This window comes from Ptychodera flava, chromosome 8 (assembly GCF_041260155.1).
Source record: "Ptychodera flava strain L36383 chromosome 8, AS_Pfla_20210202, whole genome shotgun sequence".
NCBI lineage: Eukaryota > Metazoa > Hemichordata > Enteropneusta > Ptychoderidae > Ptychodera > Ptychodera flava.
The window spans coordinates 33,212,893-33,447,177 of record NC_091935.1 but is presented as its reverse complement, the minus strand read 5'-3'; the positions used below and the strand labels follow the sequence as shown (position 1 = coordinate 33,447,177).

The 234,285-nt window shown below is 37.3% G+C and overlaps 7 protein-coding genes across 10 annotated transcripts; 1 reads left to right on the top strand and 6 right to left on the bottom strand.

Annotated features, from left to right (window-relative positions):
• Window positions 1–1,991: 1,991 nt before the first annotated feature.
• LOC139139131 (protein sidekick-1-like) lies at window positions 1,992–43,269 on the bottom strand. 2 transcript variants are annotated; one of them, XM_070707929.1, is made up of 19 exons: window positions 43,030–43,269; window positions 38,985–39,185; window positions 37,982–38,242; window positions 27,814–27,931; window positions 26,226–26,386; window positions 25,647–25,804; window positions 25,144–25,297; window positions 23,794–23,873; window positions 22,308–22,437; window positions 21,070–21,168; window positions 19,684–19,825; window positions 14,096–14,244; window positions 13,757–13,918; window positions 13,111–13,299; window positions 11,661–11,972; window positions 7,432–7,513; window positions 6,084–6,325; window positions 5,669–5,805; window positions 1,992–4,823 (listed from the first exon to the last, which is right to left on the bottom strand). In XM_070707929.1, exons 2-19 carry the CDS (start codon window positions 39,067–39,069, stop codon window positions 3,105–3,107), a joined length of 4,380 nt encoding a protein of 1,459 aa, XP_070564030.1. In that variant the 5' UTR covers window positions 39,070–39,185; window positions 43,030–43,269; the 3' UTR covers window positions 1,992–3,104. The 2 variants fall into 2 exon arrangements, with proteins under 2 accessions (XP_070564030.1, XP_070564031.1); XM_070707930.1 differs by having other exon boundaries at window positions 38,985–39,087; window positions 43,030–43,166.
• An 11,574-nt stretch (window positions 43,270–54,843) lies between these two features.
• Window positions 54,844–79,150, bottom strand: LOC139139116 (neogenin-like). The gene is made up of 11 exons (XM_070707900.1): window positions 78,998–79,150; window positions 77,749–77,827; window positions 76,644–76,773; window positions 74,876–74,974; window positions 64,397–64,538; window positions 63,477–63,625; window positions 63,166–63,327; window positions 62,495–62,683; window positions 61,383–61,689; window positions 59,334–59,415; window positions 54,844–58,237 (listed from the first exon to the last, which is right to left on the bottom strand). Exons 1-9 carry the CDS (start codon window positions 79,012–79,014, stop codon window positions 61,481–61,483), a joined length of 1,176 nt encoding a protein of 391 aa, XP_070564001.1. The 5' UTR covers window positions 79,015–79,150; the 3' UTR covers window positions 54,844–58,237; window positions 59,334–59,415; window positions 61,383–61,480.
• A 2,374-nt stretch (window positions 79,151–81,524) lies between these two features.
• LOC139139115 (cytokine receptor-like factor 1) lies at window positions 81,525–109,272 on the bottom strand. Its single transcript, XM_070707899.1, has 17 exons — window positions 109,159–109,272; window positions 99,922–100,122; window positions 98,917–99,177; window positions 94,208–94,325; window positions 93,636–93,796; window positions 93,071–93,228; window positions 92,560–92,713; window positions 91,309–91,388; window positions 90,207–90,336; window positions 88,441–88,539; window positions 87,334–87,451; window positions 86,763–86,922; window positions 86,173–86,330; window positions 85,660–85,813; window positions 84,411–84,490; window positions 83,307–83,436; window positions 81,525–81,623 (listed from the first exon to the last, which is right to left on the bottom strand). The coding sequence occupies exons 2-12, from the start codon at window positions 100,004–100,006 to the stop codon at window positions 86,886–86,888; spliced, it is 1,401 nt and encodes a 466-aa protein (XP_070564000.1). The 5' UTR covers window positions 100,007–100,122; window positions 109,159–109,272; the 3' UTR covers window positions 81,525–81,623; window positions 83,307–83,436; window positions 84,411–84,490; window positions 85,660–85,813; window positions 86,173–86,330; window positions 86,763–86,885.
• Window positions 109,273–110,112: 840 nt separating this feature from the next.
• On the top strand, window positions 110,113–114,689 carry LOC139139111 (uncharacterized). The gene is made up of 2 exons (XM_070707892.1): window positions 110,113–111,015; window positions 113,105–114,689. The coding sequence occupies exon 1, from the start codon at window positions 110,245–110,247 to the stop codon at window positions 111,004–111,006; it is 762 nt and encodes a 253-aa protein (XP_070563993.1). The 5' UTR covers window positions 110,113–110,244; the 3' UTR covers window positions 111,007–111,015; window positions 113,105–114,689.
• A 21,061-nt stretch (window positions 114,690–135,750) lies between these two features.
• LOC139139114 (uncharacterized) lies at window positions 135,751–223,428 on the bottom strand. 3 transcript variants are annotated; one of them, XM_070707895.1, is made up of 19 exons: window positions 223,343–223,428; window positions 211,340–211,540; window positions 210,302–210,562; window positions 207,725–207,842; window positions 207,138–207,298; window positions 206,558–206,715; window positions 206,109–206,262; window positions 203,398–203,477; window positions 202,297–202,426; window positions 197,823–197,921; window positions 148,581–148,722; window positions 147,672–147,820; window positions 147,360–147,521; window positions 146,689–146,877; window positions 145,733–146,044; window positions 143,674–143,755; window positions 142,329–142,573; window positions 141,910–142,046; window positions 135,751–141,052 (listed from the first exon to the last, which is right to left on the bottom strand). In XM_070707895.1, exons 2-19 carry the CDS (start codon window positions 211,422–211,424, stop codon window positions 139,388–139,390), a joined length of 4,329 nt encoding a protein of 1,442 aa, XP_070563996.1. In that variant the 5' UTR covers window positions 211,425–211,540; window positions 223,343–223,428; the 3' UTR covers window positions 135,751–139,387. The 3 variants fall into 3 exon arrangements, with proteins under 3 accessions (XP_070563996.1, XP_070563997.1, XP_070563998.1); XM_070707896.1 differs by lacking the exons at window positions 206,109–206,262; window positions 206,558–206,715; window positions 207,138–207,298; ... (2 more) ...; window positions 211,340–211,540; window positions 223,343–223,428 and adding an exon at window positions 205,003–205,132; XM_070707897.1 differs by lacking the exons at window positions 197,823–197,921; window positions 202,297–202,426; window positions 203,398–203,477; ... (5 more) ...; window positions 211,340–211,540; window positions 223,343–223,428 and adding exons at window positions 151,690–151,788; window positions 153,462–153,590; window positions 154,572–154,651; window positions 161,255–161,410.
• LOC139139442 (cytokine receptor-like factor 1) lies at window positions 161,372–171,673 on the bottom strand. Its single transcript, XM_070708357.1, has 7 exons — window positions 171,498–171,673; window positions 166,216–166,403; window positions 165,142–165,402; window positions 162,929–163,046; window positions 162,340–162,500; window positions 161,762–161,918; window positions 161,372–161,408 (listed from the first exon to the last, which is right to left on the bottom strand). Exons 2-7 carry the CDS (start codon window positions 166,298–166,300, stop codon window positions 161,372–161,374), a joined length of 819 nt encoding a protein of 272 aa, XP_070564458.1. The 5' UTR covers window positions 166,301–166,403; window positions 171,498–171,673.
• Window positions 184,199–194,816, bottom strand: LOC139139441 (cell adhesion molecule DSCAML1-like). The gene is made up of 7 exons (XM_070708356.1): window positions 194,594–194,816; window positions 194,257–194,418; window positions 193,587–193,775; window positions 192,617–192,928; window positions 191,081–191,162; window positions 189,306–189,550; window positions 184,199–189,022 (listed from the first exon to the last, which is right to left on the bottom strand). The coding sequence occupies exons 1-7, from the start codon at window positions 194,814–194,816 to the stop codon at window positions 188,865–188,867; spliced, it is 1,371 nt and encodes a 456-aa protein (XP_070564457.1). The 3' UTR covers window positions 184,199–188,864.
• Window positions 223,429–234,285: the final 10,857 nt, after the last annotated feature.

The following is a 234,285-nucleotide window of genomic DNA, read 5'->3' as shown; positions in this document are numbered from 1 at the left end:
TATCGAACAAGTCTACGGCTTGAGATTGATTTTGATTGTTAAATTTTAGTCTGGTGCAGCTCGATGAGACACAAATGAAGAATTTCTGTAAGCAGCGACGGCTATGTGACAACAACATAATTTTTTAAAGTTTTTTGAGCGTTTTTTTTCAAGTAAATTTCTTCAAATTCGTTGTCACAATATCGATGCGTTACTTTACCGTATTTTATTGAATCAACTGTGCACGCGCGCGTTCTGAAACGTTCTTTTCAGAGTTTGTGTGAGGCTGGGCGCTCGTTAACTCTCGTTCCAACTTCGGCCTAAAAGAACGACAATTGTCCACTTGTTTTTTAACTTTAGCATTTTATAATGAGGTTATAAACGGTCCGCTCGGGTATTTGGTAGCGGATATAAGACCTCTGGGCTAAAAATTAGCATATTTGGGTGAAATAATATTTCACCCAAATATTGCCCTGTATTGCCCTGTATAGAATTGGGAAAATTCGTTCCTTGATTGATGTTCCAACCGCTGAGAAGCTAGTACATGCGTTTGTTACATCACGACTAGATTATTGTAATAGTCTTTTATATGGAATCAGTAACTACCAGCTTCAAAAATTACAATCCATACAGAATGCTGCAGCACGGCTCATTACTGGTACAAGAAAGTTTGAACACATTACACCCGTTTTGTTTAAACTCCACTGGTTGCCCGTTGAGCAGAGAATAAAATTCAAGATCATTCTCATTACATTTAAAATCATTTCCGGCAGTTGTCCAGAATACCTCCGTTCATTGATTGACATCCACATTCCTCGTCGCACCCTTCGTTCGTCAGGCAAATTATTGTTACAGAGGCGCGACACTAATACAACAACTAAAAGCTATGGATTCCGCGCCTTTTCTATTGCGGCGCCGATTCTATGGAATGATCTTCCTTTTAATAATCAGATTGACTGCTCAATTGATTCATTTAAACGTTATTTGAAAACATATCTTTTTAAAGATTATTATAGTGTTTAATTCAATTTTGCTAATTTTATCTGTCTGTTTTTACTTTTTATTCATTCAGTTTTCTTTTTAATTGTGTACATTTTAAGTCTTGTAAAGAGCACTGAGACGTAGTGGAGTGCGCTTTTTAAGAAATAAATAATAATAATAATAATAATAATAATAATAATAATCACCTCGCTTCGCTCGGTGATTATTTCCCGCCAAATATGCTAATTTTCAGCCCAGAGGTCTTATATCCGCAACCAAATACCCTCGCTTGCCGTTTATAACCTCTAAGTGATGAATGTCACTTGCAAGCAGGTGCATATGTTCTATTTTTGTCCTGCATTGAACCACGTTCAGGCAATGTTGTGCGGGTCAAGTACGTCGTGTCATTGGGCGGCATTTCTCAATGCGTATTTGTTTACGCAGTCATGATTTTTTTTGCGTATTTCCGAACAATTTTGCGTAAAATATGCAGGATTTTGCGTTAACGGAAACACTGTATGCATACCACGCCAGGCAAATTTTAATCAGGTTTTGCTATTTGGTATCTCAAAGTATGTACAAAATTTGGTTGAAATCTGTCGAGCGGTTCTTGAGATATTGTTTATACAGACACAGACACACACAGAGAGACAGGCATCACTAAACCATAAGCCCACGAATTGTTAAAAAGGATTGATTTTTGTGCTTGCCGAGAGTTTACACGTGTGCCAACTGTGGTATATCGCCAACATACCACAGTTCCTTTCAAGTTTCGACCAATCAATATTTGCACTATCAATATACTACTTTGATATAATTGTGGATATCACACCCTGTAAATATGGTATATATCTTATTGTTCTTACCTCAAATTCATCATTTGCAAAAAAAAATTATAGTCTGACATCATCATATTATCATTTTGTCAAAGTAAACAAGTTTTCTAGTCAAATACGAAGTTGGTAGATATTAATTTCAAGTAGCAATACTTCTATAAGTACAATGGAAATATTCTTTTGAGTATGTGAGCATATATTATAAAAACATTTAATAAATTGTCTGTTAAATGTAGAAATGACTTTCATAGTTACAACACTTGACACATCTTCTGAAGAACATCGTACATGTATGCACATAGATGCACTTTCACATGTGAGCTACATGTAGAACAAATTACAAACATATATTAGACATGCATCATAGAGTATACATCGGAAACAAGTGGATAAAAATTTCTCAACCCCAAGCATAGGTTTGATAGATGCTCTCTACCTTTACAAGTGTTGTATGAAATTGTCTTCATTCAGCATGTAGCAAAGTTGGTGCACCTATTCTTAACATAAAGTGTATGGTGCATGCATTTCTAAATGAAAAAGATTATTGCAATTATTGCTAATGGTACTAAAGTGTATGAAAACGGCTTTTGAGGAATATAAGGACAACTTGCGTACAGAACGTCCCCTGTATGGACATAAGTCTCCAGCCAGGCTAAATAACTTCTAAGTCATCCATCACATGGCAGGTTGAGTCTGTATACTAAGTCTGAATTGGACAGCCTACAAGCAACCATAATCTTGCAGTTAAAGTTAATGGTCAGTTTGTAGCGGAACTAGTGTGGGCTGATTATCCTTGCAGTAAATATGGATATAGCAATTAACCAATGTACCAGTACACTGACTGGTAACTGTATACTTAAAAAGGTATTGTAAGTTAGAGGCTTGTATTGGCCAGAACATGCTTTGTCTTTTCAGACAAATAAATAGTCAGAGAATTATCTGATCATTTGATCACGTATGCTAGCTCTCTTGCACAATTCATTCAAAAGTTCCTGGTCAGTTTGTCTGCAATGGAAAATTTATAACGTTTGGACATTTTTAAAGAAAGTGGTGTGGTGCGTTTTCCAGTGCTCCATAGAGAGATAAAAGCGTGATTCCTCTTAATGAAAGAGCTCGCACAATGTCTTCCTAATATCTTGAAGTCAAAATGTATCTGTTGATTCACTGATTTCACCAGCTTCTTCATTTATGTTACTTGTTGACTTGCAACTGTGCCATCTAGTTTGGTATCTTCTGCTGTTACATGTATGTCTACATTCAGGATCTACCGTACGTTCTATCAATATCTCATAATATTTATTAATGACATTACATATAACCATCCATCTCTGTCGTCGTCACAAGACGATCGGATTCATCAGATTCAATTTCCTCTTCATCTGAGTCTATCTCCTGGTCACTGACTTGGTTAAAACACACAACATCACTGAGACTGGAAGGCTGAAAGCTAACGTTCACTTCTACATGATCAGATTCTCCTGATTCTGAACTTTTGTTCGCATTTGGTGCTAGTGGGACATTTTTGTCGTCTGATGGGCTGAACTTCTGCAGAGACTGCAATGTGTCCTGTCTTTTTACAGCATTATTGGGCATCTCCACAGATGCGAAGTCGGTGACATAAGGCGGAGAGGAATCTGCGTCTAATTTTGGCAGCTTCCAGATCTCACCATGTACATCTTGACCAACATATTCCTGTGAATGGGCACTACTGCTTTCACCGGCAGTAACACCTTGACTGCTGGAATTCTGCTCAACGGCTCCTTTCGGTAATGTTTCTAGCAGTAGATACTCATTTGATTGGAAGACATTTGCGCTGTCCTGCATTGTTGTGGCGGCTGTAGGTTCAGCAGCACTTCTGTTGGACAGCTTGGAGTTGTCTGGACCAAGCTCACTGACTCTGCCAGAATTTAGTTTCTCTTCAGGACACAGCTCCACTTGAACATAGTCACTATTGACAGGGCCAATGACAGGGCCCCGTAGATTTCCTTCTTGCGTTGCTGTTGGCAGTACACTTGCTGGAGGTGTTGGTGGACTGATGTATCCATCGGTTGGTCTAACACTATCTTGAGTAAGACGACTGGCTGAACTGGCAGAATTGTCAATTTGTCTATCTTCAGATGTCATGGTGCCTGGCAAATCCACTCTGCTAGCAGCTGCCTGGTTTTCAGGTCTCTCGTTGTTCCTTGTTGTCTGTGAACTGTGTTGAAATTCTGCAAGTGTTGTGTATTCACTTAATGATGAGCTGGGATTGTTGACCATGCCACTGTCAGGACCATTTTGGTTGATCAGAACGGAATTGTTGCCACGACCTGCTTCACTCTCTGTCACCTTGCAGTTACTGTTCAGTGGACTTTCATTATCCAACTCTGCCTGCCTCGCTTGGGACGAATTCAGTGGCATCATCTCAGTATTTTCGTGTGCTTCCTGCCCTGGGATCTGGAACCCAACACTCAGAAAGTCCTCATTGGAAAGGGACAAAAACATGATGCTTGAATCACTTGTGTCTTCATGGACGACTGGCACTGTCTCAGGGATTTCTTCATCGATGGTTGCTTTGGGATGTGAGGATATAGGAAGGCGGATGCCCCCACTGTCGTTCAACATGCTATAATCTCCAACTTCTCCTATGGCTTTATCTGAAGGAGGTGTCAGCATTTTCAAAGGGAGTGGCAACAGTGACTTTCCGTTGACCTCTGACATTTCAGAGAAGTCTACTGGATCCTCTTTCACAGCTGATGGGTTTGTAAGCTCTTGCTTGTCGTTATGATCATCTCTTTCAGAGTTCTGATCAGAATCAATATTCTGAGCAGCATCACTTTCTTTTCTGTTACTTCCATTTTTCTCTGAAACATTGACACTATCAGGCAGTCTTTTCAGGCCCATTCCTTTATCAGAGTTACAGCTGATCTTGTCAATTTCTCCCTTCCTATCAGTTTCTTTTCTGGGAGGCTCGGATTTTAAGACATCATATGACTCGCGCTCCTCTGGAAAATTAACCAACATATCTCCAGACTCAACAGATTCATCCTGAAGAGCAAAAGAAGCGCAAAATATTACAAATTAATTGACTAAGAAAGAATAAAGGTTCTGTTTATCTGTGAAGTCTTTGCAATTGAACAGTTTCAGTTACACTACGTGTTTACATTACAGCAACCTGTAAAATAGTTCACGTCTGAGAACATTTCCTGAAAGAAGCCATTTCAGGCCGGGGGTATTTTTTCCTACCTATGGCTAATTTTATTTGACCTCACTGATATAGTGTCTGCGAAGCGTAAAACTTCATTTTGCATCTCAGGTGTACCAGCTACTGGCCAGATTACTTTGTTGTGATAGCATCTGTTTTATGAGACTTCCTGTTGTTTGTGTCAGATGTATATATCTTGATTTCCTTGGTGTACGCAATGTTTGTAAACCAGACATGAGGTCAAGTGAAATTGCCTCAACAGAACATGGTTTCACAATAAAGCATATGCATTTACTCCTATAAACTGAAGGACATTGACCTTACAGTGTGTGGTAATACAACTTGATTGATTGGATTGTGAAATCAAACAAAGCACTGGGTTGGGCAGTGTTCAATGTCATGACAGATGTATGCAAAGCCTTAAGGGATTTGGTCAAATAACATGAACATGGAACATCAGTCACGGGTGAGATGATGTGGAACAATTCCTTGTAAAAATCATCAACTCAAAGAGTATTGACATTGGTATTGCATATGACATGTTATTTACTCTGCATGATTTCAGTTCCAACAATGTATCAGATATATGAAATTTCAGACTATGTAAACTTGCTGACCAAATCATAGTTTTTTGATTGCATTTTTTCACTTAAATGGGGGGGGGGGGTTATTTCTTAAATTTACTTACCATCCAGGCTTTGTAGGGCAATGCAACTTTACTCCACGCTCCATGTTTCTCCGTGAACTTGTACGCTTTACGCAAACACAGCACCAGTACGAGGAAAATTATGATTGTGGCAATTGTTGCAATGATTGGTATCCACACTGTAAAACAAAACCAAATTTTCTGTGAAAAACAAATACAGTCAGAACAATCAGAAAAATCAACAAAACTGTTTGATCTAGAAATCGTAACTCTACTTTCCATAAAGGAACAAATCTCTCATAAGGTGCCCGTCATACTTATGAATCCAGTTATTTGCAGGGCTCAACTACACTGTACAACAAACTTGCTACTTCAAGACTTCATAAAAACAACTCTCGATAATCCGAGACTACTCATTCATATATTCAATATCATTGTCTTTTTATGGGGACATTACCTTTTGCATGATAACACACCAGCTGTTCCCTGTCAGCAATCCCATATTGACTTCTGTCTCTCACGTTCTTGTTGAATGCTGTCACTTGACACTTGGCTGCCACATCTTCCCTGTGAGATGAGCCACAATCAATATCGACCTCCGCGCTCAGCTTGTCATGAACTATCATCATCTCTGTCATATTTTGATCTCCCACAGAGCAAAATATTGCATACTGGAGACTTTCAACTGGTCCGTTTGGTCTAAAAAATACGAACACCACCATAGGAGTTCAAATTTGAGTTTTTCGAAAGTTCTTTTTGAAATCGGTAGCAATAAACGACAAAGTCTCTCGTGTTAAATATAAACGAGAATTTACTTTAAGTCTGAAATCAACTCATAATATGAAGTAACAACACAATTCTCAAGGTTGTACAGAAATATTGTTCATATCATTGACAGACGATTCTTTTTTACTTCAAAAGTAAAGGAAGTTTTCATATATCCATGCTGAACATTTACAAATACAACCAATTCATGTAATACGCATCAACTGTACAACATAAAGAGTATACCAACAAGAAACTCTAATTTTTACAATTCATTTCTGATCTACCACTTGTGGAGGCTCATTTTAAAGCTGTCACAGTTTTTCACAAATCAAATTGTTATTTTTGCCCATGGACTTAACACAGGGATAGCAGCCACTTTGAAATTCAAATAGTACACATATCGGTAAATGTTACAGGGTAATTTGCTTCTCTAGTCCCGAACTTTGCATGATGACCCCTGATTTTTATTCTTCAGTTTAAAAGGAATGGTTGAAAGTTTCCTGGGGAAAGTTTGGGCAAAAGTTTAAGTCTTTCACTTTCCAAGTGCGTACTACCTTAAACAAAAGTGACGATGCCATACAAATGGCACAATCACTTATCATAGGTGGCAATGTGGGAAAATACTAGAGGTGACACTGTGCTCCTAAAATTGATAACACTTTATATTTGTAATGCACTACCGGTAGTATAACATTCTGGAAACCTTTGGTCCTCAACGATCCAATTTTAAAACGAAAGAAAACCTGGCCTTAAATAGACTTTTCATGTTCCATATTTATGAACAACATCAACTGTTACATAGTTTGCCAATCTCACGGCATCTGTAAGGGTAATATCGGGGCAAATTACAAAGGCAGAGTTGGACATTTTTTCAAATAAAAAGAAGAGGTTCTTAGAAATACAATGACAGAGACGATATCAAAGATACCTGAAAGAGAGAGAGGGAGAGTAAGCCTGTCAATCAAATGTCAAAATAATTATGAAAACAGGATGCTGCAATACTTGAAGTTCTTGAACATGCACAAGGAGACACAAACCTGTCTGGCAGCTTCCATTCCAACTTCAACATGGATGCACTGTCACTTTCTACCAATGTCACATACACTGGTTTGCTTGGTGCTGAAGGAGGGGAAGAAAAAGAAATAGAAAATGATGATGTAAAATGGTCAAAATATGAAAAATAAAATGTACTCACATTATATAAATGTGTCCATTTGATCATATTTAAATTTCATAAAGTACATCTCTATGTTATTTGTCATCACAACGTTTTTGCCATTTTCCCACATACTCTTTGAATTCTACCAATCACAACAATAGGCAAGAAAGAAAATGACAGGTTATCATTTCATTTTAAATATCCTGCTTTGGTCAAAAACTGGTCATATTACAGAAAGAACATACAATACAACGTAAGAGATGGAAGATTTTTCAGTGCTATGTGCTCAAATTGATGATGTCATGTTGTTTTTTGAGCTTCTATGAAACTGCTACAGTGACAATATCCAGCATATTTTGCATATTCACTATGAAGTTGCCATGTCTCAGTGGGGCACTGGACATTATTAATTTTAAAGTTGCTCATGCAGTTCAAGTCTGTGGTGGAAACACTTCTTAGCACATATCAATAGAGCCATTTCCATGAAGTTAAATGTGAAAGTAAAATTGTGAAAATACTGCAAAAGAGGGGCATTAAATACACATATGAGTTACGTAAAAGTTGTATAAGTAATCTGTCTCATATCGCTAACCTTCCAATTGATAGCAAAGCCTTGTCAGCGTAGCTTTTCTGTATATGTGTGAACATGACTATAATGATTCATAGTTCACTGTCATTGGTTTTGCCACTAATAAAGGTAGTACATGCCATGTGGACAGCATTGTTTTGACTCTCAAATTTTCCTAAATTCTTTTGTGATCTACCGCATGTGGGGCTCATTTTAAAGCTCTCGGATTAAAAACATCTTGTCTTTTGAAAACAGAAAATTTTATATTTCCTAAGGGAGTCAACACAGGGAAGGGTGCCATTTTAAATTTAAAAGATCGGTAAAGTTTAATAGGTAATTTGTTTCTTTACTTCCAAAGTTTGCATGGAGACCCCTAATTTTGTTCTTGATTTGGTAAGAGAATACTTAAAAGTTTCATACTACAAAGTCTTTCATTTTCGAGGCATATATACATTAAATGAAAAATGCAAACCATTTTCAGGATTACTTCAAATCAACTTGAATGGAACTCAGACAAATGGTCCTACATAAAAGTTTTTACTGACAATGTTCAATGTCCTAACACAATATAACTAATTTCACTGGCATTATAACATGATTTCAAATTTCTGCATATCATTAAAACAGACCTACATAACAAATGGTGTATATACCGTATTTATGTAATGTGAACAACTGTGTGAGAATGCCTCGATTACGTGGTTATACATTATACGACCTAAACGTGAAGTCCAAACTCTAAACTCTTTGCTTCATTCGTGACTAAAACTGTAAATGCATAATTGCATCCCTTCACAAGAAACAATTAGGATTCCAAGCTGTTGGTTGTATATTTGTAACGTACGTCACATAAAGTTATTTGCAAATGCAAAGTGCAAAGGTCATGGTTTTACATGTTCAAGTACAGGCACAGCAATCGTTCAGTGGTCTGCCTTGACACATTGGCATTACGCGAACTAGACAAATATTGTCTAAATTGAGGTGTTGCGAACACTGTCAGGTGTAATTATCAGCTGAGCAGTAATTCCCGTCGATCACAGAAAAATCAATTCTGACAAAGCTGAAACATTGTCTTCCAGGAGGTCAGATGTAGTCAAAACAAGTCATCGTTGATGACACAGTCCCCACTTGGTGTACTTTAATTACAATTTTAAGTCCTCAGAGAGGATAGAGTCCTCTACATTAATTAGGTCTGTGATACGGGGCTTAATGGCTGAGAATGCGTTCCACGGTAGTGAAAGCATAAAACCAAGTAAATTAATAATTAATCGACAGGATGCTGCCAAACATTTTTTGCATCCTATCCTGACACTGACATATTATCACCGGTACCATATTTCATAAAATTTGATGCAGTGCTTCTGAACATTTACCCTAAAACAAAAAATCATTATGTAAGTGTAAACAAGCAATTAATTGAAATGATAACACTAAGTGTCATTGTATTGTATTTACAACACTATGAGATCAACATCTGTACCAAGTTTCATTCAATTTGACGCAGTATTTGTGGATATATCACTCTAATTAGGAAGTTCATTACTTATGCAATTACAAATTAATTAACATGACACTGATAAATGTCTTTCAACTGTTAAAACAATGTGAGCTTAACATTTGTACAAAGTTTCATGACATTTGATGCAGTATTTCTTGACATATCAGCCTAATTACGAAAATTCAATAATTGACATGATACTGCTACATGCCGTTAAAGAAATTGATGTGCATATGTATGACATAGGTCAATGTCCTTGTACCAGCTTTGATAAAAATTGGTGGAAATGTGTCTGAGTTATGGCTCTGTTCATGAAACAATCGTAACAAAATAGCCGCAACGCAGCCGTAATTGATCTTACCATCTAAAAATCAACATGCATATGTATGACATAAGTCAATGTCCACGTACCAACTTTGAATAAAATCTGTTGAGACTAGCCAGAGTTATGGCTTTCGACATGAAAAAAAACATGGCCACTATGTGGCTATATTGGATCATATCGTGAAAAAAATCGACATACATATGTATAACATAAGTCAATGTCCTAATACCAATTTGAAAAAACTGTTGATACAAGTCTAAGCTATGGTTCCGTACATGAAAAAAATCGTAACAACATGGTCGCCATGCAGCCATGTTCTATCTTATCGTAAACCAATTAATGTGCATATGCCTGACATAGGTAATGTCCTTGTACCAACTTTGAATAAAATCGGTTGAGCTGTGCCTGAGTTATGGCTAAGGACATGAAAAAATCATAACACAATAGCAGACATGCAGCCATATTGGATCGTATCACAAAACAAATTGATGTTGATATGTATGACATAGGTCAATGTCCTTGTACCAACTTTGAATAAACTTGGTTGAGATGTGCCTGAGTTATGGCTCCGTACATGAAAAAAATCGTAACAAAATGGCCGCACGGCGGCCATATTCAATTGTACCACAAAACAAATTAATGTGCATATGTATGACATAGGTCAATGTCCTTGTACCAACTTTGAATAATATCGGTTGATACGTGCCTGAGTTATGGCTAAGGACATGAAAAAATTGTGACAAAATGGCTGCCCTGCGGCCATATTTGATCGTATCGCGGAACAAATTGACGTGCATATGTATGACATAGGTCAATGTCCTTGTACCAACTTTGAATAAAATTGGTAGAGATGTGTCTGAGTTAAGGCTCCGTACATGAAAAAATCGTAACAAAATGGCCGCATATGGCGATATAGGATCGTATCTTGAAACAAATTGACATGTATATGTATGAAATTGGTCAATGTCCTTGTACCAACTTTGAATAAAATTGGTTAAGATGTGCCTGAGTTATAGCTCCGTACATGAAAAAATCATAACAAAATAGCTGCACGGCGGCCATATTGGATCGTATCACAAAACAAAGCAACGTGCATATGTATGACATAGGAAGTAATCCTTGTACCAAGTTTGAATGAAATCACTCCAGGCATCTCTGAGATATCTGCGTGAACCACAGGCGCTCCTTAGCTGGGTCGTCTGCTAAGTAGATCGATTTTCGGCTCGATTTATCGATCCCGTAGTTGATATGCCTGCCACTGTAACCCAAATTAGGTTGCAGTGGCGGGCATATCGACTACGGGATCAATAAATCGAGCCGAAAATCGATCTCCGTAGCAGACTACCCAGCTAAAGAGCGCCTATGTCGTGAACGGCCTGACGGCCGCACGGACGGACGGACATGACCAAACCTATAAGTGCCCCGGACGGTGTCTGTGGAGACTCACAAAACTATACCTGAAAGCAAGTGATATGACTTGGACAGCGTGTGGACATTTGTGGTGGTGTTGTCTTGACTACGTCTGACCTCCTACCAGACAAGCGTTTCAACTTTTGCTTTGCAGGATTCCTTTATGATCGACTCATATTACCGCTTAGCTGATAATTACACCTGGAAGTTTTGGCAACACCTTGATTTAGACAATATGTCTAGTTCATCTAATGCCAATGAGTCAACACAATCCACTGTAATTCCATGGACAGTAGATTGACTTACATCCAATATCAGTTCTGCCATACACTGGTTCTGATTTATCACCACATGGATCGGCAATGAGTGCATCGCTACACGCTCTGACGACAACCTTATAGGTTTCATAACCACAGAGGTCTTTAATCGTGATTGTTGAGTCGGCAGTGTGATTTGTCCAAGACCTGCAATGCAGAGAGTTGTTCTGTGGAACAGCTATCACTTCATACCCAGTTGATGTGACATTGTAACTTGGCACATGTGTCCAGGTGATGGTCATTTCAGTGTCTGTTATCGAAGATGATACAAGTTTCACATCATCTGGAACATCTCTTGGAGCTAAAATGAAAAAATACGACATTTTCTCTCTTAAAAACTGTTAGCATCTTTGAAAACGACTGGAGGAATACAAGAGATTGGTGTCACAAAGGTAATACTGTTTCCATATATGGTTTGAAGTAACACCCTATCAAATCCAGTGTCCAGAAAACATTTGGTAGAGTTCTCTTGGTTGTTATTTTGCCGGGGGACCACACATATTTCTCGAAGAAGGTTGACTTTTATTTAGGTTTTGTGTGGAATATTTGTTAGCGTTGTGATGTTTTGTAGTTGTCAATATGTAAATTTGATTTTGACCCATGTAATTTGATTTTCACCATATAATTTGATTTTGAACCATAGAATTTAGGTGTGGAACATAACTAATTTTCCTTAAAAGCAAATGAGCTGTAACTTTTGGCATTCTTTTCATGATTTTATATTTAGATTAAAATAAGTTCACAAAAATGTTCTTACTCAGAGATGTTTACTCAACTATAATTATCCACTGAGTGGGATTGCATGGGGAGGTTTCAGTAAGGCAAATAATAACAGGGTGCCGCACCCAAATATTGCAGCCTCCATACAACTACATGATAAACAGCGTAAATGGTGCATGTACACATTTTAATATTCACAAATACAACATGGTCCAACCCGATGAAATAACGGGAAAGCGATTCACTCCACTTTGACAAAATTCTCTGTTTTTCACATAACATGGCAAGATTTTGAAAATTGTTGAAAATTTAAAGTGAATAAAAATATGTTCAAATTCCTTGCCTATTCTGCCATACGCAAACATTGTAGAGGCACACTTAATGTCTGTATCGTTCAATTTGCAGATTGCAATGAATATCTGAGGAAATTGGAGGTATCTTAAGGTTGGACTAATTCGCAGAGTTGCAGATCAACAGGAAAGATTCAGTAAATGACAGTGACAAAAAAGACATACCTGGCAGCAAACTTTCATCACTGAGTATTTTTGGAACTGTAAACCTTTCTGATGAAGCAAACTACTATTTTTACTATTTAGTCAAAATTTGTTCTAACGGACTTATGATCACAAAAGACTGTAAGTACTTTAGAGAGTCGAAACCACATCTGGCCTTTAAGGTGCATATAAGCATCCATGATTACTGAAGCTCATTTAACTGACCTCCAATGCTTGTTCTCTGTGAAACATAACCAGTGGCCGGTCCCTCTCCAGCAGCAGTCAGTGCTGATGCAGAGACAGCGTATTCTGAGTTTGGTTGCAGGCCGCTGATTTCAAAAGACAACCATTCTCTACTGGACTTTAAAGACTGGGGATCGCTGACCTTGTATGTTACCGTGGTGATGGCTTGACCTGTTCAAATTTTTAAAGGTGAATGAGAATTGTTACAGTCCAAAGTTCCTGTAGATGACATCTTGTTTTACCGTTTTTAATCTCTGCTAACGTCGTGTTTTCTCTGCAAAATTCAGAATGCTACCTTCCCTTTCTTGTGTCCTTTTATGTAAAACCAGTGGTCAGCAGTGATGCGAGTTGAATTATCCTGCACTACGCTAGATGCCAGTTATGGCTTTATGCTTTTGTCTCCAAAGTCTACTATTATTCACTGGGCAAAATGATAAAATGGCAACTTGACCTGTCTAGCAAAAGAAATGTCTAATCCAAGACTTCGGAACAAAGTGATTTTCACTTTCCTAGTGTTATATGAGATATAATTGTAATTGGGTATTAGAAAAAGGTGCAAGTTTGTATTAAAAAACATTATTTACTGTAAAAATAAACAATGCGCCCGAATGTAAAGTTTATGACTCACCCGAACATGTACGATTTGACAAACTGGGACAGACTGTCAGTTTGTACTTGAGAATTATACCATTCCTATCTTCGACGCAGGGAGCTTTCCATATTGCTTGAAGACTCATTGGGTTACTTGGAATAGACTGTAAAGTCAGATTCCTTGGAGCAGCAGATGGAGCTATTGGGGTGAAAATAAAAACAAAACAAATATATATATTCACAATGTGATTGGAATTACATTACCAAGAAACTGAGCTTTTAATACAAGACTAAGTGTATAATACCAATTGAAAAATAACTTTTGAAAGTTTCTTGAACTTCGACAAACCACTAACTTCAAAGAAAAATTCCTTACCTCCTTCTTTGGTGTACAGGCGAACAGCCTCAGAAATTTCACTATAACCAAGCTCATTCTTAGCTTGAATTTTAAACTCATACTGCACATACGCCAGGAGATCTCCGACCGTATAGTTGTGGACACTACCATCTATAGTGATTGTTTTCCTACAATGAACAATAGCACTTCCTGTAGTATAATTTCTTTTGAAGTTCCTTTTGGAAGAAATGGCTAAACATGTTGTTTTTTTTATCTTTTATTTAAAATTGTCAGGAAGTTTCACATCGGTCATGTTATACAAAAACTCCTATACTTGCAAGAAATACAAATAAATTAAATAAAATCTATTATTTTTTCAAAAGCTTCTACGAATTCATCTCTTCGTGAAACTTTCTCCACTTTACATCTCATAACACACTCGTGTCGGAACAGTACATTTAAGGGTACACTCTTGTCACGGAGCCAAAATTTATGAATTGACCATTTTCCAAGCAAAATCAACACTTTGATGACTTCGCCATCAAACTTTTTGCCAACAAATATTTTTGTGTTACAATTAAAAATAATGTCAGTATTGGAAAAAGTTAAATTTCTATTCAAATAATTACAAATAGTCCCTGTAATTCTCCTCCAGAGATTTTTAGCAATCTGACAATCCAGGTATTTGTGTTCTAAAGATTCTGGTACCTGACAAAGGTGACAGTTCATGGAATCAATTTTCTTCCAATAAAACAAATATTTATTACATGGTAATAACCGTGCAGCAATTTCCACTGAAATTCTCTCAATTTTGTTTCTTTTGTGCACGAGTAAATATTTTCCCAGATTGCCTGATTGTAGACTTTGGTTTTTAAATGGTTTGCACCAAGTGAAGTATACCATTTATCAAGCTTATTAGCGTTATCAGCTTCTAAACGTTGATTTTGTAAGAGGGTACAGTAAATGATCTTACAAGTAAGTTTTTCCAGTGGAATAAATTGCCCTTCTGTCCAAAGCCCGTATTGTGAATTATCGCCAATCGGCGACTTGTAAAAAATGTGATATTTCTTACACCATTTTTGTGTTACATGTCTGTTTAAATTAGTGTTGTCGCTTGCTGTGTACCAAGCATTCAAAATATTGACGTAAAAAACAGGAAGTAATGATACAACTTGTTTTGGCAATGAATTCCAACACAGATTTTGTTGAAGTAGATCACATGACTCATCGATTTTGAAGTAATGCCATGGTATGGCAGCCCAAGTGCTGTCTTTACCCGAAACTAGCCTTTTCACCCAAATTGCATTGATGGCACGAATCTGTTTGTCGATGTTAAGACACTTAACACCGCCCTTGTAATAATCTCTTTCAAGCACTGCCTGCTTAATTGGGCGTTTTTTTCTTGACAAATCATCGACAAGTTTTTCAACTACAGACTTTATATCATTGGGTATCCCGATTACAGAAGCTAAAAACATGATCTGTGAGATGCCAAAGACTTTTACAATAACTGTTCTCCCATAGAATGTTAAATTTCTTCTTCTCCAAACATTTAAAATATTTTCCAACTTATCAATCTTATTGGCCCAATTCAATTCTTTGCATTTATCAACATCATCCCCAAAATAGACACCAAGAGTTTTCACTGGCTCATTTGTCCACACAATGCCGTCAACTTTATCAGTACGGTTTCTGCTTTTCCCCACCCACATTGCTTTTGACTTCTTACAACTCATTTTAATCCACTACACTTATAAAAGCTATCCATAATCTGTAGAACAGTTTTAACAGAATTCTTATCTTTAACAAAGACAGTAGTATCATCAGCAAGTAATGAAATTTTCGCAGAGTTATTATTCGTAACAGAAATGCCAGAAATATGTTTGTGTTGTCTCACCTTACATGCAAGAATTTCAATGACAAGTAGAAATAATAGAGCTGACAGGGAACATCCCTGTCGAACTCCCCTCTGAAGTGAAAAATAATCAGAACACCATCCCTTATAACTAATGCAGCTCGAAATATTGTTATACAATACTTTAACCCACTGAAGAAAATTAGCACCAAAATTAAAGCGCTTCAGAACATCGAACATAAAATTCCAATTCACACTATCGAAGGCTTTTTCATAATCAATGAACAAAATAGCACCGTCTGTATTTTTCTTTTTCGTAAATTGTAAGACATCGGAGATAAGACGAATATTTTCGCCAATGAAACGACCTTTCATGTAACCCGTTTGGTCTCGACCAATAAGAAAGGGTAAAACCCGTTTCAGCCTATTTGACAATACTTTCGTGGCAATCTTATAATCATGATTCAACAAAGACACAGGCCTCCAATTATTTAAATCACTTTCGTCACGTTTTTTAAACAAAAGTGATATCATACCACGCTTTTGTAGGGTTGAAAGCTCCCCAATAGTAAAGGCTTCATTCAATGACGAAATAACAAAAGATTTTATGTCTTTCCAAAAGAAACGATAAAATTCGACTGTAAGTCCATCGCAACCTGGAGACTTGTTCCCTGGCATACTTTTTAGGGCATTGAAACATTCATGTTCCGTAAGAAGTCCCTCGCACAGTTCTTGTTGTGAATCTGATAGTTGTGATATTATCGTGTCCGCCAGAAACGTATCTAGTGTCAGTTCATTTTGCTTTTGTTGGTAGAGTTCCCTGTAAAAGTCCCGTTGTTCACGAAGAATTCCTTCTGTATCTGACACTCTTTTTCCCTCTCTTTTTACCAATTCTCTGATTTCTTTCTTCGCGGCATTGCGTTTCTCCAAGCTTAAAAAGTATTTCGTACTTCTTTCTCCCTTTTCTATCCACGCTGCTCGTGATCTTATTTGTGCGCCTTCCGATAGTAGTGTATATAATTTCTCCAGCCGTTGCTTTGTTTCACTGTATCTCTGTATGTTTTCATCCGATGGGTTGTTTATCATTAATTTTTCATATTCTTCTAGCTGCTTTTCAAGGTTTGGTACTTCTTTGTTGCATCTTTTTGTCGCGTTCTTTGTAAATTCAACAGCTTATTCTTTCACCTCACCCTTTAAATAGTCCCACTTTATTTGGTTGCTGCTAAAGTTCTTACCCCTGCAGTTCTGTATGATTTCTCTTACATTTGCCACGAATTCATCATTTTCTAACAGTTTATTGTTGAATTTCCACGTTCCGGGCCCCCGCTTATCAGTACTTGACCGAATTTTCATGAACACAGCCATATGGTCTGTCTGGACGGCAGGTCTGATGTCAGTCTTTATGACTTGATGGATAAGGTGTTTTGAAAGGAAAACGTAGTCCAGGCGGCTGTGAACTGGCGATGGTGCGAGTCTGCGCCACGTGAATTGGCGTTTTGCCGGGTGTGATTTTCTCCAAACGTCGCACATTTGAAATCGTTGAATAAATTTCCGTAGAATAACTGTAGAGCTGTCATTTGATTGGCGTGTCATTGATTCTCTATCCATGGATTTGTCCAACGCACAGTTGAAATCACCTGCCAAAATTATATTCTCATGCAAACAGTTATCGTTGACGTAATCATTGAGTTTGACAAAGAATTCTCTTCTTTGTTTCATGTCATTAGGGGCATAAATACCACAGATTGACATTTTGAAACCGTTGCGATTGCCGTTTATTATGATAATGCGGCCACTGCTGTCATTCCACACGGTGTCAATGTCTAAGTGTAAATTACGATGGATCAATATTGCTGTGCCTCTGCTGTAATTGTCCCCTTCAGAAAAGAAGATTTTATCGCCCCATTCTTTTTCCCACTTTTCAGTGTCTTTTTTCAATCCGTGAACTTCTTGCAGAACCACAATATCTGCCTTCTGGAATTTCAGCCAACGAATAATATGCTGTCGCTTACTTTTTTCGTTGAAACCCCTGACGTTCAGGGTAATAAAGTTTAAACAGTTATTCATTAGTATCGTAACTTTCGTCGTCTTTTCCGTTTCTTCTTCTTGTCTGTTGTCTTCACCGCTGTTGATGTGATTAACCGCGGCGATTCTGCCGATAATTCTGAGACTTCTTCTCTTGACGTGTTGTATCGCTCATCTTCCCCGCTGACGTCTGTTGCGTCTCCGTCATCGATATCTGTCTCGCCTTGATCGTTTTGTTGATTTTCCAGTGATGTAGCTATTTCCGACTGATTTTCTTTGCTTTCCCGTAGAAAAGCAAGTATGGAACTTTGTGCCTTTCCATCGGATGATTTCTGAGTTACAGTTTTTGTAGTTTTCTCTTTCTCTGCCTCTGCCGGCCCGTCATCTACCTGTTTTTGAGGTTGCCTGGTCAAAAGATCATCGGCTGCGACTTTCCTGTTCGCTTGGCAGTCTCTTGCAAGGCACCATCTCGCGAACATTTTCTGCACTTCACTGGTTTTGTGCAAGTAGAGCTGGTATGTCCTTCACAAAGACATTTACCACAGCGTTGTTGATAGCTCGCCGTGGGTTGTCTACATACAATCTTAGCCGAGAAAGTTCCGATTTGGACGAAAGTTGATTATGGTGATTTCGGCTTCTCAACAAAAACAGAGCGATCTCCATTCAAGATGTTAGTCAGTTTGCCACCGAACCTCCACTTCAGACGAGTAATGTATGTTTTTAACTTGAGACCCATGTTGGTAAGAGTGGCAGTGATCGCGCTATCATCAAGCGATAAAGGCAAATCTTTGATGGTCAATCTTAACCAGTCTTCATGCAATTCCTTACGAAATGGGTTTCTTCCCATAGCGTAACAGACTTACCCGAAGTGCTAGCCCGTGTTGAAGCAATATTGTTCTATCGGCTTCGTCATTCAGATATATCCGCCATAGGCCCCGTATACGTTGCAAACCTCCAAGGCTGTCAATCGTGACAACTTCGGCGATGGCTGCTAGGACCTCTTCCCCTTGTAGCCAGTGATCACTTTCTCTTGGTAACGTCTGATTGTTTGAGAAAGATCGGCAGGACTTGGCATTTGTCTTCTTTGCCTTTGGTATTCTGTGTATTGGCAACCACCTGTGCGTACAAGGCTTTGTCTCGACTCTCCATGGCCATGTTGAGTTGACTGGTACAAAAATAACGATTTCTGCTTCCAATATGATCAAAACGATCTCTGTGTTACCAAAAGGTTGCTCTTGGAGCGTTATAGTAACGGATGAATAAAGATTTGGCGCAAACTCACCCTGGTTGGGTAGGAAAAAAACGATAATTCGGAGCGTTACGAAAATCTGCTTCCGTAGATTGCAGAACACAGCGCCCTCCTGGCTAAACATGTTACCAGAGACAAAAATCAACTGCAACACGTTCAACTACAATACACGCTGCTGATATGCTGCAAACTTAAAATGCAACACTTCGTAGAAATTTTTCCTAAATTCAAAATTTCTGTTGAAAGGTAAATTGGCAAAATATATGTGCTGTATGTACTATTATACTATAGCTTTGTCAATACAAGTGAATTTTGATAGAATCAACAGATTTGACCTCCCTGGTTGATAAGGTATGAAATCAACAAATCACATGCATTCCTCCAGTCTATGGATCTACTCACAATACACTCTTTTAAGAGTATACGACAACATACTGGGCATACAAAGGCACCACATTTTTTTTATGCCACCAAGTGAAGATTATAAATTGATCTTACCATTGAGGGTTTCCTGAATTTCCGATGTATGACAGCATATAATTTGATATGATGTCGTTAGGGTCACTCGGGGCTGTCCATGCTATGTAGATGCTGCTCTCAGTCAAGTTTTTGGCTTCTGTGATACTTGGTGGTCCAGGTGCTGTCAAGAAGGGATATTCAATGATATCTGTATCTCTATATGGTCTAACAGAAACAGACACTGATGCACTGCTCCTAAAAAAATTTGCATCAAATTCTACTTTTTATTGAAGATTCACTGACATGTTGTTAAAATGATTTGATTTGTTTATTGAGTTGTAAGGGTTGAAATTACGCCTCAGGGACAAATATTTGGGCTCCAAAAATTTTACAATATTATTCTGGCCTACCACTTGTGGGGGCTCATTTTGAAGCTTGGAGTTGTGCGCGTCCTCCACTGGAAGCAGATCTAGAATACTAGTTTAAATTGACCACTTTTACATTTACATAGGTTAATGACCACTTCATGGTAAAATTCTTCAGGCAAAAATCTTATGATTCTGACAGTTTGATTCCATTCATGCAGAAGCATTTTTCAGTTTGAAGATTACAGAAGTGGACTACAGGGGGTGCTAGTCGACATTCTGTTACTACTGAAACTTACACTGCCTTTGCATCTGTCTTTTGAAATTAAAATTCAGGCTTCTGAAACTCACAGCTGAAGACAGATTGCAAGGCATACAGTCAAATGGTTGGATTTATTCAAGTATGCAGTACAAGTATTTACATATCGATTACAAGGTGATATGCAAACATATATTAAAATCGTTATACATCCTTAGTCTGGGGATAAATGCCCTTGCAAAAATTAGTAGTTCCATCTCAGAATTTTGCAAATGGGCAGGACTAACACTGGTATCATTTACTATACTTTTGTGTCTTTTCCTGTGTATCATGTCAAATTATAGGTAATCTGCCAAAAGTGAAGTGAAAGATAATTTATAAACTTTCAAGGCATCCATTTGTCTTCCTGATATATTATTTGGCTGTACAACGTAAACACATACAGTGAAGCAATTATCATGTTACGAAAAAAGGGTCAAATGCAATGCAGAACAGTTTGATCTGCAGAGAGTCAGGTCCGCATGTAACTTGATCTATACGTACAGGTACTAACTTCACTGGGATTAACACACAGACAATTAGTGCAAGTGAATATTAAAAGTTTATCTTTTAGTGTGGGTTTGTCAGAAAAATGACATGGTTAAATGTCCAAAAACATTCATAAATTGGGGTATGGGATATCTTAACAATGATTTTAATTCCAGAGTTTAACTCATATATTGAACCAGTTTCTATAAGAGTTGTAAATGCACACAAACCTGCCAGCCGGAAGTGAGACTAAAGTCATTCTGTGAAACTTACCCTGGGTTTTGTCAACAATTTTGATGAATGATTGCGGAGATGGTCCGGCTGTATTCAGAGCTATTACTGAGACGATATAGGATTTATGCACTTCAAGACCTATAATGCACGGTGATAAATATTACAACTGTATGTCACAATTGTGTCTTCATGATAACTAACAAGTAAATAATGCGGTTTTGAGTTCTTTTCAACAGCAGTCAAAATTACACTGTACAATATTGTAGCTTAGCCCTAATGTGAGGAATAAAACAGGCTTGCAGCTGATTTGCACAAATGCATAAGCGCACTGCAGGCGGTAGGACTTACAAGTGCTGTCAAGGAAAGCTGCACAGGGGAGTTAGGCTTTGCAGGACAATGCAGCTAACTTGGCATGTTCTTCAAAATGTGTGTATTAAAAGATAGGGAAGCAGTAGAAAGAACTTTACAAAATCTACAGGAATATAGCAAACTTCAAAGATACTGTGCAGGTCATGCGTAGTACAAATACTGTACTCTATCAGCGAAGACAATGGGCAGCAAACAATCAGTGAACAACTTGCTGGCAGAATGCGTTCAGAGGCTTAAACTGTTATTTCTATGCAGCAAATAAAACTTAATGTGCCACTGGAAGGTGTGGGCACAGATTTTGACTTCAGGGTCACTGCACTACCTAATTGAAAAACCTAAAACATTAAAGCACTGCAGGTCAAATTCTGTTATATTTGTCCTTATGCATTTTTCAAACCGAATTCTTCACCTTTAAATGTTCTGATATTCATCAGTGTTAAAATGTTTAATTTGTTACATATTGATCTCTTATATTCTTAAATAAAGAACAAAAATAATCTACACTATTATTTGGCATCAGTAATATGCACATGAGAAAAAATAAGCCTGGCATTTAGTAATGGAAACGATATTGAATGTTTGACCTGGGATTTTTTAAATCTCAATTATTTTGATCATCGACGTTGCTAAAACAGGATCAAGCCATTCAACGACACATTCGACTTCTGTCAATGCGAGGGAAAGTGTTTCATTAGTAATTTTTTGTAAAGATCTTCAGTGAAAGAACTATTATACAAGGCCAAATGGGAGATTGGAGGCTACGTTTGAAATCCATCTCAACCTGCTCCTGGTTTGTTGAAAATCCTCTTGCCGTGAATTACTAGTAACTTGTCGTCCAAAATTTCTGACAAATTATCATGTTTTCAAAATCTAATTAGTTAACAAGTGGTTGAAATACGAGTACTGACCTTGTAGAGTATACTCAGTAGCATTGCCATCAAGGATGTCAATGTTATCAGCTTTACTAGGGTCATCTTCATCTTTCACTGTCATCCTGTACTGTGTAATTTCTCCTCTTGCTTGTCTCTTTGTGAGTCGCTGTATAATGAGATGTAATAAGTTTCCCTCATTAAGGTAGAATGCAACTTGGTGGGACATACTTGGACTAGTAAACTTTAACAATGTTCTTTTGGCCTACTACTGGTTTGGGCTCATTTTAAAGCTTATGGAGTAAATAAGGTTTAGTTTAGTTTGCTTAGTTTTGTGAAAAAAATCAGGAATAATTCTACATTCCCCAAGAGAGAGATTGCGGCCATTTTGCATTTTAAATACTGGTAAATATTGGATAATTTGTTTCTCAGTACCAAAGTTTGCACTGTGAACCCGTGATTTTTACTATTGATTTTGAAAAAGAATCATTGAAAGTTTGTTTGAGGAAAGTTTGAGCAAACGTTTAAGCATTACATTTGCGATATGCGAACTACTTTAATTTGCTTCCACTTTCTAAATACACCATGAACATTAATTTGAACAGGTTCAACATGGACAACTTTTCAACTGTTAACAATTCTGATTTTCCAAACATAAAAGTGACCTACTTGATAAAAATATAACTTTATTATGCATATTAACATGGTTTACTTGCCACAGTTTGCATAGCATTTAACCTGTTCACCCTCACTTCCCTGTAAACAAGTCCAAGATCACCACTGATAACAATTGGTTTGGGTAAAGCCATGGTCATGAAAGGGTTTTAAGGTCTACTGGGGTATGTATCTCTCATAGCTGTCTGACTTTTCTTTTGTCTCATTTTTAAGGGGGAAAATTTATATCACCTTTTCCCCTGAACAAATCACAAGAACCCATCTTTCAAAAGTGAACAGCAGATTAAAAGTACAAAAACAGTCCACTTCAACTGACACTAATGCATTAAAGGATTGAGGTTTGCCATGGAATGCGCCTAAGGGACAGATTTCAGGCTCAAATTTTTATATTTCTATGCTGATCGACCACTTGTTGGGGCTCATTTTAAAGCTCTTACAGTATGAATAATTTTTCATCACCTCGGTTGATTTTCAAAAATGGCAGAGTTTAATTTTGCCCATAGAGTTATCATTTGAATGGCAGCCATTTTGAATTTAAATTATCAGTCAATGCCAGGTAATTTGTTTCCCAAGTGAGAAACTTTGACAATAACCACCGATTTATATTCATGACGCAGGTAAGTAAAATTTTACACACGTGACCAATCTTGTATCCTTTCACGTGACAGGGTCCTAGAACAATGTCTTGTCCAGCTGTATTTTCTCACAGGGATTGATCCAAATTGATTTTTTAGTCGTGAAACAAGAAACAAGAAAATAACACAAGCTGAGACCTGATGACCTTTGACCCTTCATTTATAATAGGACTAGTACCTACACAGCTCACAAGAGGTCTGAGTAGTTAACCAACCTGCCATCGAATAGTGACATTTCTCAGCCCGCCTTTTAGAGTCTGCCCAGGAATGTTTACTTCCAGGGCCTTTTCCGGTACTTGGAATGAAAGAAAGAGATGTGAGATGCTAATTAGATATTTGTCATCCATAATCTTGGGGTGACACATGAGTTAATCGTCTCGGTTACAGTGAAGTGCAAAGCATGCCTGCACTGTGCAAAGCTATCTCCTACAGTATCTCCATATTTTAAACCTTTGAGCGCCAAAGTTAATTTTTGTCACCTTTATAAAATATACTACAGTCAACTTTTTCTGATTTTTGTCAAAATTTTGATAGGAACTGTAGCCGATGAAATGTGATATCCATTTGGTCCAAAATTATGAAAAAAATTGCCGAAAAGTTCACAAATTGGTAAAATATTGCAGTAAAATTTTGGTGGGGAAAATTACAGCCGTCACAGGATTAAAATTACTCTAATGACTTGATGGCCAAATGGTTTCATTTAATATTTTACGGTATGTTTTGATTCGAAACGCAGGTCTGTTAGCCTTTTACTTGAAGTAAAAGTGGGTGGTGTACATGTAATGGCTATAGAATTAACAAATGTTTTCATGCTCACTAAAGTTTATAAATTTGTCTTTCATACACACCAAGTCTTTGTAAAACTTTACAAAGCCTTGTAAATCTTTGGCTTTCGAGGCAAATAAGATAATTTATTGGAGTTGGACGTGCACCAGTCTGATGCGAAATTATACTTAGCAGTAATAACAGCAGAGCTGTAACAGCACAGTTGTCAGACAAAAGAAAATAATGACTATTACATGTAACCAGTAATTATTCTCTCATGTGTGTAGTAATTCACCGAACGCAGTGAAAGTTAGATATTTGAAACAGAATAATTTGAAGCAATATGACTTGGGGAAAGTGCATCAGAGCATATACCACCTGATAAACATTGAAAGTTAGATATTTGAAACAGAATAATTTGAAGCAATATGACTTGGGGAAAGTGCATCAGAGCATATACCACCTGATAAACATTGAAGGTAAGTGTCAGTCCATTAATAATGAGTAAATTTAGTCCAAAAAGCGGCACGCACAGAAAAAAATAATCATTCATGGAATGCTGCTGTATGAGATCATATGTGGAAATTAACACGTATATCAACGCTTAAAGCAATGTGGCAACTGATAGAAGGAAAAGGGTATTTGGACCAAAAACTGGCCCTAAATATGTACATATATACGACCGCATACTGTTTTGTTCATTCATAAGGGAATTTTAGCCTCGAGTAATTTATAAGAATGCAGCTTTCTACATACTTGGTAAAATGTTATCGTATTGTTTCAAAGAATAGTTCTTTTACCTGCTTCCTTTGTGCATCCAATACTGGGAGTCGACCAATCACTCCAATATTCATCACTGCTGAACAGTGATTTTGTAGCGACATGAATGGTGTAACATGTGTATGCATCCAATGACGTTAGCGTATAAGAAAGCTGAGTATCTGCATCAAGTTCCTGCGGGACAAGAAAATTTTTAAAGACTGTGATCATGCTCTGGCATTCCAAATGATTTTTTCCTCCAGAAAAAGTACCTTGTTCAAATGTACTTTACGATACACTCTCTTTATCTATATACTTACACTGCTCAAACTCCAGCTACTTTAACAGACTGGAAGCAAACTGATTAATCAGATAAAAGTAATAACATTGTTATTACATATTGTGATATAGTTTGGCTTGAACCAAATGTAGGCTAAACTGCACAGGCAGAAGGAGCTGTATGTTTTTCATTCAGCAAGACTATTTTGTAAGGGGACGGGTAAATGGCATATTACTAGCACCTCAAAGGATGTTGCTGCCTTACCTCTGACCAAATGTAGGGTTCCCATTCGCTGTAATACTGCAACTTGTAAAGAAGAGTAAAATGGGGAGAATACCATTCAGATGGTATTTTCCAGCTCACTGCGGCTATGTTGCTTTTTTCTGCTATCACCTTCACGTCTTCAGGGGGATCAGGTTTGGCTACCATGGTGATAAAAATATTACGGTTCAATCGAATCATGTTGCAAGCACAAGCTACCTGGCCTGATCTTCAGAGTTCAATCCTTCTACCAAAAATTCCATTGTATAGAGATCTTACTTTGCAACAGGTCTTAAAGGGTTGTCCAAAACCATGACCAGGAATGGCCTATACCCTACCTTATAACGTTTGTATGATATTATTCCATCCTGTCAACACGCAGATGATGAAAGAGCACTGGCATAAACAAAGTAGTGTAATAAAGAATGAACGAAAACAATCAAATATGATATAACTGCCTTGATGCTATTACTTCCTGCAGTCAGTGTGTTTATACATACACTTATTGGTTTAAAACTACGAAATCATTACGAAAGATAATGAAAACCATGCAAGATAGATACTGTTGTATTGTGAACTTACACTGAGTGTCTGAATCAATGTTGAATAGCCAAACTTTACTGCCAAGATCATTTGTAGCAACTACTCTCAAGTCATGAGGTGTACCATCAGACTGCTCGATGTAACATGAGTTTGGTCCTTTACTTACTGAGTCTGGGCAGTCTTTCCATTTCATTTCATGACTGTAAGTGACAAAGATTAACAAGAATCAGGAGTAAGTGCTAATGTGTATAACCTTTACTTCTACACATTGCTCGATGGCTGGTACCAGGCTAAACACTCAGATAATTTTTTTAGCTTTGTGTACATGTCAGGTTTTCCTGGCATCACCTTTTCTTTGGATGTAAGATACAGAAAATTTACTCTATCCATGAACCAATTGTGTCCATAAAAATGGTGCACTCCTCTTGTACTAAGGTAGAATGTGCCTAGGAGACAAATATTCGGACACTCAATTTTTTTTCAATGCTCTTCTGATCTATCACTTGTTTGGGTTCATTTTAAAGCGTCTTAATTTTTCGAAAGTCGACAATTTTACGTTTTGTGCATAGACTTACCACAGGGATGGCGGCCATTTTGAATTTCAAATATCAGTAAATCTTGGATGATTTGTTTCTCTAGTACCAAAATTTGCACGGTGACCCCTAATTTTTATTCTTGATTTTGAAAGAGATTAGTCGAAATATTCCTTTAGGAAAGTTTGAGCAAAAGTTTGAGTCTTTCACTTTCGAGGCACATACTACCTTAAGTAAATCAAGTATATTTAATATTACACTATCCTGCTACAAATTAAGGTAGAACGTGCCTCAGGGACAGGTGTTGGGCTGTCAATATTTTCAACACAGAATGGAGGCCATTTTGAATTTTATATATTGGTAAATATAGGATATTAATTTGTTTCTTGCATCATGACCGCAGATTTTTATTCTTTATTTGGTGTGCGCATGGTTGAAAGTTTTATTAAGAAAAATTTGAGCAAAAGTTTAGGTATATAAGGATCATACCATTTGCTGTACCACTTGATGCATCTACATGTAAATGACAAAAACATTGTAAAAAACACAATGTTCCGGATTTCATCATAATTTCTACCAATCTATATCGAAAGATCCAAAGAAACTTGCGAACCAAAGTTAAAGGCGAGCTGATGAGCACAAAGTGTAATGTGTAGCAATTATAAGCTTGATTGTATAACCCATGAAAATTGATGGGATTAACCATCGACGACATCCTAAATTGGGAAGAGCAAGTAAATACAGTTTGTAGTAGGGATGCCTTAAAATTGCTGCAACTTAAAAGTATACATTCTCCTTTAATTCAGAGAGCCAAGATGACTTTTAACAGTTGTTTTACATTACTAAATTTTGACTACTGTTCTAACATATGGGGTCATTGTTCCCACAAACGTTTACTCCACACTGAAAGGCTACAGAAAGCTGTAGCCAGAGTACTTTTAGACTCTGATTTTAACACTCCTAGTCCTAATTTATTCAAAATTGGTTACCATTTAGAGAAAGGATCTTTTTAATGAATCAGTCTTAATGTACAAAGTCCAACACAATTTAGCTATGAAGAGATACAGAACAAGCATATGAAGAAATACACCAACCTGGGTTTATAAGTGAAAACATATGTCGTTGGTAGGTTGCTGGGCACTGGATCCCATGTGCACCAGACTTCCTTCATGTTGTGGGCCTGACAGCTAAAATTTGCTATACTGGGTAGAGCTGTAAATGAGAGCAAAGAAGACTTTATTCCTGTATACAAACTGAAACACAAGCACATATATGTTGGCGACTTTTATCGTGACATACACACAGGTTCACAGGTATACTGAAACATGCATGCACAGATAAATATACAGGATGATGAAAAGTATGGTTTTGAAGTTGTTGCGGAAATGTAATCTTCCAAAAGGTTACGTACTTTTGAAATTGACATTAGTCTTGACATATTTTTCAGAGTGATACCTCAACGAATTTAAATGCGCACTTGAAGTCAAGAGCATACTTTCCAGCAACAATTGACCCCTTTCATGAGTAAATACCAATATTAACCCCTTTCTTGCCATACTGTATCACTTCCCCATATGCCAAGTTTGTAAAAGGTGGTAATGAACCAAAACCACACGTATGTATTTTCACCCACTTACATGTAGCTTGGTCTGTTATAGCAGCAGCTTGGTCCCTAAAAATAATGTTTATAATATGCGTTTTCATTTGGCTTTTAAATGTTCAATATAATTTTGTTACAATGCTCCATATGGGACGCATTGTGCTTCATTGGTTCTAATCAACTTGACCTGATGAATTTGAACTTGGCAGGACAAGAAATAAGGAAACCTTGCTATCACATTTGAAACGTACTGTAAAGGAAAGTAAGTAAATGCCTATAAAACTACATAGTTTAAAATTTGCCAAAATTTTCCTTCAAAGAAACTGTAAACCATCTTCTTTCGAAATCATGAATAAAAGAAAGCCTGGGACCATCTGGAAAATTCTTTAAAAAGGAAACAAATTAATTAAATATTAAATCTAAATTTTAATCTACAAAAATCTAAAACAGGCTGATATTTTTAATAACAAATGGCTGAAAAGTCCGTGTAAACTGTTTGAGGGAAAACAACATTCAGTTCATGAGGGGAATCTTAATATCTTATAAAAAACTTTAAAAATTGCTTTTTGGTTCATGCAAAAAAGAGATTTGTATTAATACTTCAAACTATCATTTCAAACGATGTCCGCTGAAACATTATTCGACCACAAACTGAGCTGTTACTTGAGACCCATTTTGACTATGCATTGTGTTCAACTTATGGAATGGTCTACAGAAAATATTGTTAAAAAGCTATTCTGAACATCATTCTGACAAGTTAATGCCTGGCATACATGAGAATGTTACAAACTTACAAGCAGAATCTATGTCCTGCATCAATCTCATACTGTTGGTCTGTCTCTTTTTCTAGCATTTTCTACTATTAGCTGTGTTATTGTTGCTGAGCTTCTGAACTTCTCAAAATAATGATTTTTAATATACTGCTATACACCTGCTTCTGAAACTTATGGAGTTTCATCACACAGCAAATTACAGTCCAATAACAGTAATGCTCAGTACTGTGACTAAGATCTGTCGATCGAGGGTGCTCTCTACACCCCCCTCTTACTTTGGGTGATGTTCAGTTCAAATTGACCTGACCGCATTTTATATCACACACTAAAGAATACCTTATATGGTAAGATTCTTTTTTAAATATATCAAATAAACTAATAAACTAACAAAATATCATGTGTAGATCATGCACAGGACTGTTGCCTCGTTAGGATGTTTAGAAAGTTGAGTACATTTTGAAAAACTGTATTTTTGACTTTGTTTGCAAAACGTGACTACAAAAGGTGTACAATAGTAAAGTTTTTCATAAAATACCCAGATTGTATCATTTTATATATACTATACCATTAAGGTATATAATTGTACTAAACATTGCCCGTCTCAGACAGCACTGTTCAATGTACTCAGATATGACAACATCCGGTATTTTTTGAACATAACCATATATCATTATAATTCAAGTCTGCAAATATATCTGAGAATCTCATGCGAACCTGTCTGAGAACGCTGAAATGATGATAGGGACTGTTAGTTGACTTTAACTTTCAGGGTGGTAATAAACTAATGACTGTCCACCCACATGTATTTTATTAACTTCCTACATTCTGGAAATTGTGTTTTATGATGCATCAATAAAACTGTATGGCTTTTACAATCTTTGTGTTGAAGGCAAACTCTACATATACAAGTAACTCAAAGAACTCTATTTTTGTCATTTCTCCCTCTTTCTGACTTTATGTGGCTGTACAGTTGAAGGCTGTCTATCCAAGCTCACCATTAGCACCAAGACATCCAAATATTGGTGTTCCCTATCCATGTGACCCGTATTGTATACATATACATTTACACTTTTTTACAGTTTTACTTGCAGTCATTAAACTTGTAGAATCTGGGTGAAAAGAGGAACAAAACGTTATGTTTGGTAACCCGCACTTCCCTTCATAGAAACTGCCATAAATGCTTGTTTAAAACATGCAGATAGGAATAAATAATTATTTTGCTATGCATATCACTTTTCACTACCTCTCAAAAGAAACCAGCAGTCTGTTGAGTGTTACTTCCTTTTTGCATGTAAATAAAGAAATTATATATAGGCACCCGGATGAACAATAGCTTCTCTAAAAACCTTGAAAAATTGTCATCGACAATGACATAGTCGCCCTTGTAATTTGGACTTTGTAACTGTAAGTGATAAATATTGAAGTCGATATGATGCGCAATGAATGCGCAGGGCCTGAAAATTTCCCCTTTTTTCCACTGGTCCCAGGACCAGTAACCTGGGTTTTTTTCACTGGTCCCCAGGTAAAAGCCACTGGTCCACAAAAAATTGCATAACAATACACGAATGATTCGTTTCTCTTACTTGTGTTATATTTGCATTTTTTCTATCAGATTTGCTTGGGATGCACCTACGGCAAAGACTTTGTCAATCTCTGTAATACATACACATTGCATATACATTTACTCAGTAGATTTCTTAGGTTCTTGTTAAGTAGTTTCATCTGTCTTATGAGCACCTGAGAGTTTACATTCATTGAAAATTTGATGTCACGAATTCATTCATTTTATAATTAAGATTGCAGAACCTCTCCAGAATGGTTGTTCACAAATAAGTGTTATTTGCAGTTTTTACCTTTGAAGCTATTATCCACAAAGTTGCTGATTGTTCTTTGAAAACATTTACTCCAAGACCTAGTTCCAAAAAATCGAAATCAAAAGCAAAGAAAAGAAACCTTGGTTTGATAATTCTTGTTATGCAGTACGCACAGAGTTAAATGAGGCTCGTAAACTTTTAAGTCGTTTCCCTTGTGATCCTTTCATTAGAGGTAGATGCTTTACTTTAAAAAAGCATTATAAAAAGCTTATCAAGCAAAAGAAGTATATTTACAAAAAGAACTTGCTTGAACAGTTAGAGAATTCTCATTCTGAAAGTACGCAGAATCATTGGAAGTTATGGAAAGAAATCATTGGCGATAGTGTTACTGACAGAAGTGACGCTTCAATTTCTCAAGGGGAATGGTTTAATCATTTTAGAAATTCAGCTGATGGTGGTCATGATGTTTCTGATAACTTTTCTGTACAAGTACTTTCTGATCTGCATTGCATGGTAAAGAGTAATTATGATAATGAGTGTCCTATTCTCAATTGTCCTTTTTCTGAAGCAGAATTACTTAAAGCCCTCTGTAAGTTGAATAAAAAAAGTCCCCAGGTGCAGATGGTATCTTGAATGAAATGTTGAAGTTTGGTGGACAAAGTTTGCGTACTCCAATTTGCTCTTTATTTAACACCATTCTTAGATCCGGTAAGTTTCCCAGTTCTTGGAAATCAGCTTTTTTAGTTCCTGTTTACAAGTCAGGTGACAGAAGTGATCCATCCAATTATCGAGGAATTTCAATTAATAGCTGTCTGGTAAAATTGTTCACTTCCGTTCTCAATTGTCGGCTTGTTAAGTACTTGAATGATAAGGGAATTCACACTCCATTTCAGTCTGGTTTCAGAGTCATGAGATCTACTTCTGATAATATTTTTGTTTTGAGATCTGCTGTTGATAAGTATATTTATTCTTCGTATATGAACAAAGCTGATTGCAACTTAAGAAATAAGTATCTTTTTTGTTGTTTTATTGATCTTCATAAAGCATTTGATAAAGTTTGGAGACCAGGTTTGCTTTGGAAACTTAGGAATTATGGTATCAATGGTAATTTCTTTTCTGTGATTAAGTCTATGTATTAAAATGTTAACTATTGTGTTAAATCTAACAATATCCTCACTGACATGTTTGAATCTAAAGTAGGAGTTAAACAGGGGTGTAATCTGAGCCCTACGTTATTTAACATTTACATAAATGACCTTCCAGGTACTTTTGGCTCCAGTGAGGACAGCCCCATTACATTAGATTCATTGCGCATCAACTGTCTTTCATATGCTGATGATCTGCTGTTGATTTCAGAAACTCAAGTAGGTTTGCAAAGTTGTCTTGATAAATTACACTCTTATTGTTTGAAGTGGAAGCTTTCTATTAGTACAAAGAAGTCAAAAGTCATGGTGTTTAACAAAAGTAATCACTTACTGAAAGGTACATTACTTACCTATAATGGACTTGCCCTTGATGTTGTGAAAGAGTATTGTTATCTCGGTTTTGTTATAACTCCCAATGGCAAATTTAAAGCAAATTTTCACAATCTTAAGATGAAAGCTACTAAAGCTGTTTTTAGTCTTCGTAAAGGTATTTCTTATAATGGGAATTTTTCTGTGAAAGTTGCTTTAGATCTTTTTGATCATTTGATTGTTCCCATTCTTACCTATGGTTGTGAAATTTGGGGGAATGAAATTAATGATGAGTAATTTCTTAAATGATGTTAGCTTTTCTTTCTACAGATATTTACTGGGAGTTCAAAACATGCTCCCCAGGCAGGTATTATAGGTGAACTTGGTAGATATCCTATCAAAATTGCCATAGTCAAACGCATGTTAAAATATTGGCACAAGTTAGTTTTCAGTGATGACATTCTGTTACGTTCAGCGTATCTTTCTGCAAGATATCATTCAAAGTGGTTTGAGTTCATTCAAAACATACTAGATACTTATAGCGAGGGTAATATTTGGTCAGCTGTTTGTAACATTAATGCCACTATTAAAATTGTACAGAATAACTTACGCAAGCATTATCAAGTTTCTTGGTACAGTGATTTACACAATGATAATAAGTCTCTTGGGAAGGGAAATAATAAGCTCAGAACGTACAGAGAATTTAAAACTAAGTTTGGTTTAAAGAATTACTTACTGGATATTAAGAACTTACGCTGTAGAAAATTGGTCACAAAACTTCGTATTTCTGATCACTGTTTACAAATCGAGTTGGGCAGAAGGTCAAAACCAAGAATTCCGCCCGAATCCAGATTTTGTAAGTTTTGTAAGTCTTCTGTCGAGGATGAATTTCATTATTTAATGAAGTGTCAAAAATATAATAGTGATAGAGAAGTTCTCTTTTCTGCAATGAAGTTGTATTATCCTATATTTGATAGTTTAAATGAAAGAGATAAGTTTTTGTACATTTTAACTTCAGATGATACGCTGTCTCTCATGAAATATATTACAAACACTATGTTTCCCCCAGCAGCTGTAGGTAAAGACATAGACAACAATGTTTTATGCAATGTTTAGTTTTGTTCTTGCTATACTGCACTTTCCGAAGTGTGTTGTTATGCAATAAAGTGATTATTATTATTATGTAGAAAACGTACATTATCATAAGGAAATAAATTTCATATGTTTTTGTCTTTTATGGGGATTCTTACTAGTTAAATGTGTTTAACAGAAATGAATAAGATGTTTCACGACACTGGTGAATTCTACAAGTGACCTAAGACAAGAACATGGTTTTTTTTCACTACTGCTATAAAGTTCACTTCATTTATAATTGCTCCAATGGTAGATACTTTTCCATTAAAATTGCAAACAATAGCTTGAAAACACAGAATATTTGAAAGAGACCCCTTTATCCTCATGATAGCAATAGCAAATTGCCATAATGCTGTTTTGACAAGCTAGGTGGTTCTTGTTAAGGTGAGTTACAATCTAACTAGGGGGTCTTGACTATATAAGGAATTCAGCATGGTGACCTTCAACATTCTTAAGATTGCTTTGCTACTGACAATCGGAAAGTTATAAAAGACTCCTCAAGACGAAAATTACGGAAAAATACTACTTTGAAAGACAGAGATATAGTGCTTGCATAAAATTTTGAGCTTCCAGCACACCACAAACATGTCCGGTCAAGTCCGTCTGATGCTCACGTTTCATTTCCAAGTTGGTGCTCAACTAAGTTTGCTTTGAGTTTTTTATCATCGAGGCTTCTGCTTCAAACATCATTGTTCTGGATATTGTCTCGTTACATTTTACATGTAAAATGAGTTGAGAAGTACGTGGCTCTAGGGCTCTAGCGTAGACGCACATTGACTTGCTCATATCATGAATAGCACATTGTAACAGAGTAACTGATGTTCCTTTAGTGCTTACATTGGACAATTTAAATGTTTGATTGACTCAAAAAGAAGCAATAACCTGTATGTGTTACCCGGTTGTGTGTAATTTTTTAGCTAGAAGACGTATGCACTGTATCTGTGGACGCTGGAGGGATACACTGGATACACTCATTATTCCCTTCTGAAATAAATTGGCTCTCATTTGTACTGGTCCGCGGACTTTTGAGGGGTAATTTTACACTGGTCCTCGTTAAAAAATCACTGGTCTGGGATCTAGGACAAGCTTATTTTTTAGGCCCTGATGCGGGTACCAAAGCCCTGTCTGTGACTGCATAATGCCCATATTTGATTGGATTTTAAACAAGTAGACATCAGTAATAGTGGATGTGGCATGAGGTTTTGTCCTTTTACCAAGTTGGAGAGAATTAGGTATGTCATGCCCTAGCTTTTTAAATGTCAAAATTCAATTTAACTAATATGGAAGAAACCAGTCCAGGCATGTCTGAGTAATGGCTCTTGACATAAAAGAGTCAGAACGCCAGATGTGAACAAAAATGTCCTCATGTTCAGTACAGAAGAGACTTTCTTAAATTAGCTATTGATACTGCTAAAATGAAAACGCCATTCTTCACTGGTAAATCTTTGTATGATCAACATCTGCAGCAAGTGTTATCAAAGATTTAGTGCAGTCATTCAGAATATTGATCTTTCATTACAAACATTGTTTCCCTGTTCAGCCAATCTGCGCTGCCACCCTAATCACAAAAGGTCATTAAATAAGTCAATAAATAATTTATCAACAGGATGTCACTATTCACTTTTACACCAATGGAAGATCAACATCTGTACAATGGTTTATAAAATATGATGCAGGATTTCTGGATGTATCACATTATTTAGGAAAAATCATTAACTATGCAAATTAGAAATTAATTAACATGATACTGATAAGTGTCCTAATACACATTTAAAGCAACATGAGCTCAGCATCTATAACAAGTTTCAAAAAATCTGATGAAGTACTTCTTGAAGTACCAGCCTAATTATGAAATTTTTTTATAATATGCAAATACGCAATTAATTGACATGATATGATAATGTCTTTGCATGCTACTACAACACTTTGAGATTAAGGTAAATGGCGACGAATTCGGACGCGCACACGCTTTAGAACGTTTCTGCGCAGATTTAACTCCAGCCTGCCGCAAATGGGTTATTTTGTAGCGCATTTATTTAACGTCACCTGTCATTGTTGAAATTGCGCTTTTACCTAATTTTTTGACCCAGTGTCTTAGAAATACATGTGACCTATAACCTTGTCATATTTTGACCCCCTAGGAAGCTGGTTTTTATTCAATATGAGCGAAAAATTAACATTTCTCTCCCATTTATATGGCGCAAATTACCCATTCACCTGGAGATATTGTAAAAAGTAGCATGGTGACACCCTTTTATTAAAAGTGTAAACTAAATGGTATTATGTCAGGAGTTTATCCGCCAAGTTTGGTCAAAATGACACCATTCAAAGCGACACGAAAAAAGTTCGAAAATTATGTAGTGATATAATTTCGATATCGTCATTTTGTAATCGATACTTATGTTAAAATTTCTTCACAAACATCATGAAAACTATATATTCGATAGATATGAATCTTAAGTCTTGGTATTTATTAAAATTAACTAATTTGCTAAGCGTTTTATAATTGCTTTCTTTAGTTTAAGTGAATTATAGCATATTTATTTATTTCTAACGACGCCATTTTAACGTCCGTTTCCATGGAAACGAGCGTTGTGACCCCCATTTTTTATTTCATTTTTGCACTTGCAAAACTTCCAAGAATATTTGTGTAAAGTTTCAAAAAAATGACACCACAACTTAATTTTGACGTAATTCGTAGTACTTCACCTTAACATCTGTACCGAGTTTCACCAAATTTGATGCAATATTTCTGGCACAGCACATTAATTAGGAAAGTTCATTAAATATGCAAATTGGCAATTACTTCAAGAGATACTGCAGAATGCCTTTGTTCGCAATTACAACACTTTGAGATCAAAATCTCTACAAAGTCTCATGAAATTTGCTGCGGTATTTCGACACATATTTCCTTGATTACAGAAATTCATAAAATATGCAAATTAGCAATTTAATGACATGAACCTTCAAAATGATTGCACACAGTTACAACTTTGGTATATAATACGGCTAGTTTTCAATCGGATTCGAACCCACAACATACGGCATCAGTCGCCTAGCTGAGAGGCCACAGAGAGAATCGCTCGGCTAAATCTCCACTCCCAAAAAAGTGTGGTTCAATAGCCGGCTAAGTTGTTACATTTTTCTGACTGAGACCGCTCAACACGTTGTAGAGTTCGTGAAGCACTCACGCACGCATGCTCACTATCATACATCGCACATACACACTTTATCGAAGCGAAGAAACGAATTTCATCGCATTAACTGGGCGAACGATAACCTCGGGGACAATTCTGTCCACCAGCAGAGTTACCAACCCAAATATCTGTACTAAGTTTCACGAAATTTGAATCCATATTTCTTGACATATAATCAGAATTATAAAAATTCATTAAATATGCAAATTAGCATTTAAATGACATGATCCTGCTAAATGTCTTTGCATACTGTTAAAGCTCTGGTATATCAACATCTGTACCATGTTTCATCAAATTTGAGTAGGTATATTTTGATATGGCACCCTAATTACAAAAATCGTCAAATATGCAAATTAGCTATTAATTGACATGATCCTGCTAAATGCCTTTCCACAAATCTACTCTGGTATCTTTACATCTATAAGAAGTTTCATCAAATTTGAGTCAGTATTTAGTGAAATATTGTGGGAATTGTGAAAATTCATAAAATATGCAAATAATCATTTTATCGACACAATACTGACAAATGTCTTCATGTGCTATTAGAGGTAAGTGTGACCAACATGTGTACAAAGTTTCATCGAACTTGGTGCAGTCTCCTAAGAAACAGAGCTCGTTTTAAAAAAATCACTAGTTATTCAAATTAACGCTAGTTATGCGTGTTCACACCCAAAACAATGGACGTGCATATGAATGTCATAATGTCCTATCCTCTTACCAAGTTTGAAAGGAATTTGACGGACAGACACACGGACGGATGGACGGACGGACGGACAGACGGAACCCGAACCATGTCCTCCTTGACTTCATCCGGGGGACTAAAAAAAGATATTTAACCAAACATGGACGAAAACTTTGAATTTTAAGTAAAGACGTTTTGCCAAGTTGAGCTACCATCTCTTCTGAAAATCCTGCTTGACCATAAAAGACAGAGCGTGTGCTATGGCCATGATGTGACTTTGCTCCTTGCATTGAGGTCTTCATAGGAACATTATGTCACATACACACCTACATGTAGTCGTATACACAAAGACTGTGGTGGAAGGACCACACCTATACATACCATCTCCTTTATCAGGCTAGTTTTGGGTCTAACCAAGAAGATGTGTAATCATCAGATATCGTTTTTCCCACCTCCCACATCCACACGTACATTCATATACACACAGCAGCATGATCAATACACATCAAATTTCCAGGTAACTGAAAGTGGGTACGGGTACGCAGTAGCAGGTCAAAATACATGTTGGTATCTAGGTTGGGGTAAAACTAATTCTCTGAGTAACTTACTTCCAACTCGAATTTCAGTGGTCGATACCGCTCCGTTATCAAGCCTACATGAATAGTTTCCAGCATCAGCAAACTGCACAAATGGAAGCACAAGTACTGATGTTGTATTTGACATGGTAGAGTACATTTCCCCTGGTATAGCTTGGTTTAGATTGTACCATGTTATGTCTTCAGCAGTGTACATTGCCCTGTCATCATTTTGCTGAATTTCACAATCAATTTCAGCCGTATCATTAACTTCCACTGTAAGAGATGTCGATGCTGAAAAAATATTATACCAGGTGTGAATACCTTTCATAGTACATACATGTAACTTATAAGTAGGTCTATGACCAGGATTTTCTTTAAATGTGGAAAGGAAGATTTCAGGAAAAAGTGAAAAAAGTGTTTGTTTTCATTTAGCATCCGCTAACATGACATCCGCAGAATGTAAATTATCTACTATTATCTAGTATTGTTGTCTAATATGTTAATCAGTATGAACAGGAGGAGGATATACGCGTTCCAATAACATGGTAATCACAGTGATGAACAAGTCAACAACAAAATGTTTACTTTCTTACAATCATCAGCTTTTTTGTTAAGACCAGTACCCCAGTAAATATTGCCAGGGTTCCCCAGCCATTTTATCAGGTTCTCCTTGGTATATCAACGCAATCAGATTACGGGACAATAGAAATGTTACCACAGTTCCCACATCATTTACCAACGTTCCCCAACCTTAGCAAAAACACTGATCGTAATCAATCATAGAGATCTTAACACACTTATTAAAACTCAGAAGACCGTCATTATAGTGTTGTATTTTAAACTAATTGATAAAGAGTATTTTGAATATTTTGAGGGTCATTGAGTGTGTTGCCTTTACTGTTCAGGAAAAAATGTACTGGATTAGGATAATATCTTATGTCCTTGCTAACAAAACTTCTAGGAATAGTTATTATATAATACAGCTCCTAAGAATTATACATACTTCCTTGAGGCATATTTATAATGTACTTACCATTCAGTGTTTGAGAGTAGGTCAGTGATAGTCCACCCACTATTGTCATCTGAAAGACTTGCATGACAAATTGACCGTACTTCATTGTATCAGGAAGTTACCACTGTTCACCACAAAATTGAAGATAAAATTAGTTCGGTATTAAATTCTTGCTTGAATGCCTGCCAAATATGAACCGGTCACTGAAGCTCAATCAGATAACTATTGGAGAGAAAAATATTCAGTTTAGTTCTGTCTAAAATATACAAGTTATATTTACATGAAGAAATAATAATACAGCTAATAGCAATGCTTTATGTTATGATGCAACTGCACTGATGGTTTGGCAGTTTGTTTTCAAAAATATTTCAAACAGACAGCAGATACATATTCTAATTGAGAACTTACAGAAGCATGACTGTCGGTTCATTGGTTGAGCAAAACACTTTCTCCCCGACAAAAACATTTTATTCTTCAGCAGAATCAAATTTCATGCCAAATCAAGAAGTGAAACGTCGATTAATGTTAGCCTTTATGATGGCACTTTAATAATTTCACTGCAACTCCGTTGTCACAGACAGGATCAGATACCTACATGTAGCACCCTGGTTTGGTCTAAACCTGTTGTTAACAAAGGTTAGAGTGGACCTGTTCAAAGGGAAATGAATTTGTGCTTTTTCAGAAGACCGCTATCACAAGTTTTACAGTTGTTTTGGTGTACCCAAATTCCATAGCTGATCAAATGAACATGGTTGTTCGTTTGTGTGTTTGTTTGGCAAAGTTTTATGCAATACTGAATTACTAAAAAAACTGATTTTGCACCAAAACCAATATAGGCATGGGACTGTGTGCATCTTTTTGATATAGATTAAGCTCAGCTCAGCTCAGCTCATAATCAAAGTATCCTAGCTGCCTTCAGAAATGGAAACACAGTGCAACCAAGCGCCATGCACTTGCAAAGGAAGCTATATTATTTATTGCTCTGGGAGTGTCACTGGAACAAATTACAAAGCCACAAAGGCCATCACCCACAATTCTCAGAATAGGAGGTAGGCTACTCAAATGTAATATTTTGTGTCGCGCAAAACTTTGGTGAATTCGAACCTCTGTTTCACTTAATCCACAACACATGTTATTTGTTTTTAGGAATTTGCTATAGAAGTTTACACCAAACTGGTTGTTCATCATGTGTGGGGTCTAGCAGTATATAACCAGAGTCCTGGAGGGGACCTAGCAAGTTGTCACATCTGTTTCTAGTTCACCTTGGAGTGCACAGATCAGGTCTGCATCACAATGTAAAATGTCATGTTTCGGCATGCATATTCTACTGTAACAGTGTATGTATCTGCATGCGAGGCCAAGTCAAAGCGATAAACGTTGTTGTAATGGGGTGTAAAGTAAAAAAAAGAGTCAAGAAGCTAGGTTAGGTAATATAATCATTTATTTTATTTACTCCGATCAGTCAGAGCATGAAGAATAGGAGAGAAACTGCATAGAGAAAACAGCGAGAAAACCTAGTTATAAGAATATTGGTGCTGCCTGCGGTAGATCCTCGCGGCCCGGGCGGTACTATATATTAATGCCTTGATAATGGGTTTATGTGCCCGAGAGCAGGTGTATGATGGCCTGGAGTTGTCATCAATAAAATACGTCTAAATTATTAGTGTATTCTGTTTTATGTAAAATATTATTCTGAAAGTTGATTTTTTAACAAAAGAATTCGCGCTAAGTAAAGTAATATCGAAACAAAAAGCGAACAACTATTGCAATTAAGATAAAATAAATTTGAAAAAATAAGTTTTTTTGTTTCTTGAAAAGGAAAAAATCAAACTTTAGCGATTGGAAGCAAAAATCGTTTGTTTTATGATTTGACTTTGATCAAAAAAGCAGGAACATTTCATTTGAAACATTTTGTTAAAGAAACAAACAAAAAAATAAAATCATAATTGAAATAAAAAAATACAATAAAGTAAAATTAAAATGAAAAACATTTCAAGTGAAAAAAACTAAAAATTGAATGAAAAAACTCAAAGAAAAATTGAAAATAAAAATCTAAAGTAAAATGAAAGTAAAAGTAAATTCAAATTATAATGAAAATTCAAGTAAATTCTAAGTACAATGAAAACGAAATGAAATGTATTTCAACTATAGTTCCCATTGAGTAACATGCAGTCTAATGATAATCCTCGGCCGTCGTGTCACAAGCAAAAATTCTCAAAAAGAACCAGAATATGGACTGAAAATGCTCACGTGTTTCATTATATATTGCAGTTATGTGTGACTTTAAACCTTTGCCACATGTTTGCAACTTCATTGAAAGTATCATGATCAACATAATGAACAATATTCACCATATAAAGGCCATGAAGTATACAAATATGTAATTAGCTGAAATAAAAATATCAAATTTCTTTGACTGCTGTCATCGTATTAACACTTTATATAGCAAGTGTAATTACCTTTGGCCAAGTCATTCAATCCATATATACCAAACTGTGAAAGCTCATTATATGCAAATTATAAATTAGCTTATATGAAAATGTGCAATGACTTTCAATATTGTTTTAACATGGTATAATTATCCATGTACATAGCATGTTTTGCCAACTTTGATCAAGTAAATTCCAGTATATTTACGTAATTAGAAAAGATCATTGAAAACGCAAATTAGGAATTGCCTGAAGAAAAAAATGCTTAATGACTTTCAATAATGTTGTATCATAGTATCTTCAATATATGTAACAAGTTTCATCAACTTTGGTCAAGTTAATTCAGGTATACATTACTAATTATGAAAGTTCATTAAATATGAATTTGCTGAAGAGAAAATGCTAAATAGCTTTTAATAATATTGTATTACAGTGTCTTAGATGTACACAGCAAGTTTCATCAATATTGATCGAGTCAATTCAGATATATATCCCTAATTAGGAAAATTCATTTAATATGCAAATTAGGAATTGGCTGAAGTAAAAATGTCTTTTGACTTTCAATAATGTTATATCATAGTATCTTTGATGTACATAGCAAGTTTCAACAACTGCAATCAAGTTAATTCAGATATATGCCCCTTATAGGAAAGTTGATTAAACATGCAAATTAGGAATTGACTGAAGTAAAAATGCTTCCAATAATATTGTATCATAGTAGCTTCAATATATGAAGCAAGTTTCATCGACTTTGGTCCAGTCGATTCAGATATATATCCCTAATTAGCAAAGTTCATTATATATGCAAATTAGGAATTGGCTGAAGTTAAAATGCTTAATGACTGTCAATAATGTTTAATCATAGTATCCTCAATATACATACCAAGTTTGGTCAAGTTTGATAAAGTGAAATCAGGTATATATCCCAAATTTAGGAATGTTCATCAAATATGCAAATCAGCAACTATCTTTCATGTCACTCCCTAATGGTTCCCACAGCTAATATATCTTGATGTGATCATCATTTGTAGTAAGTCTCATCAAATTGTGTGCAGTCGTTGTCAATGTATAGCCGTTTTTTCTAAAATCATTAATTATGCAAATGAGCAAAAAGTAAGCAAGCCACACCCACCAAACACTAATCAGTTCTTGCCATTTGCAAACTGAATCTATATACCGAATTTGATTTTGATCTGATAGGCCGTTTTTGAGATATCGAGCGCACAGACAGACAGACAGACAGACAGACATACAGACAGACATCGCTGCGAAATATGCTCACGTGTGTGAATACGTTAGCAAAAAATCACAATTTGGCGATGGCCGAGGATTGTCATAGTATACCAGCATGCTTTTCGGGGAAGAGGATTCACTATGGCGGCGGGATAGCCGTTGTGATAAGGCTCAGCCTTCGGCCTAACCTAGTCCAGTGGTAGGTTTTTGCCCTCGACTGTTGAAAGCGTCCGTACCTACGCTTGTATACCAGTATGTACACAAGTCTTATGCCATGGTTAGTCTTGTACCTAACCATAAGCGACAGTGTGATGACAGACCAATAGACAATTAGGTGAAAGTTAAATTATCTTGATCAACTAGAGCCATTAGCTCCATGCTGGCGCCTAATACCGATTACTTACCTCTCAGTTGTTGTTACAGAGTTCAACACATTGCACGAAGTTGTGACGCATGTATCCGCGTCGCGACCAACTTTCAATGACACCAAGGTCACATAGACGTATACAAATAGCTATTCTCACGCAGAAGTAACAGAGTCATACGACGTACATTCGTAAATTAATGGCACTTGTCGTTCCGTTCCATGCACGATCGATCTGTAGCATGAGGCTTGTTCCGTTTCCTGATCCTGTACTGTAGTTTGGACGTTCGTGTAACTGTGCTGTGACGTGCTCAAGTTTCCAGGAATTGGTGAATAGCATGTTAATAATGCAATACATGTTGATGATTATTACAGTGTAATAAAGGGAAAGTGGCTTCACACATCAGCCATCTCGTCTTGTATGTGCTTTGGTGTGTTTAGTGTCTGAGTTGTGTTTTGGCTGTTAGTATGGAAATTAACAAGCGAGTCGGTAATTTTCAAATAAGCAATGGCGAGACGTGGGCGTAGACAGATGTGTCCTTGACAGCGGTGACTCTTTTTTTATCCCCACGTTTCGAAACCAGAGCGGTCTCTTCCTCAGTCGCCTAAGATATGTGCATATCTTTTTTATTTTATGTCATGTCTATATAATTGTTGATCTCCTGTGCTTCTAGCAGTGAAGCCAGAATGCTTATGTTTGGATCGTAATGTGTTTGTTCGTTCATTGACTTGTTTCTAATGCAATGGGCTTTAGCCTTAATCAATGTGTCGCTGATGTTTGTATTTCTTTTGTAAGCGATGATCGGTTGTTTAGGAAATACATTCCTTAATGTTTCGTCCTTTTCTATGTGATCCCATGCAGTTTTCACACAGAGCTAGTTTGATAGCTTGTGTCTTTATGTATGGGCTATATCTTGTTGTGAACACAAGTGTGTTTTCCGTTCTGTTTTTTGTTCGCTGGTGTTGTAATTGCGTAATTCTGGTGGCGAACTTTGTTTGTGATGTAATTCTAGAGATTTCATCCTCTTTGTAGCCACGTTCAACTAATCTTGCATTGAATGACTTGACTTTAGCACTAAAATCATTCTCATTGTTGCAAGTTCTGATGTACCTTAGTGTTTCGCCTTTGATCAGGCCTTAAAAGGTAGATTTTGGATGGCATGATGTTCTATGTCGGAACTGAAACGTATCTGTGGTTTTCGTGTGCGTTCTTATGTCCAGTATTTTCTCACTGTTATGTCGTTGACCTTTGTATACCACAAGATCGAGGTAACAGGGTATCCGTGGGCAGCGTTTTTATGGTCTGCAAACGCGCACTGTCTCTACATGTAGCATGTAGTGCTAGAGTTACCTCTCCATGGCAAGGCTGTGTATTTAATCTCGCTACGCCTTTCACTTTGCCGGAGTAAGCCTGAGTGGACGACTGGGAACTCAGTCTCCGATTTTTTCTTGTTGTTCTTTTGTTTGTTTGTTTGTTGACTAATAGGGCCGACGGCTATACATACAAAGAGTTAAAGCCCCAACAATAGCTGCGAGTGTGTACTAAACTCATGTCAAAATATCCTCAGTTTTCCAAGAGTTTTCATTGAATAAGACCCATTAAAGACTGCAAAAAAGTAGTTAACACTGTTATAAATTTTGAAAGTGGCATGTAAATTCAAACGTTTTAACATCATTTGAGATCCCCCGCCATTTTCAAAAACTAATCATCTGACAAAGAAAATAAAGACCACAACAACACAAAATGTTGACCATCGTGTGTTATGCAATCAAGTAAATGGCATCACGCTTTTGTTACTTTTCCGTGGGGGCGTCATTTTTACCTCACGTGTTCACACACGTGAGCTTATGTCACAGCGGTGTCTGTCTGTCTGTCTGTCTGTCTGATATCTCAAAAACGGCTAATCAGATCAGAATTCAATCTGGTATATAGATTCAATTAGCAAATGGCAAGAACTGATTAGTTTTTGGTGGGTGAGGCTTGCATACTTTTTACTCATTTGCATAATTAATGATTGTAGTAAAAACAGATGTATATTTAGAACGACTGCACAAAATTTGATGAGTTTGCTGCAAATGTTGATCACATCAAGCTATACCAGGTGTGAAAGGTATAAAGGGTTGACATTAAAGACTTAACCAAAGTTGACGAAACTTGCTATGTACATTGAAGGTACAATGATATAATATTATTGAGAGTTATTAAGTATTTTTACTTAGGCAAAACTATTTTGCATATTTAATGAACTTTCCTAATTACGGTTTTATATCTTGATTGCCTTAACCAAACTAGACGAAACTTGCTATGTAGATTAAAGTTACTATGATATAACATTACTGAAAGGAACTAAGCATTTTCACTTCAGCAATCCCTAATATGCATATTTAATGAACTTATTCTAATTAGGGATATATTTCTGAATTTACTTGACCAAAGATGACGAAACTTGCTTTGTATATTGAAGATACCATGAGATAATTTTATTGAAATTTATTAAGCATTTTCATTTCAGGCAATTCCTAATTTGCATATTTAATGAACTTTTCTAATTAGGGATAAATAGCTTGATTGACTCGACTAAAGTTGACGAAATTTGCTATATACATTGAAGATACATTTAAGCCAATTTACAATTTGCATATTTAATGAACTTTCCTATTTAGGGATATATAGCGGAATTTATTGGACCAAAGTTGGCAAAGCATGTATGTACATTGATGATACCGGGTTAAAACAACATTAAAGTCATTTAGCATCTAATGTCAGCTAATTTATAATTTGCATATCTAATGAGCTTTCACAGTTTGGCATATATAGCTTGATGAACTTGACCAAAAGCAATTACACTTGCTTTATAAAGTTGTGATACAAGGAGGGCAGTCAAAGAAATTGAGTATTTTATTTCAGCTAATTACATATTTGTATTCTTGATGACCTTTATAATTAATTTATAGTTAATATTGTTCACTTTCAATGAAGTTGCAAACAAGTGGCAAAAGTTTAACTTTACTCACAACTGCAAAATATATTGAAACACGTGAGCATTTTCAGTTCATATCTGTTTTTGAGAGCGACTCCCGTATATTATTTAGGGAGCTGTCATTATTTACTGCCTGGGAGTCTGAGGAATGTGAAGGGGTCACTCAAAAAATTGAAAGCTACAAAGGGGGTGTTGCTCAAAATGTGGAGAGAAAGAAGGGGGTACTCAATTTTTGGTGCAAAATGAATTGAAATACCTCTCAGATTGTACCATTTCACCACGGTTACTCTACCCCACCGTGATTTCACACAACATTTTCTCAAAATTTTCGATGCGAGAGGGGGAACACCCCTCTCTCGCACTCTCCCCTTTGGGTGTTCTAACAGTTTTACTTTAAAGCCCCCACTCAATTATCAGATTTATCTAATATCAATATTATGTATTTGATAAAATATTCGATGGAAAACAAAAGAATGACAAACTGTTAATGAGGTATTGACACATTTGCTGATGCGAGAACCTGGGATTGAGAAGGGCGCATTTAAAGACACAACCAACACCTCTCATATTGCACCAGACTGCACCATTGCACACATCAATTTCTTATTTTTTTCATCGAGTAAGGGTACAACCTCCTCTGACTCTTCCCCCCTCAGTACTTTCGAATTCTGCCCAGTCTTATATCCTAGTGAAAAACCAGTCATGATACCCATACAAAGTAAACAATACTTTATGGTTGGATACTGGTTATAGCGTGAGCTTTTACATCTACATTTTGTTGTGACTTTGAATTTCATTTCACCTTTTCAAACGTCATGAGATAACCTATGATAATCTAGCAGGTTACACCAGGATATGAAAGGTCTTTACCATCGCTGTATTTTTGTAAATGTCACAATTATATATCTTGATATTTAACTTTTCTTAATGGGGTAGGTCAGTCAAAATTTATGTTTTAGAGAGGGGGATTACTCTAATTCATCAGGGTCGGCGGAGGGGGGGGGGTTACTCGAAATTTCAGAGTTTCCGATGGAATTCCTCCGACCCCCAGGCCGTAAATAATGACGGCTTCCTTAGCCTGTTAAAAAGTGTATTCGTGGGCCAAATCAGCGAGCAGTCATACTTCTGTACGTGTCCTTCAGTTAGCACATTGACACAAACCAACTTTGGTTATCAAATAAAACCATGATAATAATGCATAAAATTCGTAGCTGTGTAATAAACTGATCTCAAAATACCTGATTTTTCCAAGAGTTTGCTTTGAATAAGACCCGTTAAAGACAGGAAAAGTGTATAACACTGTCATAAGTGTCGAAAGAGGCATGTAATTTTTTTATTAACGACAACATCACCGAAACATGAAGATGTTCGTTTTTTTCAAATATCAAATGAATAAGTAAAGCGTATAGGCACATTCAGCTAGAACTAAAACTGCTCCAGGACAATGTTTGAATGTACTTTTGTCCTGTCAGAGTGTATGCGCTCTCCTGGCTTTTGTTTTACTGGTTGCTGCATCATTTCAAACAAACAATCATTTTTATATTTCAGCCATGCTGTTTATTATTATTCCATCTAATCTAAAAGACCTGTTTCATAGTACAAAACTGGACATGGAAATGAGCCTACAGATGATTCTACCCATGATTTTGTATCATTGTAAATGAATAAATGACGTGCTTGTGCTATTTGTACACACAGACGCTCGTTAGCCGGGTTAGTCTGCCAAACCGATCGATTTTCAACTCAATCTTGATATGCCCGCTAGGTTGCAGTGGCGGGCATATTGACTACGGGATAGATAGATCGAGCAGAAAATCGATCAATTTAACAGACTACCTAGCCCTGCGTACAGGTCTGTGTGTTCCTGGCGTTATACGGCCTCCACCACAGGCCGTATAATGCCGGGAACACACAGACCTTGTACGCAGGGCTAGCAGACTACCCAGCTAACGATCGAGCGCCTTTGTTTGTACATTGCTTGGCATATGGCCTATCCACAGGCCAAATGAACTTGTAACCTATTAATTGGTACTCCGCCAACTCAGACCCAATCCATTTTCATTTGCGTGTAGGCTATCGTTCCTTTTGTAGACCGCGGGCAATAAATGTCACATAACGATCTCCTTGAATTTTATTCATGTGATTCTTTCTTTTCAATGTACACTGAAAAAAAAACGTTGTTAAAAATTCTTGAAATAGGCTGTTTGACTGCTCTTGACCGGCGGCCGGTGTCGCTTGCGCGGATGTACTTTTGTGCGTCTCGCTCCAGGGTTAATATAGTGCGATTATTGTCTTTCTGTGTTAGGCTAGCTTGTTTCCGAAATATGTTGACATATGCTTTTGTGTTCGTCATGCGATTTCAGACATTTTTTGTCACAAAATTGCTGAAAAAATTATGAAATATCAGGCCGTCTATAAGTCAGTGTTTGTTAACACTGAAATAGGTAAGAGGTTCAAAGACACACACTGAGAATTATACACAATCAAGTTATACGTTTGTTTGAAGTGATATCGTACCTTTTTTAAGAATCAAAGCAAAAACCATTTTCTCACCTCCATAATTCACACTAATATCTAACAATCTGCAAGCGTGCATGCTGCAAGTACATTTTTTGAAATTTGTTATCCAAGATTTTCAAAGCCTGCAGAAAAGCTAAGCGGCAAAATCCTATACAAATACACTTTTTCTATGACCCCTTCGTCTATGACCCCCTCCCCATAACAACCTACGCGCGCTGGGACGCACGAATAATCGTAGGCGAAAGAAAATTTTGGGGGGGAAGATAAGCTATTTAAGACTGCTCTTCCATCAAGATTTGAAAAGTTTTCCTTCCCTCACAACTCCCAGTTTCCCTCTTCCTCCTCAAGAGCTCCAAGGTGCTGTCAGAGTCTTCCCCGTGACAAGAGTTCCCAACTGCATGTCATCAACACATGTGTTTGTACATCCTGCAAAGTGTACTGTCTTTTAGATTCGTCACGAATTGTGTGAAAATCAAACAAATTTTCAACCAACGTAAGAGAAACGCCCTCCTTCCGGCCCACTGCGAGAATAAAATACATGCCTTCAAAACGAGAATACCTTTTCACTCGAACAGCTTCGTTGGCTGCTATGCCCCTGCACCGGTCCATGTGTGTTTCCTTAGGCTTGTTTAGTAACAGTCTCTCCTACCACGTCTTTGCTATTTCCTGTTTGTTTGTACTCTCGGCCTTGTAAGTTGCTCACTAAATGTTGTGACCTTCTGTGTAAAGCCACTTTCATTGTGTACATGTTCGAAGATATTGCAATGTTTCAGCCTATAGTGACGCCCTTTAACTGCTTTTATGCAGCTATAGTGTGGAATAAGTTTCAGTGTAAGAATTGTAATGTATCTGTTTGATTTTGTGTTTCTTTGCATGTGTTTTGGAATAGACCAATAATTGAATGACATAACCTGTATGTCAAAATACTGAACTCTGTCTAAAAGGTGACAAGCAAATTGTACAATTTAATATCATTCTAATTTGATAAATGATTTGAAAAATGGTCACGTTTTACAATAGATAATTTTGGAGGTCGGATTTTTGGGAAAAAATCAAATGAAGAGTCGTGATTATTTTTTGCATGTGATGTTGACTCACAGAGGTGTAAAGAAAGAAAACGAAATAAATTCCAAGCCGGACACCGCCGGCTACAGAAAGAAAGCAACCATGAAAACGCATTGTTTGGTTTATTTGAGCAACACATTTATCTTTAGGTTTGGGCCATTCATGAAAAGGATATGGGACACCTAAATTATACATGCAGACTGAAAACACTTTCTGTTTGACTGACCTTCATTTCCACTCCAAGAACATGCGCATAAGGAGGATAGTGGTTTACTACATTGCAGCGTGCGCTGTGTCATAGTATGTCATGGTTTTTGTGTCTTTGCTAAAACAGCAATTGAAAGTGATCAGAAATTAACTTCTCTAACAAAACAAAGGAGATCTAACTTACTTTTTCACGATAACCAATCGAAATCAGTCCTAAAAGAATACCTTCCTCAACATGGTGCAATTTGCATATGAATCATTAATTAAGGTGCATTGAAAAATGTCTTTGTTTGCCGTTCCGAATTTTCCTGAAACCTATCGGGTAAAAATGAGCACAGAAATACAAAATACCGTAAATACATATATTCCATACATAGTTTCCAACATATTTCTTGAGCGGGGCAAGGAAAATAACTATTTTAATATTTAATACTTGAACCACTATGTTTGTTATTCATAAGTTTGGGCGAAAACATTTTATTGAAGGCGCCAAAGATTAAATCCCTGCTTTACTGGACTATGTGTACATTAAATGCATGTACTCAGAATATGTAAGTAGTATGCATTACTCTCTTTACACACGTATCAAAAGAATTGCGATATTCAGTTGATATTGGGATCAAACTGTTTTGCTGCTAACTTTTATTCAGCGTTTTTTTTGTTATTTATTTTCACACAAAATTTAAAGTTTTCCGTTTCTCTTTAAATTCCCGGAGTTTATGATAATGAACAACACATTGTCACGTACTGAACAATGTATGCCTGACAGACAGTTGTTAGTTGTAGACTGCAAGTCCGCTCTGCACCTACGCGGCCAATAGACGTGTGTAGATACACAGTCGTGTTGGTTTGACGTGAATCTACAGACGTCTATGGGCCGCGTATACTAGTGGGCGCACGGCGGACTTCCAGGCAACAAGTATATCTATGGCCTGCATGATCCTAACGAGTGCACCATATTCCCTAAAGCTCTTTCAGTTCCATTTGCTTTATGTGTCATTCTTTTGAGTTTTCAATGGCATACTGATTCTGGGTTCAACCACAGACAAACATAGACAGACTCGTAACGGGTATTGTTTAAGGCGTGAAGCAGTTACGTAACCCATCCATGTTCGCCTCGCCTCAGGTTGCTCTCGCCTCTCTTTTCCGAAGAGTGCCGACCATGCATCCTTCGGTAATTTTCGGATTTTCGCCAATTGTTAAGCGAAAGTATGTTCGGCAAAGTTTGTGTTGTTGTTGTTGTGTGGTGCTGAGCGCAATTAACGTGCTGGCGAAAATGGGAGTGTTTTGAACTTCAGGAAAGTGAGTTTTACCGTTTTAAAAATTCCTCTCATATTTTTTTGAATATATAATAAGTGTGTTTGAATCAAATTTGAAAGTCTTTTATCGATATTGTCTGGTTTTACTCAATGGTTTACGGTCAGTCATACTGTGACTCCAAATCAACATAATAAACACATATGTGTAACTTAGACAATTGTGAGCTTAGATATCCAAAATTTGACTCAAGAAGATGTCTCCTGCATAGCATAAAAGTTTGTTCCAGAACTTGATAAAATATATTATTATTTTGTAAGTACAAGTTAACTTCATTTGAACAAATCTCACCGAATCTACCACAAGCTTCAGGAATATATGGTTATAGGAATGTGGTCAGAATTATCACTCCACTCCAATGTTAAACGGCTTGTGGTAAATTCGGTGTTAGTAGTAAACAGCAACACAACATCTGAGAGTGGACAGTTTATTATAAGTGATTCATCGTTTATGCAAGGATACTCAGTATAACTTATAGTTATGTAAATACGCACAACCTGGTTTGACGATACACTCTTCCATTGAACTACAGTGGCAACCACCGAAACGGTAAACATAACACAGAAATGCCCTTCACTCATACATTTCTATCAGTTCTTGATATCTCATTAGAAACCATATAGTGCAAGTTGATTTATTCTTCTTTACAGTGAGTTGTGTAGAACCGTTAGCAGTACGGAAACAAGACCTACTGTCTAGATTTAGTAGTTGACAGTACTGTCAGATGTGATTATCATATCGGCAGTAATATCAGTCAATAACAAGGAAATCAACTCATGCGAAAGCTGAAACACCGTCTGGAAGGAGGTCATGAGTAGTCAAAACAAGACAAGACATCCGCACTCATCCTGCTCGGAATGCATCATTGGCAAAAGTTCTTTGTTTATATCTGGTGGCGTTGTTTACCGCTAAACGACAGAGAACGATTTGTGACTTTTGTTCGAAATTGTCTATGAATCTGTAACTCTATGAATGCAACAGGGAAAATCGGGTGATTATTTTTTATTGCTTTGACTCATTACAGTATATAAGCCCGTACTGCAGTTCAGTCACCCACAACTTTCCTCTACATGATTTTGTGTGATGTGGAAAAGGAGGCCTTTGCCCACCACACATATTATCATTGGAGAAAGGTATGGGCAATTGAACTACAGCAGTATTAGCTCCCAGCATGTAGGACACTCACTAATCAATCAAGTTCATCCATTAAACCTGACATAGCACTTCACATACAGAGGAAGGAATTCTTGCCAACTATGGTTTTCCACATGATTATTTAACTACCATCAATTGTATGGCAAAAGTGATCAATATGGTACTTGTCCACCATCATCCAATGGTTTAAAGATTTCAGCTCTATTGAAAATGATTAAGAGAATAACATTTACCATTTGAAAACAGTTCAATTCTCACTGTGAAAAAGTCTTCTATCGCTCTCCAGCCAGCCAGCCATCAAACTCCTTTTCAACCTCTTGTTGACAACCAGTTGCCCCATTGTCTTGATACTTTTGTGGCGAATCGTCGATACAAAGTCTCTTTCATATGCTTTCAAATTATGATGAAATGAGACATTACCTGGTTTGTGAGACATATTTCAACCAGATATGAACTGAACATGCTTACGTGTGTAGTAGTGAGTCAGGGCCGTCATTCAGTTCAACTAGTCTTTATCATGGTGTGAAATGTGACATAAGCGTAAGTAGCAAGTTTCATTAATTTTTGTGATTAATTACAGGATATGGTAATTAGTGGCTGATGAGTTTCATTCTTAAATGTCGTTGCATAGTGCAGAAAATGTATGTAAGATAAATATGCATCCTTAGCTCGGTTATTGAACCAATCCTTTTGAGATTGGGGATTTAGTCGAGCGGTTTGTCTGTTGTCCTCTGCGCTAGGTGATTGGGTGCCGTGCGTTGTGGGTCCGAGTCCCGGTTGATACCATCGTATGCTAATATGTTTTTTAGAATAAAAATAGTGTGATCTGAAAAACACATCATTGATGATAAAAGATGATTACAGAATGTTTGGAGAAATTACTCCTTTGGTTTGATACAGTGTAGATGTTATTAGGTTTGGGAGTGTTGCCCTACTATTCATTATATAAATTTTCCCGGAAACATTTTTGCAGAAGAGGGGTACAGTATGGATTTGTTTGTATAAGAGCGATACCTTAACGTGGTAGTGGAGTAGAAAGTACTCCCTCATGTGTGCAGTTGCAGAAGTTATGGTCAGTTTCTGTCAATCTTCGGCTGAATCAGATATGTATTGATTGTAACTTTTATCTTATCAAAAACCACAGAGTTTCGTATATTCCAGATAGAAGTAATACAATGTATTATTTCTGAGATTAAATCATTCATGTCTGCTCCAGTTATTGCAAGTTTTTCAAGCCAGTGTCTTCATGTAGTTCATGCATTTTTGTTAAGAACAATTTGCATTTATCCCATAGTTCGCTTGCATATCTGCAATCAAAAATTGCATGGTCTCTTTGTCACCACAGATGTGACACCCATCACTAGCTTTGAAAATTTTTGCCAAACTGTCTGTGACTAAACCTCTATGATATATCTTCCAGTTTAATAGGTCATTTACCACATTGCTGATAATTTTGTCTGAATTTAAAAGCTGGAACAAGGGCTTTTTATAGTTATCCCATTTAATATGAAAGTCTCTGTCCAATCACACTCCATACATATACATGGTACTTAGAGCGCCCTTGAACGGCCAATATGGACAAACTGTCGTTTAAAAATGTTCACACTCCACCAGCGGTGGTGCTATCACTAGCATCTTTCACCACAGGACTAAGGTGACAAAGGCATGGAAAATCCAGCATTCAGTACTCAGCAGTCCTTTCCTTAAGTGGTTCAGACTAAACCAACAAACACTGCGAGCTGTTAATTAACATGGCTCTGCTGAATGTTTCACAGCACTGTCAAATGTCTGTCACTTCAATACCTGCACGTTTTATCAAAATTGGTGAACCAACTTCAGAATTTATCACTAATTACAATTTCCAAATTAGCATTTAATTGGCATGATGCTCCAAATATTATTATTTCTTGCATATTACGATTTATATGGCAAGTTTCATCATATTTAGTGCAGTAAATTTTAGTATATAACACTATGGTCATCATGCGTCCCATAGACAAACGTGTAGCAGAAAAATTATAACTCTGATAACTTCAGTAATATGCATACCCACGCCCACCATAATCTAGTCAGTTCTTGGCATTTGATATCTGAAGCAATGTACAAAATTTAGTTGAAATCTGTCCAGTTGTTCTTGAGAGATCATGTATACAGACACGCAGACAGACATGTCACATACAAACAGACATCACTAAACAATAAGCCCACGTGTGTGACACACGTGAGCTAATAATTTTGATCAAGTCCTCTGAACTGATTAATTTGTCAGTGAATAAATATTTGGGTTGCGTATGCAAGTCCCTTGTAATGACCTAATTGATATTTGTTGTATTTATAGTGAATTATTGGCAAATCTATCATGATACATGTTCTCAAGTGTGGAATGGGACTCACTCAAGAAAGGACAATATGAACTCTGAGGTATTTGATTCGGTTTGGAAGCTGAGTTATCTATGGATAGGAATTGATGTGTACATCTACTCCAAACAGAAATGCCCTGGCAAGCAAGTTGTGCCTGTCATACAATGAAAAAGCGTAATTATGCACATCTTTCACCTATATACCCATACAAGACACACACAGAACACACTCTACAATGTGGACACAAATACTTAAAACATGCATTCTTTATTTATATGTCTATTGATTATATTGTTAAATTGACACAAAAAGTACATTGGATTAATCAGTTATAAAATACAAATTCATGCGGCAGTTTGATTCATCTCTTTAATATACTCATCCAGACTGATTTGGGGATATAACTACTTTGAAATAAAATATTCTCTTGAACACAAAACTTTAGACTTGGTGGCTTCTGAGTTGTATACTTTGATGGATGAATACACTGTTATTGGACAAAGCTCATAAATTTTCAGCCAAGTCTGTAAGCTTAGTCTTTCAGCTTAGCAAACACAGCTGATCTGAAATTCATCTTGGATAATTTCCTTTTCTCGGTACATTGTCCTTTAAAAAAATCTTTTGAAGAAAAGTGCCATTTAATTCAACAACCTTTGCTGTTAGTATAAAAAATGAATATTTTTTATATAAATTGATATTTTACCTTCTGACTGAAACAATTGACATGGACATTTTACAAAACATACAAACAAAAGAACTTGCACATATTTGTGTACATTATCTTTCCTCATACACACGATAAGAACAAGGCTTACATGACAATTACATGCAAAGCAAACATAATTAGCAAATCTGGATTCTGACCACCCTTCCAGATCTAATGGTTTGTGCCTTACAGAGACAGTATATTGGTAGGCAACTGTCTTTACCAATGACCTGGCGTGCACGTCATCTGTACTTTCATTACAAATAAAAACATAAAAACAGCCATGATAAACCAATGAATTGTATGCCATGTGTCTAGAATGATCAGTATCCCGATCTTTAATAGCATTGACTGCAATTCACCCCAAATAATTTTAGAGGATCAAAAACCACCTGAGTGATTTTTTGTTAAACACGGCACACCCTTCCAGCACGTGCCTGTACCGAACAAACACAACACTATCACAGAAAGACAAATATAGATGTACACCTCTGCTAATACCATCAGTCAGTGCCTTTACAAGATTGCTAAAATGCCTAGCTATGTACTGAGGTTTGAACAGCTTAGATTTAGTATTCTCTTAATAAATAGACTGTAAATTAGAACAGGAAACATATTCCTTAGAAATATTTTGACTGATAACTGTGGTACAAACTACATCGTTACTTTTGGCAGGTATATTTAATAACAGGAATATGTATCTTACTGTCACACAGTAGAAATATACACATAGAAAATTTAAAAATGCCACCATTGACATTTCTTGGAAATATTCACTCAGAAAGATGACACAGTCCCTGCTTGTCAGTACCTCAACAAGCTAGAAAAATGTACAGGGCCAGGTCATGATGAGATTTAATCTTGAATCTCGCTTTGCAAAACTAGAATTTCACCATATGAAAATTCCATTGTATTGTTTTATATATAAATGTACACATGCATATAGAGAATTTCAAGTAGAAAGAATTTGAAATTGCAGCTACACTGTCAAGCAATGTGCACTATGCATGGAAATAAATTGAAGGCCAGGCAAGAACTTTTTTCTCATGGGTTTGGTCTTTTGGCTATACAAAAAGATGTAAATCCATTGTGTTTATATTTTGAAAAGAAAATGTTCTGGGCAAATAATGCCGTGGACATGTATTATTTCATGGCTTCACTACCAGAAATGTCGGTAAAATTTAGTTTCTTTTCAGCTGATTAACATTAACATCATTCAATACTGATGTTTGACAACATCATAAAATTAGTTTATGTCTGCTATATTCAAGAAGTGTTGATATTTCAAATGTCAGAGTTCAGCATTTTGAGTCAAAAAAGGTGATTAAAAGTTACCATCGTATACAAGAAACTGTGAGAGCAATTTTATATTATGTAAAAGATTTCATAATGCTGAAATAATCACATTGTCGAGAAGGATCTGTGCAACTTCATTTGTTATTATGTTACTTGAAATCTGAATAGAATTACATGTTTGTGAAATACTTTATGCAATTTACCAACAGACGGTATACCATGCAACGTAAGATTTTGACCAGTTCATGACATATATGCATGAGCGAATGCTAGTGCATACATAAAGTGGACTGGTCAAAATTGAGTGGTACACCATCACTAGGTGTACTTTATTACTATTATATCCTGACAGAATATTAAAATTCTGGGATGAATTGTTAAAAAGGATTTTTGCGCTTGCCGAGAGTTCACACGCGTGCCAACTGTGGTACATCGCGAATATACAACAGTTCTTTTCACATTTTGACCAATCAATATTTGCACCATCAATATACCGATATGACATAATTGTGGATATCGCACCCTGTAAATACGGTATATATCTGATTTTTCTTACCTCAAATTCATCATTTGCAAAACAAATTTTATAGTCTAACATCATCATATGTTATCATTTTGTCAAAGTAAACAAATTTTCTAGTCAAATACGAAGTTGGTAGATATTAATTTCAAGTAGCAATACTTCTATAAGTACAATGGAAATATTCTTTTGAGTATGTTAGCATATATTATAAAATACATTAATAAATTGTCTGTTAAATGTAGAAATGACTTTCAAAGTTACAACATTTAACATGTCTTCTGAATTACATTGTACATGTACATGTATGCACATAGATGCACTTTCACATGTGAGTTACATGTAGAATCAATTATAGACATGTATCAGACATGCATCATAGAGTATACATCGGAAACAAGTGGATAAGAATTTCTCAACCCCAAGCATAGGTTTGATAGATGCTCTTGACCTTTACAAGTGTTGTATGAAATTGTCTTCATTCAGTATGCGGCAAAGTTGGTGCACCTATTCTTAACATAAAGCGTATGGTGCATGCATTTCTAAACGAAAAAGATTATTGCAGTAATTGTTGCAACGACATATATCCACACTGTAAAACAAAACCAAATGTTCCGTGAAAAACGAGTACAGTCAGAAAAGTCATCACAATTTTCTTATAACTGTTTGATCTAGAAATTGTATAAACTCTACTTTCCATAGAGAAACAAGTCTGTCCTTAGGTGCCCATCATACTTGTGAATCCAGTTATTTGCAGGGCACAACTAAACTGTACAACAAACTTGCTACTTCAAGACTTCATAAAAACAACTCTTGATTATCCAAGCCTGCTCATTCTGATATTCAAAATCATTGTCTTTTTATGGGGAAGTTACCTTGTGCATGATAGCACACCAGCTGCTCCCTGTCAGCAATCCCATATTGACTTCTGTCTCTCACGTTCTTGTTGAATGCTGCCACCTGACACTTGGCTGCCACATTATCTTCTGTGAGAGATGAGCCACAATCAATATCGACCTCTGCTTCCAGCTTGTCACGAACTATCATCATCTCTGTCATATTTTGATCTCCCACAGAGCAAAATATTGCATACTGGAGACTTTCAACTGGTCCATTTGGTCTAGAAATATAAATACCAGCATAAGAGTTCAAAATTAATCTTTCTAAAGTTCTTTTTGAAATCTGTAGCAATACAAGACGAAGTCTCTCCTGTCAAAAATAAAGAAGAATTTACTTAAAGTCGGAAATCAACTCATAATACAAAGTAAAAACACAGTTCTCAGGGTAGTACAGAAATATTGTTCATATCAATGACAGATGATTATTTTTTACTTAAAGAGTAAAGGAAGTTTTCATATATCCATGCTGAACATTTACAGATACATGTACAACCAATTCATGTGATACGCATCAACTGTACAACATAAAAAGTATAGCAACAAGAAACTCTGTGGTTTGAGGTAGTATGCACCTTGGGGACAGATATTCTGACTTTCTAATTTTTACAATAATTTCTGATCTACTACTTGTAGGGGCTCATTTTAAAAGGTGTCTCAGTTTTTCACAAATCAAATTGTTACTTTTGCCCATAGACGTAACACAGGGATAGCAGTCATTTTGAATTTCAAATATCCGAAAATGTTACTAGGTAATTTGCTTTCTCTAGTACCTTTGCATGGTGACCTATGATTTTTATTCATAGTTTTTAAAAAGAATGGTTGAAAGTTTCCTGGGGAAAGTTTGGGCAAAAGTTTAAGATTTTCATTTTCTTGGTGCGTACTACCTTAAACACAAGTGACAATACCATACATATGGCGCAATCACATATTGCAGGTGGCAATGTGGCAAAATACAAGTGGTGACACTGTGCTCTTAATTGGTAAAACTTTATATTTGTAATGCACTAGCTATCAGTCTGGAAACCTTTGGTCCTCAAATAGACTTTTCAGGCTTCATGTTACGAATAACATCAACTGTTACATAGTTTTCCATTCCAAAGGAATATGTAAACGTAATATCGTAGCACTTTACAGAGGCAGAGTTGGAAGAGATTTTTTTTCACATAAAAAGATGAGGTTCTTAGAAATACAATGACTAAGACGATACCAAAGATACCTGACAGAGAGAGAAACCCTGTCAATCAAATTTCAAAATAATTATGAAAACAGGATGCTGCAATACTTGAAGTTCTTGAACATGCATAATAAGACACAAACCTATCTGGCAGCTTCCATTCCAGCTTCAACATGGATGCACTGTCACTTTCTTTCATTCTCACATTTACTGGTTTGCTTGGTACTGAAGGAGGGGAAGAGAAAGAAACAAAATGATGATGTAAAATGGTCAAAAGATGAAAAATAAATTATACTCATATTATATGTGTCCATTTGATCATATTTAAAGTTCATAAAGTGCATCTCTTTGTTATATTTTGTCATTACAGCCTCTTGCCATTTTCTCACATACTCTTTGAATTCTACCGATCACAACAATAGGCAACCATTTGAGACAGAAAGAAAATGACAAGTTATCATTCATTTTAAATATTCTGCTTTGGTCAAAAACTGGCCACATTACAGAAAGAACATAGAATACAACATCTGAGATGCAACATTTTTCAGTGCCATGTGCTCAAATTGATGTCATCATGTTGTTTTTTGAGCTTCTATGAAGCTACTACAGTGACAATATCCAGCATATTTTACATATTCACTGTGATGTTGACATGTCTCAGAGGGGTACTGGATACTAATCTTATCAAAACTTGCACATGCAGTTCAAGTCTGTGGTTGAAAACACTTCTTAGCACATCCTTCAATAGATCTATTTTAATGAATTTAGTGTGAAAGTAAAATGATGAAAATACTGCAAAAAGGGCCTTAAATGCACATAGAGTTGCGTAAAAGTTGTATAGGTAATCTGTCCTATATCGCCAACCTTCCAATTCATAGCAAAGCTTTGTCAGGGCATCTTTTCTGTATATGTGTGAACATGAGTATAATGTTTCATGGTTCACTGTCATTGATTTTGCCACTATTAGGTAGTATATGCCATGTGGACAGATGTTTCGGCTCTCAAATGTTCCTAAATTCTTTTGTGATCTACCACATGGGGGCTCATTTTAAAGCTCTCGGATTAAAAACATCACGTCTTTGTCTTTTGAAAACAGAAAATTTTATTTTTCCCAAGGGATGGGGCCAATTTGAATTTCAAATAATCGGTAAATTTTAACAGCTAATTTGTTTCTCTAGTACCAAACTTTGCATGGAGACCCCTAATTTTGTTCTTGATTTGGTAAGAGAATGGTTTAAAGTTTCATTTTACAGTCTTTCATTTTTGAGGCGCATATACCCCAAATGAAAACTACTGAACCATTTTCAGGATTCACTTCAAATCAACTTACATGGAAATCAGGCAAATGGTCCTACATAAAAGTTTTTACTGACAATGTTCAATGTCCTAACACAATATAACTAATTTCACTGGCATTGGATCATGGTTTCACATCTCTGCGTAAAACAGACCTACATCTACATAACAAATGGTGTACATATTCATGTAATGTGAACAACAGAGTGAAAATGTTTAGATTACGTGGTCATACGCCTAATCATGAAGTCCACACTCTGAACTCTTGCTTCATTGGTGACTAAAACTGTAAATGCATAATGGCATCTGTTCACAAGCAACAATTAGGATTCCAAGCTTTTGGTTGTGTACTTTTAACGTACTATGTCCCATACAGTTGTTTGAAAATGCAAAGTGCAAAAGTCATGGTTTCACATGTACAAGTACAGGCACAACAATCATACAGTTGTCTGCCTAGATGCATTGGCATTACTGTATGCGAACTAGATATATTGTCTAAATTGAGGTATTGCCAACACTGTCAGGTGTAATTACATGTATCAGCTGAGCAGTAATTCCAGTCGATCACAGAGAAATCAATTCTGCCAAAGTTGAAACATTGTCTTGCTGGAGGTCAAATGTAGTCAAAACAACTACACCTGAAAGCAAGTGATATGACTTGGACAGCGTGTGGACATTTGTGGTGGTGTTGTCTTGACTACGTCTGACCTCGTACTAGACATACAAGTGTTTCAAATTTTGCAGGCTTCCTTTATGAGCAACTCATATTACCTCTTAGCTGATAATTGCACCTGGCAGTGTTGGCAACACCTCAATTTAGACAATATGTCTAGTTCATCTAATGCCAATGTGTCAATGCAAACCACTGTAATTCCAATGACAGTAGATGGACTTACATCCAATATCAGTTCTGCCATACACTGGTTCTGATTTATCACCACATGGATCGGCAATGAGAGCATCACTACACGCTCTGACGACAACCTTATAGGTTTCATAACCAGAGGTTTTTAATCGTGATTGTTGAGTCGGTAGTGTGAGTTTTCCAAGGCCTGCAATGCAGAGTGTTGTTCTGTGGAACAGCTATCACTTCATACCCAGTTGATGTGACATTGTAACTTGGCACATGTGTCCTGATGGTCATTTCAGTGTCTGTTATCGATGATGGTACAAGTTTCACATCATCTGGAACGTCTCTTGGAGCTAAAATGAAAAAAATACGACATTTTCTCCCTTAAAACTGTTAACATCTTTGAAAGCGTCAGGAAGAACACAAGAGATTGATCTCAGAAAGGTAATACTGTTTCCATGTATGATTTGAAGTCACACCCTGTAAATCTAGTGTTAAGAAGACATTTGGTATAGTTCTCCTGGTTGTTATTTTGTCAAGGGCAAGGCACTACACATCTTTCTTCAAGAAGGCTGACTTTGTTATTCAGGTTTTGTGTGAAATATTTGTTACTCTTGTGTGTTTTGTAGTTCTATGTAAATTTGATTTGACCCATGGAATTTGATTTTGACCTATGGAATTTTGGTGTGGAACATGACTATTTTTCTTGAGTGCAACCAGAAAGATTCACTAAATGACAATGACTAAAGTAGAGACACATACCTGGCAATAAACTTTTATCACAGAATATTTTTTGAACTTTAAACCTTTTTGCTAATAAAGCAAATTACTATTTTTACTATCTAGTTAAAATTTGATCTCATTGTACTTATGATCACAAGACTGTAGGTACTTTAGAGAGTCAAAATCAGATCTGACCTTTAAGATGCATAGAATCCATGAAAATTTGTTGATGACAGAAGGGAATATAACTTCAGGGATAGAAATACTTTTTTATTTCTTGTGGCAAAAGTTTGCCACCGGATATAAAGTCAGGTGGCAATTATGAAAAATCTGGTGGCAGTTTAACACATCATGTGATCGGTATAATACAACATTTTGTCATTGCCACATATTCATTCTAATTTATAAATTCTTGAAAACATTGTGAGTACTTACCTCCAATACTTGTTCTCTGTGAAACATAACCAGTGGCCGGTCCCTCTCCAGCAGCAGTCAGTGCCGATGCAGAGACAGCGTACTCTGAGTTTGGTTGCAGGCCACTGATTTCAAAGGACAACCATTCTCTACTGGACTTTAAAGACTGGGGATCGCTGACCTTGTATGTTACCGTGGTGATGTCTTGACCTGTTCAAATTTTTAAAGGTAGAAATGTTTGACGACGAATGAGGATTGTTAAAGTTCGAAGCTTCTGTACATCACATCTTGTTTTATCATTTTTAATCTTTGCTACAGTAATGTTTTCTCTGCAAAATTCTGAACGCTAACTTTCCTTTTTTATGTCATTTTATGTTAAATCAACGGTCAGCAGTGATGCGAGTTGAATAATCCTGGTCTATGCTAGATGCCAGGTATAGCTTTATATGCTTTTGTCTCAAAGGTCTACAATTATCCACCAGGCTACATGATAAAATGGCGACTTTACCTGTCTAGCAAAAGAAATTTCTAATCCAAAACTTCAGAATAAACTGATTTTCATTTCCCTAGTGCTATATGAAACATAATCTGAATTGGATATTAGAAGAAAGGTGCAAGTTTTGTATCAAAATCATTATTTACTGTAAAAATAAACAATGGCTCTGAATGTAAAGTAAAGATTTATGACTCACCTGAACATGTACCATTTGACAAACTGGGGCAGACTGACAGTTTGTACTTGAGAATTATACCATTCCTATCTTCAACACAGGGAGCTTTCCATATTGCTTGAAGACTCGTAGGGTTACTTGGAATGGATTGTAAAGTCAGATTCCTTGGTGCGGCAGATGGAACTGTTGGGTGAAAAACAATGGGATTAGAATTACATTACCAAGAAAATGAGGTTTTAATACAAGACTAAGTTTAAAATAGCTATTAAAAAATAACTTTTGAAAGTTCTTGAACTTGGACAAACCACTAACTTTAAAGAAAAATTCCTCACCTCCTTCTTTTGTGTACAGGCGAACAGCCTTAGAATTGTCACTATAGCCAAGCTCATTCTTAGCTTGAATTTTAAACTCATACTGCACATACGCCAGGAGATCTCCGACCGTATAGTTGTGGACACTGCCCTCTATGGTGATTGTTTTCCTAGAATGAACAACAGCACTTCCTGTAAAGTAATTTGTTTTGATGTTCCTTCTGGAAGGAATGGCAAAGCACATTACTATAGGTAAAAAGTCAACTGCTACACGTTCAACTACAGTACACGCTGCTGATATGTTGCAAACTTAAAATGCAACACTTCCTAGAAATTTCTCCTAAATTCAAAATTTCTGTTGAAAGGTAAAATTGGCAAAATATAGGTGCTGTATCTACAACCGTAATATTTTTCTTGAAGATATAGAGAAATATGGCAATAACCCATGCATTTAGATTTTCATTCATATAAAAATGCAGTTCCGTTTTGTGACTGTCCACAAAGAATATCGCTGTGATTCAAAAAACCTCTCTTTCTACATCATGATTGAGTTTCAACTATCTTTAGGGACACTCTTTTGATGTCAAGCCCTAGCCCTGCCTTTGCAGATATATGATATTCTATTCAATCGAAATGTTATACAGTTATAAAGGGGCACAAAAACAGAATGCCTGAAATTTCATTGCTAACTCCTTACTTGCTGAAAGTTCAATTTAAAATTTTATTAAATATAAACCAGTATCTCGGAGAATGGCCTGATGGAATCAACAGATTTGACGTCCCTGGTTGATAAGGTATGAAGTCAACAAATCACATGCATTCCTGTCGTCTATGAATGTACTCGCAATTCACTTCTTTTAAGAGCATACAACCACATACTGAGCATGTGAAGGCACTACATTTTTTTTTACCATCAATTGAAAATTATAAATTGATCTTACCATTGAGGGTTTCCTGAATTTCCGATGTAAGACAGCACATAATTTGATATGATGCCGTTGGGATCACTGGGGGCTGTCCATGCTATGTAGATGCTGCTCTCAGTCAAGTTTTTAGCTTCTGTGATACTTGGTGGTCCAGGTGCTGTCGAGAGGGGATATTCAATGATATCTGTATCTCTATATGGTCTCACAGAAACAGACACTACTGATGCACTGCTCCTAAAACATATCACGTAAATTTCTATGTTTTATTAACTTTTAACAGCAGTGAAGATTCACTGACATATTCTTAAAATGATTTGATTTGTTTATTGAGTTGTTTGGGTAGAAATTACACCACAGGGACAGATATTCGGGCACTAAAAGTTTTATAATATTATTCTGGCCTGCCACTTGTGGGGGCTCATTTTGAAGCTTGGAGTTGTGCGCATCCTCCACTGGGAGAAGATCATCTAGAAATTCTGGTTTATATTGACCGTTGGTACACAGCTGGATTGTAAATGACTGCTTCAATGTAAAATTCTTCAGCCCAAAATATCATGATTCTGACAGTTTGATTCCATTCATGCAGAAGCATGTTTCCAGTTTGATGATTACAGGTGTGGACTATAGAGGGCGCTAGTCAATATGCCGTTCCCACTTAAGGTATAGACACACGTTAGAGGATACTTATTTTAAACTCACTTTTTCTCAATAAATTTCACTTTTGGACCCCACACATTATATATTTTCTGTTAGCCCTATATATCAACATTATGAAAAATATGTATATTTTCCGAAATCTCTGTGTCTGTGTCCATTTCTCTCAAAAATATGCGTTTTTGAGTTTTTTTACCAAAAAAATTAGGTCGGCAAGGACTATGCCGACTTGAGATCTTTGAACAGAAATCAGCAATTGAGTACTCTGGGGAAAAAACAGTGTCCCAGATTTTTTCTATTCCCTTTAGTTTCAGCACAATAAGGTGTGAAAGTAACAACTCTGGGTTTTTGAATAAATTACCGGGTTTCGTTCACTTCAGCAAGAGTTTCTCTTGTTCCAAAAATTTTACCGAAAATCTGAGACACAGTTTTACAGATATGTATTGCTTCTGTGACCTGGTAAAAAATCAGACCGATCTGTGCACCCTACTCCGACCTAATTTCTTTTGAAGTTACACTTGTCAGGCCAAAATCTGAAGAGAGATAATCAAAGATTTGTGTAAACACCCCTATACGTACAAAGATCAATCGTTGATATGACTTTCCGGGCGATTTATATTCATGTTCACGAACTTGCATCAAGCAGGAGACTAGATGTTTTGTATTTTACATCAAATACCCTTCCGACGATCATAAATAGCGAGAAAATCGGGAAAAACCCACACAAACTGTTGAGATGTACGAGTAATGAGGGCGGTTTATTTACATAACAAACACTGCTACGGCTAATCTGTTTTTTTCTCAAATTAGAGTCTAAGCTTGTTACCGTAACTGTAAACGGTGTTCAAGCTCTATCAATCCGTTTCTCTTGGTTTAGAAGTATATTTTACGCCCGTCGGAGGCGAATTGCGATATTTTGCGTTTGCGAGAGTCTCAGTGCACACACTGATTTCGACATCGCGGCGTCACGGAATGCAGTGACTGTTCAAGTTCGTCATTCGGCCCGTGCGCCTGTTCAGTTTCCGGGCCCTGGAAGATGAAAATTTATGCATACGCATCGCTTGACACGTCCACCAGTTTCATTCACAAATTTGTTCACTTATCGCCGACCTTCGCATCGGAATGAGCGTTCTGTGGTAGACAGACTCTGTCGCTGACTTTCACGCTTGAGAACTCACTTCAGTGGAGAGAATCTGATAATCAACCAGCCCGGGGGGTAACTCCATGGCTAATAGTACGGGGGGGCTCCGCACGAACATGGAAACCCAAACAGTTGTGATACCAGTTTTGAGCAAAAAAACCTACCCTTTCTGATACCTAGTTATGGAAACTTGGCGGGGTAGCGTGAGTTGCTATGTGAGTGGCGGGGTTGACCTTTGACCCGCATAGCAACTCACGCTACCCCGCCAACAGATAGCTGCGTTTCCACAGCTATCTGATACTAGGGATTTTAGGTCACATGACATTCGTGTTGAACGTACGCGTTCGATGCAGGTCTAGTCCGAACTTTCGTGTTAATTCTTAAATAGACCAAATAATCAGAGAAAATGAAACTGTAGTGTTGAAGATTATTATTTTAACTTCATTTTGGGAAATTTTCACTTTTGTACTACGATAAATGGCAAAGCAGCACAACTACAAACTCACGCGTACCGGCGATTTTGGCGTCCATTATGAGCGCGCGTTGAAAGAGATCGAACATATACCTCTTTGATAGGTTCTCCGCATGACTTATTCTGATCGCATCACTATTTTTAGGGGTGGTACGAAAGACGAGATCATGGGCTTCATTTTGAGGGGGCGAACGTTAAAATCGGCCGAGAAAAACTCAATCAATGATCAAACTTTGTGTTTTGTTTGTGTTTTTTGAAAGAAAATCTTGATTTCCTTAAACGTTCGGCCCAAAAATTAATTAATTGTCATTCTGCAATAATTACAAGTCTGACGATGGGAAAAATGATGCGTAAGGCCCTTTTTAGCGAGTATGGTTTCACCCAAACTTTACATCCGGGCACTCCCAGGAATCACATATAAGTAATCAGCGCTTCGCCGCATGTTCCGTGTTAGGACGTCTAAGCTGAGTTCCGACGTTCACGATTTTGCAGCTAGATTTGTCTGATTTTTTATTAAACGCAAGGATCTAGAGATATATTTATATACTTTACCCTTTCAAACGTTATCTTGTTCGAAGTAGTTTGATTTCCGGGTGATATTTTTCGATAGACACTGAGAAATTGTCAAGCCAGCACTGCAGTGTCGGTGTAGGCATACGCACGTGCACCGCACTTTGCCGACACCATACTGAACTGCTCACGTGCACCGCACTTTGCCGATACTATACTGAAATTTTAGTTTCGATCTTTAGTTCCCGAGAAGGGGACTATTTTGGTTCTCTCAGAAGAAAAAGGCCGTAGATTATTAATTTGTTCTTTCCTCATTGATGGTGTTCCGGACTTTGGAAAAGTTTGTTTTTATACTGGTTTGTATTTCGGACCGCTGACTTCCAGGGTCTATTTTAATTCCGGGGCAGCGTAATTTTGCATCCAGTTTAATGCAGTTGTTCATTCTATAAATGCGTGTTGCTGTTTTACGGCATAGAAAAAGGGTTGAGAACGAAGTTTTTTTGACTTTTTGGAAAAGTTCTCTGTAATTGTTAAACTTAAAATCTACATTAATCAGACATATTTCATAATCATTTAATAAAAGTTGTAATCACACAAAAAAATTTAAAAAAAATTCCGAAGTTCAAATTAAAAAAAAATATAAAAAAATATTTTGTTAAATTTAAATCAAGTTCTAAAATGTCACAGGTATCATTTGATTGTTTACAGGCATTGTTTATTTGTTTACCTTGTAAACAGCATTCTAAATAATATTTTTCATTTATAAAAATTAAAAACCATTGAACATTTCATCAGCAATATCCACTAAAAATTTCATCAATTTTCGATAAGAAATGCTTGAGTTATTGCAAAAAGCACTAGACATTGCAATTCTAGTTTCCTCAAACAATGTTTAATATGGGGTCACCTGGTTGTAATGAAAACTACAGGTGTCTACCATGGCATAATTTCTAAATAGGAAGCTGATTTTTTCAAATTCAACAGGACATATCTCTGCACGTACTGAACCAATTTTCTTTAAACAAGATTCAATCAATTGGTCTTGAAGAGAACTTTCTTTTGATATATAATTTATCATCATTGTAGCTAGCTATCTATCAATTTCATGTAAAATCCCTACTGATACCATACAATACCATACGTATACAGATACGACTCACTCGCCTTGCGTACCAGGGGTACCAACAGTCAAACCGACAGATCGGAAATATTGATGGTAGATCTAGGATGTAGATACATGGGTTTCCAGTGTTGACAGCATGATTTTTTAACAAATGTCAGTTTGTGTTTAAAACCGGACCCTTTCTGATACCAACACCTCGTGAAAAGTATACCCTTTCTGATACCAAACAGTGCAAAAAAAACGACCCCTTTCGCGCGGACCCTCCCCGTATAGCCATCTATGGGAGTTACCCCCCCGGGTCAACCAGCTTCCTCGTCGGAAGAAAGACTCGTGTCCGATATCTCATCTTCTGCCACGTTGCTATAGTACGACCCTAAGTCAGACAATCTGAGTTTTGTTCTGGTAGCCTGGTCCATGATCTTACTTACTCTCTTCTTTCGACCACGCTTACGTTTTACGCGTCTCTGCCTTCCGCTTGTCACTAGTACGGCAGCCATTGTTATTGAACGTCATGCACACAGGACAGTGGAAAGTGTGCGCATGCGCGCCGGACAAGATCAGAAAAATTAACATAATCTGTTGACCCTGCGTCGCTATCCTAATAGGCGAGCGGCAGGCTCACCTATTTTTCACACTTAATGTACCCACCTTACATACAGCCACATCATACATCATTTGAAAGCTTATTATCTCTACTTCAAGAAAATTGACGATGTGGAGCTGCCAAGTAGGGCCATAACCCCCTAATTTGCATAATTCACATGGGTACCCAATTTGCATAAATGTGATATAAAATTAGGGAATTCATTGTTAACTACTCTAAACATACTTTTAAACTATCGAGTGATATATCAAATGAAAGGTATTTGCATGTAGAATACAAAATTGATATCCAAAAAGATATTTAAAATGGTTTTACTGAAATATTTTCATATTAATACTGAAAAATTTTTTTTACCTTTTTGAATAATAATATTTCAAATATTTGAACACATACAGCCACATTATACAGCCACATTATACATCATTTGAAAGCCTACTGTCTCAACTTGAAGAAAATAGACAACATTTAGCTGTCAAGTAGCTCCTAATTTGCATAAGTCCCACGGTACCCAATTTGCATAAATGCGATTAATATTAGATAATTATTATTCACTACTCGAAACATACTTTTAAACTATCGAATGATATATCAAATGAAAGGTATTTGCATGTAGAATACTGAAAAGATATACCAAAAGATATTTAAATTCATTTTACCGAAATATTGTCATATTTATATTGAAAAAATATTTTCCTCTTTTCAATAACAATATTTTAAAAAAATTAATACAAATAGCCAAAGCGTACAGCATCATCATACGTTATTTGAAAGCTTACTATCTCTACTTCAAGAAAATTGACAATGTGGAGCTGTCAAGTACGGACGTGGCCCTTAATTTGCATAATTTACATGGGTACCCTATTTGCATAAATGCGATATAAAATTAGAAATTTATTAACTACTATAAACATACTTTAAACTATCGACTGATATATCAAATGAAAGGTATTTGCATGGAGAATACAAAATGGATATCCAAAGAGATATTAAAATGATTTTACTAAAATTTTTTCGTACTAATGTAGAACAATATACTTTCCCCTTTCGAGTAACGATATTTTAATAATTTTAACACATAGAACCGCATCACACAACCACATCAAACGTTATTTGAAAGCCTATTATCTCTGCCTCATGAAAAATGACGATATGCAGCTGACAAATAGGGCTGTAATGATTAAATTTGCATAATGCACACGGGTACCTAATTTGCGTGAATACAATATAGAATTACAAAAATCCATTGTTAAGTACTCTAAACTTACTTTTCAACTATCAAGTGATATATCAAATGATAGATATTTGCATGTAGAATAGAATCATGAACTCCAAACGTGTATTCAAAATATTCTTATTGAATATTTTCAATTAAATCGTAAACATCTTGACTAGTTTTTAATATTCAAAATATTATGTACTTAATACGAATAATGCTAACGTTATGGGGATAAATATCTGAATTTGTTTTGCAATTGATTTTTTGTTTATTAAGGATACGCAAACTGGAACCTTTTCCTGTCTAATTCCCATATAGCTGAACAACAAGAATACATAAAACCAATTGGAACTAATTCGGGATAATTGGGTCTTCATATTTTGCAAATTTTCTAAAACGTGTTTTGTGCTCTATAGTTGAGTGTTGAAATATAATAAGTTACTCTTAAATACAAGTAAAAATAAAAGCAGATGAGCTTAAATTTGCAAATTAAACCGACATTACTTCACCGTCCGATTATCCCAAATTAGTTCCAATCTTGTTATAAATAGCTGTGTGTTGAATGGCCCTTTTGTATTATTGATGTCATTTTTGTTTCAATTTCTCTAGAAATCTTGTTTTGATGGAGACATCATTGGTTACTACATCTGTGTTACATCTGTATTTTCAGTTCAGTTATGTGGAATATGTAGACGGAAGGCACCATATTTCATTTATCGTATTTATTGTTATATAATGAAGGAAAAGCAACTCAACACACCGTTCATATCTTATATTGTGTATATTGTCAGTGTATATTATGTTTGACTGTTTTATATAAAGTGTTAATTAGCCATGGAGATTATTCCAGTTAACAGTAAAATACTAGCACCACTTACAAGTTGGTACCTCTTGCTAAAAATACAAGTGAACAAAATGACGCCCACGAGGAAAGTTCGTGGGCCGTCCAATTATAAGTGGATGATGCAGTCCAACCTTGCACAGACCAAAATTCATTGACTATTTTCTCAAATAAATCGTGAAGAAATAAACAATATACATCAAAGATACGACAGATTTTACACGGGAAATTCAGACAAGAAAATGTTTCGGCCAATGCGACATTGGTAACACTAGACATTGTTTCAATGTACACTTATACACAGCACAATGAAGCAATGGAATCAGTCGACAGAGCATTAAATCAGGAAAGATCATAAAATGATTGCATAATCAAACAACCAACAACAAAATACATGATAGCTATGCTGAAAATGATCTTGAAAAACAACACATTCAAGTCAACAGTGAATTTTACCGTCATGTACTTGGGTGCGGTACGAGATCTCCAGTTTTACCTGAAATTCCCGACATTACATTTCACAAGACGAAATGAGAATAATTCAGCAACACACTGAACAAATATCGCTCTGACTGAGATTCAGAAACGATGTATGATTCTCATTGGAACTCAACACGAGCTTAATGAATTCATATCAAACATGAACAAATGCATCATACTTTCAAATTTTCGAAAGCTCTTCTCAAGAAATCATATCGTTAGACATCATTATCTATAAAGGTCATCGGTGGAACAAAGAGAACATTCTCGACTGCAAAACACACAAAACCAACAGATACATTGCGGTTCATGAAACCAAACGGCAACATTCAAGGGCCTTGTTAAACGCGAAACATTACGATACATTAGAACAATCATGCAACAACAAGGCAATAGAGACCAAACGATTCTAAATCTTGTTTAATTATTACTAACTTTGGACAATCGGATGACATTTAAATGTTATTAAATTTTCATTAAATTAATTTCAAAACCTTGGAATCGTAAAAAGTAAAAGGGAACCAAAACATTTTCAGGTTCCCTATATGCAGATCAAAATCTCCAAATACCCCTCTACAATCTCCCAAAATTTTCGAATCCAGCCCGAATTCCTCTGCCTCTCACCGTTATTTATGATCGTAGCCTAATCACATACATAAGAAACGGAAATATAAGCGTTACGATGATCTCCGATTCAAATGAGCGTACACAAATACAGCCTGAACGAACAGTAGACATTCTAGCTTCCTTACTTGAACAAACTAAACTTCAGTGGAACAACTCGATTGGTAACACCTAAAATCATTCAATCAGTGGACATGTTTCACAAACAAAAAATGAAGGACCAATGAAGACAACTCTATTCTCGAAAGGTAGCATCAAAGGATCGCAGTGTCACATTAGTCTTGCTACCCCATAGGGCAGGACACGTGGATTAGGGTTACGTCTCGCCATGGCAAATCAACACTATACATAAAACGGCCAAACATAATATAATATACACTTACAATATACACAATATCATACACAAAATTCAAACAACTAAGATATGAACGATTTGCGGAGCTGCTTTCTCTTATTATATGTCACCAATTGTGTCTGCTGTCGAATTAATCTTCCCTGCACAGACCTTTGTTCCTGCAAAGGCAGCGATAACTGTGGCAACCCTCTTACTCATGACAATGCTGGTGAAGAATGGGATGATGAATTCCTACAATTACTAGATTTACTGGAAATGACATGAATGATTTGGATCATGAATCATGCCATTACTTTGACTGCAGCTTACTCTAGATCTGACACATTGTTTCAGCTACAGAGCTACATTTCAACAACTACAATAGTGTCGTTCGTGTGGATCTTTTTGTTGCATTGACACTTTTTAGTTACTTTTTTTAAATTCCATTATTCAAAAGACGAAATATTTATTTCAACAGAAAGATGAAAATATTTCCTTAAATTAATTTAATTATCACTTTTGATATCAATTTTGTGTTTTACATGCAAATAACATTATCACAGACCATATATCACTCGATAGTGTAAAAGTGTGTTTAGAATAGTTAACAATGAATTTTCTAATTTCATATCTCATTTCTGCAAATTGCTTACCAGTGTAATTTATGGATATAAAGGGGTACGGCCTTCCTTGATAGCAACACATGGTCAATTTTCTTCAAGTAGATATAATAAGCTTTCAAATGACGTATGATGTGGCTGTATGATAGGACTGTACGTGTTAAAAATTTAAAATATTGTTATTCTAAAGGGGAAAATATTTTTTCCATATAAATATGAAAATATTTCAGTGAAATCAATTTCAATATCTCTTTGAATATTCATTTTGTATTCTACATGCAACTACCTTTCATTTGATATATCACTCGATAGTTTAAACGTATGTTTAGAAAAGTTAACTATAAATTTATAATACTATATCGCATTTAAACAAATTGGGTATGCGTGTTTATTATGCAAATTGGAGGGTTATGGCCCGATTTGGTTGCTCCAAATTGTCAATTTTTTTGAAGTACAGATAATAAGCTTTCAAATGATGTATGATGTGGCTGTGTGTTGTGGCTGAATGTGTTAAAATTTTTAAAATATTGTTATTCAAAAGGGGAAAATATTGTTTTCCATATAAACATGAAAATATTTCAGTATGATCAATTTCAATATCTCTTTGAATATCCATTTTGTATTCTGCATGGAAAGACCTTTTATTTGATATATCACTCGATAGTTTAAACGTATCGTTAGAGAAGTTAACGATAAATTTCAAATATTATATCGCATTTATGCAAATTGGGTACCCTTGTTAATTATGCACATTAGGAGGTTATGGCCCTACTTGGCAGCTCCACATCGTCAATTTTCTTAAAGTAGAGATGATAAGCTTTCAAATGACATATGATGTGGCCGTATGTAAGGTGGGTACATTAAACTCCTAAAATAAGGCCCCTTTTGTGAATTCGCCGCTCGCCTATAACTAATCCGTACACAGTTAAGACAACCGAATATAACAGTACGCGTAGTTTGCAAAAAAATATATTTTTCTTAGTATTTTAAGCATTTCTTAATACAATATTGTCTCGACATTTTTCAACATGTAAAGATCATATGGTACGGACTCCAATTTTGAAATAAAACCAAAATCTCTGTAAAAATGAATTAAACGTGTGTCTATACCTTTAGCTTACAATTGCCTTTCTGATTTCTTTAGAAATTAAAATTCAGGCTTCTGAAACTCACAGCTGAAGACAGATTGCAAGGCATACAATCAACTGGTTGGATTTATTCAAGTATGCAGTACAAGTATTTACATATCGATTACAAGGTGATATGCAAACATACATTAAAAACGTTTCATCCCTAGTCAGGGGATAAATCCGTTGCAAAGCTTAGTAGTTCCATTTGAGAATTTTGCAAATGGGCAGGGTTAACACTGGTACAATTTACTATACTTTTGTCTCCTTTCCTGTTTATGATATCAAATTTTAGGTCATCCGCCAAAAGTGAAGTGAAAGATGATTTATAAACTTTACAGGGCATCCATCTGACTTCCTGATATATTATTTCGCTGTACAACACATACAATGAAGCATATCATGTTACGAAAAAAAGGGTTCAATACAATGCAGCACAGTTTGATCTGCAGATAGTCAGGTCCGCATATAACTTGATTTATACGTACATATACTACTTCACTGGGATTAACACACAGACAATGGTTGGAAGTAAATATTATCAGTTCATCTTGTAGTATGGGCTTGTAAGAATAATGACATGGTTAAATATCAAAAAACATTCATAAATTGGGGCACCGGATATCTTAACAAAGATTTTAATTTCAGAGTTAATTAACTCATATATTGAACCAGTTTCCATAAGAGTTGTAAATGCACACAAACCTGCAAGCAGGAAGTGAGACTAAATTCATTTTGTGAAACTTACCCTGGGTTTTGTCAACAATTCTGATGAATGATGGTGGAGATGGTCCGGCTGTATTCAGAGCTATTACTGACACGATATAGGATTTATGCACTTCAAGACCTGTAATGCACGGTGATAAATATTACAACTGGATGTCACAATTGTGTCTTCATGATAACTGACAAGTATATAATGTGGTTTTGAGTTCTTTTCAACAGCAGTCAAAATTACACTGTACAATATTGTAGCTAACCCTTATGAGAAATCAATCAGGCTTGCAGCTGATATGTACACATGCATAAGCGCACTGCAGGCGGTAGGAATGGCACTGTCTGTAGGAAAGTTGCACAGGGGAGCTACGCTCTGCTGGACAATGCAGCTAACTTGGCCGGTTCTGCAAAATGTGTGCATTAAAAGAAAGGGCAGCAGTAGAAAGAACTTTACAAAATCTACCGGAATGTTAGCAAACTTCAAAGACACTGTGCAGGTCAGGCGTTGTATATACCGTATTATATTACCATGCTCTGCCCGCGGCACTTTGGTTGGTGGAGCTGAACCACGTGACTGACCACAAATACACAGTAATGGTTTGTTTACATGCCCGTGAATATGAATAATAATATTATCAACTCAAAGTATCATAACCTTACAGCTCAAACATAAATCTAATCAAACACAAAATAAAATGTAGCACTTGTAGGTCAAGTTGAGATACTTTTTCTGAAAACATCTCCGGATTTGCCAATTTTGTACAGCGTGCGTGACAGTGCTCGCGTATTGCTCAGTTTCTGGGGCCCAGTTGTCGTTCGCTCCTGAAATTTTCGGAAATTTTGACGGTTTTCTTGGGTTCGCTGATAATATAATAGAAATAACAGACTCCGCTCTGACCATTAACGTTTATTTATGGGCGCGGGCTCGAGGAAAGCCAAATTAACGGGCTCGGCAAGCCTCGCCCGTTAATTTTTGGCTTTCCTCTCGCCCTTGCCCACAAATAAACGTTAATGGTCAGCGCGTCGCCCGTTATTTCTATACTCTACATGTATCTGCATAGGCAATGGGCAGCAAACAACAAGTGAACAACTTGCTAGCACAATGCTCTCAGAGGCATACACTGTTATTTCTATGCAGCAAATAAAAATTAATGTACAACTGCAAGGTGTGGGCAGAGGTTTAGACTTCACGCTCACTGCACTACCTAATTGAAAAACCAAAAAATCTGAGCACTGCAGGTCAAATTCTGTTCTATTTGTCCTCATGCATTTTTCAACCGAATTCTTCACCTTTATATGTTCTGATATTCATCAGTGTTAAATGTTTAATTTATTACATATTGATCTCTTATATTCTTGAATAAAGAACAAAAATAAAATACACTGTACACAGCAAAATGATTTGGTGTTAACTAATTTGCACATAAGAATAATGGAAAAATAAGCCTGTCATTTAGTAATGGAAAGGATATTGAATGTTTGACTAAGATTTTTTAAATCTCAATCATTTTGATCGATGTTGCTAAAACAGGATCAAGCCATTCAATGACACATTTGACATCTGTCATGCAAGGGAAAGTGTTTCATCGGTAATTTTTTGTAAAGATCTTCAGTGAAAGAACTATACATTGCCAAATGGGAGATTGGAGGTTACGTTTGAAATCCATCCCAACCTGCTCCTGGTTTGTCGAAATCCTCTTGCCGCGAATTACTAGTACCTTGTTGTCCAAAATTTCTGACAAATTATCGTGTTTTTAAAATCTAATTACTTAACAAGCGGATGATATGCGAGTACTGACCTTGTAGAGTATACTCAGTAGCATTGCCATCAAGGATGTCAATGATATCAGCTTTACTAGGGTCATCTTCATCTTTCACTGTCATCCTGTACTGTGTGATTTCGCCTCTTGCTTGTCTCTTTGTGAGTCGCTGAATAATGAGATGTAAGTTTCCCTCATTAGGGTAGAATGCACCTTGGTGGGACATACTTGGACTGGCAAACTTTTACAATTTTCTTTTGGCCTAGTACTTCTGGTTTGGGCTCATTTTGAAGCTTACAGAGTAAATAGTTTTCACTGGCTATGTTTTGTGAAAAATCGGGAATTCTATTTTCACCAGTGGAGACAACACACAGGGATGGCAGCCATTTCGCATTTCAAATATTGGTAAATATTGGATAATTTGTTTCTTTCGTACCAGAGTTTGCAAAGTGACCCCTGATTTTTATCCTTGATTTTTTGAAAGAGAATGATTGAAAGTTTGCTTGAAGAAAGTTTGAGCAATTTTCACTGCCTTACATTTTCGTAAATCGCATGTTACATTTTGACAATAGACTGACTTATCACAGGGATGGTAGCCATTTTTAATTTCAAATATCGGTAAATGTTAAGTAATCTGTTTCTCTAATAACAATCCTTTGCACGGTGACCCCTCATCTTTATTCTTGATTTGGTAAGAGGATGGTTGAAAGTTTCATTGAAAGTTTGAGCAAAAGTTGAAATATTTCACTTTCAAGGCACATAATACCTTCAGGGGACACCGTTGGCAGCTGGTGTAATTTGTGGGAAGCATGCAAAAACTACACGTTATTCACAATAAGTTTCAAAAGAAAGGAAGCGCAGCCATCAGAGAGCTCAGTATACGGAAAACAGGACACAGGTAAAAAAGATTTTAAACACATGACCAATCTTGTATCCTTTCGCATCACAGGGTCCTAGAACTAGAACAATGTCTTGACGAGCTGTATTTTCTAACAGGGATTGATCCAAAATGACTTTTGGACATAAACAGCTTCTTCTTGTAAACAAGAAGATCACACAAGCTGAGACCTGATGACGTTGGACCCTTCATTTATAATAGGACTAGTACCTACACAGCTCACAAGAAGTATGAGTAGTTAACCACCTGCCATCGAATAGTGACATTTCTCAGCCCGCCTTTTAGAGTCTGCCCAGAATGTTTACTTCCAGGCCTTTTTCCGGTGCTTGGATTGAAAGAAAGAGATGTGGGATACTGTTAGATATTTCACATCCATAATCTTGGGGTGACACATGAATTAATCTGCTCGGTTACAGTGAAATACAAAGCATGCATGCACTATGCAACGCTAACTCCTACAGTATCTCCATATTTTCAAATTACCTTAATGGCTTGATGGTCAAGTGTTTCATTTATGTTATGATTAGAAACACAGGAGTTTAACCCTTTGAGTGCTGAATTTTTTCCCACCAAAATTTTAGTGCAACATTTGACCAATTTTTATGAACTTTTCTGTAATTTTTCTGATAATTTTGGACCAAATGAATACAATGTTTTATTGGCCACAGTTTTTTTTTCAAAATTTTGGCAAAAACCTGACAAAAGTTTACCAACGGATATTTTATAAGGGCGACAAAAATTGACTTTGGCGCTCAACGGGTTAAGCCTTTTACTTGAAGTAAAAGTGGGTAGTGTACATGGCTATAGAGTTAACAAATGCTTTCATGCTGACTGACGTTTATAATTTGTCTTTCATACACACCAAGTCTTTGTAAAACTTTGCAAAGCCTTGCAAATCTTTGGCTTTTGAGGCAAATGAGTGAATTAATCGAAGTTAGGTGTGCACCAGTCTGATGTGAAATTATGCTAAGCAGTAATAACAGCAGAGCTGTAACAGCACAGTTGTCAGACAAAAGAAAATAATGACTATTACATGTACCCAGTAATTATTCTCTAATGTGTGTAGTAATTCAAAGAACACAGTAAAAGTTGGATATTTGAAACAGAATAATATTGGAAGCAATATGTCTTGGGGAAAGTGAATCAGAGCATATACCACCTGATAAAAATTGGAAGTAAGTGACTATCCATTAATAATGAGTAAATTTACTCCAAAAAGTGGCATTCACAGAAAATATCATCATCATCTATGGAATGCTGCTGTACGAGATCATATGTAGAAACACGTATATCAACGTTTAAAGCAATGTGGCAACTGTTACAAGGAAAAGACATTTGGGAAAAAATATGGAAACTGTCCCTGAATATATATGAGTGACTGTCTCCTTTTTTGTCATTCGTAAGGAAATTCTACCCTTGACTAATTTATAAGAATGCAGCTTTTTACATAATTGGTAAAATGTTATCGTATTGTTTCAAAGAATAGTTCTTTTACCTGCTTCCTTTGTGCATCCAATACTGGGCGTTGACCAATCACTCCAATATTTTCACTGCTGGACTGTGATTTTGTAGCGACATGAATGGTGTAACATGTGTATGCGTCCAATGACGTTAGCGTATAAGAAAGCTGAGTATCTGCATCAAGTTCCTGCGGGACAAGAAAATTGTTAAAGACTGTGATCACGCTCTGGCATTCCAAATGATTTTTTTCCTCCAGAAAAATTACCTTGTACAAATGTACTTTACGATACACAGTCTTTATCTATATATTTACACTGATCAAACTCCAGCTATTTTGACAGACTGGCAGCAAACTTATCAATCAGTTACAAGTAATAACATTTTTATTACATATTGTGATATAGTTTGGCTTGAACCAAATCTAGGCTTGCATGAACAAACTGCATAGAAAGAAGGAGCTGTGTGTTTTTCATTCAGCAGGACTATTTTTTAAGGGGACCGGTAAATGGCATATTGCTAGCACATCAAAGGATGTTGCTGCCTTACCTCTGACCAAATGTTGGGTTCCCATTCGCTGTAATACTGCAACTTGTAAAGAAGAGTAAAATGGGAAGAATACCATTCAGATGGTATTTTCCAGCTCACTGCGGCTATGTTGCTTGTTTCTGCTATCACCTTCACATCTTCAGGGGGATCAGGTTTGGCTACCATGGTGATAAAAATATTACAGTTCAATCAAGTCATGTTGCAAGCACAGGATCCCTGGCCTGATCTTCTGAGTTCAATCTTTCTACCAAAAAATTTCATTGGAAAGATCCAACTTTGTCACAGCAGGTCTTACAGGGTTGTCCAAAACCATGACAAGGAATGGGCTATACCCCACCTTATAACATCATTGTATGTTATTATTCCATCCTATCAACACGCAAATGACTAAAGAGCACTGGCATAAACAAAGTAGTGTAATAAAGAATGAAAGAAAACAATCAAATATGATATAACTGCCTTGATGCCATTACTTCCTATATACACTTTATACTGGTTTATAACTGCCAAATCATTACAAATGATGAATATAATGCAAGATAGATACTGTTGTCTTGTAAACTTACACTGAGTGTTTGGATCAATGTTGAATTGCCAAACTTTACTGTCAAGATCATTTGTAGCAACTACTCTCATGTTATGAAGTGTACCAAGAGACTGCTCGATGTAACATGAGTTTGGTCCTTTAGTTACTGAGTCTGGGCAATCTTTCCATTTCTTTCTATGACTGCAAGTGACAAGGATTAACAAGGATCTGGAGTAAGTGTTAAATATGTATAACCTTTAATTCTACACATCGCTTGATGGCTGGTACCAGGTTAAACACTCAAAGGAAATTTTTTTAGCTTTAAGTACATCTCAGGATCTTCTGGAATCCAATCTACCACCCTTGTCATATCAAAGACTGAGATAATTATGCATGCAGATTATGAAGCAATTTGTGAGTTTTTGAAATGGACAGGCAGACTTACAGACATGCGGACAAAAATGCACATGCATTACCATACAATGAGGGTATGATTTACTCTACATAAAAGATATTAATTCATAATCCCATCAGTATACAATACATAGAGCACCATATATTTTAACTTTGGTAGTTTGCCATATGAAGTGGTACAGAACAAGTAAACACAAACCTGAGTTTATAAGTAAAAACATATGTTGTTGGTAAGTTGCTGGGCAATGGATCCCATGTGCACCAGACTTCCTTCATGTTGCGGGCCTGACAGCTAAAATTTGCTATCCTGGGTACAGCTGTAAATGTGAGAAAAGAAAATTGAATTTGTTAAAATGCACCATATGGGATATATTGTGCTTCATGGGTTCGAATCAACTTGACCTGATGAATTTGAACTTGGCAGGACAAGGAATAAGGAAACCTAGCTATCACATTTGAAACTGTGTAAAAAAAGTAAGTAAATGCCTATAAAACTACATAGTTTAAACTTTGCCAAAATTTTCCTTTAAGGAAACTGAAAACCATCTTCTTTCGAAATCATTCAAAAAGTCTGTGACCGCCTGGCAAATTTATATACAAAGGAAACAAATTAATTAAAATTTGAATCTAAATTTACATTAAAATCTACTGATATTTTTCATAAAAAATGGCTGAAAACTCTGTGTAAACTCTTTGAGGGAAAACAACATTCTGTTCATGAGGGGAATCTTAATATCTTATTAAAAACTTTAAAAATTGCATTTTGGGTTCATGCAAAAAGAGATTTGTATTGAGGACTTCAAATTATCATTTCAAATGATGTCCTTACTTTGGGTGATGTTCAGACAATGGTTGGAAGTAAATATTATCAGTTCATCTTGTAGTATGGGCTTGTAAGAATAATGACATGGTTAAATATCAAAAAACATTCATAAATTGGGGCACCGGATATCTTAACAAAGATTTTAATTTCAGAGTTAATTAACTCATATATTGAACCAGTTTCCATAAGAGTTGTAAATGCACACAAACCTGCAAGCAGGAAGTGAGACTAAATTCATTTTGTGAAACTTACCCTGGGTTTTGTCAACAATTCTGATGAATGATGGTGGAGATGGTCCGGCTGTATTCAGAGCTATTACTGACACGATATAGGATTTATGCACTTCAAGACCTGTAATGCACGGTGATAAATATTACAACTGGAGTCACAATTGTGTCTTCATGATAACTGACAAGTATATAATGTGGTTTTGAGTTCTTTTCAACAGCAGTCAAAATTACACTGTACAATATTGTAGCTAACCCTTATGAGAAATCAATCAGGCTTGCAGCTGATATGTACACATGCATAAGCGCACTGCAGGCGGTAGGAATGGCACTGTCTGTAGGAAAGTTGCACAGGGGAGCTACGCTCTGCTGGACAATGCAGCTAACTTGGCCGGTTCTGCAAAATGTGTGCATTAAAAGAAAGGGCAGCAGTAGAAAGAACTTTACAAAATCTACCGGAATGTAGCAAACTTCAAAGACACTGTGCAGGTCAGGCGTTGTATATACCGTATTATATTACCATGCTCTGCCCGCGGCACTTTGGTTGGTGGAGCTGAACCACGTGACTGACCACAAATACACAGTAATGGTTTGTTTACATGCCCGTGAATATGATAATAATATTATCAACTCAAAGTATCATAACCTTACAGCTCAAACATAAATCATAATCAAACACAAAATAAAATGTAGCACTTGTAGGTCAAGTTGAGATACTTTTTTCTGAAAACATCTCCGGATTTGCCAATTTTGTACAGCGTGCGTGACAGTGCTCGCGTATTGCTCAGTTTCTGGGGCCCAGTTGTCGTTCGCTCCTGAAATTTTCGGAAATTTTGACGGTTTTCTTGGGTTCGCTGATAATATAATAGAAATAACAGACTCCGCTCTGACCATTAACGTTTATTTATGGGCGCGGGCTCGAGGAAAGCCAAATTAACGGGCTCGGCAAGCCTCGCCCGTTAATTTTGGCTTTCCTCTCGCCCTTGCCCACAAATAAACGTTAATGGTCAGCGCGTCGCCCGTTATTTCTATACTCTACATGTATCTGCATAGGCAATGGGCAGCAAACAACAAGTGAACAACTTGCTAGCACAATGCTCTCAGAGGCATACACTGTTATTTCTATGCAGCAAATAAAAATTAATGTACAACTGCAAGGTGTGGGCAGAGGTTTAGACTTCACGCTCACTGCACTACCTAATTGAAAAACCAAAAAATCTGAGCACTGCAGGTCAAATTCTGTTCTATTTGTCCTCATGCATTTTTCAAACCGAATTCTTCACCTTTATATGTTCTGATATTCATCAGTGTTAAAATGTTTAATTTATTACATATTGATCTCTTATATTCTTGAATAAAGAACAAAAATAAAATACACTGTACACAGCAAAATGATTTGGTGTTAACTAATTTGCACATAAGAATAGTGGAAAAATAAGCCTGTCATTTAGTAATGGAAAGGATATTGAATGTTTGACTAAGATTTTTTAAATCTCAATCATTTTGATCGATGTTGCTAAAACAGGATCAAGCCATTCAATGACACATTTGACATCTGTCATGCAAGGGAAAGTGTTTTCATCGGTAATTTTTTGTAAAGATCTTCAGTGAAAGAACTATACATTGCCAAATGGGAGATTGGAGGTTACGTTTGAAATCCATCCCAACCTGCTCCTGGTTTGTCGAAATCCTCTTGCCGCGAATTACTAGTACCTTGTTGTCCTACCTTGTTGTCCAAAATTTCTGACAAATTATCGTGTTTTTAAAATCTAATTACTTAACAAGCGGATGATATGCGAGTACTGACCTTGTAGAGTATACTCAGTAGCATTGCCATCAAGGATGTCAATGATATCAGCTTTACTAGGGTCATCTTCATCTTTCACTGTCATCCTGTACTGTGTGATTTCGCCTCTTGCTTGTCTCTTTGTGAGTCGCTGAATAATGAGATGTAAGTTTCCCTCATTAGGGTAGAATGCACCTTGGTGGGACATACTTGGACTGGCAAACTTTTACAATTTTCTTTTGGCCTAGTACTTCTGGTTTGGGCTCATTTTGAAGCTTACAGAGTAAATAGTTTTCACTGGCTATGTTTTGTGAAAAATCGGGAATTCTATTTTCACCAGTGGAGACAACACACAGGGATGGCAGCCATTTCGCATTTCAAATATTGGTAAATATTGGATAATTTGTTTCTTCGTACCAGAGTTTGCAAAGTGACCCCTGATTTTATCCTTGATTTTTTGAAAGAGAATGATTGAAAGTTTGCTTGAAGAAAGTTTGAGCAATTTTCACTGCCTTACATTTTCGTAAATCGCATATTACATTTTGAAAATAGACTGACTTATCACAGGGATGGTAGCCATTTTTAATTTCAAATATCGGTAAATGTTAAGTAATCTGTTTCTCTAATAACAATCCTTTGCACGGTGACCCCTCATCTTTATTCTTGATTTGGTAAGAGGATGGTTGAAAGTTTCATTGAAAGTTTGAGCAAAAGTTGAAATATTTCACTTTCAAGGCACATAATACCTTCAGGGGACACCGTTGGCAGCTGGTGTAATTTGTGGGAAGCATGCAAAAACTACACGTTATTCACAATAAGTTTCAAAAGAAAGGAAGCGCAGCCATCAGAGAGCTCAGTATACGGAAAACAGGACACAGGTAAAAAAGATTTTAAACACATGACCAATCTTGTATCCTTTCGCATCACAGGGTCCTAGAACTAGAACAATGTCTTGACGAGCTGTATTTTCTAACAGGGATTGATCCAAAATGACTTTTGGACATAAACAGCTTCTTCTTGTAAACAAGAAGATCACACAAGCTGAGACCTGATGACGTTGGACCCTTCATTTATAATAGGACTAGTACCTACACAGCTCACAAGAAGTATGAGTAGTTAACCAACCTGCCATCGAATAGTGACATTTCTCAGCCCGCCTTTTAGAGTCTGCCCAGGAATGTTTACTTCCAGGCCTTTTTCCGGTGCTTGGATTGAAAGAAAGAGATGTGGGATACTGTTAGATATTTCACATCCATAATCTTGGGTGACACATGAATTAATCTGCTCGGTTACAGTGAAATACAAAGCATGCATGCACTATGCACGCTAACTCCTACAGTATCTCCATATTTTCAAATTACCTTAATGGCTTGATGGTCAAGTGGTTTCATTTATGTTATGATTAGAAACACAGGAGTTTAACCCTTTGAGTGCTGAATTTTTTCCCACCAAAATTTTAGTGCAACATTTGACCAATTTTTATGAACTTTTCTGTAATTTTTCTGATAATTTTGGACCAAATGAATACAATGTTTTATTGGCCACAGTTTTTTTTTGCAAAATTTTGGCAAAAACCTGACAAAAGTTTACCAACGGATATTTTATAAGGGCGACAAAAATTGACTTTGGCGCTCAACGGGTTAAGCCTTTTACTTGAAGTAAAAGTGGGTAGTGTACATGGCTATAGAGTTAACAAATGCTTTCATGCTGACTGACGTTTATATTTGTCTTTCATACACACCAAGTCTTTGTAAAACTTTGCAAAGCCTTGCAAATCTTTGGCTTTTGAGGCAAATGAGTGAATTAATCGAAGTTAGGTGTGCACCAGTCTGATGTGAAATTATGCTAAGCAGTAATAACAGCAGAGCTGTAACAGCACAGTTGTCAGACAAAAGAAAATAATGACTATTACATGTACCCAGTAATTATTCTCTAATGTGTGTAGTAATTCAAAGAACACAGTAAAAGTTGGATATTTGAAACAGAATAATATTGGAAGTAATATGTCTTGGGGAAAGTGAATCAGAGCATATACCACCTGATAAAAATTGGAAGTAAGTGACTATCCATTAATAATGAGTAAATTTACTCCAAAAAGTGGCATTCACAGAAAATATCATCATCATCTATGGAATGCTGCTGTACGAGATCATATGTAGAAACACGTATATCAACGTTTAAAGCAATGTGGCAACTGTTACAAGGAAAAAGACATTTGGGAAAAATATGGAAACTGTCCCTGAATATATATGAGTGACTGTCTCCTTTTTTGTCATTCGTAAGGAAATTCTACCCTTGACTAATTTATAAGAATGCAGCTTTTTACATAATTGGTAAAATGTTATCGTATTGTTTCAAAGAATAGTTCTTTTACCTGCTTCCTTTGTGCATCCAATACTGGGCGTTGACCAATCACTCCAATATTTTTCACTGCTGGACTGTGATTTTGTAGCGACATGAATGGTGTAACATGTGTATGCGTCCAATGACGTTAGCGTATAAGAAAGCTGAGTATCTGCATCAAGTTCCTGCGGGACAAGAAAATTGTTAAAGACTGTGATCACGCTCTGGCATTCCAAATGATTTTTTTCCTCCAGAAAAATTACCTTGTACAAATGTACTTTACGATACACAGTCTTTATCTATATATTTACACTGATCAAACTCCAGCTATTTTGACAGACTGGCAGCAAACTTATCAATCAGTTACAAGTAATAACATTTTTATTACATATTGTGATATAGTTTGGCTTGAACCAAATCTAGGCTTGCATGAACAAACTGCATAGAAAGAAGGAGCTGTGTGTTTTTCATTCAGCAGGACTATTTTTTAAGGGGACCGGTAAATGGCATATTGCTAGCACATCAAAGGATGTTGCTGCCTTACCTCTGACCAAATGTTGGGTTCCCATTCGCTGTAATACTGCAACTTGTAAAGAAGAGTAAAATGGGGAGAATACCATTCAGATGGTATTTTCCAGCTCACTGCGGCTATGTTGCTTGTTTCTGCTATCACCTTCACATCTTCAGGGGGATCAGGTTTGGCTACCATGGTGATAAAAATATTACAGTTCAATCAAGTCATGTTGCAAGCACAGGATCCCTGGCCTGATCTTCTGAGTTCAATCTTTCTACCAAAAATTTCATTGGAAAGATCCAACTTTGTCACAGCAGGTCTTACAGGGTTGTCCAAAACCATGACAAGGAATGGGCTATACCACCATGACAAGGAATGGGCTATACCCCACCTTATAACATCATTGTATGTTATTATTCCATCCTATCAACACGCAAATGACTAAAGAGCACTGGCATAAACAAAGTAGTGTAATAAAGAATGAAAGAAAACAATCAAATATGATATAACTGCCTTGATGCCATTACTTCCTATATACACTTTATACTGGTTTATAACTGCCAAATCATTACAAATGATGAATATAATGCAAGATAGATACTGTTGTCTTGTAAACTTACACTGAGTGTTTGGATCAATGTTGAATTGCCAAACTTTACTGTCAAGATCATTTGTAGCAACTACTCTCATGTTATGAAGTGTACCAAGAGACTGCTCGATGTAACATGAGTTTGGTCCTTTAGTTACTGAGTCTGGGCAATCTTCCATTTCTTTCTATGACTGCAAGTGACAAGGATTAACAAGGATCTGGAGTAAGTGTTAAATATGTATAACCTTTAATTCTACACATCGCTTGATGGCTGGTACCAGGTTAAACACTCAAAGGAAATTTTTTTAGCTTTAAGTACATCTCAGGATCTTCTGGAATCCAATCTACCACCCTTGTCATATCAAAGACTGAGATAATTATGCATGCAGATTATGAAGCAATTTGTGAGTTTTTGAAATGGACAGGCAGACTTACAGACATGCGGACAAAAATGCACATGCATTACCATACAATGAGGGTATGATTACTCTACATAAAAGATATTAATTCATAATCCCATCAGTATACAATACATAGAGCACCATATATTTTAACTTTGGTAGTTTGCCATATGAAGTGGTACAGAACAAGTAAACACAAACCTGAGTTTATAAGTAAAAACATATGTTGTTGGTAAGTTGCTGGGCAATGGATCCCATGTGCACCAGACTTCCTTCATGTTGCGGGCCTGACAGCTAAAATTTGCTATCCTGGGTACAGCTGTAAATGTGAGAAAAGAAAATTGAATTTGTTAAAATGCACCATATGGGATATTGTGCTTCATGGGTCGAATCAACTTGACCTGATGAATTTGAACTTGGCAGGACAAGGAATAAGGAAACCTAGCTATCACATTTGAAACTGTGTAAAAAAAGTAAGTAAATGCCTATAAAACTACATAGTTTAAACATTGCCAAAATTTTCCTTTAAGGAAACTGAAAACCATCTTCTTTCGAAATCATTCAAAAAGTCTGTGACCGCCTGGCAAATTTATATACAAAGGAAACAAATTAATTAAAATTTGAATCTAAATTTACATTAAAATCTACTGATATTTTTCATAAAAAATGGCTGAAAACTCTGTGTAAACTCTTTGAGGGAAAACAACATTCTGTTCATGAGGGGAATCTTAATATCTTATTAAAAACTTTAAAAATTGCATTTGGGTTCATGCAAAAAGAGATTTGTATTGAGGGTTAACACTGGTACAATTTACTATACTTTTGTCTCCTTTCCTGTTTATGATATCAAATTTTAGGTCATCCGCCAAAAGTGAAGTGAAAGATGATTTATAAACTTTACAGGGCATCCATCTGACTTCCTGATATATTATTTCGCTGTACAACACATACAATGAAGCATATCATGTTACGAAAAAAAGGGTTCAATACAATGCAGCACAGTTTGATCTGCAGATAGTCAGGTCCGCATATAACTTGATTTATACGTACATATACTACTTCACTGGGATTAACACACAGACAATGGTTGGAAGTAAATATTATCAGTTCATCTTGTAGTATGGGCTTGTAAGAATAATGACATGGTTAAATATCAAAAAACATTCATAAATTGGGGCACCGGATATCTTAACAAAGATATTAATTCAGAGTTAATTAACTCATATATTGAACCAGTTTCATAAGAGTTGTAAATGCACACAAACCTGCAAGCAGGAAGTGAGACTAAATTCATTTTGTGAAACTTACCCTGGGTTTTGTCAACAATTCTGATGAATGATGGTGGAGATGGTCCGGCTGTATTCAGAGCTATTACTGACACGATATAGGATTTATGCACTTCAAGACCTGTAATGCACGGTGATAAATATTACAACTGGATGTCACAATTGTGTCTTCATGATAACTGACAAGTATATAATGTGGTTTTGAGTTCTTTTCAACAGCAGTCAAATTACACTGTACAATATTGTAGCTAACCCTTATGAGAAATCAATCAGGCTTGCAGCTGATATGTACACATGCATAAGCGCACTGCAGGCGGTAGGAATGGCACTGTCTGTAGGAAAGTTGCACAGGGGAGCTACGCTCTGCTGGACAATGCAGCTAACTTGGCCGGTTCTGCAAAATGTGTGCATTAAAAGAAAGGGCAGCAGTAGAAAGAACTTTACAAAATCTACCGGAATGTAGCAAACTTCAAAGACACTGTGCAGGTCAGGCGTTGTATATACCGTATTATATTACCATGCTCTGCCCGCGGCACTTTGGTTGGTGGAGCTGAACCACGTGACTGACCACAAATACACAGTAATGGTTTGTTTACATGCCCGTGAATATGAATAATAATATTATCAACTCAAAGTATCATAACCTTACAGCTCAAACATAAATCATAATCAAACACAAAATAAAATGTAGCACTTGTAGGTCAAGTTGAGATACTTTTTTCTGAAAACATCTCCGGATTTGCCAATTTTGTACAGCGTGCGTGACAGTGCTCGCGTATTGCTCAGTTTCTGGGGCCCAGTTGTCGTTCGCTCCTGAAATTTTCGGAAATTTTGACGGTTTTCTTGGGTTCGCTGATAATATAATAGAAATAACAGACTCCGCTCTGACCATTAACGTTTATTTATGGGCGCGGGCTCGAGGAAAGCCAAATTAACGGGCTCGGCAAGCCTCGCCCGTTAATTTTTGCTTTCCTCTCGCCCTTTCCCACAAAAAAACGTTAATGGTCAGCGCGTCGCCCGTTATTTCTATACTCTACATGTATCTGCATAGGCAATGGCAGCAAACAACAAGTGAACAACTTGCTAGCACAATGCTCTCAGAGCATACACTGTTATTTCTATGCAGCAAATAAAAATTAATGTACAACTGCAAGGTGTGGCAGAGGTTTAGACTTCACGCTCACTGCACTACCTAATTGAAAAACCAAAAAATCTGAGCACTGCAGGTCAAATTCTGTTCTATTTGTCCTCATGCATTTTTCAAACCGAATTCTTCACCTTTATATGTTCTGATATTCATCAGTGTTAAAATGTTTAATTTATTACATATTGATCTCTTATATTCTTGAATAAAGAACAAAAATAAAATACACTGTACACAGCAAAATGATTTGGTGTTAACTAATTTGCACATAAGAATAGTGGAAAAATAAGCCTGTCATTTAGTAATGGAAAGGATATTGAATGTTTGACTAAGATTTTTTAAATCTCAATCATTTTGATCGATGTTGCTAAAACAGGATCAAGCCATTCAATGACACATTTGACATCTGTCATGCAAGGGAAAGTGTTTCATCGGTAATTTTTTGTAAAGATCTTCAGTGAAAGAACTATACATTGCCAAATGGGAGATTGGAGGTTACGTTTGAAATCCATCCCAACCTGCTCCTGGTTTGTCGAAATCCTCTTGCCGCGAATTACTAGTACCTTGTTGTCCAAAATTTCTGACAAATTATCGTGTTTTTAAAATCTAATTACTTAACAAGCGGATGATATGCGAGTACTGACCTTGTAGAGTATACTCAGTAGCATTGCCATCAAGGATGTCAATGATATCAGCTTTACTAGGGTCATCTTCATCTTTCACTGTCATCCTGTACTGTGTGATTTCGCCTCTTGCTTGTCTCTTTGTGAGTCGCTGAATAATGAGATGTAAGTTTCCCTCATTAGGGTAGAATGCACCTTGGTGGGACATACTTGGACTGGCAAACTTTTACAATTTTCTTTTGGCCTAGTACTTCTGGTTTGGGCTCATTTTGAAGCTTACAGAGTAAATAGTTTTCACTGGCTATGTTTTGTGAAAATCGGGAATTCTATTTTCACCAGTGGAGACAACACACAGGGATGGCAGCCATTTCGCATTTCAAATATTGGTAAATATTGGATAATTTGTTTCTTTCGTACCAGAGTTTGCAAAGTGACCCTGATTTTTATCCTTGATTTTTTGAAAGAGAATGATTGAAAGTTTGCTTGAAGAAAGTTTGAGCAATTTTCACTGCCTTACATTTTCGTAAATCGCATATTACATTTGAAAATAGACTGACTTATCACAGGGATGGTAGCCATTTTTAATTTCAAATATCGGTAAATGTTAAGTAATCTGTTTCCCTTATAACAATCCTTTGCACGGTGACCCCTCATCTTTATTCTTGATTTGGTAAGAGGATGGTTGAAAGTTTCATTGAAAGTTTGAGCAAAAGTTGAAATATTCACTTTCAAGGCACATAATACCTTCAGGGGACACCGTTGGCAGCTGGTGTAATTTGTGGGAAGCATGCAAAAACTACACGTTATTCACAATAAGTTTCAAAAGAAAGGAAGCGCAGCCATCAGAGAGCTCAGTATATGGAAAACAGGACACAGGTAAAAAAGATTTTAAACACATGACCAATCTTGTATCCTTTCGCATCACAGGGTCCTAGAACTAGAACAATGTCTTGACGAGCTGTATTTTCTAACAGGGATTGATCCAAAATGACTTTTGGACATAAACAGCTTCTTCTTGTAAACAAGAAGATCACACAAGCTGAGACCTGATGACGTTGGACCCTTCATTTATAATAGGACTAGTACCTACACAGCTCACAAGAAGTATGAGTAGTTAACCAACCTGCCATCGAATAGTGACATTTCTCAGCCCGCCTTTTAGAGTCTGCCCAGGAATGTTTACTTCCAGGCCTTTTTCCGGTGCTTGGATTGAAAGAAAGAGATGTGGGATACTGTTAGATATTTCACATCCATAATCTTGGGGTGACACATGAATTAATCTGCTCGGTTACAGTGAAATACAAAGCATGCATGCACTATGCAACGCTAACTCCTACAGTATCTCCATATTTTCAAATTACCTTAATGGCTTGATGGTCAAGTGGTTTCATTTATGTTATGATTAGAAACACAGGAGTTTAACCCTTTGAGTGCTGAATTTTTTCCCACCAAAATTTTAGTGCAACATTTGACCAATTTTTATGAACTTTTCTGTAATTTTTCTGATAATTTTGGACCAAATGAATACAATGTTTTATTGGCCACAGTTTTTTTTTCAAAATTTTGGCAAAAACCTGACAAAAGTTTACCAACGGATATTTTATAAGGGCGACAAAATTGACTTTGGCGCTCAACGGGTTAAGCCTTTTACTTGAAGTAAAAGTGGGTAGTGTACATGGCTATAGAGTTAACAAATGCTTTCATGCTGACTGACGTTTATAATTTGTCTTTCATACACACCAAGTCTTTGTAAAACTTTGCAAAGCCTTGCTAATCTTTGGCTTTTGAGGCAAATGAGTGAATTAATCGAAGTTAGGTGTGCACCAGTCTGATGTGAAATTATGCTAAGCAGTAATAACAGCAGAGCTGTAACAGCACAGTTGTCAGACAAAAGAAAATAATGACTATTACATGTACCCAGTAATTATTCTCTAATGTGTGTAGTAATTCAAAGAACACAGTAAAAGTTGGATATTTGAAACAGAATAATATTGGAAGCAATATGTCTTGGGGAAAGTGAATCAGAGCATATACCACCTGATAAAAATTGGAAGTAAGTGACTATCCATTAATAATGAGTAAATTTACTCCAAAAAGTGGCATTCACAGAAAATATCATCATCATCTATGGAATGCTGCTGTACGAGATCATATGTAGAAACACGTATATCAACGTTTAAAGCAATGTGGCAACTGTTACAAGGAAAAAGACATTTGGGAAAAAATATGGAAACTGTCCCTGAATATATATGAGTGACTGTCTCCTTTTTTGTCATTCGTAAGGAAATTCTACCCTTGACTAATTTATAAGAATGCAGCTTTTTACATAATTGGTAAAATGTTATCGTATTGTTTCAAAGAATAGTTCTTTTACCTGCTTCCTTTGTGCATCCAATACTGGGCGTTGACCAATCACTCCAATATTTTTCACTGCTGGACTGTGATTTTGTAGCGACATGAATGGTGTAACATGTGTATGCGTCCAATGACGTTAGCGTATAAGAAAGCTGAGTATCTGCATCAAGTTCCTGCGGGACAAGAAAATTGTTAAAGACTGTGATCACGCTCTGGCATTCCAATGATTTTTTTCCTCCAGAAAAATTACCTTGTACAAATGTACTTTACGATACACAGTCTTTATCTATATATTTACACTGATCAAACTCCAGCTATTTTGACAGACTGGCAGCAAACTTATCAATCAGTTACAAGTAATAACATTTTTATTACATATTGTGATATAGTTTGGCTTGAACCAAATCTAGGCTTGCATGAACAAACTGCATAGAAAGAAGGAGCTGTGTGTTTTTCATTCAGCAGGACTATTTTTTAAGGGACCGGTAAATGGCATATTGCTAGCACATCAAAGGATGTTGCTGCCTTACCTCTGACCAAATGTTGGGTTCCCATTCGCTGTAATACTGCAACTTGTAAAGAAGACTAAAATGGGAAGAATACCATTCAGATGGTATTTTCCAGCTCACTGCGGCTATGTTGCTTGTTTCTGCTATCACCTTCACATCTTCAGGGGGATCAGGTTTGGCTACCATGGTGATAAAAATATTACAGTTCAATCAAGTCATGTTGCAAGCACAGGATCCCTGGCCTGATCTTCTGAGTTCAATCTTTCTACCAAAAATTTCATTGGAAAGATCCAACTTTGTCACAGCAGGTCTTACAGGGTTGTCCAAAACCATGACAAGGAATGGGCTATACCCCACCTTATAACATCATTGTATGTTATTATTCCATCCTATCAACACGCAAATGACTAAAGAGCACTGGCATAAACAAAGTAGTGTAATAAAGAATGAAAGAAAACAATCAAATATGATATAACTGCCTTGATGCCATTACTTCCTATATACACTTTATACTGGTTTATAACTGCCAAATCATTACAAATGATGAATATAATGCAAGATAGATACTGTTGTCTTGTAAACTTACACTGAGTGTTTGGATCAATGTTGAATTGCCAAACTTTACTGTCAAGATCATTTGTAGCAACTACTCTCATGTTATGAAGTGTACCAAGAGACTGCTCGATGTAACATGAGTTTGGTCCTTTAGTTACTGAGTCTGGGCAATCTTTCCATTTCTTTCTATGACTGCAAGTGACAAGGATTAACAAGGATCTGGAGTAAGTGTTAAATATGTATAACCTTTAATTCTACACATCGCTTGATGGCTGGTACCAGGTTAAACACTCAAAGGAAATTTTTTTAGCTTTAAGTACATCTCAGGATCTTCTGGAATCCAATCTACCACCCTTGTCATATCAAAGACTGAGATAATTATGCATGCAGATTATGAAGCAATTTGTGAGTTTTTGAAATGGACAGGCAGACTTACAGACATGCGGACAAAAATGCACATGCATTACCATACAATGAGGGTATGATTTACTCTACATAAAAGATATTAATTCATAATCCCATCAGTATACAATACATAGAGCACCATATATTTTAACTTTGGTAGTTTGCCATATGAAGTGGTACAGAACAAGTAACACAAACCTGAGTTTATAAGTAAAAACATATGTTGTTGGTAAGTTGCTGGGCAATGGATCCCATGTGCACCAGACTTCCTTCATGTTGCGGGCCTGACAGCTAAAATTTGCTATCCTGGGTACAGCTGTAAATGTGAGAAAAGAAAATTGAATTTGTTAAAATGCACCATATGGGATATATTGTGCTTCATGGGTTCGAATCAACTTGACCTGATGAATTTGAACTTGGCAGGACAAGGAATAAGGAACCTAGCTATCACATTTGAAACTGTGTAAAAAAAGTAAGTAAATGCCTATAAAACTACATAGTTTAAACTTTGCCAAAATTTTCCTTTAAGGAAACTGAAAACCATCTTCTTTCGAAATCATTCAAAAAGTCTGTGACCGCCTGGCAAATTTATATACAAAGGAAACAAATTAATTAAAATTTGAATCTAAATTTACATTAAAATCTACTGATATTTTTCATAAAAAATGGCTGAAAACTCTGTGTAAACTCTTTGAGGGAAAACAACATTCTGTTCATGAGGGGAATCTTAATATCTTATTAAAAACTTTAAAAATTGCATTTTGGGTTCATGCAAAAAGAGATTTGTATTGAGGACTTCAAATTATCATTTCAAATGATGTCCTTACTTTGGGTGATGTTCAGTTCGAATTGACCTGACCGCATTTTATATCACACACTGAAGAATACCTGATATGTTAAGATTCTTTTTTAAATATATCAAACAATAATAAACTAACAAAATATCATGTCTAGATCATGCACAGGACTTTTGCCTCATTAGGATGTTTAGAAAGTTCAGTACATTCTGAAAAACTGTATTTTTGACTTTGTTTGCAAAATGTGACAACAAAAAGCGTACCATAGTAAAGCTGTTCAGAAAATACCCAGATTGTATCGTTCTATATATATTATACCATTAAGGTATGTAATTGTACTAAACACTGGCCTTCTCAGACAACACTGTTCAAAATACTCAGATATGACAAGATCCGGTATTTTTTGAATATAACCATACATCAAATCAAGTCTGCAAATATATCTGAGAATCTCAGCTGAACCTGTCTGAGAGTGCTGAAATAATGATGGGGGTCTGTAAGTCGATTTTCACTTTCAGAGTGGTAATAAACTAGTGACTATCCTATACATGTATTGCTTTATCAACTTCCTACATTCTGGAAATTGTGTTTTATTATGCATTAATAAAACTTTGATTTGACCCATTGTTTCTAATCGTTATGGTTTTTACAATCTTTGTGTTGAAGGCAAAATAAGTAAGTCAAAGCACTCTTTTTTTGTCATTTCTCCCTCTTTCTGACTCTATGTGGCTGTCCAGTTGAAGGCAGTCTATCCAAGCTCACTATTAGCACCAAGACATCCAAATATTGGTGTTCACTGTCCATGTGACCCCTATTGCGGCTTGGCATACACACATTTACACATATATACATTTGTGGTTTCATTTGCAGTCATTAAACTTGTGGGAACTGGATGAAAAGACTAACAAAAGATTATTTTGGTAACCCATACATCCCTTCAAGGAAACTGCCATAAATGCTTGTTTATAACATGCAGAGAGGCAAAAATCATTATTTTCCTATGCATATCACTTTTCATTGCCGCTAAAGAGGAACAAGCAGTCTGTTGAGTGTTATATCCTTTTTCCATGTAAACAAAGAAATTTCAACTATATCTAGGCACCCAGACTTACAATAACTTCCCTACAAACATGGAAAAAAGATACTTAACCAAACATGGACAAAAACTTTGAAAAGTAAGGAAATTTTGCAAAGTTGAGCTGCCTTCTCTTGTGAAAATTTTCCTTGACCATGACTAGACAGGATATGTGCTTGGCCATGATGTCACTTTGCTTCTTGCATTCAGGTCTTTATGGGAACATTATGTCATATATACGGTACACATAGTCGTGTACACAAAGACTATGGTGGAAGGACCGCACCCACACTTGCCAGCTTCTTTACCAGGCTAGTTTTGGGTCCAACCAAGAAGATGTGTAATCATCAGACATCGTTTTTCCCACCTTCCACATGCACGTGACATACATTCATATTCACACAGCATCATGATTAATACACATCAATGCCCATATTTGATTGGATTTTAAACAAGTAGACATCAGTAATAGTGGATGTGGCATGAGGTTTTGTCCTTTTACCAAGTTGGAGAGAATTAGGTATGTCATGCCCTAGTTTTTTAAATGTCAAAATTCAACTAATATGGAAGAAATCAGTCCAGGCATGTCTGAGTAATGGCTCTTGACATAAAAAAGTCAGAACGCCAGATGTGAACAAAAAATGTCCTCATGTTCAGTACAGAAGAGACTTTCTTAAATTAGCTATTGATACTGCTAAAATGAAAATGCCTTTCTTCACTGGTAAATCTTTGTATGATCAACATCTGCAGCAAGTGTTATCACAGAATTAGTGCAGTCATTCAGAAGATTGATCTTTCATTACAAACATTGTTTCCCTGTTCAGTCAATCTGCGCTGCCACCCTAATCACAAAAGGTCATTAAATAAGTCAATAAATAATTTACCAACAGGATGTTACTATTCACTTTTACACCAATTGAAGATCAACATCTGTACCATGTTTTATAAAATTTGATGCAGGATTTCTGGACGTATCACATTAATTAGGAAAAATCATTAAATATGCAACTTAGAAATTAATTACAATGATACTGATAAGTATCCTTATACATAGTTAAAGCAACGTGAGCTCAGCAACTGTACCAAGTTTCAAAAAATCTGATGAAGTACTTCTTAAAGTACCAGCCTAATTATGAAATTTTTTATAATATGCAAATATGCAATTAATTGACATGATATGATAATGTCTTTGCATGCTACTACAACACTTTGAGATTAACATCTGTACCGAGTTTCACCAAATTTGATGCAATATTTCTGGACACAGCACATTAATTAGGAAAGTTCATTAAATATGCAAATTGGCAATAACTTCACGAGATACTGCAGAATGCCTTTGTTTGCAATTACAACACTTTGAGATCAAAATCTCTACAAAGTCTTATGAAATTTGCTGCGGTATTTCGAGACATATTTCCTTGATTACAGAAATTCATAAAATATGCAAATTAGCAATTTAATGACATGAACCTGCTAAATGTATTTGCATACTGTTAAAGCTGGGGTCAAAATGATTGCACACAGTTACACCTTTGGTATATAATACGGCTAATTTTCAATCGGATTCGAACCCACAACATACGGCATCAGTCGCCTAGCTGAGAGGCCACAGAGAGAATCGCTCGGCTAAATCTCCACTCCCAAAGAAGAGTGGTTCAATAGCCGGCTAAGTTGTTACATTTTTCTGACTGAGACTGCTCAACACGTTGTAGAGTTCGTGAAGCACTCACGCACGCATGCTCACTATCATACATCGCACATACACACTTTATCGAAGCGAAGAAACGAATTTCATCGCTTTAACTGGGCGAACGATAACCTCGGGGACAATTCGATTCTGTCCACCAGCAGAGTTACCAACCCAAATATTTGTACTAAGTTTCATGAAATTTGAATCCGTATTTCTTGACATATAATCAGCATTAAAAAATTCATTAAATATGCAAATTAGCATTTAAATGACATGATCCTGCTAAATGTATTTGCATACTGTTAAAGCTCTGGTATATCAACATCTGTACAATGTTTCATCAAATTTGAGTAGGTATATTTTGATATGGCACCCTAATTACAAAAATCGTCAAATATGCAAATTAGCTATTAATTGACATGATCCTGCTAAATGCCTTTCCACAAATCTACTCTGGTATCTTTACATCTGTAAGAAGTTTCATCAAATTTGAGTCAGTATTTAGTGAAATATTATGGGAATTGTGAAAATTCATAAAATATGCAAATATTCATTTTATCGACACAATACTGACAAATGTCTTCATGTGCTATTAGAGGTAAGTGTGACCAACATGTGTACAAAGTTTCATCGAACTTGGTGCAGTCTCCTAAGAAACAGAGCTCGTTTTAAAAAAATCACTAGTTATTCAAATTAACGCTAATTATGCGTGTTCACACCCAAAACAATGGACGTGCAAATGTATGTCATAGTGTCCTATCCTCTTACCAAGTTTGAAAGGAATTTGACGGACAGACACACGGACGGATGGACGGACGGACGGACAGACGGAACCCGAACCATGTCCTCCTTGACTTCATCTGGGGGACTAAAAAAAGATATTTAACCAAACATGGACGAAAACTTTGAATTTTAAGTAATGACGTTTTGCAAAGTTGAGCTACCATCTCTTCTGAAAATCCTGCTTGACCATAAAAGACAGAGCGTGTGCTATGGCCATGATGTCACTTTGCTCTTTGCATTGAGGTCTTAATAGGAACATTATGTCACATACACACCTACATGTAGTCGTATACACAAAAACTGTGGTGGAAGGACCACACCCATACATACCCTCTCCTTTATCAGGCTAGTTTTGGGTCTAACCAAGAAGATGTGTAATCATCAGACATCGTTTTTCCCACCTCCCACATGCACATGACATACATTCATATTCACACAGCAGCATGATCAATACACATCAAACTTCCAGGTAACTGAAAGTGGGTACGGGTACGCAGTGGTAGGTCAAAATACATGTTGGTATCTAGGTTGTGGTAAAACTGTAATTCTCTGAGTAACTTACTTCCAACTCGAATTTGAGTGGTCGATACCGCTCCGTTATCAAGCCTACATGAATAGTTTCCAGCATCAGCAAACTGTACAAATGGAAGCACAAGTACTGATGTTGTATTTGACATGGTAGAGTACATTTCCCCTGGTATAGCTTGGTTTTGATTGTACCATGTTATGTCTTCGGCAGTGTACATTGCCCTGTCATCATTTTGCTGGATTTCACAATCAATTTCAGCCGTATCATTAACTTCCACTGTAAGAGATGTCGATGCTAAAAAAAATATTATACCAGGTGTGAATACCTTTCATAGTACATACATGTAACTTATAAGTAGGTCTATGATCAGGATTTTCTTTAAATGTGGAAAGGAAGATTTCAGGAAAAAGTGAAAAAAGTGTTTGTTTTCATTTAGCATCCGCTAACATGACATCCGCAGAATGTAAATTATCTGCTGTTATCTACGTATTGTTGTCTAATATGTTAATCAGTATGAACAAGAGGAGGATATACGCGTTCCAATAACATGGCAATCACAGTGATGAACAAGTCAACAACAAAATGTTTACTTTCTTACAATCATCAGCTTTTTTGTTAAGACCAGTACCCCAGTAAATATTGCCAGGGTTCCCCAGCCATTTTACCGGGTTCTTCTTGGTATATCAACGCAATCAGATTACGGGACAGTAGAAATGTTACCACAGTTCCCACATCATTTACCAACGTTCCCCAACCTTAGCAAAAACACTGATCATAATCAATCATAGAGATCTTAACACACTTATTAAAACTCAGAAGACCGTCATTATAGTGTTGTATTTTAAACTAATTGATAAAGAGTATTTTGAATATTTTGAGGGTCATTGAGTGTGTTGCCTTTACTGTTCAGGAAAAAATGTACTGGATTAGGATAATATCTTATGTCCTTGCTAACAAAACTTCTAGGAATAGTTATTATATAATACAGCTCCCAAGAATTATACATACTTCCTTGAGGCATATTTATAATGTACTTACCATTCAGTGTTTGAGAGTAGGTCAGTGATAGTCCACCCACTATTGTCATCTGAAAGACTTGCATGACAAATTGACCGTACTTCATTGTATCAGGAAGTTACCACTGTTCACCACAAAATTGAAGATAAAATTAGTTCGGTATTAAATTCTTGCTTGAATGCCTGCCAAATATGAACCGGTCACTGAAGCTCAATCAGATAACTATTGGAGAGAAAAAATATTCAGTTTAGTTCTTGTCTAAAATATACAAGTTATATTTACATGAAGAAATAATAATACAGCTAATAGCAATGCTTTATGTTATGATGCAACTGCACTGATGGTTTGGCAGTTTGTTTTCAAAAATATTTCAAACAGACAGCAGATACATATTCTAATTGAGAACTTACAGAAGCATTACTGTCGGTTCATTGGTTGAGCAAAACACTTTCTCCCCGACAAAAACATTTTATTCTTCAGCAGAATCAAATTTCATGCCAAATCAAGAAGTGAAACGTCGATTAATGTTAGCCTTTATGATGGCACTTTAATAATTTCACTGCAACTCCGTTGTCACAGACTGGATCAGATACCTACATGTAGCACCCTGGTTTGGTCTAAACCTGTTGTTAACAAAGGTGAGAGGGGACCTGTTCAAAGGGAAATGAATTTGTGCTTTTTCAGAAGACCGCTATCGCAAGTTTTACCGTTGTTTTTGTGTTCCTACATTCCATAACTGATCAAATGAATATGGTAATTTCTTTGTGTGTTTGTTTGGCAAAGTTTTATGCAATACTGAATTACTAAAAAAATGGTTTTGCACTGACACGATATAGGCATGGGACTATGTGCATCTTTTTTATATGGGCTTAGCTCAGCTCAGCTCATAATCAAACTGTCCTGCCTTCAGAAATGGAAACACAGCGCAACCAAGCGACATGCACTTGCAAAGGAAGCTATCATTATTTATTGCCCTGGGAGTGTCACTGGAACAAATTACAAAGCTTTAAACAGGACATCATCCACAATTCTCAGAATTGAAGGTAGGCAACTCAAATGTAATATTCTTAACTTTGGTTAATTCGAACCTCTGCTTCACTTAATCCACAACACATGTTATTTCTTTTTAGGAATTTGCTATAGACGTTTACACCAAACTGGTTGTTCATCATGTGTGGGGTCTAGCAGTATATAACCAGAGTCCTGGAGGGACATAGCAAGCTGTCATATATGTTTCTAGTTCACCTCGGAGTGCACAGATCAGGTCTGCATCACAATTTAAAATGCCATGTTTCGGCATGCATGTACTACAGTGTATGTATCTGCATCTGAGGCCAAGTCAAAGAAATAAACGTCCTTGTAATGGGGTGTAAACAAAAAAAATAAAGAGTCAAGAGGCTAGGTTAGGTAATATAATCATTATTTTATTTACTCCGATCAGTCAGAGCATGAAAAATAGGAGAGGAGCTGCATAGAGAAAACAGCGAGAAAAACTTCGTGATAAGAATATTGCTGCTGCCTGCGGTAGATCCCCGCGCCCGGGCAGTACTATATATTAATGCCTTGATAATGGGCTTATGTGCCCGAGAGCAGGTGTATGGTGGCCTGGAGTTGTCACCAATAAAATGCGTCTAAATTATTAGTTTATTCTGTCTTGTGTAACATATTATTTTAAAAGTGATTTTTTAACAAAAGAATTCGTGCTAAATAAAGTAATATCGATACAAAAAAGAAATGCTATAGCAAATAAGACAAAAACAATTGAAAAAAAATAATTTTCTTGTTTCTTGAAAAGGAAAAAAAATCAAACTTAAGAGATTGGAAACAGAAATCGTTTGTTTTATGATTTTACTTTGATCAAAAACGCAGGAACATTTCATTTATGATTTTTGTTTAAGAAACAAATAAAAAATAAAATCATAATTGAAATAAAAATATACTAAAGTAAAATTAAAATGTAAACATTTCAAGTAAAAAAAATAAAAAAAATTCCTTAAAAAAAAGATTTGCATATTTCATCACAATTTGAACAAATCTAAGTTGGGTTATCCCTAGGGACCTGTATACCAAATAACAAAGCAATCTGACAAGCGGTTATGAATAAGAAGATTTTTTACCAAAAACTCCTTTTTGGCACTAATTTGCATATTTTCAACAATGTCAAAAAATTAAAAAAAAACAGTTTCTCATAATCATATTTTTCATCTCCACAACAAATATCAAAGCAGTAAGTACTGCGGTTCTCAAGTATTTGAGTGGATGGACGCCTCACAAACGGACATGCATACATGTACATACATACATACAGACTGATGAAAGACGCCGGACTGACACCCATCCCAATAGCCTTTATAGACTATAGTCTATAGTAGCTAAAAATTGAAAATAAAAATTCAAAGTAAAATGAAAGTAAAAGTAAATTCATAGTAAAATGAAAATTAAAGAAAATTCAAAGTAACATGAAAAGGAAATGAAATGTATTTCAACTATGGCCGACAGTTGTCATAGTAGACCAGCATCCTTTTCGGTTCCCATAGAGTAACATGCAGTCTAATGATAATCCTCGGCCGTCGTGTCATAAGCAAAAACTCTCAAAAAGAAAAATCAAAATTTGGCGATGGCCGAGGATTGTCATAGTATACCAGCATGCTTTTCCGGGAAGGAGATTCACAATGGCGGCGGATACCGTTAACCGTTGAGATAAGACTCGGCTCTCGGCCTAAGCGGAGAACCATTTGATTTCGGGGGGGGGGGGATATGGAGGATTTTGAGAAAAAAAAATTGTCACCAGGTGAGATAGAAGAAAAAAAATTGTCATAACAGACAGAAGAGAAAAAAATTGTCACAATGCACCAGAAATTAGCAAAATTTGGAAACCTTGTTCTCAGGCGGCGCAAATGTTTTTACCACAAGCAATTCTTATGTTTTTTTCCTAGCACTAATGATATAAGCTTGCACTACATAGGTCTACTCTACACCTCAGTACACTCAATGTTTTCCTTCCCTTTTCCGACCACAGAAATCATATTTCAGGATTTCTGTTGCAATATCTCAATGGCATAGGCACTATCTAAAGGGGACTATTTGACTTCTGTAGATTGTGACAATTAAAAGACAAGACAGGCGTCAATAAACTAGTGTTAAAACCAATAAATTATTTTGTCAGTATAAATATGTTAGAAAGATGTACCTTGACAATGAAAAATTGAGGAACGACAAATATAATGAAATACAATGTGTGAGCCTTGTTTCTCTGACCACAAAAGATAACATCTTCCCTGAGAACTTACATCGATGCCTTAATTATAATATGACAACACACACCGGATCTCTCACTATAGAGTCCGTCAATAGTGGCAAACTCTCTCAATAACTAATCTGGCTTCTCCTCTTTGAGGACGAAGATGAATCAATAATCACACAACCAAGCGGAGGGGATACAAAACAACAGAGCGACTTATGAAGGAACCCCATTTTTGATTCTTAAACACCGTTAAGACGAATCATCAATCAACAAACCGGTTTACCGGGGACTGAGATCACATGACCAGGGTAAAAGCACTATCGATTCACCGGTGTCTCGCCATGTATTCGGAGGTATATGAGGGGAAAGGGGTCACTAAAAAAAAATGAAAACTTCAGGGGGCATTACTCAAAATGTGGAGAGGAAGAAGGGGGGACGGGGTTACTCAATTTTCTTGTGCGAAATAAATTGAAACATCTCAGATTGCACCATTGCACACATCCATTTCTCAACATTTTCAATGCGAGAGGGGGCACCCCCTCTCGGGCTCTCCCCCTTTTGTCTTCTAACAGTTTTACTGGTAAAAGACAAATTGAAAATACCTCTTGGATTGCACTACACTGCATCGTGGCGCTCATCAATTTATAAAAATGTTCACAGTATCAAGGACAAAACTGAACTGTTGTGAATTCATCCTTTATTATCACAGAAACATGTTTTAATTTACCTCCGTTCAATGACCATTTTGACAGTTAAACATATCATATCAGGCTTTTCATTAGAAGCTGGCAGCTGGAGAAATGACACAAGAAGGTCACAGATTTTCCGTTCCTTCATATTCATTTGTCTTCAGTGTCTGGCAAACAGAACTGTTTTTCACAAATTGTATTGTCATTGATTGGTTGTTGAATATTGTGACTCAAACACTGATCGTGAAAAAAAATGTAAAAAATATCAGTGTTCAATGTCGACGTCATTTTCAAACAGTTTTACCGATTTCAAAATAAACTGAAACTCCTCTCAGATTGCAGCATTAAACATATCAATGTCTCAAAATTTCCAGTACGAGAGGGAAACCCCCCTCTCGTGCTCTCCCCCTTGGGGTATTCTAACAGTTTCACTTAGTAAAAACATTAAAAAACACCTCTCAGATTGCACCAGACTGCACTATAGCACACATCAGTATCTAAAAAAATTCCATGAAAGATAGGGGAAAGCCCCTGTGACACTTTCCCGCTAAGCCTCTCGCGTGTTCTCCCCCTGTACTTTTAATACCCATCCAAATTAAACAATATACTATATGGTTAGATACTGCATGATCTTTTATATCTTTATTTTATTGTGACTTTGAATTTCATTTTGATTTGTTCACCTGTTTTGACCGTCATGAGCTAACTGATGATAGTCTAGCAGGGCACATCAGGATTTGAAAGGTCTTTACTGTTGCTGTATTTTGTAAATTCTACAATTACATGTATTGGTATTTAACTTTTCTAAGTGGGGGGATCAGTCAAAATTTCAGAGTTACAGAAGGAGGTTACTCAAATTCATCATGGTTGGCAAGGGGGGCGGTCACTCGAAATTTCGGAGTTTCAGGCCGTAAATAATGACGACTTCCTTGTATACAACGCATTATAAAACTTGATGACCAATAAAAAAAAATTTGCACTGCTACTCCATTTGAAAAAAAAATTGATGCAGGTCTGACAGCAGAAAAAAATTGCTCCAATACTCACTTCCTCCATACCCCTCCCCCCGAAATCAAATGGTTCTCCCTTAACCTAGTACAGTAATAGGTTTTGACCTCGACTGTTGAAAGCGTCCGTACCTACGCATGTATACCAGTATTAGTCTGGTGGCTTAACAAAAATATCGTTACACGGATGACAAAAGTGACAAATTTGCTACAGATATTCGCATATATGTGTAAATCAAAATTAGCTATTGCTCCAAAAATTTGGGCCACCGGAAAGGCTTGATGACGTCATAATTCAAAATGGCCGCCATCATATTGCTTAAAAATGTTAACATGCGGCTAATTCAGGCAGTTTTCAATATATATTTTTTAAATAAACCGACACAAACATCCCAAATTACAAATACAACATAAAATTAACGCAAATCAATTATTATGATGACGTCACAAATCCAAAATGGCCGACCAAATTCAAAATGTCACCCATAATATCGTCTGATAATGTGCAAATACTGTTAATTAAGCTTGTTTCCAGCATTTCAGTGCCTGAACTGAAATTAACACCCCAAATTATAGATAATTTATGCAAATTGATTATTGTGATGACATCATAAAACCAAAATGGCAACCGAAAATAACAAAATGTCCTATTTGAAGTTCACTGTGCTTAGTACAATAGCCCATTTACGTGACAAAATGACAGTTTAAAGGTAATGTACAATTTGTCTTGATGATCCATAAACTCAAAATGAATGATTAATGTACCAAAACTTAGCCAATAAGCTAAACACAAGTGACAAACTATTATGAAATTATTGAATATTTAACAATGGCCTCTGTCTGAAAAACTGAATCGATATAAAGGAAATTAAGACAACTTTACGCATCCGGGTTCTACCTTTGAAAGTGTTACGATATAGTGAGTAGATCAAAAGTAGTGTGATTTCAGGATAACGAAAAACATGGCGAGAAAATGGTGAATATATCATGCCTTGACCCTGGTCATGTGACCTTGGCCCCCGAAAAAAGGCTTAATGTTTGTGATTTTTGTCTTTTGCTTCCCTTGTTTGAGAAGCCTTTTTCGTTTGTTGAATTTTCTGGTATTTTTATGTATCGATGTGTGGTGACAGACACATAGTTTTGTGCTACAGTAGTTCTCTTTTTGGAGGATGTGCTGGCCTAAAAAAAGCCGTTTGGTCAGAGTTTTATGAACAAGGAGAAGACTTTTTTTGCCTCTTGAAGCTAGATTACCTAGCTTATTTGTAGCTTTCGTGAATTTTATGAAAAGCCTCTTTTCTTTTCGTTTTTGGTCTCGTTTTGCTGTTTTGAAACCAAAAACATAAAAAACGCCAGGAAGAACGCAAGCAGAAATGGAAGGTTAAACAAAAATAAGAACTCAGAAAGATTCTCAGATTCATCAAAAATCTTGCAAATCAAACCTTACCAAATGTTGAAATCAAAGCATTAAGCAAAGGCTTGACATTTATTCCAACTCAGAAGTGCCTATCCAGAAAAAATGTCGTATGAGATATCAACAAATTTATTCGCATCATAAGATTGTGCAGTATCGTGAGAAAGAAACAATAAATCATCAGCCATCTGTTCTAAGATAAGTCCATGCTCGACACTACTAACAGTGGAAAACCCAAAATTGTAAAACTGTCTCGAAGCAACTTAGATCGATAGAATAAATTCCATTCGCAACCAAAATCAGAAAGAACATAACTCAAGCAGAAAAGACTGCTCTGAACAATCTGTCTAAAAACAAACAAACACAATAAAACTCATCAATAAAGAAAAAAAGGCATAGCAATTGTGAAATACGACAAATGACATTAAAGAAAGTTATAGACAGCTGCGAAATGTACACTATTACTGTACATTAAGGCAACACTTGGCGACATTAACTATACGGTGGAAATTGTATATGAAATCATTTATCTGCGACAAGAAGATCATTGACGAGGTGATTTACAGTTTCCCCATTCCCATACGTAGAATAATTTGTACACCACGATGGTATCTCCTGCCAAAATACACAAAACCCAAGGGGAAGGAACAATCATCATCCAACGTCTCAATAGAAATGGCTACTCGAGCCCAATAAACCAAATCTCGGAATTTCTAGACTTTGTCGTAGGCCCAATCGTACAAAGACGACTTACATATGACAGGGACAAAAACTTCATTAACTACATAGAATCAATAAAAATACAAGCAAACTCTATTCTGGTAACATTACAAATGGTATAAATGTAGAAAAAACATGCCAAAAATGAAGCCATAAATGCAGCGATTGTAGTGTTGGACTCTGAAACAGTACTAGCCAACTGATACGATACAAAAACTCACCGACAACGTACATGACAGTTACTGTCGATTATTCTGAAAAGGCAACATATTTTAATTCAACTTAGAAAAATACAAACAAATATATGGATATATGGAGAAAGTTGTATTAAATCAGGTCAAAGATTCGTATGGAAATTTAAAAGGTGGAATTTTCATGATTTACACAGACACCTAACATCAACTTCTAACATTCAGAACATTTGTCGAGGATGCAACACCCTGTACCCTACGTTCAACTTGGGAATTCATATTTGATCATTCTATCGACAAAATGTCATACCTTCACCTTGTGGTCTTCAAATGCCAGAGATGCAAGAGAGATGGCTCGACTGTAAAACCCACACAAAACCATGTGACGATATTTATCTGCCACAAACCTTCAAATGCTTCATTGAAGGTGAATTACTCAGATATGTTCGCACATGCAACAACAATATGGACTTAATAAAAAAGGTCAATTTCTCGACGCAAAAACTTCAACAAAGTGATTACAAAAGAAAGACATACCCTGTATCAAAAAGAAGTTAATATAACAAAACGTCAGCCAACAAAAATAAGACTAATGATGAAACAAAAAACTTGTCAGCACAACCTCATCAAAACTAGCCTAATCAAATAATATGATAAGACACTGGAAAATAATGAAGGGCGATTAAACGCTGGCTATGGTTTTCCAGAAAACCTATAATAAAGTATAAAAGGAAGAATAACATAAAATATGTCCTCCTTCGAACAAAATTCAAACACAAGGGTGGTACAAATGGACGGTCTGAGCAACAACTCACGCAACAATCAGACCACAACATAATGATCTTAGCATCTCTCTTTGATAAACAATTGCTACCATCAAACTAAGCATGTTGGAATACAATACCATTCAAGTGACTGAAGATGAGACCTCACTTTGGCCCAAAACGCCGCTAGGAGGAATCACCAACATAAAACCTTTTTTCTGGGACCAAGGTCACATTACCAGGGTCAAAGCACTATCGATTCACTGGTTTCTCACCATGTTTCCCTTATCACGAAACTGCATTGATCTACTCACTGTACCGTATCACAAACAAAGGTAGAACCAGTGTGTGAAGTTGCCTTCATTTCCTTTTAAATCGATTCGATTTTTTCAAACTCAGACCACAATCTCATAAGAGTTTGTTACTTGTGTAGAACGTATTGGCTAAGTTTGGTACATTTCTTTTATTTTGACTTTATGGAATATTAATACAATTTGTACATTACTTTCAAACTATCATTTTGTCACGTAAATGGGTATTGTACTCATGAGCAGAGTGAACTTCATAATCGGCCATTTTGTAACTTTTGGTTGTTATTTTAGTTTTATGACGTCATCTCAATAATTAATTTGCATCAATTATATGTTTTGTCTGTAATTCGGGGTGTTAATTTCAGTTCAGGCGATAAAATGCTGAAAACAGGCTTAATTAACAGTGTTTTAATATTTTAGACAATATTACGGCAGACATATTGAATTTGGTCGGCCATTTTGGCTTTATGACGTCACCATAATAATTGATTTGCGTCCCTTTAATGTTTTATTTATAATTGAGGATTTTTGTGTCAGTTTATTCAAAAGAATATCGAAAAATGGCTGAATAAACCGTATTTTACCATTTTTAAACAATATAATGGCGGCCTTTATAAATTATGACGTCATCGAGCCTTTACGGTGGCCCAAATTTTTGGAGCAATAGTCAATTTTGATCTACACATATATGTGAACCTCTGTAGCAAATTTGGCACTTTTGTTATCCGTGTAACGATCTTGCTGTTTTTTGTTGCTAAGCCACCTGACTATATGTATAAAAGTCTTATGCCATGGTTAGTCTTGTACCTAACCATAAGCGACAGTTTGATCACAGACCAATAGACAATTAGGTGAAAGTTAAATTATCTTGATTAACTAGAGCCATGCGCTCCATGCTGGCGCCTAATACCGATTACTTACCTCTCAGCTGTTGTTACAGAATTCAACACACTGCACGAAGTTGTGACGCATGTATCCGCGTCGCGACCAACTTTCAATCACATCAAGGTCACATCGACGAATACAAATGCCTATTCTCACGGAGAAGTAAACAGAGTCATGCGACATACACTCGTTAATTAATGGCACGTGTCGTTCAGCAGAGTTCTGTTCCATGCACGATCTATTTGTAGCATGAGACTTGTTCCGTTTCCTTATCCTGTAGTCCTGTAGTTCGGACGTTCATGTAACTGTGCTGTGACGTGCTCAATTGCAAGTTTCCGGGAATTGGTAAATACAACATGTTGATAATTATTAACAGAGCATCCGTGGACAGCGTTTTTATGGTCTGCAAACATGTCTATATGTAGCATGTCCAGTGCCAGAGTTACCTCTGCATGGCAAGGCTGTGTATTTAATTCTCGTCGCTACGCCTTTCACTTTGCTTGAATAAACCTGAGTGGACGACTGGGAACTCAGTCTCCGATATTTTCTTGTTGTTCGTTTGTTGGTTTGTTGACGAATAGGGCCTAGGCCTACATACAAAGAGTTAAAGCCCCAACAATAGCTGCGAGTATGTACTAAACCGATCTCAAAATATCCTGTTTTCCAAGTTTCCTGTTTTCCTGTTTTCTTTGAATAAGACGCATTGAAGACTGGAAAATGTATATCACTGTTATAAGTGTCGAAAGTGGCATGTAAATTCAAACATTTTTAACATCATTTTAGATTCCCCGCCATTATCAAAAACTAATCATCTGGCAATCAAAATATAGATTACAACAACACAAATGTTGACCATCGTGTGTTATGCGATCACGTGAATGGCATCATGCTTGTTTGTGATCACGATGTGTATATGCAGGATTTTAAATTTCTGTTCGTTTGAGCGTAGCGAATTAGAACAGAAATGTTTTCTTATCGTTGACATGCAGTAGATTTTTCGTTCACACCTGTGATGCCTTGTATGCTAATGAGAGTATATAAAAGAGAGTGGATAGAAGATTGTCACATTCTCTCGGGCGTCTACACCGTACCTAGCTTGCTTCCCCTCAATTTTGTTCAGCCATGCAAAGTAGCTACGATAGTCATCTTCCTGGCATTTCACCAAATGGGGCGACTTCGCAGTACTCCCAGGATGAAGCCAGACCCCGCTCTCAGCCAGCGCAGCAGTCGCAATCTCTGGCAGACCTTCAAAACTCCTTGGCGCAGATAGTAAAGCAAAACTGTGAGCAACTTCGACTCCAAGTCCAACAAGACCTGAGTTCTTTCAAAGATGAAATGAGTGAGCAGCAAGATGAAACACAGGACCGAATGGTCAAACGCATCAAGGCCGCAGATGAAAACTCGTTCAAGAAGAAGGGCAATGCTGAACAAGCCAAGTTCAACTCCAAATTGGCAGCCACGCTCGACAAGGCCAACACCAACCTTCAAAAGAACAAATTTCAACAGGTGGCCGCAGATCTTAAAGAAGGTATGGAAATGCTTGAACATCGCCAGAAACTCATAAAAATGGCTGACCGTTCAGAATTTGGTTGGGCGGTGGTACAAGAGTACGAGGCGGACGAGCTAGCTTCTGATAGTGGTGACGAAAGAAAAATCCGGAGAGCTGAATACCACGCTTTAAGGAGACGAATAAACTACCGGCGTGTTCGGCGTAACAAAAACTTTGGTCAAAGCCCAGACGACGGCAGGCAAGGAGACTCCAAAGGCGAAAAAACTAGCAGTTTTGTGTCTGGACGTCGCACACCAGGCCCCAATGACGTTTGTTTCTCATGTGGAAAACAAGGCCACTGGAGGCAGCAATGCAAACAACTCAACAGTAAATAATAAAGATAAGTATGTCGATATTTATAAGTCATTTGACGTAAATTTATCAGATTTGTCAACGCAACATAGTGGACGAGACAGTTTTTCAATTGAAGGCAATAAGACTGTAGTATCGAATAGAGCATTTGCTAGTCAAAGCACTGGTATTCCCGATAGTTTTATTTCGGTCAGAGGCAGGCTTGCTAAAAATTTACATTTTGGCAGTCTATAGGTGCGCCACAAGATGTTCTTGATGTTATAACTGAAGGGTATAAAATTCCATTTGTCACCACGCCGTCTGCGAAGTCGTTCAGAATAACCGTTCAGCCCGCATTAAAGCAGGTTTCGTAGAAAGCGAAATTTTGTCATTGCTAAGTAAAGGTTGCATTTCTCGGACTACTTGTCCTCTAGTTGTCAGTCCTTTGTCAGTAGCGACACAGAAGTCTGGGAAAATGCGTCTTATCCTAGATTTGAGATATGTGAACATGCATGTTTGGAAAGAATCTTTCAAAATGGAGGATTTGCGTACTGCCTTGTTATTCTTACAGAAAGATTCGTACATGTTTTCTTTTGACCTTAAATCTGGCTACCATCACATTGATATTTTCCCGGAACATAGAAAGTTTTTGTGTTTTGCTTGGCCGTTCGAAGGAGTGTTGCATTATTTTTGTTTCAATGTGCTGCCATTTGGCTTAACGTCTGCTCCACGTATCTTTACTAAAGTAGTAAGACCTCTGGTAAAAAAGTGGAGGGCAGAGGGCATTCCCATTGTTGTTTATTTGGACGATGGTTTAGGCAGTGAAGTTTCTCGGGAAAGTTGTCTGTATGCCAGTGGTTCAGTGAAAAGTGATATACTCGCGGCAGGTTTTGTGCCAAACGAAGAAAAATCAGTTTGGTCACCATGTCAACATCTTACTTGGCTTGGCATGGATTTAGATTTAATTAAAGGCATAATTTCAGCGCCGTCTTCTAAATTACATGGTATTCAGTCAGGAATTTCAGCTCTTCTTAACGCACGGACTGTTACAGCTATATAGGCAATTATTGGTAGAAATAGGGAAAATCATTGCCATTTCTCCAGCTTTTGGTTCTGTGACTCGGTTAAGGACTAGATTGTCATATGATTTCATTGCAAAGAAGTCTGGCTGGGACGTTCAAATGTCTTTTCCGACTGAAGTAGTAAAAGAATTGAGATTTTGGCTTCAAGATTTGTCAACGTTGAATGGCATGCCAATTAAACAAAATTTCGTTTTTAGCGAAATAGTTTACACGGATGCCAGTCACAAAGCAGCAGGCGGTTATATTGCGTCAATTGACGGTCAGATTTCTCACGTAATGTGGTCGCAGGAGGAAGCGGAGAAAAGTTCCACTTGGCGGGAACTAGCAGCATTTCTATACACATTACGCTCCTTTGTTGGCCATTTGGGTCACGGACAACCAAGCCTGCTGTTCTATTGTCAAGGCTGGGAGTTCTCGTTTGCATTTGCATGACCTGGCTCTAAGTATTGATGACATTTGTCGACAACATAATATTTGCATTTTTCCACAGTGGGTTCCTAGAAGCAAAAACGAAAAGGCAGATGCAATAAGCAGAATTGTAGACTTGGATGATTGGTCTATCGCATCTGAAGTTTTTCATCTACTAGAGAATAGATGGGGACCTCATTCAATTGACCGTTTTGCCTCGTATTATAATGCTAAACTGCCAAGATTTAATTCACGTTACTGGAACCCAGGCTCAGAAAACATTGACGCTTTTTCGGTCTCATGGGCGCAGGAAAATAATTGGCTTGTACCGCCCATCAGCTTGGTCGCACGTACTATTTTGCATTTGCGGGATAGTAGAGGCTTTGGCACCCTCATAGCACCATATTGGAAATCAGCCCCGTTTTGGCCATTGGTTAACAACGTCAACCGTAACTTCATTGACGCTGTCAAAGACTTCATAATTTTTTGCAGGGATATAACTATTGCAGGCAGAGGAGGCCCTGCTCCTTTGACGGGTCACACTTTTACACGCTTTATAGCATTAAGATTGGATTTCATAGAATTTTACGCCAATTGGCAGTGAGTGTCTAGAGCATGTATTTGAATGCAATGCAATTTTCTTTTTCGTTAGATATATACAAAGTTGGCGTCTGGAGAGAACTTGGTAATGTCAAAGACGAATCCCTTCAAAGACAAAGTGCCAAACTACAGACATTTATCATGGCTTCCAGGCAACCATCCACAGTTACGAAGTACAAGCAGTCATTCACGCACTGGAAACAATGGGCTTCCTTGAAATCTGAAGTCGACATCCTCCCTGCCGAACCTTTGTATGTGGCACTCTACCTACAACACTTGTGCGAAGAGTATGGTTCTATTCATAAAGTTACCGGTGCTTTTTATGCTATCCAATGGGCACACAATATGGCTGGAATACCCTCTCCGACAGAACATATAACCGTGAAACTAACATTTGAAGCTGCTAAGCGCAAGTTGTCTAAACCGTCGACAAAAAAGGAACCGTTCACACCGGACCTCCTATCTTTGCTTGTTTCAAAATATGGAAGCAAGGAGGCAGACTTGTCTGATATCCGTTTTTTGACGATGTGTTTGCTGTCATTTGCAGGTTTCTTTAGATATGACGAGTTATGTAACATTTTAAGGTCAGATATTATTTTCTATGAACGTTACATTTCAGTTTTCGTTAGGCAGTCTAAAACTGACGTATATAGGGATGGTAAATCTGTAGTAATTGCAAAATCTGATAATCCAACATGTCCAGTGGCGATGTTGGTACGTTACCTTGCATTTGCAAACATTCCAACCAACAGCCAGGATTTCATTTTCAGACCCCTTTGCAGGACTAGCAAAGGATTAAAGTTGCGTTCGGGAAAACTCTCGTACACGAGAGCAAGGGAAATACTTATAGAAAAGCTCAAACCTGTAGTACCAAACCCAGAGTCGTTTTCTTTACATAGCTTAAGATCAGGGGGTGCTTCTACTGCAGCACAAATGGGGGTAGAGGATAGAATGTTCAAACGGCACGGACGATGGCGCAGCGAAAAAGCTAAAGATGGCTATGTCCAAGACAGTCTTGATGCACGCTTAAACGTGTCTCGTACATTAGGTCTATAAAATTCTTCTTACATTAGTATATCTTGTTTTCATTTACCAAATTACGCCCGTTCTTTGTTCATCTCGGGGGCTGTCGGGTAGACGCGCCACCCCAAGTGTAAAAAGGTGTTTTTTGTGTTTTCTTGGTCTTAGACCAGAATTTAATTTCTGTTCGTTTGAGCGTAGCGAATTAGAACAGAAATGTTTTCTTATCGTTGACATGCAGTAGATTTTTCGTTCACACCTGTGATGCCTTGTATGCTAATGAGAGTATATAAAAGAGAGTGGATAGAAGATTGTCACATTCTCTCGGGCGTCTACACCGTACCTAGCTTGCTTCCCCTCAATTTTTTCCGAACTAGTGATACATATATGTTGTATTTTGTTCATTCACGAGAAGTGTCATCAGAAAAGTAGATATTGAATCAAAGACTTGTCCAGGTACAACAGATTTATATCAAGATAAAAGTACATATTAGATATCATTCAACTCCTAATGAATTTTGATTATATTATAACATGTACGTTATGGTTCTGTAAAATTTTTCTTTATAAAGTCCATTAAATCGGGGGCTGTCGGGTAGACGCGCCACCCCAAGTGTAAAAAGGTGTTTTTTGTGTTTTCTTGGTCTTAGACCAGAAATACTGCATTTTTTGTACTTTTCCGTGGGGCGTCATTTTTACCTCACGTGCTCACACACGTGAGCTTATGTCACAGCGATGTCTGTCTGTCTCTCGGTCCGATATCTCAAAAACGGCTTAGAGATCAGAATTAAATGCGGTATATAGATTCAATTAGCAAATGGCAAGAACTGATTAGTTTTTGGTGGGTGTGGCTTGCATACTTTTTACTCTTTGCATAATTAATGATTTTAGTAAAAACTGATATACATTGAGAACGACTGCACACAATTTGATGAGATTTGCTACAAATGTTGATCACATCAAGCTATATCAGGTGTGAAAGGTATTAAGGGTTCTCAAGTAAGTTAATGCATGGGTGTTTGTACCCATCAAGCCCAAAAGTAAGAAAATGATCAGTTATCTTTAAAAACCACGCGATTTGATTGATATTTGGCCTAATTATTGGAATTATTAAATTATTTAAAATTAATGTCTGCCTAAATCTTGACGAGTTGAGTCACGTGACCAAATCTGATATTTTCCCGCCAAAATGTATGTCTTTATTAATTTTAATATTCCAACCGTAACCCGTTAAATTTTCTTGATTTTCTCTGCACTTTTGGAAACAACATCTATTATATTCTTTCAAAAATACATGGCACTCATGAAACTCTATCTATACTTCTTTCTGATATTCAAAATATTCATGTAAACGTCAAAATATTGTATTTGTTGTTTTTTGTGAAGAAATGTTATTCAAAATTCAATAATTTTGCATCTGCCACTAGTTCTTACACAAATTCCTATCCCATTTTACATTAAATGGTCATAATATTTTAAATATTTTGATGTTTAACGGTTGGAATATTCAGTTATTTGCAATATACAATTTTGGCGGGAAATAATAGATAATGGTCACGTGATATGACTTAGGTAATATATTATGATAAATTTCAACTTAATCAAATGCAAAACATATTTTTGGCAATTTTCACAATTTTCTGACCAGGTCTGATCAAGAAGTATGTTCAAACTGATTTTACATGTATGTAAGCCTATGCCCATGCATTAACATACCTGAGTTGACATTAAAGATAATTCCTAATTGAACTTTCCTAATTATATATATATATCTGAATTTACTTGACCAAAGATGACGAAACTTGCTTTGTATATTGAAGATACCATTAGATAATTTTATTGAAAGTCATTAAGCATTTTCATTTCAGGCAATTCCTAATTTGCATATTTAATGAACTTTTCTAATAAGGGATATATTGCTCGATTGACTCGACCAAAAATGACGAAATTTGCTATATACATTGAAGATACTTTGATAAAACATCCCAAGTCCTTAATCATTTCATTTTAGCCAATTTATAATTTGCATATCTAATGAGCTTTCACAGTTTGGTATATATAGCTTGATGAACTTGGCCAAAGGCAATTGCACTTGCTCTATTACGTTGTGATACAATGAGAGCAGTCAAAGAAATTAAGTATTTATTTCAGCTAATTACATTTTGTATTCTTGATGACCTTTATGATTAATCTATGGTTAATATTGTTCACTTTCAATGAAGCATTTTCAGTTCATATCTGGTTTTTTGAGTGCGACACCCGTTTATTATTTAGGGAGCTGTCATTATTTACTGCCTGGGGGTCTGAGGAATGTGAGGGGGTCAATCAAAAAATTGAAAGCTACAAAGGGGGTGTTGCTCAAAATGTGGAGAGAAAGAAGGGGAGTTACTCAAATTTTGGACACCCCCCTCTCGCACGCTCCTCCTTGGGGTGTTCTAACAGTTTTGCTTTAAAGACATAAAATTGAAAAACACCTCTCATATTGCACCAGACTGCACCATTTCACACATCAATTTCTTATTTTTTCATGCAAGAAAGGGTATAACCTCCTCTGACTCTTTCCCCTTCAGTACTTTCAAATTCTGCCCAGTCTTATATCTTGGTGAAAATCCTGTCATGATACCCATACAAAGTAAACAATACTTTATGGTTGGATACTGGTTATAGCGTGAGCTTTTACATCTACATTTTTTGTGACTTTGAATTTCATTTCACCAGTTCAACCGTCATGAGATAACCGATGATAATCTAGCAGGTTACACCAGGATATGAAAGGTCTTTACTATCGCTGTATTTTTGTAAATTTCGCAATTATATATCTTGATATTTAACTTTTCTAAATGGGGGGAGGTAAGTCAAAATTTCTGTGTTAGAGAGGGAATTACTCTAATTCATCATGGTCGGCGGGGGGGGGGGGTACTCGAAATTTCAGAATTTCCGATGGAATTCCTCCTACCCCCAGGCCGTAAAAAATGACGGCTTCCTTAGCCTGTTAAAAAAGTGTATTCGTAGGCCAAATCAGCGAGCAGTGATATTTCTATACGTGTCCTTCAGTTAGCACATTGACACGAACCAACTTTACTTTTCAAATAAAACCATGAAAATAATGCATAAAATTTGTAGCTGTGTAATAAACCGATCTCAAAATATCCTGATTTTTCCAAGAGTTTGCTTTGAATAAGACCCGTTAAAGACAGGAAAAGTGTATAACACTGTCATAAGTGTCGAAAGTGGCATGTAATTTTTTTTATTAACGACAACATCGCCGAAACATGAAGATGTTCGTTTGTTTCAAATATCAACTCAATAAGTAAAGCGTATAGGCACACTCAGCTAGAACTAAAACTGCTCCAGGACAATATTTGAATGTACTTTTGTCCTGTCAGAGTGTGTGTGCTCTCCTGGCTTTCGTTTTACCGGTTGCTGCTTCATTTCAAACAAACAATCATTTTTATATTTCAGCCATGTTGTTTATTATTATTCCATCTAGTCTAAAAGACCTGTTTCATAGTACAAAACTGGACATGGAAATGGGCCTACAGGTGATTCTACCCATGATTTTGTATCATTGTAAATGACTACACATTAATGATTAAATGACGTGCTTGTGCTATTTGTACACACAGACGCTCGTTAGCCGGGGTAGTCTTCTAACTCGATCGATTTTCTGCTCGATCTATCGATCCCGTAGTCGATATGCCCGTTATAGGTTGCAGTGGTGGGCTTATCGTCTACGGGATAGATAGATCAAGCAGAAAATCGATCGATTTAGCAGTCTACCCAGCTAACGAGCTCCTGTGTTTGTACATTGCCTGGGATATAGCATATCCACAGGCCAAATGAACTTGTAACCTATTCATTGGTACTCCGCCACCATAGACCCAACCCATTTTTATTTGCGTTTAGGCTATCGTTCTAAAAATTGAAAATAAAAATTCAAAGTAAAATGAAAGTAAAAGTAAATTCATAGTAAAATGAAAATTAAAGAAAATTCAAAGTAACATGAAAAGGAAATGAAATGTATTTCAACTATGGCCGACAGTTGTCATAGTAGACCAGCATCCTTTTCGGTTCCCATAGAGTAACATGCAGTCTAATGATAATCCTCGGCCGTCGTGTCATAAGCAAAAACTCTCAAAAAGAAAAATCAAAATTTGGCGATGGCCGAGGATTGTCATAGTATACCAGCATGCTTTTCCGGGAAGGAGATTCACAATGGCGGCGGATACCGTTAACCGTTGAGATAAGACTCGGCTCTCGGCCTAAGCGGAGAACCATTTGATTTCGGTGGGGGGGGGGGATATGGAGGATTTTGAGAAAAAAAATTGTCACCAGGTGAGATAGAAGAAAAAAAATTGTCATAACAGACAGAAGAGAAAAAATTGTCACAATGCACCAGAAATTAGCAAAATTTGGAAACCTTGTTCTCAGGCGGCGCAAATGTTTTTACCACAAGCAATTCTTATGTTTTTTTCCTAGCACTAATGATATAAGCTTGCACTACATAGGTCTACTCTACACCTCAGTACACTCAATGTTTTCCTTCCCTTTTCCGACCACAGAAATCATATTTCAGGATTTCTGTTGCAATATCTCAATGGCATAGGCACTATCTAAAGGGGACTATTTGACTTCTGTAGATTGTGACAATTAAAAGACAAGACAGGCGTCAATAAACTAGTGTTAAAACCAATAAATTATTTTGTCAGTATAAATATGTTAGAAAGATGTACCTTGACAATGAAAAATTGAGGAACGACAAATATAATGAAATACAATGTGTGAGCCTTGTTTCTCTGACCACAAAAGATAACATCTTCCCTGAGAACTTACATCGATGCCTTAATTATAATATGACAACACACACCGGATCTCTCACTATAGAGTCCGTCAATAGTGGCAAACTCTCTCAATAACTAATCTGGCTTCTCCTCTTTGAGGACGAAGATGAATCAATAATCACACAACCAAGCGGAGGGGATACAAAACAACAGAGCGACTTATGAAGGAACCCCATTTTTGATTCTTAAACACCGTTAAGACGAATCATCAATCAACAAACCGGTTTACCGGGGACTGAGATCACATGACCAGGGTAAAAGCACTATCGATTCACCGGTGTCTCGCCATGTATTCGGAGGAATATGAGGGGAAGGGGGTCACTAAAAAAATGAAAACTTCAGGGGGCATTACTCAAAATGTGGAGAGGAAGAAGGGGGGGCCGGGTTACTCAATTTTTTGTGCGAAATAAATTGAAACATCTCAGATTGCACCATTGCACACATCCATTTCTCAACATTTTCAATGCGAGAGGGGGCACCCCCTCTCGGGCTCTCCCCCTTTTGTCTTCTAACAGTTTTACTGGTAAAAGACAAATGAAAATACCTCTTGGATTGCACTTCACTGCATCGTGGCGCTCATCAATTTATAAAAATGTTCACAGTATCAAGGGCAAAACTGAACTGTTGTGAATTCATCCTTTATTATCACAGAAACATGTTTTAATTTACCTCCGTTCAATGACCATTTTGACAGTTAAACATATCATATTCAGGCTTTTCATTAGAAGCTGGCAGCTGGAGAAATGACACAAGAAGGTCACAGATTTTCCGTTCCTTCATATTCATTTGTCTTCAGTGTCTGGCAAACAGAACTGTTTTTCACAAATTGTATTGTCATTGATTGGTTGTTGAATATTGTGACTCAAACACTGATCGTGAAAAAAAATGTAAAAAATATCAGTGTTCAATGTCGACGTCATTTTCAAACAGTTTTACCGATTTCAAAATAAACTGAAACTCCTCTCAGATTGCACCATTAAACATATCAATGTCTCAAAATTTCCAGTACGAGAGGGGAAACCCCCCTCTCGTGCTCTCCCCCTTGGGGTATTCTAACAGTTTCACTTAGTAAAAACATTAAAAAACACCTCTCAGATTGCACCAGACTGCACTATAGCACACATCAGTATCTAAAAAAAATTCCATGAAAGATAGGGGAAAGCCCCTGTGACACTTTCCCGCTAAGCCTCTCGCGTGTTCTCCCCCTGTACTTTTAATACCCATCCAAATTAAACAATATACTATATGGTTAGATACTGCGTGATCTTTTATATCTTTATTTTATTGTGACTTTGAATTTCATTTTGATTTGTTCACCTGTTTTGACCGTCATGAGCTAACTGATGATAGTCTAGCAGGGCACATCAGGATTTGAAAGGTCTTTACTGTTGCTGTATTTTGTAAATTCTACAATTACATGTATTGGTATTTAACTTTTCTAAGTGGGGGGATCAGTCAAAATTTCAGAGTTACAGAAGGAGGTTACTCAAATTCATCATGGTTGGCAAGGGGGGCGGTCACTCGAAATTTCGGAGTTTCAGGCCGTAAATAATGACGACTTCCTTGTATACAACGCATTATAAAACTTGATGACCAATAAAAAAAAAATTTGCACTGCTACTCCATTTGAAAAAAAATTGATGCAGGTCTGACAGCAAAAAAAATTGCTCCAATACTCACTTCCTCCATACCCCTCCCCCCCGAAATCAAATGGTTCTCCCTTAACCTAGTACAGTAATAGGTTTTGACCTCGACTGTTGAAAGCGTCCGTACCTACGCATGTATACCAGTATTAGTCTGGTGGCTTAACAAAAATATCGTTACACGGATGACAAAAGTGACAAATTTGCTACAGATATTCGCATATATGTGTAAATCAAAATTAGCTATTGCTCCAAAAATTTGGGCCACCGGAAAGGCTTGATGACGTCATAATTCAAAATGGCCGCCATCATATTGCTTAAAAATGTTAACATGCGGCTAATTCAGGCAGTTTTCAATATATATTTTTTAAATAAACCGACACAAACATCCAAATTACAAATACACATAAAATTAACGCAAATCAATTATTATGATGACGTCACAAATCCAAAATGGCCGACCAAATTCAAAATGTCACCCATAATATCGTCTGATAATGTGCAAATACTGTTAATTAAGCTTGTTTCCAGCATTTCAGTGCCTGAACTGAAATTAACACCCCAAATTATAGATAATTTATGCAAATTGATTATTGTGATGACATCATAAAACCAAAATGGCAACCGAAAATAACAAAATGTCCTATTTGAAGTTCACTGTGCTTAGTACAATAGCCCATTTACGTGACAAAATGACAGTTTAAAGGTAATGTACAATTTGTCTTGATGATCCATAAACTCAAAATGAATGATTAATGTACCAAAACTTAGCCAATAAGCTAAACACAAGTGACAAACTATTATGAAATTATTGAATATTTAACAATGGCCTCTGTCTGAAAAACTGAATCGATATAAAGCAAATTAAGACAACTTTACGCATCCGGGTTCTACCTTTGAAAGTGTTACGATATAGTGAGTAGATCAAAAGTAGTGTGATTTCAGGATAACGAAAAACATGGCGAGAAAATGGTGAATATATCATGCCTTGACCCTGGTCATGTGACCTTGGCCCCCGAAAAAAGGCTTAATGTTTGTGATTTTTGTCTTTTGCTTCCCTTGTTTGAGAAGCCTTTTTCGTTTGTTGAATTTTCTGGTATTTTTATGTATCGATGTGTGGTGACAGACACATAGTTTTGTGCTACAGTAGTTCTCTTTTTGGAGGATGTGCTGGCCTAAAAAAGCCGTTTGGTCAGAGTTTTATGAACAAGGAGAAGACTTTTTTTGCCTCTTGAAGCTAGATTACCTAGCTTATTTGTAGCTTTCGTGAATTTTATGAAAAGCCTCTTTTCTTTTCGTTTTTGGTCTCGTTTTGCTGTTTTGAAACCAAAAACAAAAAACGCCAGGAAGAACGCAAGCAGAAATGGAAGGTTAAACAAAAATAAGAACTCAGAAAGATTCTCAGATTCATCAAAAATCTTGCAAATCAAACCTTACCAAATGTTGAAATCAAAGCATTAAGCAAAGGCTTGACATTTATTCCAACTCAGAAGTGCCTATCCAGAAAAAATGTCGCGTGAGATATCAACAAATTTATTCGCATCATAAGATTGTGCAGTATCGTGAGAAAGAAACAATAAATCATCAGCCATCTGTTCTAAGATAAGTCCATGCTCGACACTACTAACAGTGGAAAACCCAAAATTGTAAAACTGTCTCGAAGCAACTTAGATCGATAGAATAAATTCCATTCGCAACCAAAATCAGAAAGAACATAACTCAAGCAGAAAAGACTGCTCTGAACAATCTGTCTAAAAACAAACAAACACAATAAAACTCATCAATAAAGAAAAAAAGGCATAGCAATTGTGAAATACGACAAATGACATTAAAGAAAGTTATAGACAGCTGCGAAATGTACACTATTACTGTACATTAAGGCAACACTTGGCGACATTAACTATACGGTGGAAATTGTATATGAAATCATTTATCTGCGACAAGAAGATCATTGACGAGGTGATTTACAGTTTCCCCATTCCCATACGTAGAATAATTTGTTCACCACGATGGTATCTCCTGCCAAAATACACAAAACCCAAGGGGAAGGAACAATCATCATCCAACGTCTCAATAGAAATGGCTACTCGAGCCCAATAAACCAAATCTCGGAATTTCTAGACTTTGTCGTAGGCCCAATCGTACAAAGACGACTTACATATGACAGGGACAAAAACTTCATTAACTACATAGAATCAATAAAAATACAAGCAAACTCTATTCTGGTAACATTACAAGTGGTATCAATGTAGAAAAAACATGCCAAAAATGAAGCCATAAATGCAGCGATTGTAGTGTTGGACTCTGAAACAGTACTAGCCAACTGATACGATACAAAAACTCACCGACAACGTACATGACAGTTACTGTCGATTATTCTGAAAAGACAACATATTTTAATTCAACTTAGAAAAATACAAACAAATATATGGATATATGGAGAAAGTTGTATTAAATCAGGTCAAAGATTCGTATGGAAATTTAAAAGGTGGAATTTTCATGATTTACACAGACACCTAACATCAACTTCTAACATTCAGAACATTTGTCGAGGATGCAACACCCTGTACCCTACGTTAGGGAATTCATATTTGATCATTCTATCGACAAAATGTCATACCTTCACCTTGTGGTCTTCAAATGCCAGAGATGCAAGAGAGATGGCTCGACTGTAAAACCCACACAAAACCATGTGACGATATTTATCTGCCACAAACCTTCAAATGCTTCATTGAAGGTGAATTACTCAGATATGTTCGCACATGCAACAACAATATGGACTTAATAAAAAAGGTCAATTTCTCGACGCAAAAACTTCAACAAAGTGATTACAAAAAGAAAGACATACCCTGTATCAAAAAGAAGTTAATATAACAAAACGTCAGCCAACAAAAATAAGACTAATGATGAAACAAAAAACTTGTCAGCACAACCTCATCAAAACTAGCCTAATCAAATAATATGATAAGATACTGGAAAATAATGAAGGGCGATTAAACGCTGGCTATGGTTTTCCAGAAAACCTATAATAAAGTATAAAAGGAAGAATAACATAAAATATGTCCTCCTTCGAACAAAATTCAAACACAAGGGTGGTACAAATGGACGGTCTGAGCAACAACTCACGCAACAATCAGACCACAACATAATGATCTTAGCATCTCTCTTTGATAAACAATTGCTACCATCAAACTAAGCATGTTGGAATACAATACCATTCAAGTGACTGAAGATGGGACCTTACTTTGGCCCAAAACGCCGCTAGGAGGAATCACCAACATGAAACTTTTTTTCTGGGACCAAGGTCACATTACCAGGGTCAAAGCACTATCGATTCACTGGTTTCTCACCATGCTTCCCTTATCACGAAACCACATTGATCTACTCACTGTACCGTATCACAAACAAAGGTAGAACCAGTGTGTGAAGTTGCCTTCATTTCCTTTTAAATCGATTCGATTTTTTCAAACTCAGACCACAATCTCATAAGAGTTTGTTACTTGTGTAGAACGTATTGGCTAAGTTTTGGTACATTTCTTTTATTTTGACTTTATGGAATATTAATACAATTTGTACATTACTTTCAAACTATCATTTTGTCACGTAAATGGGTATTGTACTCATGAGCAGAGTGAACTTCATAATCGGCCATTTTGTAACTTTTGGTTGTTATTTTAGTTTTATGACGTCATCTCAATAATTAATTTGCATCAATTATATGTTTTGTCTGTAATTCGGGGTGTTAATTTCAGTTCAGGCGATAAAATGCTGAAAACAGGCTTAATTAACAGTGTTTTAATATTTTAGACAATATTACGGCAGACATATTGAATTTGGTCGGCCATTTTGGCTTTATGACGTCACCATAATAATTGATTTGCGTCCCTTTAATGTTTTATTTATAATTGAGGATTTTTGTGTCAGTTTATTCAAAAGAATATCGAAAAATGGCTGATGAATAAACCGTATTTTACCATTTTTAAACAATATAATGGCGGCCTTTATAAATTATGACGTCATCGAGCCTTTACGGTGGCCCAAATTTTGGAGCAATAGTCAATTTTGATCTACACATATATGTGAACCTCTGTAGCAAATTTGGCACTTTTGTTATCCGTGTAACGATCTTGCTGTTTTTTGTTGCTAAGCCACCTGACTATATGTATAAAAGTCTTATGCCATGGTTAGTCTTGTACCTAACCATAAGCGACAGTTTGATCACAGACCAATAGACAATTAGGTGAAAGTTAAATTATCTTGATTAACTAGAGCCATGCGCTCCATGCTGGCGCCTAATACCGATTACTTACCTCTCAGCTGTTGTTACAGAATTCAACACACTGCACGAAGTTGTGACGCATGTATCCGCGTCGCGACCAACTTTCAATCACATCAAGGTCACATCGACGAATACAAATGCCTATTCTCACGGAGAAGTAAACAGAGTCATGTGACATACACTCGTTAATTAATGGCACGTGTCGTTCTGCAGAGTTCTGTTCCATGCACGATCTATTTGTAGCATGAGACTTGTTCCGTTTCCTTATCCTGTAGTCCTGTAGTTCGGACGTTCATGTAACTGTGCTGTGACGTGCTCAATTGCAAGTTTCCGGGAATTGGTAAATACAACATGTTGATAATTATTAACAGAGCATCCGTGGACAGCGTTTTTATGGTCTGCAAACATGTCTATATGTAGCATGTCCAGTGCCAGAGTTACCTCTGCATGGCAAGGCTGTGTATTTAATTCTCGCTACGCCTTTCACTTTGCTTGAATAAACCTGAGTGGACGACTGGGAACTCAGTCTCCGATATTTTCTTGTTGTTCGTTTGTTGGTTTGTTGACGAATAGGGCCTAGGCCTACATACAAAGAGTTAAAGCCCCAACAATAGCTGCGAGTATGTACTAAACCGATCTCAAAATATCCTGTTTTCCAAGTTTCCTGTTTTCCTGTTTTCTTTGAATAAGACGCATTGAAGACTGGAAAATGTATATCACTGTTATAAGTGTCGAAAGTGGCATGTAAATTCAAACATTTTTAACATCATTTTAGATTCCCCGCCATTATAAAAAACTAATCATCTGGCAATCAAAATATAGATTACAACAACACAAAATGTTGACCATCGTGTGTTATGCGATCACGTGAATGGCATCATGCTTGTTTGTGATCACGATGTGTATATGCAGGATATACTGCATTTTTTGTACTTTTCCGTGGGGGCGTCATTTTTACCTCACGTGCTCACACACGTGAGCTTATGTCGCAGCGATGTCTGTCTGTCTCTCGGTCCGGTATCTCAAAAACGGCTTAGAGATCAGAATTAAATGCGGTATATAGATTCAATTAGCAAATGGCAAGAACTGATTAGTTTTTGGTGGGTGTGGCTTGCATACTTTTTACTCTTTGCATAATTAATGATTTTAGTAAAAACTGATATAGATTGAGAACGACTGCACACAATTTGATGAGATTTGCTACAAATGTTGATCACATCAAGCTATATCAGGCGTGAAAGGTATTAAGGGTTGACATTAAAGATAATTCCTAATTGAACTTTCCTAATTATATATATATATATCTGAATTTACTTGACCAAAGATGACGAAACTTGCTTTGTATATTGAAGATACCATGAGATAATTTTATTGAAAGTCATTAAGCATTTTCATTTCAGGCAATTCCTAATTTGCATATTTAATGAACTTTTCTAATAAGGGATACATTGCTCGATTGACTCGACCAAAAATGACGAAATTTGCTATATACATTGAAGATACTTTGATAAAACATCCCAAGTCCTTAATCATTTCATTTTAGCCAATTTATAATTTGCATATCTAATGAGCTTTCACAGTTTGGTATATATAGCTTGATGAACTTGGCCAAAGGCAATTGCACTTGCTCTATTACGTTGTGTTACAATGAGAGCAGTCAAAGAAATAAGTATTTATTTCAGCTAATTACATTTTGTATTCTTGATGACCTTTATGATTAATCTATGGTTAATATTGTTCACTTTCAATGAAGCATTTTCAGTTCATATCTGGTTTTTTGAGTGCGACACCCGTTTATTATTTAGGGAGCTGTCATTATTTACTGCCTGGGGGTCTGAGGAATGTGAGGGGGTCAATCAAAAAATTGAAAGCTACAAAGGGGGTGTTGCTCAAAATGTGGAGAGAAAGAAGGGAGTTACTCAAATTTTGGACACCCCCCTCTCGCACGCTCCTCCTTGGGGTGTTCTAACAGTTTTGCTTTAAAGACATAAATTGAAAAACACCTCTCATATTGCACCAGACTGCACCATTTCACACATCAATTTCTTAATTTTTTCATGCAAGAAAGGGTATAACCTCCTCTGACTCTTTCCCCTTCAGTACTTTCAAATTCTGCCCAGTCTTATATCTTGGTGAAAATCCTGTCATGATACCCATACAAAGTAAACAATACTTTATGGTTGGATACTGGTTATAGCGTGAGCTTTTACATCTACATTTTTTGTGACTTTGAATTTCATTTCACCAGTTCAACCGTCATGAGATAACCGATGATAATCTAGCAGGTTACACCAGGATATGAAAGGTCTTTACTATTGCTGTATTTTGTAAATTTCGCAATTATATATCTTGATATTAACTTTTCTAAATGGGGGGAGGTAAGTCAAAATTTCTGTGTTAGAGAGGGGAATTACTCTAATTCATCATGGTTGGCGGGGGGGGGGGGTACTCGAAATTTCAGAGTTTCCGATGGAATTCCTCCTACCCCCAGGCCGTAAAAATGACGGCTTCCTTAGCCTGTTAAAAAAGTGTATTCGTAGGCCAAATCAGCGAGCAGTGATATTTCTATACGTGTCCTTCAGTTAGCACATTGACACGAACCAACTTTACTTTTCAAATAAAACCATGCAAATAATGCATAAAATTTGTAGCTGTGTAATAAACCGATCTCAAAATATCCTGATTTTTCCAAGAGTTTGCTTTGAATAAGACCCGTTAAAGACAGGAAAAGTGTATAACACTGTCATAAGTGTCGAAAGTGGCATGTAATTTTTTTATTAACGACAACATCGCCGAAACATGAAGATGTTCGTTTGTTTCAAATATCAACTCAATAAGTAAAGCGTATAGGTACACTCAGCTAGAAGTAAAACTGCTCCAGGACAATATTTGAATGTACTTTTGTCCTGTCAGAGTGTGTGTGCTCTCCTGGCTTTCGTTTTACCGGTTGCTGCTTCATTTCAAACAAACAATCATTTTTATATTTTAGCCATGTTGTTTATTATTATTCCATCTAGTCTAAAAGACCTGTTTCATAGTACAAAACTGGACATGGAAATGGGCCTACAGGTGATTCTACCCATGATTTTGTATCATTGTAAATGACTACACATTAATGATTAAATGACGTGCTTGTGCTATTTGTACACACAGACGCTCGTTAGCCGGGGTAGTCTTCTAACTCGATCGATTTTCTGCTCGATCTATCGATCCCGTAGTCGATATGCCCGTTATAGGTTGCAGTGGTGGGCTTATCGTCTAAGGGATAGATAGATCAAGCAGAAAATCGATCGATTTAGCAGTCTACCCAGCTAACGAGCTCCTGTGTTTGTACATTGCCTGGGATATAGCATATCCACAGGCCAAATGAACTTGTAACCTATTCATTGGTACTCCACCACCTCAGACCCAACCCATTTTTATTTGCATGTAGGCTATCGTTCCTTATGTAGACCGCAGGCAATAAATGTCACATAACGATCTCCTTGAATTTTATTCTTTCTTTTCAGTGTATACTGAAAAAAACATTGTTACAAATTCTTGAAATAGGCTGATTGACTGCTCTTGACGACTGGTGTCGCTTGTACTTCTGTGCGTCTCGCTCCAGGGTTAATATAGTGCGATTATATGTCTTTCTGTGTTAGGCCAGCTTGTTTCGGAAATATGTTGACATAGGCTTTTGTGTTCGTCATGCGATTTCAGACATTTTTTGTCACAAACTTGCTGAAAAAATTATGGAATGGCAGGCAGTCTCTAACACGGAGAATTATACACAATCAAGTTATGCGTTTGTTTCAAGTGATATCGTACCGATTCAAGAATCAAAGCAAAAACCTCTTTTTCACCTCCATAATTTACACTAATATCTAACAATCTGCAAGCGTGCATGCTTCAAGTACATTTTTCAAAATTTGTAATCAAAGATTTTCAAAGCCTGCATAAAAGCTAAGCGGTAAAATCCTATTTCAAATACATTTGCCTATGACCCCCTCCCCATAACAACCTACGCGCGCGGGGACGTAAAACCGAGTTTAATTTACTTCTGCCTAATAGCATGCACGAATAATCGTAGGCGAAAGAAAATTTTGGAGGGGAAAATAAGCTGTTTGAGACTGCCCCCCATCAAGATTTGAAAAGTTTTCCCTCCCACTCACAACTTTACCCTCCTCACATTACAAAAACTCCCCAGTTTCCCTCCCCCCCAAGAGCTCAAAGGTGCTGTCAGAGTCTTCCCGCGACAAGAGTTCCCAACTGCATGTCATCAACACATGTGTTTGTACATCCTGCAAAGTGTACTGTCTTTCAGATTCGTCACGACTTGTGTCACGGTGAAAATCAAAGAAATTTTCAACCAACGTACGAGAAACGCCCTCCTTCCGGCGGACTGCGAGAATAAAATAAATGCCTTAAAAACGAAAATACCTTTTTACTCGAACAGCTTCGTTGGCTGCTATGCCCCTGCACCGGTCCACGTGTGTTTCTTTAGGCTTGTTTAGTAACAGTCTCTCCTACCACGTCTTTGCTATTTCCTGTTTGTTTGCGGTACTCTCGGCCTTGTAAGTTGCTCACTAAATGTGACCTTCTGTGTGAAGCCACTTTCATTGTGTACATGTTCGAAGATATTGCAATGTTTCAGCCTATAGTGACGCCTTTAACTGCTTTAAGGCAGCTATAGTGTGGAATAAGTTTCAGTGTAAGAATTGTAATATGTCTGTTTGATTTTGGGTTTCTTTGCATGTGTTTTGGAATAGGCCAATAATTGACTGACATAACCTGTATGTCAAAATACTGAACTCTGTCTAAAAGGTGACAAGCAAATTGTACAATTTAATATCGTTCTAATTTGATAAATGATTTGAAAAATGGTCACGTTTTACAATAGATAAACTTGGAGGTCTGGTTTTAGGGAAGAAAGCAATTGAAGAGTCGTGATCATTTCTTGCATGTGATGTTGACTCACAGAGGTGTAACGAAAGAAAACGAAATAATTCCAAGCCGGACACCGCCGGCTACAGAAAGAAAGCAACCATGAAAACGCATTGTTTGGTTTATTTGAGCAACACATTTATCTTTAGGTTTGGGCCATTCATGAAAAAGATATGGGACACCTAAATTATACGTACAGACTGAAAACACTTTCTGTTTGACTGACCTTCATTTCCGCTCCAAGAACATGCGCATAAGAAGGATAGTGGTTTACTACAATGCAGCGTGCGCTGTGTCATAGTATGTCATGGTTTTTGTGTCTTTGCTAAAACAGCAATTGAAAGTGATCAGATATTAACTTCTCTAACAAAACAAAGGAGATCTAACTTACTTCTCCACGATAACCAATCGAAATCAGTCCTAAAAGAATACCTTCCTCAACATGGTGCAATTTGCATATGAATCATTAACTAAGGTGCATTGAAAAATGTCTTTGTTTGCCGTTCCGAATTTTCCTGAAACCTATCAGGTAAGAAATACAAAATACCGTAAATACGTATATTCCATACATAGTTTCCAACATATTTCTTGGGCGGGGCAAGGAAAATAACTATTTTAATATTTAATACCTGAACCACTATGTTTGTTATTCATAAGTTTGGGCGAAAACATATCCTAAATGGGGCATTATTGAAGGCGCTAAAGCTTAAATCCCTGCTTTAATGGACTATGTGTACATTAAATGCCTGTGCTCAGAATGTGTAAGTAGTATGCATTACTCTCTTTACACACTTATCAAAAGCATTGCGATATTCAGTTGATATTGGGATCAAACTGCTTTGCTGCTAACTTTTATTCAGCGTTTTTTGTTATTTTCACACAAAATTTAAAGTTTTCCATTTCTCTTTAAATTCCCCGAGTTTATGATAATGAAAAACACATCGTCACGTACTGAACAATGTATGCCAGACAGACAGTTGTTAGTTGTAGACTGCAAGTCCGCTCTGCACCTACGCGGCCAATAGACGTGTGTAGAGACACAGTTGTGTTGGTTTGACGTGTATCTACGCACGTCTATAGGCAGCGAAAAGGCGCACTGCGGACTTGCAGCCAACAAGTATCTATGGCCTGCATGATCCTAACGAGTGCACCATATTCCCTAAAGCTCTTTCAGTTCTATTTGCTTTATGTGTGATTCTTTTGAGTTTCAATGGCATACTGATTCTGGGTTCAACCACAGACAAACATAGACAGACTCGTAAAAGGTATTGTTTAAGGCGTGAAGCGGTTACGTATACCATCCAGGTTCGCCTCGCCTCAGGTTGCTCTCGCCTCTCTTTTCCGAAGAGTGCCGACCATGCATCCTTCGGTTATTTTCGGATTTTCGCCAATTGTTAAGCGAAAGTATGTTCGGCAAAGTTTGTGTTGTTGTTGTCGTGTTGTGCTGAGCGGAATTAACGTGGTGTGTTTTGAGCTCCTTGAAAGTGAGTTTTACCGTTTTAAAAATTCCTCTCATATTTTTATGAATATATAATGAGTGTGTTTGAATCAAATTTGAAAGTCTTTTATCGATACTGTCTGGTTTTACTGAATGGTTTACGGTCAGTCATACCGTCTTTTACACGTGCGTCAAGGAAGAACATGTTTATGAAACTGCTGGCGTGTTATGTTTTGATTGGCGTAAAGCAGTGTTTCTGGCCTGAGAGCTCACAAAGTAACTATGGTTGCTACGCGACTGGCAGTACGATGCCATCTCGTCGTATTTTTCGCATAATCTCGTGCAATTATCAACCACAAACAAAGCCTCCAAAAGTTTAACACCTTTGAAGCTCATTTTAACATGAAAAGCCAATAGTCTACCGAGACGACCATGGAACAAAAGGCATGCCGCGTTTCCAGTGTGTCTATATTTGTCTGTAGTTCAACAGTCAGAGAAAGCATTAGAATGACTTGCCCGTTGACTCCAAATCAACATAATAAACACATATGTGTAACTTATACATTTGTAAGCTTAGATATCCAAACTTTGACTCAAGAAGATGCCTCCTGCATAGCATGAAACTTTGTTCCAGAACTTGATAAAAGATATTATTATTTTGTACGTACAAGTTAACTTCATTTGATCAAATCTCACCGAATCTACCTCAAGCTTCAGGAATATGGTTATAGGAATGTAGTCAGAATTATCACTCCACTCCATTGTTAAACGGCTTATGGTAAATTCGGTGTTAGTAGTAAACAGCAACACAACATCTGACAGTGGACGGTTTATTATAAGTGATTCATCGTTTATGCAAGGATACTCAGTATAACTTATAGTTATGTAAATACGCACAGCCTGGTTTGACGATACACTTTTCCATTGAACTACAGTGGCAACCACTGAAACGGTAAACATAACGCAGAAATGATTTGCCCTACACTCATACATTCCTATCAGTTCTTGATATCTCATTAGAAACCATATAGTGCAAGTTGATTTATTCTTCTTTACAGTGAGTTGTGTAGAACTGTTAGCAGTACGGAAACAAGATCTACTGTCTAGATTTAGTAGTTGACAGTACTGTCAGATGTGATTATCATATCGGCAGTAATATCAGTCAATAACAAAGAAATCAACTCATGCGAAAGTTGAAACACCGTCTGGAAGGAGGTCATGAGTAGTCAAAACAAGACAAGACATCCGCACTCATCCTGCTCGGAATGCATCATTGGCAAAAGTTCTTTGTTTATATCTGGTGGCGTTGTTTACCGCTAAACGACAGAGAACGATTTGTGACTTTTGTTCGAAATTGTCTATGAATCTGTAACTCTATGAATGCAACAGGGAAAATCGGGTGATTATTTTTTTATTGCTTTGACTCATTACAGTATATCAGCCCGTACTGCAGTTCAGTAGCCCACAACTTTCCTCTACATGATTTTGTGTGTTGTGGAAAAGGAGGCCTTTGCCCACCGCACAAATTATCATTGGAGAAAGGTATGGGCAATTGAACTACAGCAGTATTAGCTTCAGCATGTAGGACACTCACTAATCAATCAAGTTCATCCATTCAACCTAATATAGCACTTCACATACAGAGGAAGGAATTCTTGCCAACTATGGTTTTCCACACGATTATTTAACTACCATCAATTGTATGGCAAAAGTGATCAATATGGTACTTGTCAACCATCACTATAGGGAAAAAGTGCGTGACTAGAGCGAGAAACTGACGCTTTCTCGCAATCGGTGAGAATCTGTTCTTATTCTCACCGCTGTCGGTGAGAAAATTTTAATCTCCACTGGAGATTGGTGAGAAATGCACTCCTTGGCGAGAATCAAGTGTTAGAACAAATTCTCACTGGTGAGAATGGAAATTCTCACTAAGTACAGCGAGAATGGAAATCACTGGCGAGAAGACTCGCCGTTCATTGGCGAGAATCATAAAGACTCCGAACGGCTAGTCTTGATGATTCTCGCCAGTGAATTTCCATTCTCGCTGTACTTAGTGAGAATTTCCATTCTCACCGTGAGAATTTGTTCTAACACTTGATTCTCGCCAAGGAGTGCATTTCTCACCAATCTCCAGTGGAGATTAAAATTTTCTCACCGACAGCGGTGAGAATAAGAACAGATTCTCACCGATTGCGAGAAAGCGTCAGTTTCTCGCTCTAGTCACGCACTTTTTCCCTATAGTGCATCATCCAATGGTTTAAAGATTTCAGCTCCATTGAAAGTGATTAAGAGAATAACATTTACCATTTGAAAACAGTTCAATTCTCACTGTGAAAAAGTCATCTATCGCCCTCCAGCAGCCAGCCATCAAACTTATTTTCAACCTCTTGTTGACAACCAGTTGCCCCATTGTCTTGATATTTTTGTGGCGAAACGTCGATACAAAGTCTTTTTCAGATGCTTTCAAATTATGATGAAATGAGACATTACCTGGTTTGTGAGACATCTTTCAACCAGATATGAACTGAACATGCTTACGTGTGTAGTAGTGAGTCAGGGCCGTCATTCAGTTCAACTAGTCTTTATCATACTGTGAAATGTGACATAAGCATAAGTAGCAAGTTTCATTAATTTTGGTGATTAATTACGGGATATGGTAATTAGTGGCTGATGAGTTTCATTCTTAAATGTCGTTGCATAGTGCAGAACAATGTATGTAAGATTAATATGCTAATATGTTTTTAGAATAAAAATAGTGTGATCTGAAAAACACATCATTGATGATAAGAGATGATTACAGAATGTTTGGAGAAATTGCTCCTTTGGTTTGAGACAGTGTAGATGTTATTAGGTTTGGGAGTGTTGCCATACTATTCATTATATAAATTTTCCCGGAAATATTTTTGCAGAAGAGGGGTACAGTATGGATTTGTTTGCATAAGACGGATACCTAAACGTGGTAGTGGAGTAGAAAGTACTCCCTCATGTGTGCAGTTGCAGAAGTTATGGTCAGTTTCTCTAAATCTTCGACTGAATCGGATATGTATTGATTGTAACTTTTATCTTATCAAAAATCACAGAGTTTCGTATATTCCAGATAGAAGTAATACAATGTATTATTTCTGAGATTAAATCATTAATGTCTTCTCCAGTTATTGCAATTTTATCAAGTCAGTGTCTTCATGTAGTTCATGCTCTTTTGTTAAGAACAATTTGCATTTATCCCATAGTTCACTTGCATATCTGCAATCAAAAATTGCATGGTGTCTTTGTCACCACAGATGTGACATTTCCCATCACTAGCTTTGAAAATTTTTGCAAAACTTTCTGTGACTAAACCTCTATGATATTTCTTCCAGTTTAATAGGTCATTTACCACATTGCTGATAATTTTGTCTGAATTTAAAAGCTGGAACAGGGGCTTTTTATAGTTATCCCAGTTAATATGAAAGTCTCTGTCCAATCACACTCCATACATATACATGGTACTTACAGCGCCCTCGAACGGCCAATATGGACAAACGGTCGTTTAAAAATGTTCACACTCCACAAGCAGTGGCGCTATCACTAGCATCTTTCACCGCAGGACTAAGGTGACAAAGGCATGGAAAATCCAGCATTCAGTACTCAGCAGTCCTTTCCTTAAATGGTTCAGACTAAACCAACAACACTGCGAGCTGTTAATTAACATGGCTCTGCTGAATGTTTCACAGCACTGTCAAATGTCTGTCACTTCAATATCTGCCCGTTTTATCAAAATTGGTGAACCAACTTCAGAATTTATCACTAATTACAATTTCCAAATTAGCATTTAATTGGCATGATGCTCCAAATATTATCATTTTTCGCATATTACGATTTATATGGCAAGTTTCATCATATTTAGAGCAGTAAATTTTAGTACATAACACTATGGTCATCATGCGTCCCATAGACAAACTTGTAGCAGAAAAATTATAACTCTGATAACTTCAGTAATATGCATACCATGCCCACCAAAATCTAGTCAGTTCTTGGCATTTGATATCTAAAGCAATGTACAAAATTTAGTTGAAATCTGTCCAGTTGTTCTTGAGATATCATGTATAAAGACACGCAGACAGACATGTCACACACAAACAGACATCACTAAACCATAAGCCCACGTGTGTGACAATGAGCTAATAATTTTGATCAAGTCCTCTGAACTGATTAATTTGTCAGTGAATAAATATTTGGGTTGCGTATGCAAGTCCCTTGTAATGACCTAATTGATATTTGTTGTATTTATTGTGAATTATTGGCAAAGCTATCATGATACATGTTCTCAAGTGTAGAATGGGACTCACCCAAGAAAGGATAATATGAACTCTGAGGTATTTGATTCGGTTTGGAAGCTGAGTTAACTATGGATAGGAATTGATGTGTAGATCTACTCCAAACAGTAATGCCCTAGCAAGCAAGTTGTGCCTGTCATACAATGAAAAAGCGTAATTCTTCAGATATGCACATCTCTCACCTATATACCCATACAAGACAAACACAGAACACACTCTACAATGTGGACACAAATACTTAAAACATGCATTCTTTATTTATATGTCTATTGATTATATTGTTAAATTGACACAAAAAGTACATTGGATTAATCAGTTATAAAATACAAATTCATGCGGCAGTTTGATTTATCTCATTAATATACTCACCCAAACTGATTTGGGGATATAACTACTTTGAAATAAAATATTCTCTTGAACACAAAACTTTAGACTTGATGGCTTCTGAGTTGCATACTTTGGTGGATGAATACACTGTTATTGGACAAAGCTCATGAATTTTTAGCCAAGTCTGTAAACTTAGTCTTTCAGCTTAGCAAACACAGCTGATCTGAAATTCATCTTGGATAATCTCCTTTTCTCGGTACATTGTCCTTTAAAAAAATTTTTTTGAAGAAAAGTGCCATTTAATTCAACAACCTTTGCTGTTAGTATAAAAAATGAATATCTTTTATATAAATTGATATTTTACCTTCTGACTGAAACAATTGACATTGACATTTTACAAAACATACAAACAAAAGAACTTGCAAATATTTGTGTACATTATCTTTCTTCATACACACGATAAGAACAAGGCTTACATGACAATTACATGCAAAGCAAACATAATTAGAAAATCTGCATTCTGACCACCCTTCCAGTTCTAATGGTTTGTGCCTTACAAAGACAGTATATTGATAGGCAACTGTCTTTACCAATGACCTGGCGTGCAAGTCATCTGTACTTTCATTACAAATAAAAACATAAAAACAGCCATGATAAACCAATGAATTGTATGCCATGTGTCTAGAATGATCAGTATCCCGATCTTTAATAGCATTGACTGCAATTCACCCCAAATAATTTTAGAGGATCAAAAACCACCTGAGTGATTTTTTGTTAAACACGGAACACCCTTCCAGCACGTGCATGTACCGAACAAACACAACACTATCACAGAAAGACAAATATAGATGTACACCTCTGCTAATACCATCAGTCAGTGCCTTTACAAGATTGCTAAAATGCCTAGCTATGTACTGAGGTTTGAACAGCTTAGATTTAGTATTCTCTTAATAAATAGACTGTAAATTAGAACAGGAAACATATTCCTTAGAAATATTTTGACTGATAACTGTGGTACAAACTACATTGTTACTTTTGGCAGGTATATTTAATAACAGGAATATGTATCTTACTGTCACACAGTAGAAATATACACATAGAAAATTTAAAAATGCCACCATTGACATTTCTTGGAAATATTCACTCAGAAAGATGACACAGTCCCTGCTTGTCAGTACCTCAACAAGCTAGAAAAATGTACAGGGCCAGGTCATGATGAGATTTAATCTTGAATCTCGCTTTGCAAAACTAGAAATTGCACCATATGAAAATTCCATTGTATTGTTTTATATATAAATGTACACATGCATATTGAGAATTTCAAGTAGAAAGAATTTGAAATTGCAGCTACACTGTAAAGCAATGTGCACTATGCATGGAAATAAATTGAAGGCCAGGCAAGAACTTTTTTCTCATGGGTTTGGTCTTTTGGCTATACAAAAAGATGTAAATCCATTGTGTTATATTTTGAAAAAGAAAATGTTCTGGGCAAATAATGCCGTGGACATGTATTATTTCATGGCTTCACTACCAGAAATGTCGGTAAAATTTAGTTTCTTTTCAGCTGATTAACATTAACATCATTCAATACTGATGTTTGACAACATCATAAAATTAGTTTATGTCTGCTATATTCAAGAAGTGTTGATATTTCAAATGTCAGAGTTCAGCATTTTGAGTCAAAAAAGGTGATTAAAAGTTACCATCGTATACAAGAAACTGTGAGAGCAATTTTATATTATGTAAAAGATTTCATAATGCTGAAATAATCAAATTGTCCAGAAGGATCTGTGCAACTTCATTTGTTATTATGTTACTTGAAATCTGAATAGAATTACATGTTTGTGAAATACTTTATGCAATTTACCAACAGACGGTATACCATGCAACGTAAGATTTTGACCAGTTCATGACATATATGTATGAGCGAATGCTAGTGCATACATAAAGTGGACTGGTCAAAATTGAGTGGTACACCATCACTAGGTGTACTTTATTACTATTATATCCTGACAGAATATTAAAATTCTGGGATGAATTGTTAAAAAGGATTTTTGCGCTTGCCGAGAGTTCACACGCGTGCCAACTGTGGTACATCGCGAATATACAACAGTTCTTTTCACATTTTGACCAATCAATATTTGCACCATCAATATACCGATATGACATAATTGTGGATATCGCACCCTGTAAATACGGTATATATCTGATTTTTCTTACCTCAAATTCATCATTTGCAAAACAAATTTTATAGTCTAACATCATCATATGTTATCATTTGTCAAGTAAACAAATTTTCTAGTCAAATACGAAGTTGGTAGATATTAATTTCAAGTAGCAATACTTCTATAAGTACAATGGAAATATTCTTTGAGTATGTTAGCATATATTATAAAATACATTAATAAATTGTCTGTTAAATGTAGAAATGACTTTCAAAGTTACAACATTTAACATGTCTTCTGAATTACATTGTACATGTACATGTATGCACATAGATGCACTTTCACATGTGAGTTACATGTAGAATCAATTATAGACATGTATCAGACATGCATCATAGAGTATACATCGGAAACAAGTGGATAAGAATTTCTCAACCCCAAGCATAGGTTTGATAGATGCTCTTGACCTTTACAAGTGTTGTATGAAATTGTCTTCATTCAGTATGCGGCAAAGTTGGTGCACCTATTCTTAACATAAAGCGTATGGTGCATGCATTTCTAAACGAAAAAGATTATTGCAATTATTGCTAATGGTACTAAAGTGTATGTACACGGCTTTTGAGGAATTAAAGGACAACTTGCGTACAGAACGTCCCCTGTATGGACACAAGTCTCCAACCAGGCTAAATAACTTCTAAGTTCTTCATCACGTGGCAGGTTGAGTCTGTATACTAAGTGTGAATTGGACAGCCCACAAGCAACCATAATCTTGCAAATAAAGTTAATGGTCAGTTTGTGGCAGTAACTACCGGTAGAGTGGGCTGATTATCCTTGCAGTAAATATGGGAATAGAAATTACCCAATATACTGGTACACCGTCAGGTAGCTGTATTCCTAGAAAGGTATCGTCAGTTATAGGCTAATCATTGTCCAGTAAGTGCATGAATGTCATGGTATCTTGGCCAGAACACACTTTGTCTTTTCAGACAGATAAATAGTCAGAGAGTTATCTGATCATTTGATCACGTATGCTAGCTCTCTTGCACAATTGATTCAAAAGTTCCTGGTCAGTTTGTCTGCAATGGCAAGTTTATAACTTTTGAACACTTTTTAAAGAAAGTGGTACGGTGCGTTTTCCAGTGCTCCATAGTGAGATAAAAGCGTGATTCCTCTTAATGAAAGACCTAGCACAACGTCTTCCTAATATCTTGAAGCCAACATGTATCTGTTGATTCACTGATTTCACCAGCTTCTTCATTTAGGTTACTTGTTGACTTGCAACTGTGCCATCTAGTTTGGTATCTTCGGCTGTTACATGTATGTCTACATTCAGGATCTACCATACGTTCTATAAACATCTCTTAATATCTATGATTGACATCATACATAACCATCCATCTCTGTTGTCGTGACAAGACGATCGGATTCATCAGATTCAATTTCCTCTTCATCTGAGGCTATCTCCTGGTCACTGACTGGGTCAAAACACACAACGTCACTGAGACTGGAAGGCTGAAGGCCACCGTTCACTTCTACATGATCAGATTCTTCTGATTCTAAACTTTTGTTCGCATTTGGTGCTGGTGGGACACTTTTGTCATCTGATGGGCTGAACTTCTGCAGGGACTGCAATGTGTCCTCTCTTTTTACAGCATTATTGGGCATCGCCACTGATGCAAAGTCAGTGACATAAGGAAGAGAGGAATCTGCCTCTAAATTTGGCAGCCCCCGAATTTCACCAACTGCATCTTGACCAACATATTCCTGTGAATGGGCACTACCGCTTTCACTGGCAGTAACACCTTGACTGCTTGAATTCTGCTCAACGGCTCCTTTTGGTAATGTTTCTAGCGGTAGATAATCATTTGATTGGAAGACATTTGCGCTGTCCTGCATTCTTGCGGCGGCTGTAGGTTCAGCGGCACTTCTGTTGGACAGCTTCTCTCCAGGACACAGCTCCACTTGAACATAGTCACTGTTGACAGGGCCAATGACAGGGCCCCGTGCATTTCCTTCTTGTGTTGCTGTTGGCAGTACACTTGCTGGAGGTGTTGGTGGACTGATGTAGCCATCGGTTGGTCTAACACTATCTTGAGTAAGACAACTGGCTGAACCGACAGAATTGTCATTTTGTCTATCTTCAGATGTCATGGTGCCTGGCAAATCCACTCTGCTAGCAGCTGCCTGGTTTTCAGGTCTCTCGTTGTTCCTTGTTGGCTGTGAACTGTGTTGAAATTCTCCAAGTGTTGTGTATTCATTTATTGATGAGCTGGAATTGTTGATCCTGCCACTGTCGGGACCATTTTGGTTGATCAGAACGGAATTGTTGCCACGACCTGCTTCACTCTGTGTCACCTTGCAGTAACTGTTCAGTGGACTTTCGTTATCCAACTCTGCCTGCCTCGCTTGGGACGAATTCTGTGGAATCCTCTCAATATTTCCGTGTGCTTGCTGCCCTGGGATCTGGAACCCAACACTCGGAAAGTCCTCATTGGGAAGGGACAACAACATGATGCTGGAATCACTTGTGTCTTCATGGACGACTGGCACTGTCTCAGGGATTTCTTCATCAATGGTTGCTTTGGGATGTGAGGATATGGGAAGGCGGATGCCCCCACTGTTGGTCAACATGCTGTAATCTCCAACTTCTCCTATGGCTTTATCTGACCGAGGTGTCGGAATTTTCAATGGGAGTGGCAACACCGACTTTCTGTTGACCTCTGACATTTGAGAGTAGTCTTCTGGATCCTCTTTCACAGCTGATGGGTTTGTAAGCACTTGCTTGTCATTGTGATCATGTCTTTCTGAGTTCTGATCAGAATCAATATTCTTACCATCAGTCCCGTTTCTGTTACTTTCATTTTTCTTTGAAACATTGACGCCATCAGGCAATCTTTCCAGATCCACTCCTTTATCAGAGTTACAGCTGATCTTGTCAATTTCTCCCTTCTCATCAGTTTCTTTTCCGGGAGACTGTAAGATATCATATGACTCGCGTTCCTCAGGAAAATTAACCAACACATCTCCAGACCCCCCAGACTCATCCTGAAGAGCAAAAAAGTGCAAAATATCACAAATTAATTGACTCAAAGGAGCTGAAAAGGATCTGAACTAAGAAAGAATAAAGGTTCTATTTATCTGTGAAGGCTTTGCAATTGCACAGTTTCAGTCACAATACGTGTTTACATTACATTAGGTTAAATAGTTCATGTCTGGGAACATTTTTTGAAAGAGGCCACTTCAGGCCAGGGGTATTTTTTCCTAGCCATGGCTTATTTTATTTGACCTCACTGATATAGTGTCTGCGAAGCTAAAACTTCACTTTGAATCTCAGGTGTATCAGCTGTTGGCCAGATTACTTGGTTGTGACAGCATCTGTTTTATGAGGCTTCCTGTTGTTTGTGTCAATATATATATCATGGGTTCCTCGCTGTGTGCAATGTTTGTAAATCAGACATGAGGTCGAGTGAAATCGCCTCAACAGAACATGGTTTCACAATAACGCATATGCATTTACTCCTATAAACTGAAGGACATTGACCTTACAGTGTATGGTAATACAACTTGATTGCTTGGATTGTGAAATCAAACAACTCACTGGGTTGTGCAGTGTTCACTGTCATGACAGGTGTATGCAAAGAGATTCTGTCAAATAACACATACATGGGACAAGAGTCACGGTGAGAAAATGTGGAATAATTCCTTGTAATAAATCATCAACTCAAAAAGTATTGACATTGGTATTGCATATAACATACGGTATTATTACATGATTTCAGTTCCAACAACGTGTCAGCATTATGGAATATCAGAATATGATAACTTGCTGACCAAATCATAGTTTTTGATTGCATTTTTTCACTTAAATGGGGGGTTGGGGGTTATTTCTTAAATTTACTCACCATCCAGGCTTTGTAGGGTAATGCAACTTTACTCCACGCTCCATGTTTCTTGGTGAACTTGTATGCTTTACGCAAACACAGCACCAACACGAGGGAAATGATGATTGCAGTAATTGTTGCAACGACATATATCCACACTGTAAAACAAAACCAAATGTTCCGAGAAAAACGAATACAGTCAGAAAAGTCATCACAATTTTCTTATAACTGTTTGATCTAGAAATTGTATAAACTCTACTTTCCATAGAGAAACAAGTCTGTCCTTAGGTGCCCTTCATACTTGTGAATCCAGTTATTTGCAGGGCACAACTAAACTGTACAACAAACTTGCTACTGCAAGACTTCATAAAAACAACTCTTGATTATCCAAGCCTGCTCATTCTGATATTCAAAATCATTGTCTTTTTATGGGAAGTTACCTTGTGCATGATAGCACACCAGCTGCTCCCTGTCAGCAATCCCATATTGACTTCTGTCTCTCACGTTCTTGTTGAATGCTGCCACCTGACACTTGGCTGCCACATTATCTTCTGTGAGAGATGAGCCACAATCAATATCGACCTCTGCTTCCAGCTTGTCACGAACTATCATCATCTCTGTCATATTTTGATCTCCCACAGAGCAAAATATTGCATACTGGAGACTTTCAACTGGTCCATTTGGTCTAGAAATATAAATACCAGCATAAGAGTTCAAAATTGATCTTTCTAAAGTTCTTTTTGAAATCTGTAGCAATACAAGACGAAGTCTCTCCTGTCAAAAATAAAGAAGAATTTACTTAAGTCGGAAATCAACTCATAATACAAAGTAACAACACAGTTCTCAGGGTAGTACAGAAATATTGTTCATATCAATGACAGATGATTATTTTTTACTTAAAGAGTAAAGGAAGTTTTCATATATCCATGCTGAACATTTACAGATACATGTACAACCAATTCATGTGATACGCATCAACTGTACAACATAAAAAGTATAGCAACAAGAAACTCTAGTGGTTTGAGGTAGTATGCACCTTGGGGACAGATATTCTGACTTTCTAATTTTTACAATAATTTCTGATCTACTACTTGTAGGGGCTCATTTTAAAAGGTGTCTCAGTTTTTCACAAATCAAATTGTTACTTTTGCCCATAGACGTAACACAGGGATAGCAGTCACTTTGAATTTCAAACATCCGAAAATGTTACTAGGTAATTTGCTTTCTCTAGTACCAAACTTTGCATGGTGACCTATTATTTATTTTCTTAGTTTTTAAAAAGAATGGTTGAAAGTTTCCTGGGGAAAGTTTTGGCAAAAGTTTAAGATTTTCATTTTCTTGGTGCGTACTACCTTAAACACAAGTGACAATACCATACATATGGCGCAATCACATATTGCAGGTGGCAATGTGGCAAAATGCAAGTGGTGACACTGTGCTCTTAATTGGTAAAACTTTATATTTGTAATGCACTAGCTATCAGTCTGGAAACCTTTGGTCCTCAAATAGACTTTTCAGGCTTCATGTTACGAATAACATCAACTGTTACATAGTTTTCCATTCCAAAGGAATATGTAAACGTAATATCGTAGCACTTTACAGAGGCAGAGTTTGAAGAGATTTTTTTTCACATAAAAAGATGAGGTTCTTAGAAATACAATGACTAAGACGATACCAAAGATACCTGACAGAGAGAGAAACCCTGTCAATCAAATTTCAAAATAATTATGAAAACAGGATGCTGCAATACTTGAAGTTCTTGAACATGCATAATAAGACACAAACCTATCTGGCAGCTTCCATTCCAGCTTCAACATGGATGCACTGTCACTTTCTTTCATTCTCACATTTACTGGTTTGCTTGGTACTGAAGGAGGGGAAGAGAAAGAAACAAACTGATGATGTAAAATGGTCAAAAGATGAAAAATAAATTATACTCATATTATATGTGTCCATTTGATCATATTTTAAAGTTCATAAAGTGCATCTCTTTGTTATATTTTGTCATTACAGCCTCTTGCCATTTTCTCACATACTCTTTGAATTCTACCGATCACAACAATAGGCAACCATTTGAGACAGAAAGAAAATGACAAGTTATCATTTCATTTTAAATATCCTGCTTTGGTCAAAAGCTGGCCACATTACAGAAAGAACATAGAATACAACATCTGAGATGCAACATTTTTCAGTGCCATGTGCTCAAATTGATGTCGTCATGTTGTTTTTTGAGCTTCTATGAAGCTACTACAGTGACAATATCCAGCATATTTTACATATTCACTGTGATGTTGACATGTCTCAGAGGGGTACTGGATACTAATCTTATCAAAACTTGCACATGCAGTTCAAGTCTGTGGTTGAAAACACTTCTTAGCACATCCTTTAATAGATCTATTTTAATGAATTTTAGTGTGAAAGTAAAATGATGAAAATACTGCAAAAAGGGTCTTAAATGCACATATGAGTTGCGTAAAAGTTGTATAGGTAATCTGTCCTATATCGCCAACCTTCCAATTCATAGCAAAGCTTTGTCAGGGCATCTTTTCTGTATATGTGTGAACATGAGTATAATGTTTCATGGTTCACTGTCATTGATTTTGCCACTATTAGGTAGTATATGCCATGTGGACAGATGTTTCGGCTCTCAAATGTTCCTAAATTCTTTTGTGATCTACCACATGGGGGCTCATTTTAAAGCTCTCGGATTAAAAACATCACGTCTATGTCTTTTGAAAACAGAAAATTTTATTTTTCCCCAGGGATGGGGCCAATTTGAATTTCAAATAATCGGTAAATTTTAACAGCTAATTTGTTTCTCTAGTACCAAACTTTGCATGGAGACCCCTAATTTTGTTCTTGATTTGGTAAGAGAATGGTTTAAAGTTTCATTTTACAGTCTTTCATTTTTGAGGCGCATATACCTCAAATGAAAACTACTGAACCATTTTCAGGATTCACTTCAAATCAACTTACATGGAAATCAGGCAAATGGTCCTACATAAAAGTTTTTTCTGACAATGTTCAATGTCCTAACACAATATAACTACATGTAATTTCACTGGCATTGGATCATGGTTTCACATCTCTGCGTAAAACAGACCTACATCTACATAACAAATGGTGTACATATTCATGTAATGTGAACAACAGAGTGAAAATGTTTAGATTACGTGGTCATATGCCTAATCATGAAGTCCACACTCTGAACTCTTGCTTCATTGGTGACTAAAACTGTAAATGCATAATGGCATCTGTTCACAAGCAACAATTAGGATTCCAAGCTTTTGGTTGTGTACTTTTAACGTACTATGTCCCATACAGTTGTTTGAAAATGCAAAGTGCAAAAGTCATGGTTTCACATGTACAAGTACAGGCACAACAATCATACAGTTGTCTGCCTAGATGCATTGGCATTACTGTATGCGAACTAGATTTATTGTCTAAATTGAGGTGTTGCCAACACTGTCAGGTGTAATTACATGTATCAGCTGAGCAGTAATTCCAGTCGATCACAGAGAAATCAATTCTGCCAAAGTTGAAACATTGTCTTGCTGGAGGTCAAATGTAGTCAAAACAACTACACCTGAAAGCAAGTGATATGACTTGGACAGCGTGTGGACATATGTGGTGGAGTTGTCTTGACTACGTCTGACCTCCTACTAGACATACAAGTGTTTCAAACTTTGCAGGCTTCCTTTATGATCAACTCATATTACCTCTTAGCTGATAATTGCACCTGGCAGTGTTGGCAACACCTCAATTTAGACAATATGTCTAGTTCATCTAATGCCAATGTGTCAATGCAAACCACTGTAGTTCCAATGACAGTAGATGGACTTACATCCAATATCAGTTCTGCCATACACTGGTTCTGATTTATCACCACATGGATCCGCAATGAGAGCATCACTACACGCTCTGACGACAACCTTATAGGTTTCATAACCACAGAGGTTTTTAATCGTGATTGTTGAGTCGGTAGTGTGAGTTTTCCAAGGCCTGCAATGCAGAGTGTTGTTCTGTGGAACAGCTATCACTTCATACCCAGTTGATGTGACATTGTAACTTGGCACATGTGTCCAGGTGATGGTCATTTCAGTGTCTGTTATCGAAGATGATACAAGTTTCACATCATCTGGAACGTCTCTTGGAGCTAAAATGAAAAAAATACGACATTTTCTCCCTTAAAACTGTTAACACCTTTGAAAGCGACTGGAAGAACACAAGAGATTGCTGTCAGAAAGGTAATACTGTTTCCATGTATGATTTGAAGTCACACCCTGTTAAATCTAGTGTTAAGAAGACATTTGGTATAGTTCTCTTGGTTGTTATTTTGTCAAGGGCAAGGCACTACACATCTTTCTTCAAGAAGGCTGACTTTGTTATTCAGGTTTTGTGTGAAATATTTGTTACTCTTGTGTGTTTTGTAGTTCTATGTAAATTTGATTTGACCCATGGAATTTGATTTTGACCCATGGAATTTGGTTTTGACCCATGGACTTTGATTTTGACCTATGGAATTTTGGTGTGGAACATGACTATTTTTCTTAAGAGCAACCATAAAGATTCACTAAATGACAATGACTAAAGTAGAGACACGTACCTGGCAACAAACTTTTATCACAGAGTATTTTTGAAACTTTAAACCTTTTTGCTAATAAAGCTAAACTTTGTTCTCATTGTACTTATGATCACAATACTGTAGGTACTTTAGAGAGTCCAAATCACATCTGACCTTTAAGATGCATAGAATCCCTGAAAATTTGTTGATGACAGAAGGGAATACAACTAACTTACCTCCAATACTTGTTCTCTGTGAAACATAACCAGTGGCCGGTCCCTCTCCAGCAGCAGTCAGTGCCGATGCAGAGACAGCGTACTCTGAGTTTGGTTGCAGGCCACTGATTTCAAAGGACAACCATTCTCTACTGGACTTTAAAGACTGGGGATCGCTGACCTTGTATGTTACCGTGGTGATGTCTTGACCTGTTCAAATTTTTAAAGGTAGAAATGTTTGACGACGAATGAGGATTGTTAAAGTTCGAAGCTCCTGTACATCACATCTTGTTTTATCATTTTTAATCTTTGCTACAGTAATGTTTTCTCTGCAAAATTCTGAACGCTAACTTTCCTTTTTTATGTCCTTTTATGTTAAATCAACGGTCAGCAGTGATGCGAGTTGAATGATCCTGGTCTATGCTAGATGCCAGGTATAGCTTTATATGCTTTTGTCTCAAAGGTCTACAATTATCCACCAGGCTACATGATAAAATGGCGACTTTACCTGTCTAGCAAAAGAAATTTCTAATCCAAAACTTCAGAACAAACTGATTTTCATTTCCCTAGTGCTATATGAAACATAATCTGAATTGGATATTAGAAGAAAGGTGCAAGTTTTGTATCAAAATCATTATTTACTGTAAAAATAAACAATGGCTCTGAATGTAAAGTAAACATTTATGACTCACCTGAACATGTACCATTTGACAAACTGGGGCAGACTGACAGTTTGTACTTGAGAATTATACCATTCCTATCTTCAACACAGGGAGCTTTCCATATTGCTTGAAGACTCGTAGGGTTACTTGGAATGGATTGTAAAGTCAGATTCCTTGGTGCGGCAGATGGAACTGTTGGGTGAAAAACAATGGGATTAGAATTACATTACCAAGAAAATAAGGTTTTAATACAAGACTAAGTTTAAAATAGCTATTAAAAGATAACTTTTGAAAGTTTCTTGAACTTGGACAAACCACTTACTTTAAAGAAAAATTCCTTACCTCCTTCTTTGGTGTACAGGCGAACAGCCTTAGAATTGTCACTATAGCCAAGCTCATTCTTAGCTTGAATTTTAAACTCATACTGCACATACGCAAGGAGATCTCCGACCGTATAGTTGTGGACACTGTCCTCTATGGTGATTGTTTTCCTACAATGAACAACGAGACTTCCTGTAAAATAATTTGTTTTGACTTTCCTTCTGGAAGGAATGGCAAAGCACATAACTATAGGCGAAAAATCAACTGCAACACGTTCAACTACAATACATGCTGCTGATATGTTGCAAAGTTTTAAAATGCAACACTTCATAGAAATTTCTCCTAAATTCAAAATTTCTGTTGAAAGGTACAATTGGCAAAACATAGGGGCTGTATCTATTAATATTTTTTTTGAAGAAATAGAGAAAAATGGCAATCATCCATGCCTTTAGATTTTCATTCAGATAAAAATGGTGTTGCGTTTTGTGTTTGTGTACAAAGAATATTGCCGTGATTCAAAAAAACATCTCTTTCTACTCACAGTCAACTATCTTTAGGGAAACTCTTTTGATATCAAGCCCTAGCCCTGCCTTTGCAGATATATGATATTCTATTCAATCGAAATGTTATCAGTTATAAAGGGGCAAAAAACAGAATGCCTGAAATTTCATTGCTAATTCCTTACTTGCTGAAAATTCAATTTAAAATTTTATTAAATATAAACCAGTATCTCGGAGAATGGCCTGATGGAATCAACAGATTTGACCTCCCTGGTTGATAAGGTATGAAGTCAACAAATAACATGCATTCCTCTCGTCTATGAATGTACTCGCAATTCACTTCTTTTAAGAGCATACAACCACATACTGAGCATGTGAAGGCACTACATTTTTTTTTTACCATCAATTGAAAATTATAAATTGATCTTACCATTGAGGGTTTCCTGAATTTCCGATGTAAGACAGCACATAATTTGATATGATGCCATTGGGATCACTGGGGGCTGTCCATGCTATGTAGATGCTGCTCTCAGTCAAGTTTTTAGCTTCTGTGATACTTGGTGGTCCAGGTGCTGTCGAGAGGGGATATTCAATGATATCTGTATCTCTATATGGTCTCACAGAAACAGACACTGATGCACTGCTCCTAAACACAATTTGCATCAATTTGTACTTTTTATTTACTTTTAACAGCGCCAAAGATTCACTGACATATGGTTAAAAACAATTTGATTTGTTTATTGAGTTGTTAGGGTAGAAAATTGCACCTCAGGGACAGATATTCGGGCACTAAAAGTTTTATAATATTATTCTGGCCTACCACTTGTGGGGGCTCATTTTGAAGCTTGGAGTTGTGCGCATCCTCCACTGGGAGAAGATCATCTAGAAATTCTGGTTTATATTGACCGTTGGTACACAGCTGGATTGTAAATGACTGCTTCAATGTAAAATTCTTCAGGCCAAAATATCATGATTCTGACAGTTTGATTCCATTCATGCAGAAGCATGTTTCCAGTTTGATGATTACAGGTGTGGACTATAGAGGGCGCTAGTCAATATGCAGTTCCCACTTAAGGTATAGACACACGTTAGAGGATACTTATTTTAAACTCACTTTTTCTCAATAAATTTCACTTTTGGACCCCACACATTATATATTTTCTGTTAGCCCTATATATCAACATTATGAAAAATATGTATATTTTCCGAAATCTCTGTGTCTGTGTCCATTTCTCTCAAAAATATGCGTTTTTGAGTTTTTTTACCAAAAAAAAATTAGGTCGGCAAGGACTATGCCGACTTGAGATCTTTGAACAGAAATCAACAATTGAGTACTCTGGGGAAAAAACAGTGTCCCAGATTTTTTCTATTCCCTTTAGTTTCAGCACAATAAGGTGTGAAAGTAACAACTCTGGGTTTTTGAATAAATTACCGGGTTTCGTTCACTTCAGCAAGAGTTTCTCTTGTTCCAAAAATTTTACCGAAAATCTGAGACACAGTTTTACAGATATGTATTGCTTCTGTGACCTGGTAAAAAATCAGACCGATCTGTGCACCCTACTCCGACCTAATTTCTTTTGAAGTTACACTTGTCAGGCCAAAATCTGAAGAGAGATAATCAAAGATTTGTGTAAACACCCCTATACGTACAAAAATCAATCGTTGATATGACTTTCCGGGCGATTTATATTCATGTTCACGAACTTGCATCAAGCAGGAGACTAGATGTTTTGTATTTTACATCAAATACCCTTCCGACGATCATAAATAGCGAGAAAATCGGGAAAAACCCACACAAACTGTTGAGATGTACGAGTAATGAGGGCGGTTTATTTACATAACAAACACTGCTACGGCTAATCTGTTTTTTTCTCAAATTAGAGTCTAAGCTTGTTACCGTAACTGTAAACGGTGTTCAAGCTCTATCAATCCGTTTCTCTTCGGTTTAGAAGTATATTTTACGCCCGTCGGAGGCGAATTGCGATATTTTGCGTTTGCGAGAGTCTCAGTGCACACACTGATTTCGACATCGCGGCGTCACGGAATGCAGTGACTGTTCAAGTTCGTCATTCGGCCCGTGCGCCTGTTCAGTTTCCGGGCCCTGGAAGATGAAAATTTATGCATACGCATCGCTTGACACGTCCACCAGTTTCATTCACAAATTTGTTCACTTATCGCCGACCTTCGCATCGGAATGAGCGTTCTGTGGTAGACAGACTCTGTCGCTGACTTTCACGCTTGAGAACTCACTTCAGTGGAGAGAATCTGATAATCAACCAGCTTCCTCGTCGGAAGAAAGACTCGTGTCCGACATCTCATCTTCTGCCACGTTGCTATAGTACGACCCTAAGTCAGACAATCTGAGTTTTGTTCTGGTAGCCTGGTCCATGATCTTACTTACTCTCTTCTTTCGACCACGCTTACGTTTTACGCGTCTCTGCCTTCCGCTTGTCACTAGTACGGCAGCCATTGTTATTGAACGTCATGCACACAGGACAGTGGAAAGTATGCGCATGCGCGCCGGACAAGATCAGAAAAATTAACATAATCTGTTGACCCTGCGTCGCTATCCTAACTAATCCGTACACAGTTAAGACAACCGAATATAACAGTACGCGTAGTTTGCAAAAAAATATATTTTTCTTAGTATTTTAAGCATTTCTTAATACAATATTGTCTCGACATTTTTCAACATGTAAAGATCATATGGTACGGACTCCAATTTTGAAATAAAACCAAAATCTCTGTAAAAATGAATTAAACGTGTGTCTATACCTTAAGCTTACAATTGCCTTTCTGATTTCTTTAGAAATTAAAATTCAGGCTTCTGAAACTCACAGCTGAAGACAGATTGCAAGGCATACAATCAACTGGTTGGATTTATTCAAGTATGCAGTACAAGTATTTACATATCGATTACAAGGTGATATGCAAACATATATTAAAAACGTTTCATCCCTAGTCAGGGGATAAATCCGTTGCAAAGCTTAGTAGTTCCATTTGAGAATTTTGCAAATGGGCAGGGTTAACACTGGTACAATTTACTATACTTTTGTCTCCTTTCCTGTTTATGATATCAAATTTTAGGTCATCCGCCAAAAGTGAAGTGAAAGATGATTTATAAACTTTACAGGGCATCCATCTGACTTCCTGATATATTATTTCGCTGTACAACACATACAATGAAGCATATCATGTTACGAAAAAAAAGGGTTCAATACAATGCAGCACAGTTTGATCTGCAGATAGTCAGGTCCGCATATAACTTGATTTATACGTACATATACTACTTCACTGGGATTAACACACAGACAATGGTTGGAAGTAAATATTATCAGTTCATCTTGTAGTATGGGCTTGTAAGAATAATGACATGGTTAAATATCAAAAACATTCATAATTGGGGCACCGGATATCTTAACAAAGATTTTAATTTCAGAGTTAATTAACTCATATATTGAACCAGTTTTCATAAGAGTTGTAAATGCACACAAACCTGCAAGCAGGAAGTGAGACTAAATTCATTTTGTGAAACTTACCCTGGGTTTTGTCAACAATTCTGATGAATGATGGTGGAGATGGTCCGGCTGTATTCAGAGCTCTTACTGACACGATATAGGATTTATGCACTTCAAGACCTGTAATGCACGGTGATAAATATTACAACTGGATGTCACAATTGTGTCTTCATGATAACTGAACAAGTATATAATGTGGTTTTGAGTTCTTTTCAACAGCAGTCAAAATTACACTGTACAATATTGTAGCTAACCCTTATGAGAAATCAATCAGGCTTGCAGCTGATATGTACACATGCATAAGCGCACTGCAGGCGGTAGGAATGGCACTGTCTGTAGGAAAGTTGCACAGGGGAGCTACGCTCTGCTGGACAATGCAGCTAACTTGGCCGGTTCTGCAAAATGTGTGCATTAAAAGAAAGGGCAGCAGTAGAAAGAACTTTACAAAATCTACCGGAATGTAGCAAACTTCAAAGACACTGTGCAGGTCAGGCGTTGTATATACCGTATTATATTACCATGCTCTGCCCGCGGCACTTTGGTTGGTGGAGCTGAACCACGTGACTGACCAAAATTACACAGTAATGGTTTGTTTACATGCCCGTGAATATGAATAATAATATTATCAACTCAAAGTATCATAACCTTACAGCTCAAACATAAATCATAATCAAACACAAAATAAAATGTAGCACTTGTAGGTCAAGTTGAGATACTTTTTTCTGAAAACATCTCCGGATTTGCCAATTTTGTACAGCGTGCGTGACAGTGCTCGCGTATTGCTCAGTTTCTGGGGCCCAGTTGTCGTTCGCTCCTGAAATTTTTGGAAATTTTGACGGTTTTCTTGGGTTCGCTGATAATATAATAGAAATAACAGACTCCGCTCTGACCATTAACGTTTATTTATGGGCGCGGGCTCGAGGAAAGCCAAATTAACGGGCTCGGCAAGCCTCGCCCGTTAATTTTTGGCTTTCCTCTTGCCCTTGCCCACAAATAAACGTTAATGGTCAGCGCGTCGCCCGTTATTTCTATACTCTACATGTATCTGCATAGGCAATGGGCAGCAAACAACAAATGAACAACTTGCTAGCACAATGCTCTCAGAGGCATACACTGTTATTTCTATGCAGCAAATAAAAATTAATGTGCAACTGCAAGGTGTGGGCAGAGGTTTAGACTTCACGCTCACTGCACTACCTAATTGAAAAACCAAAAAATCTGAGCACTGCAGGTCAAATTCTGTTCTATTTGTCCTCATGCATTTTTCAAACCAAATTCTTCACCTTTAAATGTTCTGATATTCATCAGTGTTAAAATGTTTAATTTGTTACATATTGATCTCTTATATTCTTGAATAAAGAACAAAAATAAAATACACTGTACACAGCAAAATGATTTGGTGTTAACTAATTTGCACATAAGAATAGTGGAAAAATAAGCCTGTCATTTAGTAATGGAAAGGATATTGAATGTTTGACTAAGATTTTTTAAATCTCAATCATTTTGATCGATGTTGCTAAAACAGGATCAAGCCATTCAATGACACATTTGACATCTGTCATGCAAGGGAAAGTGTTTCATCGGTAATTTTTTGTAAAGATCTTCAGTGAAAGAACTATACATTGCCAAATGGGAGATTGGAGGTTACGTTTGAAATCCATCCCAACCTGCTCCTGGTTTGTCGAAATCCTCTTGCCGCGAATTACTAGTACCTTGTTGTCCAAAATTTCTGACAAATTATCGTGTTTTTAAAATCTAATTACTTAACAAGCGGATGATATGCGAGTACTGACCTTGTAGAGTATACTCAGTAGCATTGCCATCAAGGATGTCAATGATATCAGCTTTACTAGGGTCATCTTCATCTTTCACTGTCACCTGTACTGTGTAATTTCGCCTCTTGCTTGTCTCTTTGTGAGTCGCTGAATAATGAGATGTAAGTTTCCCTCATTAAGGTACAATGCACCTTGGTGGGACATACTTGGACTGGTCAACTTTTACAATTTTCTTTTGGCCTAGTACTTCTGGTTTGGGCTCATTTTGAAGCTTACAGAATAGATAGTTTTCACTGGCTATGTTTTGTGAAAAATCGGGAATTCTATTTTCCCCAGTGGAGACAACACACAGGGATTGCAGCTATTTCGCATTTCAAATATTGGTAAATATTGGATAATTTGTTTCTTTGGTACCAGAGTTTGCAAAGTGACCCCTGTATCCTTGACTTTTTGAAAGAGAATGATTGAAAGTTTGCTTGAAGAAAGTTTGAGCAATTTTCACTGCCTTACATTTTCGTAAATCGCATATTACATTTTGCCAATAGACTGACTTATCACAGGGATGGTAGCCATTTTTAATTTCAAATATCGGTAAATGTTAAGTAATCTGTTTCTCAAGTAACAAACCTTTGCATGGTGACCCCTGATTTTATTCTTGATTTGGTAAGAAAATGGTTGAAAGTTTCATTCAGGACAGTTTGAGCAAAAGTTGAAGTCTTTCACTTTCAAGGCACATACATTGTAATACCTTCAGGGGACACCGTTGGCAGCTGGTGTAATTTGTGGGAAGCATGCAAAAACTATTAGTGATTCACAGTACAGTGTAAGTTTCAAAAGAAAGGAAGCGCAGCCATCAGAGAGCTCAGTATATGGAAAACAGGACACAGTTAAAAAAGATTTTAAACACATGACCAATCTTGTATCCTTTCCCATCGCAGGGTCCTAGAACAATGTCTTGACGAGCTGTATTTTCTAACAGGGATTGATCCAAAATGACTTTTGGACATAAACAGCTTCTTCTTGTAAACAAGAAGATCACACAAGCTGAGACCTGATGACGTTTGATCCTTCATTCATAATAGGACTAGTACCTACACAGCTCACAAGAAGTATGAGTAGTTAACCAACCTGCCATCGAATAGTGACATTTCTCAGCCCGCCTTTTAGAGTCTGCCCAGGAATGTTTACTTCCAGGCCTTTTTCCGGTGCTTGGATTGAAAGAAAGAGATGTGGGATACTGTTAGATATTTCACATCCATAATCTTGAGGTGACACATGAATTAATCTGCTCGGTTACAGTGAAATACAAAGCATGCATGCACTATGCACAGCTAACTCCTACAGTATCTCTATGTTTTCAAATTACCTTAACCCTTTTCCTGCCAAGTCGGTGAAAATCCGCTTGAAATTCGGTGTAGCTAGAATCTGAGCAGCCACGGCCGTTATCCTGCCAAGGCGGTGGAAATCGGGCTACTTTTTGGTACCCCCTTTCCTGCCTAGTCGACGGAACTACGTGTAGCAAACCCTTGCTCGCGCTAGGGGTCGTTCGAGGACAGGTTTTGGGCGAGGAACGGCGTTTGCTCTCGAAATGGGTTCACAGAGAGTCCAACGACAGGGAAAGGTGCGGAAGCTACCCAGCCAGTCCCCCACCCCGGTGGGGGACTGGTTTTTTTGGGGGGGACGAGTAGCGTACTTGGCAGGTTAGCACGGTGACGTATTCTAGCGGAGTTTGGGCTAACTTGGCTCTGAGGCACATAGATTGCGGCCGAAATTGACCGTCTCGGCAACGCTAATCTGTAAGGCAACCGCCTAAGACCGCCTCAGCTGGCGGTGCAATTTTTGCCAATGGTGCGAGACGAAAATCACGGACTTGGTCCTGATTGATGGGAAGTGTGGACGGATTTGACGGACTCGGCTTGATTAGTCCCTGACATGGAACTGATCCGAACGGACTTGAGCGACATTTGTGAAGGGTAACCACCGCTTTTAACCGACTTGTTACCTTCTCGAAAAGACTACCCACTCAGATGTCGGACGTTGTCGGCTGCACTTGGCTCTAGACGTTCAAGCCGTGCAACAAAACACACCGCCTCAGCCTTGCCATTCACGAACATGGCCTCAAAATTTGATACCATTGTTCACCGACTTGGCGGCTGCGGTTAGGTGCGTGAACCGTTGTTCACCGACTTGTTACGCCTATGTTGTCCCTGTGAAGTTCGGCTAACGGCCGAGTCTAACGGGAGTTGGCAGACCTGTGTTTGGTTTATACCGTAGTATGACCGACTCAGGTAGAGGTACCTGTCGGTATATTCCGAGTTTTACGCACTCGGGCGTCAATGACGGGTCGTCATCACCGCTGATGACGTAGACGTGCTGGCCACGTTATTTGAAGGAGCCATGTTTGCCCAACGGACGAGGCCGAGACAGCTGTTGACAATTTGGCATCCTTCATCTTTGACCGCCTTAGTTGGGTAAGCCGCTCGGCAGGCGACGGTTATGACCTAAACAAGCCGCTGAAGCACTGTTCGTTGCCGTACAAGAACGAGACGGCCAGTCCATTACTGCTTAATGGGCGATCTGTCGGGTTGGCTTGTCACCGACTTGGATGACAATACGCCCTGCGCAGGCGTACTTAGAAGGGACATGAGGTTAAAGATACGGGTTCCCACCCGTACTAAACACGGGCTTGGGCCAACGTCCTTGGGTGGCAGGTGCGCATGCCACGTACCCAGCTGGACGGAATGTCAAGTTGAGATGCTAATGACATTGACTATGTTATGCTAAGTACTTGAGGGATTTGCATCGCAAATGAGTATTATTAGCATATCAAATGGTGCGGACAGGCAATTTACATGACGGGTAGGAATGTCAGCGCCGGTTGGTGGACTGATTGCCGTAGGTCCATTATAATAACAGGTGGATGCATATATAAACACCCCTGCGTCCAATCATGTCCAGGGCTTTGTTTCCCTGTGGCTTTAAAAGGGTGGGACCTGCTAGTCTGTCGACACTGTTCCAGACATGAGCTTGACGGACCACAAAAGTTTTCTGAAGGCGAGCAGACGACTGAAGCTCAAAGATGCAGAGTCTCCGGGCGGTAGTGGTAGCGATCGTTGTGATGTCCCTAGTAAACGTTCTAAGAAGTCGGGCAAGAAACGCTCCCGTAAGGCGAAGCTATCTCCGGCTGAAAAACCCAGTGGTAAGCGTAAACGTAAGACTGATCGTTCTGCCGATGAGGATGATGATGGGTCACCGGTTGCCAGTGGTTCTCACCCGGCTGCTCCGGGAGAGACTACTTCACCTGCAGAGACTACATCTGCTCTTGTGGGAGATACTTCACCTGCACAGACTACGTCTGCTGCTGCTAGTGAGACAGTGAGTAACGAGACGGCTGATGCCATTGGTTCTCCCCCGGCTGCTCCGGGAGAGACAACACCTGTTGCATGCACCATGAGCCCTCATCCTGCGTCAGGAGAGGTTCCTGTGCCCAGTGCGAAAGAGCTTGAGTCCTCGTCATCAGCAGAGGCTGCCCAGCCTGCTCCTGCCATAGTTTCGTGTGCTGCGATGTCCCCGCCGAAAAAGATAGTGCGGAGGGTCTGTTATCAGGATAGCCCACCTGATTTTGAGCCAGATATGATCCTTGATGCCGCTACGGGCGAGTTCAGGCCCAGACGCCCAGACGACGGTGATATCACCGCTGAGTCCGACTCGGAGGTTGACGAGGATGCGGCAGAGGACGATGACTTTTATGACAGGCAGTATGTAGGTGAGGCAAGCTCTGACGACGATGATGACGTTGCTGCTGTGTTGGCGGAGGACGACACCCTCCTGTCTGGCGTATGTCGGAAACTACCGATGCTAATATATTTGAGGAGACCGATTTTGACCATGAGAGAGGACCGACTCTCACCTTGCCCAGCCACTCCCGTGAGATCGATTACTTTTTTAAGTTTATTCCAGCTACACTGATCAGATTGGCCAAGGACGAGACTAATAAATACGCCAAATTCCACCAGCGATATATCGCTAGGAAAATAGATAAATACTGGCGTAACGCTGACTACCGAGAGGTGCAGGCGTTCATTGGCGTCTTTGTCTGTATGGGTATCGACCGTAAATCATCAGTGGAGGATTATTGGTCTAGCGATCCCTCTGAGAAACCAGGGTATTTCTACTGTGATTACCCGCAGTCGCTTTCAGCAGCTTATGCGATACTTTCATCTGGCAGACCCAGAGAACGATCCACATCGTGATCCTGATGAGGCACGCCGCCGACGTCGGTGTCAGGAGGATCCCCTTTATAAAATCAATCCATGGATGGAGCCCATAGTTGACAGGTGCGTAAATAATTATAAGATGGGTAGAGAGATCTCCATCGACGAGGGCATGGTGCGATTTAAGGGCCGTTCTAAATTTAAGCAGAGATTACCGCATAAGCCTGATCGAGACGGTTTCAAGATATGGCAGCTGTGCGACTCCACCACTGCATACATCGCTAACTTTGCACCGTACCTAGGTGTGAAATTTCGGGATCGGACTGATGGGAGACGGCAGGAGCGAGGTGTGGTGAAAAGAATTACGATGGAGCTGGTCCAGCCATTCTGTGGATATAATCACAGCCTATTCTGTGATAGCCTGTTTAGCACGGTCGTTACTGCTAGAGAGCTGATGGAGACCGGGATCTACATGGTCGGGAGTTTTAACCGCCGTAATCGTCGCACCATGCCCCCTCAATTAATTCCGCCGGGTAAGAGGAAGCGCCTTCCTCTGTCTGTTGGGGATATGAAAGCCACGACCAGAACGGACTCTCGTCTTAACATCACTGCTTATCAGGATAGTAACGCTCAGGTTCTGATCTTGAATACGGTCTATCCACCCTTGCAGTGCGTGCCAGTGGGGGAGGGAGACGAGCAGCGACAAGTGCCTCTGTCGCTGTATAATTATCGCCGGTACATGGGAGGCGTCGACCGAGCCAACCAGAAGCGCAAGTACTTTCACACTGGGCGCAAGAACCACAGATGGTGGACATATCTGGCATGTTACCTGATTGATGTTGCCCTGGTAAATGCATATATATGCTTCAAGCATGTACACCCTGATAGTAAGCTGACCCATAAGATGTTTCATCTGCGTGTCGGGAAACAACTCATTGGCGGTTATTGTGGGCGATCGCAGCCCAGTGTGAGAGAGGTCGAGGCCACTGTTTCTCTTGCCTCGTACATAAATCCACAAAATCAGCCGATGCACGTTGTCAGCCGTTTGGAGGGGCGGCAGAAATGCTGTAAAGTATGCAGCAGAGAGGGTAAGACCACTGCGAGCGGACGACTGTCTGAGACGTCCAAAGGATGTAGTCTGTGCGGGGTTCATCTTCACGAGGGCGAGTGTTTTGCGGCTTTTCATCATCGCATGATGCTACGAGGTAAGAGGAGCGTTGGCGTGCAGACCTCTACTCACACAGCCCCGACGACACCCATCAGCAAGAGAACCCGACGTAAATAACGGACAGGGGACAGCTTCGCCTAACAGTGGCTTGACTGTATTCTTAACACGGACCATGATCACATTTTGAGCATGGTTGTGCCGTTTGTTTGTGCTTTACGATCCCGCTGATTGTAAATTGAAACACGGATTATTTTGTACAATCCCCCGATTGTAATCTTTGTAACACGGACCATGCACTCGGACGTCGAGACAGACTCTGAGATTTATTATTCGGCATAATGTAAATTATTCCCGAATAAAATACTATCTATGGATCGCATATTTTCGTTTGTTTTGTTTAGACGGATTATTTTGTACAATTCCCCCTATTATAATTTTTGAAACACGGATCTGCCACCCCGATTGTAATTTTTGAAACACGGACCATGCACTCGGACGTCGAGACAGACTCCGAGATTTATTGTTCGGCATAATGTAAATTATTCCCGAATAAAATACTATCTATGATCGCATATTTCGTTTGTTTTGTTTTTACCCCCACTTTCGTTTTTGGCAGATCCGTAAGGACGCTATAGTAATGGATGAACGTGCGTTGTATCACGTGGGAGGGGCACAGCCCAACGGAGGCTGTGCTCGTGCGACGTAGACGTTGTACCAACCATCTGTCGTTTGGGTTAGTGCATAGAGCAGTTGCACTGTCCAGAGCTAAGGTGGTACAAAACTGCACCTTAGTAACAACTGCACAACTAACCTGTTAGGAAACGGTAACACTAACTACTAGAGCTAAGTGTGCACTGAACTGGCCAAACTACGTACACGCCTTCCTTCAATGGCGAAGCTATGTCGTTGACACTATGTCAAAGCAGACTGCACTGTGCGACTCTTCCAAGTCGTTCAAAGTACGTGGCCAAGTGACACAACCCAGGGGAAACAGGACAGGTTTGAGGGTGCTGCCGCACCCATAGCACTAACCCCTGGGTCTTCTACTAACCCACGAGAGAGGTGATGTTTCCCCGGTGTGGCCGTGCGTGCCGGTGAACGAGCTTTACTTCCGCAAAAGTAAGCTAGAAAAGGGCATAAAAGTGCACGTCCCCCGGGGCAAACAACGCCCGTGACCTCGTCATTTTCTGGACACAACCTCATCAGCGGTTGCCCCTCTATACGGGCATGCAAAAATTTTTGAAGTCTAACACGTATATGGTCGGTAATCGTTACCCGAAAATGCGGTATTTTCCCACCAAATGCCTGGCAGGAAAGCGTGCAGGAGAGCCTATCTTCTGTAGACACGGAAAAGGGGGCCGGTTTTGACCGACTTGGCAGGATAACGGACAGGGGCGCTCGGCAGGAAAAGGGTTAATGGCTTGATGGATGAGTGGTTTCATTTATGTTATGATTAGAAGCACAGGAGTTTAACCCTTTGAGTGCTGAATTTTTTCCCACCAAAATTTTAGTGCAAAATTTGACCAATTTTTATGAACTTTTCTGTAATTTTTCTGATAATTTTGGACCAAATGAACACAACGTTTCATTGGCCACAGTTTTTTTTTCAAAATTTTGGCAAAAATCTGACAAAAGTTTACCAAGGGACCGGATATTTTATAAGGGCGACAAAAATTGACTATGGCGCTAAATGGGGTAAGCCTTTTACTTGAAGTAAACGTGGGTAGTGTACATGGCTATAGAGTTAACAAATGCTTTCATGCTGACTGACGTTTATAAATTTGTCTTTCATACACACCAAGTCTTTGTAAAACTTTGCAAAGCCTTGCAAATCTTTGGCTTTTGAGGCAAATGAGTGAATTTATCGAAGTTAGGTGTGCACCAGTCTGATGCGAAATTATACTTAGCAGTAATAACAGCAGAGCTGTAACAGCACAGTTGTCAGACAAAAGAAAATAATGATTATTACACGTACCCAGTAATTATTCTCTTATGTGTGTAGTAATTCACAGACCGCAGTAAAAGTTGGATATTTGAAGCAGAATAATTGGAAGCAATATGACTTGGGGAAAGTAAAACAGAGGATATACCACCTGATAAACATTGAAGGTAACTGACTATCCATTAATAATGAGTAAATTTACTCCAAAAAGTGGCACACACAGAAAATATCATCATCTATGGAATGCTGCTGTATGAAATCATATGTAGAAACACGTATATCAACGCTTAAAGCATTGTGGCAACTGATACAAGGAAAAAGGCGTTTGGGGAAAAATATGGAAACTGGCCCTGAATATATATGTGTGACTGTCTCCTGTTTTGTTCATTCGTAAGGAAATTCTACCCTCCGACTAATTTATAAGAATGCAGCTTTCTACACACTTCGTACAATATTATCGTATTGTTTCAAGGAATAGTTCTTTTACCTGCTTCCTTTGTGCATCCAATACTGGGCGTCGACCAATCACTCCAATATTCATCCCTGCTGGACTGTGATTTTGTAGCGACATGAATGGTGTAACATGTGTATGCGTCCAATGACGTTAGCGTATAAGAAAGCTGAGTATCTGCATCAAGTTCCTGCGGGACAAGAAAATTGTTAAAGACTGTGATCACGCTCTGGCATTCCAAATGATTTTTTCCTCCAGAAAAATTACCTTGTACAAATGTACTTTACGATACACTGTCTTTATCTATATATTTACACTGCTCAAACTCCAGCTACTTTGACAGACTGGCAGCAAATTGATCAATCAGTTATAAGTGATAACATTTTTATTACATATCGTTTGGCTTGAACCAAATCTAGGCTTGCATGAACAAACTGCACAGAAAGAAGGAGCTGTAGTGTGTGTTTTCATTCAGCAGGACTATTTTTTAGAGGACGGGTAAATGGCATATTGCTAGCACATCAAAGGATGTTACTGCCTTACCTCTGACAAATGTGAGGTTGCCATTCGCTGTAATACTGCAACTTGTAATGAAGAGTAAAATGGGGAGAATACCATTCAGATGGTATTTTCCAGCTCACTGCGGCTATGTTGCTTGTTTCTGCTATCACCTTCACGTCTTCAGGGGGATCAGGTTTGGCTACCATGGTGATAAAAAATATTACAGTTCAATCGAGTCATGTTGCAAGCACAGGCTCCCTGGCCTGATCTTCTGAGTTCAATCTTTCTACCAAAAATTTCATTGTGAAGATCCGACTTTGTCACAGCAGGTCTTACAGGGTTGTCCAAAACCATGACAAGGAATGGGCTATACCCCACCTTGTAACGTCATTGTATATTATTTTTCCATCCTATCAACACGCAAATGACTAAAGAGCACTGGCATAAACAAAGTAGTGTAATAAAGAATGAAAGAAAACAATCAAATATGATATAACTGCGTTGATGCCATTACTTCCTGCAGTTTGTTTATACATACACTTTATATTGGTCTAAAACTGCCAAATCATTACAAATGATGAAAATCATGCAAGATAGATACTGTTGTCTTGTAAACTTACACTGAGTGTCTGGATTAATGTTGAATAGCCAAACTTTACTGCCAAGATCATTTGTAGCAACTACTCTCATGTTATGAGGTGTACCAAGAGACTGCTCGATGTAACACGAGTTTGGTCCTTTAGTTACTGAGTCTGGGCAATCTCCCCATTTCTTACTATGACTGCAAGTGACAAAGATTAACAAGGATCTGGAGTAAGTGTTAAATATGTTTAACCTTTAATTCTACACATTGCTTGATGGCTGGTACCAGGTTAAACACTCAAAGAAACTTTTTTTAGCTTTGTGTATATGTCAGGTTCTTCTGGAATCCAATCTACCACCCTTGTCATATGGAACACTGAGATAATGCATGTACATTATGAAGCAATTTGTGAGTTTTTGATATGGACAGGCAGACTTAGAGACATGCGGACAAAAATGCACATGCATTACCATACAATGAGTGTATGATTTACTCTACATAAAAGATACTAATTCATAATCCCATCAGTATACAATACATAGAGTACAACGTAAACTAAATATCACCATATATTTTAACGTCGGTAGTTTGCCATATGAAGTGGTACAGAACAAGTAAACACAAACCTGAGTTTATAAGTAAAAACATATGTTGTAGGTAAGTTGCTGGGCATTGGATCCCATGTGCACCAGACTTCCTTCATGTTGCGGGCCTGACAGCTAAAATTTGCTATCCTGGGTACAGCTGTAAATGTGAGAAAAGAAAATTGAATTTGTTAAAATGCACCATATGGGATACATGGGATATGTGCTTCATGGGTTCTAATCAACTTGACCTGATGAATTTGAACTTGGCAGGACAAGGAATAAGGAAACCTAGCTATCACATTTGAAACTTTGTAAAAAAAAAAAGTAAGTAAATGCCTATAAAACTACATAGTTTAAACTTTGCCAAAATTTTCCTTTAAGGAAACTGAAAACCATCTTCTTTCGAAATCATTCAAAACGTCTGTGACCGCCTGGCAAATTTATATACAAAGGAAACAAATTAATTAAAATTTGAATCTAAATTTACATTAAAATTTACTGATATTTTTAATAAAAAATGGCTGAAAACTCTGTGTAAACTCTTTGAGCGAAAACAACATTCTGTTCATGAGGGGAATCTTAATATCTTATTAAAAACTTTAAAAATTGCATTTTGGGTTCATACAAAAAGAGATTTGTATTGATGACTTCAAATTATCATTTCAAATGATGTCCTTACTTTGGGTGATGTTCAGTTCGAATTGACCTGACCGCATTTTATATCACACACTGAAGAATACCTGATATGTTAAGATTCTTTTTTAAATATATCAAACAATAACAAACTAACAAAATATCATGTGTAGCTCATGCACAGGACTTTTGCCTCATTAGGATGTTTAGAAAGTTCAGTACATTCTGAAAAACTGTATTTTTGACTTTGTTTGCAAAATGTGACAACAAAAAGTGTACAATAGTAAAGCTGTTCATTAAATACCCGGATTGTATCATTTTATATATATTATATCATTAAGTATATAATTGTACTAAACACTGCCCTTCCAGACAACACTGTTCAATGTACTCAGATATGACAAGATCCGGTATTTTTTGAACATAACCATACATCAAGTCAAGTGTGCAGATATATCTGAGAATCTCAGCTGAACCTGTCTGAGAGTGCTGAAATAATGATGGGGGTCTGTAAGTCGATTTTCACTTTCAGACTGGTAATAAACTAATGAGTACCCACCTATACATGTATTGCTTTATCAACTTCCTACATTCTGGAAATTGTGTTTTATTATGCATTAATAAAACTTTGATTTGACCTATTGTTTCTAATCGTTATGGTTTTTACAATCTTTGTGTTGAAGGCACAATAAGTAAGTCAAAGCACTCTTTTTTGTCATTTCTCCCTCTTTCTGACTCTATGTGGCTGTACAGTTGAAGGCAGTCTATCCAAGCTCACTATTAGCACCAAGACATCCAAATATTGGTGTTCACTGTCCATGTGACCTCTATTGTGGCTTGGCATACACACATTTACACATATATATATTATACATTTGTGGTTTTATTTGCAGTCATTAAACTTGTGGGAACTGGATGAAAAGACTAACAAAATATTATTTTGGTAACCCATACATCCCTTCAAGGAAACTGCCATAAATGCTTGCATAAATGCAGAGAGGAAAAAATCATTATTTTCCTATGCATATCACTTTTCATCGCCGCTAAAGAGGAACAAGCAGTCTGTTGAGTGTTATATCCTTTTTCCACGTAAACAAAGAAATTTCAACTATATCTAGGCACCCAGACTTACAATAACTTCCCTACAAACATGGAAAAAAGATATTAACCAAACATGGACGAAAACTTTGAAAAGTAAGGAAATTTTGCAAAGTTGAGCTGCCTTCTCTTGTGAAAATTTTCCTTAACCATGACCAGACAGGTTATGTGCTTGGCCATGATGTCACTTTGCTTCTTGCATTCAGGTCTTTATGGGAACATTATGTCATATATACGGTACACATAGTTGTGTACACAAAGACTGTGGTGGAAGGACCACACCCACACTTGCCAGCTTCTTTACCAGGCTAGTTTTGGGTCCAACCAAGAAGATGTGTAATCATCAGACATCGTTTTTCCCACCTCCCACATGCACACATACATTCATATTCACACAGCATCATGATCAATACACATCAAACTTCCAGGTAACTGAAAGTGGGTACGGATATGCAGTAGTAGGTCAAAATACATGTTGGTATCTGGGTTGTGGTAAAACTGTAATTCTCTGCGTAACTTACTTCCAACTTGAATTTGAGTGGTCGATACTACTCCGTTACCAAGCCTACATGAATAGTCTCCAGCATCAGCAAATTGCACAAATGGAAGCACAAGTACTGATGTTGTATTTGATATGGTAGAGTACATTTCCTCTGGTATAGCTTGGTTTTGATTGTACCATGTTATGTCTTCGGCAGTGTACATTGCCCTGTCATCGTTTTGCTGGATTTTACAATCAACTTCAGCCGTGTCATTAACTTCCACTGTAAGAGATGTTGGTGCTGAAAAAAAAAATATTATACCAGGTGTGAATACCTTTCATAGTACATACATGTAACTTATATGTAGGTCTATGACCAGGATAGTACATACATGTAACTTATATGTAGGTCTATGACCAGGATTTTCTTTAAATGTGAAAAGGAAGATTTTAGGAAAAAGTGAAAAAAGGTTTGTTTTCATTTGGCATCCGCTAACATGACATCCCCAGAATGTAAATTATCTACTGCTATCTACTGCTGGTATAATTATTGTCTGATATGTGAATCAGTATGAACAGGAGGTGGATATACGCGTTCCAAGAATTTGGCAATCAAAGTGATAAACAAGTCAACAACAAAATGTTTACTTTCTTACAATCATCAGTGTTTTTGTTAAGATCAGTACCCCAGTAAATGTTACCAGGGTTCCCCACTCATTTTACTGGGCTTCACCTTGGTATATCAACGCAATCAGATTAGGGGACGGTAGAAATGTTACCACAGTTCCCACATCATTTTACCAATGTTCCGCAACCTTAGCAAAAACGCTGATCACAATCAATCACAGAGATCTTAAAATACTTATTAAAACTTGCAGAAGACCAATCATTATAGTGTTGTATTTAAAACTAATTGATAGAGTATTTTGAATACCGGTATTTTGAAGGACATTGAGTGTGTTGTCTCACAGTTCAGGAAAGAATGTATTGGATTATGATAATATCTTATGTCCTTGCTTGCAAAACTTCTAGGAATACGAATAGTTATTGTGTAATGCAGCTGCTAAGAATTATACATACTTCCTTGAGGCATATTATAATGTACGGTACTTACCATTCAATGTTTGAGAGTAGGTCAGTGATAGTCCACCCACTATTGTCAACAGAAAAACTTGCATGACAAATTGACCGTACTTCATTGTATCAAGAAGTCACCACTGTTCACCACAAAATTGAAGATAAAATTGGTTTGGTATTAAATCCTTGCTCGAATGCCTGCCAAATATGAACCAGTCACTGCAGCTGAATAAGATATCTATAGGAGAGAAAAAAATACTCAGTTTAGCTCTTGTCTAAAATATATACAAGTTGTGTTTACACGAAGAAATAATAATACGGCTAATAGCAATGCTTCATGTTATGATGCAACTACACTGATGGTTTGGCAGTTTGTTTTCAAAATATTTGAACTTACAGAAGCATTACTGCATGTTCATGGGTTGAACAAAACACTTTCTCCCCGACAAAAACCTTTTATTGTTCAGCAGAATCGAAGTTCATGCCAAATTAAGAAGTGAAACTTTGATTAATGTTAGCCTTTTGGATGGTACTTTAAGTTTCATGCAAATCTGTTGTCACAGTCTGGGTCAGATACCTACATGTAGCACCCTGGTTTGGTCTAAACCCGTTGTTAATAAAGGTGAGAGTGGACCTGTTCAAAGGGAAATGAATTTGTGCTTTTTTAGAAGACTGCTATCACAAGTTTTACTGTTGTTTTGGTGTACCTAAATTCCATAACTGATCAAATGAATATGGTAATTTCTTTGCGTGTTTGTTTGTTTGACAAAGTTTTACGCAATATTATATTGAATTACTTACTCATAAAATACCGCAATTATACGGTGTCGCTCAAATTTGATCAGAATCGGTATATACCAGTATGGGTTACCAATGATCAACAATAAATGTTGTTTCTATCTGTTCAGTGGAGGAAAATTCTACGTTGATGTTATGGTAATAATTTCTGCACAGTACAACCAGAAAAACAACAAGAAATATTTAAACCAGAAAAACAAGAATGACAAAAGTAATTAAGGTCTAACTTTAGGTACTGGAGGTCAACTTTAGCAACATGCATAGCAGAAACAAGCCCCTCTTAGTTTAGTATAAACGGTCTTCCCCATCTACTGTCTATGGTTGCAGCTGGTCTGTTATGTAACAAAATGACAGGAAATGAGTCAAGATCAGTGGAGTTGGCCTGTTTCTCACTGTCATGCCTCCTGCACATTTGCAGGATTTCACTTTTTCTGACCTCATTTGCACATTTTTGACACTGATGTGTTCATTTGAACAAATTCACATCTCAACCCCTGCGTCTACCTGTACACCAAATACTGAGATGGTAGCTTTGGCGGTATGGGAGCCTTTGTGTGTGACGGACATACATCCGCACATACCCACAAATATACAGACATGCAAATCAGATGCAAATGAACTGATTCAGCTTATACGATAACCTCACATTGGTACACCGAATGTGAGCTAAAAACCTGATTTTGTACTGACATTGATATAGCCATGGGACTATGTGCATCTTTTTGATATGGGCTTAGCTCAGCTCAGCTCATAATCAAACTGTCGTGCCTTCAGCAATGGAAACCCAGCGCAATCAAGCACCATGCACTTGCAAAGGAAGCTATCATTATTTGTTGCCCTGAGAGCGTCACTGGAACAAATTACAAAGCTATGATTTACAAAGGGAAAGACTCACAATTCTTAGAATAGAAGGTGGGCTACTCAAATGGAGAACCCTGCTGCACTTAATCCACAACACATTTGCTATAAACACTGCTATAAAAGTTCACACCAACTGACTGTTCATCATGTGTGCGGACTAGCAGCATAACCACAGTCCTGGTGGGACTGTGATATAATATACCAAATTGTCACATCTGTTTCTAGTTCACTTCAGACAGTACAGATCAGGTCTGCATCATGCTTCAGCAAGCATGTACTACAGTATATGTATCTGAGGCTAAGCCAAGTTTCTTCACACTACGGTACATGTACATCATAAACACAGGTGCTAAAAATGATGTAGTTATAGCCCTGATGTATGTTTTTTAATGTTTTCAGACTATGCCATGGTATTTATCCCTGTTTGATGTCATCGTATTATATATTACTGCCTGAATACACGAGTTATATGTGCCCGAGAGCAGTTGACAATTTTCCCCACGCCAGGAAGGCAAAGAATCTCCTGCTGCGAGGGCACATAAATCCATGTATTCAGGCAATAACATTTTTATTACATACCTCTACACAGTTAAAGGGGAAGTTCACCAAGGATGATTTTACATATGTGCTAGCTTTGTGGTCACTTACCCCGGAAAAGCTGTTTTCGCCATTTATAACTTGCGCGATTCTTTACAAAAAGCGATAGAAATAGTACAGGAAGTTGCCCATGTAATTTGAATCATTGGAAAAAGCCCCAAACTTGGAGCTTTTTACTGTGAAAAGTAGCAAGTTCATCTATCAGGTAACCGTTGATCATTCCCTATCATTCTAAAAATTCATACCTGGTACTTAATTTGCTTCAAAAACGCTCATTTCGTGTGATTTTCGGCCGAATTCGACAGACACATCACTAAAACATAAGCGTGAGCAACATTCCGGTCACCTCACAGTGACCGTTGGGCACCTCCACTTTACTGACGTTAGTGCCGTGTATCCATAAGGGGTGACTGGAATTTTGTTCACGCCTTATGTTTTGGCAAGGTGTCTTCCGAACTCGGCCGAAAATCACACGAAAATTCATGCCTGATACATCATCTCCTTACAAAATGCTCATTTTGTGTGACTTTTGGCCGAGTTCGAGAGACACCTCGCCAAAACATAGGCGTGAGCAACATTCCACAGGTGCCACCAATTTGAAAAATTCATTAAGTTAGCAAAATCATCACAAAACATGTTTTGAAGTCTGATATATAGATTTTACTTATTTCTGACCTAGACCTGACTGAGGGGAAAGTTGAGCTGTTTGTAAATGCCCTCCCACTGGCGTATATGGAAAATGTGCCCTCCCGCTGAATTTTTCATGCCTACTGCCCTCCAGTATTTATGGTTTGCCCGCTCCCCACAACAATGCAAGCTCCCCACTGCCCTCTCCCTACTACTGAAAATCCCCATTTCCCACTGCTGAGATTCTCAGTGGGCAACCCAGGTCGTGCGAGCAGCTGGCAGTGTACCTTGAAACATTGCTCCCCAATAAGTTAGGCACTTTGTCTCCCCTCAAGTTCTATCAACCACGGCGTTCCTCTCCCTCTAATATTTCCGGTACCCGCTGTCAAAAATTTTCTCCCTGCCCACTGAAAATAATGAAATTTCTTCCCCACCCACAGTAAATATCGACTTTTTCTCCCTGCCTGCTGATCACTTTTGAAATTTGCCCGCCACCTGAAAAACTGAGCACGAACACCTTTTAGCACGAACAGCTTAGTTGGCAGCACCTGATTCCAATGGCCCTCATGGGTAGGCGGCGCCAACGTCTGTAAATTAAAGTGGAGGTCGCTCAAGCTTATGTTTTGCCGATACATCCGTCGAATTCAGCCAAAAATCACATGAAACGAGCGTTTTGAAGCAAATTAAGTACCAGGTATAAATTCTGAGAATGATAGGGAACGATCGGCATTTTGATAGATGCTACTTTTGACAGTAAAATCGAACGTTGAAGATGACATGGTGGCATAGAGTCCCTATACAAAATAGCCATTTGGTTTCCTGACTTTTTCTTTCTCGGCATATGTACACATGTCTATGGGGCACATAGACGCAGAGCGGAATAGACCACACTGGACTTTGTGAAGAATGGGGTGATGTCCGACCGTCGCATCACAGTTGCGAGTGTAGTGATACATACCGGCAGCCGCGTAGTATGCATAGAATAATAATAATAATATGAGGTTATTACAAAAATACCGCAAAGGATGCACGAGGACATTGGCGCAGCGTATCGCGGAGGGCGATGCGCTGCGCCAATGTCCGAGTGCATCCTTTGCGGTATTTTCGTAATAACCTTATCATTATACATCTTACATTCCTGATCGGGGCATCAAAATGTCGGAGTAGTGACTGTTTGCGTGCAATGTCAACAATTTTTCTTCCGATTTTATCGCGCCAGTGTGGAACGCTATCTCGGACGCGCTTCTGCAAGTTTTGGAGTGTGGGCACTACATACGTACATACAGAGCACGCGCGGGACTTGTTCTGGCACTCGTCAAAGGGGTCCCTTGAAACCTAGTCTGGTTCCCTGCGCCCTTTCTACCGCTGGCTGCGCTACACTCACGAAAAGGGTCAGGTATGCGGCAGCCATTTTGCCCAGATTTTGGGCAAAATGGCGGATGCGCGTGGCGCGTGATGTCAGGCTGGAATGTTCGAAATGACTGCGCCCTTGACAGTAATTCAGCAACAAAGTAGGAGGGGCAGTTACATGAACATTACACGTCTTCAAAAATCAATCTGTTTCATTATGCAAAACGTCGTACGAGCTGATATATTTGTGAAAGAGCGTACTTCATCCGAATGACAGAATCGAGCTAGTTTTTTGTTTGTTTTTGAAATTTGAAATAAAATATAACACTGCATCGGACGCCGCAGACTCAGGTGCTCCCCTTAGCAAATCGACATGTTCCATAGTGTCGTCCGATCAGTGCCGTGAATAGAATGGCGCATACCTGACCCTTTTCGTAGAAGGGGGCAGGGAACCACACTACCTTGAAACCGTTCTATAGTGAACGCGCAGATACAGCCGCAGAGAATGGGGCGCCTTGAAACCGTACGTGTTACAGAACGGGCGCGCGTTCCGTACGGCATTTTTAGCGCATGCTAAATTTTATCGTTCTCGATGGTAGATGTATAATAATAGAATAATACTAGGTCTGCATTATTCTATGCATACTACGCGGCGGCCGGTATGTATCACTACACTCGCAACTGTGCGTCGCACGAACTGTTTGTTGTCTATGTCGTTTAGTATTGAAGAACACTAATCTATTGTTGCTGCTGCTGTTGTTGCTGTTGTTGTTGTTGGTCTCACTCACGTTGCAATTATAAACTCGACAGTGTAATACTAATATTCGGAATATTACTGCTGCCTGCGGTAGATGCCCCGTGGCCCACGGTACATGATTGATAGTGAGATGAGAAGTCGTCGGCCAGGAACCTGCCACCTCACAGTGCACTGACATGTGCCAGCTAGGCGATGCCGAATGCCAAGCCGTTGTGATTTAAGGCTCAGCCTTCGGTCCAACCCAGTACATGTGGTATAAGTTAAATTATCTTGATCAACTAGAGCCATTAGCTCCATGCTGGCGCCTATACCGATCACAATTCACATACCTCTCAGCTGTTGTTACAGAATTCAACACAGTGCACGAAGTTGTGACGCATGTATCTGCGTCGCGACCAACTTTCAGCCACACCAAGGTCACATCGACGTATACAATGGCTATTCTCACAGAGGAGAAGTAACACAGAATATCCTCATACGACGTACACTCGTAAATTCATGGCATATGTCGTTCTGTTCCATACACGATCGATTTGTGGCATGAGACTTGCTCCGTTTCCTGATCCTGTATGGAGTGGTTGAGATCACGTGACTGTGTTGTGACGTGCTCAAGTTTCCAGGAATTGGTGAATAATCAATAACAGAGCATCCGTGGGCTATGGAAATCCGGTCACGACATGCGACCTGCGACTTCAAAACTGCGACCTGCGTCCTGCGTGTTTGTCAAACCACAGGATACTCAGAAAACAAACAAACAAACTAACAAACAAACGAACAAATAAACAAACAAACAACAAATATCGAAAAACGTACAAACAAGCATACAAATACATAATAAATAATAAACACATAGACTGACAAAATTAGATAAAAAAAACCACTATCATAGAACGTTGGATAAATAAACATACAAACAAATAGACAAATGTACACACTCATATATATATATATATATATATATATATATATATATATATATATATATATATATATATATATATATATATATATATATATATGAGTGGTATTGAAAAGTGGGGTGCTAATTTTTGCATGAATTACACTCCATACTACATGTAGCATGTGCTACAGTAAGCCTGTGGGGACCACTTGGAACTCAGTTTCCGATATATTCTTGTTGTTCGTTTGTTTGTTGACGAAAAGGGCCTAGGCCCCGCCAAGGTCTACATACCCCAATAGCTGCGAGTGTGTACTATTAAAACCGATCTCAAGATATCCTCAGTTTTCCGAGTTTTCTTTGAATAAGACCCATTAAAGACTGGAAAAAGTGTATAACACTGTCATAAGGTCGAAAGTGGCATGTAAATTCAAACGTTTTGACATCATTTTAGATTTCCTACCATTTTCAAAAACTAATCATATGACAAACAAAATAAAGAATACAACAACACAAAATGTTGGCCATCGTGTGTTATGCAATCATGGCATCATGCCTGTTTTTTTACGATCACGATGTGCATATGCAGGAAACACTGCATTTTTTGTACTTTTCCGTTCGGGCGTCACTTCATGAGTATTGAGGGAGCTGTCATTATTTACCGCTGAGGAATGTGAGGGGTAACTCAAAGAATTGAAAGCTACAAGGCGGTGTTGCTAAAAATGTGGAGAGAAAGAAGGGGAGTTACTCAATTTTTGGTGCAAATTGCACCATTTCACACATCATTTTCTCAAAATTTTCGACGCGAGAAGGGAAATTCCCCTCTCGCACTCTCCCCTTGAGGTGTTCTAACAGTTTTACTTTAAAGACACAATTGAAAAACACCTCTCGTATTGCACCAGACTGCGTCATTGCACACATCAATTTATCATTTTTTTCCATGCAAGAAAGGGTACAACCTCCTCTGACCCTTTCCCCCTCAGCCTCCTGCATGTTCTCTCCCCTGTACTTTCAAATTCTGCCCAGTATGATATCTTAGTGAAAGCCCTGTACCCATACAAAGTAAACAATATATCTGTATGGTTGTATACTGGTTATAGCGTGAGCTTTTACATCTACATTTTGTAAAGTTGTGACTTTGAATTTCATTTCACCTTTTCAACCGTCTTGAAATAACCGATGATAATCTAGCAAGGTACACCAGGGTATGAGAGGTCTTTACCATTGCTGTATTTTTGTAATTTTTACAATTATATGTCTAAATGGGGGAGGTCAGTCAAAATTTCTGTAGTAGAGAGGGGGTTACTCAAATTCATCAGGATCGGCGAAGGGGTGGGGGGGTACTCGAAATTTTAGAGTTTCCGATGAAATTCCTCCGACCTCCAAGGCCGTAAATAATGACGGCTCCCTTAGCCTGTTGAAAAAAAGTGCAGGCATGGGCAAAATCAGCGAGCAGTGATACTTCTATACGTGTCCTTCAATTAGCACATTGACACGAACCAACTTTGGTTTGAAAATAAATCCATGAAAATAATGCATAAAATTCGCAGCTATTGGGGCTTTATTAAAGGTATACAGTCAACTGTAATATAAATATGCCCGTATATGGTCAAAGGGGCGTTCCTTAGTATTCAATATGCCCATGTGAGGGCGTCGTTTTTTTAAACCGGCCACCCGCTTAAAATCTGTGATTGGTTAGATTTTTAGTATTTTCTCTTTCCATGGTAACTGTGGCAAAATCGGAACAGGTGACAGTGGACCTTTAAACCCGAATAGGTGCGAGTATAAACCGATCTCAAAATATTCTCAGTTTTCCAAGAATTTGCATTGAATAAGACCCATTAAAGACAGGAAAGAGTGTATAACATTGTCATAAGTGTCGAAAGTGGCATGGAATTTGTTTTATCAACCACAACATCGCCGAAAAAGGAAGATGTTCGTTTGTTTCAAATATCAAATCAATGAGTAAAGCGTATATATAGGCACACTCAGCAAGAACTAAAACTGCTCCAGGACAATGTACTTTTGTCCTGTCAGAGTGTGTGCGCTCTCCTGGCTTTCGTTTTACCGGTTGTTGCTTCATTTCAAACAAACAATCATATTTATGTTTCAGCCATGTTATTTACTAGTAATTCCATCTAGTCTAAAAGACCTGTTTCATAGTACAAAAGTGAGTTCAACATGGAAATGGGCCAACGGGTGATTTTACGCATAGTTTTGTATCATTGTAAATGACTATACACTACACAGATGCTCGTTAGCTGGGTAGTCTGCCAAAGCGATCGATTTTCTGCTCAATCTATCGATCCCGTAGTTGATATGCCCGTTATAGGTTACAGTGGCAGGCATATCGACAACGGGATAGATAGATCGAGCAGAAAATCGATCGATTTAGGGAGCCTTCAGTAATTACAGGGGGGTGGGCCGGGGGAATTTCGCGAACACCTGTACCATAAAATGTGACCCTCCCCCCAATCCTCCCGTCTAAAATGTGACCCTCCCCCTTGTCCGACATTCTAAAACTTGACCCTCCCCCCAACCACTGCGGTATTCTCCCCGGGAATAACTAAAACACTATCAGCTAATTTACATAACAATTGGTTCAATTGTCATGTTAGGGACAAATTACAGAGGGGAGGGCTGGTGTTTTTGGAGGGACAGTCGCAATTTATCACGCAAGAATTTTTGAAGAGATATGGTATTTCATACAGTTTAGGGAGGGTCACCATATTTTGTGCAACTATAGGAAGGCAAGATGTAGCTGACTTAGTGCTTCATCCAAAAATATCAAATCATAATATATGGAGTCTATCAGGCAAATTATTGACAATTTACCCCCACAAAACATGCTATATCTGTATTTTACATATGTTTGATGATGTATTTTAATGTACCTTGCTTGAATAGGGAAGTAAAATGAACATTTGTGTACAAGAAATTGATTTCTGAATTCATCTAAAAAGTTGGTTCACTATCCATGGTGTTTATGATAAAATTATGAATAGTTTTTTCCAATACAAAAATAGGTAAATCTGTGCATTTGTGTACTCTTGATTATTGATATTAATTTTCTTGATTAGACTAGAGTGGTTACAAGTCCATGGTTGTGTAAGAAATTTGATTTTGGAATTTCACCAAAATGTCGATTCACTATGCATTGGGGTCTATGATGAAACTATGAATAATTTTTTTTCAGTACAAAATTAGATAAATCTGTGCATTTATGTATGCTTGATTATTCACATTATTGTTCTTGATAACACTAGAATGGTTACAAGTCAATGGTTGTGCAAGAAATTTGATTTTGGGATTTCACCAAAATGTCAATTCACTATGCATTGGGGTCTATGATGAAACTATGAATAATTTTTTTTTAGTACAAAATTAGATAAATCTGTGCATTTATGTATGCTTGATTATTCACATTATTGTTCTTGATAAGACTAGAATGGTTACAAGTCCATGGTTGTGCAAGAAATTTGATTTTGGAATTTCACCAAAATGTTGATTCACTATGCATTTGGGTCTATGATGAAACTATGAATAATTTTTTTAGTACAAAATTAGATAAATCTGTGCATTTATGTATGCTCGATTATTCACATTATTGTTCTTGATAAGACTAGAATGGTTACAAGTCCATGGTTGTGCAAGAAATTTGATTTTGGAATTTCGCCAAAATGTCAATTCACTATGCATTGGGGTCTATGATGAAACTATGAATAGTTTTTTTTCAGTACAAAATTAGATAAATCTGTGCATTTGTGTATGCTTGATTATTCTCATTATTTTTCTTGATAATACTAGAATGGTTACAAGTCCATGGTTGTGCAAGAAATTTGATTTTGGAATTTCACCAAAATGTCGATTCACTATGCATTGGGGTCTATGATGAAACTATGAATAATTTTTTTTCAGTACAAAATTAGATAAATCTGTGCATTTATGTATGCTTGATTATTCACATTATTGTTCTTGATAAGACTAGAATGCTTACAAGTCCATGGTTGTGCAAGAAATTTGATTTTCGAATCTCACCAAATGTCAATTCACTATGCATGGCGGTCTATGAGTGTGTGCGTATTTTGTTGGTGATTTCTTATTCAGGAAATATCACACGGACAATCAAAGTTTTGGCCATAAAATCAGCTTCTGTCCAAAGTGACCCTCCCCCCAAGATAGGTTTATAAAAAGTGACCCTCCCCCTTGAACTGTTTTCTAAAAAGTGACCCTCCCCCCAATTCCCCCGGCCCACCCCACCCTGTAATTACTGAAGGCTCCCTTAGCAGACTACCCATGCAGCTAACGAGCGCCTATCTATGTTTGCACATTGCCTAGGATATAGCCTATCCACAGGCCAAATGAACTTTTAACCTATTCATTGGTACTCCGCCACCTCAGCTCCAACCCATATTTGTTTGCGCGTTCGCGTGTAGGCTATCTATCGTTCGTTATGTAGACCGCAGGCAATAAATGTCACACAACGATTTACTTGTAATTTGAATTTTATTCATGTGATTCTTTCTTTTCAATGTACACTGAAAAAAACCATTGTTACAAATTCTTGAAATAGGCTATTGACTGCTCTTGACCGGCGGCCGGTGTCGCTTGCGCGGATGTACTTTTGTGCGTCTCGCTCCAGGGTTAATATAGTGCGATTATTGTCTTTCTGTGTTAGGCCAGCTTGTTTCCGAAATATGTTGACATATGCTGTTGTGTTCGTCATGCGATTTCAGACATTTTTTGTCACAAAATTGCTGAAAAAATTATGAAATATCAGGCCGTCTATAAGTCAGTGTTTGTTTACACTGAAATAGGTAAGAGGTTCAAAGACACACACGGAGAATTATACACAATCAAGTTATGCGTGTGTTTCAAGTGATATCGTACCAATTCAAGAATCAAAGCAAAAACCATTTTCTCACCTCCATAATTCACACTAATATCTAACAATCTGCAAGCGTGCATGCTGCAAGTACATTTTTCGAAATTTGTTATCCAAGATTTTCAAAGCCTGCAGAAAAGCTAAGCGGCAAAATCCTATTCAAATACACTTTTTTCTATGACCCCTTCGTCTATGACCCCCTCCCCATAACAACCTACGCGCGCTGGGACGCACGAATAATCGTAGGCGAAAGAAAATTTTGGAGGGGAAGATAAGCTATTTTAGACTGCCCTTCCATCAAGATTTGAAAAGTTTTCCTTCCCACTCACAACTCCCCAGTTTCCCTCTTCCTCCTCAAGAGCTCCAAGGTGCTGTCAGAGTCTTCCCCGTGACAAGAGTTCCCAACTGCATGTCATCAACACATGTGTTTGTACATCCTGCAAAGTGTACTGTCTTTTAGATTCGTCACGAATTGTGTGAAAATCAAACAAATTTTCAACCAACGTAAGAGAAACGCCCTCCTTCCGGCCCACTGCGAGAATAAAATACACGCCTTCAAAACGAGAATACCTTTTCACTCGAACAGCTTCGTTGGCTGCTATGCCCCTGCACCGGTCCATGTGTGTTTCCTTAGGCTTGTTTAGTAACAGTCTCTCCTACCACGTCTTTGCTATTTCCTGTTTGTTTGTACTCTCGGCCTTGTAAGTTGCTCACTAAATGTTGTGACCTTCTGTGTAAAGCCACTTTCATTGTGTACATGTTCGAAGATATTGCAATGTTTCAGCCTATAGTGACGCCCTTTAACTGCTTTTATGCAGCTATAGTGTGGAATAAGTTTCAGTGTAAGAATTGTAATGTATCTGTTTGATTTTGTGTTTCTTTGCATGTGTTTTGGAATAGACCAATAATTGACTGACATAACGTGTATGTCAAAATACTGAACTCTGTCTAAAAGGTGACAAGCAAATTGTACAATTTAATATCATTCTAATTTGATAAATGATCTGAAAAATGGTCACGTTTTACAATAGATAAACTTGGAGGTCGGATTTTTGGGAAAAAATCAATTGAAGAGTCGTGATTATGTTTTGCATGTGATGTTGACTCACAGAGGTGTAAAGAAAGAAAACGAAATAAATTCCAAGCCGGACACCGCCGGCTACAGAAAGAAAGCAACCATGAAAACGCATTGTTTGGTTTATTTGAGCAACACATTTATCTTTAGGTTTGGGCCATTCATGAAAAAGATATGGGACACCTAAATTATACATACAGACTGAAAACACTTTCTGTTTGACTGACCTTCATTTCCGCTCCAAGAACATGCGCATAAGAAGGATAGTGGTTTACTACAATGCAGCGTGCGCTGTGTCATAGTATGTCATGGTTTTTGTGTCTTTGCTAAAACAGCAATTGAAAGTGATCAGAAATTAACTTCTCTAACAAAACAAAGGAGATCTAACTTACTTTTTCACGATAACCAATCGAAATCAGTCCTAAAAGAATACCTTCCTCAACATGGTGCAATTTGCATATGAATCATTAATTAAGGTGCATTGAAAAATGTCTTTGTTTGCCGTTCCGAATTTTCCTGAAACCTATCGGGTAAAAATGAGCACAGAAATACAAAATACCGTAAATACATATATTCCATACATAGTTTCCAACATATTTTTTGAGCGGGGCAAGGAAAATAACTATTTTAATATTTGATACTTGAACCACTATGTGTGTTATTCATAAGTTTGGGCGAAAACATTTTATTGAAGGCGCCAAAGATTAAATCCCTGCTTTACTGGACTATGTGTACATTAAATGCATGTACTCAGAATATGTAAGTAGTATGCATTACTCTCTTTACACACGTATCAAAAGAATTGCGATATTCAGTTGATATTGGGATCAAACTGTTTTGCTGCTAACTTTTATTCAGCGTTTTTTTTGTTATTTATTTTCACACAAAAATTAAAGTTTTCCGTTTCTCTTTAAATTCCCAGAGTTTATGATAATGAACAACACATTGTCACGTACTGAACAATGTATGCCTGACAGACAGTTGTTAGTTGTAGACTGCAAGTCAGCTCTGCACCTACGCGGCCAATAGACTTGTGTAGATACACAGTCGTGTTGGTTTGACGTGAATCTACAGACGTCCATGGGCCGCGTATACTAGTGGGCGCACGGCGGACTTCCAGGCAACAAGTATATCTATGGCCTGCATGATCCTAACGAGTGCACCATATTCCCTAAAGCTCTTTCAGTTCCATTTGCTTTATGTGTGATTCTTTGGAGTTTTCAATGGCATACTGATTCTGGGTTCAACCACAGACAAACATAGACAGACTCGTAACGGGTATTGTTTAAGGCGTGAAGCGGTTACGTAACCCATCCATGTTCGCCTCGCCTCAGGTTGCTCTCGCCTCTCTTTTCCGAAGAGTGCCGACCATGCATCCTTCGGTAATTTTCGGATTTTCGCCAATTGTTAATTAAGCGAAAGTATGTTCGGCAAAGTTTGTGTTGTTGTTGTTGTGTGGTGCTGAGCGCAATTAACGTGCTGGCGAAAATGGGAGTGTTTTGAGCTTCAGGAAAGTGAGTTTTACCGTTTTAAAAATTCCTCTCATATTTTTTTTGAATATATAATGAGTGTGTTTGAATCAAATTTGAAAGTCTTTTATCGATATTGTCTGGTTTTACTCAATGGTTTACGGTCAGTCATACTGTCTTTTACACGTTCGTCAAGGAAGGACATGTTTATGAAACTGCTGGCGTGTTATGTTTTGATTTATCGTGAAGCAGTATTTCTGGCCTGAGAGCTCACAAAGTAACTATGGTTGCTACTCGACTGGCAGCACGATGCCATCTCGTCGTATATTTCGCATTATCTCGTGCAATTATCAACCACAAACAAAGCCTCCAAAAAGTTTAACACCTTTGAAGCTCATTTTAACATGAAAAGCCAATAGTCTACCGAGACGAACATGGAAAAAAAGGCATGCCGCGTTTCCAGTCTGTCTAGAGTTGTCTGTGGTTCAACAGTCAGAGAAAGCATTAGAATGACGTGCCCGTTGACTCCGAATCAACATAATAAACACATATGTGTAACTTAGACAATTGTGAGCTTAGATATCCAAAATTTGACTCAAGAAGATGTCTCCTGCATAGCATGAAACTTTGTTCCCAAACTTGATAAAATATATTATTATTTTGTAAGTACAAGTTTACTTCATTTGAAAAATCTCACCGAATCTACCACAAGCTTCAGGAATATATGGTTATAGGAATGTAGTCAGAATTATCACTCCACTCCATTGTTAAATGGCTTGTGGTAAATTCGGTGTTAGTAGTAAACAGCAACACAACATCTGACAGTGGACGGTTTATTATAAGTGATTCATCGTTTATGCAAGGATACTCAGTATAACTTATAGTTATGTAAATACGCACAACCTGGTTTGACGATACACTCTTCCATTGAACTACAGTGGCAACCATCGAAACGGTAAACATAACACAGAAATGATTTGCCCTACACTCATACATTTCTATCAGTTCTTGATATCTCATTAGAAACCATATAGTGCAAGTTGATTTATTCTTCTTTACAGTGAGTTGTGTAGAACCGTTAGCAGTACGGAAACAAGACCTACTGTCTAGATTTAGTAGTTGACAGTACTGTCAGATGTGATTATCATATCGGCGGTAATATCAGTCAATAACAAGGAAATCAACTCATGCGAAAGCTGAAACACCGTCTGGAAGGAGGTCATGAGTAGTCAAAACAAGACAAGACATCCGCACTCATCCTGCTCGGAATGCATCATTGGCAAAAGTTCTTTGTTTATATCTGGTGGCGTTGTTTACCGCTAGACGACAGAGAACGATTTGTGACTTTTGTTCGAAATTGTCTATGAATCTGTAACTCTATGAATGCAACAGGGAAAATCGGGTGATTATTTTTTTATTGCTTTGACTCATTACAGTATATCAGCCCGTATTGTAACACACCTCATCCGCAGTTTGTGTTCTAATTCGCCAATTGATAGTCACGTGGGATGCGTTCTTTTTGTGCTGATCCACGTAAACGACGTCATCAGGCATCATTCGTTTGAACTGTTGCCTGCCAGGCATTAGTTCTGAAAAATGATGCCCGCTGACGTCAAAAACGATATTCGACGCGAACGCGGACCGGAATGTAAACAAAGATGTCGTCTGCGGCCGATCGAAACGATAATCCAGAAATTTATCCTACTTTCTGAAGAAGAATTGAATGCTTTTGTTTCCAACAAGGACTGGATACGGACAAAAACTATAATCAAAGGTGAATTGAACGTTTTGCAGAAGTATTGCGGTCTTTTTAGGAAAAACTTTTTCTACTGAACCACTCAAACATATTACATCATAGACCTACATGCGACAAGTTTTGTGTATAGTACGTTCTTGTGCATCGCTACGGATGAGGTGTGTTACAAAACACATATTGACTGGCATGAGGGCAACAGCATACGTCTTTAACCCCTCGGGCCTGTGAGTCACCCCCAAAAACAGACTGTTTCCCTCGGCCTACGGCCTCGGGAAACAGTCTGTTTTTGGGGGTGACTCACAGTCCCTCGGGGGACAGACGTATGCTGTTGCCCTCATAGCCAGTCAATATGTGTATACTGCAGTTCAGTAGCCCACAACTTTCCTCTACATGATTTTGTGTGATGTGGAAAAGGAGGCCTTTGCCCACCGCACAAATTATCATTGGAGAAAGGTATGGGCAATTGAACTACAGCAGTATTAGCTTCAGCATGTAGGACACTCACTAATCAATCAAGTTCATCCATTAAACCTAATATAGCACTTCACATACAGAGGAAGGAATTCTTGCCAACTATGGTTTTCCACACGATTATTTAACTACCATCAATTGTATGGCAAAAGTGATCAATATGGTACTTGTCCACCATCATTCAATGGTTTAAAGATTTCAGCTTCATTGAAAGTGATTAAGAGAATAACATTTACCATTTGAAAACAGTTCAATTCTCACTGTGCATCTATCGCCCTCCAGCAGCCAGCCATCAAACTTATTTTCAACCTCTTGTTGACAACCAGTTGCCCCGTTGTCTTGATACTTTTGTGGCGAAACGTCGATACAAAGTCTTTTTCAGATGCTTTCAAATTATGATGAAATGAGACATTACCTGGTTTGTGAGACATCTTTCAACCAGATATGAACTGAACATGCTTACGTGTGTAGTAGTGAGTCAGGGCCGTCATTCAGTTCAACTAGTCTTTATCATACTGTGAAATGTGACATAAGCAGAAGTAGCAAGTTTCATTAATTTTGGTGATTAATTACGGGATATGGTAATTAGTGGCTGATGAGTTTCATTCTTAAATGTCGTTGCATAGTGCAGAACAATGTATGTAAGATTAATATGCTAATATGTTTTTAGAATAAAAATAGTGTGATCTGAAAAACACATCATTGATGATAAGAGATGATTACAGAATGTTTGGAGAAATTGCTCCTTTGGTTTGAGACAGTGTAGATGTTATTAGGTTTGGGAGTGTTGCCCTACTATTCATTATATAAATTTTCCCGGAAATATTTTTGCAGAAGAGGGGTACAGTATGGATTTGTTTGCATAAGACGGATACCTAAACGTGTTAGTGGAGTAGAAAGTACTCCCTCATGTGTGCAGTTGCAGAAGTTATGGTCAGTTTCTCTAAATCTTCGACTGAATCGGATATGTATTGATTGTAACTTTTATCTTATCAAAAATCACAGTTTCGTATATTCCAGATAGAAGTAATACAATGTATTATTTCTGAGATTAAATCATTAATGTCTGCTCCAGTTATTGCAATTTTATCAAGTCAGTGTCTTCATGTAGTTCATGCTCTTTTGTTAAGAACAATTTGCATTTATCCCATAGTTCACTTGCATATCTGCAATCAAAAATTGCATGGTGTCTTTGTCACCACAGATGTGACATTTCCCATCACTAGCTTTGAAAATTTTTGCAAAACTTTCTGTGACTAAACCTCTATGATATTTCTTCCAGTTTAATAGGTCATTTACCACATTGCTGATAATTTTGTCTGAATTTAAAAGCTGGAACAGGGGCTTTTTATAGTTATCCCAGTTAATATGAAAGTCTCTGTCCAATCACACTCCATACATATACATGGTACTCACAGCGCCCTCGAACGGCCAATATGGACAAACGGTCGTTTAAAAATGTTCACACTCCACAAGCAGTGGCGCTATCACTAGCATCTTTCACCGCAGGACTAAGGTGACAAAGGCATGGAAAATCCAGCATTCAGTACTCAGCAGTCCTTTCCTTAAATGGTTCAGACTAAACCAACAACACTGCGAGCTGTTAATTAACATGGCTCTGCTGAATGTTTCACAGCACTGTCAAATGTCTGTCACTTCAATATCTGCCCGTTTTATCAAAATTGGTGAACCAACTTCAGAATTTATCACTAATTACAATTTCCAAATTAGCATTTAATTGGCATGATGCTCCAAATATTATCATTTTTCGCATATTACGATTTATATGGCAAGTTTCATCATATTTAGAGCAGTAAATTTTAGTACATAACACTATGGTCATCATGCGTCCCATAGACAAACTTGTAGCAGAAAAATTATAACTCTGATAACTTCAGTAATATGCATACCATGCCCACCAAAATCTAGTCAGTTCTTGGCATTTGATATCTAAAGCAATGTACAAAATTTAGTTGAAATCTGTCCAGTTGTTCTTGAGATATCATGTATAAAGACACGCAGACAGACATGTCACACACAAACAGACATCACTAAACCATAAGCCCACGTGTGTGACACACGTGAGCTAATAATTTTGATTAAGTCCTCTGAACTGATTAATTTGTCAGTGAATAAATATTTGGGTTGCGTATGCAAGTCCCTTGTAATGACCTAATTGATATTTGTTGTATTTATTGTGAATTATTGGCAAATCTATCATGATACATGTTCTCAAGTGTGGAATGGGATTCACCCAAGAAAGGATAATATGAACTCTGAGGTATTTGATTCGGTTTGGAAGCTGAGTTATATATGGATAGGAATTGATGTTTACATCTACTATAAACAGTAATGCCCTTGCAAGCAAGTTGTACCTGTCATACAACAGCAAAGCCTAATACTTCAGATATGCACATCTCTCACCTATATACCCATACAAGACAAACACAGAACACACTCTACAACGGGACACAAATACTTAAAACATGCATTCTTTATTGATATGTCGATTGATTATATTGTTAAATTGACACAAAAAGTACATTGGATTAATCAGTTATAAAATACAAATTCATGCGGCAGTTTGATTTATCTCTTTAATATACTCACCCAAACTGATTTGGGGATATAACTACTTTGAAATAAAACATTCTCTTGAACACAAAACTTTAGACTTGATGGCTTCTGAGTTGCATACTTTGATGGATGAATACACTGTTATTGGACAAAGCTCATGAATTTTCAGCCAAGTCTGTAAGCTTAGTCTTTCAGCTTAGCAAACACAGCTGATCTGAAATTCATCTTGGATAATCTCCTTTTCTCGGTACATTGTCCTTTAAAAAATCTCTTGAAGAAAAGTGCCATTTAATTCAACAACCTTTGCTGTTAGTATAAAAAATGAATATTTTTTATATAAATTGATATTTTACCTTCTGACTGAAACAATTGACATTGACATTTGACAAAACATACAAACAAAACAACTTGCACATATTTGTGTACATTACCTTTCTTCATACACACGATAAGAACAAGGCTTACATGACAATTACATGCAAAGCAATAATTAGCAAATCTGCATTCTGACCACCCTTCCAGATCTAATGGTTTGTGCCTTACAAAGACAGTGTATTGATAGGCAACTGTCTTTACCAATGACCTGGCGTGCAAGTCATCTGTACTTTCATTACAAATAAAAACATAAAAACAGCCATGATAAACCAATGAATTGTATGCCATGTGTCTAGAATGATCAGTATCAGCATCTTTAATAGCATTGACTGCAGTTCACCCCAAATAATTTTAGAGGATCAAAAACCACCTGAGTGATTTTTTTGTTAAACACGGCACACCCTTCAAGCACGTGCATGTACTGAACAAACACAACACTATCACAGAAAGACAAATATAGATGTACACCTCTGCTAATACCATCAGTCAGTGCCTTTACAAGATTGCTAAAATGCCTAGCTATGTACTGAGGTTTGAACAGCTAAGGTTTAGTATTCTCATAATAAATAGACTGTAAATAAGAACAGGAAACATATTCCTTGGAAATATTTTGACTGATAACTGTGGTACAAACTACATCGTTACTTTTGGCAGGTATATTTAATAACAGGAATATGTATCTTACTGTCACACAGTAGAAATATACACATAGAAAATTTAAAAATGTCACCATTGCATTTCTTGGAAATATTCACTCAGAAAGATGACAAAGTCCCTGCTTGTCGGTACCTCAACAAGCTAGAAAAGTATACAGGGCCAGGTCATGATGAGATTTAATCTTGAAGTCTTGCTTTGCAAAACTAGAAATTGCACCATACAAAAATTCCATTGTATTGTTTTATATATAAATGTACACATGCATATTGAGAATTTTAAGTAGTAAATAATTTGAAATTGCAGCTACAGGGTAAAGCAATGTGAACTATGCATGTAAATAAATTGAAGGCCAGGCAAGAACTTTTTTCTCATGGGTTTGGTCTTTTGGCTATACAAAAAGATGTAAATCCATTGTATTATATTTTGAAAAAGAAAATGTTCTCGGCAAGAGATGCCGTGGACATGTATTATTTCATGGCTTCACTACCAGAAATGTCGGTAAAATTTAGTTTCTTTTCAGCTGATTAACATTTACATCATTTAATGCAGATGGTTAACAACATCATAAAATTAGTTTATGTCTACTATATTCAAGAAGTGTCGATATTTCAAATGTCTGAGTTCAGCATTTTGAGTCAAGAAAGGTGATTAAAAGTTACCATGTTATACAAGAAACTGTGAGAGCAATTTTATATTATGTAAAAGATTTCATAATGCTGAAAGAATCAAATTGCCCAGAAGGATCTGTGCAACTTCATTTTTTATTATTTTACTTGAAATCTGAATAGAATTACATGTTTGTGAAATACTTTATGCAATTTACCAACAGACGGTATACCATGCAACGTAAGATTTTGACCAGTTCTATCTCACGGCCCTGATACGGCTTTTGCGGCCTGAGGTCGTACGGCGGAAGGGCCCGAGCGTGTGAGGGCCCGTACGCCGTACGACCAAGGGCCGCAAAAGCCGTATCAGGGCCGTAAAGGTTTTATCATATACCTTATGAAATGGTAAATATGTAGTTTACATAATATTCAACATTGTTTAGGAGATAAAAATGCGTGCGATATCAAAGATTCATCGCCATTTGTGTAAGTTTTTCAGAAATACGATGACCGCTTCCCGTCGCGGATTGACATACATAATGACGTCATTTGTTTACCTGCAGAATTCTAGAACGCGCAAAGCAACATCCGTACTGTACGTGACCAACAGAGATCAAGGCTGAAATCGAGGTGTATGGAGGACAAAGGCGTGTTGCCAGTTTCTGGTAATTTTTACTGAACAGGCACGCTCTTAGTATACACAGGATTTCACTAGAATTTAGAAATAAAAGCCGACGTTACCTGCACGGCCCCTCTGTCGCCACGCGCAACTACGATCTGAGTGAGCAGACGTTTTGCTAATCTCGCGCTGGCTTTGTGTACGAATGGAACGTTTGCAGATAGCAACGCGCGTAGTAACCAGAATCGAAATAGTTCAGAAATGCACGCGATTGCCCATATTTGGGCACCGGGCCGGGGCGTGATACGTAAGAAAAATGCACGGATCTGAGGGCACTTTCTCCCATAGCTTTACACAGGCACGTGAATGTAGGTATATGATAAATGACATATATGCATAGGCGAATGCTAGTGCATATATAAAGTGGACTGGACAAAATTGAGTGGTACACCATCACTTGGTGTACTTTATTGCTAATATTATATAGGGCTCAGCCCTTGGTGTCGCGCCAGGGGTTAAGATTGGCAATGTTATTTGTATTGATTCATGATAAACTGTAATTGTTACTTCATAAACGTTTATATGACAACTATGCCCAGTTTCCCTCTGATGAAAGCAGTTCACGTACTTACACGACGTCAAACCCTGCAGCAGGGCAGGTATAGATTTTCTGTAGCGTGTAAAAATTTTGGACAAAAATTGGCAATTTTTACAATGATAACAGCCTATGGCGTTAAACAAGGGACGTATTATGCAATAATTATCATTGCAATGGTAACCGCACTGCCCATCTTCCACTTGCAAGCTGAAAAATATAGCGTTCCGTCTAAAAACTTGCAATTTTTTAATCTAATTATTGACACAGGGGGCGCTCTTCTATAATTCAATCCCAGCATTCTTTGCGTATGCCCCCGTTCATATGCACGACAGTTTTCTCCGTTTATCTATATCAACGATACTTTGTATCAGCGACAAGGTGTATAATAACATTTACTGGCTAATAAAAGAGGTATATTTTATAAAAGGCATGTTATATCATGGTAATTAGTTTCGTATTTGTTTATTTACGAGTATTCAAAAAAAAACAACATGGCGGCGCCCAAGAAAGAAGGGTACACTTCCGGTTACTCGCATAGTATATTATGAATAAGCGCATGCGTAGTCAGTAAGCCGCTGGCGCGACTATTATATCCTGACAGTATTTTAAAATTCTGGGATGAATTGTTAAAAAGGATTTTTGTGTTTGCCGAGAGTTCACACGCGTGCCAACTGTGGTATATCGCGAATATACAACAGTTCTTTTCACGTTTTGACCAATCAATATTTGCACCATCAATATACCGGTATGACATAATTGAGGATATCGCACCCTGTAAATACGGTATATATCTGATTTTTCTCACCTCAAATTCATCATTGCAAAACAAATTTTATAGTCTAACATCATCATATGTTATCATTTTGTCAAAGTAAACATTTGTCAAGTTTTCTTGTCAAATACGGAGTTGGTAGATATTAATTTCAAGTAGCAATACTTCTATAAGTACAATGGAAATATTCTTTTTAGTATGTGAGCATATATTATAAAATAGATTAATAAATTCTCTGTAAGATGTAGAAATGACTTTCAAAGTTACAACACTTGACATGTCTTCTGAATTACATTGTACATGTACATGTATGCACATACATGTAGATGCACTTTCACATGTGAGTTACAAGTAGAAATTAATTACAGATATATATTAGACATGCATCATAGAGTATACATCGGAAACAAGAAAACTTGCGTACAGAACATCCCCTGTATGGACACAGGTCTCCAACCAGGCTAAATAACTTCTAAGTCATCCATCACATGGCAGGTTAAGCCTGTATACTAAGTGTGAATTGGACAGCCCACAAGCAACCGTAATCTTGCAATTAAAGTTAATGGTCAGTTTGTATATAGTAGGATCTATTGTGGGCTGATTATACTTGCAGTAAATATGGGAAGAGCAATTAACCAATATACTGGTACATTGTTAGGTAGCTATATTCCTAGAAAGGTATCGTCAGTTATAGGCTAATCATTGTCCGGTACGTGCATGAATGTCATGGTATCTTGGCCAGAACACACTTTGTCTTTTCAGACAGATAAATAGTCAGAAAGTTATCTGATCATTTGATCACGTATGCTAGCTCTCTTGCACAATTGATTCAAAAGTTCCTGGTCAGTTTGTCTGTAATAGCAAGTTTATAACTTTTGAACACTTTTTAATCATAGTTTTTGATTGCATTTTTTCACTTACACGTTGGGGGGGGGGGTGTTATTTCTTAATTCTGTTTACCATCCAGGCTTTGTAAGGTAATGCAACTTTACTCCACGCTCCATTTTTCTTGGTGAACTTGTACGCTTCACGCAAACACAGCACCAGTACGAGGAAAATTATGATTGTGGCAATTGTTGCAATGATTGGTATCCACACTGTAAAACAAAACCAAATGTTCCGTGAAAAACGAATTCAGTCAGAAAAGTCACTACAATTTTCGCACAACTGTTTGATCTAGAAATTGTATATTCTCTACTTCCCATAGAGAAACAAGTCTGTGCTTAGGTGCCCATCATACTTGTGAATCCAGTTATTTGCAGGGCACAACTAAACTGTACAACAAACTTGCTACTTCAAGACTTCATAAAAACATCTCTTGACAATCCAAGCCTGCTCACTCTGATATTCAAAATCATTGTCTTTTTATGGCGACGTTACCTTGTACATGATAGCACACAAGCTGCTCCCTGTCAGCAATCCCACATTGACTTCCGTCTCTCACGTTCTTGTTGAATGCTGCCACCTGACACTTGGCTACCACATTATCTTCTCTGAGAGATGAGCCACAATCAATATCGACCTCCGCTTCCAGCTTGTTATGAACTCTCCTCTTCTCTGTCATATTTTGATCTCCCACAGAGCAAAATATTGCATACTGGAGACTTTTAACTGGTCCATTTGGTCTAGAAATATACATACCACCATAAAAGTTCAAAATTGATCTTTCTAAAGTTCTTTTCGAAATCTGTAGCAATGCAAGATAAAGTCTCTCATGTCAAAAATAAAGAAGAATTTACTTAAAGCTATATAAGCTGTATCTTTTGGCAATTTTTTTCAGAACTTTTTGTTTTGTGATTTTCCTACACTTTCTGCATTGAATCCCTAAACTGTAATTTAATGCCAAGTATTTAGCATATCAACACAACCTATATATAATCTACATAATTATTGTTGAAAATTGCATTCAAGTCCGGAAATAGAATTCATTTGTAAACAATTAATAATGATCGCTACACATATGCAAGCTGTGTTGACAAAAAGAATACTCGAAATTTCAGCATGACAAACGGATTAGGGGCAGACACGGTAGTTGATATACAGAAGCAGAATACTGAAAAACTTGCCACAAGTTACAGCTCATGTCCCTGTAAGTCAGAAATCAACTCATGATACGAGGTAAAAACACAGTTCTCAGGGTAGTACAGAAATATTGTTCATATCAATGATAGATGATTATTTTTTACTTCAAGAGTAAGGGAAGTTTTCATATATCCATGCTGAACATTTACAGATACAACCAATGCATGTGATATGCATCAACTGTACAACATAAGAGTGTACAACAAGAAACTCTGTGGTTTGAGGTAGTATGCACCTTTGGGACAGATATTCTGACTTACTAATTTTTACAATTCATTTCTGATCTACCAATTGTGGGGGCTCATTTTAAAAGGTGTCTCAGTTTTTAACGAATAAAATTGTTATTTTTGCCCATAGACTTAACACAGGGATAGCAGCCATTTTGAATTTCAAATACATATATTGGTAAATGTTACTTGGTAATTTGCTTTTCCAGTACCAAACTTTGCATGGTGACCTCTGATTTTTATTCTTAATTTTTAAAAAGAATGGTTCAAAGTTTCCTGAGGAAAGTTTGGGCAAAAGTTTAACTCTGTCACTTTCCGGGTGCGTACCACCTTAATCATAAGTGACAATGCCATACAAAGGGCACAATCACATATCACAGGTGGCAATGGGGCAAAATACTAGCAGTAACACTGTGCTCCTCAATAGATAAAACTTTATATTTGTAATGTACTAGTATATCGTTCTGGAAACCTTTGGTACTCAACGATCCAATTTGAAAAAGAAAGAAAACCTGGACTTAAATAGACTTTTCAGGCGCCATGTTATGCATTACATCAACTGCTACGTAGTTTTCCAATCTCAAGGAATATGCAAATGTAATATCAGAGCAATGTACTGAGGCAGAGTTGGAGTACATTTTTTTCACATAAAAAGAAGAGGTTCTTAGAAATACAATGACTAAGACGATACCAAAGATACCCGAGAGAGAGAGAGAGAGAGAGAGAGAGAGAGAGAGAGAGAGAGAGAGAGAGAGTAACCCTGTCAATCAAATTTCAAAATAATTATGAAAACAGGATGCTGCAATACTTGAAGTTCTTGAACATGCACAAAAAAAAGACACAAACCTGTCTGGCAGCTTCCATTCCAACTTCAACATGGATGCACTGTCGCTTTCTCCCATTGTCACATTTACTGGTTTGCTTGGTGCTGAAGGACGGGAAGAGAAAGAAATAGAAAATGATGATGTAAAAAGGTCAAAAGATGAAAAATAAAATGTACTGAAATTATATACATGTGTCCATTTGATCATATTTAAAAGTTCATAAAGTACATCTCTTTGTCATATTTTGTCATCACAATATCTTGCCGTTTTCTCACATACTCTTTGAATTCTAAAATCACAACAATAGGCAACCATTTCAGACAGAAAGACAATGACAAGTTATCATTTCGTTTTAAATATCCTGCTTTGGTCAAAAACTGTCATATTACAGAAAGAACATAGAATACAACATGGGAGACGATAGATTTTTCTCTCAAATTGATAGTGTCGTGTTTTTTGAGCTTCTATAAAACTGCTACAGTGACAATGTATGGTATGGGGTATGGGGGCCATTTTGAATTTCAAATATAAGTAAATTTTAATAGGTTATTTGTTTCTCTAGTACCAAACTTTGCATGGAGATCCCTAATTTTGTTCTTGATTTGGTAAGAGAATGGTTGAAAGTTTCATTGTACAAAGTCTTTCATTTTTAATGCACATCTACCTGAAATGAAAACTGCAAAACCATTATCAGGATTCACTTCAAATCAACTTAAATGGAAATCAGGCAAAAGGTCCTACATAAAAGTTTTTTACTGACAATGTTCTATGTCCTAACACAATATAACTAATTTCACTGGCATTAGAATTGATTTCTCTGCGTATCATTACAACAGACCTACAAAACAAATGGTGTACATATTTATGTGAATAACAGTGTGAGAATGCTTCACTTAGGTGGTTATGCAATAGGACATAAACATGAAGTCCAAACTCTGAACTCTTTGCTTCATTGGTGGCTAAAACTGTAAATGCAGAATAGCATCCATTCACAAGCAACAATTAGAATTCCAAGCTGTTGGTCGTATACATAGAATGCACGTCACATAAAGTTGTATGAAAGTGCAAAGGTCATGGTTTTACATGTACTAGTACAGGCACAACAATCATACAGTGGTCTGCCTTGACGCGTTAGCATTACGTGAACTACTGTAGACATATTGTCTAAATTGAGGTGTTGCAAACACAGTCAGGTGTAATTATCAGCTAAGTAGTAATTCCAGTCGATCACAGATTTATTAATTCGGTCAAAGTTGAAACATTGTCTTCCAGGAGGTCAAATGTAGTCAAAACAACTACACTTGAAAGCAAGTGATATGACTTTGACAGCGCATGGAAATTTGTGGTGGTGTTCTCTTGACTACGTCTGACCTCCTACTAGACATACAAGTGTTTCAAATTTTGCAGGATTCCTTTATGATCAACTCATATTACCGCTTAGCTTACAATTGCACCTGACAGTGGTGGCAACACCTTAATTCAGACAACATGTCTAGTTTATCTAATGCCAATGTATCAATGCAAACACAGTTATTCCATGGACAGTAGATGGACTTACATCCAATATCAGTTCTACCATACACTGGTTCTGATCTATCACCACATGGATCGGCAATGAGTGCATCGCTACACGCTCTGACGACAACCTTATAGTTTTCATAACCACAGAGGTTTTTAATTGTTATTGCTGAGTTGGTAGTGTGATTTGTCCAAGACCTGCAATGCAGAGTGTTGTTCTGTGGAACAGCTATCACTTCATACCCAGTTGATGTGACATTGTAACTTGGCACATGTGTCCAGGTGATGGTCATTTCAGTATCTGTTATCGATGATGGTACAAGTTTCACATCATCTGGAACATCTCTTGGAGCTAAAATAAAAAAAAATCGACATTTTCTCCCTTAAAACTGTTAACACCTTTGAAAGCGACTGGAAGAATACAAAAGATAGATGTCAGAAAGGTAATACTGTTTCCATGTATGATTTTAAATCACAACCTATTATATCTAGTGTTAAGAAGACATTTGGTATAGTTCTCGTGGTTGTTATTTTGTCAAGGGCAGGGCACCACGCATCTTTCTTCAAGAAGGCTGACTTTGTTATTCAGGTTTTGTGTGAAATATTTGTTACTCTTGTGTGTTTTGTAGTTCTATGTAAATTTGATTTGACCCATGGAATTTGATTTTGACCCATGGAATTTGATTTGACCCATGAAATTTGATTTGACTAATTGACTTTGATTTTGACCTATGGAATTTGGGTGTGAGCATAACTTATTTTTCTTGAGAGCAACCATAAAGATTCACTAAATGACAATGACTAAAGTAGAGACACGTACCTGGCAACAAACTTTTATCACAGAGTATTTTTGAAACTTTAAACCTTTTTGGTAATAAAGCTAAACTTTGTTCTCATTGTACTTATGATCACAATACTGTAAGTACTTTAGAGAGTCCAAATCACATCTGACCTTTAAGATGCATAGAATTCCTGAAAATTTGTTGATGACAAAAGGAAATATAAATTACCTCCAATACTTGTTCTCTGTGAAACATAACCAGTGGCCGGTCCCTCTCCAGCAGCAGTCAGTGCCGATGCAGAGACAGCGTATTCTGAGTTTGGTTGCAGGCCACTGACTTCAAAGGACAACCATTCTCTACTGGACTTTAAAAACTGGGGATCGCTGACCTTGTATGTTACCGTGGTGATGTCTTGACCTGTTCCAAATTTTTATAGGTAGAAATGTTTGACGACGAATGAGGATTGTTAAAGTTCGAAGCTCCTGTACATCACATCTTGTTTAACCATTTTTTAATCTTTGCTAAAGTAATATTTTCTCTGCAAAATTCTGAACGCTAACTTTCCTTTTTTGTGTCCTTTCATGTAAAACCGACGGTCAGCAGTGATGCGAGTTGAATGATCCTGCACTATGCTAGGTGCCAGTTATGGCTTTATGCTTTTGTCTCAAAGGTCTACAATTGTCCACCACTCTAAATGATAAAATGGCAACTTGACCTGTCTAGCAAAAGAAAGTTCTCATCCAAGACTCAAGAACAAGCAGATTTTTTAATCTCTGGTATTATATAAAATATGATTTAAATCTGATATCAGAAGAAAGGTGCAAATTTTGTGTCAAAACATTACTTACTGTAAAAATAAACAATGCGCCTGAATGTAAAGTAAAGATTTATGGCTCACCCGAACATGTACCATTTGACAAACTGAGGCAGACTGTCAGTTTGTACTTGAGAATTATACCATTCCTATCTTCAACACAGGGAGCTTTCCATATTGCTTGAAGACTCGTAGGGTTACTTGGAATGGATTGTAAAGTCAGATTCCTTGGTGCGGCAGATGGAGCTGTTGGGGTGAAAAAGACAAAACAAAGAAACATATGTTCACAATGGGATTAGAATTACATTACCAAGAAAATGAGGTTTTAATACAAGACTAAGTTTAAAATAGCTATTAAAAGATAACTTTTGAAGGTTTCTTGAACTTGGACAAACCACTAACTGAAAGGAAAATTCCTTACCTCCTTCTTTGGTGTACAGGCGAACAGCCTTAGAATTGTCACTATAGCCAAGCTCATTCTTAGCTTGAATTTTAAACTCATACTGCACATACGCCAGGAGATCCCCTACTGTATAGTTGTGGACACTGCCCTCTATGGTGATTGTTTTCCTAGAATGAACAACAGCACTTCCTGTAAAATAATTTGTTGTGATGTTCCTTCTGGAAGGAATGGCAAAGCACATAACTATAGGCGAAAAATCAACTGCAACACGTTCAACTACAATACATGCTGCTGATATGTTGCAAACTTAAAGTGGCACTCCCACTTGGTACCATTTTTAAAACACATTTTCTTAGTGCCAACGGTCGATTTTTGACGTGGCGACTGCGCGCGGATCGAGAGATATCGATAAAAACATGTCTTCAAAAAAGTAAAAGTTTGAATTCCGGTGGCCCACCTAAATTCAGCTTCTGAACATCGAACGTTCGGCACTGGGGCCATTGTCAACTAAGCTATGGCGTACGAGTCTACACTGACGCTGCTGTACGCCACAGTACCACTTGCGTCGGTGATCGGTCATGTCCCGTGGGAGAAAGCTGAGTCTTACTGACTTGGTGAAAAACCGAAAAACAATTTTTGCTGATTCCACCAGAATTCGCACGGGTGCCTTACCCAGTTAAATGCGGTTGATACATAGCGGCCACCGCGTGGTATGCATAGACGCATACCACGCGCGCATGTGGCAGACGACAAAATGTAGTCATCGGAGGCGGCTAATATTTTACACGTAAAAACTGATGTTTATGTGGTATTGGTTAAAAATATAATACAACTGATTTAGAATAATGAAAACGACAAAAGCTAAGAAGAAGTTTTCAAGAACTGACCTGTGGTAAAGGCATAATGCTGTATATAAAGTCTTCACAGTGGGGGGTAAAATTGCGTCGTTCGAACTTATTATGGACTCCCTAGAATATCGTGAATCAGCACAACAACAAACCTTCGGGGGATTTCGCGTCATAACCAGAAACGATCGTAAAATTTCGGGATGTGAAAAATACGCTCGCGAAATGACATGTTTTTATCGATATCTCGCGATCCGCTCGCAGTCGCCACGTCAAATATCGACCGTTGGCATTAAAAAAATGTGTTTTAAAAGTGTTACCAAATGGGAGTGCCTCTTTAAAATGCAACACTTCCTAGAAATTTCTCCTCAATTCAAAATTTCTGTTGAAAGGTAAAATTGGCAAAATATAGGTGATGTATCTACAACCGTTATATTTTTCTTGAAGATATGAAAAAATGGCAATCACTCATGCATTTAGATTTTCATTCATAAAAAAATGCAGTTGCGTTTTGTGATTGTCCGCAAAGAATATGGACATGATTCAAAATAACATCTCTTTCTATTTCATGATTTAGGTTGAACTATCGTTAGGGAAACTCTTTTGATGTCAAGCCCTAGCCCTGCCTTTGCAGATATATGATATTCCATTCAATCGAATGTTATACAGTTATAAAGGGGCACAAAGACAGAATGCCTGAAATTTCATTGCTAATTCCTTACTTGCTGAAAATTCAATTTAAAATTTTATTAAATATAAACCAGTATCTCGGAGAATGGCCTGATGGAATCAACAGATTTGACCTCCCTGGTTGATAAGGTATGTAGTCAACAAATCACATGCATTCCTCTCGTCTATGAATGTACTTGCAATACACTTCTTTTAAGAGCATACAACCACATACTGAGCATACAATGGCACCACATTTTTTGATACCACCAAGTGAAGATTATAAAGTGATCTTACCATTGAGGGTTTCCTGAATTTCCGATGTAGGACAGCACATAATTTGATATGATGCTGTTGGGATCACTGGGGGCTGTCCATGCTATGTAGATGCTGCCCTCAGTCAAGTTGTTAGCTTCTGTGATACTTGGTGGTCAGGTGCTGTCGAGAGGGGATATTCAATGATATCTGTATCTCTATATGGTCTCACAGAAACAGACACTGATGCACTGCTCCTAAACACAATTTGCATCAATTTCTACTTTTTATTTACTTTTAATAGCGCCAAAGATTCACTGTCATATGGTTAAAAACGATTTGATTTGTTTATTGAGTTGTTAGGGTAGAAAATTGCACCTCAGGGACAGATATTCGGACACTAAAATTTTACAATATTATTCTGGCCTTCCACTTGTGGGGGGCTCATTTTGAAGCTTGGAGTTGTGCGCGTCCTCCACTGGGAGAAGATCATCTAGAAATTCTGGTCCACAATTATCATTGTTACACAGCTGGATTGTAAATGACTGCTTCAAAGTAAAATTCCTCGGGCAAAAAGATGATGATTCTGACAGTTTGATTCCATTCATGCAGAAGCATTTTTCACTTTGATGATTATAGGTGTGGACTTATAGAGGGCGCTAGTCAATATGCTGTTCCTACTCAAGCTTACGATTGCCTTTCTGCTTTCTTTAGAAATTAAAATTCAGGCTTTTGAAACTCACAGCTCTAGACAGATTGCAAGGCATACAATCAATAGGTTGGATTTATTCAAGTATACAGTGCAAGTATTTGTATCGATTACAAGGTGATATGCAAACATATATTAAAATCGTTTCATCCTTAGTCAGGGGATAAATCCATTGCAAAGCTTAGTAGCTCCATTTGAGAATTTTGCAAATGGGCAGGGTTAACACTGGTACAATTTACTACACTTTTGTCCCCTGTCCTGTTTATGATATCAAATTTTAGGTCTTCCGCCAAAAGTGAAGTGAAACGCTATTTATAAACTTTACAGGGCGTCCATCTGACTTCCTGATATATTATTTGACTGTACAACACATACAATGAAGCATATCATGTTACAGAAAGAGGGTCAAATGCAATGCAGCACAGTTTGATCTGCAGATAGTCAGGTCTGTATGTAACTTGATCTATACATACATTTAGTATACTAACTTCACTGGGATAAAAAAAAGACAATGGGTGGAGGTGAATATTATTAATTTATCCTACATGGGTTTGTCAGACAAATTACATGGTTACATGTCCAAAGACATTCATAAATTATGGCATTTGATATCTGAACAATGATTTTAGATTTTTTAAATGTTTTTATGCAGAGTAGGGATCATTCCACAGTTAATTAACTCATACATTGAACCAGTTTCCATAAGAGTTGTAAATGCACACAAACCTGCCAGCGGGAAGTGAGACTAAATTCATTCTGTGAAACTTACCCTGTGTTTTGTCAACAATTCTGATGAATGATGGTGGAGATGGTCCGGCTGTATTCAGAGCTATTACTGAGACGATATAGGATTTATGCACTTCAAGACCTGTAATGCACGGTGATAAATATTACAGATGGATGTCAAAATTACGTCTTCATGATAACTGACAACTCAAGAATGTAGTTTTGAATTCTTTACAATATCAGTCAAAATTACACAGAACAATATTGTAGCTAACCCTTATGAGAAATCTATCAGGCTTGCAGCTGATATGTACATATGCATATAGGCGCACTGCAGGCTGTAGGAATGGCACTGTCTATAGGAAAGCTGCACAGGGGAGCTAGGCTCTGCAGGACAATGTAGCTAACTTGGCAGGTTCTGCAAAATGTGTGCATTAAAAGACAGGGCAGCAGTAGAAAGAACTTTACAAAATCTACCGGAATGTAGCAAACTTCAAAGACACTGTGCAGGTCACGCGTTGTATATACCATACTCTACATGTATCTGCATAGGCAATGGGCAGCAAACAAGAAGTGAACAACTTGCTAGCACAATGCTCTCAGGGGCATACACTGTTAGGCTGCGTTCACTAAAAACGGTTAGCGGGGGGGGGGGGGGCTCGAGGAATTCAGGGGGGATTCGAAAATTTTGGGGGTAGTGGAGGGGGGACTTGAAAATTTGTGGGTCCCTTTTGAGTTTTACATTTTCCAATTCCAAGTTTTTGTAGGTAATTCAATGAAAAAGAATACCATTTTTATGTCATCAAAATGTTGTAGGCCCTAATGTTAGTAATAATTTAACAAAATCTAGAATCATTTTGTCACATTTCATGACTTTTATCTCGAAAATATCTAAACGTGTGATTTGTCGTAAAACACAAACTTGAGCCTCGTAACAGGGTAGAAGTTGCAACTGTTAATGATTTCTGCAATATTTCTATGCAATATAACAACTACATTTCTTGCTAACTCCCTACAGCATGCTCGAACACACAATATTTAGTTTGTCGACAAAGCCTGTATATATAAATATAAATATGTATTTGGTGATAATTTAATTGGAGTCCAGACTGACAGTCAGTTGTCAGTGATACAAATGCATGGTACACATACATAGGCTGTGATAGCAAGCTGAATACTAGACAATTCAACATGCTGTAGGGAGTAGAACAAGAACGCAGTTGTAAAACTGAACAAAAATATTGCCAAAATTATCAGAGTTAATATAGCTACTGCCTACGGGTAGTGTCACTATCAGATACTACCCTGCTACCGCAGTGTCACTGTCACTTCATACCTGAACAGTGACAGAGACAGCTCTGACTCTGATGGTAGTTGAAGAAGAGTTTTGGTCAAATGACACTCATGACAGTGAAACTCACTTGTACAAAAGATCAGGCCAGAGAGCAACACATGGAAGAAAACATAGAAATGTTTGAATTCTGGCATATGAGAATAATCAAATATTAGAGAAAAAAGATGGGGTCACCATGCTTGATTTTCTAAATTTTCACACTCTTATTATAAAAGGATACAGAAGTAAAACTTTGAATAGTAAAGACTAAAAGAAAAAATATGTGACCGAATGGAATTATTTATTTTTTAACCAAATTTGCAATTATCACACCCAAAATTTCAGAGATTAAAATTTTATTTGATGGAATATTTTAACCTTCCGGTATTGTCAATTTGAGTAGCATCTAATTCATATAGGTCTTGTTGTTTTAAAACAATTTTTTGGTAGGTCACTGTGCAATACGGCAATTAGCCAGAATTCACTATTTTCCTACTCTTCATGATTGCATTTTGTGTGCTCTTCAACAGGAGCAATTGACCTGGCCAGAGTTGGCTTTTATAACAATAAATATAAAAAAATTCACTGATGCATTTAAAGAACTTGCCTTGGGAATATGACTATACAAAGTGCTAATACAGGTAGTGTAGAACACCTGTGAGCAGAACGGCGCAATACATGTTTATTTTTTCAGCGCTCACATCCTTTACAAAAATGCAGGCCTGTGATAGTTGGGAGGGAACTTGAAAAATTTTGACCATATAGAGGGGGGCATTTGAAAATTTTTTAGGGTACTTAGGGGGGGGGATCTGAAAAAAATAAGATTTCAATCGAGATTCCTCCAGCCCCCCCCCCCTTATCGTTATTTGTGAACGCAGCCTTATTTCTATGCAGCAAATAAAAATTAATGTGCAACTTTAAGGTGTGGCAGAGGTTTTGACATCACGCTCACTGCACTACCTAATTGAAAAACCTAAACAAGCAACCTAACGGCCGATATAGCTCCGCTGTGTTTATGTAGAGAATAACTATTTTTGATACATGTTGATGAAAAAGGTGGACATCTTTGATAGCTCAATTCAGTGGCCGGAAAAAAGTGGCTAAAATAGTTGCAAAAATACACAATTGAAGATTTCATCATACTCTGAATATATCACATCGGATCATCCCTAAGAACATGTCAACCCAAGCTATCTGATGAGTAGTTTTTCGAGAATAATATTTTCTGGCCAAAATGGCAAAAATTGCCCCAAAATAAAAATTGCAGATTACATCATAATTTCAAAAGATCAAATTTAATTTATCTGTAGGAACCCGCATATCGAATTTCAAAGCTATCAGACCAGTACTTTTCGAGAAACGCATTTTTTGACCAAAGATGGAAAAATTGCCCCAATTGCAAAATTACAAAATTGCAGATTTCCTCATTATTGCAATAAATATCATTTTGTTCATCTATTTGGACCTGTATACCAAATTTCATAGCTATCAGATGAGTAGTTTTGGAAATACACATTTTTTGACCAAAATGGCAAAAATTGCCCCAAAAATATAAAATCACAGATTTCATCAGAAATTCAATATATATATATTACTTAGCTCATCTGTAGAAACCTGTATACCAAATTTCAAAGCTATCACACCAGTACTTTTTGAGAAACACAATTGCAGATTTCATCATTTTTCAAAAAATATCATTTAGTTCATCTGTAGTAACCTGTATACCAAATTTCAAAGATATCAGATGAATTATTTTTGAACTACACATTTTTTGACCAAAAATGGCAAAAATTCCCCCAAAAATACAAAATTGCAGATTTCATCATTTTTCAAAAAATATCATTTAGTTCATCTGTAGTAACCTGTATACCAAAATTCAAAGCTATCAGATGAGTAGTTTTTGAAATACACATTTTTTGACCAAAAATGGCAAAAATTGCTCCAAAAATACAAAATTACAGATTTCATCAGAAATTCAATATATATTAGTTAGTTCATCTTTAGAAACCTATAAACCAAATTTCAAAGCTATCAGACCAGTGTTTTTTGAGAGATACATTTTTTGACAAAAAATGGCAAAAATTGCCTTAAAAATGTAAATTTGCATATTTCTGCACAATTTGAACAAATATGAAATAGATCATCCCTAGGGAAATAAGTGCCAAATATCAAAGCAATCTGACCGGTAGTTTTGAAGGAGAAGATTTTTACAGATTTTTTTACAAAAAATGACAAAAATTGCCTTAAAAATACAAATATGCAAATTTCACCACGATTTGAATAAATCTGACTGAAGTCACCCTAAGTAAACTGCATATTGAATTTCAAAGCAATCAGACAAGCGGTTTCAGAGGAGAAGATTTTTTACCAAAAACGAAAAATAATGCCCCCAAAATACAAATATGCAAATTTCACCACAATTTGAACGAATTTAGGTGACGTCACCCCTAGTGAACTGCATATAAAATTTCAAAGCAATTAGACTTGCGGTTTCAGAGGAGAAGGCAATTGTTGACGGATAACAATGGACAACGACGACAACGGACGACGACGGAAAATCAACCTATTTGATAAGCTCCGCGTCGCTGACAGCGGAGCTAAAAACTGAGCACCGCAGGTTAAATTCTGTTATATTTGTCCTCATGCATTTTTCAAACTGAATTCTTCACCTTTAAATGTTCTCATATTCATCAGTGTTGAAATGTTTAATTTGTTACATATTGATCTCTTATATTCTTGAATAAAGAACAAAAATAAAATACACTGTACACAGCAAAATGATTTTGTGTTAACTAATTTGCACATAAGAATAGTGGAAAAATAAGCCTGTCATTTAGTAATGGAAAGGATATTGAATGTTTGACTAAGATTTTTTAAATCTCAATCATTTTGATCATCGATGTTGCTAAAACAGGATCAAGCCATTCAATGACACATTTGACATCTGTCATGCAAGGGAAAGTGTTTCATTGGTAATTTTTTTGTAAAGATCTTCAGCGAAAGAACTATACATGGCCAAATGGAAGATTAGCGGTTACGTTTGAAATCCATCCCAACCTGCTCCTGGTTTGTTGAAAGTCCTCTTGCCGTGAATTACTAGTACCTTGTCGTCCAAAATTTCTGACAAATTATCGTGTTTTCAAAATATAATTAGTTGACAAGTGGTTGAAATACGAGTACTGACCTTGTAGAGTATACTCAGTAGCATTGCCATCAAGGATGTCAATGTTATCAGCTTTACTAGGGTCATCTTCATCTTTCACTGTCATCCTGTACTGTGTAATTTCTCCTCTTGCTTGTCTCTTTGTGAGTCGCTGTATAATGAGATGCAAGTTTCCCTCATTAAGGTAGAATGCACCTTGGTGGGACATACTTGGACTGGTAAACTTTTAAAATGTTTTTTTTTTGGCCTACCACTGGTTTGGGCTCATTTTGAAACTTATGGAGTAAATAGAGTTTTCATTGGCGATGTTTTGTGAAAAATCGGGAATTCGATTTTCACCAGTCGAGACAACACACATGGATGGCAGCTATTTCGCATTTCAAATATTGGTAAATAGTGGATAATTTGTTTCTTTTGTACCAGAGTTTACAAAGTAACCCCTGATTTTTATCCTTGATTTTTTGAAAGAGAATGATTGAAAGTTTGCTTAAAGAAATTTCGAACAATTTTCACTGCCTTATATTTTCGTAAATCGCATATTATATTGTGCCAATAGAGTTATCACAGGGATGGTAGCCATTTTTAATTTCAAATATCGGTAAATGTTAAGTAATCTGTTTCTCTGATAACAAACCTTCGCACAGTGACCCCTGATTTTTATTCTTGATTTGGTAAGAGAATGGTTGAAAGTTTCATTCAGGAAAGTTTGAGCAAAAGTTGAAATCTTTCACTTTCAAGGCACATAATACCTTCAGGGGACATCGTTGGCAGCTGGTGTAATTTGGGGGAAGCATGCAAAAACTACTAGTGATTCACAGTAAGTTTCAAAAGAAAGGAAGCGCAGCCATCAGAGAGCTCAGTACACGGAAAACAGGACACAGGTAAAAAAGATTTTAAACACATGACCAATCTTGTATCCTTTCGCATCACAGGGTCCTAGAACAATGTCTTGACGAGATGTATTTTCTAACAGGGATTGATCCAAAATGACTTTTGGGCATAAACAAATTCTACTTGTAAACAAGAAGATCACACAAGCTGAGACCTGATGACGTTTGACCCTTCATTCATAATAGGACTAGTACCTACACAGCTCACAAGAAGTATGAGTAGTTAACCAACCTGCCATTGAATAGTGACATTTCTCAGCCCGCCTTTTAGAGTCTGCCCAGGAATGTTTACTTCAAGGCCCTTTTCCGGTGCTTGGATTGAAAGAAAGAGATGTGGGATACTGTTAGATATTTCACATCCATAATCTTGCGGTGACACATGAATTATTCTTCTCGTTTACTGTGAAATACAAAGCATGCGTGCACTATTCAAAGATAACGCCTACAGTATCTCCATAAACCTTAATAGCTTGAAGGCCGAGTGGTTTGTTATGATAAGAAGTACAGGAGTTTACCCTTTAAGTGCTGAATTTTTTCCCACCAAAATTTTAGTGCAACATTTGACCAATATTTATGAACTTTTCTGTAATATTTCTGATAATTTGGACCAAATGAACACAATGTTTCACTGGCCACAGATTTTTATCAAAATTTTAGCAAAAATCTGACAAAAGTTGACCAAGGGATATTTTATGAGGGCGACAAAAATTGACTTTGGCGCTCAATGGGGTAAGCCTTTTACTTGAAGTAAAAGTGGGTGGTGTACATGGCTATAGAGTTACCAAATGTTTTCATGCTGACTGACGTTTATAAATTTGTCTTTTATACACACCAAGTCTTTGTAAAACTTTGCAAAGCCTTGTAAATATTTGGCTTTTGAGGCAAATGAGTGAATTTATTGCGGTTGGATGTGCACCAGTCTGATGTGAAATTATACTTAGCGGTAATAACAGCAGAGCTGTAACAGCACAGTTGTCAGACAAAAGAAAACAATGACTATTACATGTACCCAGTAATTATTCTCTTACATGTACATGTATGTGTGTAGTATTTCACAGAATGCAGTAAAAGTTGGATATTTGAAACATTATCACATGAATTGGCCCGTATCTCCACCTGTGTGACGTACACCAGCACAGTACAAAAGGAAATCCAAATTACCGCTGTTGTACGTCATCAATCGGAACTTTTTTCCTGCAATGGTATCGTTCGTACATGCACGTCGCAACACAGACCGATTTGTCGTGATCGATGCCGTGCTTTCATGGCATTTTGACAAAAAGTTGACCTGATAAATCTAGATATGGAAACATAGAAGGGATGTCCAACAAAATTTCGAGTCGCTGTAGCTTTAGCTATTCCCAAGAATCGAATGAGGATACCATCGATCGTTTTAATGGCTCAGTAACGTCACGGTTCCAGTCGTAAGGCTCAATGTGGACGTCGTCGTACCTGACGATCGCCAAGCGACGTCGTACCTGGTGATCCCGGTTGGCGGTAAACCCGAAAGATACACCTCAACGAAAGTTCAACTTAATAAATGAGTATACGTATAATATTCGGGAAAGCGACATAGAAGGCACAAGCAAAAAGGCATTCGACGAACAACGATAAATTTCCTTCAAATTATTTCGTCGTTTCTCGATGGGAATCAAACCTGCAGCGGAAGGTAAGGCTGTAGTGAAGACATACATGTATAAAGCTGTCGACCTGTAGCCCTAACTCTGCAGTGCAGCGCTGTAGAATCCGATTTATTTCGAAAGTTGACTCGGACACTTTCAGAACACTCACAACAGAACAGAGTTCCCGGCAAGTAACAAAATTGGGATGTACCTACGGGCGATATGTGTGTCACAGCAAACATCAAAGTCCGTAAGACGAAAACATTGACGACCGAGATGACCACCAGAGCGGCGGAGACCGTGACGGCAGTGCCCACAACAAACGTACACTCTTTGTGTCATCGATCTGAATCTTTCGGGCTCGCCAAGGTCGTAAACTTGTGATATTTAAAAAAGCCACAGTATCTATAAGAATGATAACTACTGTTTCGATCGTGTCCTTGCATTAACATCATAAAAATAATTGTAAATATTCTGAATCACTCAAATCATTATGGTTATCCGTCACTAGCGCGGTGAAAGCTATGTCCGCCGATGGCAGACTTGCCTTGGCATCGGTCCAGCGCGAGACAATGATTGACACGCGCACGTGACCGAATCCGTATGTCTGATTGGTGGAGATACCATTCGCTGTAGCAAAATTTTAGCTTAATCAGATTTATGAATGAAAGAATACCTCAGAACATTTGCACATCTCCTGGGTGATGGGCCGCTTTACTCATTAAATGAAAGTAATCCACGTAAATAAAACACAAAATCGTGATAAAAATCATGTAATTTGTTACAACAATTTTGATCCATCCACATCAAATAAAAATAAGAAGACTGTTCGTGTGATAAATATATAATCCCATGGAATTTTTCTCTGTTTGACGTCATCGTATACGATGACGTCAAACAGAGAAAAATACTATGGGATTATATATAAGAATAATTGGAAACAATATGACTTGCGGAAAGTGAATCAGAGCATATACCATCTGATAAACATTGAAGGTAAGTGACTATCCATTAATCATGAGTAAATTTACTCCAAAAAGTGGCACGCACAGAAAATATCATCAACTATGGAATGCTGCTGTGTGAGATCAAAAGTGGAAACACGTATATCAACGCTTACAGCAATGTGGTAACTGATACAAGGAAAAGGCGTTTGGGAAAAAATATGCAAACTGGCCTTAAATATATATGTGTTACTGTCTCCTCTTTTGTTCATTCGTAAGGAAATTCTACACTCGACTAATTTATACGAATGCAGCTTTCTACATACTTGGTAAAATGTTATCGTATTGTTTCAAGGATTAAGGAATAGTTCTTTTACCTGCTTCCTTTGTGCATCCAATACTGGGCGTCGACCAATCACTCCAATATTCATCACTGCTGGACTGCGATTTTGTAGCGACATGAATAGTGTAACATGTGTATGCATCCAATGACGTTAGAGTATAAGAAAGCCGAGTATCTGCATCAAGTTCCTGCGGGACAAGAAAATTGTTAAAGACTGTGATCACACTCTTGGATTCAAAATGATTTTTCCCTCCAGAAAAATTACCTTGTATAAATGTAATTTACGATACACTGTCTTTATCTATATATTTGCACTGCTGAAACTCCAGCTACTTTGACACACTGGCAGCAAATTGATCAATCAGTTACAAGTGATAACATTTTTATTACACATCGTTTGGCTTGAACCATTCAGCAAGACTATTTTTAAGGGGACGGGTAAATTGCATATTGCTAGCACATCAAAGGATGTTACTGCCTTACCTCTGACCAAATGTGGGGTTGCCATTCGCTGTAATACTGCAACTTGTAAAGAAGAGTGAAATAAGGAGAATACCATTCAGATGGTATTTTCCAGCTCACTGCGGCTATGTTGGTTGTTTCTGCTATCACCTTCATGTCTTCAGGGGGATCAGGTTTGGCTACCATGGTGAAAAAAAAATATTACAGTCCAATCGAGTCATGTTGCAAGCACAGGCTCCCTGGCCTGATCTTCTGAGTTCGATCTTTCAACCAAAAATTTCATTGTAAAGATCCAACTTTGTCACAGCAGGTCTTACAAGGTTGTCCAAAACCATGACAAAGAATGGGCTATACCTCACCTTATAACATCATTGTATGTTATTATTCCATTCTATCAACACGCAAATGACTAAAGGGCACTGGCATAAACAAAGTAGTGTAATAAAGAATAAAGGAAAACAATCAAATATGATATAACTGCCTTGATGCCATTCCTTCCTGCAGTTTGTTTATACATACTCCTTATATTGGTCTAAAACTGCCAAATCATTACAAATGATGAAAATAATGCAAGATGGATACTGTTGTCTTGTAAACTTACACTGAGTGTCTGGATCAATGTTGAATTGCCAAACTTTACTGGCAAGATCATTTGTAGCAACTACTCTCATGTTATGAAGTGTACCAAGAGACTGCTCGATGTAACATGAGTTTGGTCCTTTAGTTACTGAGTCTGGGCAATCTTTCCATTTCTTTCTATGACTGCAAGTGACAAACATTAACAAGGATCTGGAGTAAGTGTTAAATATGTATAACCTTTAATTCTACACATTGCTTGATGGCGGGTACCAGGTTAAACACTCAAAGAAACTTTTTTAGCTTTATGTACATGTCAGGTTCTTCTGGAATCCAATCTACCACCCTTGTCATATGAAACACTGAGATAATGCATGCAGATTATGAAGCAATTTGTGAGTTTTTGATATGGACAGGCAGACTTACAGACATGCGGACAAAAATGCACATGCATTACCACAAATGAGGGTATGATTTACTCTACATAAAAGATACTGATTCATATTTCCCATCAGTATACAATACATAGAGCACAACATAAAGTAAATATCACATATATTTTAACTTTGGTAGTTTGCCATATGAAGAGGTACAGAACAAGTAAACACACACCTGAGTTTATAAGTAAAAACATATGTTGTCGGTAAGTTGCTGGGCATTGGATCCCATGTGCACCAGACTTCCTTCATGTTGCGGGCCTGACAGCTAAAATTTGCTATCTTGGATGCAGCTGTTAATGTGAGAAAAGATTATTTGAATTTGTTACAATGCACCATACTCGGTATATGCTTCATTGGTTCTTATCAACTTGGCCTGATTAATTTGAACTTGGCAGGACAAGGAATAAGGAAACCTACATTGTAGCTATCACATTTGAAACTTTGTAAAAAAAAAAGTAAGTAAATGCCTATAAAACTACATAGTTTAAATTTGCCAAATTTCCCTTTAAGGAAACTGTAAACCATCTTCTTTCGAAATCATGAATAAAAAGTTTAGGACCACCTGGCAAATTTCTGTACAAAGGTAACTAATTAAAATTTGCATCTAAATTTTAATTAAAATTTACTGACATTTTTAATAAAAAATGACTGAAAAGTCCGTGTGAACTGTTTGAGGGAAAACATTCTGTTCATGAGGGGAATCTTAATATCTTATTAAAAACATTAAAAATTGTATTGTGGGTTCATGCAAACAGAGATTTGTATTGATGACTTCAAACTATCAATTCAAATTATATCAGCTAAACATTATCTGACCTAGAACTGAGCTGTAACTTGACATCCGTTTTGACCACGCAATGTTCAACTTATATGGAATGGTCTACAGAAACTTTTGTAAAAAGCTATACTGAACATCATTCTGATAAATTAATGCCTGGCAATGTTTCAAACTTACAAACAGAGTCTATCGTCCTGCATCAATCTCATACTGTTGGTCTGTCTCTTTTTCTGTCCAGCATTTTTCTAGTATTAACTGTGTTTTTGTCGCAGAGCTTCTGTACTTCTCAAAATAATGATTATACTGCTATACACCTGCTTTCATCGCATTCACAGCTAATTAGTCCAATAACAGTACGGTAATGCTCAGTACTGTGACTAAGATCTGTAAATTGAGGGCGCTCTCTTCAACCCCCCCCCCCTTTTCAGTTCGACTTGACCTGACCTCATTTTATATCACACACGTATATCCCACACACCTGATATGTTAAGATTCTTTTTTAAATATATCAAACAATAATAAACTAACAAAATATCATGTCTAGCTCATGCACAGGACTTTTGCCTCATTAGGATGTTTAGAAAGTTCAGTACATTTTGAAAAACTGTATTTTTGACTTTGTTTGCAAAACGTGACTACAAAGATGTACAATAGTAAAGTTGTTCATTAAATACCCAGATTGTATCATTATATATATATATATTATATCATTAAGAATATAATTGTACTAAACACTGCCCGTCTCAGACAACACTGTTCAATGTCCTCAGATATGACAAGATCCGGTATTTTTTGAACATAACTATATATCAAGTCAAGTCTGCAAATATATCTGAGAGTCAGCTGAACCTGTCTGAGAGCGCTAAAATAGCAATGGGGGACTGTAAGTCGATTTCAGCTTTCAGACTGGTAATAAACTAATGACTATCAACCCACATGTATTGTTTTATCAACTTCTTACATTCTGGAAATTGTGTTTTATAATGCATTGATAAAACTTTGATTTGACCCATTGTTTCTAATCGTTATGGTTTTTACAAGCTTTGTGTTGAAGGCAAAATAAGTAGCTCAAAGCACTCTTTTTTTGTTATTTCTTCCTCCTTCTGACTTTATGTGGCTGTCTATCCAAGCTCACTATTAGCACCAAGACATCCAAATATTGGTGTTCACTGTCCATGTGACCCCTATTGTGGCTTGGCATACACACATTTACACACATATACATTTGCGGTTTTATTTGCAGTCATTAAACTTGTGGGAACTGGATGAAAAGACTAGAAAAAGGTTATTTTTGGTAACCTTTACATCCCTTCAAGGAAATTGCCATAAATGCTTGTTTATAACATGCAGAGAGGCAAAAATCATTATTTTCCTATACATAAGTTTTCATTGCCGCTAAAGAGGAACAAGCAGTCTGTTGAGTGTTATATCCTTTTTCCATATAAACAAAGAAATTTCACTATATCTAGGCACCCAGACTTACAATAGCTTCCCTACAAACATGGAAAAAAGATACTTAACCAAACATGGACGAAAACTTTGAAAAGTAAAGAAAGTTTGCAGAGTTGAGCTGCCTTCTCTTGTGAAAATTTTCCTTAACCATGACTAGACAGGTTATGTGCTTGGCCATGATGTCACTTTGCTTCTTGCATTCAGGTCTTTATGGGAACATTATGTCATATATACGGTACACATAGTCGTGTACACAAAGACTATGGTGGAAGGACCGCACCCACACTTGCTAGCTTCTTTACCAGGCTAGTTTTGGGTCCAACCAAGAAGATGTGTAATCATCAGACATCGTTGTTCCCACCTCCCACACGCACACATACATTTATATTCACACAGCAGCATGATCAATACACATCAAACTTCCAGGTTACTGAAAGTGGATACAGATATGCACTAGTAGGTCAAAATACATTTTGGTGTCTGGGTTGTAGTAAAACTGTAATTCTCTGCGTAACTTACTTCCAACTCGAATTTGAGTGGTCGATACTACTCCGTTATCAAGCCTACATGAATAGTCTCCAGCATCAGCAAATTGCACAAATGGAAGCACAAGTACTGATGTTGTATTTGATATGGTAGAGTACATTTCCTCCGGTATAGCTTGGTTTTGATTGTACCATGTTATGTCTTCGGCAGTGTACATTGCCGTGTCATCATTTTGCTGAATTTCACAATCTACTTCAGCCATATCATTAACTTCCACTGTAAGAGATGTCGGTGCTGAAAAATATATTATACTAGGTGTGAACACCTTTCATAGTACATACATGTAACTTATAAGTAGGTCTATGACCAGGATTTTCTTTTAAATTAAATGTGAAAAGGAAGATTTCAGGAGAAAGTGAAAAAAGTGTTTGTTTTCATTTAGCATCCGCTAACATGACATCCGCAGAATGTAAATTATCTGCTGTTATCTACGTATTGTTGTCTGATATGTTAATCAGTATGAACAGGAGCTGGATATACGCGTTCCAAGAACATGGCAATCACAGTGATGAACAAGTCAACAACAAAATGTTTACTTTCTTACAATCATCAGCGTTTTTGTTAAGACCAGTACCCCAGTAAATATTGCCAGGGTTCCCCAGCCATTTTACTGGGTTCTCCTTGAAATATCAACGCAATCAGATTACGGGACAGTAGAAATGTTACCACAGTTCCCACATCATTTACCAACGTTCCCCAACCTTCGCAAAAACACTGATCATAATCAATCATAGAGATCTTAAAACACTTATTAAAACTCAGAAGACCGTCATTTTAGTGTTGTATTTTAAACTAATTGATAAAGAGTATTTTGAATATTTTGAGGGTCATGAGTGTGTTGCCTTTACTGTTCAGGAAAGAATGTACTGGATTAGGATAATATCTCATGTCCTTGCTTACAAAACTTCTAGGGATAGTTATTATATAATACAGCTGCTAAGATTCTTAGTAAGTATAATTCTCAGTAACAATTATACTTACTTCCTTGAGGCATAATTATAATGTACTTACCATTCAGTGTTTGAGAGTAGGTCAGTGATAGTCCATCCACAATTGTCACCAGAAAGACTTGCATGACAAATTGACCGTACTTCATTGTATCAGGAAGTCACCACTGTTCACCACAAAATTGAAGATAAAATTGGTTTAGTAAAAAATCCTTGCTTGAATGCCTGCCAAATATGAACTGGTCACTGCAGCTCAATCAGATAACTATTGGAGAGAAAAAATATTCAGTTTAGTTCTTGTCTAAAATATACAAGTCTTATTTACATGAAGAAATAATAATACAGCTAATAGCAATGCTTCATGTTACGATGCAACTGCACTGATGGTTTGGCAGTCTGTTTTCAAAAATATTTCAAACAGACAGCAGATACATATTCTAATTGAGAACTTAAAGAAACATTGCTGTAGGTTCATTGGTTGAGCAAAACACTTTCTCCCCGACAAAACCATTTTATTCTTCAGCAGAATCAAAGTTCATGCCAAATTCAGAAGTGAAACCTCGATTGTTAGCCTTTTGGACGGCACTATAATTTCACTGCGACTCCGTTGTCACAGACTGGATCAGATACCTACATGTAGCACCCTGGTTTGGTCTAAATCCATTGTTAACAAAGGTGAGAGGGGACCTGTTCAAAGGGAAATGAATTTGTGCTTTTTCAGAAGACCGCTATCGCAAGTTTTACTGTTGTTTTTGTGTTCCTACATTCCATAACTGATCAAATGAATATGGTAATTTCTTTGTGTGTTTGTTTGGCAAAGTTTTATGCAATACTGAATTACTAAAAAAATGGTTTTGCACTGACACGATATAGGCATGGGACTATGTGCATCTTTTTTATATGGGCTTAGCTCAGCTCAGCTCATAATCAAACTGTCCTGCCTTCAGAAATGGAAACACAGCGCAACCAAGCGACATGCACTTGCAAAGGAAGCTATCATTATTTATTGCCCTGGGAGTGTCACTGGAACAAATTACAAAGCTTTAAACAGGATATCATCCACAATTCTCAGAATTGAAGGTAGGCAACTCAAATGTAATATTCTTAACTTTGGTTAATTCGAACCTCTGCTTCACTTAATCCACAACACATGTTATTTCTTTTTAGGAATTTGCTATAGAAGTTTACACCAAACTGGTTTTTCATCATGTGTGGGGTCTAGCAGTATATAACCAGAGTCCTGGAGGGACATAGCAAGCTGTCATATATGTTTCTAGTTCACCTCGGAGTGCACAGATCAGGTCTGCATCACAATTTAAAATGCCATGTTTCGGCATGCATGTACTACAGTGTATGTATCTGCATCTGAGGCCAAGTCAAAGAAATAAACGTCCTTGTAATGGGGTGTAAAACAAAAAAATAAAGAGTCAAGAGGCTAGGTTAGGTAATATAATCATTTATTTTATTTACTCCGATCAGTCAGAGCATGAAAAATAGGAGAGGAGCTGCATAGAGAAAACAGCGAGAAAAACTTCGTGATAAGAATATTGCTGCTGCCTGCGGTAGATCCCCGCGGCCCGGGCAGTACTATATATTAATGCCTTGATAATGGGCTTATGTGCCCGAGAGCAGGTGTATGGTGGCCTGGAGTTGTCACCAATAAATGCGTCTAAATTATTAGTTTATTCTGTCTTGTGTAACATATTACTTTAAAGTGATTTTTTAACAAAAGAATTCGTGCTAAATAAAGTAATATCGATACAAAAAAGAAATGCTATAGCAAATAAGACAAAAACAATTGAAAAAAAATAATTTTCTTGTTTCTTGAAAAGGAAAAAAAATCAAACTTAAGAGATTGGAAACAGAAATCGTTTGTTTTATGATTTTACTTTGATCAAAAACGCAGGAACATTTCATTTATGATTTTTGTTTAAGAAACAAATAAAAAATAAAATCATAATTGAAATAAAAATATACTAAAGTAAAATTAAAATGTAAACATTTCAAGTGAAAAAAAATAAAAAAAATTCCTTAAAAAAAAAGATTTGCATATTTCATCACAATTTGAACAAATCTAATTTGGGTTATCCCTAGGGACCTGTATACCAAATAACAAAGCAATCTGACCAGCGGTTATGAATAAGAAGATTTTTTACCAAAAACTCCTTTTTGGCACTAATTTGCATATTTTCAACAATGTCAAAAAATTAAAAAAAAACACAGTTTCTCATAACCATATTTTTCATCTCCACAACAAATATCAAAGCAGTAAGTACTGCGGTTCTCAAGTATTTGAGTGGATGGACGCCTCACAAACGGACATGCATACATGTACATACATACATACAGACTGATGAAAGACGCCGGACTGACACCCATCCCAATAGCCTTTATAGACTATAGTCTTTAGTAGCTAAAAATTGAAAATAAAAATTCAAAGTAAAATGAAAGTAAAATTAAATTCATAGTAAAATGAAAATTAAAGAAAATTCAAAGTAACATGAAAAGGAAATGAAATGTATTTCAACTATGGCCGACAGTTGTCATAGTAGACCAGCATCCTTTTCGGTTCCCATAGAGTAACATGCAGTCTAATGATAATCCTCGGCCGTCGTGTCATAAGCAAAAACTCTCAAAAGAAAAATCAAAATTTGGCGATGGCCGAGGATTGTCATAGTATACCAGCATGCTTTTCCGGGAAGGAGATTCACAATGGCGGCGGATACCGTTAACCGTTGAGATAAGACTCGGCTCTCGGCCTAAGCGGAGAACCATTTGACTTCGGAGGGGGGGGGGGGATATGGAGGATTTTGAGAAAAAAAATTGTCACCAGGTGAGATAGAAGAAAAAAATTGTCATAACAGACAGAAGAGAAAAAAATTGTCACAATGCACCAGAAATTAGCAAAATTTGGAAACCTTGTTCTCAGGCGGCGCAAATGTTTTTACCACAAGCAATTCTTATGTTTTTTTCCTAGCACTAATGATATAAGCTTGCACTACATAGGTCTACTCTACACCTCAGTACACTCAATGTTTTCCTTCCCTTTTCCGATCACAGAAATCATATTTCAGGATTTCTGTTGCAATATCTCAATGGCATAGGCACTATCTAAAGGGAACTATTTGACTTCTGTAGATTGTGAAATTTAAAACACAAGACAGGCGTCAATAAACTAGTTTTAAAACCAATAAATTATTTTGTCAGTATAAATATGTTAGAAAGATGTACCTTGACAATGAAAAATTGAGGAACGACAAATATAATGAAATACAATGTGTGAGCCTTGTTTCTCTGACCACAAAAGATAACATCTTCCCTGAGAACTTACATCGATGCCTTAATTATAATATGACAACACACACCGGATCTCTCACTATAGAGTCCGTCAATAGTGGCGAACTCTCTCAATAACTAATCTGGCTTCTCCTCTTTGAGGACGAAGATGAATCAATAATCAGACAACCAAGCGGAGGGGATACAAAACAACAGAGCGACTTATGAAGGAACCCCATTTTTGATTCTTAAACACCGTTGAGACGAATCATCAATCAACAAACCGGTTTACCGGGGACTGAGATCACATGACCAGGGTAAAAGCACTATCGATTCACCGGTGTCTCGCCATGTATTCGGAGGTATATGAGGGGAAAGGGGTCACTAAAAAAAATGAAAACTTCAGGGGGCATTACTCAAAATGTGGAGAGGAAGAAGGGGGGGGCGGGGTTACTCAATTTTCTTGTGCGAAATAAATTGAAACATCTCAGATTGCACCATTGCACACATCCATTTCTAAACATTTTCAATGCGAGAGGGGCACCCCCTCTCGGGCTCTCCCCCTTTTGTCTTCTAACAGTTTTACTGGTAAAAGACAAATGAAAATACCCCTTGGATTGCACTACACTGCATCGTGGCGCTCATCAATTTATAAAAATTTTCACAGTATCAAGGACAAAACTGAACTGTTGTGAATTCATCCTTTATTATCACAGAAACATGTTTTAATTTACCTCTGTTCAATGACCATTTTGACAGTTAAACATACCATATTCAGGCTTTTCATTAGAAGCTGGCAGCTGGAGAAATGACACAAGAAAGTCACAGATTTTCCGTTCCTGCATATTTATTTGTCTTCAGTCTCTGGCAAACAGAACTGTTTTTCACAAATTGCATTGTCATTGATTGGTTGTTGAATATTGTGACTCAAACATTGATCGTGCAAAAAATGTAAAAAATATCAGTGTTCAACGTCATTTTCAAACAGTTTTACCGATTTCACAATAAACTGAAACTCCTCTCAGATTGCACCATTAAACACATCAATTTCTCGAAATTTCCAATACGAGAGGGTAAACCCCCCTCTCGTGCTCTCCCCCTTGGAGTATTCTAACAGTTTCACTTAGTAAAAAAATTAAAAAACACCTCTCAGATTGCACCAGACTCCACTATGGCACACATCAGTATCTAAAAAAAATTCCATGCAAGATAGGGGAAAGCCCCTGTGACACTTTCCCCCTAAACCTCTCGCATGTTCTCCCCCTGTACTTTCAATACCCATCCAAATTAAACAATATACTATATGGTTAGATACTGCGTGATCTTTTATATCTTTATTTTATTGTGACTTTGAATTTCATTTTGATGTGTTCACCTGTTTTGACCGTCATGAGATAACTGATGATAGTCTAGCAGGGCACATCAGGATTTGAAAGGTCTTTACTGTTACTGTATTTTGTAAATTCTACAATTACATGTATTGGTATTTAACTTTTCTAAGTGGGGGGGATCAGTCAAAATTTCAGAGTTAGAGAAGGAGGTTACTCAAATTCATCATGTTTGGCAAGGGGGGCGGTCACTCGAAATTTCGGAGTTTCAGGCCGTAAATAATGACGACTTCCTTATACAATGCATTATCAAACTTGATGACCAATAAAAAAATATTTGCACTGCTACTCCATTTGAAAAAAAAATTGATGCAGGTCTGACAGTAGAAAAAAATTGCTCCAATACCGACTTCCTCCATACCCCCCTAACCAAATGGTTCTCCCTTAACCTGGTACAGTAATAGGTTTTGACCTCGACTGTTGAAAGCGTCCGTACCTACGCATGTATACCAGTATTAGTCTATAGATGTTCGCATATATGTGTAGATCAAAATTAGCTAATGCTCCAAAAATTTGGGCCACCGGAAAGGCTTGATGACGTCATAATTCAAAATGGCCGCCATTATATTGCTTAAAAATGTTAACATACGGCTAATTCAGGCAGTTTTCAATATATTTTTTTAAATAAACTGACACAAACATTCCAAATTACAAATACAACATAAAATTAACGCAAATCAATTATTATGATGACGTCACAAATCCAAAATGGCCGACCAAATTCAAAATGTCACCCATAATATCGTCTGATAATGTGCAAATACTGTTAATTAAGCTTGTTTCCAGCATTTCAGTGCCTGAACTGAAATTAACACCCCAAATTATAGATAATTTATGCAAATTAATTATTGTGATGACATCATAAAACCAAAATGGCAACCGAAAATTTCAAAATGTCCTATTTAAAGTTCACTGTGCTTAGTACAATAGCCCATTTACGTGACAAAATGATAGTTTAAAGGTAATGTACAATTTGTCTTGATGATCCATAAACTCAAAATGAATGATAAATGTACCAAAACTTAGCCAATAAGCTAAACACAAGTTACAAACTTTTATAAAATTATTGAATATTTAACAATGGCCTCTGTCTGAAAAACTGAATCGATATAAAGGAAATTAAGACAACTTTACGCATCGGTTCTACCTTTGAAAGTGTTATGTTATAGTGAGTAGATCAAAAGTAGTGTGATTTCAGGATAACGAAAAACATGGCGAGAAAACGGTGAATATATCATGCCTTGACCCTGGTTATGTGACCTTGGCCCCCGAAAAAAGGCTTAATGTTTGTGATTTTGGTCTTTTGCTTCCCTTGTTTGAGAAGCCTTTTTCGTTTGTTGAATTTTCTGGTATTTTTATGTATCGATGTGTGGTGACAGACACATAGTTTTGTGCTACAGTAGTTCTCTTTTTGGAGGATGTGCTTGCTGGATGTGCCTAAAAAGCCGTTTGGTCAGAGTTTTATGAACAAAGAGAAGACTTTTTTTGCCTTTTGAAGCTAGATTACCTAGCTTATTTGTAGCTTTCGTGAATTGTATGAAAAGCCTCTTTTCTTTTCGTTTTTGGTCTCGTTTTACTGTTTTGAAACCAAAAACATAAAAAACGCCAGGAAGAACGCAAGCAGAAATGGAAGTTTAAATAAAAATAAGAACTCAGAAAGATTCTCAGATTCATCAAAAATCTTGCAAATCAAACCTTAACAAATGTTGAAATAAAAGCATTAAGTAAAGGATTGACATTTATTCCAACTCAGAAGTGCCTATCCAGAAAAAATGTCGTATGAGATATCAACAAATTTATTCACATCATAAGATTGTGCAGTATAGTGAGAAACAAACAATAAATCATCAGCCATCTGTTCTAAGATAAGACCATGCTCGACACTACTAACAGTGGAAAACCCAAAATTGTAAAACTGTCTCGAAGCAACTTAGATCGATAGAATAAATTCCATTCGCAACCAAAATCAGAAAGAACATAACTCAAGCAGAAAAGACTGCTCTGAACAATCTGTCTAAAAACAAACAAACACAATAAAACTCATCAATAAAGGAAAAGGCACAGCAATTATGAAATACGACAAATGACATTAAAGAAAGTTATAGACAGCTGCGAAATGTACATTATTACTGTACATTAAGGCAACACTTGGCGACATTAACTATACGGTGGAAATTGTATATGAAATCATTTAGCTGCGACAAGAAGATCATTGACGAGTGATTTACAGTTTCCCCATTCCCATACGTAGAATAATTTGTACACCACGATGGTATCTCCTGCCAAAATACACAAAACCCAAAGGGAAGGAACAATCATCATCCAACGTCTCAATAGAAATGGCTACTCGAGCCCAATAAACCAAATCTCGGAATTTCTAGACTTTGTCATAGGCCCAATCGTACAAAGACGACTTACATATGACAGGGACAAAAACTTCATTAACTACATAGAATCAATAAAAATACAAGCAAACTCTATTCTGGTAACATTACAAGTGGTATCAATGTAGCAAAACATGCCAAAAATGAAGCCATAAATGCAGCGATTGTAGTGTTGGACTCTGAAACAGTACCAGCCAACTGATACGATACAAAAACTCACCGACAACGTACATGGCAGTTACTGTCGATTATTCTGAAAAGGCAACATATTTTAGTTCAACTGAGAAAAATACAAACAAATATATGGATATATGGAGAAAGTTGTATTAAATCCGGTCAAAGATTCGTATGGAAATTTAAAAGGTGGAATTTCCATGATTTACACAGACACCTAACATCAACTTCTAACATTCAGAACATTTGTCGAGGATGCAACACCCTGTACCCTACGTTCAACTTCGGAATTCATATTTGATCATTCTATCGACAGAATCTCATACCTTCACCTTGTGGTCTTCAAATGCCAGAGATGCAAGAGAGATGGCTCGACTGTAAAACCCACACAAAACCATGTGACGATATTTATCTGCCACAAACCTTCAAATGCTTCATTGAAGGTGAATTACTCAGATATGTTCGCACATGCAACAACAATATGGACTTAATAAAACAGGTCAATTTCTCGACGCAAAAACTTAAACAAAGTGATTACAAAAAGAAAGACATACCCTGTATCAAAAAGAAGTTAATATAACAAAACGTCAGCCAACAAAAATAAGACTAATGATGAAACAAAAAACTTGTCAGTACAACCTCATCAAAACTAGCCTAATCAAATAATATGATAAGATACTGGAAAATAATGAAGAGCGATTAAAAAACCTATAATAAAGTATAAAAGGAAGAATAACATAAAATATGTCCTCCTTCGAACAAAATTCAAACACAAGGGTGGTACAAATGGACGGTCTGAGCAACAACTCACGCAACAATCAGACCACAACATAATGATCTTAGCATCAAACTAAGCATGTTGGAATACAATACCATTCAAGTGACTGAAGATGGGACCTCACTTTAGCCCAAAACGCCGCTAGGAGGAATCACCAACATAAAACTTTTTTTCTGGGACCAAGGTCACATTACCAGGGTCAAAGCACTATCGATTCACTGGTTTCTCACCATGCTTCCCTTATCACGAAACCACATTGATCTACTCACTGTACCGTATCACAAACAAAGGTAGAACCAGTGTGTGAAGTTTCCTTCATTTCCTTTTAAATCGATTCGATTTTTTCAAACACAGACCACAATCTCATAAGAGTTTGTTACTTGTGTAGAACGTATTGGCTAAGTTTTGGTACATTTCTTTTATTTTGACTTTATGGAATATTAATACAATTTGTACATTACTTTCAAACTATCATTTTGTCACGTAAATGGGTATTGACTCATGAGCAGAGTGAACTTCATAATCGGCCATTTTGTAACTTTTGGTTGCTATTTTAGTTTTATGACGTCATCTCAATAATTAATTTGCATCAATTATATGTTTTGTCTGTAATTCGGGGTGTTAATTTCAGTTCAGGCGATAAAATGCTGAAAACAGGCTTAATTAACAGTGTTTTAATATTTTAGACAATATTACGGCAGACATATTGAATTTGCATGAGAGAAAATGCCGAGAGAGTTTGACCGGTTGACCTCGCTGTTAACTTTATGCAGGAAATTACAATAACAATGCTTGGTCGAATGACGCATGCCTTGAGGGTGGGATCGCCAGTGGTATAGGGGGAGGAGTACCTTCCCGATGGTGATAAGTGGTGCGGATTACCGTCGCCTAGGTGACTGGCGTTGCAAATACCTGGACTGAACCCACGCGTGGACTGAACCATTTGGTTTTTTTTGGGTGTCGATGGTACTTTGACAATAAAAGTAAAGATACACAGATATCGAGTTTATTGTCTTGTTTATGAGCGGCCAGTATTTCCAACAGCATGAATTACGTGCATTTGCCCTAGAAGAAATAAATAATTTCGAATAAAACATCGCGAATATAACCACATTCCTTAAGCTCGACGTACCCCAAAGAACCATGAAATCGCCCGACTTTCGATTGAAGAGATGGGTTTTGCCAAACCGCGTATACAGAAAAAGTGGCAGATGACTTTATTTTTAGAATCATAGACAGTATAGCGAGATGTAAAAAATGTGAAAGAGGCTCCCCATCTAACTATCCTAAATGTTTTTGTGTCGAGTTTGTGTTTGATTCGTTTCGAAAATGTGTTCCTACATTCTTATCCGATTGTGTGTGTTAATAAAAATGTTTGTTTCGCTTTGGATATTTGTAGAGAAGTTTGGATTAGTGTGTACGGTAATGTTTTGTTTGTGTGGGGAAAGCTTATGGCGAGACGCAGCCGGACCTATGTTGTTACAAAAGTTGATAGAGTCGCCCTTTGACGCTTGCGTTTCGAAACCCGGTTGTGTTTCTCATCAGTCGCGGTGTAGATTCTTTCCTTAGTTTGTGTTTGTGAAAATTTATTTTAATGCATTTTAGTGGTCTTGCTTTTCGATTAGCGAGGCAAGTATATTAATTTTTGGTCACGTTGTGAGTCCGTTTGGTGGTTCGGTTTGTTTGTTCTATGTTTCTTTACTTCGGTAAATTTTGTTTTGACTGGTGTGTCTTTTAGATTTTTGCGGAGGTTTGTGAATTTTTAGGCAATAAGTACCACTGGGGGTACGGATTTTATGTTTATTGGATCAAGATACTCACAAGTATCCTGGTTGATGTGCTTGTTCTCGTACATTTTGATTCATAGTTCGTTTACTTTGTTTACTGTTTGTTCTGGCTTGTTGTGTATAATACTGAGTGTTGCGTAATTGCCTTTCGCATTCGAGTACGTAATCGTTTGTGTTGACAATGACGAAAACCCGACCCTTGTCGAGGGTTTTTTTTTCCCCGAAATTTGTCTATTGTTTGCAAGCTGGTTTATCGCGATTCTTTTAGCACGCGACATGTTTTGTTTCCTTGTTTGAAAGGGTATCTCTAGAAGTGCGAGTTTAGCAGCTTCAGATAGCTTTCAAGTTTTTGGTGTTTGTTGTTTGTGAAGCCCAATTTGACTTTTCTTTGAATTTGTGTTGTTGCGATTGTTTGTGTGTAGCGTAGTCACATTTTACGACTTTATTTGTTGAAATCCTGAGGTGGTTTTATTCTGTTTGGTTTTGTTGGCGTCCGAATTAATTTTAAGGCCTTTGCCTAGTACTATTTTTCGGAGTTTCATAGTTTGAGCGATGATAGTTTGTTGAATTTCATGTTGTTGTCGGCTTTTCTTTGGAAATAGCTGATTTATTTCCACGGCCATTTTTTCTGTCACGTTATTTTTATGTGTACGATTTTTGTTATTTCTTTTAAGTGTTTGTGTGTTCTATGTCATTTTATGGTTTGGTTTTTTTGGGTAGTTCTCTTTTTGGAGTGTTTGGTGGCCCTGAAAAGGGCCGCTTGGTATGGGTTTTTGTTAGCGCTTGGCGCGTTTGTTTTGGCGATGAGCCTATAGCTTTTTTATGCTTCTTTTCGCCGATTCGATGTGTTTGCCGCCTTCTTGTCACTGTGTGTGCGTACATGGACAGTCTGTATAGCCCTTGAATGTGGTCTCGATTTTGATCAAACCATGGAGGTACCTCCATGATCAAACTTACAATTTAGGAGTATATATCAAAACTGATAAATGATTTATGTTTTCACATGGGTTCACAAAAAGTTTCGCCCCGGTGTTCATTTTTGGCCCAGGAATTCCATCTACCCACCCTTTACAGAGTAGTAAGCTTATGGGGCAAGTAAATATGGATGCGCCGGTGCGATTCAACGATCAACCTCTATATCGCATCGAAAGTCAACAATTTTACGGCACGTGGATAGAGAGACTGTGGTTTATATAAAAATTATAAGGCGCGGGGTATTATATATTGACTGATTACTGTAGCTATAGATAGGCTACATTCAGGACGGGCAGCGACGGGCAGTAATTAGTAGGCAAAACCACGGTCCCTCCACAGAGGGACCGTGGCAAAACAGGTGGTTTTCACCGTGGGCAGAACTCGGTGCAATGATACTGAACATTAATAGTTAGCCTGTCACCTTGAAGGTAATGCTGTAGGTGAAACAAGTAAGCTTACTTCAAACGCACGATGGTACAAACATTCCTACCTCCATGGTACAAACAACACCACAAGTGAAACGTACACATAGAAATACACGCGTTCCTACGTTGTGCCCACCCGGGCCACGCGATTAAAATATGACTGATACTGCTGGATAGTGTTAATTGGGTCGGTAAACAGTCAACTAATAGTTTAATTGACTACCTGGGTGATTGGCAGGTCGTGTCCAACGACGCATATGCAAAGCAGGCCAAAAGACAAAAGCCCCCAAAGTTATTGACAGCTGGCCAGGGGTCACCATGAATACGTAATGAAGCTTCACTACGCAGAAACTGCGTAGTCAAGCCCTTCTTAACCGGTCAAACTCTCTCGGCATTTTCCGGCATGTGGTCGGCCATTTTGGCTTTATGACGTCACCATAATAATTCATTTGCGTCCCTTTTATGTTTTATTTATAATTGAGGATTTTTGTGTCAGTTTATTCAAAAGAATGTCGAAAAATGGCTGAATAAACCGTATTTTACCATTTTTAAACAATATAATGGCGGCCTTTATAAATTATGACGTCATCGAGCCTTTACGGTGGCGCAATTTTTTGGAGCAATAGTCAATTTTGATCTACACATATATGTGAACCTCTGTAGCAAATTTGGCACTTTTGTTATCCGTGTAACGATCTTGCTGTTTTTTGTTGCTAAGCCACCTGACTATATGTATAAAAGTCTTATGCCATGGTTAGTCTTGTACCTAACCATAAGCGACAGTGTGATCATAGACCAATAGACAATTAGGTGAAAGTTAAATTATCTTGATTAACTTGAGCCATAAGCTCCATGCTGGCGCCTAATACCGATTACTTACCTCTCAGCTGTTGTTACAGAATTCAACACACTGCACGAAGTTGTGACGCATGTATCCGCGTCGCGACCAACTTTCAATCACATCAAGGTCACATCGACGAATACAAATGGCTATTCTCACGGAGAAGTAAACAGAGTCATACGACATACACTCGTTAATTAATGGCACGTTTCGTTCTGCAGAGTTCTGTTCCATGCACGATCTATTTGTAGCATGAGACTTGTTCCGTTTCCTTATCCTGTAGTCCTGTAGTTCGGACGTTCGTGTAACTGTGCTGTGACGTGCTCAATTGCAAGTTTCCAGGAATTGATGAATACAACATGTTGATAATTATTAACAGAGCGTTTTTATTGTCTGCAAACATGTCTACATGTAGCATGTCCAGTGCCAGAGTTACCTTTGCATGGCAAGGCTGTGTATTTAATTCTCGCTACGCCTTTCACTTTGCCTGAATAAACCTGAGTGGACGACTGGGAACTCAGTCTCCGATTTTTTCTTGTTGTTCGTTTGTTGGTTTGTTGACGAATAGGGCCTAGGCCTACATACAAAGAGTTAAAGCCCCAACAATAGCTGCGAGTATGTACTAAACCGATCTCAAAATATCCTGTTTTCCAAGTTTCCTGTTTTCCTGTTTTCTTTGAATAAGACCCATTCAGTGAAGACTGGAAAAATGTATATCACTGTTATAAGTGTCGAAAGTGGCATGTAAATTCAAACATTTTTAACATCATTTTAGATTCCCCGCCATTATCAAAAACTAATCATCTGGCGATCAAAATATAGATTACAACAACACAAAATGTTGACCATCGTGTGTTATGCGATCACGTGAATGGCATCATGCTTGTTTGTGATCACGATGTGTATATGCAGGATATACTGCATTTTTTGTACTTTTCCGCGGGGGCGTCATTTTTACCTCACGTGCTCACACACGTGAGCTTATGTCGCAGCGATGTCTGTCTGTCTCTCGGTCCGATATCTCAAAAACGGCTTAGAGATCAGAATTAAATGCGGTATATAGATTCAATTAGCAAATGGCAAGAACTGATTAGTTTTTGGTGGGTGTGGCTTGCATACTTTTTACTCTTTGCATAATTAATGATTTTAGTAAAAACTGATAAAGATTGAGAACGACTGCACACAATTTGATGAGATTTGCTACAAATGTTGATCACATCAAGCTATATCAGGTGTGAAAGGTATTAAGGGTTGACATTAAAGATAATTCCTAATTGAACTTTCCTAATTATATATATATATCTGAATTTACTTGACCAAAGATGACGAAACTTGCTTTGTATATTGAAGATACCATGAGATAATTTATGAAAGTCATTAAGCATTTTCATTTCAGGCAATTCCTAATTTGCATATTTAATGAACTTTCTAATAAGGGATATATTGCTCGATTGACTCGACCAAAATGACGAAATTTGCTATATACATTGAAGATACTTTGATAAAACATCCCAAGTCCTTAAGCATTTCATTTTAGCCAATTTATAATTTGCATATCTAATGAGCTTTCACAGTTTGGTATATATAGCTTGATGAACTTGGCCAAAGGCAATTGCACTTGCTCTATTACGTTGTGATACAATGAGAGCAGTCAAAGAAATTAAGTATTTATTTCAGCTAATTACATTTTGTATTCTTGATGACCTTTAAAATTAATCTATGGTTAATATTGTTCACTTTCAATGAAGCATTTTCAGTTCATATCTGGTTTTTTGAGTGCGACACCCGTTTATTATTTAGGGAGCTGTCATTATTTACTGCCTGGGGGTCTGAGGAATGTGAGGGGGTCAATCAAAAAATTGAAAGCTACAAAGGGGGTGTTGCTCAAAATGTGGAGAGAAAGAAGGGGAGTTACTCAAATTTTGAACACCCCCCCTCTCGCACGCTCCTCCTTGGGGTGTTCTAACAGTTTTGCTTTAAAGACATAAAATTGAAAAACACCTCTCATATTGCACCAGACTGCACCATTTCACACATCAATTTCTTATTTTTTCATGCAAGAAAGGGTACAACCTCCTCTGACTCTTTCCCCTTCAGTACTTTCAAATTCTGCCCAGTCTTATATCTTGGTGAAAATCCTGTCATGATACCCATACAAAGTAAACAATACTTTATGGTTGGATACTGGTTATAGCGTGAGCTTTTACATCTACATTTTTTGTGACTTTGAATTTCATTTCACCAGTTCAACCGTCATGAGATAACCGATGATAATCTAGCAGGTTACACCAGGATATGAAAGGTCTTTACTATCGCTGTATTTTTGTAAATTTCACAATTATATCTTGATGTTTAATTTTTCTGAATTGGGAGGTCAGTCAAAATTTCTGTGTTAGAGAGGGGGATTACTCTGATTCATCAGGGTCGGCGGGGGGGGGGTATTCGAAATTTCAGAGTTTCCGAAGAAATTCCTCCTACCCCCAGGCCGTAAAAAATGACGGCTTCCTTAGCCTGTTAAAAAAGTGTATTCGTAGGCCAAATCAGCGAGCAGTGATATTTCTATACGTGTCCTTCAGTTAGCACATTGACACGAACCAACTTTACTTTTCAAATAAAACCATGAAAATAATGCATAAAATTTGTAGCTGTGTAATAAACCGATCTCAAAATATCCTGATTTTTCCAAGAGTTTGCTTTGAATAAGACCCGTTAAAGACAGGAAAAGTGTATAACACTGTCATAAGTGTCGAAAGTGGCATGTAATTTTTTTTATTAACGACAACATCGCCGAAACATGAAGATGTTCGTTTGTTTCAAATATCAACTCAATAAGTAAAGCGTATAGGCACACTCAGCTAGAACTAAAACTGCTCCAGGACAATATTTGAATGAAGTTTTGTCCTGTCAGAGTGTGTGTTCTCCTGGCTTTCGTTTTACCGGTTGCTGCTTCATTTCAAACAAACAATCATTTTTATATTTCAGCCATGTTGTTTATTAGTATTCCATCTAGTCTAAAACACCTGTTTCATAGTACAAAACTGGACATGGAAATGTGCCTACAGGTGATTCTACCCATGATTTTGTATCATTGTAAATGACTACACGTTAATGATTAAATGACGTGCTTGTGCTATTTGTACACACAGACGCTCGTTAGCCGGGGTAGTCTTCTAACTCGATCGATTTTCTGCTCAATCTATCGATCCCGTAGTCGATATGCCCGTTATAGGTTGCAATGGTGGGCTTATCGTCTACGGGATAGATAGATCAAGCAGAAAATCGATCGATTTAGCAGTTTACCCGGCTAACGAGCGCCTGTGTTTGTACATTGCCTGGGATATAGCATATCCACAGGCCAAATGAACTTGTAACCTATTCATTGGTACTCCGCCACCTCAGACCCAACCCATTTTTATTTGCATGTAGGCTATCGTTCCATATGTAGACCGCAGGCAATAAATGTCACATAACGATCACATTGAATTTTATTCTTTCTTTTCAGTGTATACTGAAAAAAACATTGTCACAAATTCTTGAAATAGGCTGATTGACTGCTCTTGACGACTGGTGTCGCTTGTACTTTTGTGCGTCTCGCTCCAGGGTTAATATAGTGCGATTATATGTCTTTCTGTGTTAGGCCAGCTTGTTTCGGAAATATGTTGACATAGGCTTTTGTGTTCGTCATGCGATTTCAGACATTTTTTGTCACAAACTTGCTGAAAAAATTATGGAATGGCAGGCAGTCTCTAACACGGAGAATTATACACAATCAAGTTATGCGTTTGTTTCAAGTGATATCGTACCAATTCAAGAATCAAAGCAAAAACCTCTTTTTCACCTCCATAATTTACACTAATATCTAACAATCTGCAAGCGTGCATGCTTCAAGTACATTTTTCAAAATTTGTAATCAAAGATTTTCAAAGCCTGCAGAAAAGCTAAGCGGTAAAATCCTATTTCAAATAAATTTGCCTATGACCCCCTCCCCATAACAACCTACGCGCGCGGGGACGTAAAACCGAGTTTAATTTACTTCTGCCTAATAGCATGCACGAATAATCGTAGGCGAAAGAAAATTTTGGAGGGGAAAATAAGCTGTTTGAGACTGCCCCCCATCAAGATTTGAAAAGTTTTCCCTCCCACTCACAACTTTACCCTCCTCACATTACAAAAACTCCCCAGTTTCCCTCCCCCCCCCAAGAGCTCAAAGGTGCTGTCAGAGTCTTCCCGCGACAAGAGTTCCCAACTGCATGACATCAACACATGTGTTTGTACATCCTGCAAAGTGTACTGTCTTTCAGATTCGTCACGACTTGTGTCACGGTGAAAATCAAAGAAATTTTCAACCAACGTACGAGAAACGCCCTCCTTCCGGCCGACTGCGAGAATAAAATAAATGCCTTAGAAACGAAAATACCTTTTTACTCGAACAGCTTCGTTGGCTGCTATGCCCCTGCACTGGTCCACGTGTGTTTCTTTAGGCTTGTTTAGTAACAGTCTCTCCTACCACGTCTTTGCTATTTCCTGTTTGTTTGCGGTACTCTCGGCCTTGTAAGTTGTTCACTAAATGTGACCTTCTGTGTGAAGCCACTTTCATTGTGTACATGTTCGAAGATATTGCAATGTTTCAGCCTATAGTGACGCCTTTAACTGCTTTAAGGCAGCTATAGTGTGGAATAAGTTTCAGTGTAAGAATTGTAATATGTCTGTTTGATTTTGTGTTTCTTTGCATGTGTTTTGGAATAGGCCAATAATTGACTGACATAACCTGTATGTCAAAATACTGAACTCTGTCTAAAAGGTGACAAGCAAATTGTACAATTTAATATCGTTCTAATTTGATAAATGATTTGAAAAATGGTCACGTTTTACAATAGATAAACTTGAGGTCTGGTTTTAGGGAAGAAAGCAATTGAAGAGTCGTGATCATTTCTTGCATGTGATGTTGACTCACAGAGGTGTAACGAAAGAAAACGAAATAATTCCAAGCCGGACACCGCCGGCTACAGAAAGAAAGCAACCATGAAAACGCATTGTTTGGTTTATTTGAGCAACACATTTATCTTTAGGTTTGGGCCATTCATGAAAAAGATATGGGACACCTAAATTATACATACAGACTGAAAACACTTTCTGTTTGACTGACCTTCATTTCCGCTCCAAGAACATGCGCATAAGAAGGATAGTGGTTTACTACAATGCAGCGTGCGCTGTGTCATAGTATGTCATGGTTTTGTGTCTTTGCTAAAACAGCAATTGAAAGTGATCAGATATTAACTTCTCTAACAAAACAAAGGAGATCTAACTTACTTCTCCACGATAACCAATCGAAATCAGTCCTAAAAGAATACCTTCCTCAACATGGTGCAATTTGCATATGAATCATTAACTAAGGTGCATTGAAAAATGTCTTTGTTTGCCGTTCCGAATTTTCCTGAAACCTATCAGGTAAGAAATACAACATACCGTAAATACATATATTCCATACATAGTTTCCAACATATTTCTTGGGCGGGGCAAGGAAAATAACTATTTTAATATTTAATACCTGAACCACTATGTTTATTATTCATAAGTTTGGGCGAAAACATATCCTAAATGGGGCATTTTATTGAAGGCGCCAAAGCTTAAATCCCTGCTTTAATGGACTATGTGTACATTAAATGCATGTGCTCAGAATGTGTAAGTAGTATGCATTACTCTCTTTACACACTTATCAAAAGCATTGCGATATTCAGTTGATATTGGGATCAAACTGCTTTGCTGCTAACTTTTATTCAGCGTTTTTTGTTATTTTCACACAAAATTTAAAGTTTTCCGTTTCTCTTTAAATTCCCCGAGTTTATGATAATGAAAAACACATCGTCACGTACTGAACAATGTGTGCCAGACAGACAGTTGTTAGTTGTAGACTGCAAGTCCGCTCTGCACCTACGTATACGCGGCCAATAGACGTGTGTAGAGACACAGTTGAGTTGGTTTGACGTTTATCTACGCACGTCTATAGGCAGCGAAAAGGCGCACTGCGGACTTGCAGCCAACAAGTATCTATGGCCTGCATGATCCTAACGAGTGCACCATATTCCCTAAAGCTCTTTCAGTTCTATTTGCTTTATGTGTGATTCTTTTGAGTTTCAATGGCATACTGATCCTGGGTTCAACCACAGACAAACACAGGTAGACTCGCAACGGGTATTGTTTAAGGCGTGAAGCGGTTACGTAACCCATCCATGTTCGCCTCGCCTCAGGTTGCTCTCGCCTCTCTTTTCCGAAGAGTGCCGACCATGCATCCTTCGGTTATTTTCGGATTTTCGCCAATTGTTAAGCGAAAGTATGTTCGGCAAAGTTTGTGTTGTTGTTGTCGTGTGGTGCTGAGCGGAATTAACGTGCTGGCGAAAACGGGTGTGTTTTGAGCTCCTTGAAAGTGAGTTTTACCGTTTTAAAAATTCCTCTCATATTTTTATGAATATATAATGAGTGTGTTTGAATCAAATTTGAAAGTCTTTTATCGATACTGTCTGGTTTTACTAAATGGTTTACGGTCAGTCATACCGTCTTTTACACGTGCGTCAAGGAAGAACATGTTTATGAAACTGCTGGCGTGTTATGTTTTGATTGGCGTAAAGCAGTGTTTCTGGCCTGAGAGCTCACAAAGTAACTATGGTTGCTACGCGACTGGCAGTACGATGCCATCTCGTCGTATTTTTCGCATAATCTCGTGCAATTATCAACCACAAACAAAGCCTCCAAAAGTTTAACACCTTTGAAGCTCATTTTAACATGAAAAGCCAATAGTCTACCGAGACGACCATGGAACAAAAGGCATGCCGCGTTTCCAGTGTGTCTATATTTGTCTGTGGTTCAACAGTCAGAGAAAGCATTAGAATGACGTGCCCGTTGACTCCAAATCAACATAATAAACACATATGTGTAACTTATACATTTGTAAGCTTAGATATCCAAACTTTGACTCAAGAAGATGCCTCCTGCATAGCATGAAACTTTGTTCCAGAACTTAATAAAAGATATTATTATTTTGTAGGTACAAGTTAACTTCATTTGATCAAATCTCACCGAATCTACCACAAGCTTCAGGAATATGGTTATAGGAATGTAGTCAGAATTATCACTCCACTCCATTGTTAAACGGCTTATGGTAAATCGGTGTTAGTAGTAAACAGCAACACAACATCTGACAGTGGACGGTTTATTATAAGTGATTCATCGTTTATGCAAGGATACTCAGTATAACTTATAGTTATGTAAATACGCACAGCCTGGTTTGACGATACACTTTTCCATTGAACTACAGTGGCAACCACTGAAACGGTAAACATAACGCAGAAATGATTTGCCCTACACTCATACATTCCTATCAGTTCTTGATATCTCATTAGAAACCATATAGTGCCAGTTGATTTATTCTTCTTTACAGTGAGTTGTGTAGAACCGTTAGCAGTACGGAAACAAGACCTACTGTCTAGATTTAGTAGTTGACAGTACTGTCAGATGTGATTATCATATCGGCAGTAATATCAGTCAATAACAAGGAAATCAACTCATGCGAAAGCTGAAACACCGTCTGGAAGGAGGTCATGAGTAGTTAAAACAAGACAAGACATCTGCACTCATCCTGCTCGGAATGCATCATTTGCAAAAAAAAGTTCTTTGTCTATATCTGGTGGCGTTGTTTACCGCTAGACGGCAGAGAACGATTTGTGACTTTCGTTCGAAATTGTCTATGAATTTGTAACTCTATGAATGCAACAGAGAAAATTGGGTGATAATTTTTTTGTTTCTTTGACTCATTACAGTATATCAGCCCGTACTGCAGTTCAGTAGCCCACAACTTTCCTCTACATGATTTTGTGTGATGTGGAAAAGGAGGCCTTTGCCCACCACACAAATTATCATTGGAGAAAGGTATGGGCAATTGAACTACAGCAGTATTAGCTCCCAGCATGTAGGACACTCACTAATCAATCAAGTTCATCCATTAAACCTAATATAGCACTTCACATACAGAGGAAGGAATTCTTGCCAACTATGGTTTTCCACACGATTATTTAACTACCATCAATTGTATGGCAAAAGTGATCAATATGGTACTTGTCCACCATCATCCAATGGTTTAAAGATTTCAGCTCTATTGAAAGTGATTAAGAGAATAACATTTACCATTTGAAAACAGTTCAATTCTCACTGTGAAAAAGTCATCTATCGCTCTCCAGCCAGCCAGCCATCAAACTCCTTTTCAACCTCTTGTTGACAACCAGTTGCCCCATTGTCTTGATACTTTTGTGGCGAATCGTCGATACAAAGTCTCTTTCATATGCTTTCAAATTATGATGAAATGAGACATTATCTGGTTTGTGAGACATATTTCAACCAGATATGAACTGAACATGCTTACGTGTGTACTAGTGAGTCAGGGCCGTCATTCAGTTCAACTAGTCTTTATCATAATGTGAAACGTGACATAAGCATAAGTAGCAAGTTTCATTAATTTTTGTGATTAATTACAGGATATGGTAATTAGTGGCTGATGAGTTTCATTCTTAAATGTCGTTGCATAGTGCAGAAAATGTATGTAAGATAAATATGCATCCTTAGCTCGGTTATTGAACCAATCTTTTTGAGATTGGGGATTTAGTCGAGCGGTTTGTCTGTTGTCCTCTGCGCTAGGTGATTGGGTGCCGTGCGTTGTGGGTCCGAGTCCCGGTTGATACCATCGTATGCTAATATGTTTTTTAGAATAAAAATAGTGTGATCTGAAAAACACATCATTGATGATAAAGATGATTACAGAATGTTTGGAGAAATTACTCCTTTGGTTTGATACAGTGTAGATGTTATTAGGTTTGGGAGTGTTGGCCTACTATTCATTATATAAATTTTCCCGGAAACATTTTTGCAGAAGAGGGGTACAGTATGGATTTGTTTGTATAAGAGCGATACCTTAACGTGGTAGTGGAGTAGAAAGTACTCCCTCATGTGTGCAGTTGCAGAAGTTATGGTCAGTTTCTGTCAATCTTCGGCTGAATCAGATATGTATTGATTGTAACTTTTATCTTATCAAAAACCACAGAGTTTCGTATATTCCAGATAGAAGTAATACAATGTATTATTTTTGAGATTAAATCATTCATGTCTGCTCCAGTTATTGCAAGTTTTTCAAGCCAGTGTCTTCATGTAGTTCATGCTCTTTTGTTAAGAACAATTTGCATTTATCCCATAGTTCGCTTGCATATCTGCAATCAAAAATTGCATGGTCTCTTTGTCACCACAGATGTGACACCCATCATAGCTTTGAAAATTTTTGCCAAACTTTCTGTGACTAAACCTCCATGATATATCTTCCAGTTTAATAGGTCATTTACCACATTGCTGATAATTTTGTCTCAATTTAAAAACTGGAACAAGGGCTTTTTATAGTTATCCCAGTTAATATGAAAGTCTCTGTCCAATCACACTCCATACATATACATGGTACTTACAGCGCCCTTGAACGGCCAATATGGACAAACTGTCGTTTAAAAATGTTCACACTCCACCAGCGGTGGTGCTATCACTAGCATCTTTCACCACAGGACTAAGGTGACAAAGGCATGGAAAATCCAGCATTCAGTACTCAGCAGTCCTTTCCTTAAGTGGTTCAGACTAAACCAACAAACACTGCGAGCTGTTAATTAACATGGCTCTGCTGAATGTTTCACAGCACTGTCAAATGTCTGTCACTTCAATACCTGCACGTTTTATCAAAATTGGTGAACCAACTTCAGAATTTATCACTAATTACAATTTCCAAATTAGCATTTAATTGGCATGATGCTCCAAATATTATCATTTCTTGCATATTACGATTTATATGGCAAGTTTCATCATATTTAGTGCAGTAAATTTTAGTATATAACACTATGGTCATCATGCGTCCCATAGACAAACGTGTAGCAGAAAATTATAACTCTGATAACTTCAGTAATATGCATACCACGCCCACCATAATCTAGTCAGTTCTTGGCATTTGATATCTGAAGCAATGTACAAAATTTAGTTGAAATCTGTCCAGTTGTTCTTGAGAGATCATGTATACAGACACGCAGACAGACATGTCACATGCAAACAGACATCACTAAACAATAAGCCCACGTGTGTGACACACGTGAGCTAATAATTTTGATCAAGTCCTCTGAACTGATTAATTTGTCAGAGAATAAATATTTGGGTTGTGTATGCAAGTCCCTTGTAATGACCTAATTGACATTTGTTGTATTTATGGTGAATTATTATACGGTACGCCTACTGCCGTAACCTATGGAAGTTTGACCGTCCAATAACTTTCCGTATTTTGTATAGTACGCGGAGTCCTGAATACGGGAGATGCGCGACGCGAATTTTCAGGGGTTTGTAGCAATTTTATTTCAACAATCGCGTGCGTTCCACTCATATCGCATGTGACGCATCCCTCAAAATTTACCATAGAATTAGTTTATACGAACGATTAATGGAGGGAGGTGTATAATAATAGGGTTATACACAAAATACGGCCCTGTATGGACTCGGGCTCAGTGAGTTACTTATTGGACTTGCCTTCGGCTCGTCCAATACATCACTCACTGAGCCCTTGTCCATACAGGGCCGTATTTTGTGAATAATCCTATATTATTGGCAAATCTATCATGATATATGTTCTCAAGTTTGGTACGGGACTCACCCAAGAAAGGATAATATGAACTCTGAGGTATTTGATTCGGTTTGGAAGCTGAGTTATCTATGGATAGGAATGGATGTGTACATCTACTCCGAACAGAAATGCCCTGGCAAGCAAGTTGTACCTGTCGTACAATGAAAAAGCGTAATTATGCACATCTTTCACCTATATACCCATACAAGACAAACACAGAACACACTCTACAATGTGGACACAAATACTTAAAACATGCATTCTTTATTTATATGTCTATTGATTATATTGTTAAATT

Bases quoted from the DNA above. Each gene is read 5' to 3' on its own strand.
- LOC139139131 (XM_070707929.1), bottom strand. From the start codon at position 39,069: ATGAAGTACGGTCAATTTGTCATGCAAGTCTTTCAGATGACAATAGTG. The intron at 14,245-19,683 runs GTAAGATCAATT...TGTTCATTGTAG, and splicing joins AATTCAGGAAACCCTCAATG to GAAAACAATCACTATAGATG. The intron at 13,919-14,095 runs GTAAGGAATTTT...TCACCCCAATAG, and splicing joins CCTGTACACCAAAGAAGGAG to CTCCATCTGCTGCTCCAAGG.
- LOC139139116 (XM_070707900.1), bottom strand. The intron at 74,975-76,643 runs GTCAGTACTCGC...CGTGCATTACAG, and splicing joins TACTGAGTATACTCTACAAG to GTCTTGAAGTGCATAAATCC. The intron at 61,690-62,494 runs GTAAGTACTCAC...TTTTCATTTTAG, and splicing joins ACAGAGAACAAGTATTGGAG to CTCCAAGAGACGTTCCAGAT.
- LOC139139115 (XM_070707899.1), bottom strand. From the start codon at position 100,006: ATGAAGTACGGTCAATTTGTCATGCAAGTCTTTCAGATGACAATAGTG. The intron at 91,389-92,559 runs GTAAAAGAACTA...TTTCAATCCAAG, and splicing joins TGGATGCACAAAGGAAGCAG to CACCGGAAAAAGGCCTGGAA. The intron at 86,923-87,333 runs GTTTGTGTTTAC...TGTCACTTGCAG, and splicing joins GTTTTTACTTATAAACTCAG to TCATAGAAAGAAATGGAAGA.
- LOC139139111 (XM_070707892.1), top strand. From the start codon at position 110,245: ATGCAAAGTAGCTACGATAGTCATCTTCCTGGCATTTCACCAAATGGG.
- LOC139139442 (XM_070708357.1), bottom strand. From the start codon at position 166,300: ATGAAGTACGGTCAATTTGTCATGCAAGTTTTTCTGTTGACAATAGTG. The intron at 163,047-165,141 runs GTAAGTTACGCA...TCACATTTACAG, and splicing joins CACTCAAATTCAAGTTGGAA to CTGTACCCAGGATAGCAAAT. The intron at 162,501-162,928 runs GTTTGTGTTTAC...TGTCACTTGCAG, and splicing joins GTTTTTACTTATAAACTCAG to TCATAGTAAGAAATGGGGAG.
- LOC139139441 (XM_070708356.1), bottom strand. From the start codon at position 194,816: ATGTGCTTTGCCATTCCTTCCAGAAGGAACATCACAACAAATTATTTT. The intron at 193,776-194,256 runs GTGAGCCATAAA...AATTTGGAACAG, and splicing joins GTCAAATGGTACATGTTCGG to GTCAAGACATCACCACGGTA. The intron at 192,929-193,586 runs GTAATTTATATT...TTTTTATTTTAG, and splicing joins ACAGAGAACAAGTATTGGAG to CTCCAAGAGATGTTCCAGAT.
- LOC139139114 (XM_070707895.1), bottom strand. From the start codon at position 211,424: ATGAAGTACGGTCAATTTGTCATGCAAGTCTTTCTGGTGACAATTGTG. The intron at 197,922-202,296 runs GTCAGTACTCGT...CGTGCATTACAG, and splicing joins TACTGAGTATACTCTACAAG to GTCTTGAAGTGCATAAATCC. The intron at 146,045-146,688 runs GTAAGTTAGTTG...TTTTCATTTTAG, and splicing joins ACAGAGAACAAGTATTGGAG to CTCCAAGAGACGTTCCAGAT.